Raw genomic sequence first — 218,775 nt, forward strand, 5'->3', positions numbered from 1 at the left:
GAAAGATGGGGGGTACAGGCAAATTCACCTTTTGGGAGAGAATCAAACTTGAGATGCATGTCTGGTCTCCATGCCCTTCAAAGGCTGTCTCTGAGCGCTGCCAGTAACTGAGTGACCATCTCACCCCAGTGAGAAGGCACAAACAAAATCACTCGACACGTTTGGCTTCTGGGCAGTGAAGCTGTGTGAAGGTTCACTGCAGAGTGCTTCCTAGTACTGAAACAGGCAGAGTGTCTGCAAGTCAGTTTTGTCTGGTACCACGTGTAACATGAATTAACTTGTCCAAGCTTTTCATTATTTGTTATGTTTTTATATGGATGAATGTCATGGAAAATAAAAATATTATGGAAGAATAAAAATGTTCTATTTGTACAATTTTTGGTGGATGGTATTCAGATTTAAAACAAAGTATTTTGGACCACGTATAAAATAAACTTTTATTTTGGGCCACCCAGACTCAGAGCACTGTGATGAGGGACTATAAAAATAAGAAACTTGTAGGTGACATTGTATGTAGTTGGCTGACTATTTTGGTTCAAGAAATTTCATTCCTGCTGAGGAAGGAAGAAAATGAAACACTTATTTAAATTTAAAATACTCCAGACCATGCAAGAGATATAGTCAAAAGAATGTAGTTTCCAGGGGGAAATTCTTTTCTTCTCCTCTTCCTCTTTCCTCTCCTCCCCCTCCTCAACTCTAAAATATATACACCTATCTCATAGTTCAAAAAAGTACTTTTCAGAGTGGGAGGTTAAAAAAAAAGACAAATGTTTTGCTTTCTTTTATTTCCTCTTCTTATGGAATTAGTAGAAGTTTAGAAAAATAATAATAATTTCACCCTCTTCAACTCCCTTTTGTCTGTTTCAATCATCACTGTGGTCAGTCTCAAAACGTTCATTTGAGAGAATCAAATTGTCTAGTAGTTGAATTTTCAGAGCTCATATTTTAGGATGTTACTTCTGGCCCGGCGATTAAAACCTTCACGTGTTCTCTACTAGTCATAGGATTATTAAATGAAAGTTTTTCAATCATTCTTTTTTTTTAAAAGATTTCATTTATTTATCTGACAGAGAGAGACACAGAGAGGGGGGACACAAGCAGGGGGAGCAGGAGAGGGAGAAACAGGCTCTCCGCGGAGCAGGGAGCCCGATACAGGACTCGATCCCAGGACCCCGGAATCATGACCTGAGCAGAAGGCAGACGCTTAACGACTGAGCCACCCAGGCGCCCCCTCAATCATTCAAGTGCTGGCGTTTAAATCAGTTAGTGCTAGAGAACTTTTGCTTTCCCGCCCCCGTCTAGCCCCAAATGAGGACCTTCTCCTCCGAACGAGTCTCTTTCCTTTGCCTGAAGTGGGCTGAGCAAAGGAGCGTGACGCAAAAGTGGGCTGTGTCCTTGATGCCAGGGAGCGCCTCTGCCTCCTTGTGAATGCGGCCCGCGGCCGCTGCAGCAGCTGAGGCTCTGCGCTCCCCAATCCTGCCTCCTGGGCGGGCGCCTGGAGCTAAGTACACATCTCAACGGCACCGAAGCCTCCTCTGTCTTTTCAAGCTCTTCATGCTACCCAACTAAAAGGAGAAAATGGGCACGGGGGATTTTATCTGCATTTCCATGACCGGAGGGGCGCCCTGGGGGTTCAGATTGCAAGGTGGCAAGGAGCAGAAGCAGCCCTTACAAGTTGCTAAGGTAGGACCACCAAAGAGGTGCCGCTATCACCGCTCTGGGCTGGGAAGGAATGAGAGCAACCTGTTGATGGTTTTTTTCCAAGCTGTGATTCAGGAGTTTATGTATTACTTTGATTTTGGCGCCGATGTTAAATTTTTCTAGGATGCGGGTTTGTTCATGTTGCAAAAAAAAACTGGAGTAATGTATAGCGTATATGTAATTAACCAGTAATTGATAGAAAGAAAAAAAAGTGCCGTATTTATCAGCTGAATAAAAGCCTAGTTAATCAGCTTCTCTGACAACCAGCAAGACACTTGGGACGTTTCTTCTAGGCAATGTTAGAATATGCAGTTATTGTTTCATGTTACTTTACTTGGTTTTGGCAGAAGAGAAATGCTCAGCTCAGCATAACCAATTGGTGTGGCTTTTGGGGACTTGTATAAAGCCTTGGTAGTGACATTTACAGTGCAGCATTTATGAAAAGGCCAATTTGAGGCAATACTTTTAAATATATGATGAAAATGTCAGAAAACCTGTTTGAAAGAATATTCTTTTAAGGATTTGACAAATAAATGCAGAAATCTACTCCATCCCATCATGTGTACTCATCTAGCTAAGTGCTCAAAATAAAATTCAAAGACACTAGAAATACATTGTATGTAACTTATAGGAAACTTTGAAATGCATCTAGTAACGATTTTAAATATTTTAGATGCTTTTGTTTCCATCATATTGCTTGTTTCTTGCTACCAGTTTGCTGGAGGGGCTCTGATATTGTCTAACTTGGGATTCAGTTAAAATAAATTTTAAAATGCATGAAATTTAAGCAGACTTTTACCTGAATTGGATACTAAATTGGAGTATTGTATGGAAGAACATGTTTGATTAATTTCCGCTTTATATATTAAAGATGGTTCTAGATCCTTATGAAATATGTGGACTACTGGCCTTTGTAGTTATCCTTTCTCTTGGCTTTTTTTTTTTTCTTGTTTTAATGTTCACTGTGAGGAAAGGAGTTTCTTTTGAAATTTTCTGCTCCCAGGCTTCCATTGGAAAATCCTTTCATAATGCGATGGTGGAATCCTGCCACCTAGTGAAAATTTCAAACATCAAGACTGAAACATAAAACAGAAGGTGAAAAGCAAAATGTTTAGAATGGGAAATTTTCTCAGAGACCTCTGGTTCAACCTGTGGATTTTAGATAAGGAAAGAGCCCAGAGAGTTTAAGTAACTGTCCTCTGCTTCAAACTAGCAGCGATTGAAGAATCCGGAAAGGTGGTTTCATTGTGTTGCTTTAGGAGTCCATGGCAGGAAACGTCAGACAAAACAGTGATGTCTAATTCGGAGTAAGCAGAATTCATAAGACTGAACTAGATTTGCTCTGGGTCTAGAATAGCAGCTGGCTGGCTCCAGTTTCTGAGATTTGGGTTCTAATTCCAGCTCTGATCTAACTTGTAGCCGGGCCTGTGACAAATCTCTCACGCTTCCTGAGTCATCCCTTGTGGGGTGGTGTGTGTGTGTGTGTGTGTGTGTGTGTGTGTGTGTGTGTGTGTGTGTGTGTAGAGGGAGAAAGGGATAAACATTTTGAGTGAGGTAGGAAAGGAGAGAAGTAAAAAGGAAATTGTACTCTACAATCAGTGAGATTCTATATTGCTAGAGTATTTTACTGTCCTAATAGTATACAGCTTTAGAATCACTTGCCTACCAGTTAAAATGTGGAGACAAAGGTGGCTGGATGCTCTTATTCCCTAATAGTTCTTTTGTGGCCAGACCTTAAGAATAGGGTGGGTATTGGGTTTCTCCTGAGTCCTCAATGTGCTTATTGCAAAGTTGGAACTATTATGTGGTGATTTTTTTTTTTTAAGAACTAAAGCTAATAGCTAGTGAAGGGTGCTTTGTGAGCATTTCTTTGCTGATGACATCTTTATCAACAGGATTCAGAGAGGCTATTATGTGTGTGAGTGTCAAAAATTTCAATCCTGCTCTTCCACCCAAATCAACTTTCCTAAAATACCCTGGAAATATATTTGCGGTTTTTTAAAAAAAAATATTAAAGTATTTGGATGTTTGCTTTAATTTTCTAGTTTGTGATAGTATAATTGATGGTTAGTTCTAAAAGATCATTATGAAGGCATCTGGATGTTTGCCTTAATTTGTGTGTGTGTGTGTGTGAGAGAGAGAGAGAGAGAGAGAGAGAGAGAGATACACACTACAGTTTACAGTCTAGTTTTCCCCATATGTAAAAAGTGACTGGAGAGCCTTCTAAAGAAGATAAAATTTCTAAGTTACTATGGCAATGCCAACTTTTGTTGGTCTATTTTTTTCCCCTTAATTCAAACTTACATTTAATTTCTTATACTAGCATTATTTGTTCAAGAAAACCCTTGGAGCAAAGTGCTTGTCACTTTCTATGTTATGAAGTCCATGGCCTCACTGGGATCACTGTTTTACATTTAAAACATCGAGTCAACTCAATTCTAGTAATGGTCCCTCAGCTCAAGGTGAAGTGAACGTTGCATAGCATAGACTTCCTCCTCTTCCAAGGTGATGCTTATGAGGGCCACGTTACCTCCAAGAAGGAGGATGGAGAGGGTCAGGGCAGAAAGGCTGGGGGGATGGTTGCTAGCAAACACAGTGCTCACAGTTTTGAAGAACATGCAGAGGATGAACTTGGGAATTAAAGAAAATATATATTAACAAAGAAAAGGAAATTTCAGACAGTGCTAGCATAATGCCCCCCTTAAAAGGGGAATGCTACAAAGCAGTTCTGTAGGTAACAACAAATTTTTGGCTTATTATAAAATATCTAGTGTTCAGGTTTTTCGTGATTCTGTATAGAATGAAAATTGAACAAGCTGAAATAGGGGAAAAAACCCTAGTCTAATATTATTAACAATGATTAGAAATTGAGTAACTTTATAATTCCCAGTAAATATCCTTCCAATGACACAGTTAGTCACTTTTGAGAGATGCTCAAACATTTTTAGTATTTGGCTGGCTGATTGAACTGTAGGCAAACTCCAACTTTTAAAGACCACTAACAGAAATATTAATAATCAAACTTTTCATTGACATTGAAGCTCAAGGCCATAAAATTCGGTTTTGTTTTCAAGAATAAATTGAATTTTTAAAAGATCCAAATAATGGGTAACCGTTGCTTGGTTTTTGAATGCTTATATATCTTTTAATTTATGTTCTAAATACATGTGATAGAAAGCAGACATTTCTAATACAGAGTCATAAGACAATATTCTGTAAAGTATATTTCCAGGAGATCATTCATAGAAACAAATTTATTGAAGCATATTTACAACTGTATGTGTGCAAATATTCTTAGAAAAACTATGTTAGCACTTTTACTTTATAAAACTCCTTTTTTGAACATGTGCTTACATGGCTATGCCTCTGGACAGATCACTTTGGAAAATCTTCATATAAAGAAGTGGGGAGAAATTTTTGTTTCACAAACAAATCTTATGAACAATTCAGTAATAACTCACATTTTGAAAATAATGAGCAAAGAAATGTTCACACTGTATCCTTTATATGTTTGAATGTTTAGAAGTTTAAGCTTTCTTCAAAACATGTAGACCGCTATGGTATTTATCATTCTGTTATTGAAATTCTTTCTTTCTTTTCTTTTCTTCCTTTCTTTCTTTCTTTCTTTTTCTTTCTTTCTTTTTCTTTCTTTCTTTCTTTCTTTCTTTCTTTCTTTCTTTCTTTCTTTCTTTCTTTCTTTCTTTCTTTCTTTCTTTCTTTCTTTCTTTTTCTTTCTTTCTTTCTTTCTTTCTTTCTTTCTTTCTTTCTTTCTTTCTTTCTTTCTTTCTTTCTTTCTTTAAAGAGGGAGAGAGGAAGAGGGGTGGGGGAAGGGGCAGAGGAAGAAAGAGAGAATCTTAAGCAGGCTCTGTGCCCAGTGTGGAGCCTGATTCAGGGCTCGATCTCACAACTCTGAGATCATGAGCTGAGCTGAAATCAAGAGTTGGTCACTTAACCTACTGAGCCACCCAGGTGCCTCTGAATTTCAATTCAAAGTTTCAAGTAACTTTTATTAAAATTGACACGACAAATTACAATCATGTATTTTATCAAGTGGATTTAATGATTCTGTATGTCCTCTCTTTAAAACTTTAAATAAAGATGTGTTAGTCAAGCACAATCAAATAACATAGTCTTATCCATTATTACCATCAGTGAGGTCTCTAAAATGTTTCAAATAAAATAATTCCAGAAACATAGTTATTTCTAAAGGGAAAAAAAGAAATATTTTAATGTGTTCGAATATGTGTATTTGAGGATAAATGCTCCTTACTACATATGGAAAGCTAGTAACATCTTTATTAGGAGATATGATGGATCACTTCATTTTTTATTGAGTTTTTGAGCACTTTCTAGAAATTCTAAAAACAGGTATGCTTATAGAAGTCAGTACGCACTAGGTAAATCTGTTAAGCATATGTTATTTTAAATCTTTGTTTTGGAATTGTGTGTTTTAAGACAGATCACTGTTTGTTGAAAGACAGTAGCTAAGATAATGACTCTGCATGAACTTTACCATTGTTGGGACATGGCACATATGTAGCTTGCATTTATCAAGCTCTTTTCAGAAAAATATTCTTTGCAGTATTTTCTTTGAAGGTGTTTTTTCTTCAAATGACCCCCATAACCTAAGAAGTAGTTTGAAAAATATGCTCATTTTAGAGATGAAGAAATTCAGGCACAGAAAGTCTAAGTTACTTGCCAAATGTTAAGCTGTAAAAAAATGGTGGCATTTGATTGCAAATCTGAATTCTCCTTCTGAATTGGTAGAAACAGGTGCCTGAGAGAATAAAGGGAGGCTAAGATGGTCCCCAAAAGGAAGCATATAAAAATAGCATGCTCTTCATCCAAATGTGATTTAATTGGCCAAGAGATCCCCAGGTATCAAGATTTATAAACACCCCGAAAGCAATTCAAATGTGTGGTCAAGATTCAGAACCACTGCTGTAGAAGGTTGAGGCCAGAAATGTCACCACAGGGCTTCCTGAAGGGTGGCGTGATATGTTCTTCTAGCACATCCCCACTGACTCTTTCCCAGTTGATATAAGAGGAGGACCAGAGAGACGCAAGAATTGTCTGAGTCCTTAGCATTGTGATGAAGTCATCATTAGTAATGGGAGGGTTTTCCCTTTCTGAAGCCAAGACCTCTGGGTTACTGAGAGGCAAGGAGGTGCTGGGAAGCTTAAAAATGATCATTGTAAAGATTGGAAGTGTCTGCAAGAGGGGCACCTGGTAATATATTCCCTAGCAGGATGTCTTCTTTTGTCAATAGAACTGCTGGCCTGCCTAGTGCCTATGTGAATAAGGTGGGATAAGAGGTCAGACAAAGACAAGTATCGTATGATCTCACTGATATGCAGAATTTGAGAACCAAGGCAGAGGATCACAGGGGAAGAGAGGAAAAAATGAAACAAGATAAAACCAGAGAGGGAGACAAACCGTATGAGACTCAATCTCAGGAAACAAACTGAGGGTTGCTGGAGTGGTGGGGGGTGGGAGGGATGGGGTGGCTGGGTGATGGACTTTGGGGAGGGTATGTGTTGTGGTGAGCACTGTGTATTGTGTAAGACTGATGAATCACAGACCTGTACGCTTGAAACAAATAATACGTTATATCTTAATTAATTGAATTTAAATTAAAAAAAAAAAGAGGTAGGGAGTGGTGGGTGGGGGAGTAAAACTGGAGAAAGATGCAAGAGGAGGGAGAGAAAAAGACCAAGATGAGACAGAGAGAGCGTGAGAGAGAAGAGTAGGAACTTACCTAGCTGGCAAGGCAAGGATCCTTGCATTTCCCAGGGGTGAGTGACTGGCACAGAAAGTGGTAGGATTTGAACCACCTTGCCGGTACCCTACCCAGATAGGCAAGCTCTTAGCTAGCGACCAGCAGGCGCAAACTGGCATCCTGAGGAACTACTGGGGGCTTGGACGGGAGCTGGGCAGGAGCCCTATTTCCCATGTTAGGGAACTGTGCTGTAGTAAAGCTCTCCAAGGCTCCTTGAAGAAACCACACAAGTTGCCCTAGCATCTGGACACTGGCCACAGAGAGAACAGAGATGGCTGTTCAACGTTAACCAGAGAAGTGCAACAACCAGAAAGAGAGAAATACCACTTCATTCAGTTATGACTAAATATATCTACCATCCTGCCTCCTTCTCCAGTCTTCCTGCCTTCAACCTGGGAGGAGCTAGAAGGAGGTAGGAAAAGAGCAGACAACGCCCTCCTCGGGGGTGCCAAGCCCCGGAGCCACAAGCCCTCCACGGTGCTTAGGGAGAGCGCCCAGGGACAGACATTAGATTGAAGCCGTAATTGGACTAGACCATTTTAATAACCAAAAGCCAACAGAAATGCCTGGGATCTGACCAAAGTATTGTTAAGGGAGGGATTTGACTTTCTTGTACTTGAAAGCAGTTGCTGGAAGAAATGAAAGTTTCATGTTTATAACTGAATGAGTTGACACTCCTCAAAAATGTCAGTTCCATCACACAGGTTCATATTATTAATCACATGTATTTGATGTATGTTAGCTTGAAAACTTACCACCAACTCATATGACTTCCATAGATGATCATGTTGAAGCTATTCTATCTAGGTTGAATGAATGAATGAAAATCTGGCTTTGGGCTAAATAAGAAATGTAAGCTACTTCTTTTCTCTTTCCTTTTTCTTTTGTTGAATGTGAATCAGCACTTTAATAACCTGGTATGCTTTTTGCTATAGGTAGGCACATACTTTCAGTTAGTCTAAAAAAGTGTTTCTGGAATATTACTGTCAGGGTCCAGAACTCTTAACTTAAAAGTAAGTATTCTGAACTTTTATTGGGTCTTAATCTAGGGTGATTGTTGTTTTTAAAGAAAGTCATATTGCAAATTCCAAAAGTCAGTATGTAATATCATGGTGACATACATATTATACCTAACTGAATAGTATTTGTATATTTCTCATGGTAATGGTTTCCAAAAGAATTTAACCTCCCTCTTTCAGTTAATAAGTGTCCAGGAATATAGGTTAATTTATATATTTAGCTAAAAATACTTCACATTGTGTATCTTACAATTGTCCAAGTATGTTAACATGTTATATCTTTTGATACCAGTTAAGTAGAGTTTTATTATTCTCAGTTTATAGATGAAAAAACTGATTCTGAAAAAAATTAATTATTTGCAAAAATTTTATATAAAGGACTCCAAAGTCAAATATAATTCTTTCCCCGATGGCAGGGACATCATGCCACTCTCTGCATCAGTTTGGATAAAGAGAACAGTTTATCATTTAGTAATGCTGAAAACTGCCATAACGTTGATTTAGAGTTTATATGAAATAGTATGTCACCATCTAAGATTTAACCCTTAAAAACATTTATAGCAATTTCTTCTTCTAATGGGATCGAGGAAAAGGACTATGGGAAATGCATCTCCAAGGTCATGTGCAATGAGAGACAAGACTGGAAAGTGAACCAGTTTACTTATAAGTAAACCTAAAAAAATACATGGATTCCAAGATTTTTATTGTATCTATTCTAAGAGATTCATGATGAATGCCATGAGACTTTTGTAAAAGGAAATGGAGAATTCCTGCATCAGCTTCATTAACCAATCCTTAAGAGTGGGGTTCCTGGGTGGCTCAGTTGGTGGGGCATCTGACTCTTGGTTTCTGCTGGGGTCATGATCTCCTGGGTGGTGGGATAGAGCCCTGTGTCCGGCTCCCCGCACAGCAGGAATCTGCTTGAAGATTCTCTCCCTCTTCCCCTCCCCCCATTTGCACATGTGCATGCACATACACACTCTCTCTCAAATAAATAAATAAATCTTAACAAAAAACTCAATCCTTAAGAATAAACAACTTTATGAAGTTAAAAGCCTTATATGAGAAGCAAAATATTATTTGCAGCTTGGTGGATATTTTTCATTGTTTGACCACCTCAATGAGAACATATTTATAGTATTGAATTACCTTAGGCATTTTATTTTTTAAAATTATTTACCATTCTTTTTTTATTATAAAACAGTAGAGTTGGCCAGGTTCTCAACAAACTGTCTTCAATGTCTTTGTGAAATCCATTGGTATGTGGTAGATCATTGACAATAGTAGGTATAGTTAGGTGTTGTGATGATCTGGATGTAGTTTTCTTTAACTGGCCTTTAAATCCGGTGTGTTTCAGATAAATATACTGAAAAATACGGTGGATTTGCTATTTGAAGCACTGTGGGAAAGCTCCTGTTACGCGATTATGTAACAAATAGTTTTCCTAACCTTGGTCTTGGATTTTTATAATCCTGCTCATTCATGGCTAGCTTTTCCACTTTTATTTGGAAGCAGTGTGGGTATCGGATAGATAAAACGATGGGCTGGATGAATTCTCCTGAAAAGAATGACAGGTTTATGATCTGTCTAATTCTGCCTGGGCAATGCTCCTTTCTTTACTGCTCTTTCTTCATTCCCTTTATCAAAATTTACCTGGTTTGAATTTCAACATTTTAGGATACAGATTATTTTTTCCCTAAGAAATTTATAATAACAGCCAGTGAATGTCATTTTCCCCAAACATCTTACTGTCTTTAACAATATTTTCTGTAGATAACTTTACTTAAGAAACTCATACATAATGTTTCCTGGATGTCAGGCACTTCTTTAAACCACTTTTTAAATATGTTGAGAAAATTCTGTGAGGTTATCATTGTTTGAGATCCCTAGTACAGAAGCACAAAGAGGCTAAGTGACTTCCCCAGGTCATGTAGGTAATTAGGGTCCGACTTAGGGTTCACACTTAGTGAGTTTGGCTCCAGAGTTTGTATTCTACACACACAACTCTTGTGGGTCTGGTGTAGTTTACTTTAGTCATTTTCACAAAGGGGTATAAAGGCAATGAATTTAGGTGGTACCGGGGTACTGACTTTCTACCTCCTCTATGGTCCTTATTCTGTTTCCTGCCCTGGATGCCTTCCCTTAGGACTTCGGCCCAGGCCCTTACTCTTTGTCTTTTAGATAACTATAAGCCTTTTTAACTGTCTCCCTGCTTTCGGTTTCAGGTTCCTCAGATTTGTGCTACAGAGAACTGCCAGGGCGATTTTTCTAAATCACCTGTTACATCACTGCTTAAAATACTTCAAAGTCTACCCATCATAGTCATCAAAAGAACCGTAGCAAAATCTTATTATGCACAGACAATTAAGTACTTTATGAATTATATCATACACAATAGCTTTACCTCCTTTTTTTCCTCGCAGATTAGGAGGCTGAGAGTTAGAGAAGTTAACTAAATAATTTAAGATCACACAGCTGGCAAATGGCAGGTCTAGGACCGAGGCCAGTTTGATGCCAAAGCCCATGGTCTGAGCTGCTCCCTGCACCATGCCTTGTTCACTGGCTCATGACTGCACGTTATGGAGGCACCCATAACCCTCCACCATCTGGTCCCTGCCATACTGTCCAGCCCCATCACCTGGACTCCCCTAAATGTGCACTTAGCCATTTGAAAGTATGATAGTTCTCTCAAAACACTATGCATTTCTTGCCACCAAGATTCATCCCTGCTGTGTGCACCCCTCTCTCTGGCACCTACCCTAATACATTTGGAGAAATTTGACTCACTCTGGACAACTTTGTTCAGAGTCAGTTCTCTGGGAGATTTGACTAAATTTTCTGGTAAGAGGTAAGTAAGCATTTGCTCGGTGGTGTTTCCTTTATCACACACATTTTTCACCTCATGCCTTCATACACTCTGCTGCCTGTGGCTGTAATTTTTGTTCACATGTTTGTTTCTTCCAGTAGACCAGTGGTATTCAAAATGTTTTGATTGTATCTCCTTAAGTAAAACAATTATGAGGGTAGCCCATTTATACCTCATATACGTATAAATGATGTATGTATATATATGGGATGTATAAATGAGATATATATACATATATGTAATACTGTGCTAATATTTTATATACAGTGTACAACATATCGAAAAGAAAATTTTAAATAGTAAAATAAAGATAAAAACAACAATATTTTGTAAACTAATTTTTATTTTATTTTGACAGCACTAAAAGTCTTCTCACTCTTACTGACCAGAAGGTTTTTTTTTTTTTTTTTGGTGAGAACAATGTGACTGACAGACTATGATTTTGAAAATCTGAGTGTGACTCCATGTGGTATAATTAAAAGGTCTAGTGAAATTTTAATTTATTGCAATACTTGATCTAAAGACTATCATGGCTGAAAAAGATAACCTCTTAACATAGGTAGCTCCATATTGAAGAAATGAAACACTAACTGGAAATTCTTTTTCATTCTCAACTGATAATGCAAATGTTTTTGTTGTAATCTGATGGGTAGATTTCCATCTTCCCTGATAACCACACTTTGTTCTCACAACTAATGAGAATAGGCTACATTTTAATATTTTAAGGTTAAAATCTCACTGACACTTTTTGCTTGAAAGATTGAAAACCTGTTAGAAATTCTTTTTTCTTTTTTTTAAGCTTTTATTTATTTATGTGTCAGAGAGAGAGCGTAAGCGGGGGGGGGGGGGCGGGTGGTTGGCAGGCAAAGGGAGAAGCAGGCTTCTTGCTGAGAAAGGAACCTGATGCAGGACTCTATCCCAGGACCCCAAGATGATGACCCGAGCTGAAGGCAGATACTTAACTGACTGAGCCACCCAGGCATCCCAGAAATTCTTTTTTTCTAGTCAAGTGTGCAGATAAGACATTTTAAAGAATAATACACTTAAATAATTTTCAACTAGAAAAATCGCATAATCATAAAAACATTTTCAGCAACTCTTCAAAACCTCTGTTTCATCTATTTCTTTTTTTGAAAAGTTGCTTTCAAAGCAGTTAATTGTTAGGGGACATATTGTATTTATTATTCTAAAATATAGGCCAGGTACCGATGACTAAGAGTCAGTTATTCCAGAAAGGTCAACAAACTTGGAACATTAATTTATCTGTTAAATAAAACTATGAAACATCCTTAGGTTCTACAACTCTTATAAAGATTGGCAGGAGATACTACTGAACCTCAATGATACAGATTTCTATGATACAAAAACTTTCCTGGTCACTCCCTATATCACTGCAACATGTTTTAAAGATTCTAGTCTATTTTAAGTGTGAGCTTTTATAAAGTTAATCACATTGATGACATCTGTAGCACTTTTGCACTCTGTCTTCAGTTTATCCAAACATGAATTTGCCTTCAAATTATGCACTGAATGAATTTTATGGGAGGCACCTCCGTAACCTTACCTTAGAATCTTTTCTTTATTAATACCTGTTCAAGTAGCTACTTCCTCATTGGTTTTGTGTACATTTTTTCCCATAAAACATTGACTTTTTTAAAAAAAGATTTTATTTATTTATTTGAGATAGATCAAGAGAGAGAGAGAGAGTGCACAAGCAGAGGGAGGGGCAGCAGGCACCCCTCTGAACAGGGAGTCCGGCATGGGGCTTGATTCCAGGATCCCGAGCTCATGACCTGAGCCGAAGGCAGACACTTAATTGACTGAGCCATCCAGGTGCCCCAAAACACTGACTTTTTAAAAGTTAAATAATTCATTTACTTTTGACAACTTATTTCCACAATCTTCCTTATTGGTTCTCCAAAGGAATAGTTCTTCATCTATGAAAATATCAAAATTGAATCTTGAAAATACCATATGTTGGGACATACCAGAAACATGTTCTTTTATTTAACTTTACAATAGACCTCCTCCAACAGTAGTTTGTTCTAATACTATTTCTACCAGTTTCTTGGGAGGGGGGTTGCATCTTCAATATTTGCTAATAAAAAATACATCTTAGTTTGTTGCCAGTTGTACTCTTTTAGCCATTTTTATTGCATCCATGAAGAACTTTCTAAACATTATCATTTGGTTTAAATTGTGTAAAGTTTTAAACTGAGTATTGCCTGACTTTAACCATTGTTGGAAAAATAAGCCTTGAATTTTTTTTTGTTCTGCCTACTTCGTTATTAAATATCTTCTTAACTGATTACTTCACTCTAACACTGGCTAATATCATCCACCACAGTAAAGTAAAGCTCCTCTCTAACAACAGTGAATATAAATCCATATTCCAAATAGTCTTCTTGGTAATTTGGGACGTTTTAACTAACTGTCATATGATTAGGCAGTAATGGTTTTTAATCTCACAATATGGCTGATGAAGAGTTTCTGTAGGATTATAGAGAAGGGTTAACGCTGCCATATCATTGTTTTCTTGTGCTTGATACCTAATTCTTATCTTTATTTAACAGCTTCCTTTCAGGAGTATCTTAAAACTTGTGTCATTTTGTGGGAGTTAAAACTGGATAATAACATGGAAATTAACTTAATCAAGCACTGTAAAACGTGATATATTACAATATGCTGAGAGAGAATGAACATGTGAGGAAGAGTCTTTCCCTTCTGCCATGTTGGGAGGTCCTCAGTTCAGTGGGGTCACCTCAAATACTGTATGAAATTCATAATTGCTCGGACCAGACTGGCCCAGGGGACCGATGTTAGCCTTTACGTTAATGTTGATTAAACATTAGTTGGAACTTATTTCCTTCTCATTTCTTAGATGAAAATAAATGTCCTCAGGCATTCCAGCTGGCTTGGCCGATATGTGGGGGAAGCCTTTCGGCGCAGTGACTACAAGTATAAAAGGGCCCTGGGACAGAAGCATCCTTGGCAAGTTCAAGGAACCCTAAAGATGCCAGTGTAGCTGACACATATTTCCATGAGAAATTGCTACAGAAGTCCTGTCTTCACAGTGATAAAAATAAAAAACTCTCTCTCCTGGGAAACCTGACCATGTGGTTATTTTCCCATCCTTAAATGGTTAACATACAGAACCCGCTAGAACAACTTTGAACGGTCCTCTTCGTATTTCCTCCTCATCCATTTCAGCTTTTCATAATGCAGCAGCCTACTGACCAGTGTCTGGAACACTTTATTTAAGTGAGTAATTGCCACTGCCTCTTATGGAGAAGTTTGGTTAGAAATTATATTAAACTAGTCTTTTCTCTTCCTCTGAAATTGATTCTTCCAGTGAGAGAAGAAGAATTTAAGGAGTGTCAAGGAGAATTTGATACATAGATCCTATTTATTTTGATAAAATGCAACATTTCACAAAATGTTTACAGTATCAGTGACTAACCAAGGTTTCTTTGTTATGCAGTTTAATTAGTTAAAGGTAGTGGATCCTAACCTTATACATTATACAAGGCTAATAAAGTTAAATGATTGTCTTGCTTAAAAATAGTACAGATTTTTAAAAAAAGATTTTATTTATGTATTTGAGATAGAGAGCGCGCGCGCGCGCGCGCACACACACACACACACACACACACACACACACACACACACACACACGTATGAGTGGGGGAAGGGACAGAGGGAGAGAATCTTCAAGCAGACTCCATGCTGAGCGTGGAGCCTGAGGCAGGGTTCGAACCCACAACCCATGAGATGATGACCTGAGCTGAAATCAAGAGTTGGCCCCCCAAGTGACGGAGCCACCCAGGCACCCCCAGATTTTTTTAAAGGAAAATACCTGAAGCTATAAAGAATTAATTGCATATAATTATCCTGAGCTCTGTTTAGAGTCAGTGGACTCAGACTCTTTCAGTCGTATTAGTCTCTGTGCCTCGGTCTCCTCATTTGTAAAATGAGGATAGTGTCAGGACTTATCTCTAAGGATTATTTTCAGGATTAGAAATTATAAATATAAGTCACAACACATGGGAAACAGTCAATGGTTTAAAAAAATTACTAGTATCACCTTCCTGGTTATTTTACTTTTATTTAACCAACTTTTGTGAAATTGAAGGAGCATCTGCTGTCTTCCACACTATGCCTTTTGCGATCTGGGTCTCAATGTCATTGGAAGGGCCCCTGCAGTCCTTGGGATCCCTCCCTGTGAGATGGCATTTAATGGTTTCAGAATGTTGCCTTATTCCTTGGAAACAGCATATGGAAATCATCACAAAGAAAAGGAATCATTTCAAGGGCTTTGAAAATATAAAAGAAAATAAATTGTCCTTGGTAAGTAAATATAGGACACTGATCTCTGAATAGTTAGGAAAACTCTGTGCCAGGGCCTTTGGCGAAGGCTAATGAGCATTTCATTCCCTCCCCCACCAACACCCCCGCACTCTTGTCTTCTAAATTAGAAGAAGTTTTTACTATATAAGGCTGCTTTTTCTAAGTAAATGATAATACATTAAGCTCTTGGTGTTTTTAACTTTCCAAACAGTGGTGAGTTATTTTCATCAGTCAAGATGGAGCTGAAATGAAAAACAAAATTTGTGAAAGGCTCAGGCCTTGGGAGTCCGAAACGACCATAGGACTCACTCTATTTTATTTCTTTTGTGAAAAACATAACAATTTTCCATTGGTTGGTGCTTAGCACTGAGTCGTGTAAATATTATATTACGTTTATACGCTGCTGCAGGGAGTCCAAATGCAGTGATCCATTTTTGGGTCTCCAGTCTTCTGGCTGGCTGCCTGCCAGATGGGGAGATGTTGATCAGAAGGATTTCATCCTGAGGCAGAGCGGCGATCACGAAAGGAAGCACATCACTGTATGTTTCCTCTCTGCCCAGATGACCCTGGAGCTTCATGCTGAGTGAGTTACCAGGGTTCCTTCAGGGCTGAGAGGAGACACAAATTCAATTAAAGATCCCATTATGATATTTATTCCATTCTGTTCTTTATTACCTTCACTAGTCTGACCCTCTGCTTCTCCTTCTTACTTGAGAAGGAAAATTCCTTCTTCTCTATCTTCACTGCCCCCATGCTCTTCATCCTCATCCTTTCTTTATCTTGCTCTTCTTATGACTCTCGTTTCCCAGAGAGCTTTCTAAGCAAATTAAGACATGAAATCTGATGTTGCTTTATCTGCAGAAGAAAGAGGAGAGACAGTGTGTGTATGTGTGTGTGTGTGTGTGTGTGAGAGAGAGAGAGAGAGGGAGGTAGAATAAACAGGAAGTTCTGCATAAGTCTCTCTTAACTGATTTTCATGGAAAAGTAACAACATACTGGATTTTTTGATTCAGGCATGAGATGAACTATAATGGAGAGTTATTTGGTCTTTATAAGCATTTTCCAGGAGTGTGTTTTCAAAAGTTCAGGACTTTACTCATAGAAACTCCTTTTTAAGTTTGTTGTTGTTGTTGTTGTTGTTGTTGTTGTTGTTTTAAGGCCCTTCACCTCCTTTCACGGTTTCTGGTCTGAGCTGCTTGCTTCTTCCTGTGAGGCTGTTCTCATTTTCTCCTAACATGACATGTTTATTCTTCCCCCAGTCCTCTATAACTTTGCCCATGATCTTTTCTGAAATAGAATGTTCTTCTATATATTTCTCCCAGGCACACAGTAGGTATACAATAAAGACTATTACTTTTTAACTGATTGGTTAATACTGACTCCTATTTGTAATTTACCAAGTGATAAAACTGCATTCAGTCAAAAATAAATACTTATTGTTTGGGAAAGTGTATAAACTTCATCAGAACCTTTAAGGATGAAAACATAAGTTGAAATTCACAAACTGCATCAAAGGCAAGTGGGAGCCTGAAGACAGTTATGCTTTGGGATTGAAGAAAAGAACGGAGGGCTGGGACAGGGCTGGGGACAGATGAAGGGCACAGGGATGGCAGGGACTGGGGTCTGTGGCAGGGCGTGAAACAAGGAGATCCTTGCTTTAGGTATTCACAATACTGCTAAACTGGAACTCTTACTCAGGCCCCAGTGTCCCAGAGCCAAGGGGGCAAAGAGTGTTGTCAGTGCGTGATATACCTTTGCACTTAAACAAGCAAATATAATGGTTTTAGTATAGACATTTCTCATTAGTATTTCTAGTTAAAAGACTTGCATTTTTCCACACTTCTGTTGGCACCTTGTTCTTTGAAAGCAAGACCATAGCTATTGGCATCTTCTAAAATAGTGCTCTTCAAGGGGGATGATATATATGTGTGTTACAAGTAAGTGTAACTAGATACTTAAGGCAGGCTTATATATATTGAAAAAGGTTGTTGAAAAAATAAATGAATGACTGGATGTACATCTGTTATTCTTTAGTATGAGAATGGCAACCACCAAAAAGCCTGATGTCGCTGAAGCTTTATCTGATGCTTTTTTAAATGAGAAATTTATTTAAAGAGTAATTAGAATAATACTATATATGTTTTATATGTGTGTGTTCATATTTTTATTTGCCATTTTGTAGTAACAAGACACCAATCCAAAGGGTGCAGTGAAAAGACTGAACCGAACTAGGAATCAGGAAGCCTGAATTCTGGGCATGGTTCGAACTTTACTTTGTGGACTTTAAGTGTGATGTCACTAAAACTGGCTCTCAATTTCTCTATTTATAAAATGAAGGATTTAGAATAGATGATTTTAAGGTTCCTTGAAGCTAGAGTCTGTTTTAAATCAAGAAAGGTGAAAGAAAATGTCCATGAATGGTCATATTTTCTCAGTTAACTTGAAAAGTAAAGTAGTATTTCTTGGAAAAGGCAATTATTATTATTATTTTTAAGATTTATTTATTTATTTGCGGGGGGAGGGGCTGAGGGAGAGGGAGTGAATCTCCAGCGGCCTCCCCACTGAGCAAGGAGTCCAACGTAGAGCTTGATCCCAGGACCCTGAGATCATGACCTGAGCTGCAGTCAAGAGTCTGACACTTAACCGACTGAGCCACCCAGACCCTGAGTGAGTTTCTGGAAGGGCAATTCTTTATACAGCATTTTATGGGAATTTGATTTGCCTTTCTCCAAATTGTAATTTACAAGACATATTTGTTTAAAAAAACGAAACCAAAATTCTCAAAATGGTATCAATTTAATGTATTCTTTCACAGGATTTTCCTTTTTTATGCTTAAAATTGTATTGCAGTGAATTACCACTGCATTTTCTTGTGATTTTTTTTTTTTCGGTAAATACTTGATTCTTTTTCTTTATATTTTTCTAAATAATGAGAGAGTTCCCTAGCATATGCTAATGTAACCAATATATTTTAAAAATATTATTAGGAATTTGTGGATTTAAACACAATTGATGTTTTTAGAAATCTAACTTCTTTACTCAGACTCTGGATCTGACATAATTTATAATTTTAAGTTTTGTTCTCCTTACCATACTAGAAACCCCAAAGAGACAGTGGGTATGAACCATCTCATCAAGTAAAACCACTCATTCTGACCTAGCTGTTCACTTCTATGAGGTATTCTAATTAGATGGAGAAGAGGGAATGTATTTGATATTCCTCATCTATTCCTTAAACCTCTCTCATTTGGGAAAAATGTGTCCAAAAAAAAGAGAGAGTTTTTAGCATACTTGGACTTGATTAGTTTAGTTCCTCAGCTTAAAGTGCAGATTTTTAATCAAATCATGTCTCTATCCCACAAATGGATTGCTCACAGTTTATGTTTTTTTTAAAAAAAGAAAATAGCTAGAATTGAAAATGGCTTTTATTTTTGGATTATAAAAGATGACACATTGTTCTTACAAAAAAAGATTCAAACATTACAGGAAAGGATAAAAATAAAGTAAAAATCATACAGCCCAGGAATGACACATTATTAACATTTCAGTGAACCATATTTTAGACCCCTCTTCCAGCACATGTGCTAACTTACAATCACACTTGCATTCAGTTCTATGTCAAATGAATGGTACTAAATGTACTTCCTTATTAAGTAACACAGCATGAACGTGATCCTGTGTCAGTGAATACTGATGTACGTCGTAATTTTTAATGGCTGCATACTATTGCATTGTATGGACTCACCACAATTTATATAACCCATCCCCTCTTGAACATGTAAGTTCTTTCTAATGTTTCAACATTAAAAATAGTGCCGAGATGAATACTTTTGTATATATAAAATATATTTGTGCACCCGTCTGGTTATTCCTGTAGAATAAATCTCTAAAAGTAGAATTATAAGTCTGAGGGCATTCTCTCTCTCTCTATATATATATATATATTTGGTGAAAATGAGGACTATCTGAATAAATTTGAGGGCAACTATTATATATAAAGAGAAATTGTTTTGTCATGCATATGTTACTCATTATTACACCGGCGAGTATGATTGTTTTTAGCTGATCAAATAAGTAAATATAAACTCAAATAATCTATGTAATATACTTTCATCTCTAAACATTTAAAAATATTGGTACTGATTTGTAACTTAAAAAATGTCTTGGAAGAAAAGTTTTTGAGAGGAAAAAAAATTCCCACTTGTTTCAGGATAAAAATTTTGCAAAAGTTTAGTGTCTTAAAAGTAATGGACAAAGGTATTAATGCCTATATCAATGATACCTCGATAAGGCTATTTAAAAGACAGAAGAAGAAGCGGGGGAGGAGGAGGAGGGAGAAGAAGTTGGAAACAAGAGAATTCATTGGCAGTCTGTACCACTATACCAGTAGCCAACCCTCCCCCACAGCACCATTCCCACCGAAGGGCACTCAGTAACACGGTATTCTTCCAGGCAAAGCCCAGGGTGGAGTTTCTCTAAAGACACTGAAAAAAATGTGTGCAGAACATGAAGGCATTTTGTGTGGATAATAGTACCCCAGAATGAAGCCCTTCTCATTCTGGCACAGGAAGAAATGGGTTGTGGTCTGAAGGCTGACACTGGACTCTTTGAACCCACACCACATAGAGCTCTTAGTCAAAAACTGTACAAATGGGAGGCCACCCAAGGATCACCAAGAATATGAAAAGCGTCAGCAAGATGGAAGGGAAAGACCAAAATATACAAATAGAAAACAGGACCCTAGAGGAAACAGACAATTTAGGGAATTGAAACTTTTTTTTAAAGATTGTATTTATTCATCTGGCAGAGAGAGAGCACAAGCAGGGGGAGTGGGAGAGGGAGAAGCAGGCTCCCCGCTGAACAAGGAGCCCGATGTGGGTGGGGCTTGATCCCAGGGACCCCAGGATCATGACCTGAGCCGAAGGCAGATGCTTAACCAACTGAGCCACCCAGATGCCCTGGGAATAGAAACTTAAAAAATATAAATAAAAAGACAAGATGCCTAACAAAATTCAACAAGATTTATAACCGTAAAACAAAAAGGATGATTTAAATTGGTAAATTAAATACAAATAACATGAAGGAATAGAAAATGTGGAAAGCAAAGTTGAGATAATCTTCCAGAATATAGATAAAAGACAAAAACATATAGAAACCATTCAGAAGATGCAGTATCTAATAGAAGCCCCAAAAGAAGAGAACAGAGAAAATGGATGGAAAGAAATTATCAAATAAATACTGGAAGACACTTTCTTAGAGCTGAAGGGCTTGAGTTTCAGATTGAAATGGTCTACTTGTGGGCCCACCAAGATCCCATGCCTTGACAGTCTCATGAAAAATAAGGAGAATATCCTAAATGCTTTCAGAAGGACAAAAATAAATTCATCCATGAAGTATGGGAATGAAAAAGAAATAATATTTCTCATGATTAACCTAAATACACAAAACAAAGCAAACCAGTATGTATTTTAAAAGAATGTATAGAAACAAAGTAATTATACATTAAAAAAAATAAATAAAAAGCAGTTAATGCCCAGGGAATCAGAGTTTGCAGCTTTTCATGGAATTATCAAGAGAGGATAATCAGATAAATCAAATTTTTAAAAAAAACTATTCTAGGGGTGCCTGGGTGGCTCAGTCGGTTAAGCTTCCAACTCTTGATCTCGGCTCAGGTCATGATCTCGGGGTCCTGGGATTGAGCCCCACGTTGGGCTTGGCACTGGGCGTGGAGCCCGTTTAAGATTCTCTTTCTCCCTCTGCCCTGCCTCTCCCCTCTCTCCCTTTCTAAACAACAACAACAAAAACAACAACATCAAAAAACCCAGAACAACAACAAACACCCCAACCTGTCCTAAAGAAATAATTAAACTCTGATCTCTCTCTCTCTCTCTCTCTCTCTCTTTTTTTCTGGTGCAAAATGGTGGGGACAGGACCCTGGGCAGAAAGAGCTGCTGCTCTGGGATTAGGAGGAGCAAGTGATTATACACCTTGGGGTTAGGAGAAGTAAACATAAGGCAAGTTCCAAAAGGATGATATTTCTCTTTGGAGAGAGATATGAAAATAAGTTGTATACATGATAAAGCCATACATAGAAGTATTGTAATAAATGTCATTGCAGTATTGTTTTCCTAAAGTTACAGGGTCAGTTTCGAGAGAAAGATTTCTTTCTAGGAAACACCATCATTGAAATTTAGATCTTAGAATTCTTTTTTTTTTTAAAGATTTTATTTATTTATTTGAGAGAGAGAGAGTGAGAGGTAGAGAGCACGAGAGGGAAGAGGGTCAGAGGGAGAAGCAGACTCCCCGCTGAGTGGGAAGCCCGATGCAGGACTCGATCCCGGGACTCCAGGATCATGACCTGAGCCGAAGGCAGTCGCTCAACCAACTGAGCCACCCAGGCGCCCAGGTCTTAGAATTCTTTTTTGTTGGTTTGTTTTAATTTACAAAAGTATTACAAAACCTCTGTTTAGTTTTTAATACAGTTCATATAGTTTTGTCTTAATAGAGTTTAAAGGTTCCTAATATGTGTGGTTCTTAGAAAAAGATAATTTATTTCGTAGAAGATCGGGCCTGTGTAATATAAAGCATGGAGGAATGACCATCTCTGGTCCCCTGTTCAATTCTCTGGCGCAGCCGGGGGGCCCCTGGCCAGGCCCAGAAGCCTGGCCTGTAGCATGGGTCCTCAGGAATGACTTCACACTGAGAGAAGAGTGAACGGCTCATGTGGACTCTCAAACATCCTCCAGAACTTAACAAAAAGTACCAGTGATGGTAAATTCACTCTGAGGAAACACCGTATGAAAGATAAATCTCCTTTCATGGAAACATCAAAAGAACGGGAACTTACATATGTGTGGACCATCTATTCCATTTACATGTTTAGTTTAATTATTTTCCCCCTTTAGCTTAATTTTGTGGCAGTAACAGCGTGGTTCTGAGGCAGCCCAAGCTAAAAACGTGCTGGTGGCGGGCTTGACCTATAGGGGTTGACCTGTTTGCGTGTGTGGGAGGGGAGAAGAGTCTGTGGAAAACCAAGAGGCCTGTTCCCCAGCCTTCCCCTGGAACAACCTTACATTCCAGTAGAGAGAGATTAGGTGGAAGCAAAAGGAACTTTTTTCTGGGAAACTCTGGGCCTTGGCTGTGCCAGAGTCCAGATGACAATGTGTGACACAGTGCTGTGGGGCAGGGTGTTCTGGCCATTTCTTCTCATGCGTGGTGAGGCTGGGGCAGAAGGAGGGGATGGCCAGGGCTGAAGACATGGCATTTTATCTCCTGGAGGGCTTTGCAGCTTTGCAGCTTCGTACACAGGAACCACAGTTCTTCTAGCAGAAAGGCAGCTTTGTCATGGAGGCTTCTGGAAAGAGTGGTTGATAGAGGTAGCCATGGATGGATGGAGGGCCATACCCATCTGTGGGGAGGTGGCAGCAGAAGGATGTGAGTGAATTCTACCTGAGCATGGAGGAGGGGCTAGCAAACTTCCAATTATTAGTGTCCCGGGGGGCATTGGGATTCCACTTACATCTGTGTGATTCCCAGAGTACCGACGGCCTGGGCTCACATCTCTGACCCTTCCCAGAAGTTAGGATCCACATACCAAAAGCTATCTGTAAACTAAAATAATTACAAATGAGATGACACAGCAATTGCACAACGCCGTGTACAGATCACTCCCAGTGTGTTCTTGGTCTCTCCCATGTGTTGAAAACAGAGGAACTGAACATGATCTCCACCCGCCCCCGGCCAGTTTTTTTTTTTGTTTTCCATTTTCAGAGTCTGTGTTCTGCAATGACCCCCAAGTCATTAATCTAGCTAAAGTATTGAAGGTTCACCAGTCCCTTCTGTGTTGCTGCTTTTAATCTTCCATTCTGTCTTTGCAGCAATACATGCTGCTAAAAGTTGCTCCAGGTGCAGAGACAGACCCTGACATGGTAACCTCAAATGCTTCCTTTGAACAGGTTCCTCCTGGGGACAGGATGGCACTCTGAAAAAAGGATGTCAATGGAGAATGCAGACTAGATCACTCAACTTCGCCTTTTCTGTGCTGGGACTCTGTTTTGCCCTCTGTCCCTTCATTTTGCTTTTGACCTTGCAGAACATGCCTCTACTCGTGTCTAAAAGAGGAGCACTGCACTGGGGATTTTCAATTTCACAGCATCCAAGATCAATCTTCATGAGCACGAATGCTTAGAAATGACTTGTTTAACTTGGTATATGTTCATGTGTTTATGGGAAATAAATATGGTGTTTTTAAGAATTGCCAGTTTCAACTAATTGATAAGATAGAGAGGAACACTGGTGCACTGATCTCCAAAAAAAGGGAAGAGTGCTTTTAGGAACTAAGTGGCTTTTAGGGGACTTTGACCCCCTACCTGTAAACATTTCATAAAACAGCTACATTGTTTAAAGCTTAGTGTGTGGGTGGATGCTTGCGGGGGTGGGGAGACTCCAGCCCAGTAGTTTCTTTTAAGATAAATTAAAGGAACACAGCATCAGAACAAATCTTTCTTTCTTATTTTATGCAGCCTTGTTCTCCCCTAATAATCTTTTATTTATTTATTTATTTTTAAAGATTTTATTTATTTATTTGACAGAGAGAGACACAGTGAGAGAGGGAACACAAGCAGGGGGAGCGGGAGAGGGAGAAGCAGGCTTCCCGAGGAGCAGGGAGCCCGATGTGGGGCTCCATCCCAGGACCCTTGGATCATGACCTGAGCCGAAGGCAGACTCTTAATGACTGAGCCACCCAGGTACCCCTCCCCTAATAATCTTTTAAAGTTTAGTTCAGCCCGGTTGTTTTACTGAATCCTATTTGCTAAAACCGTCAATGCTATATATTGTCAATGCCTGTGCATTCGGTGCTTGATCATATACTGTTAATTTATTTGACTTTTCACAAGTGTGTGGTTTCCCATCCCCAATGCTAAGTCCCTTAAAGGCAAGGAGTATATTTTACATTTTTTTTTCTCATGGTTTCTTACACATAAAAAACCCTCAATACATATCCAAGAGATCTATTCTGGATTTTTCTATTCATCGTCTGATCCTTAGTTCCTTTATTGATGGGTACCACTTTTACTGTCATATGGATAAAGATAAGAAAATATTTCGATTTAAGAAAAGCTAATGAAGAAGCGCCTGGGTGGCTCAGATGGTTAAGCCTCTGCCTTCGGCTCAGGTCATGATCCCAGGGTCCTGGGATCGAGTCTCACATCGGGCTCCTTGCTCAACGAAGAGCCTGCTTCTTCCTCTCCCTCTGTACCTCCCCCTGCTCATGCTCTGTATCTCTCTGTCTCAAATGAATAAATAAAAAAATGTAAAAAGAAAAAAAAGAAAAAAAAGAAAAGCTAATGAATATGTGGGTGGAATTTTGAAGCAAATTTATCTTTGAATTATTGAGATTCAAATCATCTTACACTATCCTTAGTTCCAATATCACGGATAATTGGGAATTGCGTGTGTTATATACCTGCATGAACTTTCTTGGGTATCCATTAATATGGATCGGTCACATAGACTTCTCTGCTTCTCTCTTATAGACTCCAGATGTATGTCTGAGATTAATTCAATCTTTGTTTTTCCCCCTTCACCATTTGTTTTTCTATTGATGTAGTCACCTTTCAAGCAGCTGGAGTGGAAATATCAATATGTTCTCGGATGCCTAATCCTTTGTTCTTTCTTTTAGTGTTTTATTTTCTTCGTGCATGCAAAAGAGTTTCTTGGCATGCTCCACTGATAACATTAAAAGCTCTACACTCTTTATAGTTTGCATGAAATTTCTGTGTCAAAGCCAAAGGAAAACTTTTTTGCGTGAGAGGTCATAATGAAGGTCTTGCCATTTCACCATCATGGGAAGAGTTAAGAAATACTAACATTTAGAAGCTCTTTAGATCATTATTTCTGGGAGTTGAGATGAGACATGTACTAAAAATCGTTTTGTTTACAAGTCTCATTTTTATCCAGAGATCTTTTTTCCTCCCTTTATAATAGATGTATATACAATGAGAACACAGACTTATTTTATAAAGAGAAATTTCCCTTGAGGCACAGGACATGAATTAACAGGTTACGCCAATTGACGGGAATAAGTCTACATGCAAAATAAGATCGATTGCAGAATGGCAGCAACAGAAAAATATGGAAAGTATTAATGGGATCATGAAACCTTAGAGTTGAAAGAGACCTCTCATTTGATATAGCTTGCCTCTCGATGGAGGACTTCTTTTTACACCACCACTGATAAGCAACCAGCCTTTTAAAAATGTGTTTTTCCAGTACCAAGAAGCATTTCTCCACATCTCAGCAGACACTGGGTGGCCTACAGATTTGACTCAATTCTGATCCTATCTACCTGGAGACAGCATCAGATCCCAGAGGCTGAGGGCTCAGTCCTACAAGACTGCCACGTCTTCAGGCTCCAATCACAAGTCCAGATTGTTTTTGGTGCTTCTGACCAATTGGCTATAAATTAGAGGCTCCCAAGAACCCCTCCTTGGGTTAGGTTAATTTGTAGGGGGGCTCACAGAACTCAGAGAAACATTTACTTACACTTACCAGTTTATTATAAAAGATATTATAAAGGATAGAGATGAACAGCCAGATGAAGAGGTACATAAGGCAAAGTCAAGAAGGATCCTGAGTGCAGCAGCTTCTGTCCCCATGGAACTGGGGGACACCACTCTCCTGGCAAGTGGATGCATTTCCCAACCTGGAAGCTCATCAAATCTTGTTATACATGAGTTTTTATAGAGCTTAATCTGCAGTGCCCCTTCTTCCCAGAGCTTGGTGGCTGGGGCTGAAAGCTACCATCCTCAAATCACTTGGTCTTTCTGGTGACCACCCCATCCTGAGCCTATCCAGGGATCCCACCCTAAGTCGCTTCATTTAATAAACTCAGGTGTGCTCACAAAGGATCCTTATGAGTAATTAAAAACATTCCTATCACTCAGGAAATTCCAAGTGTTTAGGAGATTCGTGCCAGGTAGCAAGGACAAAGACTAACTATATTTCTGATTATACCACAACTATGCCCAATTCTGAGGTGAATAAGACATTGTCCTTGCTCTTAAGAATCTTCAACTTCCATGGAAGAGGCAGATTTATAATTATTATACATGGTGACAAGGCTTTAAAGAGAAATATATAATATAAAATAAAAATCATGAAGAACCTCATTCTGTATGGTAGCATCAGGGAGCACTACGGAAGAGTCACCATTCCAACTGCACTCTGACTTCGACAAAGACATTCCAGGCCTTTGGAGCCATTCCCCAAGGCTCCCATTTCAATAGGGACATAAATGCCAGTAAGAGTAAGGCCTGTTCAGTGAACAACAAGTGGCTGCAGAGACCAAAACTGAGATATTGCTCAGTTCTGGGTCTGTAGTGATCTCTTTTATGAGTATTGGATAAATCTTCGTGAATTATGTATAATACAGAATGCAATCAGATAGGATTCAAAATGTTCCTCTTTGATGCCTGGGCCTTCTTTTTTTTTTATTGTTTTGTTTCCTTTGTGCTTGCATAAAGGCTCTTTGGCATGTTCCTATGATAACGTTCAAAAGTCTACACTCGTTTTCCATAGTTTGCATGAAATCTTTGTGTCACAGTCAACAGAAGACTCTTCGTGAGGAAGGCGGTAATGAAGAGCTTGCCACCTCACCATCATGGAAAGCATTAAAAGATACTTAATTTAGAACCTCTTGAATTTGTTATCTCAGAAATTGAGAAGAACCGGGGATTAAAAGTCACTGTCTTCTTCTTTTCAACTCATCATCTTATTCGCTACAAACTCTCTGAAATTCTCCTAAAAGATTTTTCATCAGGGGCATGGTAAGATCTGGTGTGTGCTCGGAAATATGACCTAATGGCAGCATGGAGCTGGATATTGAAGGGCGGAGCTTGGAGGATGGAGACTAGTGAGGCAGAGATTATAATACTCCAGTGACAGATATTGAGACTCGATTGGGCTAAAGCACTGGGCTGGAAAAGAAGAAGCAGACAAATTAGAAAGATACAGGATGTGGGTGGCAAGAACAGGGGAAGAGTGGACAATAATTTGGAGGATGGATATGGCATTTATTGGAATGTATAGGAGGAATAGTTGTGGAGAAACAGGAGGAGCAGTTATGGGGATAAGAAAATCAACTTATTTTTGAATAAATTGAATTTGAGTCCTCTGTAGGACACGCAGAACGAGCAATATAATGAAGAGCTAAGAAAATCAGTTTGGGCTCAGGAGAGTGGCCAGTGCTAGAGGAAATCTGGGGTAAGAGTTGAGATAGAGGAAGCAAGAAGCAGAAGACAGAGGACAGAAACACGGAAATGCCAATATATAAAGTATGGACAGAGAAAGAGGAAACAGTGAGAGAAGTTAAAAGAGGTCTCTGGAGAGATAGAACATAAGTATTTCTGATAAGTTAAGAAAGGAGGCTATTTCAAGGAATGGGTTATCAGTGACAAGTATTTCAGGGCTCAAGGAAGAGGACTGTAAGACCATACATATATTTCACCCCTGGGAGGTTGTTGGCGATTGTCTCTCACTAGAATGGTGGGGATGGAAGCCATGCTGAAGTTGGCTGGGGCGTGAACGGGAATTCGAGGAGAGCATGTGGAGATATGAGCATGGACAGCTGTGTTGAAAGTTTGGCAGGGAAGGAAGGATAGCCAGTAGGATGTGAGTGGTGAGAAAACAAGAGGAGTGGAGATGCCATCCGTTCGAGGGAGAAGATGGTCAAGGAGAGCGTTTTTCAGAACAGTGGAAGGAAAAAGAGAGAAAAAGAGTCTAAGTGAGACAAAGTAGTTACTCCTATAGCAAGATCAGAGGAGCTGGGAAGGATGAAATCCACTGCACTTAGTCCTAAATATGTTGAAATTTTATATATTTCATTTTGACAGTTGGAAGTGTGTTTTATATAATAAATATTAAATGTTAAAAATTGACAAAGAGTGGTGAGAAAACTATGGGTTATTCACACAATGGGATTATACATCACACAAAACAAATGACCTATAAAGGAAAGAAAAAAACAAGTAAGATCTTTATCTGAAAGCTTTCTAAAGCATTTGAGTCATGGAATGTGAATTAATTAATTCACTTATTTATTTATTTATTTAAATTAAACTTTTTTTAATACTTTGGACAGCATGAGCCCAGAATTGGAATAATTATACTCCTTGGTTCATAGAATATTTCTTGAATTATTTTTAATAATATCATAAGCATGTGACCCCCCCAACTCTCTAAACAAAAACTAAAACAATAACCTACATCTAACATTATGTGCCCCCACCAAATCACTCTGCCTCTCCCCGCCTGAGGTAACCATCACCCTGAATTCTGTATTCATTATTACTTGTCTTTCTTTTTATATAATTTTATTGACTATTTATGCACACTTAAGCAGTAGTTGTTGTAGTAGATAAGTTTAGTTGTTTAGATAAGTTTAGTTATGTAGTAGAAGTTTAGTTGTTTTTATCATTAATAAAAGGGTATCGTTTTTTTTTTTAAAGATTTTGTTTATTTATTTGAGAGAGAGAGAATGAGAGACAGAGAGCACGAGAGGGAAGAGGGTCGGAGGGAGAAGCAGACTCCCTGCTGAGCGGGGAGCCCGATGTGGGACTCGATCCCAGGACTCCAGGATCATGACCTGAGCCGAAGGCAGTCGCTTAACCAACTGAGCCACCCAGGCGCCCAGGGTATCATGTTTTATGTAGTCTTTGGAGACTTTTTTTTTTCCTTTAAGACATCATCCCTAGTATATATTCATATGGCTGCAATTCTGATTCATTTGTTTTGTGTGATGTATAAATTCCATTGTGTGAATAACCCATAGTTTTCTCATCACTTTTTGTCAATGGGTATGTGGGTTGCTCCAGGTTTTTGCTATTGTGAATAATGCTAATAGAATATGTCTCCTGTTGCACGTGGGCAAATCCCTTTTTAGTTATATATCCGAGAGTGGAATTGCTGGGTTGTATTTGTGCACGATCAGGTTTAGAAAATGTCAAACTCTTCTTCGAATGATGCATGATTTTACAATTTCATCAGCAGTGTATAAGGCATCCTGTGGCTACACATCTTCTCCAACACTTGATATGATCAGAGTTTTTAATTTTGTTGTTCTGGTTGTAAAATGGTATCTTATTGTGGTCCTGATTTGTACTTCTTTGACCATCAGGCAAACTGAGTATCTCTTCGTATGCTTATTGGTTATATCTGTTTTCTCATCTGTGAATTGCCTGTTCATATCCTTAGAATACTTTTTATTAGATTATTTGTGTTTTTCATATTGACTAGTATAGGTACTTTACTTTTCTTCATATTAAACCTTGTCAGTTGTATGTATAGTGAATAACCTCCAATTTTATAACCTGCTTTTCATGTTATTTAAGGTTTCTTTTGATAAATAAAAATTTTAATATAATCAAACATAAATTTTTTTCTTTTATAGTTAATGTTTTATGGGTCTTGTTAGAGAAATCTTTTCCCTCTGCCATGGTCTAAGAAATACACACTTATATTTTCTGTAAGATCTTAAGTTTTTAAACTATTATTTTAGAATGTGTTTTTCATGGTGTTTTACCAGATATTTTATTTATTTATTTATTTACTTACTTACTTATTTATTTATTTATGAGCGAGAGTGTGAACACAAGTAGGGGGAAGTGGGGAGGGGCAGAGAGAGAGGGATAGAGAGCATCTTAAGCAGGCTCCACGCAGGAGCCCCACTCAGGGCTAGATCCCCTGACCCTGAGATCATGACCTGAGCCAAAATCAAGAGTCAGACACTTAACCGACGGAACCACCCCCCGCCAGATATGTTTTTTTAAATAAACTTAATTTCTCTTAGATAATGCTGTTCTTTAAATTACAGAGCATTTTTGTTGTTTTTAAAATTTTTAATTGTTTTGGATATTAAAAGTAATTTGGTTAAAAACAAACAAAAAAACCCCTTAGATTCAGAAAATTCAGCCATTGTAATTCCCCGACTGAATAATGGTATCAGGATGTTGTGACTTAGTAGATGGAAATCAAGTGTTTTAATTTTTGAATTCTTTTCAGCTGTAGCTTTGTTGCTCAGCTAAGAGTAGAAAGAAAGAATTTAGTCCAAAAAAATCCCAGTTTTATATTATCTGGATATGTGTGCATACATATAGATATATATCCCTTATTATATATGACTTCAAGGTGGCGACACTAATAAAATATTTCAATCTGTAGGAATGATTTTGTGTTACTGGATAAACATTAATTACTTGTGCTTTTAAAAGAAGAATTTCATTATGCCAGGAGTCATTTTCTAGTCTATTTTAAGATACTGACAAAAAAAAGATTGGTGTTAGAAATATTTTGGTATAGGGGCACCTGGGTGGCTCAGTCGTTAAGCGTCTGCCTTCAGCTCAGGTCATGGTCCCAGGGTCCTGGGATCGAGCCCCCGCATTGGGCTCCCTGCTCAGCGGGAAGCCTGCTTCTCCCTCTCCCACTCCCACTGCTTGTGTTCCTCTCTCTCTGTGTCTCTTTCTGTCAAATAAATAAATAAAATCTTTAAAAAAAATATTTTGGTATAATGTAAGGAGAGTAAAACACTTGCAAAATTTTGGAAAAATAACTAAAGATCCAGCCACCATATACTAAAATTTTATGTTCTCTCACTTCAAACTCAGAGAATGAGAAGAGTTACAGAGAAGTCCACACTGAAGTGACAGTTTTCCCATCAATTGTTGAGTTTGTTAAAGAGGAGTTTAAGTGGTGCTTGCTGCACGAAGACTTTTTTTTTTTAAAGACTTTTATTCATTTATTTGAGAGAGAGAGCACAAGCAGGAGGCAGAGGGAGAAGCAGACTCCCTCTGAGTAGGAAGCCTCAGGGGCTTGAGGGGTCCTGACCTGAGCCGAAGACAGACACTCAACCGACTGAGCCACCCAGGTGTCCCAATGAAGCCTTCTTTTAACAATCTTTACCATTTAGCTTTCTATGCAAACTTTTCACAATACAAATTCCTTTCTAAATTTCCTAGAAACTGCGAGTTCTCTTTTCACTTAAAAAACGAATTAACAGAGTAGCCAAAATATAATTCCAAATTGCAACCAGGTGTCTTAATGTTTGTGGAAACAAAAATGTCTTTTTATTTTACCATTTCATGTACGCCCAGGTGCATATATTTATGTAATGTGTTTATATAATAGATTATGGACTAGGAAAAGCATTAAACAAACCTACGGATGTATTTGGCTGGGTGGCTCCTCCAGTAGGTCATGTATTTTATAGGTTTCTCATTCTCAGTTGTTGAGACTATGTTCAAATAGAAACAGAAAGAGGTTTATCTCTAGAAACAGGTTTGATTTCCTTAAAAGGCAGTTGTTTCTTTTTTCCTTTGCTTCTCTGGAGAACTGGCTACAAACTGGGAATAGTGATCCTATGACTCATTTGCAGAGCAGCCCTACAGCATATAGAGTTCAGATAAAATTATAATGAAACAGACCCTAATTAGACTGTGTGGAACAAGAGAGTAATTTTCAAAAGGAAATCTTAGGGATTGCATTTTCTTAAATTTACTTTGTAGATAAAATGAATTGTTCCTTTTTTAAAATGACTTAATCTAAACATTGGAATAAAATTTTCATTTGCCTTTTTAACTCAATATATCTAGTTTTTGTATTTGACAAAAGACATGACACATAGTTATATTAGGTAGTGATAATTTAATTCTTAAGTATTTCAGAGGTAATGCAATGACTATTTTAGATTTCCAAGTCCATTAAATTACATAAAAAAAAATAATTGTACCAACCAGACAGCACAGGCCAAGATTAAGGCTATTATAAAATTAAATATACACTTAAGAATCCTATAGCGGTACCAAACAGCAGTATCAATAGCCAGTCTTAGCAGTGTTCCCAGTGTGATATACTCTTAGAATGCAGACACTGCCTTACTCATGTGCACAAAGTGAGATCTTTAAAAATATTTACTGAATACTTATTTAAAAAAGACGTGCTTGTTGAACACTTGCATTAAGTGAAGGAGAGCAAATAAAGGCACAAACATGACGGAAAGTGCTAACAGATCATTATACTCATTCTTCAGTGCCTCAGTTGGACTTCTCTGTCCCTTAGGCTTGTGCCTTACCAGCCATTTGCAGTTGATAAGAGCTGGACTTGGAGCCAGAATCTCTTTGCAATCACCATACTTAGCCCTTTCCCCCTCATATTTTGGCTATTTTTACGTCCCAAAGTAATTCAGTTAAAAGAGAAAAACGTGGGGCACCTGGGTGGCTCAGTCAGTTAAGCACCCGACTCTGGATCTCAGCTCAGGTCTTGATCTCAGGGTCATGAGTTCAGGTCCCGTGCTGGGCTTCACGCTTGAGTGTGGAGCCTACTTTAAAAAAAAAAAGAGAGAGAGAGAGAGAGACAGAAAAATGCATTCATCTAACTATCAATTCTTTAAGCTGTTTTGATGTGTTTACTGATGTCCATAAACACCAATTAAGGGCTCACCATGAGTCAAACTAGGTCCCAGGAACACAAAGATGAATCCTATAAGGTTCATTTCTTCAGAAAGCTTGCACTATAGTAGTGGGAGTTTAATATGTGGTACAATGTAATAAGATTTTGTAAGTGTTGTTGTAGAAGGCGGAATAGGGGACAGTGAGGCAGGAGGGGCGATAGAGATGATCAGAACATTAGAAGGTGGAATACACAAGCTTCAGCTTGAAATACAAGATGTCTATCAGGATGGAGCAGAGGGTCATGCAAAGTGTCCTAAGAACAACCTTGAGGCCTAAACCATCATGGCCTGTTAAAAGCGTCTGGGTTCAGGAGCTGGCTACAAGCAGGGCTTCGGTGTGTAACTAACTGTGTGGGGCAGGCTGAGGGCGGAGATTAGCTGACAAAAGATATAGTTGGGGAATTAGGCAAGAGGCACATCACGGAGGGACTCATGGCCCCAAAAGGCAATGGGAATCCCATTAAAAACACTTTATGCATTTAAGGAATAATATGATCAACCCATGGAGAGAGGATTGGTTGGGTGAGAGACTGAAGGCTAGTTGAGCAGGTATCAGATTATTGTCCTAGTAATAGGGGACAGAAGATGAGCGGTAGAAAAGAGGAGATGGAGATCACTGATCAAAATAATTTGATTTAGTAAGACAAGGTGGTTGAAGGGATGTGGAAAACAATGAAGGAGTACGGAATCTGAGATGACTTGGGTGATTGAGCAAATTTAAGCATCATTCTTGGAGACAGTAACTATAGGAGAAGGAACAGGTACACGAGAAAGATGATGAGTTTACTTTTATGCATTTGGAATGTGAGGCTCCTGGAAGCCACCCACAGTGCCTTGTCAGTAATTGTGCATGAGGATCCAGAACTCAGGAGAAAGGGAAGGATTTGGAATTCATCTGTGTACAGCTGGTGGTTGAAGTCATTGGAGTGGGTGAGATCACCCACGTCATGAAAAACAACTTTTATCTAAGTGATCCAGCTTCACACATATTAAAGTAGATATAGCAATACTTGGCACCTACAGTGGGCATATCACCAGGTACTTGTTCTGTCTTGGACCGTGGGCTCTAAGAACAAAATATTCTACCATGGAACAAAGGAAAAGCAATCACTTCCTTAGGCATTCTCTCTCAAAACCGAGAAGTAATTTAAGTATCAAAAGAAAAAAAATCCTGTAGTATTAGTGTGATATAATAAGAAATATGTATCTCACATTCCAACTTTATTCAGATTGCATACTGGAACAATTTTGCCAAGGGTGAAATAAATCTTAAATCAAATGAACATTTTCACAATACACATATAGAAACCATTTCTTTTTTGGACACCAATCTAATCATGAAATAACCAGGCCAAAGGTGGGCATGCTGCCCTGATCAAGAATAATCTCTTCTGGCCAGGGAAGATTGTTATTAAGATTCCCCTAAGTTCCTTATCTAGGCTTTAAACATTGGGTTTTTGTAGGGCTTCATGGTCAGCCCCTGCCTTCTCACTGTGTGCACTATGCCTTGCACGTTATGCCATTCTCGGAGGTTCTACTATCATCGTCATGTTTATAATGTGCACATCCCTGTCTCTAGCCCAGATCTTACCTGCCAATCTGTCATCTACACAACTGCCAGGCTGATGTCTGAAACACATATGACCCATGTCCCTTTTCTGATTAAAATCCTTCCCTTCCAGGCTAAAGCCAAAGGTCTTCAATTTGGGAGGATTGATCCTTTGTTAATAATATTCTAATGCTGGGCACCTGGGTGGCTCAGTTGTTAAGCGTCTGCCTCCGGCTCAGGTCATGATCCCAGGGTCCTGGGATCGAGCCCCGCATCGGGCTCCCTGCTTGGCGGAAAGCCTGCTTCTCCCTCTCCCTCTCCCCCTGCTTGTGTTCCCTCTCTGGCTTTCTCTCTCTCTGTCAAATAAAATCTTAAAAAAAAATATATTCTAATGCTCCAGCCTTATCTTTTTTTTAAACTACTTGTGCTTTAAATTCTAGCAATACCAACTGCTTATAGTTATTTTTCATAGGATTTTTTAATTTATTTAATTAATTTATAATATACTCCTCTCACCATCTTGTCTTCATTCTTTTTTTTTAAGATTTTATTTATTTATTTGACACAGCATGTCTTCATTCTTGCCTCTCCCTCAATATGCAGTTCTCTGTCCTCCAGCTGGCTGACTTTGTCACCTCCGCAACATAGTCTGGCTTGGCCCTGAATTAATTACCTTATCTCAGTGTCTTCATAATACTCTTTGCGTATCTTTGTCACTTAACACAGTGTTTCACCATTATCTGTTTCTATGACTTTTTCCCTCACTACCCTGGGAGCACCCTGAGGGTAGAAACTATATCCTATTCATCTCCTATGCTTGGTGTCTACCATTGTGCTTGTAGAATGCTTAAATAAATGAGGAAGGAGTGAAGGTCAAAGTCAAACTTCACCCTCATTGTATTTCAGTGTAATGTCTTGGCCACTAATTCTAGTCAACCATTTACAGATTTGTTTAGTGTCAAATGGTTTTTGTAACCAGTTCTAACAATTGGGTCCTAATTAGATACTGCCTGAAGTATACATATATCTGTCTCATGAACAAGGCGATTTCATTCTCTCAAGAAATCCTTCCATGTTAGAGAAAAAAGATTGGCTTTCTGTTCCAAGACCTATATGTAAATGATCCCTTCTGGAAGTAACAACATGCTATATTTGTGGTGTTCCTGACTTCATTATCTAAAGAATTCCCTGAAGAAACTCCAGCCCTGACTGACAGGATGGTCAGTAGATTTTGCTCCTAACTCTTTTTGACGTGTGGATTCATGGGATGTACATATTTTCTAACATATTCTATTGGAACCTACATGTTCATACAGAGAGACATATACCATATTTATTTACAAAATCTAACAGCCTTTTTCCTGTACATTAACTCCTGGCATTTTAAAACTTCTGTCAGTTGTGAATCTAAGACTGCTATTAAAGTAGACTAGAAAGACATACTGCTCTCTTACACTTTAACTTCCAAGGAAAAATGTCCCATAGGAATCACAGTATAGTTAGGGATCTCAGACAGCTAATAAGCTCAGGCTGTAAAGAAGAAATAAGTTATTTGTTTGTTTTTTATCAGAAGTATCATCCATATGGTATAGTTTAGCCATATTTGGATTGACTGCCTCTATCTTTAATTATACAACTGTGCTAATAATAGCACAAAGCAAACCTTTTAAATAAAACAAGAAATTTCCTGGATATGGAATAAAGGAACCATTGTATATATTTTGGGGAGAAAAGCTTTCTCTGCCATACATACAGTATGGTGGCCGCTTCAGAATATTGGTGTTTTAGCTAAATTGCACACGTAATATATATTTTGAGAACCCAAATATTGACCTTGGAGGCTGCTTCCTAGCTCTGAGTACAAATGTGGTGGTTAAATGCCCTCTGTCATCCTTTGCATCACGCAGACGTGGACTGTTGCGTGCTTGCAGGAAATGCCTGCAGACGGCACCCTGTTGGAGAGAATGCTGCCTCTTAACATCACTGTAACCTTGGTGCTCCTCCATAATACAGTTGCCTCTCCTTAGCTTCTTGAACCTCTCCTAATGGAAAAATCCTTGCATGAGGAAGGGCAGACATCCCAACAGGGTACACTAAAACAACAACAACAACAACAACAACAACAACAAAACCGAGTTCATGTGATGACAAGTTTTTCCAGACAGTCTTAAGGGGATTGTTATACTAAGTTTCAATTAAAGCTCCTCTCAGCTGGAATAATCTGCACTCCTTTGTTGTTTGTGTTTCAGTACACATATAGTTGACAGGAGCTGTCTAGATACATCAGATTTTACACTTATGTCAGTGAATCAAAGATTTAAATGTGAGAGGTAGTCCCCAGGGGCTTTGTGTGGGTGTGTAGCATTCCCTAGTGGATTAAGGACCAAGAGATCATGCAAAGTTAGAGACATATATCAAAACCATCCCTCTGGTACAAGAATACCCATACTCCAGGATGATACAGGTCTGCAGGAAGTCTTCGCCGCCGCCTCCTCTTCTTCTTCTTCCTCTTTTTAAAGATTTTATTTCTTTTCTTTTCTTTTTTGAGAGAGAGAGCATGAGCAGGGTACGGGGCGAGGGTCAGAGGCAGAGGGACAAGCAGGCTTCCTGCTGAGCAGGGAGCCCAATGCGGGGCTGGATCCCAGGACCCTGGGATCATGACCTGAGTGGAAGGTAGGCATTTAACTGACTGAGCCACCCAGGTGCCGCTCCTCTCCCTCTCACCCCACTCTCCTCTTCTTTTTCCCCTCCTCCTCCTTCTTCTTTCCCCATTCTTCTTGATTGAGGATTGGCAGAAGAGGATCTTGTGGCCTGACTAATGAGAAATACAACATCTTTGAAATTGGCATTGCTTTTTGGTACTATCATTTGGGATGGAACAAAGCCATGAACATTCTGAGTTAATCGTTAGTAGTAACATGGCCCTTAAGAGAGTAGAAATAGGAGTGGGATGTGTGATTATACTTCTTTGCCCAGGTAGCCTGATAGGGAATTGGTGTCTCCCTGAAAGCTCATGTGCCGATTTCCTACTTTGATGTTACAGAAATCCAAGACATTTAAAAAATGTCTAAGTATTACCAAGGTTTTTGCTAGGTACTGGGAAAAACAAAGATAAATCAGGCACAAATCCTACCTCCAAAATGTACACAATCCAGTCAGTAGGGGAGAAGCTAGTAGATTTTTACCAGGCAGAAGAGGAAAAATGCAATTGGAGCGGAGAGAACAATATTTTCAGCGGCAAGGAGGCACGGCATGGTGTGCTGTGTTTCCGTCCATGTGAATGGAAAACAGAGCTGGGGATCATAGGAAGTAGACTGGAGAGGTAGGTAGGGGCCAGATTAGAAAAGCCTTTGTAAGCTGTTATATTGATCTTGGGTTTTGTCCTGTGAGTGTGTGATAGAGAGCTGTTAGCAAGAGTGAAATTTACTCACATAATTCTCGGGTTCTCGTGGAGAAGAAAAAATCTTTTGGTCTTTGATACATGTCTGGGGCTGCTGGGAAGCTATTGCAACCATGGAATATGGCAAGGACGTGAACTGTGGCAGTGGCGGGGTGGGGTGGGTGGTGCTGAGGAGAATGGGACACGGTTAAGAAATGTTTAGGTAATGCAGTGGAAAGGTCCTGATGATCAGTTGGAAGTGGGAGGAAAGAATAATAAGGGTGATTAAAGGAATATTTCTTTCTGCCTTGATTAAATGGTGCTGGCAAACCTGTGCAGCAACGTAGGGAACCCTGACAGCCAGGCTGCAGTTTGGGCCCCAAAGTCTCTAGCAGTCCAAGCGAAGAGAAAATTACAGTCAGTTAAAGAGTCACATAGCAAAAGGTGTAATAAAACAAAACCGGCAAAGTGCTATAAGGCATAAAGTGTAATGAATGTAAATTATTTCTGTTGTAATTAAATATGCTTTTCGCTGTAGAGGAGCCAGGGTTCTGTCTCTCAGCCCTCCTAAGCTTGGCAGAGCCCCGGGGTTCCATAAAGAGTGAGGATGCTCTCCGCCTCCCAGGGTCCTGGCTCCGCGAGCTGATGTGGAAGCAGCACTGAGGTTCCCTCTTTCCGTCCATGCCCGGACCGTCCCTGTCCATAGATCGAGGCATCCTTAGGGACACACCAGCTGTCCTCCATCACATTTGCTCTCTCTGGAGTCTTCTCCTACCCTTCTCCCCTTCAGTAAAATCCAAGACCTGCGCCCTCACATGCCAATGAACTCCTCTTGGTCCTGTCTCACTAGTTTGCCCGACATTCCTAGTCTTGCCTGGACCCCAGCACCTGCTGGGCGCAGAAGCAAGATGAAATTCCTGCCGTGGGTATTTTCTGCATTTAAAAAAAATCTGAAATTTGACATTATTCAGATATCTGCTCTCATTTTCCTAACTCATAGTGACTGAGAGATTCTCTTGATTTTATGTTATTAACAAGACGTAAGATATTGGAATCGGGAAGGACCCTGAGGAGTACCTTGACCAAAGCTATCCTTTTACAGATGAGGAAAATGAGGCCCATGAGAGTAGTGAATTGTGAGTTGCACTTAGCTCTACAACCAGGTAGTGTCTGGGCCAAGTCTAGACTCAAGCGCACTCACTCTCAGACCTTACCTTGCTGCTTCCCAGAGCTTTTTTTGCACTGGGGAGAGAGGGAGAGGGAGAGGGGAAATGAAAGAGAGGGAGAGAGAGAGAACAAGTGAGAAGGAGAGAGGGAAAGGGAAGGAGGTGTGACTCCTAGGTTTAAAGACATTGGCCCTCTCTGCTGGGCTGGAAAAGTAGAATTTTCAAAAAGTGTCATTTGAATTGTATACTCTAGTAGTGTAACTCTAAGATGGTATTGCATTATGCCTCTTGTGAATGTAGGAACTTGTATCGGCTTTATGATATGTACTGCTGCCCGTGTTGAACCAGGGTTGCTTTTAATGATGCTATTCTAGAGCTTGCTTTTTTCCTAAAAATGATTGAGGATTTACAACTGTAACAGAACTTTGGGAAATGATGAATGTTTGCTGTCCTATAGACGAATGCAGAGTTTGCAAATGTTGTTGCTGCTCTTGGTACTTAGTAAATGCTATTGGCTTTGTTATGTACTCTATTGGTGTAATCTGAATTTTTGGAAACTTTAGCTGTGCTATCAGTCCTGAGAAAAAAACATTCTGCTTGTGTATGTTGTACTGGTATTGTATAGAAATTGGTCAGGAGACTGTGTTCATCTAGAAATATTAAACTTCTCCCCCATTTTCACCTTTATAATTTTGTTCTGTATTAAATATATTGATGGCATGGATTGATGGCAGAAATGAATAAAGTATTCTCTTTTTTTAAAAAAAGCATTTGTGAATACTTCTTGCACTACATCCTGGGAAGAGGAGGGTGTCTGCAGGGTGCTGGAATCTGAGAGACCAGGCTGCCTGGCTCCCGTGACAGGAGGTTTGCTAGGCAACCAGAGCAAGCTTTCAAACCAGCTTAGATATTCCTGCCTGGCCCGCTGCCATCCTCTAGGAAGGCAAGTAGGTGCCGTAAATTAGAACTGACCATAATGGCTGACGTGTTACCCTTTAAGAAGTGTTGATATTTTATGGCAAGAGGTTTGTTTGTACAGAACTAATCAGTCCATGTAGGGGTTTATTAGCTAATTGGTCAGGATCAAAACTTATAAAAAGTGTTTGGAAAACAGTCCTCTGTGATTACACTGTAGGAAAAAGCCCTTATGATGAAGTCAGAAGTGTTGATCTTTGGGAAAGCTTGCCAACCTGCATATAAATTTGTGTGGGAAGAAATACATTTAAAATATGTCCTTCTATAGTAAACTTAAAAAAACTTCTCCGAGCAAAGAAAAAAACAGATGGCATAGGTCTTATTAGGTCATAACTGATACTCTGAGACTTGAAAATCCAGACCAGTTCCAACAACATCCAAAAATGTTTGCAGTGACATTTCTTTAGAAAGATTAGACATTACTCAGAAAGTCTCAGATCATTACAAAAAGAGGTTTTCAAGAAAACCTCCATTATTTGTTCCTTTATTTTATACATGTCTGGTGAAGGGGATTAGCCCATTTATTAGAGTGAATCACAATGCTTAAACTTAATTATCCTGGGATACTGTGAGGCAAAGTTTGACTACGTTGTGTTTTTTGTATTTATATACTTGCTTATAGATACACAGTAAGATGTAAGGCAACTTCAAAAATCCTGGGTAATGAATTGTTTCTTCTTCGCGAACTAAGCCACATTCCACAGCGATGTGCTTTTGTCTTCCTCCAATGTATTTGCCTAATTATAGCACTTATCATGTTGTAATAAACACACCTGTTTAAATGTTTTCCAAAAAAGACTGTAAGTTCTATGAGGGAGGAACCATGTCTGTTTTATTCATTGTTTCTTTGCCAGAACCTAGGTAAATTCCTGGTCTGTGGCCATACGGAGAAAAAAGGAGAGGTAAGAAAGAGGAAGAGGGAAAGAAAGAAAGAAAGAAAGAGAAAAAGAAAGAAAGAGAGAGAGAAGGAGGGAAGGATGAGAGAGAGAAAGAGAAAGGAGAAAGGGAGAGAAGAGGAAGGGAGAGCAGAAACAAAAATAAAGCTAGCTGAGGTGCATCTGGGTGGCTCAGTCGGTTAAGCATCCAACTCTGGATTTGGCTCAAGTCATAATCTCAATGTTGTGTGATGGAGCCCCAAGTTTGCTTGTCCCCCTCCCTCTGTTCCTCTGCTCCCCCTCCTAAATAAATAAATAAATAAATAAATAAATAAATAAATAAATAAAATCTTGAAAAAAAATAAAGCTAGCTGAGTGGCTATTTCTTATTCACAATAAAAATAAGGAACTGGCCAATTCTTTGGAACTTAAAAAATTCAGATGAATGTTTCTAGGTTTGCATCAGAAACTGAGTTGTTTATATCTCTAAATTTATGTCAACATAAAGACTTCAGTATGTCCTTTGAGAAAATCAAGTACCCTCTCAAAGTTTTAAAAATCAAGGGGTTTCTAATCTTGTTTTAGCTAATTATGCAGAAAAAAAGAATACATTTGGTTGTATTTTCCCAAGTAGTGAACAGCTGGCTTTTAATTTTTAATAAAATAATTTATACTTCATTTCTTCTTTAGCTGAATCCTACCCCTCACTTTAGCCAAATGCTATCTTTTAATCCTTATTTTTTTCTTGTTTACACAAATAGAGTCCTTTAGTGATCTCCCAGAACCCTACAAGATTAAATCTTTCACTAGGTTAATTATGATGGAATGTTCCAAAAAGTATATGTCTACTTTGTAAGACAAAAATGTATAGTGATTTATTGTAACTTATTGCTTGATTGATATGGATTAAGTCAAATTCCATTAATTAGAACCCTCAGTCAACTGATTTATCATGGATGCACATATTTTGTTTGTGATTTATTTATTTTCTACATTCTGCATTTAGAAGAAAAAGGTAAAGAACTAAGAGAACATGTGGATAGTATTAATTTAGTAAACAAAAACTACATCTTCAATAGTATATTGTTGGAATAGATGTTTATGATGATAATCCTTTAGATTAGTATTCATACTGACCCTATAAGATTATAGCTAAGAATTTATAGAGAGCCTGTTATGTGCATAGCATTGCATTAGGTACTCAAGCAGAAGCATATATGTGCTGCCATTTTAGCATTTATTAAGCTTGTGTTGTGTGCCAGGTGCAATGCTAAAGCTTTATCTGTGTTGCCTCATTTAATCCACACAAATATCCTAGGAGGAAGATAATATTATTTTTTTCCAATTTTATACATCCAGAAAGTAATGAAACAAGTAACTTGGAAAAGATTGCATAGCTAGAATTTTAACACAAATTTGATTCTGGATTTTTCATCTTTTGCTCTGGTTATCTTATTTTAGAACTTTCTTACCATCTTCTCCATTACTTCCTTCCCACCCCTACTCTTAAACTATGTTATGCATACTTCTTTTTTTTTTTTAAGATTTTATTTATTTATTTGAGAGAAAGAGTGAGAGAGAGAGAGAGAACACGTGAGAGGGGGGAGGGTCAGAGGGAGAAGCAGACTCCCCGCTGAGCAGGGAGCCCGATGCGGGACTTGATCCAGGGACTCCAGGATCACGACCTGAGCCGAAGGCAGTCGCTTAACCAACTGAGCCACCCAGGCACCCCGTTATGCATACTTCTGGTATCACATTTATTTGATATAGAGAGAGTGAGCATGCAAGGGGGAGGGGCAGAGGGAGAAGGAGAGAGAGAATCCCAAGCAGATTCCTCACTGAGTGCAGAGCCTGACGTGGGGCCCACCCCAGGACCCCAAGATCACAAACCAAGCCAAAATCAGGAGTTGGAGGCTCAGGCCACTGAGTCACCCAGGCGCCCCTGTTATCACATTTATTATGTGTATGGGCACAGTTTGCAATTTAAAAAAAAAAAAACTTTGGCTTGGGGCACCTGGGTGGCTCAGTCGCTTAAGCTTCTGCCTTTGGCTCAGGTCATGATCCCGGGGTCCTAGGATCGAGTCCTACATTGAGCACCCTGCTCAGTGGGGAGCCTGCTTCTCCCTCTGCCTCTTCTCCCAGCTCTGCCTGCTGCTCCCCCTGCTTGTGCTCTCTCTCTCTTTCTGACATAAACAAATAAAATCTTTAAAAAAAATAAACAAAAAAACCTTTGTCTTTCTCATTAGAGCACATATTCCTTGAAGTCATGGTGTAGGACTTTTTCATATGGGTAACAAAGGGCCTAGCATAGCGCCTGTCATCTAATAAGAATTTAATAAATAGGGCGCCTGGGTGGCTCAGATGGTTAAGCGTCTGCCTTCGGCCTAGGTCATGATCCCAGGGTCCTGGGATCGAGTCCCACATCGGGCTCCTTGCTCAGCAGGGAATCTGCTTCTCCCTCTCTCTCTGCCTCTCCCTCTGCTTGTTCTCTCTGTCTCTCTCGCAAATGAATAAATAAAATCTTTAAAAAAATAGAATTTAATAAATACTTGCCAAGAAATGAGTGGTTGTATTTGGGTTTATTGCCTTCATTAGATTATGACTACCTCAAGGATAGAGAAGTATCTGACTTGTAAATTCCTTACCCATGGTGATGATGCAAATGAATATTTACTGAATTAAATTAAGAGTTAAAAAAATGAGTGCTATTTTGTTGTATTAACTAAGGTATGAGAATACAATCACATCTTATGCAGATTTTCAAAAGGGTAGATACAATACTTTCTAAGGCCTTCCAATTCAGAAAGAACATTGTTGTATTCTCAAAATAAACTTGAGAAATTAGAAACTCACAGGTAAGGAATATTGACCATCAAAGAGTTTGTCTTGTCCGCATTCACAGAGCTACAAATGGCAGAGCTGGGACGAGAATATAGGTCTTCTGACTACTAGTTTGAGTCCTTGCCATGATATTAAAATATTTCACAGCTGACATTTCAATTTATGAGCACACTTAATACCCCCATACCCAGGGTCATTAGGCTATTCTTGTTTTTAATACTTATTGAACATTTACAAAATGATAGGCTGCATTGTGAAAAATTTTCTACATCCGTCCTATACTCCCAAGAAATTTGACTCCTCCTAGAAGGAAAAAAAAAATCAATTCTATATGAAATGAACCCATACCACTTATTTTCTCTGTGATCTAAACTGTGCAAAGATCTGCTCTGCTGCACAGATGAGAAATAGCCCAGACTGGGGCGCCTGGGTGGCTCAGTCAGTTAAGTGTCTGCCTTCGGCTCAGGTCATGATCCTGGGTCCTGAGATCGAGCCCCACATCAGGCTCCCTGCTCAGCAGGGAACCTGCTTCCCCCTCTCCCTCTGTCCCTCCTCCAGCTGTGCTCTGTCTCACTCGCTCACTCAATCACTCTCTGTCTCTCAAATAAAAAGAAAGAAAGAAAGAAAGAAAGAAAGAAAGAAAGAAAGAAAGAAAGAAAGAAAGAAAGAAAGAAAGTAAAAGAAATATCCCAGAGTAAGTGAGGCATAGAAAATGATGTAAGCAAATCAGTGGGATCACAGATTCTCCAGAACCAGGTCTACACCCAATCTATTACTACCCACCTGTATTCAGCGAATCTCTTTCCATTCCTGTGGCTCATTGAATCTTTGGCTGGGATTGCCAATGCATGCCTCAGGCTTTTATGGAACGCCTAATACGGGGCCAGTCTTATGCATCATTTAAGTAATCAGCAAATATTTATTTTTTGGGTGAAAACTCCTTACTCTATCAGTCATTAGTTTGAATTTATTGAGGTACATGGGCTTTTTACTCCCCCTTGAATTAAACCCTTCACTGCTCAACATGTCTATAGGTTTGAAAACCACTCTGTTTCTATTACTCATTTTGGAAGGTGAATCTAGCACAGTGGAGCATAAGTAAGTGTGCTAGGGGCTATAAATCATTTGATTTTGTGTAATCTTTTCCCTCTGTGGGTTATCTTTTTTCCCTGACCCAAATGGTTTCCAAGCAGACTTCTAATAATATGCTTCCAACTATTTATAAGAGTTTTCACTTCAAAGATCTCAGAATGTTCAAAAATAGATGAGAGTGTTTTCTTTGACGTATCTGTACTCTGAGATAGAGGCAGCATTGACGCCCAGGGGATAAGGTAGCATGTAGAGTGGGATTCAAAGAAGATTCTGGTTTAGAAGAAGTGCTCTAAAAACCTTCTCATCCTTGCTGTCAAAAATATAGAGCCAAGGGGCGCCTGGGTGGCTCAGTCGTTAAGCGTCTGCCTTCGGCTCAGGTCATGATCCTGGGGTCCTGGGATCGAGCCCCGCCATCGGGCTCCCTGCTTGGAGGGAAGCCTGCTTCTCCCTCTCCCCCACTTGTGCTCCCTCTCTTGCTGTGTCTCTCTCTGTCAAATAAATAAATAAAATCTTTAAAAAAAATATATGGAGCCAAGAGTTTTGAGGTTGTAAATATACTTGTTTATATGTGATGGGTTATTTATTTTTTTTTTAAGATTTTATTTATTTGAGAGAGAGAGAAAGAGAGCACATGAGCAGGGGGGAAGGGGCAGTGGGAGAGGGAGCAGAAGACTCCCCACTGAGCAGGGAGCCCAGTGCTGGGCTTGATCCCGGGACCCTGGGATCATGACCTGAGCCAAAGCAGACGCCGCCTAACTGACTGAGCCACAAAGGTGTCCCTGTGATGGGTCATTATTAATAAAATAAAATAGTTTCTCCTATGGAAGTGAGCATTTTGAAGTAATTTATCACCTGCTAGTTATAAAATTTCAATTTCTTCAAATGATTCTTGCTTATTATAGCCAGAAATACCTAGATTTCATGCACTATAGATAATTTTATCCTGGCTAAATAAGAAACCTTCATGGCAACTGCACACAGAACTTATTTAAGATTAGGATTTGCCCCAAAATGGTGTTTTTTGTGTGAACGTGAAGTGGAAAGGTAAGAACTTCTTTTCTGCAATTTAAAACCAGAAATATTAAATAACCATTTTTAATGAAAGTGCTTGACAGTTCATGGGCATTATCATACCAGAACAAGAAACTATCTTTCTAGAATGTTTCTTACACATTTTCCAAGCACTCTGTTGGGTGGTCTCTGCAACATTTCCCATTCCTCTGTGTCTGGCTGTAGGAATCTTATCCACAAACAGCAATAATGTGAGGAAGTATACTGGATCATGCTGTACCCTGAAAATCCACAATTTTATTTTTAAGCCGGAACTTGCTAAAATCCATTTTTCTAAGAGGAGAACTGAGTAAAAGGACATAAAAAAAATTTTTAAGGGAAAGAAACAAGTGGAAATATTTTATCTTGGCACTGAAAAAGAAAATGAGTTTTGAATTGTCTTGAATTCTTTGAATTCAACTGAAAGGAAAGCCTTACTTGCCTTTAGTGGTATTCTGGCAAAAAAATATTTTTTATAGGTTTCCAGAGCTGGAATCTATGAGATTCAATAAAAGAAGAACAAGGTAGAACCTTTAAGTAATGTTACCTAAGGTAGCACATCCTAGAATTTTTGTTGCAATGCTATGCAGAGAAAATGAAAATATTTCTATTGCAGTTTGGGTAAACAGATAAGCTGCTCCTGCCAGAGACTCCTGATGTGGGGTCTTGGTCTACCTGGAGCCCTACCCCACTCTTCTGAGGACTGAAAAAAAAAATCTCAATATACTCATGGACCACAACCCAGCAGGCAAAATTGATGCTAATATTTGTCTTCAGTATAAGTCTATGAATTTCACTTTTTATTTTGAAATGTACATATGGGCATAGATGAGTAAAGACTGGTAAAATTTGAACCTAGATATGGGTCAAAAACCATTCTATAGAATCAAAATATGAAATACTGAGATACAGCATGCAAAGTAGTTTATGGTTCTCATAGTTTTAGTGTTGAGAAGTTACCAAAACTTTAAGCAAATTAAGAAATTATTTAAGCATTTAATATAGTCAACTCACAAAGGCATTAACACTGTAGACTTTATGAATTGATTGTAACTGCTTTTTTTTTTTTTTTTAATTGACAGTAGCCCTGCGTGGGGAAAGAAGAATTAAGTTTATGCATGTGAAATGAAAAGTTTTCTATAAAACTGCTTAAATCTGTTTTAAATGCTTAGTAATTTTTTAGTTGAAATGTTGGTGAACATGCTTTATTCTGAAAGAGATACTAATGGTACTGAGACCCAAATGGAGATTTTTATGACTCTCAGGGATCAATATTAGAAAAATCTCTTGGTTGCTAAGTGGATCTCTGGATGCAACATGTATCTGGTTTCCTTTTCACTTTCTTTCTGAAAATGGGTCACTTTATACATATTTGGATAAGAATCAGAGTTAGGAATCCATTATTTACATGTGTAGAAAACACTCTCAAACTTCTTAAGAGACTTCATTGGCTCATATAACGGAAAAGGCCATTGGGAGAACTGGTGTTAGGCAAGGCTTGATCTGTTGGTGTCCATGACATGACAGGTCCAGGTCCTTGCTTGGTTTCTTTGTTCACCTCATTCTTGTGTGGTCCTAAGATGTCTACCAGTTATTACAGGCTTCCCTATCTCTATTCCTTGTGGTGGGAATAAAGCATATCTATCCCACCATTCCTAAGAAATCAGGTTGGATTAAGTCACATGGTCACCCCTAACCCAATCATTATGGCCAGAGAAATGGAATGCACTAATTACTTAGTCTAGTTTCACACCCCTCCCCCACAATTTCCAATGTGATGCCAGTGAGCTACACAAATCATCGAATGGAAATTTGTGACTGTTAGAATTATCTTTAAGAAGAATGGCTGCTAGAGACAATTATTATATGGTGAATCTTAGAAATAGAAGGAGACTTTAGAATCTTTAGCCAAATGCCTTTCTGATTGATCAAACTTTACAAAATATTAATGTAAAATGGTCATTTAGTCTCTGTGGGTATCACTTATGACAGCGAGCCACCCTAACCTGTTTGATTTTTGAACAGTTGTATTAGGAAAGGCTTTCTTTACATTGAGAAAAATTTGCCTCCCCTTGTCCTTCATCCACTGGACTCTGTTTTGCCCTTTGTGGCTACAAAAAGTAAATTCAATTTTTCTTCCACAATGTAGGCTTTCTAGTATGTATTAAAGATAGTTAAGAGAGTCATCCTTAGTCTTTCTTCTCCAGGCTCAAGATCCCCATTCTTCCAATGTTTCAATCTTTCAATTCTTTCATCTGTTATTGATGTCGAAAGGTTTAAAATACCCTCACTCTTTTGGCCTGTCTTCTTTGTATGAATTCTGGCTAATTAATTCCAAACTCAGACACCCACTTCCATTTACTGACATAAAGACTCCCAATGTGGCCATTGGAAAGTGGTTTATTGTCATATGTGTGAGCAGAAAGATATTGAAGAAAAGGGGGCTAAATCTCTTTAAACAATTTTTTAAAGATTTTATGAGAGAGAGAGAATGAGCGGGGGAGAGGGGCAGAGGGAGAAGCAGACTCCCCGCCAGGCAATCCCAGGACCCTGGGACCATGACCTGAGCCAAAGGCAGATGCTTAGCCAACCGAGCCACCCAGGTGCTCCAAGGAGGCTAAATCTCATGGAGAATAACTTGAACAGCAGTCCATAGAAGAAGCCAGTCTCAGAACTAGCTACCTAAAATAAATTATCTGCAGCTAGAATGTGCACAGAAAATATCTTTTGGGACATGATTTCTCAAATCTCTAACCATTAACATTGGGTTTAATTACTGATTTTTTTTGTTGGAGGTTTAATATTTAATTTGTAAAACATTATGAATTATTGGGTGCCTGGGTGGCTCAGTCGTTAAACGTCTGCCTTCGGCTCAGGTCATGGTCCCAGGGTCCTGGGATCGAGTCCCGCATCGGGCTCCCTGCTCAGTGGGAAGCCTGCTTCTCCCTCTCCCACTCCCCCTGCTTGTGTTCCTGCTCTTGCTGTCTCTCTCTGTCAAATAAATAAATAAAATCTTTAAAAAAAAATAAAAAAAAACATTATGAATTATTAGTATTTTGATAAATAAGTGCCTAATAATATATAATATCTATACAATATAATATATATATATACTATTTTGTTTTTAAAAATAATTTTTTTATTTTGTCTTATGAAAAAGAAAGAGAAAATATTACATCAAGGTGCTTGGTCAGATGCTATTTGTTATGAGAGAACTCTCACTTCTCTTCTTCATGTACACGTTCTCCAGCACAGTGACAACCTCCCAGGATCTACAACCTGAAGGACTTGAGTATCATGAAAAATTGACGCTGGTATTAACTCTGAAAAGGACTGGTCCCCGTCAGACACAGGAGAAGTGGGAAGGAATGAGCAATGATTTAAGGAAAGCTTCTGATGAGGTGCTGGCATGCTTCCCTCTTCATCCAGTCTGCCACCAGGTCCTGTATCCTATTTGTACAGTACATCACAGGCACGTTCTCTTTCTTCCAACTTCACTGCCACTGCTAGTCCAAGCATCATCCCAGCCATTTGGGACTCCTGCCATGGCCTCCAACCTGGTCTCTTCCCATCCTCCAGTCCATTGTCCAAACAGTAGCCAGACAAATTTAAAATGCGAATAGGATCATGCTTCTCTTTACTCATAGAAAGGTCTTCAATTGCTTTTCATTGTATTTAGGATGATAGAAAATCCTTCACAGGTCTGTGAGTCTCTGCCTACTTGTCCAAGCCCATTTCTCTCCATTCTCTCAGTTGTTCAATACATTCCAGACATATTTATCTTCTTTTAGTTCCATTACTGAAATAAACTGTTCTGCCTCAGGGCCTTTGCATCTGCTCTCTTTGCTGCTTGGAGCACTCCCCATTTCTTTGCCTCTCTACATCCTACTAATCATTAGCTCTCACCCCAAGGGTCCTCAACTCTCTATTCTTCCCTGATAGCCCAAATTCCGACCCTATGTTTTATTCTCTAACAGTATCCTCTACCTTTCTTTCAGAACACCTATGTGTGTACTGTTGGAATGTTTGAAGTCCACCTCAGTTAGTAGACCACAAATTGCAGGAGGAGTGGGTTGGCTTGCTACTGGATCTCCAAGATGTGGTCGAGTTACATTTGAATCCTTGTGCCCTCACCTGGCAGCTATACCTTGAATACTCAGCCTCAGTTTCTTCACCTGTATGATAGAGAATATAATAATACATTTTTTTTACAGGATTATTGCAAGGATCAAATTCTAAGTTCCACGTATTAAGTGCTATATAGAGTGCCTGGCACATAATAGGTGTTCAATCTATATTCTTTATTAGTATATTATTGCTTTTAGTATATATTATTGTCGGCAAAAACCACTAGGAAATTGTTTCAGTTCCTTGAATAATTCTAAAAAGTCTCTAGAAAAGCTATTGTTATACAAGTTATTGCACTAAAAAATGTGTTTTTTAACTGATAGCGTCACTGTTCTGTCTTTTATAATTGTCAAATATTTCAACTTAGCAGAGCTAATACATAATTTAACCTGTTTCAGAGGTTGTTTTCAAATATGTTGTTTTTTTAATGTACAGATTATATAATACTTATTTTCAGATGCTTAGAAAAATAATCCACTGCTACTTTTTATTTTTTCATTGAGATTTCTTAGTTTAGCAGTTTTTTTTAAAGAATTAATTAATTAATTAATTTAGAGTGTGAGTGAGGGGAAGGGGCAGAGGGACAGGGAGAGGGAGAATGTCAAGTGGACTCTGGGCTGAGCACAGAGCCCAACGCGGGGCTTCTGAGATCATGACCTGAGATCATGACCTGAGCTGAAATCAAGAGTTAGACATTTAACCCAGTGGGCCACCCAGGCACCCCATTTTACCAGGTTTCAAATGCAGGGCAAACTGGTTGGGCCTCTTGACAAAGAAACGTTTTGTTTTTATAAACTTCAACTTTTGGAGAATAATGGTAATTTTTCCTTTGTTCTTTCCTTCTCTTCATAATGGGATTTTTCATGGGGGAGCTTTTCATACCTTTGGCGAAATCTATAGAATAAAAATATGCTTTGTGTAAAAGGATTATGACGGTGTATAGATTTTCACTGTCAGACACCTTCCTTTGGGTAAATATTTATATGAAACGAGGCACAGAATTTAAAATAGCCCTAAAGAAGCTGCATGCTCTCCTTGACAACAACAACAACGAAAAAGTTTGTGTATTAACAGTTAGTTTAACAGTGTCTGGCATAGAGAAATAAAGACAAAAATATACTTTGGTCCCATAATATTTATAGCTTTGCCAGTTTAACCATTGTGCCCTATTTAGGAATATTTTTTGAGTGAGCTTTATTTTCACGTCCAAGAACGCAGTCATAAGTTGTTGGCAGCTCAGTCTCTGCAAAAAGCAACAGAATACAGAATGCTTCTGCACTCTTCCAAGAAGGACAGAGAGGGAACTCACGTTGCAGAAATCTTAAATTCTTGCACATCCTGATATAGAAGACGTCGGTAACAATGGGACAGCCACTTGGAAATGTTGTGTTATGCTTAATATGCTTTTGTAATAAACATTGTCTTCATGAGTTTATAAATGAGAAAAGCAAGAGATTCCATTCTGCAATTCTGAGTAATGCATAGGCACATATGGCAGCAACTTGTTTGTAGGCACTCCTATTGTTCGAGAATGGGCTGCTACACATAATGTGCATATTCCAGATAGCTGGAAGCTCAGCTAACATGCGTAATCACATTCTGAATCTTTCCAATATTTATATGACCTCTGCTTTAAAAGCTAAAAACTAAAAATAATTTCCATTGTACTATAAATCTATCAAAAATGTACACATAGTCTCTTGGCTTACTCCGAGTTCTACCTGTCATAATTTAGCCTCCTTGGAGACTCCATGTTCTCACACAAACATCACTTTCTGATTTGTATTGTGTCAAAATTTGTGAAGCATGTTGGCACTTACCCTGAAGGACACTAAACTGCCACATACAAAGCTTTTTAGCGTCTTCTCTTTCACATTTAAGCTCTGTCACTTTTCTTTTCTTTTCTTTTTTAAGGATTTTATTTATTTGTCAGGGAGAGAGAGAGAGAGAGAGCACAAGCAGAGGGAGTGGCAGGTGGAGGGAGAAGCAGGCTCCCCACTAGGCAAGGAGCCTGATGCGGGACTCGATCCCAGGACCCTGGGATCATGACCTGAGCCGAAGGCAGACACTTGACCGACTGAGCCACCCAGGCGTCCCTAAGCTTTGTCACTTTTAAGTGCTCTGTCAGTGAGCGGGAGTATGTGTGCCTCTGGTTCCAGACCCCCTCTGTTTTTAATCACCTGTGGGTTAGAAAATGCATTAGCATTATTTCCAAAATAAGAGTAAATTGGCTTCAAGTGATTACATAAGGAATACCTTATGCATCAAGCTTGAGAACTTACTTTGCTTCTTTGATTCAACAAAGGCAAATTGAACGCCTACCATGTGCTCATTATTGGCCTGGGGACACAGTGGTAAGAATGGTCTCTGCCATCGGGGGGATATGCATCTGCTGAGACCCATACTGTAACTGAGGAGGGACCCTTATTCCTACCTGGGGGTTGTCAGAGAAAGCACCACAAAAGAGGCAGTACTTGAAGGTGAGTTTTCAACAAAGAATCCAGACAGAATGGTTTTTCAGATGAATAAGGTAGTGATGATGGGCTGAAGCTGGAAGGAGATAGAGGAGTAAGAGTTCCAGGCGAAAGTTTGCCCTCCTGCCTCTCCTGTCACTCCATCTCAGTCTCCCCTGATGGCTCCTCTTCTTCCTGTTGATTAATGTGGATGTTTTTCTGGCTTCTGACTGAACTCTTTTCCTGTCATTCAGCTCACTCTTACAGCGTCATTCATAGCTGACATTTCTATTTCTTGGAGATGACTTTTCAGTTATTAAGACTTGATTTTTAAGTGTTCTATCTCTAGAGCATCATCTCTTCTCGTTCCAGATCATCATATCCAAAGGAATGCCAGACATTTATTTTTGTGTCTGACAGACATCTCAAGTTCAACCTCCCCCCAAATCTGATTCTCCCCCTGGGTGATTTGTCTCAGTGAAAGGAACTACTAGACCCATCTAACCAATTCTTTAAGCCAGAAATCTTGGCTTCTTCCTTGCTCCTTTCTTTCAGTTCAGCAATGCTGTTCGGTTCTTCATCTTGAACATTTTTTTTTAATTTATCAACTTCTGTTCATTCCCAGTCACCAATTTCATTCAGGGCACTATCAGTCTTTTCCTATATTGCCTGAAAAACCTATTTAACTGGGGGCACCTGGGTGGCTCAGTCAGTTAAGCATCTGCCTTTGGCTCAGGTCATGATCCTGGGGTCCTGGGATGGAGCCTGTGTTGGGGTCTTGGGATGGAGCCCCGTGTTCGGCTCCATGCTCAGAGGGGAGCCTGCTTCTCCCTCTCCCTCTGCCCCTCCCCCTGTTTGTGCTCTCTCTGTCAAATAAGTAAATAAAATCTTAAAAAATAAAAGGTATGACTTTAAGTTAACATAAGCGATGTGGGGGAAGGGAACAGTCTTTCACATAGAGCTTATAACTCCAAAATGGCTCTCTTTATTTTTTTTGTTTTTTATTTTTTTAAAGATTTTATTTATTTATTTGAGAGAGAGAGAGAATGAGAGATAGAAAGCACGAGAGGGAAGAGGGTCAGAGGGAGAAGCAGACTCCCTGCTGAGCAGGAAGCCCGATGTGGGACTCGATTCCGGGACTCCGGGATCATGACCTGAGCAGAAGGCAGTCGCTTAACCAACTGAGCCACCCAGGCGCCCCGAAAATGGCTCTCTTTAAATTGGAGTTGCCTTCTCAAGACAACATGCTGCCCTTGGTCAAAGCAATGCTGTCACCCCTTTTTGGAACTGTCTTCAGAGCTGGTGTCATGGTTTTCTGAATAATATTAGGAGTTGCAAACATGCAAATATTGCCCTCTAACGCAGGAGTTTGATTTTAGGAGACATATCAAGTTTTTAGGAACAGCATATGGCAAATAAGGAAAATAATCCATGTTCCTAGTGCCATGTTCATAAAAATTGAAGATGGGCTATAAATCAAATAAATCTGACTCTAAAGGCAATTCCAAAAGGAGTTTAGAAATGTCTTGAGCTAAGTCAACATCAAACTTGAGTGAGTTTGCAGGAGGAATGCTCATATTGAGATGTGAGTGTTCACAAAGCATTACTTGAGGGTCATGTTGCTTTCAGTACCACAAACGTGTGGAAGTAGCACCAAGTTTGTGTACGACTGAATTTCTGATAGAGCAAGAATGTTTAGGACAGATCTTATTACACTTTTTATATATTAAAGTTTAATTTTTAAGCTGTGACCCCACATTTCAAAATTGGAATTTCTACAACAGGCAAGGGGGTATTTATCTTTTAAGCTTTTTCCTGGATGTTAGCTTTACTTTGGCCATCTAGGCCTGATCTAGAACAGGTTTTCAGTGTCAAATCAAGATCATATTTAGGGTACTTGAGAATAGATTGGTGTTATAATGGAAGAATTGATGAAATTACAAGTCCACCCCTAGTACCGATGCATCACAGTTTGCCTAAGACTGTCCCAATTTTAAACCCGAAAGTCTCGCTTCCTGGGAAACCCATCAGTCCTGGGCAAATCAAGACAGTTACCCACTCCCAGTTTCTTAGCTAACTCCTCCATTCTTTCTGGACTATTTGCAGTGAAAACGAAACAATGACAAAGGACAGGACACATATATCTTGGGAGTAGCATAGCAACTCAACTCAAACAGCAACATAACTTAGCTGAAAGTAGGTTGGCTAATCACTAACTTTTATGCTGATTCAACTGAAATCAAGTTCTACTTTATGGTGATGGCTAAGGCCATGTTTTACCAATCAATAACAACAATTACAAGGATAGTAATACAGTTGTATAAGTTTTACCCATCATGCTTACCGTATTTGTTGTGGTTCTTGAGTGGAGATATTTTGATAACTTATGTCCTTGGGCAAGGAAATAATTGGCTTATTTAGTTCTTCAAAGGCTTTGTAAGTAGACCTAACAATTATCCATGATGCCTGAAAAATAAATTATGGTGGAGTTTGAGTTAACATTAAAGATGTACATCAAGGGAGAATTTAGGGCTCTACAGATAGGAGAGAAAGCACTGAAGTCAGGAGGAGTTGTGTTTGTGTCCTGCCTTGCCATTTACCAGGGTATAACTTTGAATTAGTTGCTCTAAACCTCAGCTTCTTCATAAAACAACAATAGGGACAATTATGGTACCGGTCTCCTGGAATTGCTGTTTATTAAATGATAATGAATGTATAATACTTAATGCTGTGCCCAGAACATAGGAAAGATTCAAGAAATGTAGGCTATGATTATTTGCACCTACCACAAGTTTCGATAGTAGTGTATTCTAACTATATTTTAGAGTCATGTTGTCTCTTTAATCTCTTATTTCCTATCCATTACTCTGCAGAAGGATCATGTTTTTAAAATATGCAAAAAGCACAGAGAATTCTGATAAAAGATGTTTTACTATATATCAGTCTAGGTTCCAAAATCAGTGTAGTGTTACTATAGGAGAATATTGATAGAAATAAGTCACCCATGACATAAAACTCTTTGCAATTGTCTCCAAAACAAGATGAGTTAAAGAAAAAAAGAAATTATAAAAATTAAACCTGCACAATTAAAAGAAAAAAAAAGACTTGAATTAGTAACATTGGAATCAAATTTGAACTACTCTCAAGTATACCTTACAATGACTTTATGTATATCTTTAGTTTATCTTGCAAGGCAGGACACATCGAACATATGTTACTTGGGACAAGAAAGTAAGATCTGTTATTCATATCTATTAAGCTAAAGATGTTAGAAACCAAGACATGACATTCCAAGGTAGTTGCTACACAGGTTATTTTATTTTATTTTATTTTATTTGAGAGAGCTTGCATGCAGGGGGAGGGGCAGAGGGAGAAAGAGAATCAGGCTCCCCGCTGAGCAGGGACCCCCCCCCCCCCCCGATGTGGGGCTTGATGTGGGGCTTGATCCCAGGACCCTGGGATCATAACCTGAGCCAAAGGCAGACTTAACTCACTGAGCCACCTACTCGCCCCACTATGCAGGTTTTAAAAAGTAAGACGACATGCCCCAAATTCTCCTATTTAGCTATCTTCCAAAGTTCCTTGATCTATTGAGTTCAAAATTAGAGTGTTACATATATGAGCTCAAAATAATCAACAATTTCTCTCTCCCAAGTTTCTTGCCAAATGAGGGCTCAAGATGTGCTGTTTGGTAAATTCCAGTGCTATTATGAAGACAGCTGACAGATGATTAGGAGAGATCACTGACTTTCTTGTTCTTTTTGTGACCCAGTTTTAGAGAACTACTACCCAAAAGGAAGAGAACAACTATCAAAGGATGTTACAGTCTGGCGATCAGGTCCTGGCTTAGGCTCTGCCTTCCTCTATGAGCCCATATATATATATATATATCATTGCTCGCTCTCCATTGCATTCTCACTATACAATTAAAATAGTAATTGGTTATTCCTTTTATGCTCTTTAAACTTTATTTGAATTGCTACAATACATCTTATGTCTACATTAATGTTGTAGATTGTAAAATCCTAGAAAATTACATGAAAATGTGTTAGTCTCCTTCTAATTTCACTCTAACGTTGCCCATCCATTATGAAATAGTTTGGCACGTTCTCTTTTCTAAATCATTTATATAAAGTGTAGAGAGAATTCTATGAGTATTTCAAGAATAAAATCAATGAAAGACTTTTATGTTTCTGTAAAAATCAGTATGATTAAGGGAAATCCATTTAGGCTAGGACTTTTGGGTCAAGTACTTTGAGTTGACCAATTTTTTACTGAATTGATTGTCTTGCTCTTGTGTAGCTAAGAATTTTGAACAAATACCCTTCTACCCTCTCTTCTATCAAGATGAAATTTTTGCTGTTTAAAACCCGGTGTTTCAGGGTTTTTTTTTTTTTAAAGTCACATATGTACTAGGCTTTCAGTCAGTTTAATTCATCTTTAAGCAGATTGACTTAATTCTACGAACTTCAGAGTCTCTGGTGATAAACTTCTCCATCATCTCTGTATTATCTCTTCTGCAACCAGATGGGGAAAATGGTTTACATCAGGCACAATGTATATTTGAACAATAAGGTCACAAGCAGAGTTATATTACCTTTTATGGGCAGTGAGACATGTAATGTGTTGCAGCCTTCTCTTTTAAGCTACATAGCAAATCTGACACAGCACTTTGTTTTTATGCCTGGATTCCCATACGCTCTTGCTTTCTAAGCTCATTCACGTCAACAACCTGAGCCTTATTTAAAGCAGCATTTCCTCTTGAAGTATAGAGTAGGAGGATGGCCTTCAGTTCCAGCCGTCCTAAGTTTGATTAAAGCCACCTGAAATAAGTTTATTGTCTCACGTTCTGCTTTTTATCCTCTGTGATCTTCAGCATTCTCTGCCCTGTAAGGACAGAATCAGTATTATATTAATAAGTCCCAGCCCTGAAGAAGTAATCATCACACTTCTGCTTCAGGATCTATTCCTGTGTTAGAGGGCAATTTTGAACTATATGTAAAATTAAAACAATAATGAAAACAACTTAAGGGGATGGAATAGTTTAATTCTAGCATGTGGGATACATTTTAAGTTCCAGTAGGAAGTGCTACCATAGCATTGTATACATATATAATTTTAGAAGGACAGTGTAGGTCAGGAATTGGCATGATTTAAGTAATACCAAGAGACAGGATACCATTATTACCATAGCCTAAATTGCTTTTGGTTTAATGTCACCCTAGCTTTGGGACCTGATTAATGTTTGGTATTTCTAGCAAAACATAAAGAATTTTACTTGCCTATAATGGTCCAAAAGGAAACTTCTTTGGCTAGTTAACCCTATAAGCAAAAGAAAAAAAAAACAAACCCTCATTTCTTCCCTCCCTCTCTGTAGAATTTGTTTAAAGAGGTTTAAAGTGGTTGGTTTAGAGCCCTGGCTGGTTTAATATAACCAACTGTGATTTATGAAAGATGGAACTTTTTAAAGTTGGTTGAGTGCACTAATATGATCCAGGTTGTTAAGATCCTTGTTCATAAGAATCAAGAACAAATTAATCAAGTACAGGATAAAAATTAGCAGTAGGAATGAAAGATGAATTTTCTTGAGAAGAATAGAAGTGGTTGGGCGGGAGACACCTGGGTGGCTCAGTCGGTTAAGCATCCAACTCTTGATTTAGGCTCAGGTCATGATCTCAGGGTCCTGGGATCGAGCCCCAAGTCTGGCTCTGTACTCAGCGGGGAGTCTGCTTGTCCCTCTCCCTCTGCTCCTACCCCCTGCCCCAGCTCTCTTTCTCTCTCTCAAATAAATAAATAAATCTTAAAAAAAAAAAAAAAGCGGTTGGGACATAAAGTGCTTGAGAGCCAGGTTTTATCACAGTGATTCTCAAACTCCAGAGTGTGTTGCAATGACCTGGTAGGCTTGTTAAACTATAGATCGCACTGTCCCCCCAAATTTCTGATTCAGTAGGTCTGGGGTAAGGTCTGATAACTGGCATTTCTAACAAGTTCTAAGGTCTGTACTTTGAAAATGACTGTTTTACCCAAACAGGCCCTCCTGGAGTCAGAGGGCAAAAGGTGCTCTCCTGCCAGTACTCTTAGGCCCAGGTAACATCCCTGTGCTGACCCCAAAATGAAAAGGGTGGGATTTTCTCCTTTAATGCCATGTTCTTGGAATTGTGATCATGGCTTACTTCCTCTTTTTATTCCAGAAGTATTTTCTCCACTACATCCATCTCCTGACTGTGCATGGGGAATCCATAACAAATATACAAGTTGTCTTTTTTTTTTACAGTGTGAAAGAATTGATGTATGTACATTTATAATCAAGGTAATTGTAAACATACCATGTCCTATTACTGGATTAGCTTGTCACAGCTTAACACATGGAGTAAGCACTTAGACTTGTCCTCTCTGCTTAGCAGTTGAAGGATCTTTTTTATCCAGCCCCCTGGAGAGCTTTAAAATAACAAAGCCTGGGTCCCATCTCAGACATATGACATAAAGATCGCTAAGTGGGGGCTTGGCAATTAAAAGCCTTTGGGATAGTTCTAATGTGCGGCCAGGGTTCAGACCAGTGGTAACCCTGACCATGTCTTCTCACTGGTTATCAGTGGGGTGATATCACCCTCACAGGGGTGAAAATTAGTTCTCGGGGGGGGGCAAAATATATCTTAGGTATTATAATGGCTTGTGGACCCCCAAAGGGCCACAGTACATCACAGGTGTATAGTATATCTGTAGTATTAACATTTCATGGGGATGGGGGCAAAGTAGGAGAAAAAGATTCTTTAGGAAGTGATCATGAAAATGGGTTGAGAAATACTGCCCTAACCCTGAAAGACTGCTGTGAGTTTTTGGTGAAAAAAACAACTCCCTACCAATGTGTTACTTCTAAAATGCAACACGAATCTAGTTGAGTGCTCTTGGCAGACACACTGGTAGGGAATTTTTTTTTTTTTTTAATTTTATTACCTGTTGATCATCTAGCGAGGTACTTTTACATGTATTATTAAGTTAATCCTCATTGCCCTGTATTTTTCCTTTAGAATATGCATCAAAATTATATTTAGTTTTGCTTGATTCTGGCTTCACTCCTTTTTCAAAGTATTTTATAATGAAAATAATTACTGTCTTCATGAGGCTTAGTGAAAAGTTCCATGGGAAGCTGGGAGGCAACCAGATAGCTTCAGACTGCTTTCACTCTAAACCATTATCAAATGCATTGAATCCATTTTGGAAAACATAACACTCCATTAGAAGAAATCGCAAAAGCAAGCAACCTCCATACCCTCATCTCAATACTGTTATTTTTCTAAGGAAGTCTAGAAAATTACCATTTCATTAATTTGCACTACTACAGTTTTCAGAGTATAACTTGCCATAAAATATGCAAATATTTAAAATACCTATGGTTGCATATGCTCTTTTGCTATTTGCAAGGGTACAAGATTGTTTTAAAAGGTACCTAGGATTTTGTTATTCAGTATGGTGAGGCCAACAAATCAGGAGACTATCACCATTACAAAGGTTGTTGTTACAGGTCCCAAGAGGAAGGGACACGCCAAGACATGAAGGCCCACAGGGGAAGAGCCGGTGTTGGTCAGGAGGCAGAAGGAGACAGGGGAGAGCATGGGCAAAAGCCTTTAGTGTGGTTTCCCAGGTAAGGAATGGGCAAGGCAAGGTGAGTAGGTTTAGGGTTGGATAGTTTGAAACATCTGTGTGCTGTAGGCTGTGGTGGTGGGGGAAGGAGGAATGGTTCCTATTGTCTGGGACTTTGGCCTCGAGATGATTAGAGCAAAGGAATATTCCTTCCTGGAGTGCCAGACAGAGGAGGAAGAGGGGTTTTGGACTCTGGATTGGTTGGTTTGTACATCAAAGGGGTACTCAAACGCAAAGCAAGTTGTTTACTATCTCCGGGAATTAGCTAACCTGGGAAAGGCTGCTTCTGCTAGGTGGTAAAACCTCAGATGTCAGAGCATCAGGAAAACAGAAAATTAAAAAAATACAGTTAATGTGGTTAAATATAGTTAATACAAAGTTGTGTCCCAGAAACTCAGAGCTATAAACTAGCCTGGTTGTGGAAAAGGAGGAAGATATTTGAATGTTGTAAAAATAACGTAACCAGACGCTATTAAGTCTTCTGGTCTATTTCTATACAAGGAGAAAGTTTTAACCAAGTATGAAGATGTTCACATCTTCCTGATACTGTATACATAAATCAAGAAAAGCCACTTGTCCCGAACAGTGAGACTGTTGGCGGGAGGAAGCAGATGGCGGGAGGAGTTGATTGACATTATGGCCTGGATAATTCTATGACCCGTCTTATTCCCTGTGTGCTTGCCTCGTGCAGACACAGTATGTGCAGACTGAAGTCAGAGCAGACACTCTCTGTTGCCAGACAGTAGCAATACGTGAAGAGATAGCAAGTTTGTTGGGACCCAACCGTGAAAATCTATGGCTTCAGAATAGGGCCAGGAGTGCTCACTTCGGCAGCACATATACTAAAATTGGAACGATACAGAATAGGGCCAGGACTTCATCATTGCTGTAGTGGTTCTCTTTACTGTTCAACAGGAGGAAGGCAGCATTGTGTGCTGAAAAGAAACTGTGCTGTGTAGTAAAGTAAGCCAGGGCTGAATTTCTAAGTCAGCTCTTCACTAGCTACATAAGCTTGGACTACAGATGTTACTTATCTGGACTTGGGTTTTTTTCTTTTCTTAAAGATTTTATTTATTTCGTTGAAAGAGAGACAGAGAAACACCCTGAGCAGGGAGAGAGGGAGAGGGAAAGAGACAAGCAGACTCCCTGCTGAGTGGGGAGCCCCGTGTGGGGTTCGATCCCAGGACCCTGAGATCATGACCTGAGCTGAAGGCAGACGCTTAACTGACTGAGATACCCAGGCACCCCATGGACTTGGGGTTTTTTTTTCATCACAAAATGCAAATTATATCTATTCTTGAGATTGGAAACAACTGAGAAATAAAACAGGAAACAGATGAAGATTTAAATATAAACTTAAAAAAACAAACTAACTAAAGGAAGATGAATTTGAGGATGTAGCTAAGATGTGCAGCCATAATGAGCTTCTTTAATATTTCACCCCAGAATTAAACTTCCTCACCCAGTCTCAGGCAAAGCTTGGAGAGAGCCCATTCTTTCAAACTTATCCAAGGACTAGCTGAGAATGCATCCTGAGGAAGTGTTCTTGGGGCAGGAAGAACCAGAGGGCGCTGACTTCGTCGAGGCTTGCTCAGTACCTCCTCCCAGTCTCAAGGATCAGGGAGGGCGCATGCCCCTGTTTGAAGAGTGAGTGAGGAGGGGTGAGAGAGGAGACAGTAGGTCCCCACCTCCCTGTTCTGGAAAAAGTACAAGTGGGGACTGGAAATCCCCCTTCACTACTTCGAGGATTATTACAAAGAGAGATTATAGATAAAATATGCAAGAGGCCTAGCCAGAAAGTAAGCATTTTAAATGGAAAGAGATAGATAAATTGATCAAGACTTTACTTAGCACATATGGATGATTCCTTCTCCTGATACTGAAATTCAGTGAAATGGCTGTCTTTTTTGTCTTTTTTTTTTTTAAATTATACAATACCCAAGAGTAAGTTTTTTAATTTATGAGAAAATGGGATGTACTGTCTGAATCCCCAAGTTACTTGTAATTATGTATTCTGAATTACCTCATATGATTCTCAAATTCCATTCCAGGAAGATTGCAGATTGGTGAAAATGCCAGAAATAATGTAATAGCAATTTTAAACCTGAGCATTAAATCGTACCATTCCATTATTCTTGTTGGTATTTTAATTGATCGCTTTGGATGGTAGGTATTTAATTCATCTTTCCACATAGAACAAATTAGCACAGTCTTCATTAATACAGGTACAGGTCGTCAGCAAACGAGAACTTTTCCAACAATGATACTAAAACAGACTATTTATTAAGTGCTTTATCTGTCAGACATTGTGCCAGGTGCTTTATAAAGCTTTATTCCTAATTGTTTACCAACTCTAGAAGGAATTATTGTTACCCCAATTCTATAAAGGAAAAAGCTGAAGTTCTGAGAGATCGAGTCATTTCCCCAAAGTTATACAGATTGAAAGTTGTAAATCAGAATTCTAACTCAGAATCCAGCAAAGCCCACATTCTTCCCTTTAAATATGTCCTTGGCCTCCCCCTGGGAAAAAATTTCATGTGAAAAGAGAAAAAATAATGTTGTGGTTCCCTTAGCATAATGAACAGAAATGACCTTGGAACTTCACTTAGTGGAAGTATAATGAAGATGGGAAGACAGCCTTTTTTAACCCTCACATATTATTTTAAACACATTACTTATTTTCAGCTAAAATGTTTGGTTGATTATCCAAACTGTGTTGAGAGTTCAGGGAAATATGAAGCAAGGGTCGTTTTTTGTTTTTTGTTTTTTTTTGCATTGATTCTAATTTGAAGCTTTTAATGGGCACACCATTGGTTTAAGGTCCTATAATATCTTGTACTTCTCTCTTCTTATGGCCTCATCACACTTGGGACAGGATAGGCGCTTGTTAAATATTCACGAACTACTTGGATGTGATAATTAACGATTAAAGACATGGGGTTCTTAGAAATGAGTGCTACAGGTATCAACTTCAGACAAGCAAAGGAGAGATTCTGCAGAACCCAACCTTTCTCCCAACTGTAGCCATTCCTTTTGAAAATTAAAAATTGCTTATAATTGTACACATCATGAGGCTTTCAACACTTTGTACCATATAGAGTGTTACTATATTTCCATAATTTGCATGTATAACGGCCAAACCACCATGCTTATTATAGAGTCCTAGGAATTAATATAGATGGCCAAGGATCACCAAAGTGAAGATCATAAGCAAGCATGAGATTGAGTGCTGATGAGCTCCACAGAGAATCAGGGATACTGATCTCCCTTGGTCCTCTCCAGTGAATTTTCCTCTGACAAAGCTGGAACCCTCTGGGCTTGGTGAGGAATGAATCAAGCCCTCTCACTGGTCTCCTTTCCCCCTCACTCCTCCCAGAAAGCCAGGATTCCTCCCAGGTGCTCGCCCCTCCTGACAAATAGCCCATGTCTGTCCACACAGCGACTGCTGCTCTCTTTTCAGATCCTGTACCTACCTTCTCTTCAACATTACCAGTTACATATGCTCTTTTCATACAGGCTTTACTTGCTAGTAAAATCACAGTTTTATTTTAGTTTTAAAAAATATTTAGGGATGTCTGGGTGGCTCAGTCGTTAAGTGTCCGCCTTCGGCTCAGGTCATGATCCTAGCATCCTGGGATCGAGTCCTGCATCAGGCTCCCTGCTCAGTGGGAAGCCTGCTTCTCCCTCTGCCCCTCCCCCTGCTCATTTTCTCTCTCTCTCTCTCTCACTCTATCTCTCTAAAATAAATAAATAAAATCTTTTAAAAATATTTAAATATATGGATTTTCATATAATCGTATCCTATAGTCTGTACATATCTTTAAAACAAAAAAACATGCCTTAAAAACTAACACTTCGCCTATAGATGTACCTTAAAGTCTTCAGTATTCACAGTGGGGGCTGTTCCCCAGTTTCTGTCTGTCTGTCTTTTTTTTTTTTTAACTTTTGGAAGATTATTCATGGGGAAAGTCCTAGGCCCTATTTCCAAACTAAACACAAATTATAATACAAAGCACACTTTTATATAGACTCATCACTGCCATGTAGGGAATATGTATGTCTCAAATGTGAAAGTATATTCAACTAAAAATGGGCATTTCTGGGCTAATGAAATTCTTGTCTGAGAGTAAGTGTGCAACCCATCTCTCTGTCCCAGAAGAATGCTTACATGCAGTCTGGAAGAGAAAGAGCAGCTGAAGAAACCCTAGGCATAAAACTGACCTAGAGGGGAACATGTATATATACTCTTGAAATAGATGGTATTTCTACCATCTTCCCAGATTAATTGGTGAGTTGATCAACTGTCCTTCAGCATATAGATATAGAAATGAATATAGATATATGTGTATAGATATATCAGCATGTATGTGTATAGATCCCTCTCTCTCTCTCTTTCTCTCTCTCTCTCTCTCTCTCTCTCTATATATATATATATATATATATATACACACTGGAAAACATGCAAGGAAGAATAACAGCTAACACTTCCAAAGTATGTACAATGTGCCCAGCATTGTCTAAGCACCTTACATATATTAAACTCATTTCATCCTCACGATAAGTCTATGAGGGAAGTATGATATTGTTCTCAGTTTTACAGATGAGGAAGCTGATGTGTAAGCAAATACATTACCCAAGATCACACAGGTAGTAAGTGATGGACTTGAACCCAAAGAGTCTGGCTCTAGTCTTCATGCTCTTTTCTGCCAGACCAAACTGCCTCCATCCTCAGAGAAGATATAACATAATGGGAAGTTTAAACAGTCACATATGAAATGTGAAATACCTCCATTCCACAACATGAAGCTTCCCACAACAGTGTGTGCTTAGATGGCGCGTGGGCCCTGAGGCAGGAGTAGCTGCAGATTGGCAATGTCTGTTTCTCAACCATCTTACTGTGGACTCACATAACCAGGAGAAGCTTCTTAGGAAGGCAAGAATTGAATTTGGGCCTTCTTCAGTGGAAGAAATGGATGAGAGAAGCAGAAAACAGAAAGCATTCTAAGGGGGAGAAAGGACTTGGGTCACTGTTCAGGGACCGAAATGCACAAAGCATTACTTAAAGAGGAGCTGTAGGAAGGCCAGTCTTCCCAAAGCAGCAGGGTCAACTAGAGAAAGATGGGAGATGTATTAGAAAGGTTTCTTAAATCCAGATGTTACAAGGATGTGACTATCAGGCAAAGAATTTGGGCTTCATTTCATAGATAAAGTGGCATCGTCTTACGAGGTCAAGATCAAGAATGGGAAAGTGAAAAAACAGGATTTGGGGAATATTAATCTGGCAACCATGTGCAAGACGAATAGAAAGGATAATTAAAAAGGGAAGCAGGGCCCTACTCAGGAATTTGTATATTTTTCAAGATGAGGGCCCGGAATTCAATAGGTATGTTTTAAATAAATAAAAAGGAAGGACGGCATAAATCTGGAAATATTACAAGAAAATATCAGCAGGAATGGTCTGAATGGTTAAGGAAACCCAAGGGAAAACATCAAAGATTATTTCAAAGGTTTTAAATGTGAGTAACACAAAGTAAGATGGAGTTCATGTGAGAAGAAGATACGAACTGAAATGAGAAGAGAGATTATTTGTATTTCATCATAATCAAAATTATTCCTGATGGGGTAAGTCAGTTCTCACTCAGTCAGCCAATCAGTAATGCTTACTGAGCATGCATATTCAGAACACAAGAGGAAGGAAGCTTGGTGGGAGAGGTAGAGGCAAGTGTAACTCACAGTAAAATAAACTGTAGAGCTTGGGTGATCTTAGCTCTAATTTCCTTTTCTTTTGGTACATGGACAACAGATGTAGGAAGGTGACATGGTGATAACAAGCTTATGGACTCACACAATCGATCCCAGGAGTGTCCTGACAAATTTCATCTATGTAATGGATTTTTGAACTGTGGTCTTTATTTAGAAAACTTAATCCCCCTAAACACGGGAGGTTCCTCCCAAGGGAAGTTCACTGTGATCTTCCATGGCAGGGACCTCCTGGGTGCTTCTGATTTGAAAGGCTCTTGAGAATCAGTGAAGAGAAGTAGGAGGTGCATTGGGGTCCATCAACACAGCCACCCAGGAAATCAGAGGCCAGGTCTTACATCTCTCTGGCCTTTGCTCAGTATGTAAGAGCCTGTGCTTGGGAATTAGATCTGAATTCAAACCCTAGCTCCTCCGTTTATCAGAATTATGATTTGGAAAGTCATTTAATCCTGTTTATCATCTATAAAGATGGAAGTAATAACCCTATATCAATGATTATTGTTAAATGCTCTGTTCATGTGACACACTGTTTTATTTTAATTTAATTTAATTTAATTTAATTTAATTTTATTTTATTTTATGAGAGAGAGTGAGCCTGCTTGGAGGGGAGGGGCAGAGGGAGAGGGAGAGAGAAAATCTTAAGCAGGCTCCACACTCAGCACGGAGGCCAACATGGAGTCCATCTCACGAACTTAAGATCATGACCTGAGCAGAAATCAAGAGTCAGGTGCTTAACCAACTGAGCCACCCAGGAGCCCCCATGTGACACACTAAATACATGAGAGCTACTCTATTATTTAAGGAGGTCCATGGAAAGAAGGGTGCTTATCTTAGTTGATTCTGACTCCTGAGTAGTGTCAGAAGGTCTCAATCCAGATTCTTTTACTATGTAATAAAATGGCTTGCATCTTTGAACCCATCAAAGCCCTTCCATGCCCACTAATACATGTTATTCTCACAACAGACCTGTGAGTTAGTCAGTGTGTTTGTTAGTCCTCCTTTTAGCAGATGGAGACGATCTTCAGAAAGGGGCAAAGAGTTGTTACAATCCTAAAACGAGGTCACAGAGCCTGAACTGGAACCCAGGGCTGCTCACTCCTGTCAGAGCCTGATGGGAAAAAGCCTGCTGCCACTTTTCTTGTGAAAATACCCATCCACTTATGTAGTGAACATAGTGCAGAAATGAGCTAATTCTCTAGTCACATCAAAGAGCGGCTTGTTGAACTTTTGACTTTTGGCAAGGCTTAGCCTCAGCAGTTCCTTGACATTCTTTCTACTTTAACTTTTAGTTTTCAAGGCACTTTTAAATTTACTCTTAGCATTCTTGAAGAGCAGGCATTTTTTAAAAATTTTTTTCACTTCTCAAAATGTATGTAGTTATGTTCCCATTAAGTCCACATTACCCATCCAAATACTTACTCAAATCAGAATGTTGGTTTGGATATATGCGGTGTGTGTATGGAGGGGGGCGCATGTTAGTTAACATGAGGAAAAGGCAAATGCAAGTGAAATTAATCTCAAAGATTTTGAGATATGCCATATTACTTTAAATCTTCTGATTTTAAATATAAAATATGCTTTTCTTTAATTTTGTATACCAAATTAATTAATTGGTCCATTGTTTTTTATAAAGATTTTATTTACTTATTTGAGATAGAGAGAGTGAGCATGAGCAGGGGTGGAGGAAGGGCAAAGGCAGAGGGAGAAGCAGAAGCAGGCTCCCCACTGAGCAGGGAACCCGACTCGGGGCTCGATCCCAGGACTCCGGGATCATGACCTGAGCCAAAGGCAGCCACTTAACTGACTGAGCCACCCAGGAGCCCCCAGTCCCTTATTTAATAAAATTTTGTACTTGCTTGGGAGGCATAAGGTCCTGGACAAGCAGGTTTCAGTCTTAGGTAAGTTTGTTTACCTCTTAGGACCTTGTGGCAGGTAGGAGAGGGGGTGGGAAAGAGAGGGGGTCAAAAGTATGACGGCCATTTCTGAATCCATCTCCTGTGAGATCAGGATCCCAAACAGCTCTGCTCTGCAACTTGTCCATAGTTGCATGAGTGGAAGGAGACTATAGAAAATTCTCCACGCCTCCTCTGGCAGTTGAAGACTGCTTCAGTCATCATTTCTCTTCTAGAAGCAAGATGACTTTGTTAGAAGAATAGTTGAAATTTTCCCTCAAATTGCTCCCCCTCAAATTTTTGAGGGTTAAGTCCTAGAACGATCTGCCAGCCACCAAGGGAGACACACTTGGGAAAAAGAAAAAAAAGGACCAGTGTTCCTGCATTCTAAAGTCATACATTCAGTTTTACTTTGATTTAAAATATGTTTCCCCAAGGCACCAATTTTTATGTTCTAGGACAGATGACATTTTGACCCTGTGTGATATATTTCTATTCAAAGGACTTTAGGATATGTTTGTTTGTCAGTAAGTAAAGCTGAGATATACTGACTACAAAGTTATTGGTAGCACAGAATTTCTTATTTTTATGAAAAGACAAGGAGTATATTTTCCCTGGGAGTGAGGAATAAATTGCAGCACCGAGATGTATATCCCATCCCCACATCAAGGCATCGAAGGAGAGCAGCTCCCTCCATCATCACTCTCCATCCTTTTCACCTCATGGACCAATGATGAAGCTTTGAGTCCTAAATTTAACTTTGGAAGTTTGCTGCAAGTTCCAAAGAATTCTCTAAATAGGTTTCAAATGTTAGCGCTTTGTGGGCTTGGGAATGAAGAATTAAAAGAAGAGCAATGATTACCATTACAATAAAAACTTGGCACAAAATGAAACAGGTTTTCTCTCTCCCTCTCTCTTTCCATGTGCTCACCTAAAGCAATAAATGTGTGGGTGATTACCCCTGAGTTTTCCCAATAATCTCAAGGCAGTTTAATGGCATGGGCAATGGGCTTTTTAAAAGATCACTATAAACATTCATTTCAATTCAAGGAGTATCTTTTAAACTTACTCTGGGACAAATCTGGTACAAAGAAACATGTGAGGTTCAGAAGAAACTTGACCCCCAGGCCCTCTCTGGTTGTCTGTGACCATCCTGCTGCCCAGCGATTCTTTCCTAGCTCCCCCTCCTCTACCAACTTCTGCATGTTGGAGTCTAGGGCCCTATACTTGGAATGTCCGCCTTGGAGGAAACTTTTGTCTTCTCTACGCTCTTTCCCTACGTGTAGTGGGCTGAATGGTGGTCCCAAAGAAATATGTTCACACCCTAATTTCCAGAACTTGTGAATGTTAGTGAATGTTACCTTATTTGGGAAAAGGGGTCTTTGCAGATGTAATTATGTTACGGAATTTGAGATGAAGAGATCATGCTGAATTACTCAGGTAGAACTTAAATCTAATGATAACTGTCCTTATAAGAAACACACAAGGGGAGGGGCTCCTGTCCTGGGTGGCTCAGTCAGTTAAGCATCTGCCTTCGGCTCAGGTCATGATCTCAGGGTCCTGGGATTGAGCCCCTGCATTGTGCTCCCTGCTCAGCGGGAAGCCTGCTTCTCCCTCTCTCTCTGCCCCTCTCCTCCACTTGCGCTCTCTCTCCCTCTCTCTCAAATAAATAAAATCTTAAAAAAAAAAAAAAGACACACAGGGGAGATTTGACAGACAGAAGGGGAGGAGGAAATGTGACCAAAGAGGTAGAGCTTGGAGTGATATGGTCACACAAGGCCACAAGTCAAGGATTGCTGACAGCCTCCAGAAGCTAAAAGAGCGAAAATATGCATTCTCCCCTAGAGTCTCCAGAGGGAATGCAGCTCCTACAGACACCTTGATTTTGAACTTATGGCTCCAGACTGTGAGAGAATAAATTTCTATTGTGTGTGTGTGTTTTTTTTTAAAGATTTTATTTATTTATTTGACAGAGAGAGACACAGCGAGAGAGGGAACACAAGCAAGGGGATTGGGAGAGGGAGAAGCAGGCTTCCCGCTGAGCAGGGAGCCCAACGCGGTGCTCGATCCCAGGACCCCGAGATCATGACCTGAGCCAAAGGCAGATGCTTAACTGACTGAGCCACCCAGGTGCCCCAGATTCCTATTGTGTTAAGTCACCAGTTTGTAGTCATTTGTTACAGCATTCACAGGAAACTCATACACTAGGTGACCTCATCTAATCTCTCATCTTCATATTCCATCCATAGATTCGTATTTTCAAACCTGACCTCTCCTCAGAGTGCCACACCCAACATACATCTAACTGCTTACTGGACATCTCCACTTGGATATCAAGAGGTATCTCAAATTTAATATAGCTAAAGGAATTCTTGATTTCCAACCTTTACGCTCACAAATCTACTTCCAAGTCTTCCCCATTAATAAAGGGCGCTGCTATCTCAGGTTTAGGACTAGTTCCAACTACTTCATGGCTCTAGCAAAGAACCTAAGCATCATGCTTGATTCTTTTTTTTTTTTTTTAAGATTTTATTTATTTATTTGACAGAGAAAGACACAGTGAGGGAGGAAACACAAGCAGGGGGGGTGGGAGAGGGAGAAGCAGGCTTTCCGCGGAGCAGGGAGCCCAATGTAGGGCTGGATCCCAGGACACTGGGATCATGACCTGAGCCAAAGGCAGAGGTTTAATGACTGAGCCAGCCAGGCAGCACACCATGCTTGATTCTTTTCTTCTTCTCAATACCTGCCGCCTAATTCCTAGATGAATCCTTCTTGGCTACTGCCTTAGTCCATCATCTCTGACTCAGGTTTCTGTTATAGACTTCTAATCCTCTCCGCCTCTACTCTCGTCTCTCTCCACTAAAGCCAGCATAAACTTCCTACAGTGTAACTCAGATCCTATTACTCTCTGCCTAAGATGTTTTAATAGTTTTCTATTACAGTTAGAATAATACCCAAATTTCTTACCTTGTTCTACAACAATGGTTCTCAACTGGACTTTTTTGCTCCCCATTTCGTACTTGCCCATTTGGTAATTGCAGATGCTTAGGTTCTTTGATCGTCACTAGGAAGAGCCTACTGGCACCTAGTGGGTAGAGCCCAGGAATGCTGCTAAACATCCTACACCGCACAGAACAGCTCCCCATTGTAAAGAATTATCTGGTCCTAAATGTCAGTAGTGCCAAGGTTGAGAAATCCTAGCCTGCGGAATCCACATGTGCTGATTGTTATCTGCCTTCTGTTGTCTTATTTCCTTCTACTCTTCCTTTAGTATGCCAAGCTTGTCCACATTTCAGAGCTTTTGCATAGACTTTGGGATGAAACATATTTTCCTAGATCTTTGCATCTCTGTATCTTCATTATTCAGGTGTGAGCGCAAATATTACCTCCTCAGAGAGGGATTCCTCATCTCAAGTGGCCTAAACCATCCTACCCCCAGTTGCTCTATCACATTAGCCTATTTTTACCTTCTACATTATTGCTCTGATTGGTACTTTAACTTAATTATACCGGTGTTTGTCTACTGTTGGCTTCTTTGCTCAAAGATTTAAGGTGCTCTAAGGTCTTCTAAGCTCTTTGCTAGTTGCACCTGCTGTCGTACCTGGCACAGAGTAAGTGCTCAGTGAATATTTGTCAAATCACTGGCATACAAGTGTAAAGCAATAGAGAATAAATAGCTCATAAAACGTTAGGTGCCGAAAGTGATGCGGTGAATCACCAGGAAGGCAGGTTTATTTCTAGCCCTTGTTAATTTCTAGTATATGGCTCTGGGTGTTACCTCCATTAAAGACTTAACTCCACTGACAGAAGGAGTGGTTGGGATGTTAAGCCTACCTTGTTTGTAGAAAAGATGTAATTTTACCTTTGGCTCTATTGTTCCGAAGACAAAGCAGGCTTTCGGGTAGTAGATGGCTGGTAACCAGTTTTTAATATGGTTGTGGATTTTGAAGCATCCACATAGAAATAACAGATGAATCCTTGAAAGCAGAGAAGTCCACTGAGGGATTGCTTTCGGAGAGAAAAATCACAAATTTGCTCTGAAAAAACCTACTGTTAGGATCAGAGAAGAAAGAAGAGTCAAAGGAAATAGAGAAAACTGGTTAGAAAAGTAATAGGAAAACAAAACAAAACCAAGTCTCTGAGGCCCCAGGTCATGGAGTGAGAGAAGACAGCCAATTTATAAAATAAACATTGTTAACCCACCTAGAAGCCGATTCTCAGCTCCTTCTTGAACCTCTGTCAGCTTCAGTCTATTGGCTTCCTCTCCAGCCTCCACCATCAGGGTGACCCAGAAGTCCTACGAGTTGTCCACCTCTGGCCCCCAGGGCCTTCAGCAGCCATTCCTACACAAGCACGCCTGGCGCCCGTATCAGCTTCTCCACTTTCTCTCAGGTAGGCTGCAGCAGCAGCTTCCGTGTTGGCCTAGGCACCAGCATGAGTGTGGTCAGGAGTTACGGCAGGGTGCGGAGTGTGGGGGACATCATAGCTGTCTCAGTGAACCAGAGCCTGCTGAGCCCCCTTAAGCTGGGGGTGGACCCCAACATCCAGGCTGTGCACACCCCAGAGAAGGAGCTGATCAAGACCCTCAACAACAAGTTTGCCTCCTTCGTCGACAAGATGCAGCACGTGGAGCAGCAGAACAAAATTCTGGAGACCAAGTTGAGCCTCCTACAGCAGCAGAAAACAGCTCAGAGCAACATGGACAGCGCATTTCAGAGCTCCATCAACCACCTTCCAAGGCTGCTGGACACACAGGGCCAGGAGAAGCTAAAGCTGGAGGTGGAGCTTGGCAACATTCATGGGCTGGTGGAGGACTTTAAGAATAAATACAAGGAGGACCGTGAGAGACGATGGACTCTGAGAAACAAACTGAGGTTCTAGAGGGGAGGGGGGTGGGGGGACGGGTTAGCCTGGTGATGGGTATTGAAGAGGGCACGTATTGGTTGGAGCACTGGTGTTATATGCAAACGGTGAATCACAGAACACTACATCAAGAACTAATGATGTAATGTATGGTGACTAACATAACATAATAAAATAAATTTAAAAAAAAGAATAAATACAAGGAGGAGATCAAAGAGCATGCAGACATGGAGAATGAATTTGTCTTCATCAAGAAGGATGTGGACTAAGCTTACAGGAACAAGGTAGAGCTGGGGTCCCGCCTGGAAGGGCTGACCGATGAGATCAGCTTCTTAAGGCAGCTGTATGAAGAGGAGATCCGTGAGCTGCAGTCCCAGATCTTGTTCACGTCCATGGTCCTGTCCATGGACAACAGCCGCTCCCTGGACCTGGACAGCAGCATCATCAAAGTCAAAGCCCTGTATGAGGGGGACATCACCAATCACAGCCAGGCTGAGGCCAGACCATGTACCAGATCAAGTACAAGGAGCTGTAGACATTGGCTGGGAAGCACAGGGATGACTTCCATCCCATGAAGACAGTTTTCTGAGAAGAAACAAATATAAGCCAACTCCAGGCTGAGATCGGGGGCCTCAAAGGCCAGAGAGCTTCCCTGGAAGCCACTATAGGGTGAGCAGCACAGGGAGCTGGCTGTTAAGGACGCCAATGCCAAGCTGGCCAAGCTGGAGGCCACCCTGCAGCAAGCCAAGCAGGACATGGTGCAGCAGCTACGTGAGTACCAGGAGCTCCTGAACATCGAGCTGGCCCTGGACATTGAGATCGCCACCGAACATGAGTATCCATACTAAGACCACCAACGGCCACTCCGGTGGACTGGGCTGGGCCTAAGGAAGCCTCACCAGTCCTGGCCTCAACTATGGCCTGAGCTCCTTCCAGCCTGTTTTGGCTCAGCAGGGGCTCCAGCTCCTTCAGCCCTGTGAACCCCAACAAAGCTGTGGTTGTGAAGATTGAGACAGTGATAGGGAAGCTGGTGTCTGAGTGGTCTCATGTCCTGTCCAAGTGAAAAACCACCGTGGTCCCTCCCATCCTCCCATCTCCTGTGGCTGCCATAGAGCTTTGTGGAAGGAGCAGTGCCAGGGAGCATCGGGAACAGGAGAACCACCTAAGGCTCAGCCCCAGTCCTCAGCCTACCCTTGGCGGGAGTCTACTGCCCTGGTTACTCCCTCGCCCATGCCCTCAACTAACAGCCCGTTCAAATGTCTTTTCCCCCGTAAAGCCTCTGATGGCTCTGCCAGTCCCTCCCCGCCCGGTAAAAAAAAATAAGTAAATAGAAGAAGAATTGCTGATGCATTTTTGGAACTTTGTGCTTTTGTGTTGGGGGTACATGTTCCTTCCATTAATCAGTGAATAGCTGAAAAGTTTTTGGCAAAGCAAAAATAAATTTAGCTATAAAGAAGTACCTACAAACAGAGAAGGTAATGAAAATATTCAGTTCTTACTTTCTAAAAATGTTAACCCTGCTATGAAATTCCTGTAATCCTAAAGGGTTTTGGGATAATCCTCAGACCCGCTAATTTTTCTATTATCTATTTTACTTATTAGGAAAAAGTCTGATAATTTCTAATAGCTTCAAAGTGTTGGAAATAGAAGTTATTCTGTTCCCTTTCACCCTGTGTTGAGTGGTTGAGAAATCATCAAGGGAGATTGGCAAAATTAGGAATTGGCAAAAGCTTCCATCTGCCCCAAACCGATCCAGTCCTGTTTCCATGTTTGGAAATGGTTTCTTGAGCTTATCCACACTTTGTTGGCAGGTCATATCTTTGCAGGATGACAGGCACTTTTCTACCACCCACTAGCCATGATCCTGGCCTTAGAGAATGCAAACCATCTGTCATGTCCAGAATCGGAGGGCAAATAAACTGAGGACCAAGTGAAATTATGGGTGCAGCCATTGTGTATGAACTGACTGCTTTGCAACCACACATCATTGAGCTTGCCTTATGGAGGTGTATTTTGTCCCATCATATGAAGAGAGAAGTGAAGGAGAGGACATTTTTGAAACATGGGTACAGAAGGAGAATTTAATATATCTGATAATGAACTCAATGACTACATTTCATTCTAAGAAAGAATCACTTCTGTAACACTTTTAGGGAGAGAATACATCGTTGTGCCCAAAGTCAGATACTTTGCAGGAGGCATCCTGGGCAGATATCTATCCCCTTAGACCATTACAGTGAGTAGGCAGACAGTTCTCTCTGTCCTACTTAAGCACTTTCTCATCTAGGAGAAACTAAACTTTAATCCTATCTACAATTTCAGAGGTGGATTCCTTCAGTTTAAGGGCATATTGATACAGGCCACCAGACTCAGAAATCATTTTGCCTGACTTACTGATCTATATTATCAGTAACTGCTGTTTCAATGTTTACTATATCTTCAACAATAAGAGAAACTTAAGACATTGGGATTTTCATGTATTTAGACCTGGTCCCAACAATTATTTTTAAGTTTTGTATCTTTAACTTTTTAAAAAACATGAGATTTTACTTACTCCTTCTGTCGATTGATCAAAAACAAAGGGAAATGAGGATCAACTGGCTTTTTAAAATTGGTATTATTAAATGTTGTTAGGATTCATTCCACGGTCTGTAAAACCTTCATTGTAAGGGTGTCTCTCCCTATCTTCTGACCTAACAACTTGCATTAAGTGTTTTGCATAAAGTTCTGGGAAACCTGTATTCACCAGTTAAGTACTGGCTCTAGGCAAACTCAGAAGCTTAGAGGCCAGAGCTGTCCTGGGTACATCCTGTCCTTGAAATGTGAATATTTCTAATCAAGTGCTGGCCAGGAGATGCATGCCTTTCACTGAGACAGGCCTAGCAGGCCTAGTAGGATGTGCATGGCCTTTGCATTAGAGGAGGATCACCTTATGAAGACCATCCACCAGGCTTTGGAATTTCAACCTAATTCTAGAACATGGAGCAGATGCCAAAAGAGGTTTTAGAGGGTAAGAGATAAACCAGAGATAAAGGGGAAAAAAAAATTGCCTGAGGAAACCTTCAGGTTTTATATATTAGGTTGGATTCTCATTCTCTCCCTCCATCCTTCTCTCTCTCTCTCTCTGTCTCTATTTCTCTCTTCCTTTCTCCTTCTCTCCCATTGGATTCTTTCATTAACCATAGGTAGTTCTGAATGAAGAAGATCTGTGATAAAAACATTCATCTATTCATTCGACAAATACTAACTACTGTTAGACACTGTGCTAGAGATCCTGATGCTCTTACAAATAAGAAAACCCCTGCCTTCAAGGAACTCATAATCCGAAAGGCATCACAGACAAGAAAAATAACCTTTATGGCAGGATGCATAATGCGTCCCAGGTATTAGCTGGGACCTCCTGGCCCCTTGGGACCTGGCAAAGATGAGCCTCACAAAATTCCCATTTCATGTCTCTTTGAAGGCCAAAGCATGTTCCCAAGATTCCTGTTACATTCTCAGTCAGCTTTGCTCTGATTTCCTGCTTTCTGATGTTCTCTGCTTCTTGTAGCTGTTCTTTTATTTCTGTTCTGACATAGACCCCAGGGTTGGGACAACTCCTTCTCTTCTGTTCCCTCCCACATCCGGGTGGGCCTCTCTTCCTCCCACAGGAAGGAATCATGAAAATAAGGTTACTATACTGATACTATGTTGTAGAACTTGAACTGAGAGTTTTGGGGTCATGAGAGAGCACAGAAATAAACCTCAAATGACATAGGGCCCATTCCTTTGGTGGGGTCTATCTGGTACCCATCACCGGGGCCTTCTCAGTGTCTGCCTCACCTCACAGAGCACTCAGATGTCCTCCTGCCTTCTCTTCTGACTCCTGATTCTCTTCCTCATGCCATCCCTCCTACACTGTATTCTGCCTCACCCCCCCGTACTCCAGTTCTGGAATATTCTTGCTCTCTATTGTCCAGAGTAAGGCTTTCCTTGTCATGCACTCCAAAATTCAAGCACAAGCCCATCTTGTTCCCGCCTAAATCCTTCCTGGTGCTCAGGCAATGGGCCTTTCAGGTTCTAGAATCCACTTTCTGTTTGCCATATAGAAGGCCGTGTAGCTGCCTACTGTTTCTCCTCTCCTTTATCTGTACTGATTGACTTATACACTCATTCAACAGTATTTGTTGGATGTCTGCTGTGGATCAGGTACCACTCTGGGTGCTGAGAGTAAAACTGTGTACGAGACGGACACAGGTCCTATCCTCATGAACTTACATTCCAGGAAGAATGTACAAGATGCTAAGAAGAAACAGAAAGGCCTTACCTCATTCTGGGATAGGATTGCACATCATGGAGAGCTAAGTCTGACAAGACAAGCAGGATTAATCTAGGTCACTCGGAGGATAGCATTTCAGACAGAGGGACTCAAGGACAAAAGTTGGCTCTGAAGTTCTCCACCATTCAGTCGAGCTGCTGGAATGAAAAGGGAAACAGAAATTGTGGTTTATTTCCATCATCTCTCCCTCCAGCTCCCACACCTCAATACTTAAGCCATAGCTTTTGAGCAGAGTTGAGGTATGAGCTCTCTAGTGAGGAAGACAAGGCACAGTCTCCTACCCTTTTCAGTTTCTGGGTGGAGTCAAGGGTCTGAGAGTCTGGTTTGAATTGGTTTCTCTTGCCCAGAGGCTGGGCCCTGGAGCACGCTCTTTCCTCACCCAGGTAGATCCCAAGGTAGGAGCTTCTCTGCAATCTTGTCTTGGAGAATGGAAGGCAGGATCTGGCTGGAGGGTTTGTCATGCTCACAAAGAGCCGTAGGATTTGGAATTGGGTCCCAGGGCTGTTGTTAGTTTATATGGAACATTTATGCAAAACTGAAAAACAAAACAAAGCAAAACAAAACCCTGCCACTTCTTCTGGGACGATGCAACCCATGGTCGGGGTGCAGGCTTTGAGAAGGGGAAAGTCCCCTCTACCGGGATGCCGCCTAAACGAAAGGTAATCCACTTTGTCCCAGGTTGTGCAGATTCTATAAATGTAGTTTGAATAGATCGATGAGGTTCTTATAGTACCCAAATCCACGGATATACTCAAATTGTAGGTCTTTCCTCACAAGGCTCTGAATGATTAGCTTATAAAATGGCAGTGTTTAAGGAACTGTACATCACAATCGGTACATCTTTTCCCTTCTTCTTATCCAATTACTTAAAAATAACAGTAATAATGGTTAACCTTTATTGGGCATACTTGACATGTTCCAGGCACTGCACTAAGTAATTTCCGGAGATTAACTCCATGAATCCTTACAACAACCCTGTGACTTACACATCATCAGTCCCATTTAATGTTTCAGAAAACAGAGGCTTAGGTGGTTGAACTCAGCTAGTGAGTGGGTTTTAACTTAGAGCCCGTTGTAACTCCCACTCTATACCACCTGTTTTCTTTTATTTCCCTGCTTTCTTCCTTTCTCTCTCCTCCCTCTCTCTCCTGCCCCATGGGAACAAACCCTCGCAGAGAAGCCAGGTCAATGAGGTATGCATTGTGCTCCCTGATAACTCTTATGATTGACCTCTGAGTTCTGAACGGCCCTGAGACTGGGCTTTCTAAACAAATAGTTTCCCTTTGCTGTTTGGGGTATGCTGAAGAGCTCAGGATTCTGAAAATCCTGGTTTCAGGTTTCCAAACCAGTAGATCATGCCCAGAGCCTAATCCTTGCTGGGTGGTAACATGTCACCACACAAGAAAACATAGCTCTACTTGGCCCTTGGCAGGAGGTTCTGTGGCTTTTCTGGCCAGCCCAACCAAAGGCAATGGAGAAGCCCCCATCCATGGTCATTTCTAGAGAACTCTTCGCCATGTGGGGAAAACAGATAGAGAACAGTACCTGGTAGTTTCTCTACAAAAGGCTCCATGTTTTCCTTATGTTTTTGGCACACCTCAGGATAATTCCCTTAGGTATTAGCCATCCTCTCAAAAAATCGTAAGATACACAACATTTTAACCAAAGTTGGTAGTTAAAAACTGGGGCCACAATAGTGGTACTCCCCTTGACTTGACTTTGAAAAACCTTTATACTCTAAAAAAAATGTAATGACTACTTGAAACATAGATCTATTCATGCACCTTTAACCTTTGTTAAAGATCGTGATATAATGAAGATGCATAGCTAATCCAGAAAATGTCTAATTTTGGTGAAAAATTACAACATCCAATATATTAACTTCCAAATAAGATAACCTGGTGCTCTCAGTTATTGGTTTCCAAGGACTCGTTGAACATTTCCTTGTTTGGCTTTGGAGGAATTTGCTCTGGGATTTCAGCCTGGCCCTCGACTCGCTGAAAGACTACAGACATAGAGCAAGCAGGCGGAGAAGCCAACTAGCGAAAATGAAAGTAAGAGGTCCTGGGCCCGATGCTTAGTGTGTGTTCTTTAAAGAAGGAAGAACTCCTGCAGGGTCAGGGGAATGTCACTGGCAGCCCCAGAACTTGGGAACGCCAATCAGACATCATGTACTCCGGACAGATCAACAAAGTCCAGAGGCAAAATGTTTCATTGTAATTGATATAGCAGTGTCCTGGCTTCCCTGAGATGTCTTCTCTCCCAGAGGTTGTTATTTTACCATTAGCCATTTAACCCTTTCCCCTGATGTTGACATACTTAACCCAGTAGGGAAAGCGAGTGGTAGATCTTCCAGACCAAAGCCCAGGCTTTGGAAGGTTACAGCTAAGAAAGCATCCATAGCCAGGTCCAGTCCCGTTTAGTAAAATTTCTAACCATGATACAGTGCTGGGGCATGCCAAGAAGGGGACCAGATATGCATTCATTAGCTGAGGTGAAAAGAACAATGTTGGGCGCCTGGGTGGCTCAGTTGGTTGAGCGACTGCCTTCGGCTCGGGTCATGATCCTGGAGTCCCGGGATCGAGTCCCACATCGGGCTCCGTGCTCAGCGGGGAGTCTGCTTCTCCCTCTGACCCTCTTGCCTCTCGTGCTATCTCTCATTCTCTCTCTCAAATAAATAAATTAAAAAAAAATCTTTAATAAAAAAAAGAAAAGAACACTGTCTTCCTCTTAGTTGGGGTTGGGGTCAGGGAGTGACAAGGTCTTATTTTTGAAAATTGTGAAATAAATATTGATTAAAATGTGTAACATTAACATCTTATCTCTTGAGAACTTTTACAGAAACAGAGTGATTGTGAACACTATTGAATTTTTCTTTTCTTTTTTTTTTAAAGATTTTATTTATTTATTTGACACACAGAGAGAGAGAGAGAGCAAGCGAGCACGCACAAGTAGGCAGAGTGGTGGAAAGAGGGAGAGGGAGAAGCAGGCTCCCCACTGAGCAGGGAGCCCAGTGAGGGACTCGATCCCAGGATCCCAGGATCATGACCTGAGCCACTTAACGGACTGAGCCACCCAGGTGCCCCTCTACCGCATTTTTCAAGTGAGGTTTCCTAAGACCTTTGAACCCTGAGAAGCACGTCAGAAGTCCTAAGTCTAACTGTTAAATATTACGAAATATGGTGTGGCAAAATAAAAACTTTAAAGTAAGAGGAGCAAGAAGACCTCTGTTCTGATTATACTTTAGCCTCCTCTAGTTGAGAGAATCTAGTAACTTTTCCATGATCATTAGTTGACCGTAAGGACCCCTTGAAGCTCTTAAATTCTCTGCTAATATAAGCACAGCACTCTGTCTGATAGGTTTCCACAGTTTTAGTGTCTCCTACACCATGTAGGTAAATTTTAGACTGAGGTCACGGTGTAGTATTATCCTCTAAAACATTTTTCTGTTATACTCAAGTGAACTGTAAATCTCTGAAATGCTAGATAGGTGTTTCATTGCACTTTGTGAACGTTCTATATGGCTTCAAAAATACATCTGAGACTAAAAATGTATTGTCTTTCAAACCACTTTCATGTATGGTGTTTAAAATGGAAAATGCAATATAAGGAAATACAGTGTTTCTCTCCAGATTGTAATAAAAGGTTTATATGATCAATTAACAGTGCTTTCACTGCCCTCTGCTGCATTAAAGAGAGCACTGAATTTGGAGAGCTTAGTCTTAACATCTGATTGGGGAAGGCCAACTTTTCATTTATGGTCATTGTTATTAATGCTCACTGGCATATTCCAAGTGTAACACTATCTAACCTGGAAAATCTCAATAATGAAGCAGCCAATGACCCAAAACCAAATAAGCACTCTGTTCTTGTGAGTCAGGATTTTCTGGGGTTTTATTAGTTCCGGGTGTTCTTTCTACAAGATCACTAATATATATGGAAATAGCTGTTTATTTAGCAGGTAATTATAAAGGTTTTTAATACCTGTTATTTTTTTTTAAGATTTTTATTTTTAAGTAATCTCTACACCCAAAATAGGGCTTGAACCCACAGCCCTGAGATCAAGCATTGCATGCTCCACTGACTGAGCAAGCCAGGCATCCCAATACCTGTTATTTTTTAAAATATGAAAAATTAATAGAAATGGCAATAAAACATCTTAGATGAGAACCTTGCTTCTTTAAAAAGTGGAATGAAGCTTAATAGAATTGCTTTGTGGGAATGTTCTATTATTTGCATTTAAATATTGGGTGCTTAGCATAAGGAAAAGATTGAGTGTTTTCATAGTTTCAAGTATATCTTCATCTACTTTTAATTAACAACATTAAGTGCCATGTCAGTCTATTCTCTAGGGCTTCTATTTAATAATAATAGTGAAAATTAATAACATACTCATGAGCCTTCCTGGAGATATGCTTGTTATTTGTATTCATGATTGACCTAGCAAAAGCTTTACCTGAAATCTATTTTACTCCTGAATTATAAATTATCAACAAATTTTATTCACTTAACAACAATGCGTCAAATGTCTATTATGTATCAAGAACAAACTTATAGATGAATGTAAACTGCATTTCTGACTTAAGATGGTCACAATCTAATGGGTGTAAAATATAAATAAACATGTCTTATGGAGAAATTTCGGGGGGGGATGAATTTTCCAAAGATAGTGCTCCCATTTGTGCCAATCAAGAGCCCCAGTAGTCTGATTGTTTTTGATCAGGATCTATGGCACAGTTACTAGTGACTAATTCTGCTTGTAGTACTCCTCAGTGCTCACTAAGAAAAATGGGAATGGGTTTTGCAAATCTCTCTCTCTCTCTCTCTCTTTTTTTTGTTTGTTTTTTAACTATATACCTTTTAATAACTTGATACCTTCCTTGGACAAAATGTCTGTATCTACCCTAAACACCCCATTTCCTCTCCAATCACAAATGTGTTTGTAAACAATAGAAAGATAAATATACTTCCAAGTGCAGATAACCTTTATTTTATTTTTATAACTCTGAAGGGATAGTAATAGAAAACTGGTTCTGTTATATCCAATTACTGCCAAAATGGAGAGCTACCAATCCAACACTCCAGAACCAAAGTGGGTATTTTGTGGTGGATGATTCTGACATTTAACTAGCTAGGAGTCAATAAACCTCTTTAGCAAGTTAGTTTATTTGGTACCAAGAGTATGTTTTGAAAACACAAGGAATACATAAAGGGCTTTGCTTGAAGTCCTCAAATACCATATAAGGAAGTGATTGCTCAAAGTTAAATGCTTTGATAAAGTTTTTCATTTTGTTATGGTTAAGGTAGGCATTTAGTTATACTTGCTTCAAAAGTTTTCCAGGATTAAGTCATTGAAGTCATACTGTATGGTGTGCAACTGGGACCTTTGATCATCCTTTCATATATATGAGCCCTGAATGGAAACCTTAAGCTTCTTCTTGAGAACCTTAGCCAAGCCCAACCTGTCTGCAGTGGTCACCTCCATGAGGAAGCAGAGTAGCCTTCTATTTGGACAACTTCTTTTAGTCTCCTCCATCCTGTTGTCAATATGGTTCTTCAGCTAGTTGCATCCCGGGAACACAGGGAGTGAAACATCCAACTACTGTCCATCAGCACTTACCAAAAATGTGCTTGAAGGAAACCTGTCCACACTAAGAAATATTTTAAGAAAAAGTTTCATAAATTGTTTTTTATTCAATAAGCATGTTGTAAAATTTTTAGGGGGCAATAATTAATCATCCTCTTCTTCCTCTTTTAATTTCACAACCAATTAAGGAATAGACCAGAGTTAGACAGACGGAGCTTAAAAAAAAAAATCAGCTTTATTATTGGTAAACTTGACTTGGAGAGTATGGTTTGACCTGTGCCCACATCAGTCTTCCTTACAGGTTCCCTTTTTTTTCCCGGAAGCATTTGCATGTGTAGGGAAAACTACCTATGATTGTAGGTACTTTATAACTCCTTGTCAATACATAAATGAATGAACTGGCCAATCACAAAGGTTACTCCTGCTTTTAATTCTCAGAGGAATGTCAATATAAATTCTAGAGTACAGGAAATCTTTTCATTTGTTTTGACCCCCATGACCATCTGCCTCTTTGGACCTGCCCAGCTGCTTTCAGAGGTGACAGAAAGCTCGAATGGCTTTCAGACAGAGCACTTTTGGTACCAGCAAGAGGTCCCCTCAGCACCTTTTCCCCTTTCTCTCCCCCCTTCGTCTGAATATACAACATGTTGTTCTCTGATGTGAAAATATTGTTTGATTTCAGAGATTTGCTCAGTGTCTTAGGCCAGCTGTTGTGGCTCAAGTAGGATTAACTTAAACACCAGTTGCTGTTTAGCAACTTACTCTAGTCAATCAACAGATATTTAATATATGCCTTTTATGCAGAAAACAAAGAGAAAAGCAGAACAAACCCAATACTCTTAAGAATGGGAAGCCAGGGGTGCCTGCGTGGCTCAGTCGGTTAAGTGTCTGCCTTGGACTTGGGTCATGATTTCGGGGTCCTGGGATTGAGTGCCAAATCAGGCACCCTCCTCAGTGGGGAGTCTGCTTCTCCCTCTGCCCCTCTCCCTGCTCATGCTTTCTCTGTTTCTCTCTTCCTCAAATAAATAAATAAAATTTAAAAAACAAAAAGAATGGGAAGCCAGATCCTGCTGATGATTATGGTATGCCAACGTTTTTAAGACAGCAGAGGCGTGAAATGCCTGCCTCAAAGGTCCCAAATGATCTAGGCTGAGAGCCATACATATCCACCTTCCTTTCAGGTTTTAACTTCAAATTATCAATTTTACTCACAGTAAATGTGGACTTGACAATGGGACTTGGACCTGAGGCTAAACCAGCACTTCCTTTTAGGGAATTAACATTTATTAAGGTTATTTGGTCTCTGGTGACAGGCCAACCTGCTTCACCCATTCACAGATGAGAAAACTGGCAAGGAGAACAGAAGCCTAGCTGGGCCTACCTGGGGAAAGTTTAATCGCTTTCTGGATTTTGTTTTTTGTTTTTTGTTTTTTTTTAAAGGAGTGAATTTAATTTTTTAATTTTTTTTAAAGGTTATTTATTTATTTATTTGTCAGAGAGAGAGAGTGGGTAAGAACAAGCAGGGGGAGCTGCAGGCAGAGGGAGAAGCAGGCTTCCCGCTGAGCAGGGAGCCCGATGTGGGACTCGATCCCAGGACCCTGGGATCATGATCTGAGCCGAAGGCAGACGCTTAACGACTGAGCCACCCAGGCTGGATTTTGAAGCACAACTGAGCCCACTGCCCACAAGCACAGTCAGTATAAGACAGTAAGAGAAAGGATTGGCCAACACAAACTTTTCCGTTCAATAACCGTAGTCTTTGGAAAAATCCTGTTCAATGGTGTTCAGGCTCTCCACTCATCAAATTAGCTACTCCTCCCATGGGAGAAGTGACAGGAGACATCTAGAAGATATTGTCCCATCTGTGGGAGGAATGGAATTTCCCCTTTGTGGAGAAAGTAAGAAAAGGGAAATAATGGTCTCCCCAACACTGAATTATTCCACAGGGGTAGATCTCCCCAGGCAGTCCTGGTGACCTTCATTGTCCTGAACACCACTGCGGGTGGACATGTAGAACTCTATTTAATCTCTGTAGAAACTCTGATGTAGGAGTTAGCCTAACTTCTTCTCATGGAGACCCTCATCAGAACATAAAAGAAAGAAAGAAGACAGAATAATATTTACCATACATACAAAGGGAAATCCGAGCCTGCAAGCAAAATCTGTACCCTCATGTTTCCCATTTGGGAAAATAAAATATTTTATATATATTTTTCTTTCCACCTCCCCCTCCTTCCAGAATGCAGGAGCTTATTTGTCCGAAGTAACCCACAAGGAAGCCTAGCAAATCAGTCTCTTATGTGCTGACTCCAGTTTCTTTCCATCATTGCCAACACTCTTCTCCTAGGATTGTCATTGGCTTTAAAAGGGGTGTCATAGGTGAAAATGTTTTGCCTATTACCTAAGAGTTAAAGTTACCCGTCTCTGGGTTTGAATCCTGGTTCTCCCCTGTACTAGCTCTGTGACCTTGGGCAAACCGCTACAATCTGTCTGAGACTGAGTTGATTTTTCATCGCAGGGTGAGTGCTTACTAATTTTCGTGCCTTTCCTCTGAATGTGGGAAATGAATTAGATATAGAATCAGCAATATATATTTTATAAGCTGGCTGTACCCACCAGCCTCCTGCTCTGTCTCCCCACTCACACCATTTTTTTTGCAGGCGGCAAATGCAGTGGAAAAATATGAACTTTGGAATGAAACAGCCATGGGTTTGAATTTCTGTTGTATCATTTATTAGCTGTGTGACTTTGGATAAATCACCAAAAGGGTCTCATTCTCTTACTGTGCTAACAATGTTAATCATAATGAGGAAAGAGACCTATATACAGAGTCCTATCTTAAAGCAGAGAATCATAGTATACACATCAAATATCAGATTTTTTCCTCCATTTTAGAAAGTGGTTTATATATTATATGAGGTCTTCATTTCTTCATTGACTGATTCACTTGTAAGGCATACCTGTGCACTAAATTTGTACACAAGCACACACACAGAGTTCCCATGGAAGCCAGCTTCCTTTCAGGAGGGTGCCGATTTCTTTGAGAAAGCCACAGCCCAGTGCCCGTGATAACGGGCATTTTCTGTTATGGTGATGAGTGAGGATGGGTTAATCCCTGTGCCTGTCAGGTTTGGCCAACTACCCCCAGATTTCCCTTCATCAAATGTAAATATGCGTCCTGCCAAGTACTTTCCATTTACTTTGTAAGCTTCGTGTTTTTCATTGGAAATTCAATCCATGTGTGCTGAGTTATTTACTGAACTCAGAATATTATTGGGCAAATGCCAGTTCATATCCAAAAAGTTCCCTCCCCACAAAAGAACCCACCATAAAGATCCACATTTTTTTCTCTCTTCCTTTAATTTTTTATTTTAATCAGGATCAGAACTAAAAGAAGCCTCATTTGGTTCTGAAGTTACATAAAAGTTATATGGGCTACACCAGTCAGTAGTCTCTGAACATACAAACTAAAAGAATCACACCGAAAGGAGCAATCCGCAGTCCCTCAGAACATCTTGTTAAAAGTGTCAATTTTGTATTGACTTGTTTTAAGATTCCTTTCTTCACCAAAAAGGAAATTGGTTCTTAATGTTTCCGTTTTACAGGTGAGGACACTAACAGTCAATGACTTGCTTATCATGGTCAGATGATAGGAATTTGGAAAGGAGAATGAAGAATAAGAAATAAGCACAGCTAAGGGTTAAACTCAGGTAATTATTGTATTTGAGCTGAGAAAAGAGGCATGGTGGACACCTCTTGTGGGAGAGTACATTTTAGCACCCAAAGGGAATCAGCGCTTGAGCGGCAGGTGGAGCTTTTCTCAGTGGGATGAGATAAGAAGTGTTCACACAGGCATGATACCATGAGTTCTCATGCACTAGAAATATCATGTGTAGGTAGAGAGGTGGATTTTTTTTTAGAGCCACGTTATACAACAGATTTTCTTATTTATGCATATTCAGTCCATCTGTAACTCCTTTGCCTGTTCTTGGCCACCAGCCTAGAAGAGGCCCAGACCCAGAATATTATGTAAAACTGTGGGATTTTTGACAAATTAGGTTTTAATTCCCTTACGGTTCCCTGATCCACATTTATGACTTCCACTCCCAAACTGATGTGTTTAGCCTGATCTCTCATTTGCTTCTAGTCTAATTTCAACAATTCAACTGATTTTAACACAGCCCTCTGCTTGAATACCTGCTAACAATGCTCTCATGTATAATCGGTGTTATTAATGAAACATGTTGGAAAGAGAGCTTGGGTTTTATTTTTATTTGCCAATATTTGATCCCCCTTCTGAGATTCCCTTGCCTCTACCAATAACACCACCATAATTACAAATTTGCAGGCATTCTTGATTTCCACTCCCCTATAAATCTGGTCTCTTCCTGAGTCTATAGTTTTTGCTTCAAATTGTGTCTCTTATCTCTTTCCTGTGGGTTATAACAGATAAACTCTAATCCAGGCTCTCATCACTTCCTGTTTGCACAACTTTAATGGTTTCCTCATTTCTCTGTCTTCAGTCTTCTCCTCTTTAGTCCATCTTGCACACTGACTAATCCCTCTAGGGGGCTTAAGAACCAATAAATATTGCTCATCGCTACTGGGTCATATCCAGTGTCTCATCCTGGCATTTAAAACTGTTTTTAATGTGGTTCCACCCCACTGATCCATCTTTACTTTCAATGACCTGTCACACACACCGTCCCACCCTTGTTAGGTCAGCTGTACACCTCTCCAGAACACACTATGTTTTTCCCCACCCCTGTTCTGCCATGCTTACATCACGGGTCACACACAGTCCAGTTTCACGGCTAAAGGAGCTGGAAAAAAGACTTGCACATGGAATGATAAATAATTTGGGAGACAGATTCCCAAATCCAGCTAGTACTAGTACTAGAGAGAAGACAAGTCTAACAAATAGAATAGGGCTTGGGACAAGTATAGGAACAGAAAATTTGGGACGGTCCGGGCAAGCAGTTCCTCTGAGAAAAAGCCAGACTTCAAGAGTGGGAATGGACTAGCATAGGGATGACAGACAGAGATGAAGGATCCAGGACAGCCATTCTGAGAAATCTAGGCATATATACAGACAAACAGCATCTGGAATATCTACCTATGGTAGTAGAGTCCAGTAATTTCTTGGTGAAATCCAGGAGTAGGTCTTTCATCCCTGGGAGGACGAGGAGATATGACAAGGCAAGAAAAGACTCCCATCCTAGAAGAGCTGGGATCATCAAAGGCAGGATTAAATCACAAAGGGAGAGACACGCAGAAATATGGTTACAGGATTTGTTCCCTAGAACAATATAGAAGCTTGTGAAAACTAGGTCACCCAATCAGTACCAACCAACATCAAGTGACCCAGTCCTGTGCCCCAAAAAACACAGCACTGAGAATTTGTGTTCCAGAGGCTGAGAGGGAATCTACCATCGTAAATGCCTTTAGACTTGAATTATATCCTCTTGCCACTGACTGTATGATCGTGTGCAATGTCCTTAATTTTTGTGAGCCTTGATTTCTTCATATATAATAATGAGGAAAATAATTCATACTCTATAGATTTGGTATGATGATTAAACAAAGTGGCTGCTATGGCACCTGCCATTTCATGAGAGGCTTGCTGCTCTTTGCCAGACTTCTGACATTTCTCCTCCGAGAAAGGGATTGACCCTCGAGGCTGAGGTGGTGTTAAGCCTGTGGGTGGGAACCTGCCATTCCACTGATGGTGGAGAAGAGTCCAGAGGCGGGAAATCAGGCATGGCCTGACTCCTCACTGGGATGCCTTCTTTCCTCCCTCTTCTTTCTCCCCTCCTCATTCCCCCAGCCTCTTATCTCCACCAATCCTGAACATGACTCATTCTCAACACAACTGCACCTCTTCTCTGAAGCATCAACTCTGTTCTCAAGATTCCTCCATTCTTTTGGCCCCTTTTGGACTGGCATTTTGCTAATTACTTGACCATGTATAATATTAGCAATCCCAGTTTTGACTTTTTCCAAGTAATCCCTGAGGTTCATGGCATTGCCATTTGTAATGTTGCTAAGATGTAACTTCCACAGAAGTTCTGCAAAATGAGCCAAGTGAGTGAACCCTGCGAGTTGTCCTCCATCATAGTCTAACATAATTTTGATGATACCAATTTGTTGTTGCCTGAACATTTTGTGGGGAGAATTATATCCTATTTTGGAATTTGAGGGTTGGGAATTTTTAACTTCTCTGGATGAATTCCTTGGTAATGTCAATGGCCTACAATATTATCATTTGTTGATTTTTAGTTGCCTCTTGTACTTTAGCCAGATTTGTTTAACCAGATTTCAAGCCTCTCTATGATTAAGCTGAGTCTCTTCTCTCACATGGTTCCCCCCGAATTTAGCCCAAAGTTGACTTCATAGTGAGCACTCAACCTGCAGTTGGTGATTGATTCAATGAGTGTCTCTTGTTACCATTTTGTTTAGTTTTTGGAATTCTAGATAGTCATTTTCTTCAATTGTCTAGTTACATCTAAAATAAAATTTAATATTTTCACTAGCATAATAGAAAGGGAAGCAAAACACAAAGGAGTTGAGTCTAATACTCAATTTTTTTTTTTTTTTTTTGGTAAGAAAAGCATGACAAGCCATTTGCAGGGAAATTTTGGCTACACATCATTCTTGTCACCAGGAAGCAGGGTAATTTATATTATCTTGTTCTGTTTATGGACTGAGTTCCTTGTCTGTTGCTTAATCTATATCCTATGTTGTCGAGAAAGGAGACTCGAGCCCAGCTATCACTCATCCACACTTATATCATCCTGACTTGAACACTACAGAGGAAAAAACACTCTTCGTGTTTGAGAAATGAAGTTGTACACATTTAATTTTGTATCCTGTTTTTGAATAACTTAAGAGGAGAATTTCCTAGATGAAAATAAATCATATTAATTTTATTAATGATGGCCACTACTAATAATGATACATATCCCCATGTACAGTGTAGTAGAACCTTTTCCTCTGTTTTCTAGAAATCTTGATTTTTCAACTCTTTTTAGTGTATTTTTCTTTGTAATATATAAGACCTTATAATATATATTTTCACACAGTGAAAAGAGATGTTGTTCTGCCTATGTTCCCTCATACTTTTTCCAGACCATTCCTCAGTCATGACCATTTTCTGGCTGGCTTTCCTGGCAGAGTATAACACACATACCCACACTCCTAGAACTCTCTGATGTTTGCTTGGTAAGTTCCACTTAGTTCCTTCCTTGGCCTGCGTCCTTCAGGGAGCTGTGGGACCACGGGGTTCATACGCCTTCTTTCTTCTCTTCTCTTCCAGCACATACATGGGAATCATTCCAGAGTCAGATTGGACTCATTTTATGGGAAAGTGTTTGGATTTAGAGCCATATATGATTTCACTTAAGATTAAAAAAGACACAATAAATAACAAATGTTGGTGAGGATGTGGAGAAAAAGGAACCCATGTGAGCTGTCAGCAGAATGCAAATTGCTGCAGCCACTGTGGAAAACAGTATGGAGTTTCCTCAAAAAATTAAAAATAGAATTACTATCTGAATCAGTAATTCCTTTTTTTAAAAATTTTATTTTATTATGTTATGTTAATCACCATACATTACATCATTAGTTTTTGATGTAGTGTTCCATGACTCCTACTGAGTATTTACCAAAGAAAATAAAACACTAATTTGAAAATATATGTACACCTTTATGTTTATTGCAGCATTATTTACAATAGCCAAGATATGGAAGTAACCTAAGTGGCCACTGATAGATGAATGGATAGAGAAGATGTAATATACACACACACACACACACACACACACACACACACACACACACACACACATATACACAGTGGAATATTACTCAGCCATAAAAAAGGTTAAAATCTTGCCATTTGCAACAACATGGATGGACTAGAGGGGATTATGCTAAGTGAAATAAGTCAGTTAGAGAAGGACAAATACCATATGATTTTACTCAAGTGCGAAATTTAGGAAAACAAAGCAAATAAACAAAAAAAGAAAAAAACCCAGACCCTTCAATATAGGGAACAAACTGGTGGTTGCCAGAGGGGAGGTGGGTGAGGAGACGAGTGAAATAGATGAGGGGGATTAAGAGTACTTGCCATGGGGCACCCGGCTGGCTCAGTCAGAAGAGCATTTGACTCTTGATCTCGGGGTCATGAGTTTGAGCCCCATGTCGGGTGTAGAGATTACTGAAAAAATAAATTAAAAAAAGAGTACACTTGTTATGATGAGCACTGAGAAATGTATAGAAGTGTTGAATCATATTGTACACTTGAAACTAATATAACACTGTATGTAAATTATACTTCAATAATTTTTTTAAAAGCTGCACTAAAAAAGAAAAAGAACTCATCAATAAGTGTCACCATCACCATTTTGAGCATCTTTTCCTATCACATTATACTGTAGCTGGAAAGGAAAGATGTATAGACCACCTAATCCATTGGTTTTCAAAGTCTGATTTATAAAATGGATCAAGCGGGCCTGGCTGGGTAAAGAGGGAGGGAAGAAAGGCCCCTGTGCCTGGTGATAGCCCGTGAGGCACACCTTCTGCACATACCAGTCTGTAAACCACTAATTTGAACTAAATATCACAGTTTGCAGATGAAGAAACTGAGCCCAGAAAGGTTAAGTGACTCACTCATGGTCATGTAAACGAGTTTGTGGCAGAGTAGATCCCAACTTACCAAGTACAGAGTCCTTTCCAGGGCTTTCCCCACAGATAACTGCTAAATAAAGAGTTCGTTTCTACTCATTGGACTAGTGCAGTTCATCTCTGTGCCCAAGAGCAGTGTATGAGAACTCGTGTTTTCCTTGTTACAAATCTTTTATTTTTGAAGGAGATTCACAATTCACTGAAATCACCAAAGTACCAGAAACACTGTGACAAATCACAAGGGACAGGACATTGTGCACTTTTAGCTGGCCCACCTGTTCCATGATGGGCTTTCTAGCTGAGTAGTCTAAAGCCTTGCAACCGACCTGCTTCATAAGCTCAGCCCAGAGCAGCTCAGCCAACCGAGTCTACTGGTCACTTTAATGGGTGGTCTCCTTTCTCCATCAGCAACCTGGGAAGCTAACCACACATTAGAAGGCCTTGGTGGTGGCCAGTTAGCGCAGAGCCCACCATTAGAGGCCATCCACATCAATACCATCGTCCACAGCCTTCCTTGTGATTAATGTAATCACAATAATTACTGGCCTCCCTTTTGAGGTCTTGGCCACAAGAGCAAGAGTTTTCCCTGAGTGCACCGTTTCCAAAGAACTGTAAGTCCCTAGTTGTAGAAGATGATGTCATGAGTTCTGATGAGGGCGTTGCTCTAGAGCAGCTGAGGATTGGCCCCAAAGGCCTAAAGGAGCCAATTCAACTTATATCTCACAGCTGCATCCCCATGGCCACATGCAAGCAGCCAATTACTGTATCATTAACCAAAACAAGCTTATGGATGTTATTGTACTTTTTACTCCTATACCTTTTAGAGGAATATTGAGACCTAAAATCTCTTTTCTTTCATGCCCCTCAGACTTGGCACATAATTATCTTTCTTCCTTCCTTCCTTCCTTCCTTCCTTCCTTCCTTCCTTCCTTCCTTCCTTCCTTCCTTCCTTCCTTCCTTCCTTCCTATACTTCCCTTCCCTACCCTACCCCATCCCATCCCATCCCATTCTTTTTTTTTTTTTCTTTCTTTGTCAGGAGCTAATGCTTAAATCAAAACTGGTCAGATTGGAATTTCCATCCAGAAAAAAAATTAGTTGATTATTCTCTAATTAGACCACTTGAGGGCAGCATAGCCTCAGGAGCATATTTTTTGACCAACTGATATGTAGCATAAGGAGGAAATATGCACTGTGACTTTCATATACATATTGCTGTAATTCAGGGAATAAACCATAAATAACGAGAAAACACTCCCTGGAAGTCATTTCAAATTTAAGGATGAAGGAATACATGTCTAATTTTAAATGTACCTACATTGTTTTCTTATATAACACAGTTACTTGAGGCAGGCACGATATAAACCATTCATATGAGAAAGAGATTTAAAACTGAGGACTCTCTTGTTGGTGGGAATGCAAACTAGTGCAGCCACTGTGGAAAACTTCCTCAAAAAGTTAAAAATTGAATTACCTTAAGATCCAGCAATCGCACTACTGGGTATTTCCCCAAAGAATACTGAACACTAATTCAAAGGACACATGCACCCCTATGTTTATAGCAGCATTATCTACAATAGCCAAATTATGGAAAAAGCCCAAATGTCCACTGATTGATGAGTGGCTAAAGAAGAAGTGGTATAGGTGGTAGATAGTGGAATATTATTCAGCCTTTAAAAAAGAATGAAATCTTGCCATTTGCAGCTACATGGATGGAGCTAGAGTGTAATGCCAAGTAAAATAAATTAGAGAAAGAAAAATACCATATGGTTTCACTCATATGTGGAATTTAAGAAACAAACAAGCAGAGGGAAAAAAAATAAGAGAGAGGCAAATCAAGAAACAGACTCTTAATTACAGAGAACAAGCAGATGGTTACCAGTGGGGAGGTGGGCGGATGGATGAAATAGGTGATGGGGATTAAGGAGCGCACTTGTGATGAGCACCGGGTGTTGTATGGAAGTGTTGGATCACTACGTTGTACACCGGAAACTAACATTACACTGTATGTTAACTAACTGGAATTAAGATAAAAACTTAAAACATTTGTTTAGTTAAAAAATAAAATAAAATAAAATAAAATAAAATAAAATAAAATACATAAAACCAAGTGCTCTCAGAAAAAATAAAGGGGTCCCAGACAGTAAAAAAAAAAAAAAAAAAAAAAAAAGGCTAAACTAAAATACACCCCACAGGGGTGCCTGGGTGGTTCAGTCGGTTGAGCGTCTCCCTTTAGCTCAGGTCATGATCTCAGGGTCCTGGGACAGAGCTCCTCATAAGGCTCCCTGCTCGGCAGGTAGTCTGCTTCTCCCTCTTCCTCTGCCTGCCGCTTCCCCTGCTTATGCTCTCTCTCTCTCTGTCAAATAAACAAATAATCTTAAAAAAAATAAAATATGCCCCACAACTGACCTGGGAACAAAATCCTGGATATGTTTGCCGATGTTTATGTTCCTCCTGGGGACACGGCTTTTCACAACTAACATGTCCCTTAAAACTACCTCTTTTAAGCTAAGCAGGAAAGCTGCCTCTCTGCCTTTATTCTATATTTTGAGAGTAAATCCAGGGTGAGTAAGAGAAGATAAAAAGAGGAGGTTTAGGGGGAAGAGAAGTAGAGAGGCATTGCACTCTGTCCTTGGAGAATCACGAGTAGTGATTTGTAGGAAAATATCTACATTGGCCCAAATCATAGGGAGCTATACTAACTCCATTCATCTCCAACCCTCTCTAATATATTGTCTGTAGATACCTTTTGGTAGTTTTCACAAGCTGTTAATTAACAAATTGCACTTGATCAGCCTGAGATATTTATGTTCTCTTTCCACATATCACTGCATAAGCTACCTAAATAAGAGACAGATGACTGACTCCCAGAAAGCTGTCTGGAAGGCACTCTACATTCTTTCCTCTCCTCTGTATGGGCTGTAGAAAGAACATGATAATTCTTGAACACATTGCCCAGATTATCTGAAGAAGTCAAAGTCTTAACTCAATGCATGTTTTTTGTTTGTTTGTTTTCAAGGTTGTGAGTGTGGCAAGGAATTGGAGGAAAGATCTGGAAGCAACTCACATGAGGAGCTTCTTTAGTCCAAGCTCAGTTGGACCTTCAGTACCTCTGGAAAATCCCTTCTTTCATCTCAAGTCCATATGCTATCAAATTCCTTTCTGTATTTTTTGGCAAATCTCCAAAACAAAGTCTTTCTCCCTTGAGCGTGGAGGAGGTCTCAGCTCCTTTGTTGAGATGGCCAAGATAATTAGGTGTGAACTCCCTGGTTTTCTTCCCTTCACTTTAGTTTTTCTCCTTCAGTCTCTTCCAGGATCTTGTTCCATCAAGTATCTCCCTAACTCCACTCTTTTCTCCCACACTTGAGGAAAAAGTTCCTTCTCCATCTTATTCACCTTCCCAGCTCTGATCCTTTCTCCCTCCCTTCGTGGCAGACCATGTCCTCGCCTCCCTTGACGCTCTCCCTTGCATCATTCCATGCTGCTCCCACTCTTCACAAACCACCCTTTAAAGCTCATTAGGAATCTGCTCATCACCAGCTGTCAGTGATTTCTTCTCAGCTCTTCTCTTTATGACATCACGTGGCTATCACCATGGTGGCAGCACTGACAAATTCTGCCCCCCCTCCCGGGCCCCTGCTTCTCTCTGAAATTCTTTCTTCCCTTGGATTCAAGAACACACATACTCGCTCTCTGACCTTTTCTCCTCACTCTCTGTTGGCCCCACTTCTCCTTCCGCCTTACATGTAGGGAATTTTCAGTACCCATCCCCATTCCGTCCATCTTCTGTTTCCTCTTTCCCTGAGCTCGTCTACTTCTACACTTCCTTGCCCTTGACGCCCCAGCATGCATTTCCCTTCCAAGCTATGTACCTCACCTTCCGATGGAATAGTTGTCATGTCCACTTTTATGTCCTGTATCTCACTTTGCTGCACGGCCTCCCCATCTGTCTGTCCCAAACTCATTCTCCGCTTTACTATCCCTCAAGTCTCAAGACAAATTTCAGTCATCCTCGACTCCTTCTGTGCCATTTGTAAATTGATTGGACATGGTACATAAGGGCTTAGGAAATGCTTTTGCAGAATCTCCCTTGTATTCACAGTGACAGTGCTCCACTTCAGGCCTTCATCACCTGGACTTTTGAAACCATCACCAAACTGGTGTCTCTGTCATTCATCTCGCTCTTCCTTGTTCCAGCCCAATCAGTATTTGGCCATTAGCTAGTTTCCCAAACAGTCCCTCCAGTACAAAAGAAAGTGGTAGTATTAGTTGCTTCTAAAATAAATGGCTGGGGCACAAGGTTGGGAGGGAGGGGAAATTTATACTTATATACCTCCTGTTCCTTTAAAATTCTGTGCCCCGTGAATATATCAGCTATTAATAATGTTTAGGGGAGCCTGGGTGGTGGCTCAGTTGGTTAGGCCACCGACTCTTTGGTCTTGGCTCAGGTGTTGATCCCAGGGTTGTAAGTTCAAACCCCACGTTGGGCTCCACGCCAGGCGTGGTGCCTACTTAAAAAAATAAAACAAAAATAATGTTTAAGTTAAACATTAAGTATTGCCAATGAAGTTTAGAAAAATAAAACTTTTTTTTTTCAATTCTTCTTCTCAAAATCCTACATGCGTTGACTTCAAAACCAAATCAGACTTCATCCCATCATTGAAAGCTTCCTTAGGTCTGACCACACCCACCTTCTAGTCAGCTCTTTCTCTCTGCTGTCTCCACTGCACAGGCCGGTCACGTGCCATTGCTCTGGATTCCGAGGCTTCCATGCCCTTGCTTAAACCATCCCGTCTGCCTGCGGTGCCCTGCTTCAGACCAGATGCAGTCCTCCCTTCCTTCCAGTTTCACCTCAGATGTCACCAATTCCAAAGTGCTTTCCCGGACCCCGGCATGTAAAACCACTCCTCTTCTGTAGGTTTCCTGGCCTCCGCACTTGATTCTATCAGAGACAGCCCTATGCACGTGACTGTTCTTATCTTTGTATATTTTACACCCCTTCATTCAATGCTCTTCACATGATGGGTTCTCAGTAAATGGTTTCTGAATGTCACTGGCCCCGGACACCACCAAAATTAAGACCATCTGGATACGGGGGCCTTTGTGTCTCTCCTGGCGTTTGTCGTTGCCATCAGGAAATACAAAAGTTGATGATTCCCTCTGCGGTCAGTTCTTCTTCAATTCTGGTCCTAGACCACCTGCTTCGGGAGCACCTGGAGAGCTCACTCAAATGTAAATTGCTGGGCTCCAACTGAGACCTGCTCGTTCCGGAGTCTCTGGGAGTGGGGTTTGGCAATCTGTAATTTAAGCAGGCATCTCAGGTGATCCTTATGTACCTTCAGTTTTGAAAGCCTTTGCCTTCGAAGACTATAGCAGGGTTTAGGGGGGAGGTTTGAGCAGAGAGAATCCCTGAGGTTTCTTCAGCACAATCCTGCTCATGTGCTCAGTGTTTCTCAGCTTCTGCCAGTCCTTCCACCCTGTGGCCCAGCCTGCTCCATGTACCTGGCTGTATCTCTTGCGTCTGGAACGGGGCTTGCCCTCTGTCTCTCCTTTCAGAAGGTTGACAGCTGAGCCGTCAAGCTCTGATTCCTTGCAGAAGCTGGTGCTGGCACCTCCCGACTGAGTGCCTCAGACTTCAACGATAATCTCGTCTTTTTTCACTCTTCTCTTTTTTCCCGTAACTGCTGTGGGCAAGTGATTATCTCTGTGTTGTAGGCATGGGGACCTGAGGCAGGAAAATGTTGAGACTTGCTTAAGCCTCTGACATATTAATAGAGTTAATGTCAAAAGCCCTGTCATCCAACTTGGCACTCCCAGTGGCCATTTTGTCAATCAGTAAGTCAATCAGTTAATCAACAAATATTTACTGAATGCCAAATAGGTGTCCAGAAGTGTCTTGTTTAACAACTGCTGGCTGGTGCGGAACTTGGTTCAGTGACCTTACATCATCCCTGTGTACCATGCTGTGCACAGTTTCCTGCCTTTGTGGTTGCTGAGCTATATTTCACATCACTACCACCATTTACTACATAATTCTATAGCCCTTAATGAAATTAAGAGGAACAGGGCTAAGCCAGCCCCTCCAGCATGACCAACTATTTGGCAATTTTAGCTTGACATTGTGCCTCTGACAATGTTCAGTTTTCCCTGGACTTCCATTGAATTAAAAGTAGAAGTTCTGCAGACGAGGGCACCTGGGTGACTCAGTTGGTTAAGCTTCTGCCTTCAGCTCAGGTCATGATCCCAGGGTCCTGTGATCAAGCCCTGCATCAGGCTCTCTGCTCAGCGGGAAGCCTCCTTCTCCCTCTCCCTCTGCCTGCCCCTCCCCCTGCTTGTGCGTGCGCTCTCTCTCTCTCTCTCTCTCTCTCTCTCTCTGTCAAATAAATAAATAAAATCTTAAAAAAAAATTCTGCAGGGCACCTGGGTGGCTCAGTCATTAAGCGTCTGCCTTCGGCTCAGGTCATGATCCCAGGGTCCTGGGATCGAGCCCCACATCGGGCTCCCAGCTCAGCAGGAAGCCTGCTTCTCCTCTGCCCCTGCTTGTGTTCCCTCTCTCTGTGTGTCTTTCTCTGTCAAATAAATAAATCAATCTTTAAAAAAAAAATTCTGCAGACAAGTATGTGACTCTGTGAAAGAAATCTTTTTCTTTTCCCCTTCCAATCGGTGCACATTCAAAAACCTCTACCCTCAGCATAAATGGCCTTCATTTTCACAATCTGAAATCCTTTTATATGTGATGATGATTATTTAGTTCCACCCCATGGCCCCCAACCCTATACCCCTTCCTAAAACCAAAAGCAAAAAGAATATTTTTGTGCTACAGGCTGCATTTACTGACACTTACAGGTATTTTCATTAATTTTCCAACAGTCACAGTGGAAACCATAACCATGTGTGTACAAACCGAGTTTGCTCTGTTTGGCCAGTTTACTATTTTTTATGAACCAAAGATAGTAAAGTAAGTTCAACTACATGTTTAAAAATGCCAGCTCAAACTGGACTATCTATGCCGTGTCCTGTAGGTTAACACACAGGTCATCCTGGGTACTGAAAATCAGAATTCAACTATTACAGACTACTTGGATGGAATTAGTATCTGAACCAAACTCCTGTGGTTAAGATCTGAAAAAAATTTGGCCTTCTTCCTTTCTTAGATTTCATATGTTTTGTTTTGTTTTTAAAGATTTTATTTATTTGACAGCGAGAGAGGAAACACAAGCAGGGGGAGTGGGAGAGGGAGAAGCAGGCGTCCTGTGGAGCAAGGAGCTGATATGGGGCTTGATCCCAGGACCCTGGGATCATGACCTGAACCGAAGGCAGACACTTAAGGACTGAGCCACCCAGGCGCCCCTGATTTCATATGGTTTTAAAAATAGTCCGTAAACTTGACCCTGAATTCAGTTAGCATTGGTGGCCCCAAAGGTATCTGTGGGGAGCATCACTGGCCCATCTGAGGTTTGAGAGGTGATAAAAGGCACCTGTGGCCATTTCCACTATCTGTCTAGTCTGTAAGTAGGCTGGATTTAGAATTAATCCAAATCACCTTGGGTGGCAGGGAGTCTGGTCCTTTGCTGAGAGGGATTTGGACCAGTAATTTTACCTCTACATTGTTCGGCATTCTATTTCAGGCTTAATGTTGTAACATGTTCTTCCTTTTTCCGTCTCATGTAGCCATTAAATAAATGCCCTGGTTGGATCAGAGGAACCAGGAAACAGAATGTTACTCAGTGAGCTATTGATACTGCCCCCTAAAGCTTCCAACAACTTCCCCTATCAACATCTCTGACAGGGCCAAAAAATTCCAGTGGATTACTGTTTTCCGTTCGTGTGTATTGCAAATGTGTTATATGTCTCACTCAATAAAACTACTGCGGTTTTGCTGAATTATACCAAGGCCAAGTCTTCCTTAGATATCTCATTATCCTGTCATTGTTCTAGGTGAATTACAAATAAATAACATCTATAATGAGTTGATTATAGATATCCAAATGGACACGGGAAAAAGTTGATTTCACAGAACAACTTAATAATGGTAGAACAGACCAAGAACTAAGGCCTAATAATTTTCTTCGAAGGCCATAATAAAATACACTTTCTTTTGTAACATAGAATGTCTCACACAAATAACATCAAAGAGAAATTGAATAATTTTCATTCTTTAGGATTTCACTTTGATTTAAAGATAATGTGGCTTTAGTTATTTTTTATTTTACTTCCTTCACTTATTAAAATACCTAATATGCACCAGAATTGCTGCTTCTAGATTTCGTTTACTTAATACTGATGCACCTAAGAATAGAAAAAATTAGATTGTGGTTTAAATATCCTAGCAGTGCTATTACTGTGTTCCATTTTTATTTTTAAAATACTCATTTTTATAGTGCCTCCATGTTTAGGTGTTTTACATGTGTTTTCTCTATCTTCACAATGATGTATTGAGTACATCTTATCATTGTAACTCTACAGAAAAGGAAAATGACTCCAGAAAGTTATGCAATGTGAATTAATGAGCTCGATGCCTGACATGTAACAATTTCTCAGTCAATATTAGTTAAAAGAATCATTATTTTTCCCAAGGTCACACAGTGACTACATGGGAGAATATGAATTTGAAGTCAAATGTAACAGAATGCTTTTGTCACTGTCCACACACTGCTTCAATTTTCATACTTGATCTTAGGAGCAAAGTTATTTTAATCTTGTTTATTTGACCAGCGAGAGTAAATATCGCATAAACTGTATTTATCTGTCAACATCTCATTAACATTAATTTATGTGCAAGTACATCTGTATGTCTTTTTGTTTTATTTGTTCTGTTTGGTTTTGTTTTTAGGTCTTTATATTGTACACCATCATACATTTAAGAAAAGTTTTGGACTTAGAGTGAAGCTCCCCACCCCGCCCCCGGGAATGGGAAGAAGGTATCAATCAAGAGGCATATACTTGTGAAATGAAACAGTCCCGCTCCAAGAAGAGCCGGGAACTTCCCTAAAAGCAGAGGTTCCTAGCACAGCCTTATACATCAGGTTGAGTGACACCTCATCCTAAAAATAGGATTTGCTTGGACACTACGAGGTGGGACGTTTGGATTCTGTTTTATTTCGAACTGACATTTTAGAAAATACATCCAACATTTCCTTTAGAAGAACTCCAGGGATTCTATGAGTTATTCTGAAGAAAGTCTGTAAGAATTTGGACTTCTTTTGTAAATTAGTAAGTGGCCATCGCTTTCATTTTGAGAGAAGAAAGGGATTCAATTGATTACAATGAAGAGTCCCAGATCAGACCTCCAGCATCTTTCCCTGCGAGCACAGACGTTAGAGCTCAACAAACCTCACATTCGGCTCTACCGAAGCGCCATTTGGGCTTCTCTGCAAAGCTCAACAGCTAAGGAGCCTCAATAGGCAACAGGCACCCCTCCTCTCTTTCTCTCTTTCTCTCTTTCTCTTTCTCTCCCCGTCACTCTCTCCTTTCTCTTCTATTTTTTTAAATCTTTCTTTCCCAAAGTCTAATCACTTTGATCTTAAATTTCCAAACTTTGACGGAAGGCTCAACTTTGATTAAAACTTCACTAGAAGAATGCTTAAGTGGTGTTGATGATGAGCAGCCGCTCAGGCAGTTAGTTCCCTTCTTTGATTAGAGAAAAAGGTGGGGGGGGGAAGGGTCGACTGGGTGGCGCAGTCGGTTAAGCAGCTGCCTCTTGGTTTCTGCTCTAGGTCTGATCTCTGGGTCATGAGATCGAGCCCCACATTGGGATCCGTGCTCAGCACAGAGTCTGCTTCAGATTCTCTCTCCCTCTGCCCCTCCTGCCTGTGCTCTCTCTCTCTCAGTTAGATAGATAGATAGATAAATAAATAAATAAAGAGGAGAATGGTCACACAAAAAAGCAGTCATTGAATTAGCCAGAACTGGGCTTTGAAAATGCATGTGAAACCCTGGAACTGGTGATCTTACCTGCATAATGTCACGCTTACACACAAAGTAGTTGATTAGGAAAGGCATCTCAGCCTGGTCTGGGCTGAATCACACTGGCTGTGCTAGCCTGGTGCTCTCACCAGAAGCTTCTGAAAATACTTGAAAACATCAGACCCTGGGTCATGATTATGCCTGTGAGACCTTGTGCCCATTGCTGGGGAGAGACTGTCAGCGTCTAGGGGAGTGAACAGCATTGCAGAGATTTCTGGAGTGCAACTGAGAGTAGCTCAGGCTTTGGCAAGCTTGAGACTGAGAGCCAGTTCCTCAAACTGTGACTCAAATTGGCATATGACGCTAAACTTGTTTGTATCATTCTCTAATTGTTTCATGTGTGCTCATGTGTCCCTCACAAGCCTGAAAGCCTCAGAAGATAGAGACAATGCTATTTTTGAGTCCCCAGAAGATTCTGTCAGAGTCAAGGGCTCACCTTGTTGGCTGACAGTCACTGGTAGTAGTGACTTCAGCTGCAAATAAAAAGAAATAGTTTATTTCCAAGTGATAAAAGAATGTGTCATGTAGGGGAACCTGGGTGGCTCAGTAGGTTACGTATCTGCCCTCGGCTCAGGTCATGATCACCCCTGTGTCAGTCTCGATCAGTGGGGAGTCTGCTTCTCCCTTTCCCTCTCCCCCCACCCCCCAGCTTGTGCTCTGTCTCTGTCTCTCTCAAATAAATAAATAAAATCTTTTTTTTTAAGATTTTATTTATTTATTTATTTGACAGAGAGAGACATAGGGAGAGAGGGAACACAAGCAGGGGGAGTGGGAGAGGGAGAAGCAGGCTTCCCGGAGAGTAGGGAGCCCGATGCGGGGCTCGATCCCAGGACCCTGGGATCATGACCTGAGCCGAAGACAGATGCTTAATGAGTGAGCCACCCAGGTGCCCCAGTAAAATCTTAGTAAAAAAAAGGAATGTGTCATGTAGTCATGCCTCTGTGGTAATAGATTGATCACCAAGATAGAAATACCCTATGAGGCAGAAATAAGTGAACTGCATTCAGTATCTGGGAATCTTATGGGGGAGACAGAAGAAACAGGTGGTTGGGTATTTTATTTTGGGATTTGGAGGACACCTGACTTGTTCCTAGGCAGGGACCCTAGCAGAAGCTCTCCAGGGAGTGCATGGTCAATACCAACAGTCCTTGAGAGCAAGCCTTGAGGCCTTGAGGCTGCAAAGTCCACAGTCCATTGGTAGACAGACCCACATCATTCATTCATATAGTCTATTTTTTTTATAGATTTTATTTATTTATTTGACAGAGAGAGTTAGTGAGAGCAGAAACAAGCAGGGTAAGTGGGAAAGGGAGAAGCAGGCTTCCTGCTGAGCAGAGAGCCCGATGTGGGGCTCGATCCCAGGACCCTGGGATCATGACCTGAGCCGAAGGCAGACGCTTAACTGACTGAGCCACCCAGGTGCCCCTCATTCATATATTCTTTAATTCAGATGTTAAATATTGTATGTCAGTCACCATGCCCAGTGCTAGGAACACAGAGATGAATGTACATGGTCCCTGTGTCCAGAGGTGAGACTAACTGTAAACTGATACATTATGACCTCAAGCTAAATACCATATAGCAGCATGATTTAATGAAAAGGAATTTTCCAAAAGAGGGAAATGGAGCTAGCTTTGGAGACAGGCTTTGCCAGCTGTTATTGATTGTATGACTTGGATATTTTGAGCCTGTTTCCTCACCTTAATTTGGGGAAAGTAATATCTATCTCTTAGGATTGTTGAAAGGATAAAATGAAAAACACATATAAGTCATAGCACCACACTGCATATGACCAACCATCAGAAAACATTTGATTCCATGCTCTGTAACCATAGATTTTGCAGTGTGATGGATATTCGGAGACAAGGCCCAATGGTTGCTTGAGAAAGGGAGAGGAGACTTCCCCTAGGAAATAACATTTCTGTTTGATTCTGAAGAGTAAGTAAGTCCCGTGTTCAATCGTTTATTCAGCACTTGTTTACAGAGCATTATTATGTGCCAAATATTATACCAGATGCTGGGGGCACAACGGTACACAAAACACACAATGCTGGACCTCCTAGAGCTTATCTGCCAGAGGAGGATACAGACCAAAACCAAACAAATGGACATACTAAGAATAAGCAGGGCAGTGGAGATGGAGAACTGTGACTCTCACATGTATTCAGTTTCCTGGCAAGAACATCAAGCTGACATAGCCCACAACTCAGCCCAGACCAGCCTGAGATGCCTTTCCTACTCAACTCCTTTGTGTGTAACATGAAATCATGCAGGTAAGATCACTGGGCCCAGGGTTTCACATTCTATATCCAACATTGAGGTCTGGTGATTCGATGACTCCTTTTTTTGTGTGTACACCTTATTGATTTTCTTTTAAATTAAAGAAGGGAACTGTCTGACCTATTCTTCATCATCAATGCCGCTTGAGTGTTCTTCTAGAGAAGATTTCAACAAACTTGAGCCTTCTGTCAAAGCTCAGAGACCCTTAAGACTGAAGTGATTAGACTTTAGGAAACAGACAAAAAATAGAAAAGAAAGGGGGTGGAGAGAGAGAAAGAGAGAGATGCATATTGCCAGTGAGATTTCTTAGCCACTGACATTTGCATTGACCAGACAGTGCTTGGGCAGAACCACACGTGAAGCTCATGTAGCTTTAACATCTGCATTTACTAGGAAAACGGCTGGCAGGACATCTGGCCTATTATCAGCCAAGAACCAAAGGACGAGAAGGACCAAGCCATGTAAAGAGTGAAGGGAAGAACATTCTAAGCAGAAATAGCATGTTCAGTTGCTCTGAAGCAGGGAAGGGCAGGACTGAGCAAGTGAAAGAATAGAATAAAAAGGGGGAAAGATAGCATTTAATTAAGTTCAACAATGAAGGATTCAGGAGAGTTCACATGTACAAAGACACAGAGTCACGAAAGAATCTGGCATGTTCTCAGAATGTGGAGAACTTCATTGCAGCCGCACTCGAGGTTGGAGGAAGGAGGGGAGTGAGTGAGAAGGGAGGCAGGAGATGGAGTTAGGAAGGTAGATGGGTGTGATTGTGCAAGATCTTGCTTGTGTGATGTGAAGATGTTTAGATCTAGTTCTGTTCATAAGCAAGACTGCAGAGATTTTGACAAGGGAGCGTGGATGCAGGACTTGATTGTGGAGAATGGGTATAAGGTGAAGAGACTGGAAAGGTGGCAGTCAAATGGCGGACTGCCGAAACAGTCTGAGGAAGAACTGAAGCAAGGCAGTGGTGGGGAGGACCCGATTCAGGAGACAATCCTGCGGTAGAAGCTATAGGATAGGATAAGATATGGAGTGAGGGCATGGAAGGGTTGGGATAACAGTGACGTTTCCTGTTTGGGAGGCACACATTCCCTTAGCCATCTGAGTGACAGTGTGAGGGCATGGAAGGGTTGGGGTAACAGTGATGTTTCCAGTTTGGGGGGCACACATTCCCTTAGCCATCTGAGTGACAGTGTGAGGGCATGGAAGGGTTGGGGTAACAGTGACGTTTCCTGTTTGGGAGGCACACATTCCCTTAGCCATCTGAGTGACAGTGTGAGGGCATGGAAGGGTTGGGGTAACAGTGATGTTTCCAGTTTGGGGGGCACACATTCCCTTAGCCATCTGAGTGACAGTGTGAGGGCATGGAAGGGTTGGGGTAACAGTGACGTTTCCTGTTTGGGAGGCACACATTCCCTTAGCCATCTGAGTGACAGTGTCACACATAGCATATAGCTTCTGGAAAACTCCCTTGTATGTTCATGAGAGTGAAAAGGGCAAAAATTGCCTTACTATTACTATAAAATAGTCCTGACCTCACAGACCCTCTGAAAGGGTATCAGGGACCCCTCAGGGCCCTTGAACTATACTTTGAGACATGTTTTTCTAGGCAGTTACTTGGGATTCCCTTCGCCATCCCTGACCTCCCTTCATAAACTACTCACCACCAACAACCTCATAAATGCACATGATCTGCTGTTATTTGCCCTTGGACTTGCTCTGGACTTTTCAGTTTGGAACTCCTGGACTAGGGCAACAACCCTTGCCTAAACTTCCAAGCCTGTCTTGAAGCCTTGCCACTGACGGTGGCTTCTTGACTGTCTTCCAAGTTGGGGATCCTTACTCCTCTGCATGGCTTCAGCTTGTCTTGCTGCTCAGATCTGAGGCATCTTCTGTTATCGAGAATGAGCTCTCATTCTGACCATAGAAAGAGCATTCTCTGCTCTGGATCCTGGGCAGGTGGTCAGACAAAGCTAAGTTCATCTTCTTAAGAAGACTATTGAAAGGAGAGTAGAGCTAAGAGTTAATGGGAAGCCCGTGTTAGTGCTTGAATAGGAAAACAACATAAGAGAAGTATTTATTAATTTGACACTGATTTACAAAATTTATTAAAGAAGGAAGAGACTAAAAGCAGGAAGCCAAATATGTGTGCGTGTGTGTGTGTGTGTGTGAGTGTGTGTGTGTGTGTGTTCTTTTTTAAAGGAAAAAGTCCTTTACAATGTGGAACCGAAATAGCAAATCCGATAGTGTGTGGGATTGGCCATTGTCGAGAAATGCAATTTTAGAGGATTGACATTTATTTGGAAACCTTTTCCTTTAGACAAATTTACCTTGTTTTATGATCCCCTTTGATTTAGTTTGGTTTAAAATTCAGAGAAAAAAACCTATTCCATTGGATCAAATTGTCAAGTGCAGCTCATTAACATGTCTGCATGAATTTCTAAGGTCTTCTAACAACTCACCACTCAATTCTTGGATCCATCCTCTTACTGAATGCTTTCGTATGAGCCAGCAAGCTCCCTCCCCCCTCCATTTTGCTCTACAAGCACAATTCTCTTAGCATACAAAACTCTTAGCCTACAGACTCTCATGACACAGGTCTTCCTTTGCATAACCTACAACTTAGTAAGCAAGGTGTTTCTAGAAGTCTGAGAACCTACTTAACTGCTCTGAGGGTCTTTTCTCCCTCCCCACAATTTTCCTCTCAATATTTATAATATTTTTTGCATTTGAAATATTATTCTGAATTTTCCAAATTATAAGAGTCTCAAATGAATGCTCATTTATATTTAGATGGGTTGAAAATGTATTCCATTAACAAATTTAATCCCTCAAGTTATAGTGATGGAAGCATGATTTAATCCTTTTCCTAGTCTTAGAACTCATCAAGTTGGGAGACACTTGGGCTAAAGCCTGACTGGCTGATCAATAGTCCCGTGCACTGTCCTTGAACTAATTAATGGTCCCTGTTATTCTTGTTGAACATTTGGTTCTTCTAGGAGGCCTCTGGCTCAGTCACTGCCACTGTATTAGGCAACATTCTGACAAGTAGTCTTATTCCTACAGAGAATCTACTCTCTTTCTCTGGAGTGAGGCCTCCCCAGACCACTGGGACCTGCTGGTGATGTTTGAACTGCCCAGGGGATGAGGCAGATAGCAAAAAATACGCCAATTTTAGCAGAAAACACATCAGCGACAGCTGGAGCACCACAAAGTCTATAAACACACTTGTTACTCATCTGCTGTGCCTGTTGAGCAAGCCAGATATGTGGGACACTTGAACATCTTGTAGAGGAGAGGATTCCTAGGCAGGCCTCCTGACAGAACCTGGGATGAGAAGAGTAAAATGAGCTCGGCATTCAGAGCATTAAGTGGGTGATTAGGTTAGCCCTGATTTGAAAGAGGAGACCTACCACCTAAATGGAATTTAAACTGTTGAGGTAAGGAATGACAATTGGATTGGATGGCTCAATGGAGGACTTGTTGATTCAACCTATGGACTGGGGGATTAGAAGAGTTTGAGTGGTAGCTGGCTGCTGAGGTCTTCTTGAAGGCTATTTAAGAGGTTCTGCATCCAGCATCTCCTCATCTAGAAAAAAGGCAGAGTGTTTTATGAAAGGCAAAGCCAATTATGATGCAAATTTAGATCACATGACCATAAGCTTGGCAGGAAATAGCATGTAATTAACATTAACATGTTGAAAATCTAAAGTTACAAATGCCAGGGATTGTAGAGCAAGATGTCCTCTGTTTATGGTTTTGGTTATTTATTTTATTTAATTTGTCTTTTATTTTCATATCCAAATGCCTGCCCATACAAGAATGAGATTATCTGCAGGGAAATGTGATAAACCTAGACCTTATGATTAAATTTTCTTGGACTTTAACCAAATAACTGCAGATCTCTGTTTGATAAATATTTTTTATTTGCTGTTTTTTAAATCACTAATTAATAAAAGTGTACACAAACAATGTGTTCTCATGAAAAAAAAAAAGGTAAGAGCAAGGTTTTATTTCCAGAGCAAGTCTCCACAATGTCCAAGTGGCATGAACACTCAGCTCTGCTGTCTCATGATCTAAATGCCCGTGATTGTTTCAGCTTTTGGTGCAAAATCACCCCAGCCTATAGCTCTCATCTGTGAAGTCCTTTAAATATATGTCTTTGTAAAGAGCCAAAGCCATTTCTTCAAAAGATGAAACTCAGACCAGTTAGTGTGTTAGGTATTTGAAGAGAAATATATAGCCCAATTTGGAGTTCTACATTGAGCTCCAAACCCAATGCATGTAATAATCGAAGCAGCTACTATTTATTATTTGTTGTATACCCATTGCTGTGATGAACATTTTATATACATTATGCATGTCAGTCAATCATCTCTCTCAACAACCATGGTTACAATAGGCATCTTATACCCATTTTATAGGTGAGAAAACTGAAGTTCAGTGATTAAATAACTTGTTTAAAGTTACAGTTAGTAAGTGAAGGAGGAGTTATTTGAACCCAGGTTTGTGTGATTCCAGAGGCCCTGCTTTTGAGGGGTAATACTATGTGTGGTTGGAACCTTTGCCTCTGAAGCCAGACTGGCTTTCAGTCTTTGCTCTGCCGCTTGGTAACTGAGGACTCTGAGACCTGGGCCAAATAACTGATTTTCTCATTTGTAACATGGGGGTAAGGGGGTGGTAGTAATACCCATCTTGTAGTGTTTTGAGGATTAAATGTGTTCATATGCAAAAAACAGAACAGAACTTGAAACACAGCGACATTATATAGTTCACATCTAGTGTGTGCATTTTTGTACCCGTAGTGATGATGGCCCACACACACCTCAAATTCAGCACGACCCAAACACATTCATCTTATTTCCCCTAGACTTGCTTTCTGGGTTTGGCTGAGCAACTGTCATCCACAGGTTTTCCAAGCTAGAAAATTTTATATTCAACTAGTAGTTCCTTACTGATATAAATCAGTTCCTAATTTCTGTCAAATTCATCTTGTAAATACATTATAAACATATCCCATCCTTCCATTTCTGCATGAGTCACTGCCTCATCATGTATTGTCTGGACTTTTGCTGTCCAGTATGGTAGCCACCAGCCCCATGTGGCTATTTAACACTTGCATCGTGGCTAATTTGAATTGAGATGCACTATAGGTATAAAAATACTTATAGTAGAGATTTCAAAGACTTAGAATGAAAAAATAATGTAACTTATCTCATTAATGACTTTTTGTATTGCTTATGTTGAAAGAAAAATATTTTGGAATATATGTGTGTGTGTATATATATATATATATATATAAGATTTTATTGATTTATTTGAGAGAGAGAGAGAGCACGAGCGAGCACGAGTGGGGGTGGGGGTGGGGGTATTGGCAGAGGGAGAAGCAGAAGCCCAACATAGGTCTCGATCCCAGCACCCTGGGATCGTGACCTAAGCTGAAGGCACTGGGGCACCTGAGCCTCCCAGATGCCCCAAATATGTATATCTAAATTAATTTTGCTTGTTTCTTTTTATGTTTTTAACATGGCTACTAGAAAATTCAAAATTATACATGTGACTTACATTTGTTGTTCATATTATATTTGTACTGACTAGTGCTGGTCTGTATGTTTCCAAATGCCTTCTTTTGTTATCTGTCTATCTGTGTATCTAGTCATCTATATAAGCTAATCCTATTTTGTTCTGTTTTACCTCTCTCTGTTTCCTTGTCCATTGTTATATTAAATATGTCTTCCTGAACACAAATCTGCTCCAGTCTCTTTTTGTAATTCAAAGCCTTGGCTGGCTTCGATGGTCACCTACAATGGAAAGTCCAAACTGCATCTGGGGCATACACCAACTTTTTATCCTCTCTCCACCTGGCCGGCCTCATATCTTGCATGACTCTCTTCCTTGCTCTTCACATTTTGGCAGTTCTGAACTGTATTTCGGTTCCCAGGCCGTTTCATTACTTTTTGCATTTGCACATGTTTTCCCCTTTGTTTTGAATACTCTTCTTTCTGGTTTTCTTGGTGAAGTTTATTTATTTTCCAAAATCTGAGACATCACCTCCTCTGGGAGACTTCCCAACAAGGTTCATTTTTCCGTCTTTAGCAATAGACTTATTCTTTTTACTTTTATTATTGCCTTTCCATATGTGTAACTTGTTTCTATATCTGCCGCCCCCAGCTAACCTGCATCTATACAGGACATGACTGTATCTTACTCGTTTCTCTTTTGTCATTAAAAAAACAGTGACTGAATAAAATAATAAAATAAAATAAAATAAAATAAAACAACTTGCTCTCAAAAAGAGAGATACACTTCTGTAAGATATAAATAACACAAGGCGTAAACTGTGCCCTAAGAGAGAGGCCAATGAATATCTATTTGTGGGAAGACAAGAAGTCAATTAATTTTGACTGAAATTTGAAAGAAGGTATGACAAGGTAGGGCAGATTTGACTGACTGGCTGAGGAAAGGTCTCTCAAAGGTGGCCTTTTATAGATTTAACATAGTCCAGGACCTAACTCTCAGCTATGCAGATTCTATAGCAATCTTGTCATTGTTCAGGCAGTAACCCAATCTGGGGATACTAACCCATGCTACTTGAAGACAAAGAAGACTAAGGGTAAGCTACAATTCTAATTTCTTCCTTTAGAGAGAGGAAAATCATAATGACAAGAAGACTGAATACTTGCATCTTCTGGCCAATGCCTGTCTTCCCTAAGAAACCAAATTATTATGTAAATCTGGAATTTGTGAGTGTGGAATCAGAACAAAGCGCACAAGTTGAAAGCTTCGATGGCGGGTGCCTGCCGTGCTCCCCTCCACAGTTGGAAAGCACCTGGTATTGTGCACGTCAAGCCCTTGGTCGGGAGACCTTCTCTTCTGGGCAGTACTTTTATGGGCACTGCTTTGTCTCCTACCCTTTTCTAATTTCTATTTCTGGATAACTCATTCAGAAAGACACATTCTTTCTTTGATATGGTAATACCTTCCATTAGGCTGCTCTGGACGACGCTCAGTCCATTTATCTAAAGTTACTTTGAGAATTCCTGTTCTCATCTGTTATTGTTGACCTCAGAGTTAACTCTCACATACAACCCCCTTTCCTTGTTTCCAGGATCTTAGATGTCCCTGATTCCTGCCACAGTGCATTTGCTGGGGATGGAGGGGAGGCACTGAGAAAGAAGAGGAAAGAAAATTTCCTGGAGGAGATGGTGTTAGGATTCTGGAGAAGGGTAGGGGTGGAGCATTGGCATGGAGCTCGGAAAGCCCACAGTTCTGCACTAGGAGTCATCTAGGACTTGGTTAATAATTGTCCTTGCTCGCTAATCACATTTTTCTGAAAGTATGTATCAGTTAATTGGGGACAATTACAAGGCCCTGAACTTGGCCCTGAATGTATATATTCACCTCCCTGGCTTGGTCATATTCTAAACTTTGCTGGCTCTGTGCTGTTTAAAAGTATGAACGTGGTAGGTTGCTGACAGATGAAGCATTCACTATTTGTACTGTAATGACTACTAAGTGGCAAAGCACATTTTAAAGGCAAAATATTTCCTTTTTGGTGAACCAACAAAAGAGAATTATGTTATCTTGTATATTTAGATATTATCCTTATATATTTGGCAAATGAGAAAACTATTCACGAAGGCTTTTAGAAATTGTAATTCTTGCTTCTTAGTGTCCAGAGGACTTTAGTAGATAAAAGTTTAAACAAACAAGCTTATATGTCTATTAGTTGCTGTCCTGTTTTAAATGTCTTGATGTGTTAGTGCCTGTTTCAACATTTACATCGGAAGGAACTTGGGAGCGAGAGTCAAGTGTGTGTACACAGCAATGGTTTAGCTGTGGTTTTTTTATTCCTAACTGACCACGTCAAATGATAAGGCGATCAAAACAAGGTTCCTGTTTTCATGAAGATACACTTTAGAAGTGCAGATACCATGTTTTCTAATAATTAAAATATAAGTTATAAAGTGCCACAAGAGAAATTCAAAGTGATTTTTAATGAGTCCATAGACTGCAAATATTTCTGTCTGCAGGGCCAAGGGGAATAATGAAAGGAAGAGCTTCAGGGAGGAGAGCCATTTAATGTGGACTCTGAAGGGGAAATCAGATTTCAAGACAGGTTGGACATTCTGGGAAATACAGGGTGGATTCTAACCACAGAGAATTTTCTTTTAATCTACTACTCTCTTCAAGGTTTGCACTGTTGCCTGATATTTATAAAAGGTTTTCAAGTAGAGATGTTTAAATACCAACATGTTCTGGCCCAAGAAGTTATTTTTCCTCTGGAGGATCTGGCAAAGGAAAAGTTAAAGAGCTTTGGAGAATGGCACGTTAAGCAGAAAGGAATTTCAAAATATGGGTCTATTTGGGGAAAAGCAAGACTCTTTTAATAAGCAAATGGAAATGCACTGGCTGCAGGTCACTGAGAGAGCTGCCAGTTATCACTCCATCAATCTTTCCTCCCAGGTAGCAATGTTTGGTGACTTAATGAGGTGATAAGGAGCAAGAAACTGACACATGCTGAGGTGGAGTCGAAAGAAGGGGATATCAGAGAAGGTCATCATTTGAGAACCTTTCTTTGCTTTTAATGTGAAAGACCTTGCTAGTGGTGAGAGCCCCAGAGTTAGGGTTAATACTGAGTTATCTCCATTCTGCCTTTGCCATGTTCAAGAAGAGGAAGACTTCTTGATGACTGCCGTATAAATAGGAGCTTGCAGAAGACACACACACACACACACACACACACACACACGCAGGTAATGCAACACCCAGGGATCACCACGCTGGATTAATAAAATAGCACAAGCTCATAGTTGTTCCCATTACACAAGGTTCCCTTCTCGGCACTGTGGTGTGGTGCTGAAACGCTGGTTAAAAATTTGTGCTGCTGCCTTCATACCATGGCCATATTTTGGAGCCTATGACTTCATCACGGTCTGAGTTGCCAGGGCTGGATTCCAGGAGAAAGGGGAAGGGAGGTAGACAGGACGGACAGGAAGCAAAGATAAGCAGGTTGAACAATTAAAACATTTAATTCCACTTTTTAGAATTCAGTTTTATCATTTGCACGGAAGGTCTGTGTCTTGTGCTTTCTCCTTCCTTCCACTCACATCCTCCCTCCTTCCCTCCTCCTTCCCCCCCCCTTTTTTTTTTACCTTTGGCTATTTTCCTTCTTATTTTCAAATTACACACTTATTTGTGTCCCTTCTTCCCTCCCTCCCTCCTTCCCTCCCTCCCTCCTTCCTTCCTTCTTTCCTTCCTTCCCTCCTTTCTTCCTTCTCCTTCCTTCCTTCCTTTTTTCCTTCCTTCTTCCTTCTTTCCTTCCTTCCTTCCTTTTTTCCTTCCTTCTTCCTTCTTTCCTTCCTTCCTTCGTTCCTTCCTTCCTTCCTTCCTTCTATTCTCATCTCTTTGTCTTGATATTTAAACCTGTTAGCTTCTAGGAGAGTCTAGAAAATTTCAACATTATCTTCCAAACTCTGTTGAGCTATTCATTTCTGCTGAGATATTATTCATCTCTGAGAGTTTTTCTCATTCTTCTCTATATCCTTCTATTTCTGTTTCATGAATTTCATATCACTCTGAAGATACTAGTGATAATGTTTTTTGGTGTTTCCCTCTGCCAGCACTTTTTCTGTTTGCTTTTTGCTCATTTTGGCCTGTCTTTTACAGTAGAAGCTTTCCTTTAGATTAGTAGATAGATTTCCTTGGCTATCTGCTTACTGTAGAGTGATCAAACTGAGACATTTCTTGGTGAAGCCCTAATATCTCTACTTTTATTAATTAGCTAATCAGAATCTAACAGTCTTCTTCCAAAAGGTCTAAAGTCCAGCTGCCAGAGTCCTGGCCAACAGAAGGGGGCTTGGGCTGGGGGTGGGGGGTTGTCTCGCTATCCAGTAGTTACTTTTACTTAAGTCCTTCTTTTCCATTTGGCACATCCACCTTCAACTGTGCCCAGCATCCTGTAGGGCTAATAGAGGACATTTGCTTGGCTGAGTGGGATGAGGAAATGGTACTGGGAGGTTCTAATGTCTTCTTAACCTTCCTGTTTTCATCGCTACCCCCATCCTTACTTCAAGAGGGAGCTGTTCCTGTAAATTCCTGAGTGTTGAGGAAATTCTACAGAGCAAATTGTATTGCTTTTTGGCTTTGTCCTTTCCTGACATAGGAGTTAGCATTCTCAGGTCTGCCTGTTTGCAGGAACTGTTAAAAATTACCTTTGTTTTTAATAACAGAGAAAAGTTTTAAAATGGTAAATAAATATCTACCTTTGGAAAACAATATGGGCAAATAGCATTGCTGTGAACCACTAAATAATTGTTTCGAAATAGCATTAACACCAAGCTAGTCTAGGAACACATATCCAATTGGAGCATTCCGCAACTATGACTATTATATTCTGCAAAGAGAATAAACGGTTTGATAGTAAAAAGAAAATGCATTGGCCCACAGTATGTCCATAGAGAGAAGCTAGGGTGTCCTCAGAGCTTTAGCCAGAGGCACTGGGGTGCCAGAAAGGCAAAGATGTCGCCTTCCCTAGCAAGAAGAAGCTGTAAGCGAGGGAAAGGAGAAGCGACAACCCACCCAGGCCACTTTCACCCTGACACCATCAGCAATAAACAATACAAAACTTCTTACAGATAAGCCTGAACTTGATGGCGTGAAAGTTGGTGTTCTAACCATTGCCTTTCTTACACTTTACAATATATGAAGACAAAAGGAGATTTTGTTGAATAACTTATTCAAGATGGAGTCAAAGTGTTCACCGAAAAGGAGATACAACTAACACTCTTAGGAAAAGAAGGTCTTTTACTAGAATACAAATTATCCAGTACATTTGTGTTTAATAATTCAAACATCAAGGAAACTTCTTGATGCAGGGGTGTCAATCTATATTTCTTCTAATCACACTCTTTCCCACTTTGATATGGGTTTCAAAATTTTTAACACTGATACTGGACAGATCATCTGGTTTATACATTTCAGTGCTAACAACATCATCTCATACTTTTCTTTTGTTTCAAGGAATATTAACATGTCAGATATAAATGTGCTAATAAAGGAATCTGTGAGATATAGAACCAGGCACAAGAAACCATTCTTTACACCTTTGAAAATGACAAGCAAATTGAGTCCATCAAATATAATTATAGTCCACGAAGAATTTGTAAGATACCATTATTAGAGAGAGAGAGAGAACAGGGAAGGGGATTGGGAGGGACAAACAAGTAAATGAAACAAAGCGCATACTAACAAACAAAGAAATGAAGCAAAGCAGCATATTTGTTGTTGGATTACATCAGTTCTCATGGGGTTAGGTGCCCCTCTCACTATTAGTACTGGTAATTATCTGTGGTTATCAGGGCATGTCAGAAAACCAGCCTTTTAAGATGGAGGTCCAATTGCCAAGTTCTTCCTAGTGTCCGGGGCTAGCCTAGAAGGCAAGCCTGGAACAGTACCTGCTGCTGGAGACACTCAGTAGTTGGTAGATGAATGAATGCCTTCAGGAGTGAAGTGAAATGAGCTGTGGAAACTTGTAAGCACATTGGTCTAATTTTCCCTGGCTTTTCATTTCTCTGTAAAGCAAACTCTGAATGAAAGAAAGCATGTCTTAGCAAATATAAATGAGATTGAACAGTGACAGAGATTAATCTGTGGTATTGTGAATGATGGGTACCAACCCATTCATCTGAAAAAAATTTAAAACGATTTGATATTTTCTTTGAAATCCAAATTGTTTCATAGGAAGAGGAGAAAACTCAGTATTTCATAAATTTTCTTTTATAATTTACAAATTATGAAAGTCCTTGTCTCAAAAAATTAGTGTGGTTTGTTTTTTCCTTTAAATTATAATTCATATAGGCTGTTAATACAGTTTGCTTGAGTTATCTCAAATGTTTCTATACCAAACTTTAATTCATTAAATTACTTTAATATATTTATCCGCCATTTGACTATTCCATTTCCTCCAAATATTATGCACAACTAATGTAATTAATGTGGAGACAATTTTTCCTATAAAACAAGCACTTGGTAATTCCATTTCTTTGCTTCGGATTTATGTAATAATAGAGAGGAAATTGAAATTTCATCATATTTAGTTTCAAATGAAAATCAAGAACAAATGGAAATCCATAGTCTTTAGCATGTTAGATTTTGTGACCAGCTAGAGAATAAACATTATAGTTAGGATAAATCAGAATTTGAATGTGTTGTCATATTTGCATTGTACATTTAGCACAAGTATTGTCAAATGGTACCTGGAGTTTTTTCTATGGCTGGAGGCTACACAAGATATTTTTGAAGAACTAGTTATTTGTCTGCATGAACTCCCTAGGGATAAAATTTAGCTAATGGTGCTTCCATGTAAGCAGTCTTTAACAACACTCTGGCTCACATTTTATTTACCACTTCTAATTCAGACAGTCTTGCTTTGGAACATCATTGTTTTCAGAATAGTAAAAGTTGTATTGTTAAAATAAAAGAATATGCCAAAAAAATCTGAAAATCATGATCATAAACTCATCTTCTAGTCTCCTTGAAAAGTCTGGTTATTTGAAGCTTAATAGAGTTAATGAGACCATCCTCGAAAGAAAGTTCCTCAGTACAGATCAGTCTATTTGTCATACACACACACACACACACACATGCACACACACACATACACGAAATTGTTGGCCCCACAATGTATTTCCCTACAGCATTTTATAGAAAATAACACCAGTTTCAGGGGCCCCTGGGAAGCTTGTTAATAATGCAGATATACACGTCCTAGCCTCTGAGATTTGGTTTCCGTGGACAATAGGGAATAAAAACTGGGTTTCTGCATTTTGGAAGTCCTGCCCGGAGATCTGATGTTCACCAAAGCTTATAAACCACTATTCTAGAAGGCCATCACTGGTTGATGAGCCTTTAGTACAGCATGTCACAAAGCCTAACACGTATATGAATCATGGATGATCTTGTTAAATCCATCTGGGTTGATCCATCTGGGTTGGGGGCTGGGATTCGATGGTTCTAACAAGTTCTGGGGTGATTCCAAGGCTACTGGTCTGGGAACGTCACTTTGAATTGCAAGCTAACAGGCAATTGCTTTGAAGTACTCTCTGAGATACTATAGTATTAATTGGAGATGGCATTGTGTTGTGAAAGTATAGTCCTACCACAGCACTCCCTGAGCACTCACTGTCTCCTAGGTGCCATGTCTGTGCATCTCAGATCTCCCTTGCCCCCTCCTCATGAGGCTAACATTTATTTGTCCTTTAGGAAAACTTGCCTCCTCCAAGAATCCTTGTCAGTACGGCCCTGGGTGTGCTCTCATTGCTTACTGTGTTGACTTGAATGATAGCAGTTATCATGTGGGGTTACAGTTATCTACCAATTTATCTATCTTAGAATATAAAGATTTTTTAAAAAGATTTACATATTTATTTTAGAGAGGGAGAGAGAGAGTGGGGGGAGGGGCAGAGGGAGAGAATCTTCAGGCAGACTCCCCGCTGAGCGCAGAGCCCAGGCAGGGCTTGATCCCACAACTCCTGAGCTGAAACCAAGAGTCAAGACGCTCAACCGACTGAGCCATCCAGGCCCCCGAAGAATATAAAACTATCGAGGACAGTATTTATTACTGACTTCAGAAGCCAGATCACTGTCAGTCACATTAAAGACAATCAGTAAATATGTAGCATAATTACCTACTTAACTAATTCATCAAATGAGGTAACAAAAACAAAGCTCCAGCTCCATTTTCTTACATAAACTCAAGAAAGACCTCTAGCTAGGTGAAGAGAGAGAGAGAGTAGGCTCTTGCTTGTCCCCGCAAGGCTCTCCTTGGCTGGCTCTGACCCAAGATTTTTTGGCAAGATGACGGCATTCATGTAGGCTCTCCTCAATCTGAAATAAACAGGAGAAGTATTAGTCAATCACAGCAGGGGGCATGACTGGTTTTTAAAATGCATCAACAGAACACTTACGTGGACACAGAGGGCACTTGGCATGACCCCGATTTCCCTTCTTGAAGTACGGGGTTTGGAAAGCATGGCCCCAGCCCCAGCGCACTCCCGCGGACCTGCCAAGGCAGACGGGGCACATCTGAACTGTGGTGGCACCTGCCGCATCGTCTCAGCTTGGGCACCTCACGCTGCCTCTGCTCATGTGCTTTTCTCCATAAATTGCAACCAAGCCCATACTTAAGAAAGGTTTAGGTTTTACTGATTGCCTTGTGACTTTACCTCTTCTGGGGCCAGAGGGATGATGGCGAAATGGAGTGACTGGCAGGAGCAGCTGCAGAGTTGCTGTATGGAGTCGCCGTGTGACTATGGCCTCTGCTGGGGAAAGCTCTGTTCTCCCGGCTGTGTGGTATCTGATAGGACCAATTCATTTCCCCAAATACACCAGGAGTTCCCTATTTCTCACAGGAGACCTTTGTTGTAATCTCACACCTGAAAAAGACTAGAAAGAGAATAAATACAAAGTACACAGTAGGTTTGGGAGTGACTATTGGCCCTGGTACTGAGGGAAGTGAGACAGACATTGGAGTAAAATTTTATTTTCTCATATTGTTATTTATTCAGCACACTTACTGTGTGCAAGACATACTTTGGGTTGTAAACAACACAAAGATCTTTGTATTGCGGTCACAGCGCTCAATGGATTTGAATTAGCCCCTAGTTTGGCAACTGGATGGGGACTATTTCCAATGCAATCTTGACATTCCAGCCCAAGGAGAAGTTTCTCCTTCCCTTTGTCTCTCCTCCCACAGACAGTAGACTTTGAATCTCTAGAACTGGGCTGAACAATGAGCTTCTTCATTTCCCTGGGTCACCAGAGTTGCCTTTAGTCGGAATTCACGGTTGCTTTCAGGTGTGCTGTCTCGGTGCAAGGTTTTCAGAAGGCATCCCTTCCTGGTTTCGGTCAGCCTTTTCTTCCCTGGGCTGTTTGCCCTTGCATTGCCTTTGATGGAATTTCCTTCTCTCCAGCTGAGAGACCCAGGATGCCGAAGATGCATATCATATATGTCTGTCCCTTTATATCAGTAGATCTCAAAGTGTAGTCTGCCATCCTCCAGGGGGCTCTGAGATGCTTTCAGGAGATCCATGAGTTCAAAATCATTTTCATAATAATACCAAGATTGTTGCTTGTCTTTTTCACTGTGTTGACATTTGCACCAATGACGCAAAAAGCAAAGGTGGATGAAGCCACTTGCACCTTAGCCTTCAGGGCAGTGACTCCTACCTGTACTAGGAGTCATTGTATTCCTCACTGTCACCAGGTGACTTAAGAAACAAGATTCTGGTTTCATATCAGGATATTCTTGATAAGGCAGTAAAAGCTTGCATTTTTTTTAAAGATTGTATTTATTTTTTAGAAAGAGAATGCAAGTGAGGGAGGGGAAGCGGGAGAGGGAGAAAGAATCCCAAGCAGACTCCGCACTGAACGCAGAGCCTGATACGGGGCTCGATCTCACGACCCTGAGATCATGACCTGCTCCAAACTCAAGAGTTGGACGCTTAACTGACTGAGCCACCCCGGTGCCCCAAAGCTTGCACTTTATTAAATTTTGAGCACACACCTTTTTAATATCCTGTGTGACAAAATGAAAATACACGTAAAGCACTTTGACTAAATACTGAAGAACAGTGTTTTTCTTGAGGAAGCACTTGGATAATCCTTTCAATTGCAAGGTCTACTAGCCTTTTTTTTCACCATTTTTACTTTAAAGAATGACTGACAGACATACTGTGGTTAATCAGACTGGGTCTTCAGTAGACACCTTCTAAAAAATGAGCAAAATGAACCTGTCACTTCAAGGAAAACACTGCCATTATTTGAACTTTCAAGGGAATATTAAGTTTCATCTACCACTGTGAATTTGACAGCTTTTCAATACTTAAAGACTTCTCTGATGAGAACATTGATGATATTAAGGAGGGTGATTTTGTGTATTTGTATAATGAAGTGTGTCAACATTTGGAAGATCTGCCTGACTCAGTGAATCTATATTTTCCAAATGACAATGTGTGGTGTAACAGAATCATGAATCGGTAAAAGGTCCATTCAAAGTACAAAATATGCCAATGGATTTTAATGTAACCAAGTATGAAAAGTTCATTGCTATGGTTTTAAATTTCACATTGCAACTTTAGAAACTACCACTTGTTGAGTCTGTTGTAGTATCAAAGAAAAATATCCAAAATTACCTGAAAAGCTATTAAAATACTCTTTCTTTTTCCAACCATATATATATATATATACACACACATACATATATCTGTGTGAGGCTAGATCTTCATACACTTCAATCGACACAACATAATACAACAGAATGAAGAAGCACATATGAGAATCCAGTTGTCTTCTATTAAGCTCAGATACTAAAGAGATTTACAGAAATGGAAAACAATGTCACTATTCTCATTAAATTATCTTAGTGTTAAAAAGCACAGTATTTTTCATAAAAACATACTGTTTATGTTAACATACCAGTTATTGTACTTTATAACTAATTAATGAACACAATTTTTAAATGTCTCACTTTTTATTTCTAACATGGTAAATATCAATAGAACCCCTAAGAACAAAATATTTTTAAAGTTTGCTATCATTCATTAGATTACAAATGGGTCCTAAGACCAAAAGGTTTGAGAATTGTTGCTCTAGGTCACACACTCTTAAATACTGATGATGGGCTAAATGAAATTCCAGTTAACCAAACTCTGGAAGTGATCATTTAACCTGGGCCCTTCCTTGAAAGGGCACAGTCCTTGATTAACTTCCCCTGGCTTCCACATCAGCTAGTTTATTCCTTTTTGCAGCCAGATGGCTCAGCATGTCCTTTGGCTGGGCTGGTGACAAGTATTCCAGTTATGTGAAGACAGTATTGGCATTGTCTTTTACCCCACTTTCCTACTAAAATAAATGTTCAGTGCAGTCAGTGACTTTCTTGGATTAAAACTATGCAAAATATTTATAAATTTGTACTGTTGACAGTTTTCTAATTAAAACCTCCTCAAAAATTTTACATGATTCTTTCCAAAATGGAAGCACCATGACAGATCTTATATGTATGTATGCATGTATGTGTGTATGAGTGTATGTGTGTATTGCAATTCAACAAGGCATAGAATTAGCAGTCTGGATGGGGATTCCTTCATTCTCCTGAAAGGAAAATGATTCCCTGAAACCCTAAATGCCTTGTCACATGATTTGGTTGCTTAATTAAGGTACAATCTCCAGTTTGCTACTAGAGCAAAATAATAAAATTTATACGTTTTTAAAAAATCTGTACCCTTGTCATGGAGAAGACATTTTTAATGTTATGTCTACCTTCTTTATGTGTAGCTTTATGTATGAGCCATCTGAAGAAAAAACTGCTTTATCTAGTTTAGTCAAATATAGTAAAACTTCAGATGGCTATAGGGCATTCCAGAAAGATACATTTTCTGGATATGTGAGACATAGTCAGTGTCTAAAACTAATCCATTTCAGTAAAACACCAATACAAGAAAAGTATTTAGGACCTCAAGATTATGAACTCTAATCCAGTACCTAATGTGGCAATGCCTCAGATCCAGTTATACCTTTAAATAACAAATCTTCTTTTAGCTACTTGGGATGATACTCTCTAAAAGGTATTACATGTTTTTCTGCATCTAATCAATCTAGTTAAGCTGATTTAAACTTTTTAAATAACTTGAGATCATTATTATTAATGCTCACTCTTTCACTCAAGTACAATAGAGGCATCAAGTCCCATTGAGCATGTGAGAGTTTTTTTTCACACCTTCATTAAATGATACTGTATTCGGAGTCTTTTTTTTTTTTTAAGATTTTGATGTTTTTAAATTTTGGCTTTTACCTTCTTGCTTTGGCATTGTATTAACTGTAACATCTTTCTTTATACAGGATGCATGTTTGCCTTTCTATTTCTAATTTTCTGTAAACCAAATAAAAAACCTTATCAGAATTGTATAAAATTGAACAAATAGAATGAGAAAGGGCCCCAGACACTTACAGTGATGCACGGAAGTCTTAGTGAGCTTTATTTATTACGGTATTTTGACCACTCAAAAGACTGTTGAGTTTACTTATATGTTCTTTTTTTTAAGATTTTATTTATTTATTTTTGAAGGAGAGAGAGTACGCACACATGAGCGGAGGGTGGGGGTGGGGTGGGGAGGAGAAGCGGACTCCCGGCTGAGCAGGGAGTGTGATGTGGGACTTGATCTCAGGACTCTGGGACCGTGACCTGAGTCCAAGACAGACGCTTAACCGACTGAGCCACCCAACCTCCCCTTATAGGTTCTTTAGATGACTGACTAAATTCGTATTAGGTGAGGTATTGCAGCATAATAATTATTTAGCTAATAGTAATGTGTACAGCTAACAAAATCATAAAAATAAACAGATATTTGAAAGTAGTGAATTCTAGTTCTGTTGTCTTTTCTGAGTAATTTTGCTTCTACTGATTACATATTTATCTAGTCTTAGATTTCACATAGGGTTTTTAATGAATTATTTAAAAAGCGTTTTTAAAAATATTCTGTATAAATGTTTATAGAAGGAATGTTCCTTATGGGTCAAAAATCTTTATGCTGTCTTTCACATTTAATCCAACAAAAAAGCAGACAGGGACATGTCCACATAAGCTCTGGTCCATCGGTGTTTTCCTGAAAGCGCTAGGATGTTTACATTCTTAGGAAGAAAAGAAGAGCAAAGAATACCATTCCATATTTGTACTTGGTTTTCTAGCATCATGGTGGCTGCTTAATAAGAGCTCATAGTAGTTAAATTGCAGCATCGTTTCTGCCTGTGAAATCACATTGGTATGCAGATCCTGAAGTATGCAGCCCCAAGGATTAGGGCCCTCATTCCTGTCAAAGATAGTTATTTACTCCGGGAATCTTTCCAAGGTTGCTACCAGGAATGCGTTTTACTTTTATGGTGACTTGGTCCCTAAGGGGAAAGACAGTCGTCCAAAAGGAAAATTTTTTGCCTAGTGTCTGTACATATATCAGTGACCAGAGCAGTAAAGTTCCTGGCCTTCAAACCAAAACTCAACATGAAAACAGGCTATTGAGCTTGAATTGAGGTACTGAGGATAGAATAACTGAAAAATCCCTAGTGTCTGTTTGCATTTGCACTCGTGACCTGATGTGAATATAAAGATTTATTGTCACTATTTAGACAAACATTTTGTAAATCGAATGCGTTATTCAATTCTTTACGCACTTGTCAATGCTTTAATGGAGAAAAGCCTCATTTCCTTTTAGGAATCAACTACTGTCCCTTTAGAACATTTGTCTGAGGTAACTGTGCATGTTGATAATCATCTCACTTTCTTCCTTACAAATTCTTCACAAAGCCCTTCTTTCTCTTGTACTGATTTCCTAATACGTACTCTATAATGGCTTTTCTGAGCTTCCTTCATTGTCCTCAAGTTTTCATCCCCTCTGCCTGCCCTTCCTCCTTTGTTCTTAGCAGATGGTGACCTCATACCATTTATCTGGTATACGTTTCTGCATTGTCTCTCCTGCCTTGAAGTATGAGAGTCTGTATCCAACTTTTTTTCTTATCTGTATTTGACTAGTTGCCGCTCCTCTCTTAACCCTCTGTGTTTGCCATTAATTCTATCATTCTGTATCAGTTCTGGGTTCATTTGCAGAAAATGGAAACCTCTCTAATTATTTTAGTCAGAAAGGAATTCAATAAGTACTTGTAGAATCGTTGAACGATCTGGAAAGGCAGGCTTGAGGCAGGGCCTCCAGGAATGACTTCAAACAACACTGCACGACGGGCTACCCAAGGGATTGGCGACATTTGCCACAGTATGGAAGCAGGGGAGTCCGGAGCCTTTGGGCCCAGCACTGGGTCTAGGGTTACGCACCTTAGTGATGATCTGGGATTAAGAAGCTGCCAGCAAAAGTGTTGAATCCAGAGTAAAATCGTCTCCCAGATCTGCACCAGCAAAATGGGTGCCTCACAGTCTAACGTCCCTCTCCGCGGAACTCAACCCAAATACAAGTGTTCTTGCAGCTACATCTGCTGGGTTAGAACTACATCACACCCAGGGCCCTGGCTGCAGGAGAGTCTGGGATATGCTGTATCTTCTCGGCCTCTGTGACATCCAAGGCTCACACAAATGAGGTTGGGACACACGTTGAGCAGTCCGTCCAACGCTGCCACGGTCTTCTCCACTGATTTTTGATTTACTCAGTTATGAGTTATATTTCATATTTATTTACCATATTCTAGGTATTTTCTCAAGTCTTTTTTTCCCCCTCCATTTTACTGTTTGAATTTTTGCACTGTTTGAATTTTCACACTAAGCTCCAGATGCCTTTCGCTTCCCACAATAAAGAGTTTCCTGGGGTCTTACTGCTTTTATTCCACTGTATTCTGGTCTTCGTTTTCTTTTGCTTTGTCATCCTGAAGCTATACTGCTATTTGCTATTGATTTCCAGAAATACTGTACCACCGTAACCATGAATTCCCAGCATCCTGCGACCTCATCTTTGGTACTAGGAAACTCACCACCAAAGATGGAGGTTTGTAGTTCAGAATCTGGTCCTTTAAAAGTCAGATTATTTCCTTAATTTCTAAAACTTAATCTACCATCATCACCGCTCTTGCTGTGCCTGCCAGTGACCATTCCAACCATTTCTCTGGTCAGCTGAGGAATACAGACCTACCTGGGGCTTCCGTGTGAGAGCCAGCTGGGCTGAGGGAATGCTTATTAAGTCTCGTCTCAGAGATACGAGGGGGATTTTGTTGAAGGCCTGAAGCGGAAAACTGAGGAAAGCCTGGAGCTTCAGAAAGAGCTGCTAGATCATAGCCTACTTTCCAGTTTCCATCAGAATGTTTTAATTTCTGAAATTTTACTTGTCTGAGATCATCTCTCTCACGCTCTTTTAGTAATCTCCAGGTCCCTGGGACTTCATGTTATGGATTGAGAATAGCCCACCTGTGATAGGTTAGATTTATGCTAATTTCCTCTTTCTTTTTCATATATTTTAATAGATAAAGTAGGGGAATCTACTACTTGTCTTGGTTCTGCCATTTACTGTGACATGTTCCAACAGGACTTGTCAATGAGCTATAGGTGAAAATGCAGCCCCTGAGACAAGATTTAGTCTCACCAGCAGCAAGCTGACACAACTGATATGCCATTTACACAAGACAAAAATAGTTCAAAGTTCTATGAGAATTCAAATCTGATACCTGCTTTCTAGTCAGTTCTGGAAGACTTAGAAATGAAGTGATGATAAAAGAATAGAAAAAGAAGCTTTTTGCATTTTGCCAGGGAATTATTAACTCCTAAAACCAAATTAGCATAGCTGAAACTCTTCCCAGATTTATTCTGTGAAATGAAAATAACGTTGCTGAATTTCCCGGATAAGCTCTAACTTTCCATTTTCACTTGGTTGTAGTAAAATAAATCTCTCCTGGTATGGATCAAGAAGCGGTAAGCAAAAAAAATACAGTCTTTGGTAAATATTTACATTGCCAGTATCTCTTAGTTCTATGGTCTGATTAAACTGAGAGATGCTAATAGGGAATACAGTATTTTATGGATAGAAACTCCTTCTCTGTCTAATATATTAGATGTGGAATGAAGTGTCTAAGGTAATGTTCTCAAGAAAAAGGCATCATACATTGCATGCTCATATTGTGTCAAATCACACTTTGCAAAAGATAATTAGACTCAAGTTTGAACTTTTAACATATTGGGTCATAATATTGATTATTTTCCAATTTTTAAAGAATACCTTATATATATATAAATCTTAAAAGAAGAAGAAAGAAAACCAAATAAAACAAAATCTCTCTTTCCCAGGTTATTGACTGACTGGGCAAGTTTTTACTTCCTTCCTGACTTTCCTTACGGCCTCTGCTAACTGTTGCTACGCTCCTCTCTCTCTTTAAGATTCATGGTAAGGGGCGCCTGGGTGCAGTCCATCTGAACATTCACAAATGGAAGTGTACATATACTTCTCATTGAGGTTTTGCAGGGATAAACGGTATAAGCATGTAGAGGGCTTAGCATAGTAAGTGCTCAGTGAAGATAAGCCCCTAGTATTTAAATATTTGTATTGTTATTTCTGCTGGGAAACAATAAATAGGCTTGTCTTCTTTCACCTCTCAGTTATGAAACGTGTACTTACCGAGCAAAAGACAGATGTAACATTTATCTTTATATTATGATGAGTTAATGCCAAATATAGGCATAAAAACTGAAAATAAATCCAGTTGTTTTCAAACGTCTTGTAGACAAAGTACGAGCATTTTATAGCTTTTCTTTTTACTTGGCATGTTCCTTTCGTGTGTGTGTGTGTGTGTGTGTGTGTGTGTGTGTGTGTGTGAAACCAACTCATTTTTATGCATTTGCCCTTTCTTGGGTACCTCTAGGAGCTGTGCGTGTGTCATAAACTTAGTACATGTTATTTCTAATCCTTTTTAACCATCTAGAGAAATAAAATTCATTAGCTCTATTTTATACTTTAGAAAACTAAAGCTCAAAGTTGTAATATGACTTATCTAACTTCAGTCAGCCAGTAATCATTGGAGCTAGGCAATTGAAACCTCTCTTCCTTCTGAGTTGCCATTTTCTCCCACTATCTATTTCATGACTCAAGCACTAATGGCCTAAGAGGAGGACTGGTTGATAAATTCGCTGAGATTCAGCATTGTCAGTGCTAATGATCTCCATATCCACACTTACTACTGACAGTGTATTTCATTTTCACAAATAAGAATGTTTTCAGGAGTCAAAATTTTTATTCACGTACATAATAATACACAAATATATACATTCTAAAATACCTGATTACACACAACATAAGGTAAGGATCTTTTGTACACTAATAAGTGAGCCATATTGGTGAAGTTGGTGATTGCAAAGGATATGTCTGGGCATATTAGACACTGTTGTACCATCTTGTTTGTTTTGGTAGTCCTATTAGAAATGGAAGAAGAGTAGTTCTTTCAGAAAAACCTTTGTGGCAAGGACAGTATCTCCACATTTAACATGGTTCTTGAGGAAAATATTTCCTGCTGTTCAGACAGATGTAAAAGGTCAGTGAAACACAATTGCTGCAGTTGATTCTGAATGTTGACCTCAGAATGCATGCTCTGAAGGAATGCTAACTACTCCTCCCATAATGCTTTTGCTTATTCGGATACCATTAAAAGCTCCACTTGACAAGCATAATGATGAACTGCCCTTTTCCCGTCAAGCAAAACGTTTGCATGCTAGACAGCTCTGTTAAGTTGGGGATTTATTTCTCTTCCAAGGATCAATTTTTCATCTTGTTCTGAAAACCCATGAAGTTGCTTAAAATTCACACAACTTACTGCCGATAAAAGTGAAACCCCCTCTCCCCGCCCCTGAGATTGGGCCTTGAGTGGTACAAGGTGTAATGATCCATCTGTCTTATAAACATAAAACCTCTTTGGTCCTCCAAAGGATTAATTTCCTGTCTGTGTTCTAGTACATCTGATTCAACTGAATGAATGGGTTTATGCTTCAAAAAATGCTTTATTATCCACCTCATCTTATTTTATAAAAAAATAAATAAATACATTTAGATGACTGAAATGTGAACAAACAACTCTAACCTTAACTTAAAGGTTCACTGTTGGATATTATTTTACCCCTGACTTATTAACAGCTCTCTTGTGAGTCTTTATTTTAATTATTTCATGCAAGACAAAACAAAACAAATATATTTGGCAGGTAAATAGATATTTTTCAAAATTGGGGGCGTATTCTCTTTCTCATTGCTTTTGTTGCTTCCTTATAGCCTTGCAAATATTTTGCAATAAACTAGTATGTTCTTCCAAAACGAATGAAAATGAGATAGTTTTGTCAGAAAACAGGAAACCACTGTAGATTATAATTTATGACCATCAAAGGACGGACCTTCCCAGAGCAAAACTACCTGAATCACTTTAAACTTCACAAGTGTCATCGTTTTGGCACTTAAAGGTATCTTTTATTTTCAAGAGTGCCACTTAACATGTAAATGCACCTGGAGATAGAAACTTAAACCTCATTGGTCAACATGCCGATTATCGATTAGTGGGCAGCTGTAGGAGGTAAGCTGAAATACGTTTCTTGCCAAATCAGAAATGAGCCTGGCTATGAAAACATTCTTCAAGAAGTATTGCTGACGAGGCTTTGATCTCTCTGGACTCAGAATCTTGATTTTAATAGTGAGAAAGGGATCATCTTAGTGGAAAATATCTAGAATAGGATCTTAAAGTGTCATTAAGTTTCAGATTGTATGACATGTTACATATAAAATGACATCTAACCACATCAGTATCACTTAGGGTCCCAGCAGGAAATAGGTGGCATGCTCAAAGACGTAACTGAAGATAATCTAATGCAGGGACTAAAGGCAGGCTTAAGTGAACCACCAAATGATCATGAAGCACCTGGAGATAAAAAGCAGGAAGGTATTATATTACTGTTAGGCCTGAAGAGGCAAGAAGATGGTACGTGTTTATTGGAATCTCACAAGAGTTAAGGCAAGGGAGAGCGGCAGACAGACAGGAGCCGTGACTCTCTAGATGGAGGAATGGAGCCATTGCCAAACCATGACCCAGCACATTCAGTAGGGAGAACATCTGTCTACCTGATCTCTCATTCCTCTTGCTCTTTGAGCGCTTCTTGGGGCTTACTGTTGACCAAATCCAACCAGGAGCAGCTTGCAGGGAGCTCAGCCAGTGCTGTCTCTAGAGGCCGGTCCCCCACTGGCACGATGTAGCACCGAGGAGGGGGAGAAGGAACCTGGAAGGGCGGAGGGAGAATAATAGGCATGACATTTTACCATAATCTGAATTATACGTGATATAAACCTCCAGTTATTCCTCACTAAGGAGCTGGTGGGGGCTCTGCCATTATTCTACTCCTCTAAATTTCTCTTTTCCAGGTTCTGAAAGTTCTCTTTTAGGTTTTTATCCAGTTTTTTGTTCCACGTCATTCTGGGCAAGAATATGATAACAATCGTTACCGCGGGGATGTTTTTATTTGCAAAATCATCTTTTTTTTCTTTCTTTTTTGCTGAACTTTGCTTCCTACCGAGACTTCAATTGTTGCTTTCAATGAAGGATTTTTCTCTTTGACATAATTCTTAATATCCTGGCTGCCTAACTTCCCCCTTATGCTGGGACGGCTTTCATTAGTTCATTTAGCTGTACCACTCTCTCCTTCAACTGTCCTACCCTACATCTCCTTACAGTCCGTGTTCAACCCACCTCCACAGTGGAAAAGCTTTTAACAGTTTTTGAATGTAAGTGGTCACTCTCTGACTGGGGTCAAACTTCACAGTGTGACAATTATTTTTAATGTAAACTCAATTATTTTCACATGTCTGCCCTCATTCTTCTCTATTCTTTATTTCTTTTATTCTAGTTCCTTTACTATAGATTTACTTTCCTTTTCCATTCACTTACAGTGCTATGAATTAAATGTTGACATAATGGTGCATAATACATTGTGTGCGTGAAAGGTGTCAGAAGGGTTTAAGGTGGTCTTCTTGGTCAACAGATGGATTAAAAACCAGGGCCGATTTTATACTTTGCAGATCTATTTGCCTCCAAAATAAACATTTCTCAGAGATGGTGGCATGGGTTTTTTGTTTTTTGTTTTTTTTACAAGTTATATGATTCTAACTCTTTCTTTCTTTTTTCACTCCACTCAGATCCGAAGCCAGAGCAAAGCCTCTGGGTCTGGGCTCTGTGAGGGGGATGAAGTGGTTTCTATCAATGGCAACCCTTGTGCAGACCTCACCTACCCCCAAGTCATCGAGCTCATGGAGAGCATAACGGACTCTCTCCAAATGCTTATCAAAAGGTACAAAAGATTTTTTAGAATATTGATTTTCTCTTGAAGTTAGATGGGAATGACTATAGCTTCTACTAAATATATAATTTGTCATTTATGGGGAAATTGGGGTTGCTCTGTAGAAGGGTAATATAGTTAAACAGAAGTACCACCATATTTGAAAAATGGCAGTTAATTTTCTGGTTAATTGAGAATTAACTTGAAAATTTTTGTGTCATGAACTTTGTTGAAAATCTTAGGTATTTTAGACTAGCTCCTTAGAAAGCTCAGTATGTTGAACATAATTTAATACTTCTAGGTCAAGATTTTGTGGTGGGTCAGGATCACTACATTATAATTCCAGATTCACCAATGAATTAAAAGTGTTTAACTTTAGAGAACAAATTGATGGTTACCAGTGGGGTGGTGGCCGGGGGGTGGTGGAGGGGGAGATGGGACTTAAGAAGGGTACTTGTCATGATGAGCACTGGGTGTGTATGGAAGTGTTGAATCACTGTTTTGTACACCTGAAACTAATATTACACTGTATGTTAACTATACTGGAATTAAAATTTAAAAAAAGAACAGCAATCAATTCCATTAAAAAATGTTTAAGTGTTAAACTGTGACACTGTACAACAATTTTTTATAGAAAGAGAGTGCCTAGGAGAAGGAAAAGAACGACAAAAACCCCTAAAAGCAGCTCGATTTCTGCTTGTCAGGACCTGTAGCAAAACCATCTGGGTATGGACAAAAGCAGATGGTTAGAATAAAGGGTTTGGACTGCTAATGGAAATCACTTCTTAATTTGATCTCCCCAAATACCACCCTCCCTACCTAATTGCTTAAAAATGCAGTAGTAAACTTTAAACATTAAGACAAAAGAAAACAACAAGGGCAATCACAAAAAAGCGACAGCTTCACCATTTTTACAGTCCTGTGCAAATCGCAGGACCGTGTACAAATCCCTACTGACTTTGCAAGTGAGGCTCTGACCATGCACTGTAATGTCTCCAGAAAGGAAAATTCTGGCTTCCTGGAGAGCAGCCTTCAGGAAGGTGCCAGAGGACAATCTCACACAGAATTGAAAGCTCTCCAGGTTTTGTCTTAACTCTGCAGAAACACGACCTGCGGCATTACCCCTCTGATAATCATTCACTAGTGATTCTATTTCACACATGAACTTGGTAGGGCCATAATCTTGTGAAAATAAAAGAAATGTAGCACTATTCTTAGACTCTCCCATCTAAATATTTACCCAGCAAGCCCAATGTCTAAGCCTTTAGGATCCTACTTAATTATAAAGCTGCCCTTTGCTTTTAAAAGAAAACTAAACTTTTAAAAAGAAAACTAACTGCGTCTTGCCAAGGGTGGACACAGCGTTTGCCATTATCACCCATAAATCTCTGAGGTATTTGAAGACTTCCATCTTTGTTAAAGGTTTAATCACATCCCAAATAAGGGGAAAACCTTTTCTAACTTGTTCCCTTTTTAGTGTCTTTACTCTTTTAATGAGGCCAGTTTCTTTGGAACATATTTGTGGTCTGGGACATTCCCTGCTGGTTCTTGTTTTGATTACAATGGCTATCACTGGGAAAATCCGTGGTGATTTAAAGCTGAGCCTTAGGTACATATTTACTTCCAGAAACAAATGAACTAGGTCTCTGCTACTTTTAATAACTGGAATTATGATGATGATTATTTTCTCTTAAGTATTTTGACTTCAGCAAAATAAATAGTTGATGAGATTCGAATGGAATCTCAAATGAAAATCAGCCCAAAGGCAATCATGATGATGATCATCATCATCTTCATCATCATCCTCACCACCACCACTGTTCCTGGTATCTGAACCTTGTCCCTATGTAGACTGAAAGGAAATGAGCATTTTAAGGACAGATCTTTAGTCTGTAGTGCTCTTATGATTTGTATTCATGTATATCCATTTTGCTTCTGCTACCAGTAAATGTTAACATTTATATGATCTATTTGCCTGTATTACACTCTGTAAGACTGGAATAAATTCAAGTGACTCTCTTCTCAGCTTCATAATTGATTGCTAACGTAATTCAAAGTGATTTAATCTACTTCCATCCGAGGCCCTCTTAAATTAAAACTCTCTGACCTTTTGGTACCATCAAATTTAGTTGCATAGAGTGTATTAATCATTTCCTATACAAGAAAGATCTAATTTGCTATCATCAGGTTTTTAAAAATGCTATGTTATAATTTTTTTTAATTACCAGGAAGCTTTACAGATTACTTCCTTAGAGAAAGCCGCAATTCATTTGACTGTTAGTTTTTTATTGTTTTTGTTTAGTTTTGTTTACTAAATGCAGTCAAAAGCAAAGTTGGGAGCAATGATTTTGAACATCTGTCAGAAATTCCATCAGACAGATTCTAAGGTATATTCCTTTGGGTAGCCCCTTGAGGAGGGGTTCACTCCCTTCAAATGATGATCTGGCATTAATCAAGGGGGCATTTTGAGGGAGGAGGAAAGGGGCAGAGATGGACACTGCTGCTTTTTAAAAAAAAACTTAACAAATGTGAGACATGAAGGCATCTCCTACAGCTGTTCTGTGAGTGATGCTTCTCTTCTAAAAGCATTTCAAGTTTAAATTAGAGTTTTAGCAAGAAGTTGTTTGACTCTTAAACTGGCATTGCTTCTTGCAAACCCAGATTCGCAAAACCAGCTGGGAATGATTAAGGCCAAAAGCAAAGGATGGTGGTGAACAGAGCTGGGCTTCTTAGCTGAGAGATAAAGGAACAGTTTGACTTCAGAGATCCTATAAGGAAATGCTCTGAGAGACAGGTTCAAATGGGAGAAGGGGAGACATCTCCGATTATAAATACTCCATGACTCAATGGTTCATTGCAGCATGGAAAGGATTTCTCTTTACACAAGAGTACTGGGCTGGGGTCCACTTATTACAAAACACATGCTCTCTGGAGCTTGAAAAACAGCTTCTATTTCATTCCTTTCAAGAAAGCACAGCCTCTAAAAGGATTACTTGAATTATCTGTATATTAATATTACTCTGAAGCTGCTGAATATGTTCACGTGACATTACAATGTTCAGACCTAAACTTAGAGTCAGTAAGTAAGACACTGAAATGCTTTGTCATATTAGAACGAACGTGGTTGTTTGAAAACACCCAAATAATTACAGATAAAGTTTGGACATCCGTGTAGCTATAATCTGTGCTTTTAAAAAATCAAAGCTGAGTTTAGGATGGATTTAGGTTCCATAATCTTTTGTATGCATTTTTGCTTTGCTTTAAAGAAAAGTGTATTTGGAAGACCCTTAAATAATAATATAAACATGTTGCCAACTTCTGCTCTCAAAGATGTTGCAGTTGACATTTAAGAAGAAATATTTTGACAGTATCATGTATCATGAAAGTGTCAGAAAGTTCTTTGGCAGGTGTAACACTCTGATTTAACCTTCTGGACTGCTTTTTCTGTGTGCAGACCATCCAGTGGAGTAAATGAGACTTCCATCTCTGAAACTGAAAACAACCCCCCCGAGCATCTCACCCATGAGGGGCGCGTGGAAAGTACCACCCTGCAGATTCGACCAGCCGCAAAGAGCCAGCACAGAGAGTTGTACATTGCCTCAGTCAGGAGTGGGGCTCCTCTAGCTGAGGACCAAGGGAGTGGTCCTGGTTTTTCTGGGAGCATAAAAGAAGAAACAGGCTTGAGCTACCATGTGGCTCCCCCTATGCCTGACTCCCAAGCAGGACGCTTAGCAGAGGAGATTATCTTAAGGGAGAAGGCAGAAGTTGGGCAGCCAGGCTCTGTGGTTGAGCTACAACTGTCCCTTTCACAAGAGAGACACAAGGTCACGAATGTCCCTGTGGTGGCTCTCGTGGGAGCTGAAAAATCCAAGTCTCCTGACCCAGATCCTCCCCACGTACACCACAGTGGGATCGTCCACATAAATTCAGTCCCCACGAAGGAGAAAGGGGAGCCTTCTCTGAGGTCCAGCAAGATAATCCAGCTCTCCAGTGGCAAAGAGTTAAAAGTGATCCAGGGAAGTGAAGCAGGAGACTCGGGGCTGCCCCGGGTGGAAGTGATACTCGACTGCTTGGACAGGCAGAAGACGGAAGGGTGCAGGCTTCAGGCAGGAAAGGGGTGTGTGGATTCTCCAGTAGAAGGAGGGCAGTCAGAAGCACCTCCTTCTCTGGTATCCTTTGCAGTCTCATCAGAAGGCACAGAGCAGGGAGAAGATCCACGCTCGGAAAGGGATCACAGCCGACCTCACAAGCACCGAGCGCGCCACGCACGTAAGTCCTGCCCAGGGCCCCCGCTGGGCTACTGGAAGGGCCCTGGGAGCTTAGGACATTTTGCTGCTACTTCACTTACATGGATTTTTTTTTTTCTTTTTAAGATTTTTCTTATGTCTCTCTCTGTGGTTAAAATTTTTTTTTATTAATGCACAGAATAACAAATGGGAAATTGTGGAGAACACCAATTTCTGAAATGAAGGAGGCAATAATTTGGAAGTTTGTCATAGATTTAAATGTATTTAAGGCACTTTCTTTTACCCCCAAAGGGCCAGGAGCTGTTCAAGAAAATAATGTTGTTAACGCGTCTCTTTGATTTGTCTCAAAATGTTGTAAGATTTCAGGTAAAATAGCAGAGGGGAGTATCTGAAGTCAGGTGGACTCGGAGTTTAAATGTCAAAAATGGTTGAGTCTGCTGCTGAGTGGTGTCTTGAAAATACAGGCTCCACCACTGATATTAAAAGCAGATCCTCATTTTGAAAAAAAAAATCGTCGTGCAGCTTGATGATGCTTGCAGAAGTGAGTTTGACAGACAAGGACATGTGGCATACTGAGCAGTTACATGATCCTCTCCGTTTTGTATGTCTTCACTCGACTGCAAAGAATTTCATCTACCTTCTAGACACACGAGTCAGTCTCCCGGGCCCCGTGGAGGCATTTAAATGTCCCCAAATGTAAAATATATTTAAATTCAAGGCTGTCTACGGTATTTTGTTTTACCCAAGGGACTGATTACAGAAAGGAGAATGAAGATAAGAGTGTCAGTTAGGTTTTATGATTTTTGTTATTTCTCTCTCTTTTTCTTTTTTTTTAAACTAATTTTAGAATTTAATTTGTGGAGGTAAAGGCTGACTAGCAAAAGCACTTGAAGGTATGAATGATATGCAATGGTAATGAACTCAGTTATTCAAAGTACTATATTAAATCTTCTAACCCCTCATTATTCCCTTCCAAGCATATCTTTAGCATAACCATTTGTAGCTTTATTGGCAAGTGCTGTTAATCGTCCTTAGACTTGAAGCATCACATTTGTGGCATATTAAACAAGTGTGTTAAGGCATCCCTCCCATACTTTACATGTTGGCAGGGAAGTGAGCAACAACTGTGCAACTGTGACTGTCAATTTAATAGGAAGTTGTATAACACTGGTCAAAAAAAGGAGTTACATTTAGTAATGATTACGTATTTTACTGTTTTCTCTAAATAAAATTCGATTGCCAGGAAATATCTGTAACTTTGTTAGAAAACTATTCACTCTGATTCTATTTTATTAAAAAAAAAAAAAAAAAACGAATCATGAAGTCTGATTTTTTTTCCAGGGACAAAAAAAAAAAAAACTAATTTCCAATCATAAAATATTCAAAAAGTTTTTCTGAAATTTCCACTGAACTATTTTGAAGAATTCAAAACTTGCTTGTGAATCATGCTCATTATCGTTAAATACATGATGACATTTAACTGATGACAGATGACAATTAACAGATGACAATTAACTGATGCTATACATTAGTTTGCCACCAATTTATTTTGTATAACAGTAATGAGAAAATAAAAAATTTAAGTATAAATGTTTGTTACTTTAAAACTGTCAAACTCTCATTTTAAATGACTGAATTTCTGCATCAGCTTTTACCCACAATTAAGAGGGTCACTAGTCACATAATTTTTAAATTTCCTCAAGATTTATGCTTATTCTTGCTGCGACTGAAGCAGTGTTATATTTCCAAAATAGCAATCCATTTCAAACAAATTTATCTAGACAGCTTTAGTAGCTTGAATTTCTTACATGTATTCACAATGATCCTGTGTTCCAAATCATTAGCAATTATTGATTCAGTGCCTTCAATTAGTATTCATTTAGTTTTTTGAATTTATATTAATCCAGTCACCATGAATACAAGGACTCTGGGGAGATGTCAGAGTTTTAAAAAAAGAAGAAGAAGAAGAAGAAGAAGAAGAAGAAGAAGAAGAAGAAGAAAACTTAAATATTTAAATTCATTACACTGAAACACTTTGAAATAACAGTTTCTTGCCCTACCCACTCCCACTTTTTAAAAAAATGCTTGGAGACAGTTTTATATTGACATTTTATTTTTTAAATATGGAAGTACAAAGTATGTCTTACCTTGTTTTTCAGAATATATTATGTCCTTAAATTGTTTCCTTTTTAGTTTTGATTACATCCTATTGACTCACATTTAGTAGCCAGCATTTATTGTCAAAGTAGAAAGATCCATATGCTGCATATATTCTAATCACCATACTGAAAGATGTATTTATATGAGCAAGTGAAACAGACCATTGTGCAGAGTTATATATTTCATTGTATACCATCATAAAAGTATACATTTTAAAAGAAATAAGAAAGAGAAATGAGTTAGATTGCTTCAAAATTCAGCAGCCAATTGTAAGCATGTTTTTCCATATCTACTTTCTCCCAGGAGAGTTGATTTCTGGGTTGCTATGAGGTCTTCTTGGAACTCATCAACTCACTTTACTTTTTGTACTTTCCCTAGGGCTCAGGAGGAGTGAAAGCCTATCAGAAAAGCAGGTGAAAGAAGCAAAATCTAAATGCAAAAGCATTGCCCTCCTTCTTACAGATGCCCCCAACCCCAACTCCAAGGGGGTGTTGATGTTTAAGAAGCGTCGTAGGCGGGCCAAGAAATACACCCTAGTCAGCTACGGCACTGGCGAACTTGAGCGGGAGGCAGACGAGGAAGAAGGTGACAAAGAGGATACCTGTGAAGTAGCCTTTCTGGGCACGAGTGACTCAGAGGTGGATGAAGAGTTATTGTCTGACATTGACGACAGCGCACAAGTTGTGAACTTTGACTGGGATTCTGGACTAGTGGACATCGAGAAGAAACTGAACAGAGGCGACAAGATGGAGATGTTGCCAGACACCTCAGGCAAGGGCGCCCTCATGTTTGCCAAGAGGAGGGAACGAATGGATCAGATCGCAGCCCAAAAAGAGGAGGAGAGGGTGGGTGGAGTGCCAAGCAGAGAACCCGACGCTGCACAGTCGGAGGGCCTGAGAACCATGGCTTCTTACCAAAGGAAGGAGGAAGAATCTGTAAGAGTGCAGAGCTCTGTGAGCAGAAGCTACATCGAGGTGAGCCATGGTCATGGCCACGTGCCCCAACAGAATGGCTTCAGTGGGGTGTCCGAAACAGCAGAGGCCCAGAGGATGATACCTATGAACAGAACAGCCAAACCCTTCCCGGGGTCTGTGAACCAGCCAGCGACCCCCTTCTCCCCAACCCGAAACGTGGCAAGTCCCATGGCAGACTTTCCGGCGCCTCCACCTTATTCTGCAGTCACACCTCCACCTGAAGCCTTCTCCAGAGCGGTATCAAGTCCGGTAGCCGGCCCGGCACAGCCTCCTCCGTGGCCCCAGCCTGCCCCCTGGTCCCAGCCAGCCTTTTACGACTCATCTGAGCGAATAGCCTCCCGGGATGAAAGGATCGCTGTGCCCGCAAAAAGAACAGGAATATTGCAGGAGGCCAAAAGGAGAAGCACGACGAAGCCCATGTTCACTTTTAAAGAGCCCAAAGTAAGCCCAAATCCTGAACTCTTGTCACTTCTTCAAAATTCGGAAGGCAAAAAGGGCGCCGGAGCCGGAGGCGATTCCGGACCCGAAGAAGACTACCTCAGTTTAGGAGCAGAGGCTTGTAATTTCATGCAGAGCTCCTCCGCAAAACAAAAGACTCCGCCTCCTGTTGCTCCGAAACCCGCAGTCAAGTCCTCGTCCTCCCAACCAGGAACTCCAGTGTCTCCGGTCTGGTCCCCAGGCGTGCCTCCGACCCAACCTCCTGCCTTCCCCACGTCCAACCCGTCGCAGGGCACCGGTGTCTCCTCCATCAAAATAGCCCAGCCTGCCCACGCTCCTGCCCGGCCCGCGAGCTCTCTGACCCTGGCTGGTCCCTTCAAAGGACCACAACCAGCAGTAGCCAGTCCCAGCTACACACCTAAGCCAGCAGCTCCCACAGCAACAGTGAACGCGGCTCACGCTGGTGCCCCGGGACCATCCAATGAGCTTCCAGGAATGAGTGGGAAAGGAGCCCAGCTCTTTGCGAAAAGGCAGTCGAGGATGGAGAAGTATGTGGTCGATTCAGACACGGTGCAGGCCCATGCTGCTCGCGCCCAGTCTCCCACTCCGTCCCTACCGGCCGGCTGGAAGTACTCCTCCAACGTCCGCGCACCTCCTCCTGTGGCCTACAATCCTATCCACTCCCCCTCCTACCCTCTGGCTGCTCTCAAGTCTCAGTCCTCAGCCCCACAGGCCTCCAAGACAAGCAAGAAAAAGGGCAAAAAAACCCTCAATGCTTTGGACGTCATGAAGCACCAACCATATCAGCTAAACGCATCCTTGTTTACTTTCCAACCTCCAGATGCAAAGGATGGCTTCCTCCAGAAGTCGTCCGCCAAGGTCAGTCCAGTGCCAGCCATGAAGCAAGCTCTTCCTCCCCGGCCCGTGAATGCTGCCTCGCCCACTACAGCGCAGGCCTCCTCTGTGTACTCGGTACCCGCATACAGCTCTCCGTCTGCGTTCTTTGCAGAGGCCACCTCACCGGTCAGTGCATCCCCAGTGCCCGTGGGCATTGCCACCTCTTCCAAGCAAGAATCAGCCGCTACGTCTTACTTTGTGGCACCGAGGCCGAAGTTCTCAGCCAAGAGAAGTGGTGTCCCAGTTCAGGTGTGGAAACCATCTATAGCGGAAGAGTAATCTTGTAGCCGAAGCTGAGTGTCCACTTTGCTTGAAACAAGTTGTTTGCAGTGTTACTTGAGTCCCCGAGAATGCCTAGCAAGTCCTCAACTTACTTAATTTCAGATGTCACTTCCCAATCTGGGTCCAAGGAGCATACTATTTTTAATGGGTCAAAAATCTAACTCAGATTGACTTAAAACATATTTATCTCCTTTGCACACTTAAAAAATATGGGAGCACCCCAAAATAGACATGTGCCATTATATTAAGTAAGCAGGATGCTTAGGATTTATGCTTTAGTCACAAGAAAGACAGTGATCGGTGTTAGCACACATTGCACACAGCCTTTATGTAGCATAACAGCTATGCTTCTATGGTGAAAAGGGTCAAATGTAGTGAAAATATAACACGTATTGACGGAGATTTCCTTTTTAGGTAGTGCTTTATCTCTATTACTAGTGGTAAGGGATAAGAAATTTATTGAGGACAGGGATCAGCTCTGGTCTGTCAACCTCAGCCACCTGTTTGATGTTGCAGAGGAGGTGCTTTGGGGATTGTTGAAATGTACATAGTTTAATCAGAAGGGTGAGGAAGAAGGTGTCAGTGATTACTGAGCACTTATTATGTATTAGGTTTTCTATGTATTAACTCATTTCAGAAGACTTCCTTAAAGTAAATGAGATAGGGCAAAAAGGATAATTATCCTTAGAGACGGATTTCCATTTTCTCTTCCCAGTTGCTTAAGAAACGAAGTGAGCGTATCTCCAATTGCCCATGAAAGTGTAAATTTGTGTTCTTCAGCCGAGGCAAGTGGTAGAGTACAGTATAAAGTAATAATGTGAAAGAGGGTGAGCAGGCTGCAGATAAAGGTACATAAGACTATTCTTTTCCCTTGGGAAAGCACGCGATTGAGGCATGAAGGGTTACCGACTACAGGGGCTGATTGTGAAGCACGAGGAACCCCATGTGTGCGGAGGCTGTAGGGTGAGAACACACAATGATTAGCATCATTTCTGAGTGACCTCACAGATTGTTTTCCTTGTGTTTGTTTTGCTTCCTGGCCACTGCTTCTCCCACTGTTCCTTGCAATTCTATTCTCGCACCTTCACTTTGTAATTTATATTTGATGGACCAGGAGGATTCAGGCAAGGTTACCTTGTAAATTTGGATTGGTCACACACCATGCCGTCATCCGGCTGCCTATGAAGTTAATAATGTTGCTGACGGTAAACCTGAAGACCTTCCTCATATCTATTTTAAGTCCAAGTCTGACCAACCATGGAAAATATTCAACAGGAATTAATGTAGAGAGCCACAAAGCGTTTTTGACAGCTCCGTGGAAAACCATCTACTCAATACAGGAGATATGTTTAGAGACCTCTTATAAAAACTTGCCGGCTTTGAGGGTACATGGTACCATTTTAATCCTCTGAAAATGTCTGTATTCCTGTTCTTTTACTGCTATCACTGTCAACCTGCTATTTTTCACTATCCTATTAAAATATCACTTCCTTCTTTATCTGATTAATGTACGTATTTTTAAAAATAATCTTCCCTGTAGGACTGTTCTGACCTAAGTCATTTCTCTGATATTTCTCTTCTGTTGCTCCCTCAAACCTCTGAATTTCCTTTTGTGAGCGTACTCGTTTGTCTGTACCTTGTAAAACTCCAGGACAGAACACACAAAAAGAATTAAGTCAGCTACAGGACAATGGAGCTGTTTCTTTTGCTTTTTTTCTGGAAAATCTTCCATTGCCTTTTGGTGGCAGTTTACCTAGAGGTTACAACCACAGGATGCAGCTAGGTCCCTCATTTGCCTTTTTTGGAAATCAATTAGGAAGATTAATACAGGTTAAAGGAAAAAGCAATCTATCCATTATATAACACTATTGTTTGGATTACTTGCTCCCTGCAAAGGAAGTCTGTTAAATGCTGTGCATTTTGCATTCTTTTCTAATAGGACAACCAAAAAAGGTTTCATAAGGTGAAGCAGGAAAGGAGATCATTTTTATAACTTTGCATTCTTGACATAGCATTTAAAGAATGAAGTATGAAGTAGAGGAAAGATCATGGAACACAGGGTAGTTAATTTGAGATCACCAGTTCAAATGTAGCCTGGGCTGGTAATGACCCACAAGTATTCCCAGTTGTCCAGGGGTTTGTGGTATGTAGGAATGAGAAGTGTTTTCAGTCCATTTCCTGTAGGACAGGTGGCAATCTTAGCAGAGCCACTATTTGGAGTTGATGACTAAATACACCACTAGCATAACTGGGAGTGTCATAGGGTGCCCAAAAACGCTTCTAAGAAACATGCCAGGCATGCAATCAAAGCATCCACAACCTCTACTGGGAACTGGAAGCATAGGTCTCATCTTGAATCGTATGGTCCTACATTATGGAGAAGGGGTGGAATCCTCCCGAACTATATCTGTGACAGAGTGTAACCACTATGACAGAGTGTAACCACACTGTGAGGCTGGGGGAAAGAAAAGGCCCGAGCCAGCACCCTGGAGTAAGAGGGATTCTCTTTGCCTCTTCTCCTCAACCAGAGAGCCTCCTGGGAACCTGCATGCAGAATAAGCTGTATGTACCACCTTTCAGGTTGGAATTATGGGAATGATGTCAGTGTGGCAGGTGGGAGACTTAGAATTCATGACCTCAGCTTCCCGCCCACTGGGCACCCTTTGCAATCTGGGTGTTGTTCGCTTTGTTGTGGTAGCAGACGTTTGACTGGTTGGTTGTGGGGTATGAGGAGGCAGGTTTGGTTTAGTTTTAGCACCTTGCCTTTTCCCTTGTCCTTTGTCAGCTTAGTTTCTAGGCAGAGCACCGATGAAGTCAAGTTTTCATCATCAACGCCATAGCAATGATCATGTACTGAGTGCCTGTGTTATGTTCGGTGCCTTATGTACCTTATCCCAAGGAATCCACTGCATGGTTTACAGGCACTGGGATATAAAATAAAATGTAGTCACAGTCACTGACTTGTTGCAGGATCTCATTCAATTTTTTTCCCATGAGTTTCCCCTTAACAATGTCTCAAACCTCTCTTCCTGGACCATTGTGCCATGACGAACATACACAACACTAGATATTCTAGGAAGAGAGGCGTATGTAAATTGAAATACAGCATAAGCCTCTCAGTCTTGTAGGAGAATAGACTGAATCACAGAACTGGTAAGACTGGGAGTCTGAGCATTGACACTTCAATCTTAAAACATTTATGATTTTGTTCCTAATATTTTGATAAAAACACATTCTGTTTTGAGAGAGGAAGAATCACACTGTTTCTGCATTTTGACTATTCATTGGTAGCATAAAGCATAAGTTTTTAGGCATGTATTTTATAAGACACATTTGGGTTGTCATTCTGGAGCATGTAAAAGTTTGTACTTCAAAATATATCTAGCATGATTGTTAATGGTAACATGTATCTCATTTAATCTGCACAAGAAGCAACTCATTTAACTATAGGAAAACTGATCCAAGTTACACATAGTTCTTTCAAGCAAGTCAGGGTTCTTTAATTCTTCTAGATCGTGCCAACCCCTTTCTAGAAGAGGGCTTCTTCATAGGGCAGCTGAGTATTATCACACAGCCTGAATTCTAGCTTGGCAGTGAGAGTCACACCTGAGATGTCAAAAACAAATGGGGTGTGGACTAGCAAACTTGGGACCACTGCCCTATTTACAGCTACTAGGTTAAAGAACTTTGAAGGTCATTGTGCTGCTGACAGGCATATCAAACACTGACACTCTGTAGGCACTTCCAGCCTCTTAAGAGCCCAAGAAGACACAGGACTGTTAGTGTCTGAGTGTGGGTTTAACCTTTCAGACAAAAGCCCTTGCTGTGTATCATTTTATCCAGTTATAAAGTTGAGAAGCTGCAAGCGCCCGTATTCTAAGGGTAAGTTCCTGAAATCCACTGCTGTTTTATGAGTCACAACCGGCCCAGCAGGAAGGCTGTTTGAAGTCATGGTTATCAACAAGAAGTGATTGTTTTCTGAAAAGCTAAATGCTTAAAATGCTTCAAAGGGAAGCAGTGGGCAGCAAGGGTGCTCATTCCCTCCTAAAATCAGAGTTGTTGAGTTTGTTTTAAAGACTGCTAAGAGTTCATGAGAAAAATATATAAATTCTAAGAACCAACATTATATTCCCAGACACACTGACCCTCACTGGTCTCATGTCCCCTTATCACTGGACTCTGGGGGACACAAAGACTCATGTAACACTTCAGTACTACTAAGTTCGTCAACAAGTATTCTGGGAAAAAGCAGAATTGAATTCTTCTCTAGACTTCCCACCAGGGTTGGCCAAAGGCCATAAAACAAACTCACAAATTCCCACAGGACCCAAACACCAGGCAAAATCACTAAAAGAGGCCAGTCTCCGTTTCTTCCTCCACGGTTAAAAAAAAAAGTATGAAAATTATAGTCTATCCTATGGAGCAACAGGCCAATAAAAATCAGTCTTCTGGAAGAGCCCCCAAATCAGACTTATTCTTTCCTTAACATTATCACGTACAGCCAGTTTATTAAATTTTCAAAAAATTAATATGTTTCTATGGTATGTATATCTGCACACTAAATTACCTCTTGGCACTTGGAAATCACAGAGCTTATTGCTCAGAGGCAATTGAGTGAAGAAAAAATTTAATTTGAAAATATCAAATCCTGTCAGACATTTCTCAGACTCCTGATTTTATATAAGGTTTGCTAGCTAATAAAGTATATCTCAAGTATAAAGAAAGTTAGGCTTATTACGGGGTCCTATGGTTTAAGTCATTTTTTGTTATTGATACATAGAATTTCTTTTACCCCTGTTACCTCATTCTTGGCATGTTTATCTAAATTATGTGTGTTTTTTGACCAGTGAAATATACATTCAGGGTCCCTAATAAAAGTGATCCCAAGGACCTACTTTCCAGCCTACCTTCCTTCCTCTACCTGATAACACTAATAATACCCAGAATAATAACATTTGTATGTGCCATGGAGGAATCCTGCTTTCACAGCCTCTACTTCTTGAGCTCCTTGATAACTATTAATGATTCATTCATGGAAAAACAGAACAAAACCAAAAAACAAAGGATTGCAGCTAGCTCTGAGTTGAAAAGTAGTGCACAATCTAGGAATAAACTGAGAAAATTTTTCTTCTTGGGAATAAATATCAAACAGCAAAGTGTTTTGTTCTATGATTCGTTCATGGAAAAACAAAACCAAACCAAAAAACAAAGGATTGCAGCTAGCTCTGAGTTGAAAAGTAGTGTGCAATCTAGGAATAAACTGAGAAAATTTTTCTTCTTGGGAATAAATATCAAACAGCAAAGTGTTTTGTTCTTCAGCAGACATTTTAGAAGGCAGGGAATCTCTGATAGCCTTACTTGATGCAGTAATCTGTTTTCAAGACTACCCAAAGGCCTCGAGTCAAGTATTATGATCCAATGCAGGATTACATGGATGGAGATGGAACCTCGGCAGCCATTCAAACAACCTCATGAGGCCCGAGGAAAAGGCAGGAGGTGGTGGGGGGAGGGGTTCATGTATTACCTTTCTACTATGTGTCAAGAACTGTGTTAAATATTTCCCATAAGTTATAGCAATAGCTAACATTAACTGAACACAAATTTGGGGCCCTGAGTTGTGCCAAGTATCTTTCATAGATTATCTCTTTTCTTTTATTGAGATATAATCCACATGTAACATTATATGAATTTCAGGTGTATAACATAAGGATTTGATATTTGTATTTATTGTGAAATGACCACCACGATAAGCGTAGTTAACATCCATCACCACACAGTTACAAGTTTTTTTTCTTGTCATGAGAATTTTAAAAGATCTACTCTCTTAAGCAACTTTCATATATACAATATAGCATTATTAACTATAGTCACCATGCTCTCCATTGTATTCTCCAGACTTATTTATCATAAAACTGGAAGTATGTACCTTTTGACAACCTTCACCCATTTCAGCCACACCTCCCTCCATTCCCAAACGTGATCACCACAGAGTATGTCTTTTAATCAGTAGTCCTTATGGAATAGCTACTATCATTATCCCCAGGTGACAGATTATAGTTGGGATTCAGAGGCACGAAGAGGCTAAATAACTTGCCCAAGATCACATAGTGTTCATTAGTGGACTCTGTATTCAGTGTGGACTTGCACTCGTAACTGATTATACTGTGGAATTCATTTACTCCTCAGAATGATGCTGAAAGGAAGGTATTATTCCCAGCTTACAGGTGAGGTGTCTGAACCTCGGAGAGGCTAAACAACTTGTCCGGCAGTCATTAAGCTTTTAAGTCATAGGCTAGGTTTGGAACTAGACCTTTGTCTGACATCCAAGCCTGGACCTTCCCTTCCGTACAGCATATTTCCACAGTCTCATTAGACCCCAAAATACCACTCCCTGAGACCTGTTAATGGTTTGTTCCCCAAACTATTTAGCAAGAGCCTACTCTGTATAGGCTTTATAGGTGACTTTGACCATGTTGAATGACATTAGAACGACCCCCCTTACTTTCAGAAGATTGCACATAAACTCAGATGCTTTGATAGTATGTTGGAAGTGAAAACCGGTCTCTGAGAAAGAAGCATCTGTCTTATAAGTAAAAAAGGTGAATTTGACAGTGCTTTTGTACTAGTTACCCAAATTCTCTTATTTTCTTATTTTAAGATGAATAGGTGGTACTTGTGGGCTGAGATTGGGGAGGAATGTCACTTAAAAAAATAAAGTAAAATCGGAATCTCTACATAAAAGGAAGTGTTTTCCTAGGCTTCATGCCATTCTGACTACATGTAATTCAGGTTATATTCTTATTAAATAGTGAAACCGTACCCAGCTTGGCTTGTTACTAAACCCATAATAACTTAAGACATTTCAACAAGAATAATTCTAAACAGAATAATAATGAGAGAGTCACAAACTTTCAGGGTTTCAGATCTAAAATATAGTTGTCACTGAAATCTTAGCATTCCATTAAGTCTCTCCTGGATATGCGTGAGGCAGCAAAACTTTCCAGCCACTGTGTCCTCAATGGAAGATTTCTCAACAGTTTTTTCTGTCAAAGACTTCCCAGCAAGGACAGTTTTATACCTTATGTTTTTTCCAGTAGCTTTTTTTTTTTTCTTCAACTGTGTCTCATTGTTATTTTGAAAACATCTCCTGAGGAACTGGTGTAATGGATTCTAGACAGGGGTTTGAACATTCCCATCACTAACTTCAAGGAGAGAAGACATGAACTTCTAAGTTCATTGTAAAAACCCCCTCATTATATTTGCAGGGCTCCACTGCCTTAATTTAAAAATCATAGAGCCACTAATAAGGTGATATTGAGGGCTTCCTATATGCTAGAAGCCATTCTAGATACTTAAAAAACATTTGACTTTTTTTGTCATCACAAAATGACTATAAAGTAGATATTATGATCATCCCTTTTTACAGATGAGAAACTGAGGTAAAGAAAAGTTAAGGAACTTATCTGAGGAGGTGGGGTTAAGGCTCAAGACCTGACAGTCAAGTACCAGAGCCATTCACTAATCACAAGGCTACATTACCTCTCTTGATCACAAGACAAAAGTCACAGACGAAAGGAACTGTGGCATCAGGGCGATAAGCTTTACCTGCCTTAGAAATAACTCAAAGGTTACTTTAAATCTTCTAAATCAAAGTAAGAAATATTAAGATTTCTTAGAGTTTGGTAGCCCCAAATGATAGACACTTATAAACAGGTACAAGGGGAGAAGAAAAGCTATAGTTTTATTTCTGTCGGCCTATTTGCTTATAACTCAATACATAGGGGGGAAGCCTAACATTTTGCTAGTTACCATTGAACAGAATTGGCACTAGACCAAACTCCTCAAACACCCAATTCCAGCCAACTAGTATTGTATATTACTACTAGGGTGGTGCTGATTTACACCAGGCAAATTAAGGGAAAAAAGAATAGCGATGAAGAGAAATCTCTCAAATTTTAAGAACAATATGCAGAAAAATATTCCCACCCCCCTTTTTTAAATTTAAAAAGTCATGATTTGGTTTAGGGGATGAAAAAGGTAGCCGTTTCTTTTTTTTTTTTATGTTATGTTAATCACCATACATTACATCATTAGTTTTTGATGGAGTGTTCCATGATTCATTGTTTGTGCATAACACCCAGTGCCCCACGCAGAACGTGCCCTCTTTAATACCCATCACCAGGCTAACCCATCCACCCACCCCCTCCCCTCTAGAACCCTCAGTTTGTTTCTCAGAGTCCATCGTCTCTCATGGTTCGTCTCCCCCTCCGATTTCGCCCCCTTCATTTTTCCCTTCCTACTATCTTCTTTTTTTTTAACATCTAATGTATTATTTGTTTCAGAGGTACAGATCTGTGATTCAACAGTCTTGCACAATTCACAGCGCTCACCGTAGCACATACCCTCCCCAATGTCTATCACCCAGCCACCCCATCCCTCCCACCCCCCACCACTCAGCAACACTCAGTTTGTTTCCTGAGATTAAGAATTCCTCATATCAGTGAGATCATATGATACATGTCTTTCTCTGATTGACTTATTTCGCTCAGCATAATACCCTCCAGTTCCATCCACGTTGTTGCAAATGGCAAGAACCATTTCTTAAGTGAAATTCACCTATGATTAGTGAAATTCACCATACATGCAACCCCAAGTGTACAGAGGCACATTCTGTAGTGGGTAAGTGTATCCAGGCCCGCCTCTGGCTTGTAAGGAGACTCTAGGCAGATGTTCCCGCCTTTTTGAGCCTCAGTGTCCCTCCCTGTGACATGCAGACAGTACTGGGTGCACATCACAGGTTGTGCAAGTTAAATGAATTCATAGTGTTAGGGGTATAGAACAGTGCCTGGCAAACTGAAAGCATTCAACAAGTGTTAGCTACTAGTGTTATTGCAAAGGCCACTTAACAAACAGTAGCTACTATTTCAAAAACTTCCAAGGAGGAAAACACACACACAACCATTAGACAAGTTCATTTGTTTTTTTCTGTTAATGTGCATCCCAGTTTTAGGGATCAAACACAACTAAACTAGAAAAAGCGGAAACGGTGTCTGTATACATCTACTGACACAAGCAATCTCTTCTCAAGAGGCTTGTACTGAGAAGTTGCTATGTCTTCTGTTTTCTTACTGAATCTTTATATGTCTATGTTCCTCTCTCTTCAGCCTGTTGGACAATTTTTTTCTTCTTTGTCTTCACCTATTGTCCTGGTGTTGTTGTAATGGTATACAAAATGAGGCCAGGATTCAAAGAGATGGTACAATATTAAAAAACAAACAAACAAACAAACCTAAAACCTTAACATCAGCTTTGAGACTCCGCTAGAAAGGGACTGCGTTCAATTCAAAGTATCAATGTTAAATAAAACAAGTGTGGTGCCCTTAGCAATGTACAGAGAATTCTTATGTGGGGGGATGCTTGTAAATTTGGGTGGTTGGTCTCCTGAGGAAGGTTCTGGTAGGACAGTTGAAGCTTAAATAGGCCCCATGCCACAGAACGTGGAACAGCTGGCCACCCGATTGCCGAGGCCACCCCAATTCAGGCCTGCAACAGTTGGGGCTCTGACAGAACCTGGCTGACCTCAGAAGGCGCTGCGGACAGTTCTTCTTATCCCTCCTCCCGAACACTGTCCCAGGACAAAGGGTCAGCAATCTGGCCGTTTCAGAGTAATTGATCCCCTTGCCTGAGAAGCATGAGTGGTTTCCAAAAACAGAGTGAACACTCTCTCTGAACAGAGCAAACTCCCAGTTCACAGAGCAAGGGATGAAAAACAATTCTCAGAAGTTGAGTGACTGACGCAGGGAAGAACCTAGAATTCCAGCTGCCTTTCAAACCCAGGGCATTTTTGTGGGTTTTCTGGTGTGCCTCTAGAATCTTTCTGAGTCAGAAGCGGAAGTTGGGACTAATCTTGAAGAGGAAAAAAAAAAAATCAAAACAAGCTGAGAGGCGGAAAATTTTATCTGAATCCCAAATTGCTTTTGTTTCATATACATTTAAATTGATTTAGTTCTGTTTTCCTTTTGTGCCATTTAATTACATTTTTTCTTGGAAAGTAAAAAAACAATTAGATCTTTTTTTTGAATTGCATACCCCTTAGTTCTGTTTTCTCCTAACATGTCTCAGATTGGTAATGAAATAGTCACAAAACCGTCCTCCAGAGCTCAAGATCACCAAAGACTAGGCTACACTAATATAAATAAAGTGCTAAGTGTCATACCAATCCTCCCATTATTAGTTGTTTTTTCTTTATATCACACTCAAGAGTTAATTGATGGTCTGGCCCACTGACTACTCGTTAATGCTTATCAGATGGTGCCAATTATAATTCTTTATATAAACCCTAATAAGCTAACTAGATTTTTAATTCTTCATTACAAAACAGCCAGCGAAATGTTACAACCCAGAGTGGGTGCTATTGTTGAAATAAAGAGCAAAGCAAAATAGATCACTTAGAATTTTTTATTTTAATTTTACACTTTAGTTTACCAACTAACAAGATTTCCTTTATATACAGCTCTTTAGTTTTAGCCAACCATTGCCTTCAGAGGATTCTAACACACCGTTTTCCAACTTTTGTTCCCAGAGGGAAATTAAGACCCTTTTTTTTTTTTTCTCCCTCCTGGCCCCACGGTGGAAATTCTGATTTAGTCAGTCTGGATGGGGCCCAGGAATTTGTTCTTGTAACATACACCCCCAAGTGATTCTGATGCTGATGGTTGTGAACCGCACTTTGTAAAACACTTTTCTAACACACAAAACACTTAAGTCAACCTTATTCTTTAAGACCCATAAGTAGTTTTCCAGTTTGTCCAGTCAGGCACAGCCAGACTTGTAAACGGCACCTGCTTTCCACTGTTCTGGAGGCCTAGTCTGCACTGAGCAGGCAGTGAAGCGCGGATCTTGCGGGCTTGACCTCAGGGTTCCAGCAGATGGCAGCAAACCCTCTTCCCGCTCCCAAAGCGCTTCGCAGGCAGCCATTCTCAAACTTGAGAATAATTTGCACTGAACGTTCTTTTTCTTTATTTTTTTTTTAAATAGGAGAATAAAGAGGGCCTTCAGATGTGATTTTATCGGACCCCCTGCTTCTAACCAAGGCTGAGAAGAAATATCTCTAGGAATAGAATCATACAATTTTATCATCTAGAGAAGGGACTGTACAAAGTTCCTTGGCCGTTTTTTCTTATCTCTGGGGAAAGGGATTGTATGACTTTCCTTGGCCGTAGGGCAATACAGTCTGTTATCTCTGGTCAAAAATGTTCTTACTAATAACTACCTTAAATCTCTCTGGTCGTAATCAAAACATTTTTATTTTGGGATCTAGGCTAAAGGAGAATTTTGGAGCACTTTGAATGCTAATTAGCCTTTTCAAAGGAAAACAAATATGACTAGAATTTTCAAAACTAAAAAACCCCCCAAATTTTACTTTAAGGTTCACCAGGGAAAATCCCAATGTTTTTGCTGTGCCGTTCCATTATGATGATCAAATGGTGTGGTAGATTGACAAAATGCAAAACCAGTCAGAGGATGCTTAAATACTAGAAGAATGCACAGAACAAAGGGACAAATAGACCCACTGAGTAGCAGCTTTGATCCCAACAAGACCATTGTTTTCAGATGTTTGACGCACTAAAGTTTATTTTAAAAAAAAAAAAAGGATGGTGACATCTGGAAGTTCCGTAATATGAGATGAATGTTTGTACTTTTACCAGTGGGAGGAGAAGAGACCAACAAGAGATAGGAGGGCTAGATATTTGAGGAACTATGGTGTGGATGAGGGAGTAAATATGTCTATTGATGAAAAAGAAAAGTTAGGAGTAATGAACAGAAGTTACAAGACAATAAGTTTCAGTTTAACTTAAAACTTCAAAAATCGTGTGGGGAAGAGATGGAGAAGGAATTAACATATATATTGGACATACAAAAAGGTGTTAAGAGCTTTAATACATGTACTTAATTTAGTTCTCATAACAACCTTGTTTGGAGAAAAATTATCATTTTTTAATTGATAAGGAACCTGGAGCTCAGAGAGGTTAAGAAAATTGCCCAAAGTCACACAGCTAGTCCTAAGATGGCCGACCCACCAGCTGACTCCAAGTTCATCTGTTTTCATAGCCTCTGTTTTTCCCACTACAATGCCTACCAGGTGTGTTGTAAAAGGAACTCCTGTACCTCATGAAGCTTGATTGCAGATCTCAAATCCCTTCCACCTCTGAGATTCTATAATGTATAAATATCTTAAAAAAATTGGGTTTTTAGGTTTTGTGAGTATTTTGATGTAGTTCAATACTTTTTTTTTTTAAGATTTTATTTACTTACAGGACAGAGAGAGACACAGCGAGAGAGCAAAAACAAGCAGAGGGAATGGGGGAAGGAGTAGCATGTTTCCCACGGAGCAAGGAGCCCCAATTCGGGGCTCCATTCCAGGACCCTGGGATCATGACTGAGCCTAAGTCAGAGGCTTAACGACTGAGCCACCCAGGTGCCCTGTAGTTCAATACTTTTTAAGAAGCAAGGTCAGTTTTGGGGTGCCTGGGTGCCTCAGTCATTAAGCATCTGCCTTTGGCTCAGGTCATGATCCCAGAGTCTTGGGATCAAGCCCCGCATCAGGCTCCCTGCTCCGCGGGAAGCCTGCTTCTCCCTCTCCCACTCCCCCTGCTTGTGTTCCCTCTCTCGCTATGTCTCTCTCTGTCAAATAAATAAATAAAATCGTAAAAAAGAAAAGAAAGAAAGAAAGAAAGAGAGAGAGAGAGAGAAAGAAAGAAAGAAAGAAAGAAAGAAAGAAAGAAAGAAAGAAAGAAAGAAGGAAAGAAAGAAAGAAAGAAAGAAAGAAAGAAAGAAAGAAAGAAAGAAAGAAAGAAAGAAAGAAAGAGAAAGCAAGCAAGCAGGGTCAGTTTAAAACCTCACAAAATTTGTTTCTTCCTTACCCCTTCAATTCCAGGATATTTGCAGGAAACACATCTTAAAATTAAATACATCATTTTTCTAATGAGGAAAAGCAGAGCTTAGGTGAGAATAATTTTTCTTTTCTCCAAGCCGTGACTAGAATGATTGGCTTCGGTTCTAGTGTCTGTAAAGCGTGATTATAATTCCTCCTGACTGTTCTTGAAACATACACAGATACTTCTTGAGAAGGGGGAGCACTGTGAAGCTCAGAGGGACCTCTAGGCCTCGGGGAGCCACGAGGCACCCTGGAGTAAGGTGAGAAACAGCTGGTGATGCTGTAAAGCAGAATTTCCAATACCCTTTGCTTATCATTTCACCTGCATCACGAGATCTCCATCCTTTGCTGTCAAAACGCCCATGTTCCATTGTAGAAAATTATGTCAAATGTACCGTTCATTCATACAGAAAGCAATCTTTTATAAAAAGAACCATTTAGTATGTATCTTCTTCGCTTTCACTGTTCAACCTCTGTTTTGTTGTCCTTTTGTTTTGTTTTTTAAACTTCTACAGTAGTCTACCTAGCACTGTGAACCATGGTCAAAGTCAAAATCCTGTCTTATGAATGGTGCATAAATGTTTAACTATCAGTATATTGTTGGGGATGCACTGCATTGTCAGACTTCATCTGGTCTCATGTAGACTTCATTTTTTTGCAAAAAGAAAAAAAAAGTACTGATCTAGAATGAACTTCATTTAGCAACTAGTTATAATATCCAAGTTGCATTTCGCCTGGGAATAACTGACTCACACTGACAAATTGTAGGTGATGGTCCCCCCTGTCCCCACCTCCTTCAGGCCCTTTAAATGAAAGAATTTGGAGATAACTTTCCTCCCAGCTACAACACACACAAAAGCTCTAGCCTGGGTCATACCCGTGTGTGATTCCAGATGGTCAATGATTGTTGATCTATGAATTAAATTTTAAAAAGAACTTACCTGCATTAGACTTATCACTTCCAAAACAGGCAAGGTTAATAGCAAGGATGTAACTGAAAAGTCTGCACATCACTATCAGAAAGTGTCTCATAATGTTTAAGAAATAGACCAGAACAAAGTTGAGAGGAACATTTTGACAGGTGTAACTTAGGAATCTTTTTACAAAGAGATAAGCTCTAGACATTTCTTTTTTTTTAATTTTTAATTTTTTTATTTTTAAAGATTTTATTTATTTATTTGACAGAGAGAGACACAGCGAGAGAGGGAACACAAGCAGGGGGAGTGGGAGAGGGAGAAGCAGGCTTCCCCCCGAGCGGGGAGCCCGATGCGGGGCTGGATCCCAGGACCCTGGGATCATGACCTGAGCCGAAGGCAGATGCTTAACGACTGAGCCACCCAGGTGCCCCAGCTCTAGACATTTCTTTTTCCATCCCTGCCCCAGAGTTTTTTATTTTTTGTTTGCTTGTTTTAATGGATAGTTGCTCAAGAACTTCAGACATACCTATTACCGAAGGGTCCCTTCTCTCAATCTCAAATGTGTATTTATAAGGACCTAGACATTTTAGTACGTCCAGAAGAATTTATCTTTTATCTCAGGCTAAGACTACACATCCAATGTGGCTTAGAGGGTTGATGAAGTGTTTGTAGCTAATTCACGAGGCTTTGTTAATTCACTTGTGTATTTGCATGAATCTATCCAGAAAGAGGAAAAAGTTGTTTGGCAATTGATAGTCAAAACTACCTAACATTATATAAATACGAAAGTGAAATTGAGAATGAGGAGTAGTGTGGGGAATGATAAGGACTGAGATCCTTTGAATAAATGTGTGGCCCACATAGCCAAATTTGCTATAGTATTAATATCCAATATTATGTTTAAGAAATTACATACAGCGGTTTTGTGAGAACATTAAGAAAGTTATAGCAATAGGAAAAGCTGTAATAATAGCTAAAAAGAGAGGGAAAGTAAAGCATACTAATGCCTCCTGAGACACCTCCTTGAACCATTCATTGGATTTCAGATACACCGGCGATTAGTATTTTCAAGTGAAGTAAATTCTTCCTATTTTGAAGATATGTTCCTGGGACACTACTGGTAAAAGATGTTTCCACATCATTTTTCTCCATTTGTATTTGAAAAGGACACCATCATGACTCTCACCGCATACTCTGCTTTAATCTATATTTTCCCAAGTGGCCTTTTATCTATTCCAGAAAAACAATCATTCCTTTGAAAACCCCAATTTCTCTAATGGCATCCCCGGGTCTATAAAATGAAATGACATACACGGAATTACTACACAAATCCCTCAGGCAACAAAGACATCATGAAATAAAACTTAACACTTGCACCAGAGAGATGTGGTAAGGCAATTAAGCAAACTTTTTCCTATTCTGTGCTTAAGAAAATAAGTTATTGGTTACTTCCCGGATGAAGAGTTGTATTTTTTTATTCCTAATTTTAAACATCACTCTGGGGCCATGTTTTTGACGAAGGAAACATAAATATGATTTGGCAGTCAATCTTAAATTTCCCAGGAACAGTAGGTTAAACATTTTCCCCAGGGACCAGGAAATGAATCAAAGGATCTATTTCATAAGCTTAGAAAACGTAATGGACAGAAAAACAGTTACAAAGATCAAGTAAGTCAGTTTTCTCATACTGTATTTTCCACATCCTTGTGAAATAATATTGTCACATGTTGTATAGTTGTTGATGTGTCTTTGTCATTACCATTAACCAGCTATGGTTTGTCAGTTTTTAATGTGATTAGGAGCTGTGATAGAAGAATGGCTTAAAAATATGCCGGGGAGAAATTTGAAGAATGTTATCATGCAAAGGGCCCAATCAAGGTTGTTACATGCTATGCGCACATTTCTTATGAATTCTTTTTCTTAAACTCTTAACTGATAAAATTTTCCTCTGAGAAAGTCAAAGCTATTCTACTTGGAAATGAATTTGCTTAAGGGATATTAGCTCTATGTCAAGTAGCAATCACATAATCTGTAAAATACATTAAGAAATCATTTCTCTTCATCCCACTTTTTTTTCCCTAGGGATAAGTGCACATTCATGGTGACTTTCCTTTTTGTGAATGAGGGAGGGAGGAGATGGTTACCTGGATTTGTTTTAGGAAAAGTATCTAGGATACAATGGGCAGCTAAGGCTATATTCAGATAGTGAAATACATTTCAAGTAGGCTTTAGGTGTAAGTAATAATTTTATACTAATAATGATGACTCTCCTTAAGTGCTTACTACATGCCAGACACTGACAGTTTTCTTTACAAAAGTCATCCAAAAGGTCAACAATTCATTTATTTCCTATAGGATCATCAGCCTTTGTTAATTGTGACAGTTCCCTTCTTTTCTCTATAGAAACTGATGAAATCTGAACTTTTGATATGTTACTCATTTTTTTCTGTGGTAGGAATCCATATGATTTTTACTGCTTAAATCTTCTGAGAAGAGAGAACTTCTCTTCAGAAAATATTTTGGAAATGTGCTTAAAAAATTTTGTTTTCATGTTCAAACCAATTAAAGTAGACGTTTATAAAAACATATTTAAGGCTTTTCGCCAAGAAATACAAAAAATTAAAATGGCAATTTCAGCTTTTTAAATAGAACACAGTATAGTAATACGAGTGTTTTCATAGGTTATCGTTTTTAGAATGGCATACTTTTTTGAGGATAAAGGGAGGTGATAGGGTAAAACATTGCTGTGTAGTTAATTTATCTTCACTAATAGATTTAGTGCCTTAAAATTATTTAGATACAATTTTATCACCCATGACTTTCATTTTTAAATTTCCCTATACAGACACATCCCAGCTGTGCGACCTAGGGTAAATTACCTAATTTTTATGCCTCAGTTTCCTGATTTGCAAGATTGGGGATCAGAGGGTTGTTGAGAGGATTCAATGAGTTCATAGAAAAACTTTAGTAAAAATTCTATACACTTTAGGTCTTGCTATCATTGCTATCTAAGATGAAAGGGACCACAGAAGTATATGCAGATTCCTCCCTAACATCGGTCTTCATGACCTTCCATTGAATGTGGTTATTTTTATTCTTTTATAAGAGCGGGTTAAGAAAGATCAAGAAGTCTGTATTTTGCTCCCCCACCCCCACCCGAGCTAGTAGAGAGGTGAGGTCAGTGCGTGTTTCTGGCCAGCTCTGCAGCCTGCTCCTGCGTTCTGGGGCGGGGGGTGGGAGGGTTGCAGCGGTATCTGAGGCGTGTGGTGCTAATGCCACTTCAAAGGCAAGGCTCCCTCCTATTTTTATCCAGGTCGGCAGCCTGCCTATGCAGTTGCCTCTTGAACAAAAGGTTCTGCCAGGTCTCTGACACCTTCTAAGACCTCACAGTCTCTTCTCGCAAAAACAAGAATAATCGCCATTTGTTGTGCTGTGGGGCATTCGATTTCTAAACGAAATTTCTCCTCTACCCCTGCTCTTGAAACCGTAGCGGGCATTGTTACCGCTTTACAACCAAGGAAAGCACGGGCTGGAGAGGGGGAAGCATACGGGTAACAAGAGGCGGAGGCAGGACTCCCGGGTCAGGGTGACATCCAAGTTATCGGAGTTCACATTCTTTCCAGTATATCATGCTTGCTTCCATTGTCATTTATAACCCTTAGCCTTTCTCACGAAGGAATTTCCTTCAAACATAAAATAAACTTTTAAAACGTGTATTGTGTTAGAACCCGAATTTAATCTAAAAGTTAATCTAAAGTGAATAAAGATGAATAGTCAGCGGCAGAGCCAAGATGAGAAGCACTAGCTACAACATGGTATCTCTTTTTCTGATGTCCAAGTATGTTTATTTTATTTATCTAAGCAATGTATGGTTACTTGGCTACTTTTCTAGTCAATAATACGACTCATTAGTCCTGATCTGCACTATTCTTGATGAGCAGCATAATGCTGCAGATTTCTGTCTAAAGAAATGGACGCTCTCCTCCATTTTATCAGTGAGAGTGCTACAACAGAATTTCCAAAAACTCCACTGGTGAAGAAAACTTAAGATTCACTTTAGGAAGGCAGATCCCAGGAAATATGAGATCAAGATTGTTTTATTAAGAGACTAGAACAAAAAATGACCTTAAAATGCTTCTTATTCCTTGACGTCAAGCTTGACTGTATGTGAATCACCTCAAAGGAGCATTTAGCCTACATTTAAAGATCTCTAGATATAGGAGTTCTACATATCCATGGAGAAATATCTTTCCTGTTAACCTGCTTCTCTACCAGGAAAATTAACCCAAGACTCATGAAAATGGGAGTGCCCCTACGAGATTAGTTAGTAGAAAATGCCATTTCCTACACCTGCTTGCAATCTCATGATAAATGGCAATTCAACTTCCAGCTTTCCTTTCAGCAATTCTTTTTTTTTAAAGATTTATTTATCTTAGAGAGAGAGAGAGAGCAGTGGGAAGGGGCAGAGGGAGAGGGAGAAAGAGTCCCAAGCAGACTCCAGACCAAGCTTGGAGCTGGACAAGGGGCTCAATCTCAGGACCCTGAGATCAGACCTGAGCCGAAAGCAAGAGTCAGACTCTTAATGGACTACCCACCCAGGCACCCCTCCCTTCTGCAATTCTAACTAATCCCAATGTCCATTACTTTTTTCTTCTTAGGTCTTATTTTTTTTTCACTCTTGCAAATATATTTTAGGCTCTCTTTAGGATTCATGCATAAAATTCTAGGACTTATCTGGGGAGTCAGAACAGTTCTATTTAAACCCTCATGCTTGCACTGACCTAAAATGCAAATGATTTTACTTGTACCTTAAAATCTTCTACCTGCTTAGAAGAGTTGATTTGTTTGTAAATATTGATTCATCCTCTTTGTTTTGGCAAACATGGCTTGGTGTGCATATTGGTGTGTGTATAGTGAGGGTGGTTGGGATAAGTCTATTTGTGTGAGTCCCTCACCACATGTAAGTGTTGTGAGAAGGTCTACATCTTGAAGCAAGATGAAAAATTTTGGTGAAGCTAACCAAGTTTCCTGGTTATAGCAGTCTGATATAGAAATTATTCAGTCATTCAACAAATATTTACTAAAGCATCTACTTGCCAGGAACTGTTTTTTGTCTAGGGATGTCTTCATGAACAAAACAGAATGAAACAATAACCCTTACTCCTACATGGAGCTAAATTCTAATGGGAAGAAGCACATAAACAAAATAAATAAAACATTTAGTATGTTTAATAGACATAAGCCTAAAGGGAGAAATAAAACAAGGAATGGGATAGGGAATTTTGAGAGAGAGAGAGATACAGACAGACAGATAGACAATAGTCAAATAGTGATCATATGATATTTGAGTAAGGCCTGAAGGAAAAGAAATAAGAGTCATGCTGGTATCTGGAGTACTGTGTTCCAGGCAGCAAGATCAGCAAGTGTAAAGGTCCTGAGGCATGAATGTGTCTGGTGTGTTCAAAAATAGCAGATGGGGTGCCTGGGTGGCTCAGTCAAGCATCTGCCTTCTGCTCAGGTCATGATCCCAGGGTCCTGGGATCGAGCCCCGCATCGGGCTCCCCGCTTCACTGGAAGCCTGCTTCTCCCTCTCCCACTCTCCCTGCTTGCGTTCCCTCTCTTGCTGTGTCTCTCTCTGTCAAATAAATAAATAAAATCTTAAAAAAAAAAAAAAATAACAGAGGCCGGTGTGGCTAGATCCAGGTAAGAGGAAAACAGCAGGAGGAGATGAAATCAGAGATTAAGGAGGGGCAGGCCTGAGCAGATTTTACAGGGCCTTGTGGGTCAGTGAAAGGACTTTGATTTTCCTTTTTCGAAATGAGAAGCCATGAGAGGATTTTAAACAGAGGACTAAGTGACATAATCTGACTTAGGTTTTAACAGGGTAATTTTGGCTGCTATTTGAGAGTAGACTAGAGCAGCAGGGTGGAACCATGGAAATCAATTGGGAGACCATAGCAATAATCCAGGCAAGATTATGCGGCTTTAGTTTAGGATGGTACCAGCAGAGGCATGGGAAATGGTTGCAGACTGGATGTGTTTTAAAGTCAGTGCTGACAGATCAGGTGGAGTGTAAGGGACAGGGAAGAGTCAACAATGACTCAAGATTTTGACCTGAGCTCATGGGAAGCTGGAGAATGCCTGGTGCTTTCTTCCATTCATGTGTCTCTTCATAACCCTCTGCTTTTTAGAAATTCTTATGAATGACTTAAAAGGCAAATGAAATGTCCTTGATTTCTGTTTGCCTCTGTTGGAATCTGCCTATGATAAAGTATATATTTGTGATGAATATTTACTGATCATGTGTTTAAGAGGGAAAGTTGTTGAAGGAGTTGAAATAGCATTTGAAGGAGTTGAAATAGCATTTGAAACATTTGTTGGAGACACTTCCGCTATTATGACGTATTTAAGCAGGAATTCAGTTAAGAGAATGTTTTTGGCTTTCAAGGTTTATGGTATAAAATAGTTTGAACTTCAGAATATATCCTATTAAACTTCTTTGGCTTCTAGGGCTATTTGCATTGCTTTAGAATTCACCTCATTGTCCTATGTAAACCTCAGACTACACTTCCTTTTTAAATGTCAAATGTTTCCTGCCAGTTAAATCGGTTACACAGACAGTTTAATAAGGAAGCTAATTAAGCTGCTTCACTAAGTGCTTTATGTGGATAAATCAGCATTGAACTGATATGAAAAGTTGGTGAAGGTAAGCTGAGAAAGGCCCTCAGATCCTCTGAGCTTTTCAGCTAACTTGAGGGCAGAGCCCCATGTGTGTCTCACCTTCACAGAAAGGGAGCACATCTAAATGTGAACTATGCCCTATACCCTGCCACCTACTCGTTCTTGTGACAAATGGCAAGATGGCAGTAGTTATTAATCCAAACTTAATCAAAATTTAAGTGATTCTTTCCAAAATTTCTAAGATCTCATTTCATTTAGCTTGCTTGGATTTGAATCTTTTTTTTTTTTTTAAAGACTTTTTCCTCAAAGCAATTTCATTACAAGTACAGTCTAATATTTGACTAAGAACTCTGGTGTGAAAGCGTGTGGGGCCAACTTCCCCACTCCAGTACTTACTAGCTTTCTACCTTTAGGGAGGTTTCTTTCTCTCTTTCTTTCTTGTTACTTACCATCTTTAAGTCTCACTGTCCTTGTCTTTGTCTTTGAAAATAGGGACAATAATAGGCCCTACTTCACAGGCTTGTTTTGAGAATTATATGAAATGCTCTATGTAAGGCAATTAGTAGCCACCACTTGGCACACGGTATGAGCTGTCAGTGTTGGCTATTATTAAAGGCAGAGGTAGGAAAATGGCTCCTCTGGGTTTAGCCTTTGGTGGGAACATATAACACCAGGTGATTCGTGAGTTCAGTTCTTTGCAGTTGTTGCTGTAGCCATCATATCGGACTGGCTGAAGATTAGCATGTACTTTCCTGCACTGAACACTTAAAGGACACATGACTCTAAATACACACAGACCGAATGTTCTACATGCAATATGAACTGTGCCATCTGCCAGATGACAAGCCCCCAAGTCAGTTTGAATGATGTCTTTGTTGTTTTGTTTTCAGTGTTTGTGTTTATGTGTATACATCTACTTAAGAAGATCAAGATGGTATATCTGCATTAGCCTTACCTAACAAACTGAGGAAGAAGGATGCAGAAGACTTGAGAGAATGACCACCATAGATGTTATTTCTCCTGAGTTTGAAAATGAGGGATAGCAATAGGACGGTGAAGGTGTCCAAAGAGTATGGAAGCAACTGGGAATATGTGAAGAAAAGGCATATAGAAGTAAAAGTAGTTGTATTTTATGTTATTAGGATCCCTGGGGTAAAAGTATGGGAGGCAAAGTTTGGTTCAATGTGAGGAGGAAGTTCTTAACAGTTAAAGCCTAAGGATTGACCAAGATGACCTGAAAACCCAAGTGAGCCCCCTTCTCTAGAGCAAGGCCTGAGTGAAATATAAGGTTTCAAATCTTAAGACTATTTGAATTTCTTGAAATTAATCATTTTTATTTTTAGACTATATTTCATTTTTAAAAGAAAAATGAGAGAAAGGCCTTAGTGTTCTGAAAATAGTAATGTTACATGACAGGATATTAAAGCGAAAGATACCCCGAGGCCCTCAGATATCACAGATGCTGCACACTAAAGTCTGATTTCAGACAAAACTCCAGACTCTATAAAGATCACAGCAGGGAGCCACTCGCGCTGGGAACCCCCCAGTCAGATCTAGGTTATTAAAAGGTTATCAGAGGACGGCAAGAAGAGAGGATTTCTTGAGGAAGAATTCTGGATGCCAAAGATCACGGGGTTTGGGTTCGGAGTAGGGTCCTACCCCCTCACCTCCACCCCTGTGAGAGAAGAGTTTCAAAGTAGCTTCTTAGAGGGGCACCTGAGTGGCTCAGTTGGTTCAGAGTCCAACTCTTGACTCAGGTCATGATCTCAGAGTCGTGCGATCGAACCCCACGTCAGGCTGTGTCCTAGGCGTGGAGTCTGCTTGAGATTCTCTCTCCCCCTCTGCCCCACCCTGCTTGCACTCTCTCTCTGTCTCAAAAAAAAAAAAATTTTTTTTTTAAAATAGCTTCTGAGAGAGCTTGATATGAGATGTCTGCAGGAGGAAGGACAGGAAGGCAGAGGGGATTGGGGTCTGACACTCTCTCAAGAAATCTGGAAGGTGAGACATGGGCTGACAAATTGTTTTGGCAAAGAACCAGGAAATCTGCTGCTATCATCCCAAAGGCAAATGATGTGTGTTCCCCATGGACCACAGCAGGCCAGAAGAAAAGGAGAGCTGGATGGGGTTGTCTTGAGGCCTCTTCAAATAGACCGTCTCATAGCTTCAGCTTCCTTGGGGGTGCAGAATAAGTCACAAGTTACCCATGAGAATAGGGATGACTTGGCATGAATTGAGGACTACAAGCAAAATGTCCCCAGTGATAGGAATCTTCACAGATCCCGTGAAAGTTTCCTTGTCTGGGCCTACCTGGCTCTGAGAGTGAAAAGCCAGAATATGATGTTACCAAATCAAGTAAAAATCCCCCTCTGCTCTTTGTCTCTTCTCCATCCTTGTACTCTAAGCCCAGGGAGCCTGAAGTCCCAGTTAGCAAGCTGAGGGAAGAGAGGAAAGAAAGCATAAAAAAGCCAACCACAGTGCCTTCCCTGAAGGAAGAGGATCTTCCTGAAACAGGACCCAGGGAGAAGAGACTTAACTCTTGAGACTGGAGTTGGTTACTGCAAGGGATGGAATATTCTATTTTGAAATAAACTAGTTTGGGTAACTTAAAGTGACCACAGGACTATTCCTAAAAGAAAGCAGAGTGCCACAGGACCTACTAAGTTTTCATCTAGTGACAGTGGAAAAACTTCTTTCATTAAAAAAATGAAAGGGTGGCAGGAAACAAAAAGAAAAGCAATTTGATGACACATCATATGTAATGCTAATTTAACATACTGGTTATAGTTAAGTGCTCACATGTCAAAAATTTAAATTCTTTAGATACTAATACAACCCATGGTGGAAACAAGAACCAAGGATCTAACCCATGATATGCTAGGATTCTACCATCAGACATTCAAACTCCAAAATAGAAGAAACACCTCTGTTATTTTCAGATCCCTTTGGTCATCTCTGACTCAGGGTATATCACGTGGCTTCGTTTAGCCGGCCAAGCAGAGAACAGCATGAGCCTTGGGACGGAGAATGACAGAAGGAAATAGCACCAAAGAACAAGATGTGAAAATTGCTTTGGGGAAATACGTTAAAATTAGGGGTTTGGGTGCAGGCAGGGACCAGAAGCCTGTGATATTTTGGGCACAAACAGAAACAACATACCTAAAGAACTATTTATTTATATCACATTTGCATCTCTCATCTCTGACAGTTTGTAAGTTTATGTACTATTGTTAGCACTTAAAGGAATATGAAGGCATGTTTGGCGGTCTGAGGAATCTGTAGGAGAGCAATAGTCATTTTGTTCATTGAGGTAATTGCTCTCTTCCTTCACAGCCAGTACTGCTACTATATTTGGCCTATTTGTTATTCTACAGGAGATTTTTTTTTTAACTTTGATGCTATTTAAAATTTTTCCTCAAAATTTTTTTTTCCTCAGAGTCTTACTCTTTCAATATCATACTTCATAATTCTACTTTTTACTCACATATTCAACTGATTAACATTTATGCCTTAGCTAGTCTAGCTAGTCTATCTAGCTGATAGACTTTATCATATTGAATGTTAATACTTCTCACAGTTTAGAAAATTCCCTATTGATCCTGTCAAGATAGGTAAAGAGTCTCTAAAGTGACCTTCCATGATTGATTAACTTGCCCCTGCAAAGCTAACAAGGGTACTGTGTTACATGTTTCTTGAGGGCAAGGACTTCATTTAAATCATCTTTGTATTTGCAGACTACAATGAGTGTGCCTGGGAAGTATTAGGTGTTCAATAAAATTTTTGTTAAATGAATGAAACCAATGCATAAATAATGAGAAATAGAAATCAAGTCCAAAGTGGTAACTAAAATTAGGCTTTTCTCCCCTCCTTGATTATATCGTCCAGAGAACTTAGTATTAGATCTAGATTAGGATAAAGAGATTAATGAAAACATTTGTCAGGACTCAACAATTATTACTGAAATTTTAATGATAAAAATGAGAGAGGCAAGATTCAGTATATTGACCCCCTAATTAATTCTTGATATGCAAGCCAAGAATGGACCACCTACCTTCTTTTTGTGTCTAACGGAAAACCAAAAACAAACCATTTGAATCTAAGATAGTTTGTCAAATCCAGGTGTTGGTATTCACTTTAAATTTAAGGCCTTGGTTAAGAAAGAAAAGCTGTTGGAACCCTTTATGAAATTTGGACGCATTTTTAAGCATGGCCATGCTTTTTGTTCCAGAAACACACAATGTTATAATACTTTCAAAGTTGACTCATTTCCCCTAGGTGTATATTTGCTACTTTTTGCCAGAAGTTTGTCTAAGAGAGTTTCATGCAGATGGGAATGTGTGAGGACGTAATGTAGATAACTAGTCTTCGGGGTTCCTGGAAATAGAGAAGGGGCAAGAGGAGAGAGAATACAAGACCTTTCAGTCAATTATATTTCTGCATACTGACAAACCAAACATTTCACATACACAGGGGAATGTTGCAGGGACACAACATCTCAAAAAAGTAAGGAATGTAATACACACTAAAAAAAAAAAAAGCAAATCTCAGATGAAACAAGGGGCAGGAGTGTTTGTCTGAGACATGGGTAATATCCCATGCTTAAGAAATGAAGATCCACATGGTCTTCAGCGATGTAAAATAGATTTTGAGAAGAATAAGTCCATCCACTCCTTCAGATCAGCAACATTAAATACATCTAAGTAGCTCTTGGATTTTTTTTTAAATCAATTAATTATTTATTTATTTTGCTATATTCAGTGGACCAAAATAAGATAACAGATTGAAAGTCACTTGGGAAAAGAAAAAAGCCCAGTAGCTTATGGTCTGTTTCTGGGGTAGTCAATATGTTTTGTTTATTTTGTACCATGAAAATAGGACCTGAATGAGTGTGGGCTGTGTATATAGATATGACTATGTGGAGGACAGATAAGGGCGGCTCCCAGTGATAAGAGTCCCAGCGGTGGGGGTTGTGCCCAAGAGAGATGGTAGTGATTGGGGCTATGGGTTCAGAGATGAAGAGCAATAAGAAAGTCCAAAGTGAGGACCAAGTCCCAGGCCAGAGATAATAATATACCAGGCAGAGGCAGCCTGTCTTGGCTTTAGGACTAAGTATTTTGGGGGTTTGATTTTTACAGTGCTCAGTAATGTTGCCAAGATTACTCTGAAATAATAGTCAATGAGCACAAACCCAAATGAATGAGATATACTAACATTTTCATTGTTTCTAGCAGATTGGACACCCCCTTTCTCTTCCTGGAAGACCAGTCCCACCCACCATCTCCACAACATCTCCTTGGGTATTCCAGTCTGCTTATAACTACTCTAGCAAATCAACTGATGAGCTAGAGAAGGCAAACAAGAGACTAACTCCTTGGGTTGCAGCAGTGAAGTCTCCTCTTGGTCTAGTGGATGATGCCTTTAAACCCAGAAACATCCAGGAATCCATTGTGGCAAATGTGGTCTCAGCAGCTAGGAGGAAGGCGCTTCCAGGGCGCTCAGAGGATTGGAACGAGAGACTGTCCTATGTTCCTCAAGCCCAGAAGGTGAATGTGAGCGCATTTGCAAGGCAAGAGTATAATGTTGCATCTTTACCTAATAATAATATGTCCACCAACTCCCAATATGGTTCACAGTTGCCATATGCATATTATAGGCAGTCTTCCAGAAATGATTCTGAAATAATGTCCATGGAAACTAGGTCTGATTACTGTCTTTCAATAGCTGATTGCAACTACAACCCACACCCAAGGGGATGGAGGCACCAAACATGAGTGTTAGAAAAACTGATCTTGTGCCATCTACAATAGTAATTTTTAAAATATTCCTTTGTAGGGTGTTTCACTTTTCCAGTAGATTTTGATTCACTTTTGGTCTTGGCTTGTTCTCAGAAGTCATTTATTTGAGTTTGTGTGTGTGTATACATATGCACACGTGAGTGATCTCTTCCTTGTCTGCTCATGATAGAGAATTTCTTTGAGGAAAAAATTCACTTTCTGCATTGATGTGCTGACACATATCTAATTCATAATCTTAATTCAATTTATTCCATTAATATGAGGTAGTCTAGGCAACTAAACACTGCTCATTTAAAGTGAAATTAACTATTTTCTTCTAAGTGTCTTAGTCTAGGAAGGAATTAACGAAATATGCACTAATTGTCATTAGCAGGAACAGCAAGGAACATAACGTGGGAGAAGTTTTCAATGAGAGCATGCCATTGAATGATAATTATATAAAAAAAGATTTCCTTGATGTTATTTTAAACATTTCTCTGAAACATTATCAAAAGTCCAATGAAATTCAGTTTTTTAGAATTGAAATATAAGTGTTCTCAGAAAGAAAGAAAGATTTGACAGAAAGATAATTATACAATTCAGAAGGACTTTTGAGGCAAATTGTGTAATGTATGGGTAATAGAAAGATTTAGGTATAGAATTTATTTTTAATCTATTTAAAGCCAGCAGCCTGAGACAGGAATAGATTCTGGGTTCAGGTGTCCTCATTTGCCAAATGAGAAAATCAGATTATTTAATCTCTTATATCCTTAACAGCTCTGACATTCTGAGATTCTCCCATTGGTAGAATGGCCTTTGGTGCATTATTCATTTTTGTTGCTCATCATATAAATGCAGGATTAATTTAGGAGTGGGTTAGGTCATCCGTGTCACTACATGTATAATTAAAGGTCCAAAAGGAATCGTTGGGAGAAAGGTTTTGTGCTATGTGTTACATGGAGGAAGGGTTGATGTGAAGAAAAAATTGTTAATGGATTTAAGGAAGTGGTAGATGGATGTGTCTGTTATTATGCAATTGTAGGTCATGACCATTTATTTAGTTACAGAAAACAAAGCCATCATTAGGATGTTCAAAGGAAGCTGAACAGCTGCTTGGTCAATTTCATGACCCATGCCTTGTTAGCATGACCATGAGACAATCAGACACCTGCTCTTTACTGCCATACCCACAAAGTATTCAGTACAAGGAAATTCAAAGTATTTAACATCATAAACAAGAATTGAGAGCATTTTAAAATAAAAAATATTTTGAGTATTCAAATTTTTCTTAGATTTTTTAATGTGATTATTTGGCTTTGTTTTACTCTTTAAGTCTTGAATTTATCATTATAATGGTGTCTTTCACAGAATAAAACTTAAAAAAGAAAAAAAAAAAACTCCAGGGTCTAAGTGATCCCTTACCTTGGAAGTAGAAGATTAAAAATCTGAAGAAATTATACGTTCTTTTATTGATGGACCCAACCAGATACTAATTTGTTTAGTTATAAAGAAAAGATAAATACTTCTAAAGTTATATTGTTAAATTCCCTTAAATTTATATACTGTTAATTCTCTCAAATTATAAAATATAATTATTGACTCCAAAGACTTTCTATGGAATCTTAAAAAATAATGCCTGGCATATTGATCAGTATATCAGCAAATTCTCAGGCCCCTACAAAAAGTCTTACTTGCTTCAAACTTTATTATATTGGCTGAATCACTCTAGATGTCAGTGTCTTTAGATAAGGGTCACTTAGCAGAAAAGACTGCCTGGCAGGAGCAGATCCTATTTGATTGCTTTCTTTTATAAATGCTAGAAGTTGTTTCCATTACTCCTAGGATTTAATAGACTCCAACTCCAGAAATTAATATATATTAGATTATTCACTAAAACTTTCACTGCACTCAAAATAAGAAAAGCAGATGTTGTAAACTTAAATATTATTATAATAAAATAGCCATCTCCCTCTTTGAATGTACTAGATCAAAATTATCATTTGTGTGACATTATCTGAATTTATTCTAGACATCAAGAGAAAGACAATACATGGCAGGAAAGTTGTACATTTTTCACTCACAAAGAAATGAACACCTCATAGTTTTATTAGAAATTGATGTTTCAAGAAATCATTTGTAGATATAATTCTGAAAAGCAGAAGTGCCAAGGTCAAATCATTACAAAACGTATTGTAGATATTGAATCTCCAGTTTATTTAAAAATGAGTAAAGTTAGATTGCTTATATTCAAGCTAATGTTTGAGACAGAAGACCTGCCACACCGAGATCTGATTCTTACGGGTAAGAATACCTTATATCTGTAAGATCAAAACAGCATCTTTAGAAGAGCCATTGCTTATAAATATATGCCACATTTGTGAAGATATTTTTCTACAGGTAGTAATCACATAGGTAGACAGAGTTCCTGTTTTACCATGGATTAAACAGCATGCCCTAAAATGTTACAGTATGCCAGTCATAGGGACACTAATTTGTCACCTTTCCGCCAAATTGAGTTTAAATGTCACATCATTGCATGTGTGTGAAGTGTCCGCTATTAAAATGACTTAGATTTTGTCTAGTATTTTGAGTTTTATAAATGCACAGGTTCTAGTCCATTTATTTCTGAATGTCTCTTTTATGTTTTGGCACCATCACTCACATTGAAGAGGGCCACCCTATTAGGGCTCAAGCATATATATGTATTAATGAATTGAAACTTTGGATAAACAATTGTATCAGGCTCAGTTATTATAATTAGAGATGAATTGTAGAAATGTTTAAAGAGAAAGTAGATTTTCACATTTGATTTCTGTTCAAAATAGAAGTATCTACATTGTCCACAATTTTCTATTAAAAATGATTATGTTCTCCTGCTAGTTAGACTGATATTTCTAACTGTGTTTATCCCAAAAGACTGTATTTGAAAGATGCATACTGAAAATCAGAATGGTATTAGTAATAAAAAGTAACTTGAAAATCAACTTAGAGTGTTTTCATTTTTCCTTATATTATTCTGAATTAGTTTTCACCCCAAAGAACTGGGATTTGATATAATCCAAATCCAGAAGTTGATATATATTATATACATTATATTCTTAATTATATTATATTATATACATTACATTGTTAATCTTATCTACTGCATATTTTTGAATTTTAGTTTCTATAATATTAGCTTCCAGACACATCAAAAGAATTTCATGCTGATTGGCACAATTTTAACTGTAACACTTAAAAACTTTAGAAAAAACTAAAAATAGGATCAATTTGACATATAAGTTAAGTCGTTTGGGGTCCAAATATATTATTCTTTATTAACTCTTTCCTTCACAGTATATTGAAAAGAAATATAGAAGAATATGTATACACACACACACACACACACACACACACACACGAATAGCCAATGGTAATATGACTTGATAACATGTTGGTTGTATTTCTGAAGCCGCTGGGGACTCACTCAGAGAATCTATCATGTTTGTCATTCCAAAAATGACTTTGGATCTTCCTATATGATATTAAAACTATCAGCGGGAATGCAAGCACCCTGTTCAATTGGTATCCTACAGCACAGCTTTTTGACACTTTTTTTTTTTGTAAATTCTGAATAGAATGGCTGTTTTTGGCAATCTGATAAAAAAAATATTTTTTAAAGGTCCAGCACTGGAAACATACTTCAAAAATGAAGACTCTTTTAAAGATTAAAATGACCTAAGAGTAGTAACACTATATTGTCTTAAGATGCTGATGCCATAGTGAATAACCTTTTCTCTGAGGAATTCCTAGTGCTTAGTAGACTATAAATTTCAAAACATACTTAGAAGTAGGTAATGTCATTTCCACATGGAGCTGACAGACAGCCTGAGGCAAGGGGAGTTCAATTCCCTGGCTCCTCATTGGGAAGAACACAACAGAGCTGCTTCAAAACTAGCCAGTTTCCCCAGGTCTACTTACTACCAAAAGTATTTAGTACAAACTACTCCCTTTTCCTCAGAGCTTCTGGAAAACAACACAATTTATGACTTCTCAAATTTCATAGGACAGTATTTTCCACAAAGGGGCATTTCATTATTTATAGACTTATAAAATGTGACAGTTTATATTTCTAGGAAGGATCTGGCAATCTCTCTATAAAAATTAAGTAATTATAAAAAAGACATTTAAAGAGGAAATGCCTCCAATGAATCTTGCTGTGGTATTTTTTTCTCTCTAAAGTTGTAGTGAAGATTTGCTATATTGTAACTTCTTTCTCCATGACTTTTCTGTCACCAGTCTTAATGAATTTTCTCTACTCCCATTTTCCCCAAGAGGAAAAAGCTTCATTCACCTCTTCAAAGATTTTAAGATTTATATTTCTTTTTCTTATGTCAAGTTTTTATTTAAATTCTAGTTAGTGAATATATATGGTAAAATTCCTTTCATGTGTAGAATTTAGTGATTCATCACTTACATATAACATCCAGTGCTCATCACATCACGATTTATAATTCTTACTTGAGAGTCTGAAAAAGCTTTATAAAGCATGACTGCCTTACCATGATGATTTGAATATGTGTGAGGTTTGCCCTAAATTACCAAATAAATTATAATGGGGTATGTTGTAAGGACCAAGGGCAGGACATCCCCATGATGAGTCACTTTGGCATGAAGATTATTTTGAGTTAAAAGCAAACAAAACCCAGCAGATTCAGGAAAAGCTCTTTACCTCTCCCTCAACTGCCCAAAAAGAATTTAGGTAAAGAACCCACTCCAGGAAAAGATTGTTCACCACAGTTAACTACATTATAATATGAATGGGTGGGTAAACAAAGAGGAATTTAGCAAAATCTGTTTGTTAAAACTCCTATGTCCCAATTTTTCTGTGTGGCCCAGTGAACATTTATTTACCAAACATTTACTCTTTTTCATCTTCCTGTGAATTTCATTCCTTCCTTTTGAAGTCCCAAACACCTACCCCCATCTCCTAAGGTAGGAATGACAAAATACTTCATTTTACCTCTCTGGAATTTCATGCCAGTGTGAATTTCTCCCATGTATGAAATTAAATTCGATTTTCTCCTGCTAATAGGTCTCATGTCATTTTGATTCTTAGTCCAACTAGAAGGACTTTGAAGAGCAGAGAAAATTTCTTCCTCCCTGACAATGTAGACAAAGGCAAAATCTTATCTAAACTCAAATTGCCTTTGAAGAACCCTGTCTACATTACTATGAACATTTAGAGGTAGAGATAGGATTCTCCTTAGCCTTTCTTCAACACTGCCTTTTCTAGAAAAAATTATTTATTTAGACAATTGAGCTATAGGTGTATTCTTCAGGGATATTTTCTCAACAAGGTATATTGCATGTGTTGGAAAGTAAAAAGCCATCCTTAAACTAGGGAAGGGACACTGCATTGCCCCTCTTCCCACTTCTATGAAGCAACCATTTTCAAGGCAGTGTAAAAAACCAAACCAGGTGGCCTCCTGCTTGCTCTTCCACGTCACCGAGACCTATGCCGCCCTACACCATCGTCTACTTCCCCACCCGAGGGCGCTGCGAGGCCATGCGCATGCTGCTGGCTGACCAGGGCCAGAGCTGGAAGGAGGAGGTGGTGACCAAGGAGAGCTGGCTGCAGGGCCTGCTCAAGGCCTCCTGTCTGTATGGGCAGCGCCCCAAGTTCCAGGACAGAGACCTCACCCTGTACCAGTCCAATGCCATCCTGCGACACCTGGGCCGCACCTTTGGGCTCTACGGCAAAGACGAGCGGGAGGCGGCGCTGGTGGACATGGTGAACGATGGCGTGGAGGACATCTGTAGGCACTGCAGCCAGCTCATCTACCGGAGCTACGAGGAGGGCAAGGCCAAGTATTTTCAGGAGCTGCCGGGGCACCTGAAGCCTTTTGAGACCCTGCTGATCCAGAACCAGGAGGGCCAGGCCTTTCTGGTGGGTGACCAGATCTCCTTCGTCGACTACAACCTGCTGGACCTATTGCTGAATCACCAGGTCCTGGCCCTTGGCTGCTTGGACTCCCACCCCCTGCTCTTGGCCTATGTGGCGCGCCTCAGTGCCCGGCCCAAGCTCAAGGCCTACCTGGCCTCCCCCGAGCACGTGAACTGCCCTGTCCACGGAGCCCAAAAGATATGAGCCCCTTCAGCCTCCCCTGGGAGAAAGCCTGGCCTTTAGAACCATAAACACCAAGAGAGGAAAAAAAAAAACAAAAAAAACCAAACCAGGCGTGCCTGGGTGGCTAAGATGGTTAAGCATCTGCCTTTGGTTCAGGTCATGATCCCAGGGTCCTGAGATTGAGACCCGTGTTGGGTTCCCTGCTTAGCGCAGAGCCTGCTTCTCCTTCTCCCTCTGCCATTCCTTCCACTTGTGCTCTCTGGCTCTGTCTATCTCTCTGTCAAATAAATAAATAAAATCTAAACAACAACAACAAAAAAGAAAACCAAACCAGAAATCAGCAGAAGCTTTGCAGCTCCTGGGGTTAATCCCCGACCTATCAAGCCTAACCTCATTCCAAGAGATTGGCTTGGTTGTTTTTCCTGTTGATCTACATAATATTCATACCACGGCTTTCTGCCAACTAGTACATAGGACAGAGAAGAATAATATTTTAAAAATAAATAAATAAAGGGGAGAGGGTTGCATATTTTCCCATAATTTGGTATTATTTGGGCCCTTATGCCATTTAAATGTCTCTTTGTTCTTGAATTCAGATGATCTCTCTCTGGTTTCTATCTACAATAACTACAGCTCTGATCATTAGCAATACAAAATGCCTATAATTTATTGAAGTTGATAATTACTAGTGGGCTGAGAAGAGGATAAAAAACCCTGATTTTGTGATAAAACAGCCAAACTTCAATGTTCAGCTAAGCCAAGCCCCATGTCCAGCATGAATTTGAAAAAGAAAATAACCAAAAAAGAGGGCAGAGGTTTCGTGTCTCGTAGTGTTCTCCAGTGGCGGTGTATGAAAATCATTTCTCGTGGAGACTCAACTGGTTCTTCCACAATATGCTTGAATAAGCAAAGTATCTGGGTTTCTCATTTGTATAAAAGGGAAGACATTGAGAAAGAAATAAGAATTTACTGTTCCAGGTCTAAAATGCTATCATGTAGAAAAAAATCAGAGATAGGAATAAATTCTAAATATATTTTACCTGAGGAACTTTCAAAAGAATTTGTTATATATTTTTATTTCACCATTACCCTGCTATAAAATTATTTTTAAAACAAAGCACATTAAAAGAGGTCCATTCCAAGATCAAAAAAAGGGGGGGTATGTGTGTGAATTTTAGCCATAAGTATGAAACAAGTATCTTTACTACCATGAAGACATCGACATTTATGGCACAGATATTTCCATAAAACATGTGCATTGCATTCATTTTAAGAAATCTCCCTTTAGGGGGTGCCTCGGTGGCTCAATCTGTTAAGTATCCTCTGACTCTGGCTCAGGTCATGGCCTTGGGGTTCTGGGATCAAGCCTCGTGACTGTCAGGCTCCCCACTCAGTGGGGAGTCTGCTTGTCCTTCTCCTTCTTCCACTGCCCCTCCCCCTGCTCATGCTCTCTCCCTCTCTCTCTCTCTCTCTCTCTCAAATAAATAAATAAAATCTTAAAAGAAAGAGAGGGAGAGAAATCTCCCTTTAGGGAGATTACCCATTTTCCCTTAGTTATTATTATTTAAAGTTAACAATAACAACATTGGGGCTTTCATGAAGACATCAGAATTAAAGTCAGCAGGTAATGCTTGTTCTGATTTTTAATTTCTCTGACAAGGGAAAACATTAAATTTTATCAGCATGAGCAGCCAGTAGGTTTAATTAACATTAAATGACATTTCTGTTCCTGCCTTGGACTTTTTTTCTTGGCACAATGAATATATCTAGAATTGGATTTAAAGTGGCAGCAAACTCAAATCCTCTCCCCAAGTGGAGAGCTAATGTAAATAGGCTCACAACAGTCTATGGCTATAGACTCTGCAGTTTAAGAATAAAGTCCTAGAATGGAGACTGGTATGTCCCAATTGGTAGACCCTTAGTAATTCTTCTAGAATGTATTACTTTTGACGGGCATATAAAGCCCTTCTACTGGCAGCTCCAGAAACTACTGTTAAGGGGAGATGGATTCATTCATTTATCAAACAATCAGCAATCCTTTTTCCTTTATCACTGTGCCATACCCAATGTTTGATGTGGGATATATTAGTGAATAAAACATGGCCTCTGTTGCCAAGGAGCTGATAGTTCTAAGGGGGCGGATAGTATAAGGAGACAAGAACAATGATAGGATTATGCAGAGTATTATGAGAAGAGCAAAAATAATTCAACCTTAAGTGTGGGAGGGTCCTCACAGAAGGCTTTCTGGAAGAATTTATGGCAGAGTTGAATCTTAAGACTGAGTAGGAGTAACTGGTAGAGGTGAGTACAACCAAGAGCGAGGCCATTCCAGACAGAGGGGTATACTCCAGGCAGTTCTGTGTTATCCCTGGATAATAAGGTGAGAATCAGAAAGCAGTGAGTTTTATCTTACCGGGAAGGTAAACTTTTTTTGGCCACTTAGTAAATACTTTGGGCTTACAGAACCATATGATTTCAACTCAACTCTGCAAAAGCAGCCATGGCTAATATGAAATGAATGAGGGTGGCTTAATAAAACATTATTTATGGACATTGTCATTGGACATTCCTATAATTTTCACAAGTCATGAAACAGTCTTCAAAATTTTGTTTTCAAGTAGTTAAAAATGGAAAAACTATTTGTAATTCACTGTACAAAAACTGGCGTCCGGCCAAATTTAGCCCCTTGGCTGTAGTTTGTCGATTCCTGCCATAGGGCAACAATGGGGCACTATTAAAGGATTTTAAACAAGGAATTGGCATGATCCAGCCTTCTTGGTAGGAAGTTTATTCTGGCAGCACTGGGGAAGATAGAGTTGAGAGGGCAGGACAAGGGGAAAGGAGGACACAGAGCTGTCTAGTCTTCCTGTGTGAAAAGGCAGGCACGGTTCGCCTGCTAGAACACTCTGTAATAAATCATCAACCTTAAACTACCCCAAAGTGTCCCTTCCCTTCCTTATTACTACTTGCCCCTCTCTTTTGTCACTGTGCCTCCTCCTCCCATCCCCATCCCAAGCACACACTGTGGCTGCCAGCTGGCCTCCTCCTTCAAATTCTCCCAACAGAACAGATAAGAGGGAACTATGTCGAAAAAGTCACTCCCAGGGGCGCCTGGGTGGCTCTGTCATTAAGCGGCTGCCTTCGGCTCAGGTCATGATCCCAGGGTCCTGGGATGGAGCCCTGCATTGGGCTCCCTGCTCGACTGGAAGCCTGCTTCTCCCTCTCCCACTCCCCCTGCTTGTATTCTTCTCTCACTTTCTTTTCTTTTTCTCTTTCTGTCAAATAAATAAATAAAATCTTAAAAAAAAAAAAGAAAGAAAGAAAAGAAAAAGTCACTCCCAGCAACCCACTTCCCTAATTTCTGAGTGAGTGCTAGGATGACCCAACCTTCCTGTAAGCCACCAATACGTGTTACACATGTGGTCACCATCTTTGCAAAAGTTATTTTCTTGTTGACAAGAATAGCAGTCTTTTTTTTTTTAATTTGCATTTGACAGATAAAGTGATGCCATCTCAGAAAACTGAAATGATTAGCTTCTTTTCCTGTAGCAAAATTGAAGACTTTATCCTTTGCTAAATAATCTGAATTTCAAAGCATTTAAAATTAGACATGTCACAAAAAGGCTTTGAAACAAAAATTTATTTTCAGGAGATTAAGAACTAAAATAGGAATATCTTAGGAAGGTTTTCAAAATTCACTGTTCTGTGAAAGGGAGGTATGTGCCAAATAACCTCCAAAGGTCGAAAGAGCCATAGGATCGAAGAAAAAGGCTGGCAAATCCAGCTTGACAAGAAATGGTATGTGAAGGTGATTTATGGACAGAAGCGTGTCTTCGGTGGCTGCAAGACCAGTAGATCTCCACAATCCCAGATCTCAACAAATCCACCTCCCATAAGACCCACTTTTATAGCCCTGGAGTCTGGGGAGTATGTGCTGGTAGACCACCTGGGAGGAGAGGTTTGAGAAGAGTTGTGTGTCATAGTCACATCTCCAGAGCACACTGAGCAGGTTATACCCCAAGGATGTACTTAAAGCTATGGTTAAACAAAAAGCACATGTGTGTGTTGATGGGGGAGAAGGACTGTGCTCAAGCCTTCAGGTCATCAAGTAGTCATCACGGCAGATTTGTCCAACATGGAACCAGTCTGGTTCATACACTCACAGACTATTAAAATTGGAAGGGGACCTAGTGACTGTGTAATGAAATACAGGAGGGATTTAAAAAAGCCAAAATGAGTACCAGGTTCTCTTTTCATTCAATGTTGTGTTCTTTCTTCAAAGAACTGTTTACAGAGCTTTTTTTAACCCAACATCTGCTAGATTTAAGATGACAATATTATCCTACCTTTGGTACAATGCCATTTTCAAACATTAATGTTGCTGTATTATTAATTTCATTTTAAGCTCTTAAGGCACTTGATGTTTATAGACCTGAGCCAATGTCATGTTGTTCCAGACATGGCCCATGTCAACATCCCCCCCTCCCTTCCTGTCTTACAGACAGAGGTGATGTCACCGGCAATTGATGGGATAGTTTTATGTGGCACTATGTCATTATCTCCGTCCTGAAATCCTTCCAAAATGTAGAAACATAAAGTGAAGAAGAACATAGTAATGGAAGATGTATAATAATGTGTACTTCTAAAAGAGTAAAGCAGAAAAAGCCAGAGTGGACTACAATAGTAACTCATTCTAACTAAAGCAGCTATGTAATCTGGAAATTGCCAGGCTATTATACCCACACAAATAGTTCAAGCTCAAGAATGATGTAAAAATCTTTTGACAGGATGATATGTGAAAAAATTATGTCAAACAGAAATTTGTAAGAATTTAATGATTGTCGATTTTCAAAAACAGAAAAAATCTTAGTGTCATAAAAACCAACAATTCTAAAAAATAAAAACAAAAAAATAAAAAAACCAGACAATTCTGCCACATAATCTTCTGACCTACTGTGACTTCATCATATATGTCTCTCTAAATGATGCTTCCTAAATCCATCAAGGTGGAGATTTGCACAGGTGACTTATTTGTTGCCAATCTACTTTCATAGAATTATCACAAATCTTATTTACATAATCAAGGAAAAACTTAAGTAGCGATTTATTTGAAATAATTTACCTGAATTGTTATTCTCATTTACTGCATTTATCCAATCACTCATCAGGAATGTATTATGAGCTTTTTAGGTAGTAAGCTTTCTACTAGTAGTAAGAACAGTGATGACGGTGATGATGGTGGTGATGGCGGTGATGGTGGTGATGGTGGTGACAGCCATTCTTTATAGGCACTCACAACATATCAAACCCATACTAAATACTTCATCTCTATTGTCTCATTTAATCTTCTCACCTTTTTGCAGTTGGTACTTTTATTATCACCCATTTAACAGATGAAGAAACAGACATAGAAAGCATAAATAACTGACAGTCATACCATTAGAAAGTAGTAGATCTGGGATGTGAATATACTTGTTCTACAGTCCATTCTATATATACTTGTCTATATACACATGATAAAAAAGATGTAGATGGCATGGTATCTCCATGTTTGGGAAACTAGACAGATACATTTACAACAAAAGAAACATTCTAAGGCATATATGGGATCATCCTGCTGAAAGGGATCATAGAGATTATCTAGTCAAAACTCTCATTTTATAGAAAGGAAATTGAGACCTAGCTAGGACAAAATGGCCAAGGTCACCCAATGGAGTACAGAAGTACTTTGCTTCTGTGCCGCTCTCCAAGTCCAGGTCCTCATCACCTGTCACCTGAACCATTAAAATAGTGTCAGACCATGTTTCTCTGCCTCCAGTTCCATCTTTTTTCTACCCCAATTATATTTCTAAAACTCATGTCTGTTAATGTTGAATTAATTAAACACCTCAAAATGCTTTTCTCTTCCTTCTTCCTGAAGGCCCAGCTCTGCCTTATCAAGCACCGATTTACCCTTCCAGCTCCACCTCCCACCACCGCTCCAGCTGCTTAGCAATTCATTCCCACAGTCCTGCTGGTCATGTGACTTTCCTTACATGTCTAGGCATGCTCTTCCCTTTGTCTAAAATACCCCTTTTCCTAGCCTATGAACCTGTTCATCTATCAAGAAGCAGCTCAGATATCACTCATTTAAGCATATCATTCTCCAAATTACTAGTCACTCCCTCCTCTGCACTTCCATAATCCTTCACTTATACTCAATATTAGAGACAATGACTTGCTCATCTTTTAACCTAACACCTAATGCATTTAAAAATGGAGTAACATGGATTGAAGGTCAAGGATAAAACCAGGAAGGCCAGCAAGCAAGCTCTTACAGAAGTCCAGGCAAACAGTGGTTAAAGTGGAGTCACTAGAGATGGAAAAAAAACACAGATAGATTCTAATTTGATTTGGGAGATATGGCTCAGCAGGTCTTGGAAACATCCCCTGGATGTGGGCAGTAAAAGAAAGGGAGGTGTTACAGTTTATTTTTAGATTTTATGGTTTGAACCATTGCATGGAGGGCATTATGTTTTACTTAGATGAAGAACACTAAAGTGAGAAATTTAGGACGGAAAATTAAAAGTTCCATATTTGGACATATTGAATTGATATTAAGTCTGGACATTTTAAGCTTTCCTGTGGAAAACTGTTCTTAAAGTGAACGAGCCACCAGGTAACAATAATAATAGCTAAGAGTCATTGGGATTGCTCAACATATCCCAGACTTGGTTTACATATTAAGTTATATGGTCTCCACAATCACCTATAAGGAAGTTACTATTGTGACTTCCATTTTACAGATGACAAAAGTAAATGAGACAAAAGAATGGTCAAGTTACCTCCCCAAGATCTCACATTTGTAAGTGGAAGATTCAGGATTTAAAGCCAGGCAGTCTGACTTCAGAGCTTCGCCTTCTATTCTCTGCATCAAAAAATGGATGACCTGGTGCCAGGAAATCCTACTTATTTCTGAATAAGACCAACAGGAAGCAAACACAACTCTCCACATATTACACGAGAACTTTTATTAAACACTGATTTTAAGAAATGTCAGCTCTGTTGTTGAAGCAAAATAACTTTTCTTATCATGGATGCCCTTATAGAAATGACATTACATAGTAGAACCAAGTAGCGATCAGCAATGACTTCTCCCAGGGGAATTAACTGGATTCCCATCTAGCTCTCTTGCCTGGAGGCAATCACCTGCAGACACCCACTTACATCCACAGTTATCACTTGAGAAACTATTTACTGACCATCTGTAATGAGTCGGGTACTGGAGTAAGCATGGGACTACAACTCTCTAACTTCATAGAGCTTCTGACCAGAGAGAGAGACAAAAATTAGTCAGTCAGTCAACCAATTAAAATAAACTGTGATATGGGCAGGAGCACCCAATCCTCTGGAGGAAATTATATTTGAGCGTAGACTTGAAAAGGGAGGTAGGATTAAACCAGGAAGCAGCTCAAAATTTCTTAGCCAGAGAAGAGAAGAAGCCGGTAGGGCACTTTGGAAATGGCGCAGGAGCATTTGTGCCATTGGACACAGGTAGCAGGTTTCCAACACTTCCCACGCAGCAAATAGGGAAATGGCCTTTGCCTATTGTGAACATCAGTGCTCCATCCCAGGCTGCCTGCTCTTCCCTGAAGGTCCGCTCCTGGCAATCCAATGGACGACCACCTAAATCATTACCACTTACACACGGGTGACAGATAATCCATATCCAAACCTGGCTTGAATGATCTCTTTGGCTCCATCCCTGAGTCTATTTACTCATTAGTTAGATTTCACTGCTTGAGTGATTCTAGAACACCACTGATTCAACACTTGCAGAAGAGACCTCCCTCCCTTCCTCCTCAGAGTCTGCTTCCTCTCCTTGCTCCCTGGTGCCACCACCCACCCATCCGACTGCTTAAGGCGGGACTGGACACATTGCCCTAGTTCTTTTCCTCACCCAAACCCTTATTCGACATATCGATCATCAAACTCTGTGAACCCCCTCTTCATAGTGTCTCTCATTATCTGCCTGGCCCTACCTGCAGCCCGTCACAGCATCTGCTCAGGCCCTCTTGACCTTATGCTTAGATGATTGCAGTAGGGTCCTATGGTCTTGCTGCCAACATCCTCAAACTGTTCTTCATTCAAGTGCCAAAATAATAGTACAAAAATGCACATTGTGTTACTGCCTTTAAAGCCATCATGGCCCCTCTGGTTCTCAGGCTCAAGTCCAAACTCCTGTGTATCCCTCTAGTGTCCCTCTAGTATTTCCTATTTTCCTGCCTTTCAACCTTTCCTCTTCTTGCACTTCATACTCCCCCTCCCCTGCCCCAAACTACCAAACGACCTACAGTTCCTTCTCCTTAGGTGCTTTCAAGACCTACAGTTCTTCTCCTTATGTGCTTTCAAACCTCCCTGCTTCGGCGCACGCTGCTCTCTGCTTGAAATGCCTTTCTCAACACCAACCCCACATCTTTTCTCATCTTTCTAGTCTCAGTTCACAGACTGACCTATTTCTGAAGCTTTTTGTGATCACTGTGCCTCTGCCCCAAACAGAACTGACCTTTTCCTTCTTTCTCTTCCCACTGCTTCCAAGGCAGACCGTTTCCAGCGCTCTTTTGTTATGGTGACACCATCAGTAGGGCACAATGCCTGCCTGATTGTTTCCTCAACACAAACTTACTCTCCACCATGAGTAATGCCGTGGCCAAATGTTGGAGAAGGGGAAAAGGCAAATAAAACAATCTTTGCCTTCATAATTTATTTATGATCATAAAATAAGACTTTTCAGTCCCAAAGCTCTCCCAAGATTTACTCTGCAGCTAATATAGTTTTAGCTAGTTTAATGTGGTTTAAGGGAACTGATTTATAGAGGCCTCTTTTAAAGTCCTGGGCTAACTTTATTTTTCTAATTTTAGGTCATTTTTTCTTAAAGGAAGTCCCAAATTGTATGCATTTCAGGCCCCACACAATCTGCAGCCATCCCTGGTTCCAGGACTTGGACCATTATCTGTGGTCAGGAATTTTTGTAAACAAAGCTTAGAGAAAAGTCAATAGTGATTTGGGGAGAGTTGGTGGGTAGTGGCACAGGTCTCCTTCTGGGCTGGCCCTGACTGACTGTTGAGTGGGAGTGACTCAGAAATGTCAGCTCTGTTGTTAAAGCAAAATAACTTTTTAGAATCCCTTGGAGTGAATCAGGATGGTGACCGGCCTCTGACTGAGTCTCCTACAATGTCCCTCCTCTCCTACCACCCACAACCCCTAAAAGAGGAGTGAATTAGAAAACCAGGAAAGAAAACAAAGATAACAGGGCACCTGGGTGGCTCAGTCGGTTAAGCGGCTGAGGTCATGATCCCGGGGTCCTGGGATCGAGCCCCACACCAGGCTCCCTGCTCCGCTGGGGATCTATTTCTCCCTGTCCCTCTGCCCCTCTCTCCCACTCATGCTCTCTCTCTATTGCTCTTAAAAGTAAATAAATAAAATCTTTAAAAAAATAAAGAAAAGATAAACACCTCAAGAACAGCAGAAAACCATGGTTCTGAGCTACTAACAGAAAATGTATCACTCTGGCTTACTCAATGTTATCATCGGGTTTATAGGGGTCCTGTGACGTGACTGCAGTTTCAGAGTAAAACATGTTTGTTGTGGTTGGGAAGCGAGGGGAAGAGGGAAGTTGGAAGCAAGAGAAAAAGAGAGGAGGGACATATGACAAAGGCGAAGAACATGACTAATGAGCCCCATTCTTCCTTGTGTCCCTCGTGGCTTCCCTGAGCACGGAGAAAGGAATAATGGGCTGCGACCTGTCATATACATTCCTTCTCTCTACCCCACCCCTTGTTCAGCATTTCCTGCAGAAGCAAGTCAGGCCCTGGCACAATAGCTCCATGCGGCAATAGGCAGAAAGAGTAAGACGTGGACTGGTAGTTGGGGGTGGGGGATCTGAGTCCAGTTCCTGGTCTGGCTTGAGCAGGATTCCAATTTCGAGAAGCCTATGGGGCCACCACTGTTCTCATTCTGTAATTTAAATGACACATAATTTACCCTTATGCTGAGATTACGGTAACTATTTTTCTTGATTTTGTGATCTTTACATTTTGGACATGCTGAGTACAGCCAGACTTTCTCCCTCGCTGATATGTGTTGGTTTTGTCTATTCTAACACCATCCTGGCCCGTACTGATGGTGTGACCTTGGGAGAGTCCCTCACCACTCTGGGTCTGGTTGCTCATCTATAAAGTTGGTATGTCATGAACCATGAGAGACGATGGACTCTGAGAAACAAACTGAGGGTTCTAGAGGGGAGCGGGGTGGGGGGATGGGTTAGCCTGGTGATGGGTATTAAAGAGGGCACGTACTGCATGGAGCACTGGGTGTTATGCACAAACAATGAATCATGGAACACTACATCAAAAACTAATGATGTAATGTATGATGATTAACATAATAAAAATTTTTTTAAAAAGTTGGTATGTCATATTCCTTTAATTCCTGAGTCTCTTAGAGTTCTCTTTGATCTTTCAAAACAAAACAATTTAAAATACATTTGCTCTGGCTTGTGTGTCCCAATGACTTGGACAGAGTAGAGAATTCTAGTCTGGATGAGAGAGGACATCCTGTGTATGCAGTGATACATTTGATTTTACTCATTCTACAAATATTTACTGGATACCTACCATTTAACAGCTGTGAGTGTACAGTGATGAGCAAAGCAGATATACTCCTTGCCTTGTCCAGTTCACTTCCATAGTGGTGGAGGCTGGGATCAACCCAGGTGTCTGGTTTCCAGAACCCCCACTCTCAATCACAATCTAGTATGGTGGTGAAGAGCATGACTCTGCAGTCACACGACCTGGGTTCAAATCCCAGTTCTGTCACTTCCTTGCTTGGGAACCTTGAGCAAGTTTCTTAAGCTCTCTGTCCTGCTATTTCCTATCTTTAAAATCAAGTCCACACACCCACGGTGTATGTCCCGCTAAGCCTGGGTTATTGGCGGGACTGATGTGACGGGCCTTGTGCAGCTGCTCCGGAGCAGAGATGGTTGGCTCAGATAGACTGCTGCAAGCTTACTCCACAGCTCATGCCTAGACTTTGGCCCAAGAGGGAAGGAAGATTCTCCCCGCAGTTTGTGTCTCACTCTGGCATCTGGGTTAAGCCATACTACCCTAATGTCATTCTGAGTTTTTAGAGAAAACAGCCTTTTTAGTTTTTACTCCAGGCCCATTCTCTCTTCCTCACACTCTCCTCTCTGGTTGAAAAAGTATCCTTGGAGGCTTAAATTAGGAGATCGTGTGTAAATGTAACCCAGATTTCATCTGTTCCCATGTCTTTCTCTTTGAGTTCCCTAACCTCCTCCGCCACCAAAAAAATTAATGAATACACTTCACAAAAAAACTTTGCTGAGAACTGTGGACTGTATACAAGATTTTATGGGGGAAAAAAGGAAGAGGGAAGTAATAGCACATACTCTACAGCTGACCGCTTGGAAACTCCTCATAGACATTTTTCCATCTCTCCTCTCCTGGTTCCCCTTTCTGGCCCAGTGACTAGCAAAGGTGCCCCTCCCGGCAGGGCAAAGCCTCACTGTGCCTCTCTTCCATTACCAGGACCCCTCCTCCTTAGAAGACAGTGGGCATTATAAACACCAACAAAAATTCCTATTACACAAATAACAGCTGTGACTTCATAATCAAAACACCCACTGGCCCATCACTACCAAAGCTTTATCTTCGGGTGATATTTGTCTACCATCTGCTTCTATGTGGCAAAAGGGAGGAAGGACCACTCCTTCAGAATCAATCCTGCACCAAAAGGCTTCTCAGCCTCTCATGAAATAGCTTCCAGACAGGCCAGTCCTTCCACCAGATATGACTAGTGGGGACTAAGCTTTAACCCTCAGGGAGATAAAAATGCTGGGTAACAGGTTATATTTTCTTCCCATCTTATCCCTCCAAAGCAGCCTTACTGTTTACAACTCAAGGTTGTGCCAAGGCATTTAATTTCCACCATTGTCCTTCAGGTTTCAAACTTTTGTGATCATTCTTTCCTACCTCCCACCCTCAACAAAACTATCTGCTTCCTACATGTTTTCTTTAACACCCCAACTTGACTTTACCTATCACTCAACATATTTCATTTAAATTTCCTATTTTGTATGTCCTCTAGTAGAATATAAAGTTCTGTGAGAACAGGGATCGGGGCTGTTGCATCCCCAGCACCCCACACAGTTCTTGACCCAGTTAGGAGCTCCATATATATTTGTTGAATTAAGGAATGAATGAACAACACAGGCTTTAGTATTGACTATCCTCATTATAAAGTAATACATGTCATGGCCTTTGTGACCAATCTCAAATGTCAGCAAACTGGAATGCCAAATCTGTTAGTGCTAAGGATCCACTCACTGTGCTTTTATAAAGCTCACCCAGGTCATGGTTAACTTCAGAATTCTCTTCATTCCAGTGACTCTGCCAGGGACCCATACAAGATACCACTATGAATCTATTTCCTTTTTCACTTACTCTCTTCTGTCTCTTGTCCCTTATAACCATAGAGCAAAACCCCCCTACATATAGCTCTGGAGGCAAATGGACAAGGATGTGAAACTCACTTCCACCACCTACTAGCTTTATGATCTTGAAAAATTAATGTCTTTCAGTTTCATTTTTCTTACTATAAGATGAGGATATCTATATCCACATCATCAGATTGTCAGAGAATTAAGTGGTAGAACTAAGCCCTCCTGGTTCATAGGAGAGCTTTGGTAAGTATGAAACCTATTAAACTTCCCTACTCACCCCTCTCCCATTACTCACATTATTACTCTACCCTGGAAGCTCAAAAGCCTCAAACTGCTCACCACTTGATTTTTCTGTGCCTTTTGCAATTTGTTATTTCTGATTCTCTGCTGCCCCATCCCCCACCCCAACATCCCCCATCCCCAGAGTTGCTATTAGGACTTATTTTTAATCTTAGCATTTCACCGTGATACATTTAGGTATAGATATCATTTTATAGTTCCTGTTTGGGCTTCTTTAGTTTTCCTGATATCTCTTATCAGGTCTCAGTCATTATCTTTTCAGAAAATACTGCTGTCCCATTCTCTGTCTTCTCCTTCTGGAATGCTGACTAGATTTACTTTGGATGCAGCCTCCATTTCTCTCATCTTCACCTGTTTACCTTCCTTCTCATTTACTCACTGAACTGGCAATATCTTCAGGTCTAGAGTATTAATTCTCTCATGAACTGTGTCTAAGCCACTATGGAACCCATACATTTAGTTCTTCATTTCGCTCATATGTTTTGTTTCTGTAGGCTCTGATTGATTTGATTCTGTTTTAATTGTGCTTGCTCTTTACTTATAATTTAAAAACTCTCTTTCTTAAAATCTATAACTTATACTTCTTTTAACACATGTGTCTATTAACTGCAAAATGTTTTCAGACTTCTCGGTCTCTTGTCTGTCAGCTCTCACTCTTGGTGTTTTGCTTCCTTATGTGTTATGTTTTTTAATGAGGTGCTCCTATACCTTGGGCCTTTATCGGTGGGGATTCTTTAAGGTCTGAAACAGACTCCCACTTGTTTCTACCATGTGCCTTAGCACTACAAGTCTTGGATCACTTGAAACTAACTTGGCTTAAGATGTTTCAGGCCACCACTGGTAGTGGGAGAGTTCTGTCTTCAAACACATATGAGGGTTAGTTTGTGGTTAGAAATTCTCGGGAGATTTTTTAAAAAATTCTGCTTATCATCAAGGCTTAATACAGGCAGTTTTTCTTGAAATACCTAGGGGGGGCAGTGTGCGTGGTACATGCAAGTTTATATCTGGTTCACCCTTTTAATTAGGGTACAGTCCTTTGGTGTCCCAGTTTTATGGAGGAGGTGTGTCTCTTACTAAGCTTCCCATGTTAGGCACGCCTTGGGCTTCGTTTCCCATCCCCATAAAACCGCAAAGAATCCAAAATTAACCCTGAGGTCCATCTAGGTCAGGAAAAACCCTCAAATGATGTCCTTTGCTCACCTCTCTGGATTCATTCCCACCTTCATATACTTCACAGCCTGAGTATTCCAGCTTGCGAATACAATCAAGACTTTTTTTTTTCAACCAACGTTGTGACTTATTTTTAGCAACAGACTCGGTCTGGGCACCCAGAATACCAGGTTGCCTTCACAGTTTGTGCAGTCTAATATTGAGTCAAGTTGCCTGATCATCTTGTTTGGTGATCAGCCTAATACAGCGTCACAGTGTTTCAATCATTATGCCAAGATTTATATTTCAGTGAGGCAGGTGCATTGTCTTTTTCTACTCTTCTTGCCTTAAGCAATAAAACCTGGTTGTAGAAGAAACAGAGATGAAGAAGATACAGTTAGCAAAAAATCTGGATTTTGGATCTCTTAAAGGAGTCTAAGCCAGGACTTGGGACTGTTTTCATTGCCTTGCCCGGTTTAAGATTCCGTGGAGTTGGCCTTCACATTAGGAAAGTTGATTGTTTACAAATGTTTGAACATTTTCTCACTGACCCCATGGTTGGGTGTGCCTTTGGAATAACAAAAGACGAATAAGTTAAATAAATTAAATTTTATCCTCATTTTGAAGGGTATACTGAAAATAAGTAATCAAAAATGGAAGTAGGAATATATACCTGGATTCCAGCTTGTGAAATTTTTTTCTCCACAAACAAAGCCTTTCCAGAGGCCCTAAAATAGAGTGTGAGACTATAAATCTGGAAGGGAAGAGAGAATTACCTAATTCAACCCTCTCCCATTGCTGAGGAGAAAACCAAATACCAGAGAAGTTATGTGACCTGTTTAACGTCACACAATAGAAGCTATTTCAGGATTGGGTCTCCTGATTCCTAGGAACTGATTCAACTCTACCATGCTGTCATATACTATGTAGTTTCTGTTTCATCAGAAAATGAGAAACATGCACAATAAACTTGGTAGATTTTATAAATTTAGTTTATTTTGAGTACCTAATAAGATTTATGAAAAACAAGCAAAAACAATCTATTGGAACTCAAATACAAAATGAAAAACAAAGCTTAAAAAAACTTTCCATTTCATGGGATAGGCTAATCTTTTTATTTTCCAGTATCTTAGTTATCCTTACCAGTTCAGTATTTAGAAGACTAGAATACATCAAAGTTACTTAGAGTTGCCATTATTATTAAAGATAAAACTTTTATTATTTACATATGTTACATTTTGAAATAAACTTAGAAATTTGTTTAGATATTTAGAAATAAATATCTTTCATCAGCCTTCTCTGCCATTATCACAATTTATAGGACACATATAAATTATAACCAAGAAGCCAGAGCTACAGGTGAGATTCAATGTGAACTGGAGACCTGCCAGGAGTAAACCTCAGAACTCAAATAAGTGAGGTCAGAGGTTGACACAGAGAGAAGGATTAAGTATTGTCATCACTACTCATGATAAGACAGCAGCAAATCACCTTGACTGAGGCACCATGAAAGTCTCTTGGGTATTAGAACCAAATCATAGAAATGATCATGTCAGGACAGCTCTGATGAATCAGATTTGATGCATCCACTCATAACACATGAATAATTGCATATTGAAAGTCACGTTTTTACCTTTATAAGATGTTATGCAATTGAATTTCCCTCTAAGGGAACAATAATAACTTACACTTGAGATTATTTTTGGACACATTAGCGTTTTAACTTCCTATTTCAAAAACACAATCCAAGATTCTAATAGATAACCCATGTTCTTTGCTGCCAGTACATTCCAGTCTCCACAGGTTCACAGAATTTTTAGTCACCTAGGAGTAATCAGATCCAGCAGAGATTTTTGTTTGTTTTCTTTTGTTTTAAGAATAGACATAGAAAGTTCATTTATTTAGTACTGGTTTTATTCCACATCTGCAAGAAATCAAAGTTAGTATGGAAAGTATCTCCGGCATGGATAAGTTGTGAAATCAAAAGAACTGCATGTGTCAAGAGTGTTTACTTTTTGGATAAAGTCTCATGAACAAAAACCAAATATAGGGTAAGTATAATACGCATTAATAATAACAAGTAAAATGCTCAATCAACAAAATATGAAAGGGGATTACTCTACAGAAATTAAACTCCATAGAATATGGAGTAAATAAAATGGTAAAGAATGCCAACATAATTAGCAAAAAATGCCAACATTATTAACAAACATTACCAAGAGTATCGAGCAATATGCTAGGTAACTATCTGTGAAGAATAACTAATAAAAGAAGTATCATTTCTTGCTGACAGAATTTCTGCTCCAAAACAAACACAATGCTACAGATGTTGGCCAAGAAACAGTGGACACATTTTTATCCTGTTGCCAAAGAAAAAATTCCTTTAAGCTAACCTTTATTTCCAAAATTTGTTGAGCTATTTTTAGGACTTTTCCTCCAAATAGAAATTTGATGAATATGAAGAAAAAGGTTAATGGAAGAAACAAATCAGAGGACAGAGTTTAGGAAAATGGAGGAAGGATAATAAAAACAGAAGACCGAATCAGAGAGAGTGAAGGATAAGAGGGCGCCATAGAGGATCCGTCCATTCATTCTCTCTTCCATAAATATTTATTGAGCCTCTGTTAAGTACCAGCTATTCTTCTAGGCACTAGGGGTAAGGCAAGGAACAAAACAATACTTTCCTTTGTGGGGGTTTATATTCCCATGCAGAGGTTGGCCAACATCTTCTGTAAAGTTCCAGATAATAAATATTTTAGGCTTTGTGGGCCTCACAGTCTCTGTCACAGCTACTCAACTCTGTCATCGAATGTGAGAAAACAGTCACTGAAAGACATACAAGTGGCCATGGTTGTGTTCCAGTAAAATTTTTTTTTAAAGATTTTATTTATTTATTTGACAGAGTATGAGAGACAGTGAGAGAGGGAACACAAGCAGGGGGAGTGGGAGAGGGAGAAGCAGGCTTCCCGCGGAGCAGGGAGCCCAATGCGGGGCTCGATCCCAGGACCCCGGGATCATGACCTGAGCTGAAGGCAGACGCTTAATGACTGAGCCACCCAGACACCCCCCAATAAAATTTTATTTATTAAAAAAGATGGCAGGCTGATTTGGCCCTCAAGCCATAGTTTGCCAACCTCTGTTCTAAGTGGAAGGAGACAGATAAATGTATAATATCATTTCAGGTCATTATAAATGCCTTGAAGAAAAGTAGAACAGGCCACGGGGATAGAAGGTAATGATGCAGAGGAGCTGCTATTTTAGATTGTTAGAGAAAGTCTTTCTAATGACAACATGGCAGAGACCCTGAATGAAGCGAAGCTGTCAGACAGGATGGGATCCAGTGCATGGGTGGAGGGCTTGACTCTAAATAAGAGTATGGACAAAGAATCTCTTATAATAGGAAAGAAGGCAAAATATGACATTACAGAAGCAGGAAGTTGGCATATATGGTTGGGGGGATACTGGTGTTTTTTCTGATCACGGATGGAAAGTGGTGAGTGGGGCCACACTTACCACACTTACCCTCCTATTACTGTTCTCTACTTGCTGAAGACAGTAAGTTCAGTAAGTATTGTGGGCAAATAAGAAATCTACAGAAGGACATTTTATAGCATTTTTAAAGGAGCGTAAGTTAGGGAGGAGGTTAAGTACATTCTAAGGATGACTAGTGGATGGTGCAACAGCTCTGAGAAATACCATATGACCTGGACACAAGAGTCAGAGGGAACATGTATTCTGGTGTGCAGTGAGGGATACTACCTAAAGAAGGTAGGAAGCGATCAGATGAATTTTATTTTATTTTATTTTAAAGATTTATTCATTTATTTGAGAGAGAGAGAGAGAGAGAGCATGAGTGGGGGGAGGGTCAGAGGGAGAAGCAGACTCCCCGCTGAGCCAGGAGCCCGATGCAAGAATCGATCCTGGGACTCCAGGATCATGACCTGAGCTGAAGGCAGTCTAACCAACTGAGCCACCCAGGCACCCACAATCAGACGAATTTTAGAAACATTCTTAAAAGTTTAAATTTTATTTCACCAGCAATTTCTCATTCTCATTCCACGGGGACCCTGCAGAGTTCTGTGAAAGGGGAAGTAAAATGTAATACTTAAGGAAAGTGAAACTGTCTATCGATATCTGTTGTACCAAGAGAAACCAACCAAGAGACCTGCCCTTCCAGCTCAGTTGGTGTCATCTCTGGCTTGCCCCACGAAAGATATCAAAGTATAAGTCAATGAAGCAAATTGTATGTAATCAAAGCTCATGAGAAAAATTGTGATAAAGACAACTGCTCTGCAGGAAATGACACAATAATATAGAATTGGGAACAGACAGAGGAAAATAAACTGGATGATTAAGAATGATATGGACTCTGAGAAACAAACTGAGGTTCTAGAGGGGAGGGGGGTGGGGGGATGGGTTAGCCCAGTGATGGGTATTAAGGAGGGCACGTACCGCATGGAGCACTGGGTGATATACGAAAACAACGAATCATGGAACACTACATCAAAAACTAATGATGTAATGTATGGTGATTAAGATAACATAATAAAATAAAATTAAAAAATAGAAGAATGATCAGTACATATGCAGAACTCATTTCTAAGCTCTAAAGCACTATGAATAAACTCTCATTTCATGATAAATGAATTATAGAAATCACTCATACCCAGAAAACAGTGATACCTGTGTGAGTCAGAGCTAACAGTGCCCTTCCTGAAACATTACATCATACCAGGTAGATACCCAGTGGGAGCAAACTACGGTTCAAAATAAGAGGGCAACAGGTCATGCTGTCTCATTCCTTATGCCTACTTACAGCTTGACTCAACACTGCCTGAAGTTCAAAACCTTTGTTCTCCTGGAACAATGGACTCTTCCGGCAGTCTGTCCAAAGAAATTAGCAACTGACAAGGAACCTTCACTTTTAGATTTGACATCTCATAGTAAAACCCTGAGGTTTATATGCCAACCATATGAAATAAACCCTAATTCAAGTTGATGTCACTTCAGAGAGCAGCAGTAGTGGTCAGACCCAAGAATAAGCCCATTTGCCCTGCATGAAAAGCCCATGGGTTTGAAGGGGGAGCGTTGGTAAAAAGGCAGATTGGGTTGTCAGCGTCTAACACTTAAAACCAGGAAGTTTCTTATTCCTTTTGGCTGACACTGTTGTAATCTTGAGTAAGTCATGTAAGTTCCGAACACTCAACTTCCATCTAGAAACAATGATCTAATACTAAGAAATCCTAAAAATATGAGACAAGACAATTTCTTATTTATAATTACCAGCAGCTAACAGTAGTAGGTGACTAAGGAAGAAAAAAAAAGAAAATATCCATAAAGCAAAAGTAATTCATTCATTATCAGAGTATCACCACCACCACGTTACAAATATGTCCTCTAGAAATGTTCTTTTTGAGCTATTCCAACACAGGCACTGGAATAGTTAATTCAAGAGGTAAGGTTCAATGATGGCCACACAAACAGGTTTTTGAACTGTGGCTCTTTGTCTAGGTGGGAATAAGGGTGCCAGTGTCTGTTTTTGAATCATTACAGTATATTCATGAATTTATGTCCTAATCTGTTAGCTTAATTAAAGAACTGTCACCAAAGGTAACAAAAGTTTGGAGCTCTAGCTCAGGAAGAATGCCTTACTAAGATGCAGATTAGTGATGAGGAAGAATTAGGCCTCCAGGCAGGTGTCCCTTCCATAATATTTCAGAATGTAAATTTTTAAATTTGTTTTATTGTTATTTTTAATAAGCCCCCAAAAAGGAAAGAGTATAATGTAGGGGTTAAGTATGTAGTCCTGGTTGTTTACTAGCTGCAGGTGAGGGAAAGCTACTTAATTGTGTAGTCCCAGACTTCTCATTTGCAAAATGGGGGTAGTTACTCCTAATCCGTGCATATTGCCGTGAAGTTTAAACAAGGAAAATGCATGTATAAAAATTACATAGACATATATATATAATATAAATATATGTAGCAATTAATGCAGTATCTGAGGCATAATTAAACTTGGTTTTTATAAGTGAAGAAAGTGGACCCATGTACTGTAGTAGTTGAGAGTAATTTTATTGTTGACTTTTCAGCTACCCAGAGCCTTAACAAATTCTTTAGGAAGAAGTGATTTCTTAAATTCTTCAAAAGCATCCACCAAATTTAGAATAGGTATCACACCTAGTGTTTTTCTTCTCTTTGGGGAAAAACATAAATTCTGTGCCACATTCTATAGCTTATGTATGTATTATTTCAAATCCCCAAAATATTAAAATTTCCAGTTATTCTGGAGAGATTATCTGTGCATCACACATCAAAATGTTGATCATTGTTCTGGCAAACCGTATCTTGGAATGTAGGAGTATAGCAAAGTAGAACTGCTATAGAAAAATGGGAATTAAAAAAAATAGAGAGACTAATCCTTACCTTCTTTAACCTCAGAGTCTAAACAATCAAGCCTTGTAATTACATGGCACATTACACTTTGTACAGTAAAAATAGGACCAAAGGCACTTGTAACAAACACAGTTTTCTGCGAGCCAATGGCACACCTCCCTGCTCATCTCATTTCCTAAGCCAGGACTTGAGAAATCAGGTGACTTGGCAATGAAGAAGAAATTACATACATATTCATGAAAAGTCCATGAACCAGGATGATGAGTAACCTGAAAACTCAAGCAGGGGTCTGCTTCCCTTTTATTGTTTTTGCCTCCGGCTTCTATTGCCTTTTATTGCCTCTCCTGATGGCAGTAGAAGCTGTGAGTGTGGTAAGGAAAAAAGAGACAGCTAAAACTGACTTGGCACTGAATCCTGTCACACAGCATTGCAGGTCAGTGAGAACACAAGCAGAATTTGACTTGACCTTCTAAAACTCTTCACTGTAATCTTGGTCACTCTCTTAATTGAATTATGGATCTCAGGTTGGTTTTGTCTTTCATGTTCTTCTTTGAATATTTCTATCGAATCGGTTCTTTGTTGTTGTTACTGTTGTCGTTGCTATTACGCCAATTAGTTCAATGAAAATGGCCCTATTCAAGTGGCCGAGAACAACTCAGCAGAGCTGCTTTCTTGTCATAAATGATATATCCTATAAATATATTAGTTTATGACTATAGAGAGCATGATGTAGTCCTCTGAAATGAATTTCTTCACCTCTAAGTTGAATTGAATTTAAAAAGACTTACCAATCACGGAGAGTTATTATGAAGATTATAAGAACTATGAGGTTTGAAAAAAATCATTAATTGAGTGTCCTATTTCTATGCCAAAAAATCTTATAATTTGTTAAAGATAAAGTCTATATTAATTATATAATGCATGCATTATATGTAGATAAAAGCACATGCTTTTTTAGTGTAAATCTATATTTATGTTATTTGAGAATACGAATCTGGGTCAAGGATTACATGACATCCAAATAGCCAAGATTTTCCACTTTTTCGCTTTTATTATTGAAAGGGGGGAAATGGGATCAGAGACCTAACAGCAGAGTTCCAGGCAGCTGTAAATGTGCAAAATCTGAATAACTTACTTCAGCCCAGGACTTAGCTTCTCCTGAGTCCACCTGGCTATTTAGCTTTTCTTACCAGAAATACCACTCTGGAGTGTTCAGGAAGCCTAAACCATAAGAGCCAAGAGAGAAAGCCAGAAACTTGCGCCTGGCACAACTTCTCTAGTCTTGTCAGTATAAATGAATGTTAATTCCAGAAGGATGTGAGACCCCAGAACAGAGGCATGATAAATATTGTAGTTTGGTTAGAAATAGCATGGAGATGGGACAAAGAAAATCTTTTGAATTCTGGTTCTGCCTCTTCATAGTTGTGTGAGTCAGGACGATTGTGGGAAGCTGCAAAAATCCAACTAGAACTAGCTTAGTCAAAGGAAAAGGAGGTATATATTGGCTCAGGAAACCAGACAGGCAGCAGGTTGAAAAACACAGTTGTCATGAGGGAAAACTGGATCAGGGTCATGAGCGCTGCCCGGTCAGCTTCCTTCTCTTGGACCGGCACTCTCCATGTGCCTACCACGACAAATTTCAGTGGCTTCTTCTGGCTCCCATAAGAACAGCTTCCCAGGCCTAGAAGAAGAATCTCTCTCCACAACTCCTCCCTCACTTTCCTCCATCTCTCTCTTTGTCTAGGTTAAAAAAAATGTGAGGAAAGATTCTAATTGTCTAGGCTCCCTTCATGTATTCATGAGCTGGGTCAAGAGGTTTATTATTAGTCCAGTTTAGGTCAAGTAACCACTCCAAGGCCAGTTAGTGTTGCTCAGAAGACTGAGGTCACAAGATGAGGCAGCTCCCAGGCAGAACACACATTGGAGGTAAGGGTAGAGAAGCACTTTTCCACAAGGAGGCTAGCACAGACACCATCCCTGCGAGTGAGGCAGCCCACGTGACCTGACTGTACCCCAGTAACTCCTGGGTCTTAGGCCACCTCTTTAACCTCCTTACTTTCTCAAGGTATAAAATGGGCAAAATTATAATACTTAACTCACAGAATTATTGTGAGGAATAATTAAACTAATTTATGATAAAAAATACCTTAAAAAACATAAAATAACTTACAAATAAATACATTCTCAGTTTTTTCCTCAGAACTAGTAGATTTCTGGAATCTGGTACAAACGAACAAAGGACTATCTTTCCCTCAGCCCCATTTTATGCAACAGATTCCTTGGAAAATATTCTAATAACTATCAGGTGATTTGTAGCGTGAACACCACATCTAATGTAAAAAAGACATATTAGCAAGAATTCGGTCCAATAATTTAAAACATAAGCCCAAAGGAGCAAAAATTTATTTTATTTCATCAGAAAAATACAGTTGATTTGCTCTATAACCTAACACCTAATTATGGATTAATACAAAGAAACGTGTTTCCCTGTAAATGTAGCCAAAAATGTATCTTGAATAAGAAAATAAATTTTCTTAGTACTCTTTGCTCCAAGCATTCTGATTCCTTTTTTTGGTACTGATTAATATCACATAAGAGATGATACAAATTTCATGCTGCCTGAAAGGAAACTGAGGTAGGAATATTTAACAGTTCCCCTGCAATAGTTAGTAACATTACTCAAGTAATGACACCAAACGTAAAATGCTTGTCTTCCACCCCAAATTCAGGACTTTCACCATCTCTTCAATCCACTGTCCTTGATTTAGTGCAATTTGACTTTGGAATGTATATATACGGTACTTGGTAAATTATGTAAGGTGGGGAGGTGGCTCACAATGTGTGTGAGGCTTCCCTGGACTAGAAGCTTTTGTTGGATTTTCCTGGCAACAACTTTTCTCTGGTGGGGAAGGTAAAGGAATTTAGGAAAAGAGGTGAATTTCTCCATGTCAGTCCTGCCTACCTGGGCCCATGTGGATACATCCTTACAAAAAATAAAATGATTTTGCCCCATCTTTGACATGCTATAATCTCACTCCCTCTGGGAATATGTCTCTGACCTCTCAAGACCGGATCAGATGGCCCTCCTTTGGGTCCTAGGGAACACTGTGCTTGTTTCTTGTATCTTGTATATCTCTTTTGGTCTCAAAATGCCAAAAAATACAAATCAAACCAGCTTATACAAGAAAAGACCATTTTTTTCAGCAAGGTATATATCTTCAGTGCCTAGTAAAGAATGTGGCATTTATTCATTCAAATATTTATTAAGCATCTACAACATGCTTGGCTTTATTCTAGGAAGTGTGGAGCTAATGCTTGAAACATTAATGAGTCCCATCTGCAGTTGGGACTAAGGATCAATCTTGCACCATAAACCTGGGCCCTTCCGTGCCCATCAAGATACAATTGTTTCCCTTAACTATCACAGTTTTTGTCCAGCCATTTTAACTGGGCTTCTCCTTAGTTTTCTACTGGTTTCCCAAGTTCCTTGCCATGGCTAGAACTCTGCCCTGCACTCTAGTCCACTCAGGAAAAAATTAGCCCCTGTTTATTTCCAGCACGAACTTTACGAGCTCTCTGAATCATGATGCACCTGTCCCTTTAACTTCAAAAACAACCATTGCTCATTCTTTACAGTAGCGATTTCAACTTCTATTATTCTTAAACCTCCTAGGTTACCACTGCTACCTCTCTCTCTCCCAACAGATGATCTCACCTCTTATCTCAGAGTAAATAGGAGACATTTGATACAAACACCTGGAAATTTATATCTGCACATCTTCAAAATTATCTGCATCTTCACCCATTATTTCCTTCTTCCCTGCTTTCATTAGGGAAGAACCTCCCCTCTCCTGGGAAAAAAACAAGCTCCTCAAGTTAGGGTCTGGTTCTCATTCTTGCCTTGTGTCTCTTTGACTTTGAAGCACAACTTTCATTTGAATATATAAGTTCCCTTATAAATCAGACCTATTAACTTTTCCATACAGAGTCTAAAAATCCTCTAAAGTAGCTGAAAAGGTAGTAAAGCAATGTTCTCAATAGGAATTTTAATAAACTAGATGTTTTTACCCTCAGCACTCTTGACATTTTGGATGGGATACCTGGGTGGGGGTGTCCTCTGGATGAGAGGATGATCAGCCAGCTCTGGCCTCTATTCACTAAACGCCAGTAGCACCTTAAGTCCTGACAGTTAAATGTTTCCAGACATTGTCAAACGCCTCCTGGGGGACAAGTACCCATTTGAAAACTAGTATTATATACAATCAGAAAATGAAATGTAGGATTTGAAAGCAGGGTCAAGAGTTTTATGTTTCTGCATTCAGAATCTGAGTCATGTTTCAGTTTGAACACCATTAATGACAAAACTTTCAGTGTTAAAATATATTGCAGAGCTGACCCTTGAGCAACACAGGTTTGGACTGTGCAAGTCCACCTACATGCAGATTTTTTACAGTACAGTGGTATAAATGTATTTTCTTTTCCTTATGATTTTCTTAATAACACTTTCTTTTCTGTAGCTTACTTTATTATAAGAATACAGCATATAATGCATATAACATACAAAATATGTATTGACTGTTTGTGTTATTGGTAAGGCTTCTGATAAACAGTAGGCTATTAACAGTTAAGCTCCGGGGGAGTCAAAAATTATACAGCGATTTTGAACAGCATGGGGGTTGGTGCCCCTAACTCCCATGTTATTCAAAGGTCAGCTGTATAGTGAAATTGTGGTAAATAATTAAATAATTCAAAATTCAGCTAGGGTTCCAAGATAAAGTTATGAATGACAATGAAATAAGTCAAGAATAGAATGATCTAAAAAATAATAAAAGTAGAAAGATCTTCATTTTGAAAGATGTATAATAATGAAGAATTTGATCTTCTCTGCTTGTTCTTTCTGTAGGAAGCTTTGTTGAATGAAAAGGAAAGCTGCAAAAAATCTTTGAAGTGACTCAGTATTCATAAAATCCTCCTTGAGAATGCCTGTAAATATCCCTCCAAAGAAGCGTTTCTGAATTACATAGTTATAATAAAAACTATTACTTCCTCTTCTGATTTGTAGAAAATAAGGCACAGATTAAGAAAATAAGAACTCTTCCAAACAGTATAATGAAATAGTATACATTTATTGTAATTTAAAATGGTTCATTACTTAGTTGCCCTATTTAATTCACATACATATACTGGTACTTGCTGTGCACAGTAATCAATAGGTTAAATATATTCACAGTCACTTCTATTAAAAATTAGGTCAAGGGTCATTAAAAATACATAGGAAATAATGCCCTATACTAATTTTATTTCCATGAGAAGATTCAATTTGCCATTTATCATTTCAATTCGCTCTCTGTTTCCAGAAAGAGAAACTTAACAGGAATAGAATATGTTGTGGTTAAGTGTAAGGGCTAGAGGCAAACTGGGGGGGGGGGGGGTTGGATGCCAGGCTCCCTCACAGGCTAATGTGTGACATTGAGATAATCACTTACCTTCTCTGTGCCTGCACTATAGAATTCGATGGAATAATGAATGTGGAAAGCACAGTGCCTAGTATGTCCATAGCTGTCATCATCACCATCAGTAACCATCCCCATTCCCTAGCCACATCATAAAGGCTAACCAATATCCCAGTCAAGAAACAGGGCTTGCAGGACCTTACAAGAACAGGACCAGGACAAACTTTGCACCAAAAGTGATAATCAACTAATGATGACTTTTCTTCCTCATGTACATCTGGACTCACTGGTATCTGATTCTGGTACGATTCTAAAAATCTCTCAGGAGCTTGCTGCTGGTTGATTATTATCCTGGTCATCAAGAAAGGAATTATCTAGGATTTAGCACATTCTTCAAGTAACAAAACCTAATTTTGTTTCTTAAAAAGGTAAGATATACGAATATATCTTATGCATTGCAAAAAAATAGAAGCAGAGAAAACATATGGAAATAGTGATCTCATTTATTCATTTTACAATTATTAAATGTCTACTATGTACAAGGAGTAATTTTGCTGGGTGTTAGAGAACAATACAAAGATGAATATAATGTGATGACTATTATCAAGCAGTAGAGACAAATATAAAACGTACATATTAGACAGCAGATTCCGTATCAGAGGCATGAGTTAAATGCTGTAAGAACATAGAGGAGAAAGAAAAAATAAAATAAAATATAGGAAAATGGAAAATTTTCTTGGCTTTTAGGAAGATATATAGAAGACCATCTATAGGGAGGGCAGCGACAAGGAAGGGTGGATTTTCCATTACCTTCAGCTATACTATCTCACCTCACCATCTGTAACAACCACAGTTTTGGTACAGGAGATATGGTAAATAGAAAAAATAGCCATCAGAATAAGAAAGATTGCATGCTGAGAAGTATATGTGAAAAAGAGGATTGTCCCATTCATGATACAAAGTGAGGGAATTTATGGAGTGATTATATACATGGACACTACAGCATCAACTTAAAAATCTGCTGTCATGGGGCACCTGAGTGGCTCAGTGGGTTAAGTGTCCAACTCTTGACTTCAGCTCAGGTCATGATCTCAGGGTCGTGAGATGGAACCCTCTGCACAAGTCTGCTTGTCCCTCTCCCACCCCTGTCACGTACCAGGCCAGCCTGTGTGCACACGCACGCTCTCATATAAATAAATAAATAAATAAATAAATAAATAAATAAATAAATAAAATCTTTAAAAAAAAAAAAAGGCCACTGTTAGCTTTTATTTCCATGTGCTGCAATGCCTATCATTGTCTACATGACTGAATGTGGCTCCAAACTCAGGGCCCAAGGCTTTATTTCCTGTAAAGCCATTCTGGTTCTCAGTAAACTAGGAATAACTTTGGCATCATTAAAGCAAAAAATAAGTAGACCAACTTTATGTGACTTCATTAACCAGCCTTTCCTTCATCATCTGATCTGCTTCACTGTAGACAAAATTTAAGTCAAGGATGAAGAGCTGCAAATGTTTCCACCACATGGCTGCTAGCCAGAAGGCATGTTCTTAAATCCTCTGAGAGCATAGTGATTAGACTTTTTCTGCAGGAAGAGTAAACCAGCAAGAAAGAAGTTGTCCTAATTTTTTAGCTCCTGCTACCACCTCCCTCTCTACCCTCGTCCACACCCTTAATTTATTTGTCTTTCTATATATCTCATTTATAAACTTTCTCCTATAGTTATTTCTCGGATTTGTAACAAGCTCAGGGCACTTCTATTGTTCTTGCTCTCAGAGTAAGTTCCAGAAAATCACTATGCCTGGAAGGAAACATGGTTTACTGAACTGAAGTAAGAACTTGGAAAGGATGGCTCTAGAATGTTCTAAACACTATGATTTTATTAATGCACAATGTGTAGCTGAGCAGAGTGATTAACCTCCAAAGGGTATTGTGAATTTTAAAAACAAACAAAAAATCAGAAGGGATAAACTGTACTAATCTATGATACAATCACAATTAATTATTTCAAAACTATTCTCAGTGAATAATAACATCGAGAGATTGGTTTTTAGAATGGCCTTAAAGGGGCGCCTGGGTGGCTCAGTCGTTAAGCGTCTGCCTTCGGCTCAGGTCATGATCCCAGGGTCCTCGGATCGAGCCCCGCATCGGGCTCCCTGCTCAGTGGGAAGACTGCTTCTCCCTCTCCCACTCCCCCTGCTTGTGTTCCCTCTCTTGCTGTGTCTGTCTCTGTCAAATAAATAAATAAAATCTTAAAAAAAAGAATGGCCTTAAATAAGATCAAATAAAATTTTTGAATCTTCTCATATTTCCGAAACTATTCTCAGTGAACAATAACATCGAGAGGTTGGTTTTTAGAATGGCCTTAAATAAGATCAAATAAGATTTTTAATTCTTTTCAGAAACACTTTAAATTTATTTAAAGAAAAAATATTTAAAAGAGCAACAGGCAATGAAAATAGTCTAATTTCCAAAATATTCATTTTGAAAAACTGTCATTTCTAAAACTGGATTTGTAAGACTGAATCTCATAGCTCTGATAGATAGATAGATGAATAAAAAGATTTAGCTACTCTTCACTTGACATTTAGATTTGGTATTAAATACTGTACCAATAGTAAATGTTTACCTTACTTTGCACTCTTCTGTGATTCAGCAAAACACCCATTTCAAAAAATGTCACATGCTTCCTCTACCCTGCAAAGGTATCATGGGATTACTGTTTATGAGAGTAGGGAGATGGCTTGAAGGGAAAAACACTGGAGAAATCTAAATTCTTGTCCCAACTTTACTATTTGCCATGCAACCTTGGGTAAGTCATTTAATCTTGTTGAACCTCATTTTCTCCTTTGAAAATGGGGACAAAAGTATTGCTCTCTGCTTTACCCACACGATTGTTGTGGATATCAAATGACATGTAAACTACTTTTAAAAATTGTAATGATTTTACCCTTTAGTAAAGATATGTAATGAGGCACCTATGATATTTTTATATATATTTTCAAACTCTTTAAAAATATACTTATAACTCAAGAAAATACATCTATAACCCTTATCATGATTTTTCATCACTTCTTTTAAAGTAACTAATATAAACTAGAGCATCAGGATTAAGCTCATAAAGTTTTGAGTCAAACTGTCACTTACTAGGACAAATTGCTTAATCTATTTCTCAATTTCTTAATCCATAAGATGGTATATAACAATAGCATCTACCTCACCTTCAGAGCTGTTGTGCACATTATATTCATTCAAATACGCAAAGTACCTAGAGCAATGACTCCTATGCAATAGACACTCACAAGTACTAGTTCTCCTAAGAATAAGAATCTGAAAAGATATGTGAGTCAGCTGGCAATTTTATCATGACCAGAGGTAGGTATTTAAATAATCAGACCAGGGACACCTGGGTGTCTCAGTCGGTTAAGGGTCTGCCTTTGGCTCAGGTCATAATCCCAAGGTCCTGGGATTGAGTAGGGAGCCTGCTTCTCCCTCTGCCTGCCGTTCCCCCTGCTTGTGCTCTCTCTCTCTCTGACAAATAAATAAAATCTTTTTAAAAGGTAAATAAATAAATAAATAAATAATCAGACTATACGATTCATTTATTCTTTCAGGAAAAAAAAAACCTTAAAAATTTATCCACCTGTCTCTCTTAAAATCCACTCATCTCTTGCATCTAAGAAGACAAGATCAAGAAAACCTTGAAAGCCTAACTGCTCATTTCTTCGCATTTTTTCTTAAGAAACAAAAAGATATAACCAATATGGCTCATAGCAGTTGAGAGTATATGGCTAAACAACGTCATATTCCAGGCTTCCACTTCCCTTTGGTGGCTCACTTCTGGGTCTGCAATACTTCACCATAAGAAAAAGGAAGCAACGATGGACTTAAATGAGGAGATACAAAATAATCTACCACGCCCAGAAGAGAGCCAGAGAGCCTCATGGTCATGATGGACCCAACAGAGCCCTGTCTTGAGAAACAACTACAAGTTTGTTCTTTGTCTTATCATCTTCTATTTCTGAACAACTGCAAACTGAATTTCAAAAACTTGACTGGATGGCAGCCTCACAACCATCTCCTCCAAATGCATATAAGGAATCATCAAATCTTACTGATTTTTAACCTCTTTATCTCTCTCATGAGGTCTATATTCATATATACATCTGCCTACTAAAATTTTCCAGTTGGATATCCCACATGTACCTTAAACTCAGCCTAATTTCCCACCAATCTCTTAATCATATATCTCCTATTATGGGGAATACCACCATTATCCCCTCATTTGAGGGAAAAAAAAGTAATTTGATAGACCTCATAAGTTCTTTCTGCTCCTTTGACCATCTACCCAGAAAACACATGTGTCATGTGCATGCAGACATGTACCCCCCCCACACACACACACACACTGTCCAACCAATCAAATCACTACTGCCTGTTAATTATCACCTAAACTATCACAGGTGTCTCTTTACTGATTTTCCTGCCTGCCTCTAATTTCATCCCAGGGTCCACCTCACCTTGACCTAACTTTTATACTGCTGCCAGAATGGCTTTCATGGGATGAACATTGGCATGTCTTTTTTCTGCTTGCATTTTCATAATGCGGTATAAGATCAATTCTGAACACTTCTGCAAAAAATACAAGACTCTTCAGAATCTGACACCTGCCTCTTCACTCAGATTAACCTTCCAATGCTATTCCCCTTACCTGGAGTATCTCTTCTCTGTAAGAAGATCTCACAGATCTTACAAGCTTCACTTGAAATGCTGCCTCCTTCATGAAGATTCTCTGTCTCTTGATGGCACACTTAGATGCTAGTGCTCACATGCTTTCAGTAATTTTGTCAACATCTATCATAACAATTACCTTAGAGCTATTAGTTGTTTGTTCACACATCTATCTTCTCACTACTATTCTGGGAGGCAAACCAATATATGTATTTTTAAATTATAGCACTTAAACAATGTGATGCATTCTCATTGTAGACACCTTAGAAAATCCAATAATGTTTAATGAAAACGTAAAATTATTTATATTTCTTCTACAAAGAAAATACCATTATTTTAAAAATAGCTCTTCTATTCATATACATATACACACACATTCACATGCACACACCCACACTACCTATTTTTTATTTGTCTTAGATCATTTATAGTTTGGTTTGTTTGTCTGTTTTCCTAGCAGCTAGCACAGGGCCTACCACATAGTCAACAAATATTTACTGAATAATATTTTTGGAAGGTGTTGAAAATTTTATTAACATTTAGTTTAAAAAGCTTTATACCTGTGCCATGCCAAGACATAGAAGGTTCTTAAAGAAGTTACCCATTAGGGTTTGCTCCTTGGTTTAGGAGTCATGGGGCCTTGGTATTGTTTTAAGCGGTTTAAGAATTCATGATCTTGGTCCAGGGCTGGTAATACTGTGCCACTTTCTTCTCCCTCAGAAAAATGGTTCTCGATAATGTTCAAAGCAGTCAGGGCAACCTGAGGGTTCTCATGAAGTTGCAAAGCCTCAATTTTATCAATGCCACCCATTTCCTCTATCAGAAGACATAGGTTTTCCTTCTCTGAGAGCTTCTCTGCTGCCTGGAAGATAAAAGAGATAACATCAAGGATGATGATAACAATTTTGGTGTCTTGGATGGCAAGCAGATTCACCAGTGGCTCCAGGACGCCAGCGTGGACAAGCTGGATCAACTGGTCTATGGTGCCTCCAGTTATGAAGTCAGCCACGGTCCAAACAGCCTCTTTCCGGACTTTAAATTCTCCGTTTTTCAGCAGAACCACCAAAGGAGGCAGCATGCCACAAGCTACCAGCCGCTGGATGTGCTGGAGAGGCCCTGCAGCCACGCTGCTCAAGGCCCAAGCTGCCTCCATCTGGATGGAGGACTTGGGGGTGCATCAGGAGCTGGGGCAGCACGTTCAGCATGCCCGCGTCGATGGCCACCGGGGTCTGGTGATCCGTTCCCGTGACGATGTTCCCCACAGTGCAGAGGGAGGGGGTCTATGCCCCATTTCTCCGTGTCCTTACCTACTGCCTTATAATCATTTGTCTAAACTACTCTAATAATCTGTAATTGGTCTCATTGCCACCAGTTTCTTTTCCATTGGATTCACCCTCCATATTGCTGCCATGATTATATTATCAAATGAAAATCTTGCTACATTATTGTCACGTTTATGAATCTTTTGGTGACTTTTATTGCCTATGAAATAACATGCAATTCCTTATCATTCGAGACTTTTCACAATTTAGTCCTAATATACTTTCCTGACCCATCTTCTGTCATTTCTATCTCTTATATCAGGGATCAGCCTTATATCTTATCTTACGTCTTATCTTATGTCTATCTCTTATATTGGGGATCATTCTCGGTTCTCAAAGATATGCCGTGGGGTCTCACTCTTGACTCGTGCCACTCCTTCTGACCAAGATACCCTGCCCCAGTGTTCCTCATGAGGCAAATATTTGATATATCCTTCAAGAACAAATATATATATATATATATATATATATATATATATATATATATCTTTTACAAAGTCTTTTTAAACATTTCCTCCCATTTTTCAGCCAAGTGATTCATTCTTTCAGCTGTTTCCAAAAGCTAAAACTAATGTTTTGTAAAACTGCCTTCTCTGACCCCCACTAATGGAGGCTCAGATTTCGTAGGAGTGGAGTGGAGACAGGAATCTGTTGTTTTAAAAACATGCTACATCCCAACATAAACAATGCCAGACTGAACGCAGTTTCAGTTCCAGTCCAGACTGAACTCTGGGTTGCTGAGTGCTAAACAGTCTTCTTAAAGCATGACTCAGGATCATGCTGGAAACAGCCAGAAGTAGAGCATGTTGGAACCCATGCTTTCAGGTATCAATAAAACCAATCATTGTTTTTCATATGTTTTATGCACATGAGTCTTTGGGAAGTGAAATCAGCTTCTGTTATTTCAAGCTGTTCAAAATACCAGGGAAATGGAGGGATTGAAAACAAAAAGTAAAACAAAGGCATAAACTATTAAATATAGACAAAAAAAAGAAAAGGACATCAAGTCATGTAAGCTGTCTCTATAATACTGTACTCGTGGGGGGAAAAAGTGAAGAGGAGAAGAAGCACAATGAAACTAGTTATAAAAAAAAATATGATTTGTGTCCAAGGAGCCATCAAGGGTCTTGGCTTGTTCAAATCAAATCAGCACAACTATTATCCTAGATTGGCACTACTGGCTCTGAACAAGTTACTTAGCCCAAAATTCTTGGGATTTTCCTCATTCAAAAAAATATTCAACTCCTTTTGAAGACTTCAGTTCAAAGTAAGTCTAGATAAAACCCACCCTCCCTTCTCTTGGGTACAGCATGTTCATTCACTGAACAAGTGCCCAGAGAAGAAAAATGCATTAATAGTTAATCACTTCTAAAGTTAACTTTAGATTCAAGAGTTTTAGAGACAGAAAGACTGTTAGAAGATTTTCTAGACCATACTTTTTAACCCTTTCCTCAACAGAGTGCACACAGAAAATGCTATTTGTGTGGCACACTGGGATAAAGAGATGAGACTGTCGGAGACAACAGATGACCGGCAATGGGGCTCCTGCTGCCAGTGGGTGGGTGTCAAAGAGCTCAGTATCTCCCAGAACCTCTGTAACCCATACCGCTCGAGAAGAGATCCTAGATAAACCAATGCATCTTAGAGAGGAGAGAACTCAAACCCCAAAGGGTGACTTGACACCAGAGAGATTAACAAAGTCACTTAGTGGGAGAGCGAGCACTGCATTTTCACATGCCTCATATGAACTGTAGTTCCAATCTATATGCCATTCAGAATTCACCAATTCTGATCATTGGTGGAGGAGTCATTTCAAGGGACCCACCAATTCACCAGGGCACCCTGCATTGGCAATAGATTGCAAAAATTATGATCTCTCCCACAAATATCTGTACTGATTTCAACTGTATTTAAATGCTACTTAAAAAAAGTAACAAAGACATTCATTCAGAATTCTCTTAATTCACTGAAAAAATGCTAGGTAAAATCCTAAAAGCACTTTGTATATAACGTATAAATGTATATATACATACTGTAGTTTGTATATATATATATATATACTTTGTATACAATAAATGGACGAGGTTTCCAGGAATTAAGCAGGAGTATGAGTTTAGGGAAGTAAGGGAGAAGAAGTTGGGTGCCCTGGGAGAATCTATATATCCAGGATGTCTAAAACTTTGCATCTTCCCAGAGCAGAAAGCTCCATTAGTGACCCTCCAGCATGAAAGCCATGCTCAGGAAAAGCCAGGTATGCAGGAAAAGAGTTCACTAGAAATAACTGAATAAACAACACTTCACAGAGGCAAGCAGCAAAGAAAATTGTCTAAAAGAGATTTAAATACAGGGCCAAAGCTCTCCTGAGAATTTGTAGCCCCTGGAAGTTTCGGCCATGCATTTAGGATCAAAATTTACACTGTTTACATGATATGGAAAATCGTAAGCTAAAAATGTTCATTTCTGGGCCCATTTAAACTAGACCCAGGTCTGTAATGTCCTCATACAGGTGCCAGAAAGAAACACAGATCCTCTCCGGAGGAATAAATTAGGAAGGTCCAAAGGATTGTGTTTTATTGTGAAGAAAAGTTTGCAATAAAAGAAAAATCACAAAACACACGAGAAAAAACTAATCCACCACAAACATTGTTATAGGAACTATAAACAATAAGAACTTGAATACTGGAAATGTACAAATACAGAGAATATATTAGAAAATACATTTATATGTTTAAAGAAGTTTTAAAAGGGGAAGGGGGAAGGTAAAAACCTCACTAATAAGCAAGAGATTAGGTAGATTTGGGAAAAAAGATCTAGAAATAAGAGTATAATAATTAAAAGTAAATAGTCAATGTAGGGATTAAAAACAGCAGATAGATACCATGATGGGTACAATTAATAACATGGAAAATTCTTATGCAAAAAGAGAAATTACACAGAATACAGCAATAGAGATAAAAAGATGGGAAATACTTTTAAAAAGAGTTGAATTTCCCTGATGCTGAGCAATGTTGAGCACTTTTTCATGTGTCTGTTGGCCATTTGGATGTCTTCTTTGGAACGACCCCACACCAGTCAGAATGGCTAACATAAACAAGTCAGGAAATGACAGATGTTGGCGAGGATGTGGAGAAAGGGGAACCCTCCTACACTGTTGGTGGGAATGCAAGCTGGTGCAGCCACTCTGGAAAACGGTATGGAGGTTCCTCAAAAAGTTGAAAATAGAGCTACCATACAACCCAGGAATTGCACTACTGGGTATTTACCCCAAAGATACAAATGTAGGGATCCGAAGGGGTATGTGCACCCCAATGTTTATAGCAGCAATGTCCACAATAGCCAAACTGTGGAAAAAGCCAAGATGTCCATCAACAGATGAATGGATAAAGAAGATGTGGTATATATACAATGGAATATCATGCAGCCATCAAAAAAAACCAAAAAAACCCCCAAAATCTTGCCATTTGCAACGACGGGGATGGAACTAGAGGACATTATGCTAAACGAAATAAGTCAATCAGAGAAAGACATGTATCATATGATCTCACTGATATGAGGAGTTCTTAATATCAGGAAACAAACTGAGGGTTGCTGGAGTGGTGGGAGGTGGGAGGGATGGGGTGGCTGGGTGATAGACATTGGGGAGGGTATGTGCTACGGTGAGCGCTGTGAATTGTGCAAGACTGTTGAATCACAGACCTGTACCTCTGAAACAAATAATATATGTTTAAAAAAAAAAAGAAGATAGTAGGAAGGGAAAAATTAAGGGGGGGAAATCGGAGGGGGAGACGAACCATGAGAGACTATGGGCTCTGAGAAACAAACTGAGGGTTCTAGAGGGGAGAGGGGTGGGGGGATGGGTTAGCCTGGTGATGGGTATTAAAGAGGGCATGTATTGAATGGAGCACTGGGTGTTATATGCAAACAATGACTCATGGAACATTACATCAAAAAAGTAAAAGAAAGAAAGAAAGGAAGGAAGAAAGGAAAAAAAGAAACTTAAATGTATATTCCTTATATTTCTGTATCATTTGAAGCTTTGACAATGATAATATATTCCATATTGCATAACCAAAAAAAAAAAAAAAAAAGAGTTGAAGACATAAAGAAAACAGAGGAAGTCCAAAATACATCTAGTCAGAGTTTCAGGACAACCAGGCAAATTTAACCAAAAGAAAGTAATATAGCCATAATTAATGTCAGACAAAATTCTTTTTTTTTTTAAAGATTTTATTTAATAGAGAGAGAGCAAGCACAAGCAGGGTGAGTGGCAGAGGGAGAAGCAGGCTCCCCACTGGGCAGGGAGCTGGATGTGGGGCTCCATCCAAGGACCCTGGAATCATGACCCAAGTTGAAGGCAGACCATTAACCAACTGAGCCACCCAGGCACCCCCAAAATTATTCTTTCAAGGAAAAAATACTACTAGTAAAGAAGAAAACTCTATAAAAATAACAAGATATAATCAAAAGAATATCACATTTATAGGATTATATTATTTGATATCATAGCCTCAAAATAAATAACACATAAACAAAAAGAACTACAAAGAGAAATTGAAAAATGCAAATATTTGTGGGAAATATCTAACACATCTCTTTTCGTCATTAATACTTAGAGTAGATAAGTGGAGCCTGGGTGGCTCAGTTGTTAAGCGTCTGCCTTCAGCTCAGGTCATGATCCCAGGGTCCTGGAATCGAGCCCCGCATTGGGCTCCCTGCTCGGCGGGACGCCTGCTTCTCCCTCTCCCACTCCCACTGCTTGTGTTCCTGCTCTTGCTATCTCTTTCTGTTAAATAAATAAAAAATCTTTAAAAAAATACTTAGAGTAATAAAACCATCAAAGTTGCAATCAATAAAGAAGTTCTGGAGATCTACAAATCACAGTGTACTGAATATACAAACAATACTGTATTATAATTGGCAAACTTGCTAAGAGACTAGATCTTAATTATTCCCACCACAAAAAAGAAATGATAATCATGTGACATGATAAAGATGCTAACTATCACTACAGTTGGGCAATCATATTATATAAATGTTATAACTCAACACATACACCTTAAATGTACACAATGTTGTATGTCAAATGTATTTCAATAAAAAATAAAATGGAGTTAATAAAAGAAAGAAAAACCAATATTGCAAGTAATTTGAACAATAAAATTATCAAGTTTGATTTCACTGATATATATAGAAGTCTGTATCCAGTAATTGGAAAGAATTGGTATCATACACAACACATTTTCTGATCATTAGAAATCGTGGCAAGGATTCTGATTTTCCTATCAGTCCTGGTCATAGAATTAAACCCCAGTTTTAGAATCCCTTTTTTTTTTTTTAAGATTTTATTTATTTATTTGAGAGAGAGTGAGAGAGAGAGAGAGAAAGAGACCATGAGAAGCGGGAGGGTCAGAGGGAGAAGCAGACTCTCCATGGAGCAGGGAGCCTGATGTGCGGCTTGATCCTGGGATTCTAGGATCATGACCTGAGCCAAAGGCAGTCGCTCAACCAACTGAGCCACCCAGGCGCCCCTAGAATCCCTTTTATATTTAGAAGACTTAGCTCTGTCCTATGGAATGTAGGAAGAAGTGATGCATGTAATTTCAGGTCTGAACACAGAATATCCTGTGCAATCTTGTACATTCTTGCTTCCTTTTCACCTAAAACATACAGAGCTGCACGTTGAGGATGTTGGCAATTTAAAAACGGGAAGAAGCTTACTCTCTGTGTCATACATACATAGAGATAATCAGGATGGACTTTGAATGAACAAGAAATAAACTTGTACTGCGTTAAGCCCTTTGAAATTTGGAATTGTTTGTTGTAGCTGATAGCTTATCACAGAAATTAAAAATAAAATGAGAGCTAAAAATAATTCTCTCTGTTTGCAAAGTTTTAACCACGATTATGGTAACTCAAGAGTTAAAGAGAAGAGTGTAAAAAAAAATTTTTAAATACTGGAATTAAAAAATAAACCCAAAGAAAGCTGGAAGAGGAAAATCATATGGAAAAGAATGGAAATAGAAACAAGCATGTAATAGAAGAGAAACAAAATGAAATGTTGGTCTTTGAAGAGACTAATAAAATTAACAAACCCCAGCAAAGTAGATTCAAGCAAAAACGTAAAGTAAAAAATCAGCAATATGAGGGATGAAAAGGGGGAATACTGTAGCTATAGCAGAAAGTTTAAAAATAAGAGAATACATGAAAAATTAAAAGATAAGAGACACTGACTGTCTTTTGTTCTGGACTAACTTGTCAGGGATGTTTGTATAGTGAATAGCCTTGGAAGATACAGTGTCTCCTTCCGGAACAAAAAGCAGTTAACAATTACTGCCAATTAAAAAAGACTCAAGTTCCCTAGGCTTAGGGTTTCTCTCCTAAAATGCAACCCAGTGTATACGCAGGCATCCATCTGAGCCCATCCATGCTGCCCAACTGCACTTGGAAACAAGAACTGATGCAAACATGAAGCTCATGCGGCTTGCTGTGCCTTAACTAAAGTCCTTTGTCTCTGACTCAGGAGTTTGTACCTTCTGCCAGTATCTATGAAACTGTGGTAAGATAACATGTTGGCTTGCAAATATTATAAAATATCACTGCTCTCATAGTTCTTGACCCGAACAAGATAATTTGGAAACATATGTGGAAGATCCACAATGAGCCAGAATCTTCTTTTTTTTTTTTTTTTTTTTTAAAGATTTCATTTATTTCTTTGTCAGAGAGAGAGGACACACAAGCAGTGTGGAGTGGAGGCAGAGGGAGAAGCAGGCTTCCCGCCGAGCAGGGAGCCTGATGCGGGGCTCGATCCCAGGACCCTGGAATCGTGACCCGAGCTGAAGGCAGACGCTTAACTGACTAAGCCACCCAGGCGTCCCTGAGCCAAAATTTTCTTAAAGAAGAACAAGAAGAGGGTACTTGCCTTGCCAAATATGGATTCATCATAAAGTTATAAAATTTAAGAGTGTGTAATATTGAAATGGAAAAACATTAACAGGCCAATGGAAAATAATAGCTGTCATAGAAACAGACCTAAACATATATAAAAACTTAATATATGACAAAGTTGGATTTCTAGGTTAGCTAAAAAAGATGCACTGTTCTACAATTAAAGCTAGGACAAGTGTTATCCATTTGAATAAAGAATAAAATTGGATCACTACCTCATACCCCACAAAAAATTAATTTCAGATGGAATAAGATCTTAAATGTGAAAAAGCAAAACTTTGTAAATTTTAGAAGAAAATAGAATAGATTTATGACTACAATTTAGAAAAGATAGAAAAAGCCCCAATCATAAAGTAAATGATTGATGTCTCAAATACATAGGAAGGTTAAACTTTGTTTAAACCAAAGCTATAAAAAAAGATGTCAAAACATAGTCGAAAAAGGAAAGCAGAAAAGTACTCACTTTACAAATAGCTGAGGAAAGATTAGTTACCAGACTACTTAACAACTCTTAAAAATCAAGATGAAAAATGCAAACAACTCAATAGAAAAAGAGACAAAGATAAGAACAGACATTTCTCAAGGAGAAATATGAATGAATGTCCAATAAACTTGGGAAGGCCACAACCTTACTTTAGTTATCAGGGAAATACAAATGAAACCACATTTTACACCTGTTTGATTGATGACAGTGTTAAAGTCTCACCTGCCAGGTGTTGCGGAGGATGCAAAATGTAGTAGAACTCTCAAAGGCCGCTAGTAGGAGGATATATTGGTGTAATCGTTACAAGCTCCAAATTTAACTCCTGGCTTTATTCTCCAGAAAAGCTCTTGCATAAGTGCCCCCAAGAGACATGTACTAGTGTTTGTAGCAACACTGCTTCTAATGGGGAAAAAAAAAAACCCCAAAAAACAAATATCTCTCAATAAGAGACTGAACTAGTAAAAGTGTGGTATATTCATACAATGAATACTAAACAGTAATGAAAATCATTAACCTGCAGCTATAACATAACATGGATGAATCTTAGAAACTTTTTTCAGTGAAAAGGAAGTTGCTGAAGAATATAGATAATTTGTTAATATTTTACAAAGTTCAAAAAGAACCCAGAGCAAACTACAAGTTTAGCAATATATACGTGCTCATTGGAAAAACCATGAAGATGACCTAGGAAGTGACTTAAAGTATTTATTAATATGAGTACTTCTGGGGAGGGACAGGGAAGCAGGGAAAAGATAGAAGGGATGAATATGGGCTTCAATAGCACTGGTAGCATTCTATTACTTAAGCTGAGCAATATATTCACAGGTATTCATTTTAAAATTGTGCTTCATAACTTAGAATGTAATGTTCATATATTAGTAATAAAATTGGGGGAAATAGACCATTAAAAGACAAATTGTCTCTAAATACACAGACTCATATAATAAATACATTAAGTAAATACATATTTACTTAAAAAAATCATCTGGTTTTTTTTCTGCAATTGTTTAGTAAACAGGTAAAGAACAAATTCTTAAGAAGTGAGATATTTTCCCACTGTGTGTTGCCTAAGGGAAATGAATTTGCCTGGGTCTTTCTTCACACAGAGACAGTTCAACTGCTGCAGTTTACTATGGGATGGGCCATTGAAATATACAGTTGACCTTTGAACAACATGGGGATTAGGGGCACCAACCCCCACAATTCCCCACAGTCAAAAATCTGCATATAATTTTGACTCCCCAAAAGCTTAACTACTAATAGCCTACTGTTGACCAGAAGCTTTACTGATAACATAAACAGTTGATTAACATATGCTTTGTATTTTATACATATTATAGAATGTAGTCTTACAATAAACTAGCTTAGAGAAAAGAAAATGTTATTAAGAAAAACATAAAGGAGAGAAAATGATGTACTTACAGCACTGCCCTGTATTTATCAGAAAAAAAATCTGTGTATAATTGGACCCATGTTGTTCAAGGCTCAACTATGTAAGGTAAGACTTAGCGGTGTTATCCAAGTTAAAAGTAGATCCAATTCATGGCTACTTTGTACATTTTCTGCACACGGGAAACAGAATCTGTCCCAGAATCAGCTAAATTGGTTATTCAGGTCTCTCTCTCTCTGCTAATGGCTTTGTTCCTAAAGCATCCAGTTTTTACAGCAAGAAGTATACGTAGGACAACAAGCAACTCACTAAGAGTAAAAGACATGTCTACCTTAAAGATTTTAAATTTAATGGGGAGATATGAATTGTGATGGTCTGGACCTTCATTACTATTAAAGACAGTGTAAAGAGCATCTATTGTGAAGCCAAACAACCTGGGTTTGAGTCTTTGCAACAATGCTTCTGAGCTAGGGCAGGTTACTTAAGTCTTCTGCGTTTCTGTTCTTTACCTGTAAAAAAGAGGCGATGATAACAGAACTCATCTAGGGGGTTGTGAAGATTAAATGAGTTAATTTATGTAAAACACCTAGAACAGTCTCTGATACACCATAAGGGGTATAGAAATGATAGTTGTTATAGATGATGGTGGTAGTGCTGGTGATGGTGGTGGTGGGAGCAATGCTTCCCTTTAGATATGCATCACCTGGGAACTTCTGGTTATTGCCCCAGTAGTCTCAGAGCCCTAGCATTCTAGTCAATTCAACTAAGTAAACACGATTTGGAAATTTTAAGAGTAAACTGAGGAGATTTTTTTCATAACATAGCCTCACCCACCAAATGGGTGATCCTGTGATAATCCACTTGTGGGATACAGAAATCCCCCACTCAGAGATCCTTCAACAGGGAAGGCAGAAAAGTGTCTTTCTAGTCCTTATTTGGACCAGTTCATCAATCACTCATCAATTATGAGTCCTGCATGCAAAGATGGGGGGCAGAATGGGAAAAATATTTAACATTAATGAAATTTTATGATTTTTTTGTGGTGTAAAAATGATTTAACATAAAATTTCAGCCAAAAAAAGAAGGAAAGTAACAAAAGAGGAAAAAAGAGGAAAATATTCAAAAGAGTAACTGATGAAAGTATAAATGCAGTGCTTCTTAGATAAAAAGGAGCTTCCTATACACATATAGATTCATAGATTCTGATTGTAAAAGTACCAGATGCAATAGTTGCCTTAACAAACATTCTCTTCTATGCTGATGGCATGGTTTAATAAAAAACTAAGAACAGGCCCTCATCTTCTTTGCTACTTGTAGTCAGAATGAACTGCTACATAGTGATTAGGCAAAACTGAAATTATCATTTTGAAACGAGACATTTTCCACACCAAATAGCAATGTTAGATGAATTGACTCAGCTTCTTAGAGGTATATTTGCAACCAAATAATTTGGGTGCTCTTAAAAAGAAAAAATGGCCATAAAACTGAAATATTCTAGAGGAAAGAAAGGACAGTTCCTTTGCTTGACCCATAAATATCTAAAACTTTCCTTTATCCACTTGCTTCCTCCAATTCTTATGAAAGCCATTCCAAAATCTTTCTTTTCATTCCCCTCCATGCACCCTATTGCTAAAATCTCAGCCCATAATTATTGCTTGATCATATTCCATCCATCTTACTACCACTATTTAATTCCTTCACTTCCAATATGGCCTTTCTTCTGCAGAAGAAAAAATTTCAAGCACTCCTCTTTCTTTTTAATGTAAATCAAGCAAGTTTCAAATTTGCTGCTGTCTGCTGCCATAGCTCAAAAAAGTATTTAGGAATTGCCACCCAAAGGGAAAGTTGTGAATATTTACATTAAAACTTTTTCTTTTTATGCAAGTCACATAGTATACAACTTTCTCCCCAACTGGACTATGAAATCCTCAAAAACAAAAACAACACTTTAATCAGTTTTATAAATGCCTTCTATAGGCATGACCTCAAGAAGCCCTCAGTATGACTCTTGAGCCCCAACCACATGTACTTTCTACTGTACCATCTATGGGTGTTTCAGCATTTTTTAGGAGGAGACTAAGTGACGGAATTTTGAGGGAAGAGCGTATATGAGACAAGTTTGAAACAACATTTGCATAGCAAGCAGACTTTTTGCTGAGATTGTATGTTTATTGCATTCATTCGTCCCATCCATCCATTTATTAAAGTATATTAAGCCAACAATGTATTAGATACTATTCTTGGTGTTAGAAATACAGCAGAGAACAAAAAACAGATAATAGTCTGTGCCTTCGTGGCATTCACATAAATATGGTAGATAGTGATTAGTATCACAGAGAAAATTAAATCAGGGAGGTGGAGGAATTCTGGAGGGAAGAGGTATTGTATTTTTTAACAGGGTAGACGAGGAATGCTTCACTGAGAAGGTGGTATTGAGTAAAGACCTGAACTATTTTGGAGAGAGTCACACATACCTGGAAGAAAGTGTTCCTGGCAGAAGGAACAGCCTAGAATGTTTGAGCAAAGCAAAGAAATTTGGAGGTCTAGAGCAGCAAGTGCAAGAGAGAGAATAGAAGATGTGGTCAGAAAGTTATCATATGGTAAGAGTGTGGAGGATAATTTTAGGCTATTCTCAGGGCTGGATTTTACTCTAGGATATGAATCCATTAGAGCATTTTTGAGCAGAGAAGTTAAATTTGATCTTTAAAAGGTTCTAGCTACCTTTTGAGAAGATGCTTAAGTGAGATGTAGAAATATATGTAGAAATAGAAGACTGATGTACCTCTGACCAATCTCCTGACTTCTTTCTCCCTTACTTTGCCCTAGTCACACTAGCCTCTTCACTTTTCTCAAATATGCCAGACATGTTAACACCTTGGGATACTTGCTCCTTCTTCCTGGAATGTTCTCCTAGTACAACCGCATGGCTTCCTCTTGCCTTTCCTTTGGGTCTTTATTCGAATGTCACCTTTTCAATGAGGACTTCTTTGGTCATTCTAAAATCACAATCACTCTCCCCAACAATGTTGCCTGCCTTTTCTACTTTATTGTTTGTCTTTATAATTATCACATCTAGCATATGGTATATTCTACCTGTTCATCTTGCCCTATGCCTATCTCTCTCACTGGAATGTAAGCTCCATGAAGATAGCAATTTTTAAAATTTGATTTACTACTTGGTGCCTAGAATAACACCTAATACATGTCACTTGCTCAATCAATATTTTTTGAATGAATAAACTAAGAAGAAATGGGAGGAAAACCAGGAGTATATGGTTTTCTGGAATCAAGAGACAAAGCTTCTCGTATTATAATTGCATTGTATGGTGACAGGTGGTAGTACATTGTGAGCACAGCGTAATGTATAGAGCTGTCAAATCACTGTATTGAACACCTGAAATTAATGGAACATTATGTGTCAACTATTTCAATAAAAAAAGAAAACTTTTCTAATACTGAAGATGCATTTTTGACTGAAGATATATGTGTCTGTTTGAGATATATTGAGGTTGTGTTTGCATGGCATGCACACTAGTTCAGCTTCAAGGGTTTTGACACAAAATAAGGGAGGTAAAGTTCTCCAAACCAGCATCACTCCTTGACCCACCACTGCATATCATGGGATCGAGAGATAAGAATGGAGAATGAACGGTTAAGTTAACAGTGGTGAAAGGAACTAAAATCCATTACAGTCCTGCCATGTGCCATGCATTATACTATGCTATCCGACCAATATTTACCACACGACTATGATATGCCATTACCATCATAAGCACTGGGATTACAAAGTGACTTAATCTACTAGGGAATAAAACATTAGAGTCTTGTTAGAACAAAGAGACTGAATACATAATAGATGTATTGTACATTTAAACACAATACAACATAACCCAAAAGAGCAAGTGACCCAAGAGCAAGCACAAACTACTTGGGAAGATCAGAAAAGGTTACAAGGAGGTGAAACTATTTGTAGATGGAAGCTATGGAAAAATCAATGGAAACTCACCAAGAGAGGTCATCAGGTAGAGGGGAAAACCTGCTGTTAGCAAAACTTCAGGTTCCCAAACAATGAACATGAGTGGAGACCTGAGATCCTAACAACCTCAAGCCCAAACATAATTTTAATATAATCTTGTCAATCATATGAAATGAAAAACAGGAGAGAAGAGCAAGAAGGCTGGGACTGCAGTTGCCTTACAACCGTTGCTGCATGCTTGGAATAGAGAGCTAAGAATTGAACAAGACCTGCTTGTATGACCTATCAACACACTGTGACTACAGTCACCACCCACTCTGGCCAGATTTGTGTCTTGAGAGACAACACTCAAGTTATTATCTCCTCTCTTCCTTTGGGTGAGAGAGATGGGGTTAAGGTAGACTTCCATTCCCCAGGCTAAAAGTGATTTTAAGTGCTTGATTAGATTGTAAGGGGGAAAGGAAAGGAGAAGATTCTATGATGATTCCTGGCTTGGTCTGCAGTGTCGATAGTGATGTCTACATTCTCTATATGCCTATATGGGGAATTCAGGATGAGGGGCTCATTTGAGAGGAAAGACGATGAGCCCAGTTTGGGATATGTTAATGTTATGCTGTTTGTAGGATGCCAAAATGGGAGTTCTAATTGCAATTTGGAAATACAGGTGAAAAGGCTGGGAGAGAAGTCAGGATCAGCAACTTATGACTGTCTTAAACGTAATTTCACGAACCGACGGGGCACAGCCTTACTAAGACTAATGCAGTTGGGAAGCTGGCATGTCTGGACCTGCTCAGAACCTGGTCCCTTGCAAATTTATCTTGGTGATGGCATGCTGGAGGTCCTCCTGAGGGCACCACCTAGCCCTGATACCAAATCTCACTGCACATTTCCTTTTATTTTTTTAAGATTTTATTTATTTATTTGACACAGAGAGAGAGTGAGTGAGAGAGAGAGCAGCAGACGGAGAAGGAGAAGCAAACTCCCCACCGAGCGGGGAGCCCGACATGGGACTCGATCCCAGAACCCTGGAATCACGACCTGAGCTGAAGGCAGACACTTAACCAACTGAGCCACCCAGGCGCCCCTGCACATTTCCTTTTAAACATTTCATGTCACATACTTCTTTCCTCCTACCAGGATTTCTCTCCAATGATCAACCATCATAGACCTACATCTACCATGATGTGTACCACTCCAAATCTCAAATTATCAAATTTCTTATTGCTTCACAGATGAGTATTTCTCTTTTATCTCCAAATATTTTCGAATTTCCTCTTCCAAAACATGCATGCACACACACTCACACACACTTGCAACTTGTTTTCCTTTTAGCTACTGAACTCTTTCTCCCCTTTAGTTCATGGCCAGTCCTTTCAAATAAATAGTTCCCATTTGCAGCTTACACTTCCTAACCACTCATTATTGCCTTAAATCCTTTCTATTTGGGTTCTATGACTACCACATTAAGACGATGTCTCTCTTCTGCCAAAGACTGACTTCTTGCCAAATCCAATGACCTTTTCTCATATGTCAGTCTCTGTAGAAATTGACAGTGCCTGGAAATCCTCTTTTCTTTTGAACTTTGCTCTCCTGGTTCTTATCTAATTTCTTTAACTTTTTCTTATTCATTTTTTTACTTTCTTACTCATTCAGCAAACATTTATGAGACACTGAATTTTTTACTTTTAAAATGTGTCATAGTTTAATGAAATAAATTAGTAGGTGGGTTAAATTTACACAAACTCATGGGAAACCAGCAAATTAGTGGACATTTGGATGGTGAGCAGATTCAGAATATGGAGAGTTATTCCTATTTATTTATTAATGCCATTAGGTTGTGAAAACACTGACAAATCACTTTCACATAGGATATATACTTACCAAGTACACGAACCTTCACTGTTCTTTTCTGGATGCTTTATTTCTTAGCAATCCCTCTTCTGATCTACACATGCTTTATTTCTGTGTATTACTACCACAGCTCAAATCATATCCGTCTTTCTTGGTTAAGGAGCCATTCTTTTCTTTCTATCTGTGTGATCTTTAGCATGTGATCTAACCTCTCTGTGTCTCATTGGCAAATGGGAATTAAGCTATTGTTATTTAAGGTGACTTCACATATTTTGCTTGTCATCCTATCACATGTTTATGCTACAGTTAAATTTTTGATGATAATAATAATGATGGTTAACCTTTATTACACACTTAATATGAGCCAGGCATTGTGATAAGCACCATGCCACAGAACTGCTCTAAGACACTGATGCTATGGTTGTCCATGTGATACATAGCTGTGAAATCCAGAGGCTTCGCAAAAAATTGTGGACTATACATTCTTTAAAAAACTTCATATTTTCTTTAATGAACCTTTATTTAATTAGGTCATGCTAAATTTGTATATAATAGCAGGGGTACATTTTCTTACAGGTGAGAAAACTGTCAAAGAAAATGCTTCCACAGACTGTAGGAAAAATACAGGCTGGCTAGAATTATGAAAGGAAATGTGACAAAGTTCTGGATAAATGCTGGGATTATGCAAGCAAAGGAAAAAAAATGATTTGCGGGTTTGCTTTGGCAACTTGTTTCTTAATAGTCCTATATATGAAACTTTCTTTCTTTCCAAGTTCCCAACCCTATTCTGTGAGCTGTCCTTGACAAGCTGGTCATTGGGTTCTGTTTAACTCTCCTTTTCACCTCAGTTTACCTTAACGCTTAATTTAAGAGCCTAGAAGGAAATGCTTAAGCAAGAGAAATAAATTTGCAGAGGAAGGCAGGTAAAAAACCCTGGGTTTGCCTATAAATGGATTATTTTGATAGAGTTGGATTTGCTTCTTATTTTTGGCCCTGAAGGTAGTAAGCGTGTTTGTGTGTGTGGTACAGCAGCCAGGAAAGGAAGGAGAGGTCTGCACAGCAAATGGCACATGTTTCCATTTGTTTATGTTCAGCACTTGAATAACTTTAGTATTTGCACAGCTGAAGGAAAGGAAAGCACCCTGAGAATAGACACCATGAGGAACTCTAGAAGCTTGCAAACGAGAAAAACATGAGATGGAAAAGAGCCACAAATGTTATAAGTAAAAAGGACCCCAGCCAAAATAAACCACATGTTGGGGTGCTCTCTTCTAAAGGGAATCAATAAGGAGCACATTGAAATAATTATTCTGACAGTT

At 39.6% G+C, this 218,775-nt stretch overlaps 2 protein-coding genes across 5 annotated transcripts; both read left to right on the forward strand.

Moving 5' to 3' along the window:
• Nucleotides 1-1,451: 1,451 nt before the first annotated feature.
• SYNPO2 (synaptopodin 2) lies at nt 1,452-167,830 on the forward strand. 4 transcript variants are annotated; one of them, XM_027597660.2, is made up of 5 exons: nt 1,452-1,683; nt 129,411-129,562; nt 133,005-133,819; nt 136,336-138,515; nt 164,309-167,830. In XM_027597660.2, the coding sequence occupies exons 1-5, from the start codon at nt 1,579-1,581 to the stop codon at nt 164,849-164,851; spliced, it is 3,795 nt and encodes a 1,264-aa protein (XP_027453461.1). In that variant the 5' UTR covers nt 1,452-1,578; the 3' UTR covers nt 164,852-167,830. The 4 variants fall into 4 exon arrangements, with proteins under 4 accessions (XP_027453461.1, XP_027453462.1, XP_027453465.1 ...); XM_027597661.2 differs by having other exon boundaries at nt 164,312-167,830; XM_027597664.2 differs by lacking the exon at nt 164,309-167,830 and adding an exon at nt 151,486-151,548 and having other exon boundaries at nt 1,453-1,683.
• A 2,521-nt stretch (nt 167,831-170,351) lies between these two features.
• On the forward strand, nt 170,352-170,984 carry LOC113924221 (glutathione S-transferase P-like). The gene has a single exon (XM_027597672.2). The coding sequence runs from the start codon at nt 170,352-170,354 to the stop codon at nt 170,982-170,984; it is 633 nt and encodes a 210-aa protein (XP_027453473.2).
• The last annotated feature ends 47,791 nt before the right edge of the window (nt 170,985-218,775 follow it).

This window comes from Zalophus californianus, chromosome 2, assembly GCF_009762305.2.
Source record: "Zalophus californianus isolate mZalCal1 chromosome 2, mZalCal1.pri.v2, whole genome shotgun sequence".
NCBI classification, from domain to species: Eukaryota; Metazoa; Chordata; class Mammalia; order Carnivora; family Otariidae; genus Zalophus; species Zalophus californianus.

What these genes read in the sequence shown, in the direction of transcription:
- SYNPO2 (XM_027597660.2), top strand. Translation starts at nt 1,579, where the DNA reads ATGGGCACGGGGGATTTTATCTGCATTTCCATGACCGGAGGGGCGCCC. An exon ending in CTCCAAATGCTTATCAAAAG is followed by an intron (nt 129,563 to 133,004) that starts GTACAAAAGATT and finishes TTCTGTGTGCAG; the next exon opens with ACCATCCAGTGGAGTAAATG. An exon ending in GCACCGAGCGCGCCACGCAC is followed by an intron (nt 133,820 to 136,335) that starts GTAAGTCCTGCC and finishes TACTTTCCCTAG; the next exon opens with GGCTCAGGAGGAGTGAAAGC.
- LOC113924221 (XM_027597672.2), top strand. Translation starts at nt 170,352, where the DNA reads ATGCCGCCCTACACCATCGTCTACTTCCCCACCCGAGGGCGCTGCGAG.